Raw genomic sequence first — 285449 nt, 5'->3', positions numbered from 1 at the left:
GGTTTACCCCAGGTCACAGACAAAGGTCGTTTCACATGGTAGTGCCGATTCTGTTCAAGTTTACAGAGTTTGCATTTCCTTTTTTCTAATCATGTCTGGCCCTGCAGGGAGTGGCTCCCCAAAACCAGAAACAATAGTTACCTTTCCTGTGGGGACAATGAGTCTTCTTCATATGCTAAATGTCAGACATGACCTGATTAATTCTTTAGAAGCTAGGTTTTGGGTGAGACACTCAAATGCTGATTAGTGTAGTTACTTGATTAAATTTAGCTGCAGGCCCCATTAAACATTGTTTTCAAAACATAAGCTGGGTTTTAACTTTTTAACTTCAACAATCCCTCACTTTTCACACCTTTGGTGTGAAAACACTATGAATGTTAATGAAAACAATGTCATTACATAAACATACAACAAAAATGTAGACATTAGCAAAATGTGTTTTATTTATACAAGAAATTATTTTTCATCTCTGACCTCATCTTATCTGACTCCATATCTTGTATCAAGAAGGTTATTTTCTCTTAACAAAATATGTTTCGCTGGTTTTACTCAGTGATTAGTGACTTGCATTCCATTTGAAACAAAAACAGAAACACTTAATTAAATCAGAAGATATTAAAGCTGTTGACCAGGTAAAAACAATGGGAGGGAAAACATCTTAGAAATCAAAGAAAACAAAACCAAATTCAAGTTTCCACACTGCACTTCAAATACTGCACAAGGAATAACTTGTCTCACATCTGTAATGCAATCAGGTGGGCTGAAATCTATTCTATGGCAGAAAATATCTTTTATCTGGCTCAAGGAAAAAATGCATTAGGTTTGATCTTAATCTCAAAAGAGCTAAAAACTGATATACACACACTTCAATATATGCTGTCAGTTCAGATGGAGTGAGCACAAAGAAACAGTCTTCATCAATGTCCTTTCTGTAGTGAAAGATGCAGACTTGTGATAAAAGTCTGAAATACAGATTTTGACAGTTCCTTGTTCAATATTGTCCAATCTGAAAATTTGGGACAAAATCTCAGATCGCTGCTGGTTCATTCTCATGCACCCAGCACAGGCGGCAACGTCACCAAAAAACCTTAGCAGGCTATGGCGCACTCTTGACGTCACATTTGCGCGCCTAGCTTGGCTGCAGCTGCTGTAAAAAATGCTCTTATCCTCCTGAGCATTCTGGCCCTTTAACCGTTGAAACATGAAGGTGACAGATCAGAGGTCTCCTTGTGGATTTACTGCTGACCCAATTCTCCTCACTCCCCTTGTTGGCGTTGGTGTCCATCTTACTGTGCTGGCATTCAAGCGTTACATCCTGTAGGAAAAAGCCATCCTTAGCTTTTTTGGTGTGTCAGCAGGCCCAGGGTCAGGGGGTGGGATCCAGTCTCCTTGCTCTGTCAGGAAACCACGCAGCAAGTCAGCAGCAGTGATGCTCCATGCTCTCCGTCAGCGTCTGGTCAGATGAACTGGGTTCCTGTAGGCACTCTGCTGGGCTTGAAGTTGAAGTGTGAACCTGGTTCCTTGTGATGCGTCTCTCCCACTCCACTGCAGCGCTGGTGTCCAGCAGCACCTTGCATGAATCTGTCCTGGATTCCATGATCTCCTTGATCAGATGTAGTCATCAGGCTGAATGACTTCATCAGCAGGAATCTGGAGGCTGCTTTCACCTATGAATAAAATTACTGACATGCCAACACACTGCCTTGCGAAAAGCCATATTATTGATAGTTTGTCCTTGATTTGTCCATTAATTTCTCATAGAGGAGAAATTTCCTTTGTCATCTGTGTTTTCCAAAGTCCTTAAGACAATAGGCAAAAAGCTTTAGTCCATAACACAATAAATGATCCCAAAAAGTCATGAGCCCATTGTAGACATACAGTACACATCATCAATTACAAAAACACAAAAAACTAAAAAAATAAAAATTCCACAATTTTCTTTCTCAATGAGGGAATGTGGGCTGCGTGATTCATCTTTTACTATTACTTCAAACATTTTTAACAAACTTGATCAGCAAATTGCTATTTTTTGAGCAAATCAATTTCTATATAAGTCCCGTGTCATTCTTTTGTGCCACATGTAATACCCTGAGAAGAAGATTTGCATAGTACTTCTGTGTGGCCTGCACAGGAGTTTCTACAAATCTTCAGATCTCCCCCCATTTTTTATTTTTTAACCAAATATTTACAAACTAGGGAATAAAAATAAAAAAAAAAATCAACAAATCATAAAGAAATATCAATGGAATTACTACTACCTTGACTCTCTCAACCCTATGATTTCTCAGAGACATCATCAGAAACATGAAAAAGAATAAAAACTAACAAAACAAAATAGTGGAAAAGATTAGCTACTGTAAGATTAGAATGCATAAACATATAATTAATTTATCTTCATGTGCCTGTTATTTATCATTTTTAGTGAAAAACAAACCAATTTTTAGTCAAAATGCCCAAAATGCCAAATATGCATTTACTAAATTATCCATTGAAAACCCCCTAAGAATCTTAAATTCTTTTTGTTACAATTGTAGCTAATGTTAAATTGCTTAAAGTACCTCAAATTATTTTTCCATACTTCTACATTTATCTCCACCCCCCATTGTACTCTCTTCCCAGGTAGAATGGGGGAGTTGCATCGGTGAGAGTGTAAATTCAAACAAAGGCACCTTTTAAAAGCCACTGGTTTTGCTCACAGAGGCTTGCCTGTTCCTGCATTCTCTGTATGTTTTCTTCAGTTAATTCAAGGCTCTTGTTTGTCTGTAAACATATCAATTGTCTGTTGTAACCATAAGATATTTGTGCTGGGGGACCCCTGATAGAACAATCTCTGGCCCAGTGTGTAAGCTGCCCACAAGTGAAGCAGCCAGGGAATCCTCTTGGTCTACCCTTATACGGTCCTCTTTTGTCTCTGGTGCCGCATGGGGTAGTGTTGTCTCGTGACTGGTTCTGCCATGATGTTAAATCGTCTATCCCTGACTTTGTAAAAATGAAACAATGACAAAATTAAAACAGAAACAAAATGAAATGGAATGGAATCATCAGTGCTATCAATTCAACACAAACAAATATCCACAATTAGTCCACAAGCGCTGAGCTGCGCGCTCTCAATTTAAACAACCCTATCTTATTTGCAATGAAGTTATAACCACACTGCGCTCGCAACCTCAACACGTCCACAAACCAATCTTATTTACAAAAATGAGTTAGTTACTGTCACAACCAACACAGGAGTCACCTTCCGCAAACTCCGTCATATTTACACTAGCTTATCACAACACATCACCGCGGACTCAAATCCCAACACAATTCTATTTCAAAATATTTACAGTAGGCCTCTGTACAATTACCTAAGTGTTTTTTACACAATTCGACTATACCTATATTAAATTGATTTTCCTATTTCCATGCTATGGTCACGAGAACGAACTGGGGGGTCTTCCACTGACGCCTTTCTTCCGCCGCCGCGAAAGTAGCTTCTCCAGGGCCTACGTCCCCACAATTGTTTAAGTTGGCTTTGAAAAAGTCTTAATCTTTCCTCCGTGCCTTCACAGAAACTAATTTTCTGTTGCCGCCCTCGCGGTCTTTCTATTTAAAATTTATCAGAGTCTAACTCGGAAAAGAACTCTAACTGTACGGATTTTAAAAAATTTAAATGGCGTAACAAGGTCTGCTTTTTCAAGAACTCATAAATTCTAAATGTATAGCCTACAGGTTTCACTAGGTCGACTTTTTCACGAACTCATAAATTCAACATTTATTCAAGTAAAACCAGTTCAACTCATGCACTTTAAAATCTACACATGTACCCATCTATCAGAGTATGACTCTGACTTTTACAAAATTTAACATGCGTAACAAGGTCTGCTTTTTCAAGAACTCATAAATTAAATAATGTATACAGGTTTGCTAGGTCGACTTTTTCACAATCTCATAAACTCAAAATTTATACAAGTTAAACCAGGTCGACTTTTTTCACAATCTCATATATTTTAAAATGTACACATGCACCCTGGTCGTCTTTTTTCACGAACTTTCTAATATGCACGCGGCTCAAACTCTCACTTATTAGGCTACCATGGACCCTCTTTCAGGCTTTTTAGCTTAACACATACAAATCACACACAGTACAAATAACACCAAACAACATACATTTCTTTTGACTTATCGCTCTCAACGTGTTCTCAATTGGGCATTACTTTATCATTACCTTTTCAGATTTTAATAGACTTACGAGTTTGACGCTGCTGATCTCTCCCACCTAAATCTTTCTAAATTAACTATTGCAGATTTTCGATAAAAACAGGTTCTGGCTCACCTTTCAATTTCGGGCCCTGTGTTAGAGATCAGCAGTCACACTCCAGTTTTTCAATTTCGCCTTTTTTTTTCTTTCATCCTCCAAAAATCCACGTTGTGGGATTTGTTAAGAATTATCTAAAAGACGTATTCGTTCTGATTTCTGGAGGAGGAAGGAGAAGCTGGGGTCGAATTGAAAATTAAGCAAAAGGTTTAATGAAACTGCATGAAAACGACAAGACAAAACACAATCAAACATAAAACATAAAACACTGCAGCTGACAGCGGACTGATCTCATGCTTCTCCTTGCGGAGTCACAGAAGAACAGTCATGTGACATGACAAACAATACGCTGTAAACAGCGGACTTCAACGTGCTTCCCCTGTCGGGGTCACAGATTGAAGTGCCGAAATCACCTCAGTTTCCGAATTATATTCCTGTGGAATTGTGGGTCTCTGATTAAAGACACACCTCTGATTTTAGGTTTACCCCAGGTCACAGACAAAGGTTGTTTCACATGGTAGTGCCGATTCTGTTCAAGTTTACAGAGTTTGCATTTCCTTTTTTCTAATCATGTCTGGCCCTGCAGGGAGTGGCTCCCCAAAACCAGAAACAATAGTTACCTTTCCTGTGGGGACAATGAGTCTTCTTCATATGCTAAATGTCAGACATGACCTGATTAATTCTTAAGAACCTAGGTTTTGGGTGAGACACTCAAATGCTGATTAGTGTAGTTACTTGATTAAATTTAGCTGCAGGCCCCATTAAACATTGTTTTCAAAACATAAGCCGGGTTTTAACTTTTTAACTTCAACATTAACCCACCTTTTGTCGGGTTAATTTAGCTAACCGTAAAGACAGCTAAACGCGAAGGGGGGCGAAATTCGGCAGGGAGGAGATTTTCGGCACATACACCGGTAACGCTACGGAGATGTAGCTAGCTACCGCTATGGATGGCCGCTGTTGTGACTCGGTGCTGGGTCTGATATGGTTTGTTTCCCGACGTTTAATTAAACTGCCGTTAGCGTCGTAAACACCAGGCACTGGAGATAAGTTCTGGCCGGGGGGGGGGTGGGGGTTGCTATAATGAAAGTAGCTGGCTGATAGCTGACTGGGGGCTAACGGTAACTAGCTAGCTATATGTCCCGGGGCTGTTGTCAGCTGTCATCCCGACTGAGTCTCCCGCCGGGGGAGTGACGCAGACAGACCGGGGTGTGCTACTTTGGCTAAATTAGCATTAGATTAATAGTCTATCTATACAGCTAACGTTAACGTTACTAGTGAAGTTATTCGTGGGTTAGCTCAGTCCTGTTAGCTGTGGTCGAAACAGTCATACTAAAAATAACTATTAGCGTGTTGAACGATGTTGTAACCTCAATTTTACCCACAAAGCTTTAGCATCAACGTTAGCACATTGTAGTAACGTCAAGCTGGTATCGATATTGAACTTTCAAAATAGATAAGGTCTCTGTTGTATTACTGTGATAAAAAGTGGGATGTAATTAATCACAAAATGATGCTGTATGGCAAAAAAAAAGCAGTATTACGGTTACAAGTATTTTTTTTCTGTGACATTGTATGATTTACAATTACTTCTGAACGTATCATCTTGGTGCCAGTGTTCTGACGGAAGTTAGAGTAACTGGAGGGTGAAAGGTTATATGACGCCACTGACGGGCGACTAAAGGAAACGTGCCGTGTCTGAAAATAAAATAACAGATTTCTCTGGGTTTGACATTTGGTGGAAACATTTAGGATAGTGTAAGAACACAACTCATAAAAATATATAACATATGTATGGTCATTTTTAGACATTTTAAAGCAGAAATGTTACATATTGTACCTTTAACTACTTGGCAGGTCAAATTATAAACTTGTCTTTTTCATAATCACTTTTGAACATGTATTTTGCATTAAAATGTAAGTTCTTGTTTTTGTAGTTTGTGAACAATTGTCATTTTAGAGCGTATGTTAGACCAATGAATCATTGCATGGTGAAACTGTCAGCCACACTGCTCGATGTCCCCAAGTACAGACCCTAAATAACTGCAGACTTCTGCAGGGCAAGCCTCCTCTTGTTCTGGGTGCATTGGTCATTGCCTCTCTCTATCTGGTCTCCTGTAGGAACAAGGGCTTTTACTGTGCGCGGACGGATAATGTTGGGCACAACAAGGCGTCTGGCTCTGACACAGTCAAGCCGACAGCGACGCCGGCCACACAGGCTCTCGTCCTTTCATCGCAATTATGTTTGGTACTCCTCCTAATTGCGGAGCGCTGGCTTGAGTAAGGAGAGGAGAGACTGGAGGTTCGGACTGAGGGGGTTTATTAAACTGAGGGATGGAGGGAAGAAGAGAAGGAAGAGGCAGGGTCAGGGAGATGGTCGCTCATTAGGGATTGAACAGCTGCCAAACTCCCAGCTGCCTCTGCTAGACACAGGGCTTACTGATGAGGCACAATATGCATTACTGTGGTTCACTCTCTTCACCAGCCTTTCCTTTTCATTCCTATCTACTTCTCATTCTTGTTGTTTTTCTTTATTGGCTTAAATTTTTCCTCACAATCTCTCATTCTGGGATTATTTCTTAAATTGTCTCTTTTTTTCATAGTCTCTCTTGATCTTCCAGCCTTCAATGCCCCCTGTTGTGTTTTTTATCCCTTTTATCAATTAGCATCACCCTTCCTTCTATGTGAGGGCAAAGAGCAGGAGGGTGCACGTGACTGAGATAAACACCATCTCCTGTAACAGTCATTACTGATATCAACACGAGGCCCATCTGCCCATCATGCCAATTACCCAGACAGCCCAGTCATTAAAGGAGCATTCACTCAATTTTCATCTCCCATTGGTTATTGTTGAATCCCAGTTTGATAGGTCAGCATGGGAGATGTCGTTCAGCTGAAAGCTCATGGGAAGGTGTAGGATACATTTTGTGACAAATGAGAGGTTTAATAGCATTTATGTTGTGAGTTAATAAAAGCCACAGATCCCCAGAGGACGGGCGGTGACAGATGGAGAAAAAAACAGTGGTTCAGGAGGTTTTCTAAGGAGGTTTTGAGACTTTCCTCTACAGTCAGAACAGCCCAGGCCATCATCAGCGACCCAGCTAATGGATGGATAGATTTACCTTTCTGCACTAAATGATGTCAGTTTTGCTAAAGCATCCTGGTCAATCTGCTCAATCTAACTCTCTCATGTAGGCAACATACTTTCCTATTACTTTTTTGTATTGTTTTTATTATTGAACTTCATACAGACATGGCTTGTTTGTAGACATGCTGGAGGAGACCGACAACAAATTGACTTAAATGTGAAATGTACGTTACTTGTAACTCCTTATTTCAATTTTATTCCATGGTTTCTTTGTTAGACTAGTTACTTTGTCTTACTCAAATAAATAAAAATCAAATGTAAACCACACTACACCACCATACTATACTTTTATTCATACAAATTACATACAAAAACAAAAAATATTACATAATGAAGAAATGTTTTTAATGAATGTTTCTAACACGTTGCAAAATGTTGATAAAGAACATATCGTTATAATATAGCATATTGTTACAGTAACGTATTTCATTTGTTTTCCCTTTAGTATGTTACTTTTCTTCTCTACAAATGTTTGCTTTATTAAAATTTTAAATACATGTTGGCACCTATCCGCCTAATGGTAACCAAAAGTAAAGTCCATACAAGGTGGTGTGGTGAAGGCCATGGTAAGTGTTAGAGTAACGCATGTAGCAGTGATGGTTAAGGTCAACTTACAGTAAGCCTCCAAGAAATTCATTAAATCTTTATGGATAAAGTTATCCTCACAAATTGGCCTATATTAGAAGTGTGTGTGTGTGTGTGTGTGTGTGTGTGTGTGTGTGTGTGTGTGTGTGTGTGTGTGTGTGTGTGTGCATGTGTGCATGCATGCGTGTGTGCGTGTGTGTGTTTGTGTGTGTGTGTGTGTGTGTGTGTGTGTGTGTGTGCGCTTGTTGTTGCTGGACCAGTTTCTTGCATGTCGGGGACCTGAATGAGGACATTGTTCCTGCGGTGATAAGGTGTAATTCAGGCACAATTGTGTATGAGAGTAAGAATATCCGGAAAGTGAATAGTTTGTTCCCTCCATTCAGTTCCCGCCTGTCAGGAGGAAGCCAAAGTTGATTTCACTGCAAAACGGGGGACGACAAAGAAATAACACTGAGGACAAACAGCTTCGGTTAAAGTTGTCTGCATGAGGTTGCTTTTAATGTGAAGGTATACAGAGTGATGGGGAGTGACCAGTTTCTTTGTGATTTACTGGAGAAGTATGAGAATGAGATAAATACATAAAATTTAAATATTTACACAGAGGCAAACCCAAATTTAGTTTGGGTCGAAATCCCCCTAACCCCCTAAAGACAATCTCTATAATGTTTGAACTATTCAGATTTACAGTTGCATTTTGCAGTTGTATTTAAATGGAGCAGTTCTTTCAAGAATATTTAAATCATCAAATGCTGCTATATTCAGCACAACAAAACTCAAACAATTTAGCCCATAATTATCAAAGTGTGAGATGCTGATGAAAGACAAAATAGACCCTGAGATGCAGTTTAACTGCAAAAATCTAAACTCGTGTTTAGATTATTTTGTTACACATTAAGTGTAACTGTTTTATTTTCTAAAGTGAAAGTGAAAAGTTAAACCTTCACACTGCTAGGAATAAAAGTCTGACAAAGAAATATTCATGTTATATTTACACACACACACACACACACACACACACACACACACACACACACACACACACACACACACACACACACAAACATGTGACAGCCTACTCAGCACAGGGCAGGTATTGAAAAATCCAAAGTCAACCCTTATTTATCTTGTCTTAAAGGAACACGCCGACTTATTGGGACTTTAGCTTATTCACAGTAACCCCCAGAGTTAGGTAAGTCCATACATGCCCTTCTCATCTTCTTGCGTGTTGTAACTCTGTCCGACGGCCCCACCGGTAGCTTAGCCTAGCACAGATCCTGGAGGTAACTGGTTCCAACTAGCCTCCAGCAGAGAGTAACAATGCTTTGCCTTTCTGAGAATATAGTTCCCAGTTTATATACGGTTAGAAGACGGCTGTGTCTCATGTGACCTTGTTATTTGTACACGCTGTAACTATACAAATCACAACATGTAAATAGGAACATGTTGGCGTTATTTTGTCACTTATTTGGAGCAGTAGGCTAGTTGGAACCAGTTACCTCCAGATCTGTGCTAAGCTAAGATAGCGCTGGAGCTGTCAGACAGAGTTACAACACACACGGAGATGAGAAGGGTATGTAGGGACTTATCTAACTCTGGGGGATACGGTGAATAAGCTAAAGTCTCAATAAGTTGGCGTGTTCCTTTAAGGTATTGTAAATGAGGTGCCCCAAAAAAGTGTAAATCTCAACTGTGCTGTATGTAAACTTTGGAGATTTGTAAAATTCCAAATTCAACTCAGTGTATTCAATGGTAACAACAGCCCTTGATCTACACTGTGTTCTATGGTATTATGATTCATCAAACACCAACCCTTAATAACTGATGTCAGGTCAGATGTGTCGTGAGCGCTAAGACTCAGCTTAATATTCCTCTCAACACATCATCTGTCTGTCTCAGACTGGATGCCATGAATGGTTGCCATGACTGACAAAAAAGGGACCAGAGACCACATGTCAATCCACAGAGAGACTGACACTGATCCCCTGTTCTTTGGTTTTGTTGCACTATACATCAAAGTTTAAATGTGACACCTTATGTATTTCAGGCAAGTTGACATGAGCCCATATTTTCAAAACAGAAATCTATTTGTCCGTTTATCAGTTTAGCCCACTTGTGCTGTGATCACGTCCATGAATTGTTTTGATGCTGTAGGTTAAACTCCAGGAATCTGATACGACAATACATGTCAAAACAAAACACTAAAATGTATTTGCACCTGATTTAAGTTTGACAACAAGTCACAGGTGTTGACTGACTGCGACAAACCACGCTTTGGCATGTGGGGCACTGCTTGTTTATCGTCATCACTGCGACACAGGACGGCTTTGTGAAACCTGAGCAGAGACAAGTATGTGCCATCTGTTTGATGTTAATTTGTTGTGGTCCAAGAAGTAACATTATACTTTTATGAAACATCAGCTGTTGTTGCCAAGTAAGCTGTGCAGAGGAGGAGGGGGTCGGACACCTCAGACACGTCTCCGTTAACTGGTTCACACAACCATCAAGAAAAAAAAGGCAAGTGACAACTCCAGTGAGTTATTTATTTCTTTATTTCATCAATCAAGATTTTTTCAAATTAATTTCTACAGACATGGTTATCTATTTTTAGCATTGCCTAGAGGCATTGTTCAAGGGATGGCAAAGTTGGTCAGTCCACCGCATTGGCCCCGACTGAAATATCTTAACTGTTGGATAGATTGATATGAAAGTTTGTGCAGACGTTAATGGTTCTCCGAAGATGAATCCTAATGACTTTTCATCTATCACCACCGACAGGTCGAAGTTTCTATCTGTCCAAACCAGAATTAAAGTGCTCATCTTATGCTTTTTGGCTTTTTCCCTTTCCTTTATTGTGTTATAGAAAATGTTGTGCGCGTTATAGGTTTACAAAGTGAAAAAGCCCAAAGTCCACCCCAAAGGGACTTACCATCTTCCAGAGAAAACACTGTTCACAAACTGCTCCAAACAGCTCTATTGTAGTCCAGTCTTTACTTCTGTGACGAACGTGCGTCACTTTATAACACATGTTATAATGCTTGCCTAGCTGCTAGAGTGGCACTCCCTCATACTCTGCAACTGACTAGCTAGCTGTGCTAACCTAGCTACTGCGGATGTGCGACTCCCAACAAAGATGGAATAGAAGTTTGATCCCTCACTGCAGCAATGTGCAGTACAACAAAAATATATTTTTTTGAAAATTAAACCACATAAACCTATTCTGGTACAACCTCTAAATACACTTATGAACCTGAAAATGAGCATAATATGAGCACTTTAAATTTCCTGCAAATCTAATGATATTCCCATCATACTGAGTCTGCTGTATAATAAAAAGTGCTAATAAGCAAATGTTAGCATGCTAACATGCTAAACTAAGCTAATTACAAGCCTGTTAGTAGTGTCATCGTGATTAGTATTCAGCTTAAAGCTTCATAAAGTTGCTAGCATGCCTGTAGGCTCTTAGTCTTGTTTCCATTGATTGAGTTTGTATTGTATTTTGATTAATAGATTCAAACACTGTACAGAAAGCTGATTGTGTCTACTTATGCTTCCTCTTAACTTTAATATGCCCTCCTCCTTTTCTTTTCCTCCATTGAACCCACTCTGAAAGATAAAAGACGTTAAGAACGTTGCATGTGTCAAAGAGAATGTTCAATAAATCCAGCCCACATTATATTCAGATATATTTTTGGCCAAAGTGTAAAGTATGGAACGTGTATTGTTATAATAATATTGACACAGTCTACAAGAATGGCAGCAGTTATCTGTGAACGCATGGCGGCCGTGCTGCTATGAGCTTTGGGAGCAGCCGGCCGCTGTGTTTTGGCCGCTGGTTGCAAGACATACATGCTGCCGACAGCTGCTGCACATGCATGTGCGCACACACTCACACACAGCCTTCACAGAGGTCTTTCACACACACAGCATGCCATTGTTAACAGCTGGCAGGGGTTTAACTGCTGTATTACCCCAGACACGCAAAGGCAGAGGAGATAATGTGGCATGGTAACCTTGACTGTCAAAACTTGGATGTAAACGCAACAATGTGACACAAATAGCTACTTTGTTCGCAACTGATGTGCATATATATATATATATATATATATATATATAGTGCTGGAGCTCATTCATAGCAGTGTGAAAAGGTTGAGAGCATTTATTCAAAAACCATTTGAACATTGGCGGCACCAAGACATGAAAATGTGAGTTTCAAAACAAGTACTTTCCGGTTTGTTTGTGACAGTAATAAATATCTTGATAAACATATTCTTACGTGTCTAATGCTGACCTTACACAAAATGTCTTTACAAGCGATTCCATCCATCGTTTACAAATTTCCAATATCAGAATGAAATCACAAGAGTCTTACTGGAGTTGGCATGTGCTCCCGTCATCTCAATCGTTTTGGTGTAAGGTAGTCATAAAACTCAGTCTGAGCTGTCTTAAGTCTTGTTTTCGTCCGACAAAATCAAACGTGTTTCATACTATCTTAGTTTTAAGTCTTGGTAGTAAAATACTATTACTTTAGAGTTTTTAGTCTGTGACTAAAAACTCTAACTTTAGTCTTTTCAGAGTCATGTGTTTTACTTGGTATGTACACCAGAGAATATACTGTAAATTACAATAAAGATCACATACAAGTCTCTCTCTTCTAACTCCAGCAAAAATCTTTTGATCTCCAGGATAGCAGTTTACCAAAACGGTCTAGATTTATTTCAAATCTGGTACAGAGTCAAACTGATGCAAAGATGTGTAGGAAATGCATAAATATAACATATGAATGTGTACATAAAAACACACCTTAGAAACAGACTGTCTGCATCTGCATAAATATAAGTAAGTGGGAATCATCATCATCAGTGTGGTTGATTGGGCTTGTAAAAGTAGTCGTAGAGAAAGAAAGATAGAAAACGAGAGAAAGAAAGGAAGGAAAAATCAAAGATTAAGAGACAAATAATATATAAAAGCAACAACAGTAGTGTAACAAAGTCAGGGAAACGAGTGGGAGAACTGGGTCCCAGCCAGGCAGAGCAGGTCCCAGGCCGGTGGAGGGACTGGTCGGAGCATAGAGGAGGGGTGGGGGTTGGGTGGAGACCAGAGAAGTTCCCATGCCCTGGAGGCCCCATGGGAGTTGTAGTGGCAGATGTGACGTCTGAGGCTGGGCCTCTCTCCCTCCCTTCATCTCTACTACTTCCCTTCCTCCCTGGTCTGGTGTCCTCCTCTCCCTGTCCTGGCTCGTCTGCTGCCTGTCTACTGACTTCAATCCATCACTGCCTTCCTTACTCTATAAATACAAATACAACAGACCCAACACTGACTCTCATTGGACAGGAGCAACTACAACCCTCACGACCAATTAGAAGAGATGTTGGTCTCCTCGTCTCTGAGGAATTGATACTGCAACGACAGTTGTATTCATTTTTCTATTTCACTAATCTAATTTGTTCATTATGGGCTTTTAAAATCAAGGTGCTTTTAATGGCTTTGGCCTTTTGAGAACCCAAAGCGTAACTTAATAGCACCGTTATTTAATAAATAAGGGATTTGTTGTATGGCCAATATGTCAAATAAATCTGTGAATGAAGAGGGTGTCATGGCCCTCTTAAAATCTACGTAATGTGTTAATTAGAGCATTTAAAACTAATTTTTTAAGGGCATCTTAAATTGATAATTTTGGGATTTCAAATTATAGCCTAATAGGTTAAATATGTTTAATTATGTCTTAAAACATATATGAACATTGAAACAGGATTTTCTGGTTGTAATCATTCTAAAGAGGAAAGTAAATAATGTCAAGAGGAAATTTTTTGCTAAAATTACTGTAACTTTGAAAGACATCCACTATGTCAGACTGCTGAAGCCTAATATTGGCATCCTATAAACTTTAAATTGTACTTTTGCATGGAACAATGTCAAAAAATAAGGGATCTCTGGTTGCCATATACCAAACCCTATAATTTAGCTTAAAGTGTTTTGAATGTTTTAAGGGAGTGAGGATTTATAGTGTTTGGTCATTTATGTGCCTGAGAAAAATTGGAAAAAATGACTGAGGCTTTGCACTTAAGTGCACAGTGTTATGAACCAGCACCATGAGGAGACCTTATCATAACAATGATAAGAGAGATTTATGGGTAAAAAGGCCCAGCTCAAGGGTTTGAAAGGAAAGAAACCTGTTGAAGAGATACAGCAGTAGAGGAGGAAAGGATCCTCCCAGATCCACCCCAAGCCAGTTTTTCCAAGAGTCTGTCAGCATGAGACAGCTGTGAGGAGAGGCCTTTATCTTACTAATGCACTGTATTACAGCAGGCCTCTTGGAAAAAGCCCTGTCTCTGTGCGGCTGGATGAAAAAGATCCGGATTGGATCCCCCCTCCTCTGAACAGATTAGGACCCTGTGAGCAGTCACACATCTGCAGCCGCCACATTACTCTTTGAAGCCCAGCGAGTGGCTGTCGATGCCATCAAACATGGCAACAAGAGCACGGCCCCTGACGTCGCACCGAGGGACCAAATCTCTGGGTTTGAAGACCAGCAGGCAGCTTTCTTTGAGGCCTCTTCCCCAAGCTCCCTGGTGATCTGTAAATAAACAATGTTTAAAGTCTGTTACTTTGTGCCAGTTTTTTTGGGGGGGAATTAGAAAAAAGTAGAGGATGTGATGGAGGCATAACAAATTAAGAAAGGACTTCCTGGATTGTTGGAAAACAGCTGGGCCATTCATGATGATAGCAATCGGGAATAACAAACAGGAAGTGACCTCAGATCCTCTGTGAAAAATGGCAAAGGAGTTACTGTAAAACGGATACTTTCGGCTCCTGAGAGACATCTTCCTTCTAGGATATGGGTGTATTTTTCTTTATTCCCAGCAAACAATGGAATAAATGAGAATATGTTTAACACTGTTCTTTAATCTCAAATTCTTGGCTGTTAGTTTACCTGGCAACCACACTTAGAAACATATAAATGGATTTCAATGCTTGATACATTTTTAAATTACGAAAAATGTTGGCAATTCATTATAGGCCTACCTACTGCACATCTCTATTCACAACACCTCAGGGAGCAGTTTGGAGACAATAACCTACTTTTCTGCTGCTGCACCACCTTACTGCACACACTGTATTGTCATGAAGCATCCTCTCTCAGATATTCTATTTACAGACATGTAAACTGTGTGCACCATACAGAGAGAGCTCTTCCCTATTGGTCCTTGGGGATGCCCTGTCCCTGCAGCACCTGTCCCTGCACTTTACAGAAAATAATGTCCTCTCACCCACCAGCCCTTGACCTACACACAACAATACAGAAAACCTATACTCTTCTGAAAAAACAAACAAAAAAAAACACAGGGATATACAGTGTTAAATATAGATCTCAGGACACTTGTCTCTGTGGAGCGCCCATCTGATACCATTGTCCCTGCGTACATTAACACCCACAATCGCACAAAGCTGAATCTTTGAGAACAGAGTAAGGGGGGTAGAGGGTAAAGGGTAGTATCTGCACCACATTGCCTTCCACTCTACCTTTCTGCCTACAGGGCAGGGCTTCCCAGTCACTGAAACTATGATACCAAAGCAGAAAGAAAGATCCCAGCGGCATCTCAGATCTGTTGTCAACAAAGGGTCAGAGTTTGGTCTTCTTTGTCAGGTTTTGTTTCAGATGTTTGGCTTTGGGAAAGAGATGTGCTCTGTAGAATTGGAGAATCCCATTCTAGATCAACTTTGAGTAACAGCAACACTGCCCCCTTCTGGCAATGGCAGGTATTGACTTGACCAGGGACAAACACACTTCTTTCTGTCTTGAATTCTTGTGTAGTTGCATCAGCAGTTGAAGTAATGGATAGTGTACACAGATGCTTTACCTTAGTACCAATACTCCAATAATAAAAATACTCCAATGTAAGTACAAGTCATACATTTCAAATCCTAGTTTAGTTAAAGCACAGAGATATTATCAGCAAGTGTGTTCTTAAATGGTCTTAAAGTATCAAAATAAAAGGTTGAGGTCTACCGTATAGGGAAAAAGTCTTTTCGGTGGAGCTACTAACACTCATAGACGTGAAACATAACCAATCACTTGTTTTCTGGTAAGAGCTCATGAGCCAAACAGGTGGGGAGCTATGGGGTTAATCTTCAGCAATACGTTTATAAGATTTTACCAGTTTTTTTTTTAATGCTAAATCTTAATCGCTAAAATCACTGGGTTAACCTAGTTTGAGTTAATATAGCACTGATACAATACTGAGTTAACTTAAGCTACTACAATGCACCCCAGTGTTAGAGTTATGGTTTTTTACAATTAACATTGAGTTAATTACCCTAAACTAAAATGTGGTTATTTTGTCCCAGTGTTAGACACAACAAACTAAAGATTTACCTTAAAACTGTCAAAAATTTAACTGCAAAGGATATTATTATATAAAAAAAAAGAATCAGTAACAAATAGTGACATGTAAGTTTACAAATAGATAGAGTAATATATAAAATAAAAAACATTTGGTTTAACTCTGACGAGGGATTTCTAGTGTGTAAATACAGCTGTCAAGGAAAATCATCAAGTAAAGTACAATAATCTTGTACTTAAGTGCAGCACTTACTGTGCCGTTGAAAACTATTGATGATAATAATTGTATAAAAACTGTGGAAATAGTCTTGTACTACACAGAGAGTATGAGAACGTATGATGATTTTGATTAATCAACATAGTAAAAGATGTTTTTTAAATCATTTCCAACACTATTCCAGGTCCAACAAAATATAATTGTTACTCATCATAAAGTCATTTTCCTTTTCAGGTCAAATAACATTTCCCAGGTTTCACACATTGGGATGGGAGAAAATCTTTCCAGTCTTTGTGTTTTCGTGAAGCTGCAAGCAGCAGAGAGGTGCATCCTGGACACGTTTGTTTGCACCCAGATTGCAGCTGTGTCAACAACATGGCCCACGCCACAGCCTCCGCAGATACTGATAATATGTCAGTGTATCACTGAGGGCACAAATAAAGTAGATAAGTTTTTAAAGGCAAAAAAGCCACAATTTAAACCTTCCTTCCCACATGATTACTGTGCTTAAACACTAAGAAAGGGACTCTGAAACCTGAGCCAAGCTTCAAAGAAAGAAAATACTTTATCACTTTATTATGAACTGTATAATTTACAGTACAAGCTATTGCTAATAACCCCTTTTATCATCCTCATCTTAATAAAGTTTGGTATGTTCAAAGGATTCAGACGTAGGGTCACTTATAATTAAATTACTCTAAAGTGGCCTCATCCAGGCTCTCCTCTCTGACTCACTATATGGAGCTGATCTGCTGGGGTTATATTAAAAGGCCTGGGCTAAGGACAGGGGTCAGAGGTCACTGCCGGTCATCGGGGCCTCATCATCGCCTTCACACCACAACTGCCTGAGGTCCAGTCAGCCGCCTCTGACTTAGAGCTCGGCCGTAGATTTATTGGTTAAGGCTGATCTTATAGGCATATAAATTAAAAGCCTGACCACAGTCGAAGGCCTTCTATGTTTAAATGTGTTACTAAAGTGCAACTTCAGTTGTTATTGATATTCTATCAAGATACTAAAACATACTTAACTCTTAATTTGGGCTCTCTATTGTGAAAAATATGCAGTATTAATGGAAAATATCTGGTTCCACTGTGGATAAACATCTTTAAAGCAGACATAAGACACTTTATCAGCAAGTGAACTTAGCTACTGGTGTTCTACGTGTTTACCTTCTCAACTTGCTGAGTGGGTAATGTGACAAAGGTCAGAGGTTAAGGAAAGCAGACTCACAGGTCGTAAAGAGTTCCCTCAATTACTTCAGTTGCTCATTTGAGCATTGCGGAGTGGACATTGGTAAGTCCTGGAAATAAAAGTGATAAAGTTCGGTAATAGAAAGATAATAGACAGAACAATAAATCTCGCAAAAGTGAGCATCAGAAAATAGTCCATCATGAGTGGCATGCAAAGTATTTACTCACCTTTTCAAATGTGCTACTCAGCTAGGGTCAGCGAATAAGGAATTTAGTATTTGAAGCTGCTATAGTCAGTAGTTTTACATTAGCAATGGATGAAAGTACTACATTAATGTGAGACGGAGCATCATGACCCGCAGCTTCACTCAGCTCTATGACACATTTTAGCATCTCTAGTTTCACAGTCCACAACCTTTCTGTTTTGGTTCACCACTGTCATCAACCTTGTTTTCAAATGCATCCTGGCAGCTGTTTTCACTAAAAAAAGCTCTACCTGCCTACTCTATGTGAATGTTTTTTACAAAATCAACTTCAACTCAACTTCAACTTTATTTGTGTCCCCAAAGGGCAATTAGCTGTGCAGCAAGTATAAACACATACAAGACACATACATACATACAAGTTCTACCTACACACAGTCCAACTGGAACACAACCATGACAAATAAATACCAGTACAATGTGCACGGATAGCAGTGTCAAAGTAACCTACATAGGGTAGGAAAATTGCATATTAGCCTACAATTTTTTTTTTATAGACAACACATACACTAGTGGCTAGTTGAGAGATATTTCAGTCTGGACCAAAGATTGAAATATCTAAGCAAATAACTAATTTCATCCACATTTCAAAAAAACAGAAATCATCATTTTGAGTGACTGCAGCTTGACTGTCTTTAGAAACATTTCTCATATGTTGTCATAGCCAGGAGTGTTATCCATGTTAGTGCTGATGACCACACTCAACTTGCCACTCCATCACAAGGCCAGAGGCCAATGTCTGACCCCACTAACGCTAGGGTGAGTGCATGGATGTGTGTGTGTGTGTGTGTGTGTGTGTGTGTGTGTGTGTGTGTGTGTGTGGGGGAACAATGGTTCACAAAAGGCCTGGCTCTCTCCCATTGCTGCCACATCCACTCGCCATCCACAACTTCCTGGGTATCTGGTGTTACGAGCCGCCTGAATTCCAGTGTTTTTTTCTTTTTCACAAGTCTTCCAACTGCAACAAACAAAGGGAAGAAGCAGCCGAGGACAAACACACAGAGGGAAAAAACATGCAGTGCCAAAGCCCACATTCTTCCTACAGAGCTGAGTTATTATCAGTGATGACTAGTAACAGCAGGAAATAGTTTAGTAAAGCACAGGAAGCAGCAATTAACGATTTTTTAAAATACTTAAAAAGTACACAAAAATCGACTTTTGTTTCTGGAATTACATTTAGTATGTATTACTACATTTAGTATGTATTACTATTAGTATGAGTAAATGTAATTTGTTACTTCCACCAATGCCTTAAAGTCAAGTCAATCCAATTATATTTTTATGTAGACTATATAACCCAATAGGCTATAACAAATCACAAATTTGCCTTAAGGGGCTTTAACATCGTTATAGCATTTGACACCCTCTGTCCTTTGACGTTTAAGTTGGACAAGGAAAAACTCCCCAAAAAACCCTTAAACAGGAAACGAATAAAAAAAAAAACTCAGGAGGAGCAACTGAGGGCTTGATGGTGTTTTTTGCCCCCAACTGCTCCTTCCAGGCAGTGCTGCGACCGCTGCCTTCAAGGCACCTAACCCTAACCTTAACCCTAACCTTAACCCTAACCCTAACCATAACCATAACCAGTGCCTCCCAACGGTGCCTTCCAGGCAGCACTGCCTGGAAGGCACCGTTGGGGGCAAAAAACACCAATAAACCAACTGAGGAGCTCCTCCAGATGTTGTGTGTACAGAATAGACCAAAATAGAAATATTACAATATGTAAAATCAGGATAGATTGTAAACATATATTAAGAATATGGATGTAGGAGGATGTCAAGCAATTTCCAGGTGCTGCCATAAAGATAAGACCTGAGCCACACAACCTTTTCTCCACCATTTTACTCACTCAAATAATCTCAGCACTTTTTCCACTGTTGCCAAACTCTCATCTGTTTGTGTATTTAAGGCAGAACACATTGTGTAGTCAGTAAATGCAGGCATGAGCTGTAATCTCTTCTTCATAAGAAACAAAGCCACCTTAATCTAAGCAGTGGACAGGGGTGTGTGATATGTCTGCATGTTTATTCCCATTTTTGTTACAATCACTGTTGTTGATCTGTGGGTTTTTATGTGCCTGATGTGGTCACGGCTGGCTGCAGTCATTCATTCAGCCCGTTGCCCAAAAGCCTAAGGCCTGTAACGTGTGCTTGCTGTCTGTTGACTGCAGATGCTATCATGTGTAATTAGTTCAGCATTTGTTGGCACATGCTCTCTCTCTCCCTCTCTGTCTGGTAGCAGTTACACTCGTCACAACTGTAAGCTGCCCCAAGGAGAAAACCCCTGCACCTGCCCCTGTTTCTGCCTAATGTAAACAGTTTTTTTTAAAGTCAGCCTCTGCATGTAAGCAGGAGGGAAACATGAGATGTTAATGTAGTAATTTGCACAGATGAGATCAAGTTGTCAGGGTGCATTGAGGCCATCATACCTGAGGAAAAAAAATGACACAGCCCTTACATGCAAAGTCAGTGGGGCCGAGGGGATGGGATGGGACCCAGCGGATAACTAATGCAAATGTGTGTGAAATGAGGCAGGAGATGGTGTGGATTACACCCAGCATGTTGGTGCAAAACATCACCTCTGGGGAGGATTCAGCCTCTGTAATACACTGTTTCAATCTTAAACTGATAAACTGTCGGTACATGTTTGTCCAGTCCGGCCATTTAAATGAGAAGGAGATCCACAGTATTTGAGCATTTGATATCATAGGTTTGTGATAACAGAAGCAATTCATTTTCACAATATTTCAGTGATGTTTGGCAGCTGGCAGCATTCTCATAAACAAGATATTCTCAAAACAATTATGCAAAAACAAAGGTAAAGATACAAGTTTCATATTTACGTTTGGATTTGGTTGAATAATGGTCGTCATTTGTGGTACAAAAATGATAAAGGATGCAGCAACACAAACACAGGGTCAACTTATGACACAAGATCGACAAGACATGGAAAAATCACAACAGTGCTTTGATCAAAATACAAACGCCTGCATACTAACATACTGGTTAACCATGTCGGCCAAAGTGGTCAACTGGCCACAGATAGCCACAAGTAGTTTGGCAAAAAAAAAAAGGGGGAAATCAGGCCTCTTGATGCTTGAAGTTGTCATTAAACATGAAAACATCTTTCATTTAGTATTTACCAAACTTTTTTCATAGAACAACCAAAGAACCCCTCATCTATTTTCCAACATCAAATATTAACTCCATTGCTCACAACAAGAGAATGCCGCAGGAGCATCTTCGGAAAAATCAGTTAGACTTTTTTATCTCAAGATTTACACTTGCTATGTAGAGTGATTTTCTGGGTCTCCACTGGCCGAGATCAGGGAGGAAAAAATGGAAATCTGCCAAAAAGAGAGCTCTGATTTTGAGAATCCTGCCTCTGGTTAAAAGACAATGAACTATAGTGGGCTTTGATCTGCGTTCATAACGAGCTCCTTTGACCAGAGCTAATGATGTCTGCGGTGCGTTAGAAAATGCAGAGGGGGATTTGTAGCCATGCGGGTACCTTTAATGAGTTTTATTTGTTTTGCTTTATCCACCTCCACCTCCTACTCACCTCAGTACACAGAAGAGGGAGGGGTAGTGTGGGTTAAAGAATCAGCCTTCTCCACACCTTCATGGGGCTAATTATCCAACCCTCACAAGGATCATCTCACAGCTAATGGCAAAGAGATTTCTGCTCCTAGCTCGACACATAATTCTATATTACCCTCCTTCGTTAGTCTAAATTGGAGTGTGTCTGGATGGGGCTAACTTCACTTTTGTATCAATTTTGATACTAACTATATCCATCCACAGGACCGAAACCATGTTGCTTTACTGAAAAGTAGAAGCTCAAGAAATGAAGAGATTTTACATAATCTCTTCATTTTGCAAAGACCAAAGAAATGGGTTCATGACAAGAATAATCTTTCAACTATGATGGATGTACTGTGTGTTCTAAGAATACGGTCATAATGTATGGTTATATTAACTTGAATATACTTTGTTTTTAAACTTTGGTAAAACTTCCACAACTTTTGTGTTAATGCAGCACTTAACTAAAACACAGAATGTTTCCAGGGCTCAGCATCACACTTTAATCCGTCTGTCCCACTTTATTTTTTAGTAATTTTCACACTCTCTGAAGTCTATAATCACTGACACAGACATTGCCTGGAAAGTGTGCCCTCTCACAGTATCGGTCACAGCACTTTCTCCCCACAATATTTTCCTATCTCTCTCTGTCGGATGGCAGGTCCCAGTCCATCTCCTACTCATTAAGCATATGTCTCATTTTCCATTTCAGACAGGAGATAACATAGAAGTGCATACAAAAGCACTATTTTCAGGCCCTTCTGCTCATCTCGTCTGAAAGTCTAATGAGAGCGGATCAAATATAACTGACACCGAGGGGAGACAAAAGGAGACGTAGCCCTGGGTGAAAGATGAGGCGAGGAAGAACAATGGACATTAATGTGCTGTCACTGCGGCGGTATGGAGCAGGACCAGTGAATGCAGATGATTCTGTAATGAGGGATTAAGTGGTGGATTATGCGTCTTTATTAAGATGTTTCTGATCCTCATTAGGCTGAATCTCGTATCAGGGCATCGATTCCCTACTCGCTCCCTGGATTGGCTGTTCTCTGGAGGAAGAAGAGAGAGGAAAGAGAAAGAAAGGAAGAGTCAGAAAGAAAAGAAAAAATATAGAGAGACGTGCTTCTATAATCCTCTTTTGAGGCATGTGACAAAAAGCTATATGTATGTACCTATCTTGTAGGAGATAGGCAGTAATTTATACATATATATTTCATATGTAGATATATTTTTAATTAAAGTTTAATTAAGGTGTATCTTGATGTTGAAATCACAAGAAATAGCTGGGGCTGATGGGAATGTCATAGCTTTGCAGGTATTGTGTCATAATCCAGAGTATTGGACAGAAAAACAAATAATTTGACCATAAATACCATAAATGGTACCAGATGGAAAGTCACAAGATCACCACATTTATTACAATTTATTCTGAGGGGCACATGAATATGTTAACCAAATTTATAGATAATCCATCTAATAGTTGTTGAGATATTTCACAACGTTTTGTGCCAAGCAAGCCATCCGGTAAATGCTGAGATATTTTACTGATTAAGTGAGATGAAAATTCAGAGGATCAAAGTTATTTGAATTCTTTCTGCAGGAAATATGAATGTGTGTACCAAATGTCATAGCAATCTGTCATATAGTTGTTGAGACGTGCTAATTAAAATCATAAAGGTCAACATGGTGGCGCTAGAGGAAATGTTAGGAGAATACCAAAGTCGGTAGGTTTACTTCTGTAGGCACCATGAATGTCTGTATAAAGTTTGACAGCAAATCCATATAGCTGTTGAAATGTTTCAGTTTGGAATAAGGTGGTGGACCGATATTGCCATCGCCATTAGCATGGCTACTTTAAATGTTCCTTTGAAATCTTACTGGGTAAGACTTACCCAGTTCTTTTCTATTTGCATGTTGTTACCATATATGTGTAATAAGTGATTTTAGTCAAAAACGACCAGATTCTGGCTGTGTGTTTACCTGTGTGACTGCTCTATTATTGTCTTCCTATTAGGACTAAAGGAAACATGCAGTCGAGCAGAAACAAACCCAGATGCTCTTACATCTTACATCTCATAAAAACTCCAAACAAGCCTGAAGCCAAATTGGAGTTGTGTTAATATAATCAGAGAAAACTCAGCTAGTGTTTATGTGACAATGTCCAAGTTTGCTATGTAAACACTGGACACAACGGTTTGAATTCCTCTCAGAATTAGACTAAACTTCCTCCAGCTCAGTGCAACGATTTCAGCTGACACAAACCTTATTTTATAACCAGGAGGCAGCAGGATGCAACACTACTTCTCAGCTGCAAATCAAAAGGCTTCACAGATGGTGAACAGCCTCATTGCACAGAACACATGGAAATCTACCTTCACAGTCATTCTTTCTACTACATCTGACCTAAAAGGAAGAAGAAAATCTGGATCTTATTCTATGTACAGTTAGAACACCACCACCTGCCACAGCTTGTGAGTGCAAGGCGGAATGGACTCAAACACAAACAGTCGAGGTGGACAGGGACAGTTCAGTGATATATTGTCAAAATGAAGGAAGGCAAACAGACATATAGGCAGATAACAGACAAGCAGTTACAGTGGCTGGAGCACCTACTGAAGAACATATAAGCACTTGGCAACTTTGCAACATAGCAATTTAGTATTGTGTGGAAAGGGGCCGGTAATGGGGGATGTCAGGGTGAGGGCATCTAGTGGATGGTCCGAGGACAGCAGGTCTGGGGAGTGAGAGGAGAGTACATGGCCTGGGGGGGAAGTGAACGAGGGGCTGGAGACAGGGACAGAGGGCCAGGCCAGGCAAAACAACAAACCAACAAGAACATCCTCGCTGATGACCTTACAACTCTGACTGAACTTAAGTGAGTAATATACAAGGCTGTCAAACCATTAAGTGTTTTAAAGACTATTAAAATCATTTTTAAGTTGATTCTGTATTGCACTGGGAGGCACTGTCACAAGCCGGTTAGCTTAGCTTAGCACAAAGAATAGAAACCAGGGGAAACAGCTAGCCTGGCATTCTCCAAAGGTAACACAATTCACCTAGAAGCACTTCTAAAGTTCACTAATTAACATGTCATATCCGTACGTAAGTGTAAAAATGAAAATTTGCCTTTTTACCAGGGGTTAGGTGCCGGACTTTTGCATTGCAAAAAAAAAAAAAAAAAAAAAGTATGCTATATATATAACGAACAAAAATAGTCATACGGTATAATGTGTGTAGGTAACACACATTTCAACAAAAAAAAATCGAATTAGAAACTTCAATCTAAAATGGTGCAATGTAATGTATTAGATTGCTTTCCACAATCCAGCACGTGTATCTGCCAAGAGATTGGAGACTTCAGATTGGGAAGTTGTTGATTATGAATGTGATTGGGAAATGAGAATAAGGAGTGAATAATTTAATGAAAATGAGAAACCTTCACATCTTTGTCAACAACCATTCTCTTTGGGGATTCCCTGTGGATTACTGCCAGCAATAGAGGTCTGGCAGCTCTGATTGGTGTAAAGTGTCTGAAGTATGCATACGCAGAATAAAAAAAAATACTTAACACACCAGCAGTTTAGGTTATGACAGTTTTATTCAGTGCTAAGAGAGTCTAATAGCAGGAGTCGGTGATGCGCCTCATGCTCATGAACCTCATGCTGCTACTGCCCATGTGCATGAAGTTCCTGTACTCGCCGGGCCTCACGTACATCATCCTGCCTCTGTACTGGGGCTGCTCGTACATCAGCCAGTGGCCCTCCATCACGTTGCAGGACATGCAGTTGGACATGCGGTAACGACCCATGATGTCATCACAGTCATCCATCAGCTCATACATCTGACCGCCGAAGTTCTCCCTCTCGTAGATCCTCATCCTGTAGGATCCCCTGTGCTGTGGTGCAGAAGAGGAGTGGGTTTAACACAGAACATTTCATATTTTCAACATGAGTTCTATAAGGCTTGATATACAAAAAAAAGATATTGTATTTTCTAGAGATGTCAGCTACAGTAAATATAGGCAGGTGTAAGATCTTACCATGGGGATCATGCGACAGGACTTGATGGTGTCGCTCATGCCCAGCATGCTCATGTAGTCGCTGTACTCGCCCCTCCTCATGAAGTACTGGTTTCCCATGTAGTTGGGGCGGTCGTACACCATGAAGCAGCCTCTCTCCACCCTGCAGGAGTGGCACCTGCTCATGTAGGAGGACATGTCGGGGCAGTCGCTCATGCACTCATAGGAACGACCCTGGAAGTTCCTCTCCTCGTAGAAGATGATCTGAAAGAGAGAGAGAAGGAAAGGCTTTGTTAAGCACATGTGAGGCATATTATTAACTCTAACTGTAGCTCTGTTTATGGTCTTCACCAACTTTTAGCGCTGCATGGGCAGGTAGGGTTGTTCGAGCTCTTTCAATGGAAACAGTTGCATGCTGTGGCCAAAAATAACACCATAAGAGGTGTGAGAGTGAACCAAAACAGTCAACCCGCAGGCCCGAAAGCAAAAACAATGAGCTCAAAGAATGTTCTTCAAGCTGAGGGGAACTGCAAAGTTCAGTGATAATTCTCAGTGTTTTTTTGTTTTTTTTATCACATTACACATACAGTCATTTGATTTGTTATTATTAAAACACATTGATTATATGAGCTTTAAAGTATCTCTGGTAAAAACAGCACACATCTCAATGTGTTTAAGCCCCAATGGGCAATATGCATGTGATGCCATTTAGTTTTAGTGATATTATAAAATTGAAAACTATCAGAGAGCTTACCTTGCTCATCATGTTCATTCCAGTGGAAGTCATTTTGCTGGTCAGTGGGCTGCTGCTGCTGGTACTGCTGCTGCTCTTGCACTGAACTGTACCCTACCTGGTTTAACCCTTTGCTTTTATACCTGACCCACAGACTGGCCCTTTTGTCTAAACCCCCTGAGCCAGCAACAGTGCCATAGAAATGCACAGAATATGGAGGGATTGTCCACATTTCCATGGGCCAGCGGGCTCAGAAATCCTTTCAGTGGCTGTTTCTGGTAGAGTGCAGGGGGGCACAGAAAGGGTGAAAGGGTTAACAATCAGAGGTCATATCTTCATGTTGTTTATTCATTGTGACATACTATACGCTGTTTTCTCAGCAACAGCATTTTTCTGTTGTTTTTTAGTGCTGACAGTCTGAATTTAGTGCATGGTTTTGTATGTTTACTTTTGTAAGTTTCATAATAACACCCGGTGATAGACATAGATGTAAAAGCATAGTAAAAATTATTTTCTCAAAGTTAATCATGGCAAAAAATAGTATTGTGTACCTTTGTATGAAAAATTAGTTTTTTTAATGCACACAAAAAAAGTGTTGTAAGAGGTTGATTCATGTATTACAACCAGTGATGTGTGGGTACATAAGACAGAGGTCAGTAATGAGGTGACAATTAAATAGCTTAAATGAAAACATTACTTTAAATAAAAGGAAAATGGAAATAAAATGATAAAAAAAGGTTTCCTTTAAAAAAATAAGACATCTATATGCTGCTTGCATCCTTATGAGGTCATAAGGATGCAAGGTTACCTCCCCTTTCTCTGCTTTGTCCGTCCGGAGAATTTGGCCCACTTTATGTTACTTTCCCAATATGCATTTTGCAAGACTAAAATGTATGAATTATGAAATATATTAATTCATATAATGATTTAAGTGTGAGGATGATGTTTAGTGGGTTTTTTTTAGGTTATCAAAAATCAAAAAATGATGCCATGCTGGTAAATGCATTTCTGTATCACATTTAGCCTATGCTCTGACTGACACCTCGTGATTTTAATGCAAGAAAACAATGTATGACATCATACTGTTTTTTAATCAGAGAGGCAAAGAACCAGCACAGTTGCAATAGTTAATCCAAGTATTTTTAGGATACATGTATGATGAATGCACAACATGCAGGTAGATTACAAGAATTTGAGTTGCATGTACTTTCACTTCTTTGCACAGAGGGGGCGCTGTAACTTTTGCTCTCCTCTCTTTCCTGACCCTCTTGTCTTGGTAACAAAATCTGTTGTCAAGCGTTGCTAAGGAAGTAATTGAGCTACTCTTTAATTAGCCACTCAAAACATCAGTAGCTAAACCACAGGTAACTTTACTTCACAACGATAACAGTGAAATAACCAGCTCCATATAAGACGGAAACTACCAACATTATCTAATTATTTATACGATCTTATAAACGTTTGTTTGTAACGTTAGCTGAGCTAGCCTGGACATCGCTACTGTTATGCTATGACAGCTATATTATAGCTAGCTTGTAACTACTAGCTATGCTAGATGGTTAACGTTAGCTAATGTTAGCAGTATAGGTTATATTCAAACGTGACTTGTTGGCTGGATGATTAACGTTAGTTAGCAGAAATTGCAGAGCTTCAGTTAAGCGATGAAATTGGGGAAAAAAACTATTTCGACTCAGCCTTGGATTCTAGCTAGCTTAGACCGCCAAGGCTAACATTAGCATAATTAGCTCACGGTGCTAGTATTTCTTGAGCTAACTAGCTAACTAACGTTAGCTATAGTTAACGTTTATTGTCCAACTAATGTTGCACGTGTAACAATTGCCATTAGTGTATGTATTGCTAATAAGCAGAAACAGATTATACAACAAACGGATGGTTAGCATGGCTGAACTAAGTCGTTTTAAGGTCAACATTTGACTGAATCATTTTCTGCCCTATATGTTAAGGTGTATGTTAGTTAGCAATGAGAAAGCTCCATCCACCTGACCACAGCTGGTTTCAGGCATGACGAGAGGATGACTGAGAATGGAGAGGACAGCCTCCTCCATCAGTCCTGTGAGGCTCCTGCTAAAGGAGATTCACTTGTCAGTGACAGCAGGGCACTCGAGACCTCTTTAGTGGATGCCAAATCCTGCAAGGAACACAACGATGCCCTTAAACTCACTGACAGAAATGCAGAGGGAGCGATCAGTCTATACCAGCCTCGGCCACCCGCACTGCCCAGGCTGTCAAAGTCCAGAAAAAGTGTCTCAGTGGAGGAGGCTGTGAGAACCAGGAGGCTAAGAAACAGCCAGGAGAGTCTAAGTGACCAAGTTGGGACTGGCTCCTCCACAGACTCTCTTAAAGAGGACCAAACAGCCCCAGCTCCAGATGGGTTTGTTCTCAGCGGTGCTGCCACCATCAGGAATGACCAGGACTCCAATATGAGACAGCTCTCCGCTGTTACAACGGGATCCCCAGTCTTCCGGGACAGAGGGAGAAGTCTCTCCGAGTATGAAAGGAGGCCCACCAGCCAGCAGAGCGACCCCACAGACCACCGGGCGAGGTCCAGCAAGGTGCGTCTGTCTCCGGTGCAACCCACGGGGACACTGCCTGCTCTGGGGAAGAGCTTTGCATCAGCCACTTTAAGGGCAGCTAATAGGATTGACGGGGATTGTTTGGATTATGCCATGATGGCCAGAGAGAAACTCGGGGAGAGACTCCACAGGAACCTGAGCGACAGCCGGCTTCTGGAGAACATGGGGTCGGATAGTGCCTCTGTCAACTCCATGAGATCCACCTACAGTGTGCTTAGCCCCATCAGGCCCCAGGATGTGAGGAACAGGTACAGTAGGCATATCATGACCATGTAGATGATGTACCTGGAGTTATCCCTCAGGCTGGATGTGAAGGCTCTTTTGTAAGGCTTACTCTTACCGGAAGGAAAGAGAGAAGGCTATTAGAAGCCGGTTTGTTTCAAGGGTACCGTATGTCCTTATTTACATATAGGTGAGAGACAACATAAAACTAGGCAAATTCAAAACTTCATGTGCATCATTTTCAATCATTTGCAACAATAATGCAGTGCTGCAATAGCACATATGGCTTACTTTTTCAGTACCGTGTCAGTCTGAGGTCTGGCCAGGCTTTAACTACCTTATCCTTATAACAAAAGAAAATTGCTCAAAAGAAAGTACTATGCTCAGGTAGGCCTGGGCGATATGGAGGAAATCAATCAATCACAATATTTTTGACCAAATACCTCAATATCGATACCGCAACGATATAGTGTTGACTATTGGTGCGTTCACAAAATATTTACACAATAAGATTTTTAATAAATAATCATCAGTAATGTGGAAATAATGATTAAGTGGGTAAAGGCAAATAATAGAACAGTTACAACAGTCTGGTAAGTTCAGAAAATTACATAACTTTACTGTAATTTAGCCTTTAAAACCAGGAAAAGACAACACTTATGCCATATTACGATATTACAATATCCAAAATCTAAGATGATATCTAGTCTCATATCACGATACCGATATAATATTGATATATTGCCCAGCTCTATGCTCAGGCACAGCACAATATATCCACTACAAGCATTTTAGTATTGATTGTGCCCTCTGATTGAAGATGATTAGCATAGCGCATCTGGAGCTTGGTTCACTATCAGGAGTATGTGTTAAAGCATCAGCGAGAGACTGTTAATTTGTCCTGAAACCAAAGCTCCAGGCATTTTTACATTGTATGTGCATTCCTCATGTTCTTAAGAGAAAAAGGGAAGGTGACAGAGGGGAGAAGGATTAGCACAAGATCAGAGGAGATGCTTGTTCAGTACAGTTTTTGACAGCAGGAGCGGCAAAAAAATGAGCATAGTCTATAGTCTCAATACACAGTCAGTGCCCAGAAGGGAATAATAATAATAATTTTTACTTTTAAGTTATTGACGTAACATCAGAGACAACGGCCTTGCTTTTTCCTACACTGCATCCTACATGGCAAGTTGGCTACCCTTAGAAGTGCTAATTGTCCTTCCAATGTGTATTTTCCAGGAGCTTTCTGGAGGGCAGCGTGCTGGGAAGCGGTGCCCTGCTTGGGGCCGAGGAGCTGGACCGCCACTTCCCTGACAGAAGAGTGGGCATCTACATAGCCACTTGGAACATGCAGGGAGAGAAGGTACGTAAGTAATCATGGCTCTGCAGCGTCTCACAGACCAAGAACCGTTTAAAGTCGTATTACTACCCACTACCAACTGAGTTGTGACCAAGTTTCTATCATTTTCAGGGGCTTCCAGCCAACTTAGATGATCTCCTCCTTCCAACAGACTCCGCATTTGCACAAGACTTCTATATTATTGGGGTCCAGGAGGGCTGTCCTGACAGGTATGTTGTGTTTTGTTTACATCATTACTGGAAGAAAAGGGAGTTATTACGACTATCAGTGCTGTAAAGTCAATTATATTTCTGTGTATGTGACTCTGCGTGTACATGTGTGTGCAGGAGGGAGTGGGAGACCCGTCTTCAGGAGACTTTGGGACCTTACTATGTCATGCTGTACGCAGCATCACATGGCGTTTTGTATCTCACTGTATTTGTCAGAAGAGACCTCATCTGGTTCTGCTCAGGTAATCAACTCCTCCTACATCGCTCCTTGCGTGCAGAACGTGTGCGTAGTGCAGGTTTTTTAAAGATGTTTATATCTGTTTTATGGTTACACATCTAGCCGGCAGTTATGTGATGGCATATTTGAATAAGCATGTTAGCATTAGATGCTACTTCATTATATTGGCCAGAGGAGTCTGCAGATAAAAGGATTTTGATGTGGTGACATATTTCTTTTATGTACACTGTAGATGCACATGCTTCTGTGTTTGAATCTAACTGATTACACAGTTAAGCCTCTGACACTGACCACAACATTTTGTCCTGTTGACCCACACAGAGGTGGAGCATGCCACAGTCACAACCAGGATCATCTCTCAGATCAAGACCAAAGGGGCTGTGGGAATCGCCTTTACCTTTTTTGGCACTTCCTTCCTCTTCATCACATCCCATTTTACCTGTGAGTAACAGGTTTCCATAAAGTTAGGGAGGCTGCAGACGGAAGCAGTGATTTATTATAGCATGAGGCTAATATCAGGATGGCTGTAGATAGGACTGGTTGGAGATTTGTACTAAAGTTTAGGTGGGATGTGGCAACATAGAAGGACAACTTGTCTCTTCCTCGCCTAGAGAAGAAACGGTAATGGTATAATTTTTACTTCAGCATACTGGCATGTCCATTGAATATTAAACATTGTCTACACATTCTATGAGAGGCATGTTTTAGTTATTACACTCACCATAACTGCTTTTACGTCTGCTCTTAGTATTACATATTTGCATTTAAACTGCAGCGTTGATGGCTAGGCAGTTTTATGTGTTTCTAATTTCTGTGTCTGTTATTCCAGCTGGAGATGCCAAAGTTTACGAGAGAGTACTAGATTACAACAAAATCGTCGAGGCTCTAGCTCTTCCCAAAGGCCTTCCAGACACCAACCCCTACCGCTCCACACCATGTACGTTTCCTTGTCTTAAAGATGTGAAAAATCAAAACAATTATGATGGTGGTGTTTCTGAAACATGTTATATTCTGGCAATGGGATAAATAATATTTTACGCATTGAAGTAATTACAAAAAGACAAATTTCCTTCACTGGATTCTTGAAAATTCACAATTTATGTTGTAGCCTTACCCTATTCGCACATTTTCTTTAAATAAAACTAGGACTGATTGTAACTGTTAGCTTACAGTCAGACATTTTTTAACAAATTGCTCCTTCTTTTTCTCAGAGAGGTTTTTAGCTGTAGTGATTAGAATTCTAAACAAGTTTTTGTGTCCATGACCATCTGTTTTGTCCCAGCTTTGGTCTTGCCATTGAGTGCTGAATAGAATGTATTGTTATTCATCTACTTATTTCGGATTAAAGCTTTGAAGTTGGTAGGAATAATGGCTAGTTATATAGTTGATGATCACAAGATGTCATTTGTAATTGTAGCCGACGTCACAACAAGATTCGATCAGGTCTTCTGGTTTGGAGATTTTAACTTTCGGCTGAGTAAAGACCGGGTGGACGTGGAGACCATCATAAACCGCACAGTAGGCGGCGATATGGGCCCTCTGTTGGAGCACGACCAGCTCTCTAAGGAAATGAAAGATGGTATGCTTGCATGTTAGTGGCTAAATCTCTTTAAAAACTTTAAACGTTTTGGAAGGTTTTTGGAAAGTATGTTGTTGTGTTTGTGTATTTCCCCTCCAGGTTCAATCTTTAAAGGCTTCCAAGAGGCACCAATACACTTCCTCCCCACGTACAAGTTTGACGTCGGCTGTGATATCTACGACACTACTTCTAAACAGAGAACGCCTTCGTACACAGTAAGAAGAAAAAGAAAATCAAGCCACAAAAAACCAGACATTTGGTGGAAAGCACTCATATACACTTTTCAGCTGCTCTAATTAAAGTCTAAACTGGCCAGGGCAGGTTAAGTCAGCTTATTGCGGCTCTCAGCAGGGTGAAACCTCTCTTGTGTGTGTTCACAGGACAGGATCTTGTTCAGGAGCAGGCAGGCTGAGGACATAAAAGTGGTCAAGTACACCAGCTGCTCCTGCATCAAGACCTCAGACCATCGGCCCGTCATCAGCGTCTTCCAGGTCAAACTCAGGCCAGGCAGAGACAAGTGAGTCCCATTGCCGTTTCAAAAACATAGCTTAACTAAAAAGATTAGTTTACATTGAAAAGTTGAAGTTGCATTTTTGCAACTGTAGTAAACCAGCTTAATTTGAGTTCAGTGTAATATAATAATAATAATAATAATACATTTTATTTAAAGTGCCTTTCATGACACCCATATAACAATGCACAATATAACTTTCCTTTATGAAGCTGCCTTTACTATTAAATATGTTTAATGCTTTCTTGTAGCATCGTCCACAGTTGAAAACTAAATTGGTTTGGGTAAAATAGGGAGTTTCTACCCATCACAGTGAGAAGTGCATTTTTGTTCCAATACAGTTAGAAAGTGAATGATCTCAGCAGCTGGCAAAGTACTGTTTTAGTTTAGAAGAGTCAAACTTCTTGCAAATACGTTTTGCAAGAAGTCATTTTCTAATGCTGAGCAGTAAGAATCTTCATCTTCTAATCTTTCTAGATTCTTAATTGTCTACATATTTAAATACTGAATTTGTCTTTTCTTTATTTTGACCTCATAAGTCTGGTGCTACATACTGCTAGTCTCATACTAAATGTGTTCGATTGTGTTGTTTAGTATTCCCCTCGGTGCGGGACAGTTTGACAGAAGCTTGTACTTGGAGGGAATTAGGAGGAGGATCACCAGAGAGCTGAAGAGGAGGGAGGCCATGAAGAACCATAGTAGCAGCGCCATCTGTACCATCTCCTAAACCCTTAAAACAAACTCTCCAGACCAGACTGGACTGGACTGGACTGAACTGTGCCAGAACGTGGAATGTGAAACCAGAAAAGGACCAAAAGGAAACCAGAGTTGTCTTAATTACACAGAGCCCGGTGCTGGTCGGTAACTGAGCAGAGTGCGCCCTCTGTTGGTCATTGTTGGGAACTGTCTGCGTGGGTTAAGCGGCTGGCAGGACTTGAGGGCAGGGACCTTGAGGTCAGAAACACAGAGAGAGAGAGGTTTGCAGACACAGCAGCAGTCTGGCCTTTATTTATTCGGGGAGCTGCCATCACGGTTTACTCTTCAGTCACATGCTCCTGTGTGAACTGACTAACCTTAAAGGCTCTGTGTAACTGCATTCATTTAAAAAAATGTTGTAGGTGTTTTAAATGCATCATGAACCACAATGTTATTTTTTTTTTTTTTTTGAATGCTAAATCAGTGTTTTTTAATGCCTTGTACATTTGTCATCAAATAGCTTAAAGTGCTCATATTATGCATTTTGGCGTTTTCCCTTTCCTTTATTGTGCATGTAATAGGCTTCCAAAGTGAAAAAGCCCAAAGTCCACCCCAAAGGAACTTACCATCTCCAACAGAAAACACTGTTGACCAACTGCTCCAAACAGCTCTATTGTAGTCCAGCCTTTACTTCCGTGACAAACGTGCATCACTTTGAAGCACACGTTATAATGCTCACCTAGCTGCTAGCCTGGCACTCCCTCATACTCTTCAACTGACTAGCTAGCTGTGCTGACCTAGCTACTGCGTATCCCAACAAAGATGGTACAGAAGTGAGATGCCTCACTCTGTAGCTAAAACAGAGAGCTCAACACACAGGGTGAAAAGAGGAGCTGCAGCAATGTGCAGTACAACAAAAATATGTATGTTTTTTGAACAAAATTAAACCATGTAAACCTATTCTGATATAACCTCTAAATACAATTATGAATCTGAAAATGAGCATAATATGAGCACTTTAACAAACAATTTTGGTGGCACATTGAGGTGCACTTTTTAATGTAATTTAGGCATCTGGGTCCATTTTAACTTGACCTGTGTTCTAAGTTTAATGTATTGTAGGAGAGATACAATATGACTGAAGAAGGGAGATTGAATTTATCATTTCAGACATTGATGAACACTAGTCAGGAGGTTGTTAATACTTGTTACATGCTACTGTTACATTTCAGGGAGATCAAATGTATTTGACAGCTATTCACTTCCTATAAAATAATTATTTACACTGTTAACACCTGTCACTACTTTTTCTCTTATTAGGCCAAGTAATACTATAACAGACTGTAACTCAATGCCTTACCTCTCATCTCACTGCTGTGTAACCTCATATATACTATAAACTGTATACTACATTAATGAACTTGCATTCCCAGCATGAAGAGCAGTACGCTCTAAAAGAAAAGTGCCTGTGGGTCTTGTTTTGATTTCCTCAAGACCTCTTAACTTTATCTCCATATTTTTATGTCACCTATGATGTAACATCCCGTAATAAATGTTTGAAAACACTTTGTTGGCTGAATTTTGCTTTGGAGCTTCAGTTTTTGTACAGATCAAACAAATAAGATGTAATAAGGCGTGTGGCTGGGTTGGCCTCGATACAGAAGGTCCAGGGTTTGACTCCGACCTGAGATGATTTCCTGCATGTGATCCCCCTCTCTCTCCCCTTTCATATCCATCTGTTCTTCCATTAAAGGCTGAAATGCCCCCCAAAAAATCTTGCCGAGGTGAGCTTTGGAGATGCTCCTGGGCGGATTTAGTTACAGAGCCAGTCGAGCCGTTTCCGCTCTTTATGCTAAACTAACTGCCGACTGGCTGTAGCTTCATATTTCAGGGACAAATTTAACATAATATTCTCATCTAACTCTCTGCCAGAAAAGCAAATAAGCATATTTCCTAAAATCAAACTACTCCTCTAATTTAGCCTGTTAATATAATCATATATTTTTTATTTGCAAGGGCATCAACACAACCACAAAAGTACAAAAAAAATAACAGATTTCACTTTAGATTTCAATCTCTTTACAGTACATCTGACACAATGATGACAGAAACTATGATTTCAATCTTCTTGAGGACAAATTTGCTACAGTTGTGAGGTTTGTCACATTTATCCAAAAACTTCCAAGGATGCCTTTATTAATCTGTTAATCCCTCGGGTTGTGCAGTCTTCCGTGCCTCTGATGCGAGACTATGAAGTGCTGTGTTGTATAAATTGTAAGATTTTAAACTGTTTTCTGATCCATCCACTCTATGAAAAGAGAAGGATCGATGTGGAGCGCTGTGCATTTTGGAGAGCTGAGGGTTTGCAAGCAGAGAAAAATAATAGCTCACTAAAAAAATAACAGTTTAGACACTGCTGGGGACGTTAGCCGCCCCTTCTCTTGCCTATATGCTGCTTTACTTTCACAGTGTAATATCATTCATTCATAAACTTAAAACGTAACCGGTTTTCAAATTAAAAACTAACTAATTTTGGCTTTGGGGTGAATTGTCCCTTTAAAACCAAACTCCTGCAAACCACCCTGGTAAATAATGAAATATGGCTTTCCTGCCCACAAACAACAAATACAGATACTCCAACTGTGTATGTAGACTAGGGTTACTGTCGAGTAAAATGCAACTTTTCTTTAAAATCCCCACTCTCGGAGGTTCAGCCGAGAGCCCGGGTATTAGTCCCCTCCCACAGTGAGCTGTGTTGAGTTCTGTGGTGGGAGGGAACACTAGTGTAATCCAGTCCAGTTTATTTACAGTGACGTTTGCCAGTGACGACCCGGCTCGATGGCCACGGGGTTCTATCGGAAGAGGCGATACACGCGGGGCAGACGTCCGTCTTTGCTGGACAGGGCGGCCTGGATGTGTTCGTAAGAGGGCAGCTCCGTCAGGTCTCCCAGAGCTGCTACTGCGGGCTTACTGCGCAGCATCTTAGTGGTTACCCTCTTAATATCACTGGCGGTCACGTTGCCTGCAAATTATTAGTTGAAAGGTCAAAATCTGAATGAACAACAGGGGCGAAATAAGCCTATGTCTAGTTCTTAATTTATGATGTAAATTTTCCTCTTACACAGGTATTTTATGGCTGCGATATTATCTTAAGTACTCACTTATTAGATCACACAGTTCATGTGGCAGCTTTCTCTTTCCTGTGGAGAGAACCTGGCGACCAACATCTTCAAAAATAACCGGCCGCGACTCGAGGTTCATCATCAACATGGACTTGAGCTGAGTCTTGGCCCTCTCCAGCTCCATCTAAACATACAGGGATGAGAAAAATGTTCCAAGAACTGCACACCGCCTTTGTTTCTTTAACTATAATTAATATTGCTAAAGTTGCCGCAGCTATTACCTCTCCTGCGCTGCTAGCCATCTGAATGAACTCTCTCGTTATTATCGCCACCATTTCTCGCACCTGGAGATGAACGTATGTAATGATAAGAACTCTACACAAACATCAACAAAAAGAGCCATCTTTTTTTGTTGCCATGGTTTAAAAAAATAAAATAAAAATGCGATATTTGGATGTAAAGGTACAATGAGACATTTGAACCGTGCAGTCCTGAACCTGTACCAACCTGTCTGGGGTCTGCACTGGCATGGATACACAGCAGACCGCTGTCCTCATAGCTATGATGGTAGGAGGTGGCATTGTACATCCAATGATGCCTATATAAGGAAAACCTTAAGGCAATTAGTGAAACTGACTGGTGTTATTTTTAGTGACTTATGATTATCTGATGATGCTGAATGGAGGTGTGTGAGACGCTCACCTGTTGAGCACGTTCAGATATAGGCGGGTGAACATGCCTTTTCCAGGTCCTCCTGCAGAGAAGGAGCCTCCTCCACCCATCATCATGTTGAGCACCGCGAATGGGATGAAGTCTTCCTCCTGTGAAGAGAAATGCTTTTATTTATTTTTTTATTTGGAAGCTTGAAGCTAACATGCATCAGACACCTGATATGGAGACTCTTCAGGATATAGCCAGGCACTGCAAACACCCACCAGGAAGGAGCAGCTCTCCAGGCCGATCATGATGTGGGTGAGCTCTGGGATCGGGGTGGGGCCAAGGCTCACATCTGACATATCCTTCTCAATCTAGCAGATGAAAAGAAGAAGATGTTACTATTGTTTTTGGCCGTTTTACAACTGCAAATAAAACAAAACGACCGAGAAATCACCTTGACGATGCCACCAGTGTACTGCGCTACAGAGAGGTCCACGTTGGCCACGGCACCTGTTCCCCACACCGGCTTCGCATCCAGCAGGTATTTCCTGGCACATTCAACCAGCTGCTCGTGCTCGATGCCCACTCCGGCCAGCACCATCCGCTCGGGGCAGTAGTAGTTACGGAGGTAGCTGTGAAGCACTTTCTTGTCAATCTTGTCCACGTTTTCTACAGGACAAAAGCGAGGCAGTCCAACTGTGTTTCCTCGATATGCGGCCTGGAAGCAAACAATTACCATACGTTACAATATTGTTAAAGGGCTCATATTATGCTCATTTTCAGGTTCATAATTGTATTTAGAATATCAGAATAGGTTTACATGGTTTAATTTTCAAAAAACACCATACTTTTCTTGTACTGCACATTGCTACAGATCCTCTTTTCCAGAGAAAGCTAAATTAGGTTGCATTTCTTTGTTTCATATTATTATAAATTCAGTTTCAGACAGAAAATATACTGCAGTTGATATAAAGCCTGGTATATTTTTGTTATTTTTGACATTACACATACTAAACGATTAAGCAATTAATCAACAGCATACTTATCGATTAACTGATCAGTTACAGCGGCGCTACATAATAACAGCCCTGATGCTTAAAAGGAACACGCCGACTTATTGGGACTTTGTCTTATTCACCGTATCCCCCAGAGTTAGATAAGTCCATACACTCCCTTCTCATCTCCGTGCGTGTCGTAACTCTGACTGATGCACCCACCGCTAGCCTAGCTTAGCACAGATCCTGGAGGTAACCGGCTCCATCTAGCCTGCTGATCCCAATAAGTGACAAAATAACGCCAACATGTTCCTATTTACATGTTGTGATTTGTATAGTTACAGGGTGTACAAATAACAAGGTCACATGAGACACAGCAGTCTTCTAACCGTATATAAACTGGGAACTATATTCTCAGAAAGGCGAAGCACTGCTACTTCTGCTACTTGGGCGGAGTGATTTGCTAGCAGCACCTGAGAACCCCCGTGGTGAGGAGCAGAGAGTTCGCCTGGAGTTCGCTCAGAGTTGGAGTAATATCACTCCGCCACTCCAGGATCTGTGCTAAACGAGGCTAGCGTTGGGTGCGTCAGACAGAGTTACAACACGCACGGAGATGAGAAGGGCATGTATGGACTTATGTAACTCTGGGGGTTATGGTGAATAAGCTGAAGTCCCAATAAGTCGGCGTGCTCCTTTAAAAGGGTCATGGATCAATTTGTTTACTTTCACAGAGAGCTGGGGTTGGAGGATCTAAACAAGTGATGCGACTCACAGCATGGATCATCTCAGTGAGTAAAGGTTCAGGGTCTGGCCTCATGTTTAGATCTTCTAACTCAAAGCGTACCGCCATTCTGGTCATCTCGATTTCGTCATCTGCATGTAAACAAACAGATCATCTCAGACAGGCAGTGGAGACAGACAGACATTTGGCACAGTGCCCATGGATTTGTCATTTCAAATAAGAATGGCCGTACCCAGCAGGCGAGGCTGTAGAACAGCATCAGAGAGAAGACTGACCACTGTGTCCAGACCCTTAACTTCAGCAGACACTGCATACATGGTGGTATCCCTGCGCAGCAAAATGAACAATATATCACACAAACAACAGCTTTTTACACATACTCTACAACAGAAGAAAGGCCTAGTTCACACATGGAAGGTAGTAATACACAAACATTACATTTTGTAACATTGAGACAGGATTTGTGCTAATAGCCTACATACCTTGATGTTTGGCAGTCACATATCCCTCCATGTTTTTCCAACGTGAGGAGAATTTCATCTTTACTCCCGTACTGAGCTGTGGACTAAAGATTCAAAAAAAATGACAACATTACTTTACACACCTCAACTTCCTTGAACTTTAATTTAGTGGTCTTTTACTTTGTTTTACTTACAGAAAAGGCGAGTTTTTCTATGAAGTGAGCTATTCCACTCGGATACTTTGCTTCATGTCTGGATCCAGAATTTACTAAAACTAAAAATAAGAAAGAAAACAAACTTCAGCCAGATCCTGAAGACAAGTGGATATTATAATTTGCATATCACTGCTGCGACTTACTTCCAACTGTGCAGAATTGACCAAACTTGTTTTGGGAGGCGACTTTGAGGCCATTTTCTAGAGTAGTGATCTTGGTCTCATATTTTTCCTGACCATGTACAGATGCAAACACTGGCTTGGGGATCCCAGGCAGCGGTGCAGAGAGGGAGATATTTGGGTATCGGCCGCCACTGCTGTACTTTCTGTAAGCTGCAATCCCAAACCTTTGAGAACAACAAGGCAACAACAAGGTTTCTTTAACCTATTCTCAGCAACATTATGTTCCTACACTCATTTGATTATTTTTTTTTCCTTAAACGTGTTGCTCATCTCTACTTTCTACATTGTTATGCATTGTTAAGTGGTGCAAAAACAATTTGGTGTCAAAGGAATAAACAGTGCAGAAGTTACACTCAGTTGCCAGTAGTTTAATTAATATTGCAAAATCAGTGTAACACATAATATAGCATAACATGTTCCAATTATGATAAAGTATGGGATATGAGATCAAGTTTACATGGTAAATGAAAGGTAGTAAGTAACATAGTATAACACCATATATAACACAGCAATAGAACAGAATCAGACTCCAAAATACTCCGGCTAACACTAAAGCCATTTAATCTGAAATTAACACGCAATTAAAGCTGAATTGGCACTTCTCAAACTTTGATCCAAATACGTAACCTAATATTGAAACTATCAACAAACATTCAGCTCAGCGTGTTCATCAAAGTCTAACAAAATGAAAAGACCAAGAAAATCACCAAAAATATAACTTCCTCATCTGCCAATCTCTAAAATATTGGTGGTTAATTATTTTCTTTTTTTTAATTTATTTGTCTTTATTGCAATTCAAGTACAATGTCAAATTCCCAAATTCATATACACCAGGAGTTATGAGGTATATAAAATATGAAAGAGTAAGAAAACAAAAAATATGACGAGAAATACAATAAATAATTTAGCAGTTCATAAGTTTACAAATATCAAGAGTCTTTAAGGCTTCAGGGTTTGTAAAGTGCTGAATAGTTTGTAGGTATTGTAGCATGTCATTCATAAAGATTTTAAGTAGAGCTTTTCTGTTACAGAATTTACTTTTGTGAATGTGAAATTTTGCCAAGATAACAAAAAGATTGATGGTGTAATACTGTTTTTGTTCTAGAAGGCAGACATCATAAAAACCAATCAGCACGTCTCTGCACAGCAGAGAAAAGTTGACCGAAATGTTACAGCAGATATGTTGGGCAAAGTCTTTCAAAAAAAGTGACAGTCTAAGTATATGGTTGTTTCACGATCAACTCCACAGAAAGAGCAATCAATGTCAATGCCATTTTTTAGTCTTTGCAAGTAATGTTTTGCTGGATAGAACCGATGAAGAAGTTTAAAACAGACACCTCGAGGTTTGTTCGTGATTAAATGTGTTGACGGTAAGGTCCGAACATTTTTTCCACCAGATATTTGAAACAAATCTTCCCCAGTAATGGGTAACCCATTAGCCATCCTGACAGTGACATATAGAGACTAACGTTACAGCCTGACAGTTTGACAGCTAACACTTAGCATCGTGCTAACCGTGTAAGCTAATCTTGGGTCATGAGGACGTAGAAAAGTTATGACGCTGCACAATATTATTTCCATGTATTTAACTCGAGTCTGGCGACCATTTAAGAGCATTTGTTTTAAACGTGCATTACCTTTGAACACGACTCCAGCTTCTATACCTCGACATGTGAGTCGCCATCTTGGGTCCTCTCTGTGTGACCAGAAGTAACCCGGATGATGACGAGATTTTTCTGAAGCACTTCCGCCGCAGACACACCCTACAAACAAACAAACAAACAAACAAACAAACAAACAAACAAACAAACAATCAATAACTGCTTTCTTTATTTGGACTAACCTTCGTTTTGCAATGGTGCCATACAACGAAACCTGACATTATTTATATATATATATATATATATATATATATATAAAATAACTCCTCTGTCATTTGTAAATGTTTTAATGGTTTTAACCTTATTTTAGCCCCTTTTTATACTTATTCTTAGAAATAGAAGACAATAATAATAATAATAATAATAATAATAATAATAATAATAATGATGACAATAATTGTTTAAAAAAAGTCTTATTTCTCAGAAGAATTTAACATGAAAATATGCAGAAAAATTAATTAAAAACAAATTGAAATAATAATAATAATAATAATAATAATAATAATAATAACACTTAACATAAACGAAGTAAATAACACAAGCATATCAAAATAAAACATGGTTTGTAATTATAAATAGATCTGCATATTCAGTCCAATATACATAGGAAAATATATTATTTATCAAAAGGAACCTTTGTGCTTTTCATCCCCTTTGTGTCATTTGTGATTGGCTCATGTGTCTGAAATAGTGTGCTCACTGAAAGTTGAATGAAGAATGATGAAAAATGAAGATGTATTAACCCGTAAACAACTCTATCTGAGTCTCTCTAATTTGGGCTCTGGGATCCAAAACAGAACAATTGATCTGTTAGAGTGGTCCGCAGGCAAGAGCATTTAGCTACACATCATTGAATCAATTCGGACACAGAAATAGGCCAGCTTTTGAATAACGTTGCCACTTCCACCTGATTTTGAAACATTCTGGAGCTTCAGGCGGATTTAACAGGACTGTGAACATTAGGAGATTTAACTAGCTGAGTGAATGACATCCGATTACTACTGCAATGCTCTCCATCTTGCAAGTCACCACTATTTTGTGGTTGATTTCTCAGCTTTCAGGCTGCAGCTCAGCCTATGAGCTCCATGATACCATCAACACACTGAAAGAAGAGAACGTCCACCTGCAGCATCGACTGGAGAACCTCACCCAGGCTCTCAGAGATTTAAGACATCTGCTGACAGAACACAAAGGTAAGAGCAGAGAGTCATCTCTTTGTTGGATGTAGTACATTTTTAGAATGGAAGTTCTGAATAGCCATTTGTTTCATTTAACACAGTTTCTGGGGGGGGAAATGACACTGAATTTCTGCACGTCTGGAAGGAATGGTCCCAACACGGTAAGGTGAAGTTTGACGTTACGAAACAAATCCTGTTTTTATGTCTTTGTCCCAACAACAGTCTTATATTTTCCAGGCATTAGTGCTGAGACTCACCAAACATTGGAGCAGACCCTCTGTTTAGCAAAGCTGCATGGAGCTGCCCAGCCCATCTTCATCACTCCAGGCTTCCTCCTCCTCCTTTCACCGTTCATCTCTTTGAATCTCCTGCTGCTGTTGTGACTCCAAAATGCAGACATTTTTCAGCTCAATTAAATTCCAAATGGATATCAGAGTCCCTATGATACATCAGGAAAGTATTTGTACATGTTATTATTATTATGAATTTGAAAGCAGGAACGGGCCAGGGTTTCTATTGGCACAATCTCTGGAAAATCTAAGAATTTCACATTTCCTTTATTCATTTGAACCTTTCAATTATATCTGCTGTAAATGTTCTCTCCCTACGTCAGGTATGTAATTGTGGTTGACAATAAATCTCTTTAATTCTTTTATTTTTTTTGTTAAGATTAGCTTTATTTCCTCGTGGAATGCAATGTGACATGTTCCTAAGGTGGTGCTAAAAGACTTTAAGGATTAGAAAAAAAAGGAATATAAAGGATACAAATTTGAAATATATGTGAAAAGTAAAATGGTCACATTTCACAAGTGTTGAGGATTCGCTGAAGAGCATATGCGAGACAAGGCCGAGGATATCCAGCAGTCAGAAGACAGAATTCTACATCCATGTGGCGTGAAAGAATAATAGGCTATATAATAATCTATATATCTCAGTATGTCAACAATTACTTCTATATTGCACCTTTTCTCAGCATTGACAAGAGTCAATGGGTCTACCACAAAGAAAACCTTTTTTATTATATAACACAGATTATTTGGGAGAACTCTGATACTACACCTCCTTTGGTGGATGTATGTGTTTGATGTCCTGAATCCAACAATGTTACATTTCGCCTGCTAAATCAGTCTTTGTCTGCTTAATTAAAATGACCCTTCCTGCATAGATTATAAATCGGTGCATTTGTACTTGAATTTCCATTTGATTATGCTGAATGGATTGTCAATTTACATTTGCAAGGACTTCATCTGGCCCCAGCAGACATGTGGCAAGACTATGTTAGCTGTAGCCATGCATGTAAATAAGTGAAATAGAAGCCACTGCATGAATCCGTTTTTTTATGTGCTCCTCTACCCCTTTTTCTTAAAAAGAGGTCACTTTATGGTTGAAACGAGACTAGTCTACAGTCATGCTAGGAGCTCTGTGAGGTTGTAAGGTATAGTGCTGCTTTGAGCTAAATGCTAACATCAGCATGCTAACATGCTCACAATGATAATACTATCATGCTGATGTTTTGAAGGTGTAATGTTTACCGTGTTCACTATCTTAGTTTAGCATGTTAGCTGCTTGCTAATATTTGCTAATTACACAAAGTGCCGCAGAGGCTGATGGGAAGATCGGTTTTGCAGGTATTTTAAAAAGTATTGTGAATTAAGATTTTGACCTAATAATGGTGATCGTCATAGGACAACCATTTTACATGTCGTCCTAAAGGGTGTACACCAATGTCTTTACCAAATTTCAAAGCAATCCATCCAATAGTTGTTGAGATATTTCACTCAGAACCACAAATGTGAACTTCATGGTGGTGCTCTTTTGCTTTTGTGTGTTTAAACAATAACATTTAGACTCCATCTGCTGATGAAGATTGTGTGATACTGAGAAAGAACAAGCAAGTGGACAGCTGCAGCTACAACTGCTTTGTTTAAGAGTTCTTTAAGAAAATGATTTTGATATGAGTTGAGTAACCTGTTAGGATAGACATATTTTACAGTGACATTTACCTTCATAAAGGGCCACCTTCTTAAATGCTTGTCCTGAAATGCTCTCCATAGATTGATGGAGTGTTGATGCAGCAGTCATTATTTCCCTCCATTAACATAGATTTAAGAGGAAACAGTTAAAACATTTACTTACAGATAAAATTGACACATCTTCTCAGCTGTAGATCATTTAATGATGCTGTAATATAAGTTTATTCCAACATCAAATTGAACAATATACACTTTTTTGCCCCAGTCCACATGCTTTTGTGTACCTTTGTGGGGTTATTTTTCATGGTTTGGTTTGGACCCCTTAGTTCCAATTAAGGTCAATCCTAATGATACAGCACACAATGATGCCGCACGCATTTTAGACAACAGTGTGCTTCCAACTTTGTGGCAATCGTGTGGAGAAAGGCTCTTTCCTGTCGCACAAAGCCAGGTCGATAGAGAAATAGTTTCCAGAGTTTGGTGTGGAAGAACTTGACCGGACTTTGACTAATTTGCCCAACATCAGTATCCGACCTCACGATTGCTCTTGTGGCTAAATTTCTGCAGCCAGGTTCCAACATCATGTGGAAAACCTTCTTAGAACAGTGAAGGTTGTAGCAGCAGATTATTCTTCACAGTTTAAGAATGATGTGTTCAAAAATCACGTGTGTAATGTGTCCACATACTACACGTAGTATATATACAGATACACATTTTATGATGTCATGCTTCTTCCCTCACTACAATTACTGTATTGGAGGTTTAGCTTCACATTTTAATTCATTGAGAGTGTTTTATTATTTTTGCTTCTGTTTACTGTCTAAATAATGAACACAGTACACAATTATGGGTTTTGTGCTTAATTACAGCTGTTGGCTTTGAATAAGAATGCTGCGTGTGTATGTGTGTGTGTGTGTGTGTGTGTGTGTGTGCGTGTGCGTGGGTGTGTGTATGTGAGTGAGTGAAGGGGAGGTGTAGATTATCTAGCACATGCGTGCGGCTGTTGCTTGTTGTTCTCTCTCCCAGCTGGAAGCTTTGCAAATGCATCGTGAGTAAAAAGGTTGTCCACAGACTACAGACAGACAGAAACTGACTGAGGACGAATGGACTGATTGCAAACAAACAAAGCAACACAGAAACAATCTTTGGACACATAAGAGTAAGTATCATTAGTCTTTCTTTGGAGTGGATAACAAAGTGTTGCAACATTAATATCTTGCGAAATAGCATACAATGTTTAGTTTAGTAGTAGTCCTTTGATCATTCTGTGTAGTGTGCTGTATTTATTCAGCTGTTAATATTTTTTTTGTTTTCAACCATGCAAAGCATCCAAAAGCAGCTCTCATTTAGTTGCACGGAATGCACTTAATAGAAACCAGCACTGAATTTATATTTCTCTTGCTTATCTATTGAATGCACGCAAGCAGTATACCGTGCTTAATTCATTTTTGGTGCTGTGCTTAAACTGTAGTAATAGTGTGGATAGACTAAAGACACTTCAAATCAATAGAAGCTAATAGTTTGCAAATGTTTTTCTGAGTACCCTTTATACAATACAACTAAACAAAGAAAAATAATTACCAGATGAGGTTTACAGGTAATATAAGACAAAAGACAGTATTTCAAATATGTACTACTAACAAATACAAACCGAATAAGTGACATAATAACATAATAAATGCAATAGTGCCACATTTAAATGAAAATTGTGAAAACAAGACAAAATCGCAAAACGCAAAACCTTCAATGAATGAAATTTTTTTTTATGGAGATCTGCTTTAAAGAATTAAAAATAGTTTCAGCTTTTCAGTTGAACAGTACTCTAATGCTGGTGATGAGGTTCAGGTTATGGACGCTCAAACAGAATTTATATCTGCAGATGACTGACCACTTCTGAAGTGATACATTCAGCTCATTCACTGGAGCTGGAGCCCATCTTAGTCGCGTTTACAGGCAACCACTTCCTTATAAGTACCTGCCAGAGACTGACCCAACAGTGACATTTTATTTTATTTTAATATTTTTGCATTATTTGAAGACTACAACAACTTTTGGAGAAATACAACAACATGATAAGCATTACATTTTGTCCCAGTATCACACAGGACAATGCAATAGGCTGGATTGCATTCAATGATGATACAAATTCAGCATCTCCACTCATTATTTTATACAATTTGGTAAATAGAAAATAATGAATATTTATGCCTTTGACAATATTATGCCTTTGAAAATTAAATACATTGTAAAATGCGTTTGACAATGTATTTAAAGAAAGAGCATATGAGTCAGTATGTGGGCTAAAACAGCGTAATGACATGCTAAACAGTGTAAATGATCTGTTGTGAGTCAAACAAATACACACCCACAGGCTCTTAACATTATGTGAGTATAACCAGCCACAAGCTAGATAGCTTTCAAGCATGTCATCACTGGAGGGAGTTTGGTTTCGCTATTTCCACTATTTATTTATTTTTACACCTTTTTTCAAACCTGTAATTTCTTTTGTCCTCTAAAAGAATAATATGCATATAGGGCCAGGTGACAATTATAAAATGTGGTGATATTTATGACTATAAACTTCAATAGGCTATTTTGGGTATGATTGCTAGTAATATAATATAATTCTAATCTAATTTAGAGATAGATGATATTGTCTAAGAACAAATCATATTGTTTGTAAAAAATGTAATCATTATTATTATTAATATGACAACAGATTTCTACACAACAATAAGTGAGTTTCCATCCACTTGTTTTTGTACCCATTTTCAATGCCGGAGTGGAAACACCAGAAATTCAAAAAATAAAAGTTAAATCACGTAGCAAACATAGATGCCATATCATCATGTTTTCTACATGGTTCTCCACAGTTTGAGGTTTGGTTGGCGTTCTTTAGATTAGTTCTTTAGTGTCTCCAGCCATTTCTCTTAATATGCTCAACTCCTAATATGTGCATGAAAGAATTAGCATTTTCTTTTGCTGATTTTCTGGAATTTTTTGTTAAAATGTGTGCTACATTTGGCTGAAACCTGACTCATATCCAGTCTCCATCTGATAATACAGTTTTTCCTGCTCTCTTTGCAGCATTCACATTCTTGCAAAGCACACCAAGCCTTTTAACTTTCATCATTACACATTCAATTTTAACCCTTTTAATTTTAATCATAAATTTCAATTCAATTCAATTTTATTTATAGTATCAAATCATAACAGAGTTATCTTGAGACAGTAAATGAGCCTCTTGATATCAATATCTATAATATAATATAAGTATAAATTCAGCATTGCATAGGCCTACGCAAAATTTGGGGCACGTTTAAAACAATGAAGGATCAGCCCTTACACGGCCATATTGAGAATCATAAAAGCCTATGTGATCAGGCGGTAGCTTTCATTGCAGAGGACCAATAACTGATCTTCATAGTACAAAGCTTCTTTTCATGTCACTTTCATTGAGTGGAGGGCCACAGTGTGAGCTCTATAAATTGTCTGGGCCAATTCAAGAGACTAAAGCGGACAAAGCTGAGCTTGCTGCGGTGATACAGACTCACAACCAAAATGGGAATGAAGCAAGGGGAAAAGGGAGGGGAGGGGATTAAGAGGAAGAGAGAGGGAGAGCGAGCGAGAGAGAGAGAGAGAGAGAGAGCGAGAACGAGATCGTCTGCTGAATAAATTTGATCAAACTGAATCTATGCATACGGTAGCTTCAGTGGTGTTGTTGTATAAGATGTGGTAATGCAGTGAGTGTTAATGAGAAAAAAGAGGGATCAAGTCGTATCATATCAGCGGAGAATATCTAACATTTTCACATATTTTCCCATCATGCTGCAGACTTAAAGTCACTGGGTTAAAATGTTGGTAAATATAGCCAGTATGGTTGAAAACTGTTATAATCTACTACTAGCTCGTGTAGTCACTACCTTTTACTGATTGTTGTCAATATGTGTATTGCAGTTCTAAATGTCAAATGCACATCTTTTTGTACTACTAAATTAATTTGTGACAGTTTTAATGTAAAACTTGTTGTTGTGTGTGTAACACTGGGTCAAAATAACCATATTAATAACCCATCAGAAATATGAACAAAAATGCAACAGTGCTATATTTACCTAAATTGGCTCTATTTTGAACCCAGTCATATTTAGTATGTGAAAAATTATTATGACCAAAATCTCTTTGACTGCTTTCTAATAGAAGTATTCATATTGGGCTCACCGGGGTGTGTGGCTACAGTGCAGAGCTGATGAAAAACATTAACTCATCAAAACAATGCAACATGTCATTTTCAACATGATGCAACAGTTCTTCTTTGCATCTCAACCTCTGTGTACCTCTGTGTCTGATATGTGACCATATGCATTAAACGGCTCATTACTTATGCCATATAATGTTGTTATAGATGTGCTCTGGGTGCTTTGGGGTTAATTTTTAGTGTGTCAATTGCCTGATTAGGACTAGACACTACAGAGCTGTCAAAAAGCAAGTCCAGTAAGGGTTGAAATTGATCACATTTCAAATTCAAACTCTGCCTTGTCTTTTATGTGTGCACATTTTCCCAGCTGACACCATGGATGATGCTGTATGGTGGTTTCCTCATGCCTCTCAGGGAGCTCTGCAGTAGGATGCATGTCTGTGTCTCCATCTGGAGGCTCCCGCAGATGACTTCCCACCTCTGCTTACTCATCCTGTCGTGCTTGGCAGTCTCATCCCAAATGGGTTAGTCTAAGTACCTTTTTTATTATAAGTTAGTCCAACCACTAAATGTTTGCTGTCCCTAAACATCTTGCATAGTGCCAACAGAGTGATTCATCATCCATTTCCTTTTATGCTGTGTGTTCCAGGTTTGGAGGATGTTTTCTTCAGTCCCCAGGACCAGACAGTCAGAGAAGGAGAGGGAGTTTTCTTCCAGTGTGTGTCAGGGGAAAGTACACCTCCAGCGAGCATCACCTGGCTTAAAGATGGGACACTAGTCACAAGAGGGAGACACATTCAGGTGAGCACTGGTGCAGCTTTGGACTGATCAATTTAATGGATTTGAACAACTTAGTAGAAGGGCTCCGAATACCACTTTGCCTGTGGGAAACATTTCTTTTGTACCTTTTGACCCAGGCCAGATGTATTGTTACTGCATGCTTCAAACTGTGTTGTTCACATGTTCAGGGTGAGTATGGAGGGGGTAACCAGAAGAAGATCTCAGGCACTCTGCATCTTTTCAACGTAACATTAGAGGATGATGGGATATACATTTGTGTCACACACAATCCTTCACTGAACATCGACAAGAAGAGCAACCCAGCTAAACTAACTGTGCAGGGTGAGTTTTTTTAAATTTTTAATCTTACATTTGTCAATTCAAACCAGCAAATCCCTTCATTTCGGATTCATCAAAAATAAACACCAATGTCACTGAAAAATGTGTTTAATTCCTCTTTCTTCAAAGCCGTTACTGCACTATGGCAGATCACTTAGTATCACAAAAAATGCTGCTTTAATTGAAAATATCTCAATATAAAATATCTAATTGGAAGCAAGAAAAAGATCCATTCCCAATTATGTTGATTCTAGTTTTTTCAAAACCCAGTGCTACATTAAACGACTTAAATACATATATATTCTGCAGTGGCGTTGATATCTTAAAGCATTGTCAATCTACCTTGCAGGGGTCCCTAGAAGGCTGCAGATCATCCAAGGCCCTAACAACATCACTGTTGCTATAGGAACAGAGGTCTCCATGCACTGTGCTGTTCGTGGTTTCCCTGTTCCCATGGTGCACTGGTTCAAAGACGGCTGCCTCCTGTCGAACTGCTCGGCCTCGTTCAGCCTCCAGAACAATGGACAGCTGCTCACATTCAGGTCCAACACTGAACGGGACAAGAGGAATATTAATCCTTTATTGTCAAATTGTAATGATGAACCAAGAACTAACACTGTAAAAATGATGCACACAGTATATTGCATTGGGTTTGATCAGGAATATGTTTTATATATCACATTTTTAACCAGTTGTGATTCAGGCTGTCTGGAGCCTTTATACTCCTGCCAGACAGAATGTAAAACCTCATTTCTGGATGTGTTCTCCAGGAACGTGACCAGGGAGGATGAGGGCTCGTATCACTGTGAAGCATCCAACCAGAAAGAGTCAATCAAGTCACAGCCAGCCTTCCTCCATCCAGCTGGTACTGTGTGCCAATGTCTGCAGTAAACTAAATTGTTTAATGTCGCATTTTTAACAGTGAGTGAGTTTAAGTGAGTGACAGGACATGACCCTTGATGCTGGTGGTTTAATAAGTGACGCACATGTTGTGTTTCCAGAGATGGACTGGAGTTTTGTCCAGCATCCTGTAAACCTGACAGTGAAGAGAGGAGAAAATGTTACAGTCACCTGCAGGCCTCCATACAGCAGACCAGCAGCACAGGTGTCCTGGTTTAAAAACAACCAACTTCTCACTCAGTCAGTTCATGAGACCGTGCTGCCCAATGGAGACCTCTTCTTCCACAGGTGTGTGTGTGTGTGTGTGTGTGTGTGTGTGTGTGTGTGTGTGTGTGTGTGTGTGTGTGCATGCATGTGTGTGTGTGTGTGTGTGTGTGTGTGTTGTGTGTGTGTGTGTGTGTGTGTGTGTGTGTGTGTGCATGTGTTTAAAGACACGTGTTTAAAAAATGTAGTTTGTACATCGGTGTACTGTAGTTGAGAGCATGACAATATGCAATATTGTTCCTAATAATAATGTAAACTCCTTTGATCATCACCACATTTCAGGCTTTCAAGGTTTCTACAAGCGCGTGTCTTGACTTTATTCTCTGCAGTGTCCAGGAGTATGACAGTGGGAGCTACTTCTGCCGGGCCTCCAACATCCACCTTCAAAGATTTCTCACCTCTAGAAGAGCAACCCTGACTGTGCTGGGTATTACATTACAATAAACCCACCATTATGGTTGCTTCATCTATGTGTATGATAAGAGTTGTTTTTTTTCTCTTCCTGGCAGCCCCTCCATCAGTGAAACTGTGGCCCCAGATGTTGACGGTGCCTGTGGGTGCTCGGGTGGTGCTGGAGTGTCAAGTGTCCGGTCACCCTCTGCCCTCCATCAGCTGGGTGAAGAGAGGCCACTCCAAGCAGACTGGAGGCAAGATCATTTTGGGGTACGTTAATGTGTTGTGACTTTTATTGAAAAGGAAAGACAGGTTTTTTTTTTTTTGGAAGAAGTACTCAGATCCTTTATTTAAGTAAAGGTAATCCAAAATTCTACTTGAGTTAAAATACACAAGTATTACCATTAAAGGTCCCATGGCATGAAAATGTCACTTTATGAGGTTTTTTAATATTAATATGCGTCCCCCCAGTCTGCCTGTGGTCCCCCAGTAGCTATAAATGGTGATAAGTGTAAACCGAGCCCTGGGTATCCTGCTCTGCCTTTGAGAAAATGAAAGCTCAGATGGGCCGATCTGGAATCTTGCTCCTTATGAGGTCATAAGGAGTAAGATTACCTCCCCTTTCTCTGATTTGCCCGCCAAGAGAATTTGGCCCACCCATGAAAGACAGACATCATGGCTTTCAAACGAGCAAAGTGGCAGCTGGTCAAGGCCACACCCCCACCCTCCACCTTGCCCCCACCTCTCTACACAGAAATGGCACATCCTAAGGAAAAGCTCATTGTGGGCTGTAATTCTGCACCAAGGCTGAATTTCGGGAAAGAGACTTCAGATACAGTATTAGGGGACCACTAAGGCCTATATAAAAGCATCCAAAGAGCACCATGTCATGGGACCTTTAAAAATGTACCTAAAAGTATTAAAAGTCAAGGTACTTACTGTACAAAATAGCCTATTTCAGAGTGTTAGATTTTGGATCCTTCAAGGATTATCATGTAATACAAGTTTTAAAAAAACTAGGTGTGGAGCAATTATCATTATTATAAGGACATGGGTCTAATAAGCAACATAACTGAAAACACCTGTGAGGGTATGTGATAAAATCAAAGTAACTACAGCTGTAAAATAAATGTGGTGTACAAAGTACAATATTTCCCTTTGAAATGTAGTGGAGTAGAAGTATAAAGTAATATAACTTCGATATACTTAAGTAAAGTACAAGTACCTCACAATTGTATTTAATTACAATACTTGACCACCACTGTTGCTGCACTAGCAAAACCACATGAAGTGCATCGACAACTGCCTTGTAATATATGACCATTTACATCTTTCTCATACAGATTGCAAAATGCCACTCTCTACATCCACTCAGCCAGGAGCTATGATGAGGGAGTGTATGCGTGCGAGGCCTCCAACACTCTGGGCCACAGCCATAAGACAGCAATGCTGAGAGTTGCTGGTAATTTAAATAAAGCAGTATTGTTGGATTATTTGATAGAGGAACATCTGTTCTGTAGTCTTTGTGGGAGCAAAATAAGTCAAATACATTGCATTTCTCCACTTTATACAACATTGGACCTTACAGACCTTCTAAAAAAAACAATGTGACATCGTATTAAAGTGCATTTTGTGCACAAAACAATCATCAAGTGGCACAAAATTGTATTTCCTTGTACAAAATGCTTGCCACATGTCATAGAAGTTTATTATATTGCTGAAATTGGTACAATAATGATATAATTGTGTTTAAATTATGCCAATTTCATTTTCTTGATCTTAGGGCACATAAAGGGGAAGTGAGGATGCCTTTTTTTTTCATACAATGCAAAATATGACAAAATTTTCCTCTTCTCATCTCAGTGAGTCCCATCATAGTGACCCTTGTAGGTCAAGTGAGCTGCAGGATCGGGGCTTCAGCGGTCCTGCCCTGCAGGGCTGTAGGGATTCAGCCCATCACATATACCTGGACTAGGGGCAGAGCAGAGACACAGTCCCCCATCAGTCCCACTGAGCACAGACACATTGATGGTGAGTCCAAAGTGTGATTGGAGCTGTTTATTTTCATTAAGTTTTTCACCAGGTTCTCATTAGAAGTTCTTTTCAGCAGCAAACATGAACTTTATTCTACCAGTACTTAAACTGGATGTGATTTATGACTTCATATCTAATGGTCTGTGCAGAAGATGGAGCGCTGCATATTTCCAGTGTGCAGTATTCTGACATAGGGGAATATTACTGTACTGCTGAGAACCGGGCAGGACGACATCAGAGACGTAGCATCCTCACTGTCACAGGTATGTCGACATCTGCTTATCATTTCACTATTACTTTGTCTTTAATTGCAGAGTGAAAAATACTTCATATTACTAAAAATTGACATCAACATATTTTGTCTTATTATCACAGTATAATCAGAGTGGGTGTGTTAGTGTGCGTGCTGTCATTACATGAGGTATTTTTACATGTACTTTGAGGTGTACACTTACAGTACATTGTTATGCGACAAGATGCGTTCTTGACCCCATGTGCACAAGTTTCTTTTTCTTGCTAATTGTCTTTCATGCTGTCCTCTGTCCTAAGCTGAACATCGTCCAGCTGTTAGAGACAAGCAGACAAGACTGGTTTTGTCTGCTGTGAGTAATGACCTTGTAAAAAATCTCTGTTGAGGCTTATGTGGTGACACTGCTTTGGCTTCCAAATCAGTGTGCAGATTCCATGTTGGGGTTTCTTGTGCTGTCTCTGTCCAGAAGCTGTAAATTATTCTAGATTGTGCACGCTTTACATGTGGTGACTTTCCATTGTCAATGGGCAACATCACTGCTCTGATATTTGTTTTGTAGCTCAGTTCATTTCTGATTGTGTCAAATGTTACACCTGTGCTGAAATTAAGAGTCTTTTTCTTATTTTCTAGAGCACCGACACTAGTAAAGATCTGCCAGTGTCCCAATCCAGTGACTCTATGGCTGAGCAACACCTTGAGACAACACATCATCCACATGTTCAGGCACAGCATAAGGAGGCCACATGTATGTACTTTAAAAAACCTTCTATAGGGTATGATAACTTTCTACTCGTGAGAGTAATTGCCAAGATCTTGTAAAAACATCACTAAAAATAGGTACAACTTGGCAACAACAGCGAAAAGAGAGACAATCATACAGGCTGAAAACAAAGCCCCCGGGTAATTCAACATTATTTTGAGGCGAAAAGCCGATGGTAAAATTGCAACGCAAACTGTCTTGATCAGCTGCTACGACCTACAAGGCGAGGATCAAGCCAAGGGCATCTGTGGGGTAGCCGAGCAAGCACTACCGTTAGCAAGCTAAAACAGCTATTTCCTGTGTAAGCTAAGGGTTTGTAAGCAAAATTTCAAGTGCTCTCACTTGAAAGCTAATCAGGCAACACTGTTGGCTTGTTTACAACCTGATAACTCTCTACAAACTGCTCTGTTTGTTGTACATTTAGCAATGTTGCTGTGCTCCAAGATTAAGCCGTTGCTTTGGTGAGTTTAATGTTACAGCAATAAAACCCATTTTCCTGTAAATAAAACATTTTCTTTTACTATTTCCAGGCTCTTTATCACACTGTGATGAAACAACTAACAGTGCTACCACATTGCCTACATTTTCAAGAGGAGCAGTGGCTGAGCTAAAGACGCCACAACAATCACTTGGCTATCTTTTACATCACCACCTAAATCAGCCAACAACCAATCCAACTCAGCCATTAGTCACACAGATGCAGCCTCCTATGTTACCACCTCCTCCACATCCGAACTTCCAGTCAGTAGATCTCCACACCCAACTGCCACTGACTAGTGATCCTCTTATGATTTCAGATAGTGAAACACCGATAACACACAGCCAGATATCCGTAGTCACCAGTGAAGCTTTGGGTTCAACCCTTCAGTATCTACTCAGTGAAAGTCAATCCCATTTGACATTAACATCATCACGTACAAAATTGCAGTCATCACATCAAGTCAGCGACGAATTGTTGATAGAGTCTCATTCTCAGGGCTCTAACTTCCGTGCTGTGTCTTTAGCCGGTCAAATCAAAGAACCCTTCACTGAGACGTCAAAGCCTCCAGTTGTTGGACCCTTTGGCTTTCTCAAGTTGGATTTGTATTCAATCACCCAGTCTTCTGTTTCACAAGCTGAATTGCACCAAACTCCAACTGACCAACTGGTTACAAAAAGTCAATTTTACCAATCCTACCGTGAGCCAACCTCAACCCAGATTCCTCAAACCAAACTTGAGCAACAAAGTCAACGTCTCCACCAGAAAACACATCTGCAGCGTTCACCAACCGTCTCACAAATAACTAAATCTGATCCTCCACAATCATTTACTCAAAGTCTTTTTCCGAAGTTACATCTTGAGCTATCAAAAATCCCACATGATCTGCCTTTTACACAACCTCCACCTTCTCCAGTCACAAAACCTCAACCTTTCCCCGCAAAACCAACTTTAACCATATCTTCATCTCCAACACAACATCCACTGCTCCACTCCCAAGCTCCCTTACCACAGACAGAAACTTTTCCGTTCCAACACAGAGATCCTCTTCAAATCCAGCCTTCAATCTCAACCATACATCAGACATCCAATCCTTCAACACTGTACCCTGAGATTCCTGTTGTCCATCAGGTCAATGTGTCTGATCAGTTACAGCTAAATACTAGCCAGCAAGGTGACCCAGTTCAGTCAGATAAATCATCCAATGACACAGAGCTTACAGAGTGGCTGAAGAGGAACACCTCCCAATCCCCTATGACCAGCAATGATCCCAGGTAGGTCAAAATAAAATATGGTGGAGTGATAGATATTGTGAAGATGGAGTTTGTACAGTGTCAACAAAAGAAAGCATAACCGATTTGACGTTAAGTTTTGTCTTCTACACTTTAGAGTAACGCAGCAGTCTCCATCATGGTTGCCTGTGCTGGAGAAACATGACATTCCCATCGTGGTGGGAGTGGGTGTATCTCTGGCCTTCATCTTCATCACTGTTACCTTCTATTCAGTGGTCCAGAAGAACGAACTTGCAACAACAAGCAGAGCAGGTCAGAGATCCTCAGCCGCATCAATTGTCAGCACAACTATTTCACATTCTGAGCATGGTAAACTTCAGAAAATCCTTATTCTTCAAGCATTGTTTTGACATTTTAGTTAATATGCTTATTCGCATTAGGGCGGAGAGTTAGATAAGACAATTGATACCACTCTTATGTCTGTTTCTAAAGTGGAACCTCACAGGTTTTAGAAATCAAAGTGTGTTTACAGCTTTTTAGGAAAACTACTGCATATTTGAAAGAAAAATTGTATAGAGTATTTTGTTGCTCCAGATAAATAAAAAAGACTACAAGTTTGAAAATCTGGGCGTGTGGAGAAGTGAGCTCACCAGAACTAGGTAGCCCTCTCCTCATCTCTGCTTGAGGCTAGCCGCTTGAGGGATTAGCTGTTCACCAGCATAACACTCCATAATGGCAGAACTTTTGGCTGTTTGGGCCTTGTGGGTAATATAGGCGGCAGGTTTCTGTTGCATCAATTTTTATTCTTTTTTTTTAACTGTCCATAGTGAGTCCAACAATGTTATACTAGATGCATTGCAAAACTGGTGGAGTGTTCCTTTAAATATAAGGCTACAGCCGGTTAGCTAAGCTTAGCACAAAGACTATAAACAGGAGGAAACATCTAGCCTGGCTCGGTCCTAAATTTGCCTACCAGCCCCACTAATGCTCACTAATTAAAAGGTAACTTTTATAAATAAGTGTTTACTATAATTCATGTGCCCCCTTGTTTCCAGTCTGTGTGTCAAGTTACGCTAACCAGCTGCTCGCAGTAGCTTCACATTTAATATTATATTATTATTATTTAAGATATGCGAGTGGTGTCAATCTTCTCTCAACCAGAAAGCGAAAAAAGCATATTTACCAAAATGTCAAACTATCCCTTTAAAATGTAAATGTCCTTGACAGTTCAGAGGAATCTAGGGGTCCCCATACGACACACTGAACATCGAGCTGCAGGACGTACATACGAAAACAGGTAAATACACCATTATACAGGACCAAAAAAATGCATGAGATGATGCCTTGCAAGTTTTTTTCCATTTTGCCTCTTTGTAAAAGATGCAGGAAACCAAAGTGCTGTGTTTCTTGCATAGAGCTTTTGAAGACGATGACTGTGTGGCAGTGATTGAGCAGAGCCCCAACACATCAGACACCCGAGCCCGACCTCCAGGACCGAGCCTGGTCATCACGGAGCAGATGGAGCCTACATTTGAGGATCTTCAGGAGGACACACAGCCCACTCTAGACGATCACTTAGTCACTGTAGAGACTTATCCTGAGCCCATTCTTGACACAAAGGTTTGATAACACAGAAACATATGACATGACTGGGTGAAAGATGTGTCCAGGGATATTTTTTGTCTGAATTTAGAGGGAATTTTGGTCCTCTGGGCATGAGCAAATTACACTAACGAGGTAGCACTGTGGTAGCAAAGAAAACAAAATCAGAAAAATCTCATCAACTGTCAATTGAGTCAGCGTCAGTTGGGCTTGAAGACTGCGAGTTGAAAATGAAAAAAAATCTGGGGGTTAGAAAGAATCGAGCTGACCAATTTAGCCACTCGCTATCTCTGCATGAGGCTAGTGGCTCAGGGCTACATTAAATGTTCTTAGAATAACACCCAAATCTACAACCAACATATACAGTAGGTGCCAGATTGGGAAGAATAAGAAGAATAAAGGCAATAAAAATTATGATACTTTTGGCTATGCTGCAATAACTTTGATACATTTTTGTTTTAACTACCCATCGTTAGTCTGAAAGTTATACAAGTGTAATGCTAAATTGGACGAGCCACTTTTCCCCAACATTTTTGTTTTCTGATGTGTAATTAGAATTACAAACCACTGATGACCATGATCATGATGCCACCAGTCATGTTACCCTTTATTTTATCAAAAAAGATAAATGATCATTATGTTTTCATTATTATCATTACACTATTTCAGATTGAACCCTCTTTGGAGGAGGAAAAGGGCTGCAGCATGTCGCAGCCCAGCATCCAGCTGCAGTGTGCTGAGGATTGGACCAGTAACAGAGGGGACAACTGCAGCCAATGCCAGGATGCCTTTCCTCCCCCATCATCCTTACCCTCCCATTCACCTTCCCCCTCTCCACCATCCAGACGTGAGGAGGGCCTGCGCTCCTCTTTAACCCTGCAAAGTGCTGAGGCATGTGTAGCACCCATCCACCACAGCCTCACCATCTCACATGGCAACCCTCCCCTGCTCCTTTCTCACCATGTCTCCTTGGGCCTTACTACGGTGGCAGTGGATGTCCACTTTTACCCAGCAAACACTGCTTCAATGGCAGTAGGCACTAGCACTCATATCAATTCAGTCTCTAATTCCACTTCAGTGACAGCACCTGTGTTCAGTCCCCCGTTAGTTAATAGTCAGGAGAATGACCAATCAGCTGCCCGATTTCATCAGTGTAAGTAGCTACAGATCATCAAGTCCAAGACATCCTCATATACTGTAACCAATCCAAGTTCAAGATAAGCCATCAAAAATATTTTGATATGAAAAAACATTTTAAATGATTTTTTTTTTACATGTTTTTGGCATATAATAACTGAACAATTAGCACAGGATGAGAATTTGTAAAATTTATTTTTTATTTACTGTGTCTTTAAGTATGGGGTTAGAGCCTGGAGGTGATTAGTTTAGCATAAAGACTGGAGGCAGGGGGAAACATGTTGTCAAATGTCAAATGTAGCCTACCTACCAACTCATTTTGAACTCACTAATTAATAGTACTGTGCATGAATGCACTAAAAGTGTTCATTGAACGTGCTCATTTTGGTGAACGCTAATCTGAATGTATCGGTTTGCAACTAATAAACGTGACTTGAGTTTCGTTCACTCCCGCAACAGTTAACAATGCTCACATACTGTGTTTTGCTGTTCCCCCGCCAGGCTAGATGTCTCTACCTACCTGCCTTCAGTTGTAATGCTAAGCTAGGCTAACTGCCTCCTGACTTCAGCTCTGTACTTAACGCACAGACATGAGTGGTGTTGATGAACTATTTCTAACATATTCTGTATTAGCATCCACTTCTTTGTGTGAATGTGTATTTCATGGCTTTAGTACAGCACTTTCTGTACTACTCCTTGTGGTTACATTATTTACTGTCATGTTATACAGTTTGACTGTAGTGCAGGTTACTTCTGAATACAACTACTAGTCTTGGTTTCTACGTTTCTTAATTTTACTATTGAAACATGAAAGAGAAAATGTTTAGTATTCTTTTTTTTTAATTAATTATATAGGAATCACATGTTTCACTCTGATTCATATTGTGTTATTGGTTATTAGTTAGTTCAAGTAGGCCTACAGTAAGACTTAATGTGTTGTACAGTGTTGACTTTGTTAGTGAAACTGCTAAGGATACTTTACTTTGTCACAAAATACTGTTTTTTTTTGTTTCAGTGACCATGCTAATTTTCTTATATCAAGCGACTTGACTGTTAACACCTTTTCTTAAAACCAAAGGAGAATACGAGGGGCTGGATCAATAAACATTAAGACAATACTACCAAAGTCTTTAGTGATATTTTTGCATGTAATACAGACATCACACATTATCACCTTATCAAAAGCTCTAACTATAACCTGATTCCCTGATAATCTCTATTTTTTTTGGTTGTGTGAAATGTAGGAGTGGATAAGTAAAAACTGTGCCAGTATCAAATATGATAATGAAAGGCAGGCCCATACCGGAGATCATACGGTGCATTTTCATTTCCTGCACAGTCCGTTTCAATATGTTCACACATGTTTGGGAATGAGGCATATGGATAAAAATATGTACGTTAAAATAATCTACTGCTATTGTTTTGCCACGTCTTCTCAGGTTGCTGGTCACCAATCTCCACCCATTTAAACAATCATCAAGATTTACGTTGTGCCATGTGCAACTGAACTAAAAGGAAGATCAGGCATAAGTTCAAGAGATTCAAGGTTTATTCTTAAAATTGGAAACAGGAGAAAAATCCTGTATGTAATATAATAAAACTCTCCAGAAAAGCAACGAAAAGGGCCTTGTGGTGAGATTGTTGGAACTATTGTTTATTAAACACATTTTTTATGACATTGCTTACATTAGTAGTACTGCACACACACAAAGAATATCACATTCAAAGGAAGGTGTGCTGCATCAGACTGAGGTCTGTCTGTAAAGCCGATTAAGTCTCTTGAGTAAGTGTTAAAAGAATTAAAAAACAAACTTCCCATCTCCTGTCACCTGGATTGAGAGTCTTCACGTTCCAGTCATACAGCCCAGTACAAATCACAAAATTACAACCTGTACATCACACGACACCCTCTGTCCTTTGACCCTTGACTCGGATCAGGAAAAACTCCCACAAAAAATTATTCTCTGCATTTAACCCATCCCTCAAGGGAGCAGTGGGCAGCCAATCACAGCGCCCGGGGACCAACTCCAGATCTGAGCCAGTGCCTTGATCAAGGGCACTGACTGGAGAACATAGTACATGTTTTTGATAGTGGGGGAAACCGGAGCACCCGGAGAAAACATGGGGAGAACATGCAAACTCAACACAGAAATGCATGTTCTAGGTTCAAATCCAGGTCGTTTCGGGAACGACCTGGATTTGAACCTGTAACCACTGTAATATTGGTACTTTTACTTAAGTTACACCACTGGAAATAGATGTCGTGTATACCAAAACATTAGGGTTTTACTGCGAACAGAGGTGGGCTGAATTCTGGTCGTGGGTTACCTTGTGCATAGCTGAGCCTCTCATATCTGATTTGGAGGGCACTGTGAGTTTTAAGCAGCTCACAATAGTCAGAATTAATGTCACTGTGCCTCCTTCCCAGATGTGTGTATTCTCGTTGCAGATGTTGTAGAGCCTTTGCGCTCTCATCCAGGGCAGTTTTCTGCTGGTTGAGTCTGAGCTCAGTGTCACTGACGTGTCTGTACTGATAGTTTGACTGTTGTTCCTGAAGCCTGGCGTAGCTGTCGTGAGCTTTCTGCAGAGCCACGGCCAACTTCTGCTTCTCCTCCATTGTTTCAATCTGCTTTGTCAAAGCCTCTTTGAGTTCCACGCGGTGCTTCTCACATCTGGTCCATACTTTTTCAAGAGCAGAGGTGAGCTGATCAACTCTTTGCTGTAACTCCGGGTTTTGTTTCTGGTCCTGTTTTAAGGCATCTTCAAGTTCTGCCTGTCTCGCTTTGCTGTCTGACAGCTGCTCTTTGAACCCATCTACCATGAACTGGAGCTTAGTGATGGTCAACTTATTCTCAGAGATGATATCATTATTCTTTAACATCATCTCTTCATGGCGCTCAGAGAGAGAGCAGAATTTAGATCTTATTCTGTCATATTCTGTCTCCATAACGTTGAATTTAGCCCTAACGTCTGCATTCTCCATCCTCAAAGTCTGCATGTCGTACATCAGACGGTCTGAGGTCGCAGATGCTTCTCTCAGCTGGTTGCTGGGGCTTGCAAGAGGTTCAACTGCAGCCTGCTTTACTAAAACCAACTGCTCATAGCGCTTCTTCTCGTTTTTGACAAGCAACCTTAAGAATCTTTCAGCAGTCTGGCTCTTTTCTAAAGCCAGACTCTTCTCAGAGAGCTCCTTCTCTAGGATCTGGATCTTGTTATATGCTGTCGAGAAGCAAACTTTCTCCGTCTTAATGGCCTTCTCAAGTCTGCTGCAAGCTTCTCTGGCTTCCTGAAGATGTTTATGATGAAGCTGCCGCTCATTTACAGCAGCCTCAAGTTCACCTTGCAGCCCTTTTTTTTCAGAAGCGAGTTGTTGGTTCTCATGAGTCAGATGGTCTAGTTCTTCTGCTTCCTTCTGCTGCTGGGAGACAGCGGCTTCATAATTCCTCTGGAGGGACCATTTTTTAGTTTGTTCCTCTTTGAGATCTGAGGCGCACTGGTTCACTTTCTGCTGCAGTGAGGAAACCATGTTGTCCTTGGATTCAATATTGCTTTGAAGATTCTGAAGATTGAGATGCAGGTATTGAATTTGATTGTCTTTTTCTAGACTTTCATCATACTGCTCAATGATGCGATCCTTTAGTGCCTTGATTTCGGCACAATTCACCTGATCACGCTGTGCGATTTCTTTTTCTTGCTGACAAGAAGACGCCTCCAGATCCTTCTGGAGCTTCTCAATCACGTTCTTGTCCTCTTCGAGCTCAGCAGCCATTCCGGTGATTGTGGATTTCAGCTTTGCTTTTCTCCGCTGCTGCTCTCTCTGTGACTTCTTGAGATCAGCCACCTGTGCCTTCATGTGCTCCATATCAACTCGAAGACGGTTTTTCTCAGCTTGCTCCTTCCTCAGAGCCTTGGCAAGAGCGTCTTTTTCTTTTCGCTCCTGCTTCAGGGCTCCTTTGTGTTGAGCTTTGGATGTTTTTTCCTTCCTCAAAGCCTCTTCAAGAGCAGCTTTGGCTCTTTTCTCTTTTTCTAGAGCTTTGTGAAGACCAGCTAATTTCTCAGATCTCTCAGATATCTCAGATTCCTCTGTCTGTAAAACATTAAACAAATTAAAAAAAATGGATATTTGTAGTACATGTGCAGTCTTTTTAATTAAGATGTTCTCTCTTGAACAATGTGTTTAGAAACTAAACGATCAAGAGGTTTATCCACTAACATATTTAATTTACTTATATGCTTGTGCAGCTGTACACAATTAACACAATTGTGGTATAATAATCATGAACAGATGTGTGTTTTTGAATATTTTTCTACTATACATACATTATGTATATTTACTCCTTATATGTTACTTTTTGCAGATCCCATCACGTTAAGATGTGTGTGTGTGTGTGTGTGTATGTGTGTGTTTGTGTGTGTGTAATTTTATTTCTTACCTCTGCGAAGGAACTGTAGGAGTAGTCTTCTCTGTTGTAGACAGAGGGCTGATCCTGAACCTCCTTCATAATATCTACCTCTGCATACTCCTGAAACTCCACTATTTTCTCATCAACTTCCTCTGTTAACTCCTCAATCTCCCCCTCAATCTCCTCCTCAATCTCTTCCTCAATCTCCTCTTCGATGTCTTCAACAGACATATCCTCACGGGGAGGATTACTACCGAACCATAAAGCCATATCCTGAAGATGTCCTCTCTTAATGCCAGCAGTGTGTCTAACTTGTAGTCAACAGGTGAATTGTGACTAACAAAGCAGAGAATCATGATGATGTGTTCGGATTCTACTGAACCATTCTACATTCCACTTTAGAGGGCCAGTTCACCCACATTCCAAAAAAGAGAGAGGATTCTTTGGTATATTCAGGTATAAAGCCATGCCTGTAGTTTTAGTTTGATTTGGCCAGGCACATGCAATTAAACCAACTGCAGTAGTAGAGACCAAACCCTTCAAGTCATCTGCCTTGCCCTAAATCCTCGTAGGCTTTCCCATAGTGGAACTCCTGCATGGAGGTCTTGGTCTTATATTGGACTGTAAAATATGATTAATAGAAGACTTGACAAATTAAAGCATAACTTTTTGATATTAATGAACGTCCGTTATATTCAAGCCATTGCCAAATGAGTTGCTACAAAGCTAATTAAGAGTATCAGCTTCACACAACTCTCTCTGTATTTCTCAGTATGACTATGTTCAGAACTTTGTGTCGTACGGTGACTTTCCCGCGCAGAAAATCTAGTGAAGATAATTACCTCTTCTGAAGAGTCCATCATGTTTTTTTTAATCCTCCGTGTCCTCCTTGGCTACTAGCAACTGGGTGGAGGAGGGGTGGGGGCTGTGCGCAATCACAGAAGGCTTGTATCATGTGGACGCGCCGACAGTTTTGTTGTCATTGCTTAGAATTCCTCATGGGGGAGACAGAAACTACACACTAATGCAATAACAAGTTGCCAAGTTTTGGTTAATAAGTAGCTGAATTCACACATGAAATTAACAAGATAGATTTGAATCAGGGATTTAAGAGGGCTTTCAATTTGCATTTATTTTTAGAATTTCTTTTTACCATGTACCAACTTATTATACTTTTTTGTTTTGGATAATTTCTGCTTTTGGAGTGTTTTCAGTTGCTTTATAATTTATTTAATAAAAATGTAATACAGAGACTTGCACACCTGCACTTTAGTAGAAATGCAATTTATTTGTTTTTTTGTCTTCTTTTGCACAGGGTAGAAATGTTTTAATCTATTTTAAAATGTGTAAAAGGTAACATTGATTCTATATAAGATGTTATTTTACGTTTAGTAAAAATAACATCCTATATAGAATTTAGTTAATTGTTTTGAATCACTCTTTGTAGAGTAAACAGCCTTTTCACAGCAGACATTTTGACTTGTCATAGTATAGGTATTACTAATCACAACATTTTTGCTGAATCCTTTCTATTCAAATACCCCAGTGAGGCAAGACAGTGTAACAGGGGCCAGGATGTATATTACCAGGAGCCTAAGACTGAAGCAGCTATATGGAATTCAGCCATCATTCATTTTATTATTGTCACCTGTGATTTTCTTACTGTGACATGTCAAAATGTCTTCATTAGGCCAAGAAACACAGGCTGGAAATATTGTTTTTGTTGCTATAGCAGCTGAAATGTTCACCTGGGCACAAACTAGACATCTAGACAATCTTAAAACATTTAACCCACAGAGGTCAGTATAACCATACTTTTCTGACATTACCATTTCAGTTACACATGCCATATAAATAAATAATTTACCATGGAGTAAAAATGAACCTTACCCAGTATAACCTTGGTGTAATTAAGTTAGATGTGTCTTTACAAAAATGTAGGGACGGTAGTAAATTCTAATCTCGTTATTTATAGTTAGTTATTATCATCCTTTTGTTTGAATACTAATAATGAATTCACTAATTTACCAAAGTTACATGAATGGTTACTGATGCAATCTACACACAAATTAATTTAAGTTTTATCTGTTGTTCCTTACTGCAGAGATCTTTAACAGGGGGTCCCGGACCCCTAGGGCAGCCTCAAAGTTGCTGCAGGGGGGCCATACAATGAAAATACATTGACATGAATCCAAAATATTATTTGTAAAGATAAATCTTTTTTAAATTTACACACAAACATTGATGATAGGCTTACTGGCCTATAGGTAAGGTAGCCATAAGGTAGCCATCCACAGATACAGTTAAGCTTAAGGATTCCACATTTTAACATGAAAATATGATGAATAAATATATGAACATGTCGACAATTATGAATTAAATAGCTTAGTATTGTATGCACCATTAAACAGGTATGTGTAAAGGCTTTAGGCAGCCCCACATGTTATTGTAGGCCCAGTTTAATATGCAATTCAGTTTTATACAATTTATATATAGGGGTCCCTGCTCTCTTTTTCACCTGAGGGGTCCTTGGCCTAAATGTTGAAGACCCTTGCCTTACAGTGTGTTCAGTGCACATCCACTCAGTGCACATTAACAACAAGGTGTAAACACAAAATGTACACATGCAGCCCACATCACAGCAAAACTACAGTAGTGTGTGATCCCTTTTCTCATACATACTACAAGGTGAAACACCACCAACGTCTGCATCTGCATCCACTATCCGTCAGTTAGTGTTAAAATTCAAATACACACATCACATTTAGTCATTTTGTATTGTGACTGTAGGTTTTTCTTAATTCAAATTGAATGTGTTAAAACTAATGTAACAATTTAAAAAATGTAACTAGACAGATTGTGCAGCCATGTGCTGCTGGGGAGCGTGTCTATGTTCCCAGGGTCCTATGGTCTCTAGCTCAATATCAATATTAAGAGGACCTTTCAAATGGTTCAATGTTTTCAGCAATGTTTTTCCTATAGGTCAAATGTTTAATTCATGTTTCCCTGGTTCCCTGGATTGTATTTTATTTTTTTGTCTCACTCCTTTTGCTGCTATAGGTTTGTATGTTTCAAGAAAACAGCTATATTCAGTGTTGCTGGCTGAGTTTTGTTACCTGCTTGCATGGCTACATGTATTGAATGTGTTTCACTTTGTGCTAAAGCTTGAAAAGTGTTATATGATACAACAATTATTTTTATCTATTTATATTTAAATAAGATTGAAGTCAAAATGGCTGTATTAACAAATATACACGTACAAGAGGGGGGAATACAAAACATTTTCAGAACCAATTTTAGCTTCAATATTATTACTGTTAAGATAGCCCTTACCAGTATCACGTACAATGTTGAAATATCAAGAGACACACATGCTGAACATAGGACCCTGTTGGAAGTATCCCTGCAGCTGTACTGTAAGCACAGCACTGCATGTGTTAAATGCTAATTTCAGCCTGCTAACAGGCTCACAATGAAGATGCTAACATGCTTATGTAAAGCAGGCATAACGTTCACCATCTTCTTTTAGTGTGTTGGCATGTTAGCATGCTAACATTTGAAAATTAGCACAACTATAGTTGAGACATTAGACAAAAAAACAAATGTCACTATAGACAGTGGGATTAATCCCCTGGGGATCATGAAAAAAAACAAGAACACACACACACACACACACACACACACACACACACACACACACACACACACACACACACACACACACACACACACACACAGGTTTTGTTGGTTTGTCTGTTTTGGCCATTTCAATCAACTTAACTGGCAAAGTCAGCATTCAATTCAATTTTATTATTAAGAGTTATCTCATGACACTTTACAGATGTTTATTACAGGATTACAGATGGGCTGTTGTCTGCCAGTGCTGGTTGGGGGTGTGATGCACAGTGGCAATTATATTCACAATAAAGATAATTGAACTATGACGTAGTCGTTGTTGTAGTAGCTCATGGCGTAACAGGGCACTGCAGGGCCTATCAGGGTGTAGTAGGGCATAGCATGACATAGCAGGACGTAGCAGGGCACTTCAGGGCGTAACTGGACGTAGCACAGCATTGCAGGGCACCTAGCAGGACCATGGCAACAGCTGCGACCATGATTTAGGTGCCATCCTAATCCAAGGAAAACTGTGGGGAGAGAAAACATGAGGGCTCCGGGTATGTGGGAAGCCAGTGAGGGATCTAGTCCTTGTTGTTACAGTACAGAGTTGGACTGTTTAAATCTGCACCCTTGCCTCATGCAAGATGAGTCACTGTTGAGCAAAGCACTTAAACCCCCAATGCCCCAGTGGAGTGGCCAACTTTTAATTTTGAATTGCAACATTTTCTTTTGTACAGATTATAAACATTGACTGAATGTAATTTTGACCTAAACGACATGGGTTTCTCCTAATATGCAACAATAATAACTGTCTGCAGATCATTACTTCTTATAATTCATGAACTATTTCTTACTTTTATTTTTGGCAATTTAAAATACAGTGAATTCATTATCTTCTTTGAACAGGTCATCTGTACAGTAATGCAATTTAATTGTTGGTCTTCAAGAAGATATAGCGATACAATAAGCAATCATTAGCAAATGAAAATACTTCTCCGAGGTCTAGAGGAATTTTCATTCTCTGGAAATTATGGAATTTGTCAGCTGTATTTTCTGGAGGTAGACCTGCTTAAATGCAAACTATGTCATTCACTCATAAAACTCATTAAAGTTCAGTGGGTGATTTTCTTGGTTTTGTGTCCTCCTCTTTTCGTGGAACATGAAAGTCCACGTATGGACACCACTTGGTGTTGAGGCACACCAGTTTCTTCAGAGTGGAAGTTTTGACGATATTGAAGCCCGTCTCTCCCCCAAAGGTGCTGGGCTTCCAGTACTCAGGGGAGCAGATGGGATTTCCCAGCAGGCCTTTCAGGGAAAATGGAGCACCCATCTCCACCATACTCTCACCAAATAGGCTGTTAGGACGTGTTTTCTCCAGCAGGACGCCGGGGTAGAGCTCCAGAGCATCTATGTCACCATAGAGCTCCTCTAAACCTCTGGCCATCTCTATGTCATCTGTTTGGAAAAGAGAAAACGGCTGTTAATTAACTCAGAGATTGTTATTCATACCCTTACTATTATCTTATTATGTTACAATGTGGAATGTGTAAATGTGGTTTTCCTTTACCCACTTCAAAAGATAGTTTGCTAAACAAATTTCACTTATTTAAAGTATATCTACTGTTTTATGTTTTGTGCTAAAGCTCGAAAAGTGTATATAAATACAACTATTATTTTAATCCAATTTAAATTAGCTTGAAGTCAAAATTGCTCTATTAACAAATATACACGTGCAACAGAGTTTTGCAAGGGGGGAATACAAAACATTTTCAGAACCAAGTTTTAGTTACAATATTATTCCTGCTTACCAGTAAATTCATAAAAAGATGTGTATGGCTTCAGGTTAAACTTCTTCCTGTATTCATTAAAGGGCTGCACACGTGTTGCTCGAGACTCTCTGATGACCATTTCTGCCACTTTGAGCACTACTGCATGAGAGTTGTGACCTCCACCTATCTGAAACACAGACAAAGAAGTTACTGCAATGTTATTTAATGAACTGTTAATGATAATACCGTCAGCCAGATGTCGAACAAACGTGTAGCCTGGCAGGCAACAACACTTAAAGCTATAGTGCATAGTTTCTGTCGCCCCCATGAGGAATTATAAGTAATGACAACAACACTGTCGGTGCGTCCACATGATACAAGCCTTCCGTGATTGCGCACAGCCCCCACCCCTCCTTCACGCAGTTGCTAGTATGCAAGGACATGGAGGATTTAACAAAACATGATGGACTCTTCAGAAGAGGCAATTATTTTCTGGGTAGGAAAGTCACCGGACGACACTATCTTCTGAGCATAGCCATACAGAGAAAAACAGAGAGGGTTGTTTGGAGCTGATAGTCAGTGTTGGGAGTAACGGTGTTTAAGTATAACGGCGTTACTAACGGCATTACTAATTAATTACTTTTCCCATCGTTGCAACCAGAGGTGGGTAGTAACGAGTTACATTTACTCCGTTACATTTACTTGAGTAAGCTTTTGAAAAAATTATACTTCCAGGAGTAGTTTTAAATCACTATACTTTTTACTTTTACTTGAGTAGATTTGTGAAGAAGAAACTGTACTCTTACTCCGCTACATTAGGCTACAATGAGCTCGTTACTTTTCTTTTTACCTCTTTGGTATTCTACGCGTCATTGTTTTTATCCCCCACGTACGCCTCATTTTAATGTTTTATTTTGACAGAGAGAGAGACTTCCGCTAAAGGCTCTACCACGTGGCTGTGTTTCACCAATCAAACGTAGTTGTGCAGTCTCGTCACGTGACCATACTCAATCTCATCGGCGGGACGGGTTAGCTTTACAGTCGCAGCAATGCACAGCAATGCAGACACAAATGAGGAGGAACACCCCAGAGGCCAGATCAACATGTCCTGGAATTTATTTCAGTTACCCGGCTTCACCTCACCTAACAACCGCGGTCCCGCAAGCTGTGTCACGACCACTGACATATATAACGGTGGTTAACAACTAGTTCAATCAACCCAGGGTTTCCCAATCGGCGGAACAGCCGCGCATGTTCACATAAAAGAGGCAATGTTTGCATAACATGACCAATAGCCACATATTTTACATAAGAAGAGCAGACTATAATTCTACATAAATATGAAGAACACAGACACGGTTTTACAGACAAAACGCAATACAGTCGCTGCTTCCTAAAACAGGAGGACAGCTGGTAAACAAAAAAATAGGCGACGCTGTAGATGCGTAGGCTAGCCTACATCACAACGCTTACCAATATCACTTCCCCATCAGTCAGGCACAACATCTGACCATAATTACACTTGTGCTTTCCATAAACTGCCGTTGCTTTAGTCTATTATTTCAGTTGCAACCCTGGCAGTGGAAGCGATCGTGAGAGCAAATAAAAAATATAAAAAACATAATTCAAACCACTGTGCGCATTGGCGACACACGGCTCAAGAAGCCGACAAATAGCCGATATGTAATTCCCTCCCATTAAAATCTATATATTTCATAAATATACCCATCAGGGAATGTTACTCAGTACTCAGTTACTCAACAGTTACTCAGTACTTGAGTAGTTTTTTTCACCAAGTACTTTTTTACTCTTACTCAAGTAATTATTTGGATGACTACTTTTTACTTTTACTTGAGTCATATTATTCTGAAGTAACAGTACTTTTACTTGAGTAAAATTTTTGGCTGCTCTACCCACCTGCTGCTGCAAACCAAACCCCAAATGCAGCTAGCGTGAGCTCCAGCGAAGGAGACGGAGCCACTCTGTTAAAACAAGCAACGCTCGATTTTTCGGGTCAGCAACATCTTTGACGTTAAAGATGTTATAGAACGTAATAACGTTATAGAACATAAAAAATAAAGTCAGTTAATTTGCTAGGTAAATAACTAATTACTTTTACAATGTGGTAACTGAGTTACTAACTCAGTTACTTTTTGGGAGAAGTAATTTGTAACTGTAACTAATTACTTTTTTAAAGTAAGATGACCAACACTGCTGATAGTCTTAATTAGCTTTGTAGCAACTCATTTGGCAATGACTTGAATGTAACGGACGTTCATTAAAGGTGCTCTAAGCGATATTGGGTGACGGCACTTCTTGTTGACGTTCAAAGTATTTTCAAACAAAATGAGGCTAGCTCGCCCCTCCCTCCTCCTCATCCTGTCCCCTCTCCCTCCCTTACGTGCTTCCACGCACTAACCCCCCCAAGCCCCACCCCCAAATCCTTGATGGTTATTGGCTGGAACGCTGGAAGACTGTTTGTTATGTTTCGTGGTGCAGGTTGGCACAGTTTGTTTTTGTTGCCATTTATGGAGCCTGGGCTGTCTACAGAGACCGCATGTTTTTACAGTGTGTTCAGGGGACAGGCAGCTCGCAGATAGCATTTGCTGTATGTGACAAAAATGTTGTAGCCTAAAAAACGTGTGACATCTCTTAGAGCACCTTTAATATCAAAAAGTTAAGCACTAAAGCTTTAACACTTAATTCTCAGCAAAACGAAATGAAGAGTTGCATTCACATGATGCTGCTGACAGATAATTGAGAATAGTATCTGTAATTTTATTTTAGGAAGTGATTGTAAGGGGACATCTGCTTTAATGTGGATGAATTAAGTGGTTTAGTTCTTACATGGTAAATACAGTACGTGTCCTGTCTCATGTTTCACCATCACTGTGGACTGCACCAGAGATCCTCTGACAGACATACATTCCTGAGCAGATAGTCATTTATGCAATTAAAGCTAGAGCAGACGAGTCATGTAAAAGCGTTTTCTTATATAATATGTTCTGTCTTTATTTAGAGGTTTATGGTATATATTATATGTCCGTTATCTTTGGGGCGAGTTAAGCTACTCTGAAATGTCATAATTTGCTATGTGATTGGTATTATTATCAATATTTGCATCCAGGGGGTTAGAGGTGTTTGATAACAAGGTTTTATGTATCAGTGAAGACATCTTGCAAATGCAACCACCAAGAGTCAAAGACTTCCTGTCATCTATCTATGTATCTACTGTGTCTACTTCAGTGATGGCAAGGCAAGGCAAGGCAGCTTTATTTATATAGCACATTTCAGCAACAGGGCAATTCAAAGTGCTTTACATAAAACATTAAAGAGCAGTTAGAAAACAATTAAAAAACAATAATAAACAACTTAAAAACATTAAAAGACAAGAATAAAATTGATAGTGCAGTATAATAATAAAAGTTACAGTGCAGTATAAGAAATTAAAGTTAATAAAATAGATTATTTAAAGAAAAGCAACATCAAAAAGATAGGTCTTTAGCTTAGATTTAAAAGAACTGAGAGTTGCAGCGGACCTACAGGTTTCTGGGAGTTTGTTCCAGATATGTGGAGCATAAAAACTGAACGCTGCTTCCCCCTGTTTAGTTCTGACTCCGGGGACAACAAGTAGACCTGTCCCAGACGACCTGAGAGGTCTGGGTGGGTCATAATGTAGTAACAGATCAGAAATGTATTTTGGCCCTAAACCGTTTAGTGATGTATAAACCAGTAAAAGTATTTTGAAATCAATTCTTTGAGGCACTGGAAGTATTCAGACCCTTTACCTAAGTAAAAGTTGCCATACAACAATGTATAAATATTACATTACAAGTAAAAGTGCTATTCAAAATCCTACTTAAGTAGAAGTACAAAAGCATCTTCAGCAAAATGTACTTAAAGTATCAAAAGTACATCTGTAGATCTGAAAAGAAAGTAGATCTGCAGAAGAATTAACCTTGCCTGACATATTATTATGAATTACATTATCTTGTTGTTTTTTTTTAAAGATAATTTTTTCGGCATTTTAGGCCTTTATTTCCACAGGACAGATGAAGACATGAAAGGGGAGAGAGAGGGAATGAAATGAAGCAAAGGACCGCAGGTCAGAGTCGAACACACACACACACACACACACACACACACACATACACATACACATACACATACACATACACATACACACACACACACACACACACACACACACACACACACACACACACACACACACACACATCTTTTAATACTGATGCCTAAATGCATAAGTATTAATGGAAGTATTAATATTTTATTGATGTAGCTGGTCGAGGTGGAGCTAGTTTTAAATACTTTATATACAGCTGGATTTTTTGTCCAGTGGTTCTCAGGGACAGGCCGCTTCAAAATGTCACATGACAAATCTGAGGGAACGTTAGATTATTAAATGGGCAGGAAAGAAGACAAAAAAACAAGCTTGATTACACAAATATGTACTTTACTTCTTTGGACTTTTCTCTAACCTTTTTTTTGTAAATGTTGGATCATTTCACCTCTTTGGGACTTGAGCAGTTATTTAAATGAAACCATCTGAGAAGTTAGATAAATATCTGAAGCATAACAAGGGGACTCAACTGCCTCTTTTGTCAGGGGTCAAAAGCCAAATAGGTTGGAAACATCTGGTCAATAAACAATGCATTTTATAAACTCATCGTATGTGTTTTATGTAAAATCTTAATTTGAAAAGTACCTAGTAGGCTAACTATAGCTGAAACATAAATGTAGTGGAGTGAAAAGTACAATATTTGCCTCTAAAATGTGGTGACGTAGAAGTATAAAGTAACATGTAAATACTCAAGTAAAGTACAAGTACATCAAAGTGTACTTAAGTACAGTACTTGACGACTGTTAACTTTACATCCATAAAAGCAACAATGCTAACAAAACTGCATTTGTAACTCTAACACTGGATTATAGTATACAATCAGAAGACGGTACTTATCTACCTGTCCTGCAGGTTGTTGGGAGAAGGCATCAACTAGTTTCTCCACCCCATAGTGCATGATGAGGGAGGTGTTGTAAATAAACTGGGAGTACGGGATTTCATCTCCGTCGATGAGGAAGCTGTCAGGCATCAGTGGATGCCAGTGGTAGAGGTGGCAGAACTCCAGAGCGATGCGGTTGCTGTACTGGAAACGTACGCTGAAGAGCAGGGCGGGATCAAACTTCAGTTTCAGCAGGTAACCACTCAGATGCTGCACGTACTCTTCGATTATAATGTTGAGGATCTCTCCTGGGGGACAAAAACAAATGTCATCACTTCATGTCACACACAGAGGAAAACTTTAATTGAAATAAAAAACATTTAAAGAAACTTCAAGATGGAAATTTGAACTGTTAATTTGTGCATACAATTAGAGATGCAACAGGGAATCAATTAGTTGATTGACTAAAGTTAATAGGCAACTATTTTGGCAATCGACTAATCATGCAAGTCATTTTTTAAACAAAAATGCCAAAAGTGTGATAGTTCCAAGGTCTCAAATGGTAGAATGAACTGCTTTTCTTGGTCTTAAATTATAATAAATGAAATATTATTGGGATTTGGACTGTTGGTCAGACAAAACAAGACATTTGATGAAGTAATTTTTTCACAGTTTTCTAATGTTTTATACACCAAACAATTAATTGATTGATCGATCGAGAAAATAATCTGCAGATTAATCAATAACCAAAACAATTGTAAGTCTAAAAACAATTTTACTTACTATGTGGACTGTACTGAAAAAAAGAAATCTGTAAAGATCCATTTTTAAGATATTATTTTACAAATCTATTATTGGTCAAAAACCTGTTAAAAGTGGTCGATATACTGTAGGTTGAAATGCTCCAATCTGTCTAAGAGAAAGAAGATTTGCAGATCCTGACACCATCTTTGTACTTAAACTGTAAACCTATCTAGGTTCTCACCAATGATGATGAGTCTGGTGGTCTGGAAGAGCTGCTCATCGTCCCAGGTGGGATGTTCTGCCTTCAGGATGTCACAGACTCTGTTATGCTCCCTCAGCCATATGGTGGCGTACATGGTGAGGCCCGGCAGGAGGCCAAATACCTCATGACCAGTGACCAGACGCTTCTCTGGGGGGAAGTGTTCAGGATACACCATGTGCACAGGGACCTCAGATACAGTAGGGGGGTACATCTCACCATGTATCAACTGTCAACAAACAAAAGCATGTATAAGCAAAGTTTTTAAACCTTTTTATTCTTTCATGATAATTCATGTGCACAGGGATCTCTGATACAGTAGGAGGGTACATCTCACAAAATAGTAATCCACATTTGAGAGAAGTATTTTGAAGGTTTGATTCTGAGCTATTTAAACTTTTAAATACCCCGTTTGCTCTACTATTTCTTCATAAATGTACATTCTTGACATAGTTGGCTTTGTTGTACAAAGTAAAAGTAGCAGACTTCTCTTATTTATGAGACAACATCTTCAAGCTTTAAGATGAAGATAGTTTGAGGAAGTTCCCTCTCAAACATTGATCTATAGCACTCAGACACGCTGATCTTTCTACACTTTAATTTTCAAATGTAGCTTTCAAGTTTTGCTGCTCCTATTGTCATATGCTTGTTTTTATTGTTTTGTTTTATTTCCTGTTTCTATGTATTGCACTATGGCCCCAGGGGCGAAATATTACATTTTTGCTTTTTGCATAACCTGTAAGGATACGAATGACAATAAACTTGAAAGTGTAACTTCATCACTAACATGTCAAAGGCACGATAATGTGCTGTCAAAGTGAGTGTTAGGATTGTCTCTCTTTAACAACTTTATCACTATCACGGCTGTCTGGAGACTATACCATAGCATTCTCAGAAGTCAGTGTGACAGAGGAAGTAAAAGTTGTTCAAGGCTGACACCCTTTAGATATGCAAGAAACATCTGGTGGTTTATGAAATACCACAATACAAAGCCTTTAGAAACGTTTGTGTAATATCATGCAGAGTTAGTCTATTCGTTTTTTTTTCATGACTGAAATAACATGAAATATGACTTATTGTGAAATACGCTAGATTAGTTAGATGAGACGATTGATACCGTTCCTCAGTACAGACATGAGAGTGATATCGATGTCCTCATCTAACTCTCTGCAAAAAAGCAAATAAACGCATTCCCCAAAATGACAAGCTTCTTTATTACCTGATATTTTAGCTTTCCATCTTTATGAAGCCGGAGTTGAAGCTGTCGCATCAGGTTGTCTCCATAGATATTGCTCGCATCTACCTAGTGTGAGAAAAATACTTAAATTTGGCAAAACATTCAAAAATCTAACTAAAAAAATAATTATGAAAAAGACAGTATGCATCTCACCCCATGGCCTAAAGCCTTAGTGAAACCATCTTCAACTTCCTTGTTTGTCTTGAAAAACTGGTGGGTGAAGTGTTGGGCCATGAAGGCAAACATCAGGTTGGTTCCCTGAGGATCTGGCTTGAATTTTTTTCTCTTAAAAAACCTCTCGGTCAACACTTTGGGATCAGGAAGATCAGGTTTACCTGTAGAGAAAGAAACATTTAAAGGTCCCATGACATGGTGCTCTTTGGATGCTTTTATAAATAATACTGTATCTGAAGTCTCTTTCCCGAAATTCAGCCTTGGTGCAGAATTACAGCAACTAGAGCCAGTCCCACATTGAGCTTTCCTTAGGATGTGCCATTTCTGTGTCTGTAGCTATTGAGGATGAGAGAGGCGGGGCAAGGTGGAGGGTTGTGGTGTGGCCTTGACCAACTGCCACTCTGCTCGTTTGAAAGCTATGATGTCTCTCTCTCATGGGTGGGCCAAATTCTCTGGGTGGGCAAAGCAGAGAAAGGGGAGGTAACCTTGTTCCTTATGACCTCATAAGAAGCAAGATTCCAGATCAACCCATTTGAGCTTTCATTTTCTCAAAGGCAGAGCAGGATACCCAGGGCTCGGTTTACACCTCTCGCCATTTCTAGCCAATGGGGGACCATAGGCAGGCTAGGGGGAGTCATATTAATGTTAAAACACCTCATAAAGTGAAATTTGCATGCCATGGGGCCTTTAAAGATTTCCTCAGTAGCACAATTGTCTGTGTATATACTGTAGTTGTGCAGGTCTCACCTTTAGTTCCCATCGGCAAAGGGCAGTCTTCAGGTACAGGAGGGAGGAGACGGGTGTAGTAGGAGATGTTGTAGTAGGACTCCCAATTGAGGTATCCATATTTAGAATTGTAGGTTGGAGGGCTTGGAATAAGGTCGCTTCTGACTTTGGGAGAAAGTGACAATATGTAGTTCACAACAACTGTCTTTTTTTGTATATTTTTGTATGTTTGCTGATTCAGTGGAATGAACTAGCATGTTTGGACACCTAATTAATCCATGTGTAAGTACCCAGCCTACAAGTACCAAGTACCACAGCATACAACCTCCCTTAGTATAGCCACTGTAATTCTGTAAAGTGTTCTTGGGTTTCATGAAAAGGCGCTATATAAATAAAAGTTATTATTATTATTATTATTATTATTATTATTATTATTACCCTGTAAGTACATGGATAAGGCTGGCGATATACAATATGTATCTTATTGTCAACAAATCCCATGAAACGAAGGAATTGATCCTACTTGCATGCTACGAGCTAGAAAGCCTGATATAACTTATTATTCTGTTCTACTGGGCTCTATTGGTGTCCAAAATCTATTACAGACACATCTAGCCACATTTTTGCAAGACAATGAACCAGAAGTTGTAGAGAAATTCTATTCAGCCCACATACACTGTCCTGCAGCTGAAAATACCCACTAGCACACCAAATGTGTATTCCCAAACTGAGACAGACTGACAAATCTTTTCTTTTCATGTAATTTGTTGACAATAATTAAAGTATGGAATAACGCCAGACTTCATCTTTAACTCTGCTCTGAGTTTGCGTTTGCTTGCAGGGAATACAACAGCACAAAGTGAGAGCATGCAACTTTGAAAATGTTTAGCAAAAGAAATCTTGATGCTCATTTAATTCTAGTAACTCAGCTCCTTTTTTGTGGGTTTAAATACACTTTTATTTGCAGTCACAAATCTTGCATGCTCTCAAAACTTCAACTTCTGATGCATTTAAAAACTAGACTTTCAGATTCATCAACTTTTGTGTTGTCTCAATAGTTTTTGTCTACACACACACACACACACACACACACACACACACACACACACACACACACACACACACACACCTACATAAAAACAGTTTTGTGTCTATAGATGAGGCAAACCCATTCTGACCCCTCTTCCTTGCTTCTGACATAGAGTAAGACTACCCTTACCCCACCAGGCCTTATCTAAAACAGCCTTGACCTCAGTAATATACTTATTAAAATGTGTCTCTGCCTTTAAATACACCAAGGCTGATAAAACCAGAACTCCAGCCAATATCGTGTGCCCAAATACATATTGTGAACATAAATATCAGAGAAAAACTAAAACAATATTAGCTGTTGTTTTATCTTCTGTGGCCTGTGGTCTGTTGGATTCTGCCAATTGTGTGACTTGTTTGAAGGTTGTAGTTTTTTGTTTTTTTTTACCTTAAACCTTTTCACCTACCCGTCAGCACTAATCTCATGAATGTGTCACGCAGGAAAGAGCTGTTGACAATGTCCCAGAACCACTGGAAGTGGGTGAGGATAAAGTGAACCGTCGCAGGCCTCGGCTTCAGCATGAGACGAACTCTGGTCCAGAGCTCCGCTACACACAAAGATCAAAAATAAATATTCTTTGTACCACTTCTAATAAAGCAAGGGTTTATAAATTGTGACTAATGTAAATACATAATGTATGAATGCTTTAAAGATCACTTATATACATTAATGAGAAAATTGTTTGTGTTGCCATGTTGGCTGGTGTTTATCCTCCTTCAAAATGACATGTGCTTTATGTTTTTAGTTCTTTAGTTTAGGATAGATCCAATTGACTGTTTGACCTCTGACCTTCTGGAAGCATAATGTATTTATTAACAATGTCTACATATTTACAACTATACTTTATCTATTATTGTTAAAATGCTTTAATCATGTTAATTATCAGTTTTTTTAAACAAAATAGGAGGAGAATTAGAGTGCATGAGATTATGGTTAGCGTAGTAGGGTAACTTTAGGGTTAATTTCCCACAATGTTACATTAAAGTAGTACTTGAGCTAACAGGGTTACTTGGAGCTTTTGAATGAACCCACACCCAGATGCCGACACACAGATTTATGTCGAAAATGTTCAATTTTGCTGCACTTACGAACAGTACAGTTGACTCCATAGAAGCCTGTGCGAGTGCAGTCACATTCGTAGCGGTCTGCACCAAATCTCACACACACTCCTGAGTTCTGACAAGGGTAGTAACAACAGGGATTCACTGCAAATGAGGAAAAAGATCATCTTATTTTTTCTGAATGAATAATTGTTATAATGTAGCTCCAGCTGAACTAAATGACGGATAGTACAGGTGGTGTAATGACTCAGCACAATACTGAAACACAGGCAACTTGAATTCATTTAAATATAATTTTGTGTGTGTGTGTGTGTGTGTGTGTGTGTTGATTCATACATGTCCCATAAATCTTACACTTTAAAGCTAAAACAAAACTGAAACTTGTTTTAACCCACATTACAACTACCCCAAAGATGTAGCCAGCGATGCTTCACCCTCCCTCATTAACCCCACTTCCACCGAAAAGTCTCTTTACAGGAAATGTTAAATAGATTAGGACTTCCCTGCTTCTGGGTAACAAGCTGCTGCTACCCCACTGCAACCCCTCCCCCATATCTTTAACACTCGCCGTATTGTGGCTTCCTGTCCTCCCTTCATACTTGCAGAAGTTCAATAAGATAATCAGACACTGCAGCTTTGTCTTCCTCATTTAGCGGTTAATGAGAGGATAGATAAGCATGCCCACCCTACATGAACGAAAAATAGAGGAGATGATCAAGATGGTGCCGTGGACGGCGGCCTCGGGGTTGTGCTCTCTAGTACTTTTTTTTTGTCTTTGTTCATTTGTTCAGCTTTCAGCTGGCACTCTCTGATGCGTATGTCCGTTTCTGTGTATGTACTTTGAGTGCATCAAAAAGCATGAGTCAAATTCACGGATGCAGATAAACATTTAGATTGAGTTACTTATAAAGTAGAATATATGCAAAATTAGTCTACTTCTGAACTCAATTATTGTGTAAATCTAACATATACAGGTTGACTACTTTACCGTCCCACTTTTTCAAACTATTTACCTATGGTATGATCTCAATTAAACTCTTTAAGCTGCCCTGCACCAAAGTCTACATACATTGTGGCTTAAATTGAAATAGTGTTTTTATCCATACATCCATTCAGGGATAGAGTCAATCCAAGAATGCACTGGAAAACAAAACAGGGTAAAAAGGAAATACCATGGACTTGTCACAAGGCAGTACATGAAATAAAATGTAATACATCAAAATTCGTCATCACAAAAATCACAAAAATATGTGTAAAATCCAGTTATTAGTTTTTAAGTTTTTTTTTGTTTAGTTTAGACTTTTATTTGTCCCCGTAGGGCAATTGGTTCTGCAGCAAGACATAAACACAGGACAGTCACAAATGCACAAAACTATATAAAAATACTTAATGTTAAAAACTCTGTAAACAACAGAGAAATTAAGAAGATATATATGACCATATGTTAAAGGAACCATATGTTAAAAGGAACATCTAACAATATTCCTCCTAAAAATATTATAGCAACATTTCCATAAAAATTTCCTTGATAATCACCATTTCATCAACAACATCATCACCATCAGTCAATACGTATTTTAATAACCCCATCACTATTTAATAGTTATAGTCTCTCTACTCTTCCGGGCTGAGTTTAGAAAAGAGATAGCTGTCGGGACGAATGAGTGCTTATATCTATTGCTCTTTACTGGAGGTAATCTAAACCGAGACCCAGAAGGTAAGCTCTGAAACTCTGAATGAAGGGGATGGGAGCTATCAGAGATAACTGCATTGGCCTTCCTAACTACCTGTCTATTATACAGGTCAGTGAGGCTACACTGCTGGACACCTATAATTTTACTGCTGACGTTCACTATATTGGAAAGAACAGTTTTGGCCTTGACAATGAGATTACCATACCAGCAGATTACTGAGAATGTTAGTACAGACTCAATGTATGATTTATAAAAGAGGGTCATAAGGGTCTTATCGACGCAAAATTTTGACAGTTTGCAAAGACAAAACAGTCTTTGTGGGCCTTTTTTGCAAAGCATCTCAGCGTTAGAATTAAAATGTAACTTATTGTCGATCAAACTGCCTAGATACTTGTATGTTTCTACGAATCCCACCCTCTGCCCCTTGATGGTAATGTTCTGTGGAGTCGATGACTTGCGCCTAAAATCAATCAGCATATCCTTTGTCTTTTCTACATTTAGTTGAAGGAATGCCCTATCACACCAGAGCACAAAATCATCCAAAACAGGGCCATGATCACTTTCCTCATTAGAGAGGAGACTGACAATAGCAGAATCATCTGCAAATTTTAAAATTAATATATTTTCATGCTAACTACGGCAATCATCCGAATAAAGAATATAAAGGAGTGGTGAGAGGACACACCCCTGAGGAGACCCCGTGGACAATGACATCTCCTCCGACAAGCAACCATTTACCCTTACTCTCTGAGTTCTATCTGTTAAAAAGTCAAGAATCCATCCCACAATATTAAAATCAAGGTCAAAGTTCTTTAAGAGCTTATCAACTAAAATATGTGGTTGGATTGTATAAAAAGCCGATAAAAAAAATCAACAAATAAAATCCTTGCATGTGTTTTACTCCCTTCAAGATGTTTAAATAGCATATTTAACAGAGTGGTAGTGGCATCATCTACCCCTCGCTTAGCCCTATAAGCGAACTGTAGTGGATCAAGGAGTCTCTGATTTTGTGAGAACGACTTTTTTAACCAGTTTTTCAAAACACTTCATGACTAAGGAGGTCAGAGCAACCGGCCTAAAGTCATTTAATACTTTTGGATGATTTTGTTTGGCTACCGGAATGACCGTAGACTGTTTCCATATGTCCGGCACTCTCTGTTGCTCTAGAGACAACTGAAAAATATAATTAAAAATTGGACTTAATTGCTCTGCACAAGAAATGAGCAGGCGACTGCCTATATTGTCCGGACCAGGGCTTCTTCCAGCTCTAGAGTGTTTAAACATATTGACCACAGCTTGTTCATCAAAGAAAGGAACAAAACCATTTCCAGATAAATGTGATTTCTGTTATAAAATAACATTCTTAAAATTTGAGGTATCAAACCTCAAATAAAACTTGTTTAGCTCCGTTGCAAGTAGACTGTCACAACTAAAACCTTCCAGCACGACCTTAACATTCTTTTCACTGCTGGTGCCAATAACAGTTTTCATACCATCCCAGGCTGAACGCAAGTTTCTACCACCAAAATCTTTCTCTATTTTTCCTTTATAACCCTGTTTTGCTCTCCTTATTTCACTTCTTATTTCCTTTTTGAACTTGTTCAATTCTAAGAAGTTACCTTCCCTAAATGCCTAACTCTTTCTGTTTAATAACAACTTAAGTGATGTTCTTACCCATGGCTTATTGTTTGTGTATACCTGTACAGTTTTATCAGGGATTACATTATCAACACAGTAAGAAGCATAACAGCTGACAACGTCTGTAAGATCATTAATGTTGGTACATGACTCCTTAAACATGCCCCAATCGGTGCAGTCAAAACAGCCCTGCAAGCTCAGGATGACTTCCTCAGTCCAGTTCTTAACACGTTTAGTGAGAGTTTTACCCCTCCTTAAGGCCGTGCGGTACGACGGGATGAGCTGGACGCAGTTGTGGTCAGCCCCGCCCAGCGGGGGAAGAGGGAGAGCTTTATATGCGCCTTTAATAGAACCATAACACAGGTCCAGTGACTTATTTTGTCTGGTCGGGCACGTAACATATTGATAAAAGTCTCTCAAACATTTCTTCAGCGAACAATGGTTAAAATCACCAAGGACAAAGACAGGTGCTTCGTGCGATATTCCTTGCAATCTTTACTCTGAGGCTTTATCCGCATTAGATGGATGGATATACACAACTGTCACAAATATTTGGGGAAACTCCCGGGGCAAGTATGGGGGGGGCGCAAGGACACTGACAATAGTTCAACGTTTTTAGTGCACAAACTTTCTCTGGCAAGAACATTTTTACAATATCTTTGGTTCACATATAGGCAAACCCCCGGCCCCCACCTTGCGACATTCCAGTAATACTTGCGTCTCGGTCCAGGCGCACAGGTGCCCCAAAACCATCAATAACCAGATCCGAGTCCAAGACATTTCCCGAAAGCCATGTCTCTGTAATTGCCAGTAAACACGCATCTCTAAATTCATGCTGAAAACGTACATGAGCTTGCAGCTCATCAGTTTTATTTCGAAGTGACTGGGCATTTGATAGAATAATAGAAGGCAGAGGGATCCGGGAGAGAGATTGTTTTCTCAATCTTTGGAGTACGCCACCTTGCTTTCCTCGCTTCCTGGTCCTGCGGGGTGGCTCACCGGTAAATCCCCCTTTTCCTTTCCCTCTCGATTGATCGGTGAAACAGTTTAGATCAGGGAAGATTAAATCCGAGGGAGGGTTACCGACCTGAAAGTTGCTCCACTCCAAGAGAAAGTAGTGATGGGACAACCGACTCTTTTACGAGAGTCGGTTCAAGCGGACGGTTGTTGGTTGGCCTACCGAGTTAATAGATTCGGTCACCGGTTCGCGTGCCCTCGGCGGCGGTGGCGGCGGGGGGTGATCCCGTTTAACTATCTATCAAGATAACATTACGTGTATTTGTATGTGATATAGGCCTAATACTTTCCCCTTGGTAGTATAGCATATGAATTTCCATGAACACAATTCTAAAATGCACGAGACATAAAGGCTTCTGCTATCGGTTGATAACTCAAACTTGCCGAGAACCTAGACACCCGTTTGATTACATGACTCATGCATTAGGCACGGTTACAGTCTTGTTCAGTAGTCTGGTGCACAGGTCTCCTGGTGACAGCCTACCTATCACGTAACAAACATTTAACTTAACATAACTACTAAGATAACATGACGTGCATTTGTATGTGATATCCATCAATAATGTAATCTATTAATTTGTATGTACACAATCATCTAAGATGCACGAGAAATAAAGGCTTCTGCTATCGGTTGATAAGTCAAACTTGCCGAGAACCTAGACACCCGTTTGAATATAGACTCGTGCAGTACCCTCGGTTACGGTCCTTACGGTCTCGTTCAGTAGCCTGGTGCGCGGTCTCCTTGTGACAGCCTAGCCTAGCTACCACGTAGCAACATTCACTTCTCTAACATTTAACTTAACATAACTACCAAAATAACATTTGTGTATTTGTATGTGATGTACTGTACTTCCCCATCGATAATGTGTGAATTGCCGTGAACACAATCCTCTAAGATGCACCAGAAACAAGGCTTGGTAATAACTCAAACTTGCCGAGAACCAAGACACCGCTTGATTACATTAGAGTCGAGCGGGCCGGCAGGTTGCACGGTTACATTAGAGTCGATCGGGCCGGCCGGTTGCACGGTTACATTAGACTTGAGCGGGCCGGCCGGTTGCACGGTTACATTAAAGTCGATCGGGCCGGCCGGTTGCATGGTTACATTAGAGTCGAGAGGGCCGGCAGGTTGCACGGTTACATTAGAGTCGATCGGACCGGCCGGTTCCGCGGTTACATTAGAGTCGAGCGGGCCGGCCGGTTGCACGGTCACATTAGAGTCGAGCGGGCCGGCCGGTTGCACGGTTACATTAGAGTCGATCGGGCCGCCCGGTTGCACGGTTACATTAGAGTCGATCGGGCCGGCTGGTTGCACGGTTACATTAGAGTCGAGTGGGCCAGCCGGTTGCACGGTTACATTCAGTCTCGTTCGGGTCTAGGCATTAGTAGCTCATTTCCTGATTGATTCTAGCACCACCACTCCAGTCCAGCGGACGCGCTAATGAGCTAGATTACAACACACACAGTAGCAGAAGAATACCAGCTACACAACGGCCAACCACTGACATATATATAATGCCAACGGCACGAATGAAGTAAAAGAAAAAAACAGGAGTGAGTTGGTTCATTGACGTATGGCACTCGATTCTCCCGGCTCAGTGACACGAGTCGGGAACCGAAGGAGACTGTCGTGTGACTCTAACGTGTGGATTGACTACACCGTCGCAGTGTACATCGTAGTTGATAAGTACGCCGCCACACCTAGCGTCGTCGCCAGACGTGCCCCTCCCCCCTAAAAAAAAAATTGATTGAGTGAATTCAAGTTCAATATACAGTAAGACTATAGCCTATAGGTTTAAAAGTATTTCAATTCATTCAATATATGTTCCAGGCCCTTTAGCCATTATACAAGTTGCTCTAAAAGTAGCCTACTGACAGTATAAAAATAATACGATGAATTAAATTGTAGTATCTCATCAGCTTATGTGACCTGCGCACCGTTGGAAGAATGCGTAACTCTAACATTGATTGAACATCGGCGCCATCTACTGGATCATTGGCACTAATTGCCTTACTGATTATAAGCTTAATAGATCTATTTACATTTAACTTTATGTACGTGTGTGTATGTATGCATGTATATTCTTTATTATATACAACTTATATATGTAGTTTACATAGTAGTGAAACCTTCATGTTTAAAGTTACCTTGTTTATCTTTGTTTTTAGCCATAACGTTATGTCTGTTTCGGTGTTGAAAGCAACACCTAGCCAGACTCAAATTCCCTTGTGTTTACACTTACATGGCCAATAAAGCAGTTTCTGATAAAAATCCGAAATATACTGTAAGTTCTTTATTTAGTATCTTTGCAGAGACCCCCAATTAAAAAAAATTCGATTTGAGTCAAAGGCACCACGGTCTCGCTGTGTGGGCTGGCTCTCTGTTCTTTATCTAGCTAGTTGGCCTAGCTAAGACCAGCCAAATCACTGACTTATTTATTATGTAATGGGTAAATGTCAATCAAGCACCTTCATATTTGTTTTAACGTTGAATACCCTTAATAGTTAATTTGTTTGTATTTTTTGAGTGAATTGACGTTCATTTTGGGTAACAAGTGGACGCAACTATCACTAAGGCTGCAAGCTCCCTGCAAGTTATTTTTATGATTTTGATCATATATCTTGTGACTATACCTTCGTTACGGTCCTAAGGAGGCATAAGACAGTTGCTGATTGTTGTTGATTTTGGTTAAATATGCCAAAATGCTATTTTATTTATGATTGTTGTTCAAACGGCATCTGTCTCTTGTTGCCATGGAGACATTTAGTGTTCATTCAGCAGTTTAATACTTTTTTTATAAGCATGATGATATTATTAGCCACACATTATGAGTAACACATAAGAACCAGAAAGTAAGCAAAAGAACACTAACAAAATGTGAAACTAAACAATGACAATATACTTCACTCTAGTTCAATATTAGGGGAAAAGTCACCCTGACGACGTAGACGTCTTTAGATAGTGAAGGCGTGTGTTTCACACGTTTGTAAGGCGACGTACTTAGTTTAGACGTCTTTAGTAGGTGTAAATTTGATGGGAATTCTAAACTTACGCCGTCGCCACGTCGCCGCCGGAAAATGTTTGTACATGTACTCGCCGCCTAGTCGCCGCTGGTCTCTCGTCTGCAATCCCTATTAAATCAATTCCAAAATTCCACACGGTTTGGCGACTACGGGGAGGGTAACCTGCTCTTTCTCTTTCTCCTGGTTATCCTTTGAATGACACAATCCACTCGCCATAGGTCAGTTCGTCAACACTAAGAGAAAGTCCCTGCTGTATCGGACATGCGCTGGGTTGGGCAACTCATTCAGAGTCTACGCCGTCCACAACAAAAACAAAGTGGTCCACTCCATGCTATTTGTGTCCCAATAAACAGCATAGGATCATAAATTCCTTCTCATTCTCTCAGGCCGTTCCCATTTAGTGCAACAAGAGATAAACAAACAATAAACAACGTAACATAAGACAAAACGTGCCTCGCTGCACGAGCATGCGCCCCCTATATTTCTCTATTTATTACATACAGCTTCTCACTTCTCCCAGGCCATGGAACTGTCATTTTCCATCCATCCACCAGATACACTCAGACTCTCCCACCTGTTCCTGTGTCTCACATCCACCTGCTCAACCTGTTTCCACTTTGCCTCATCAGCCCTGCAGGATATAACCGGCCCCACTTTCACTCATTCCCTGTCGGACTGTCAATGTTGCTTCGTGCCTTGCTTTCTCTTAACCCTGAAATGTGGGAAATGTACATCTACCTGCCTTTAAGCGTATGTGTGTTTTCACCGTAGACAGTATAAAAGGTTTTTGTTTCTTCAATAAATGACTGAACTTTTCTTTCTTTTTTTTTTAGGCCTGGATTTGCCTGACACCTTTGTGATTTTTGTGATTGAATAATATACATCAGGAGTCAACAGAAGCACATTAAAATGAAGGTCACAATTCAGGCCATCAGAAATTCTGCCCCTACTTGGCCTGGAAATGTAACAATATATGCAGCATCACCCAGTTTTAAAACATAGAGAATATATATAACAAAAGAAAATATTTTTTTTGTATAATTAGCCAATTACATCCTACCAAACCAAATTCTCAAATGATTAGTCTGAACTATAAAGATGTGCTGTGATGGGGAAAAGAAAACGTGCTTACCAACACCTGAGTCACCAGCACATGATGAACTCTCCAGCAGCAACAGGTTGAAAAACCAGATGGAGAAGATCCTAAACTCTATGAAAGTTAAAACAGTTGAATATTATCTGGGTGTAAAAACATCATATTCCGTCAGCAGGTGTTTAGTTAAATAATGTGAGGACTCACCTTTCATGATTTCCACACCTGGGTCGTTCTGTGAGGGCTCAAAATTAAATTAGAGTTGTTTAAAAAGGTTTTGGTTTACAGTGTTATTCTGTTTCTCAAAAGTAATTTCAGACACATGGGTTGGCTACTTTCTGCACAACAACCCATAGGCCTGCTACTAATATCTATAACACGAATGGGTGGCGTTTCCTCTACTTCCTCCATTTAGTCTGCAGTAGATTTTAAAGAAAGCCTGCTGCAACTGGATATGCAAACTAAATAATTTGGAATTGATCATTTTTAACAAGAACCGGTGGGCAAATTGTTCTCAGGATAATGGTGAGACCCATGTGTGTACAAATTTGAAAATAATGAAAATTATTGGTTCTTATGTGTCATTCAAATCATTACAGTGAAAGGAAACATGAAATGATGCTAAAGGACGATTTCAAATAGCTTTATCTCCACCTGCTGGCAAATTTATGTAACATCTAAGGCCCCTCATACATACGCTACTCACAAAAAGTTAGGGATATCTGGCTTTCGGGTGAAATCTATGGAAAATGTAAAAATTTCAAGCTACAGTGGTATTATATCATAAAAGTAGTGCATTTAAGTAGAAGCATGCAATGGTGATTTCCTCATCTCAAAAAATGTTGAAATTGAAACAAAAGCCAACAACAGTGGTGGGTATACCACAACAAAAAATGTCAATGTCTCAATAACTTGTCCACAAGTCGAGTTATTGTCTGCTGAGGCATGGTATCCCTTGAAGGGCGGCCCTCAGGTCATTGAGGTTCTGGGGTACAGAGTTACGGGCTGACTCAACTGATCCCATAGGTGGGATTCAGGTCTGGAGAAAGTGCAGGCCACTCCATTTGAGGTATCCCAGTCTCCAGCAGCCGTTCCCTACTAATGATACAACCTCGACAAGCTGGAGCATTGTCGTCCATGAAGATGAAATTAGGCCTGTGTTGTTCATGCAGGGTTACAATGACTGGATTAATGATGTTATTCAGGTAGTATGGGCTTGTCACTGTACCATTCAGAAAGTGTAGGGCAGCTGTGTATTGACTGGACACACATGTCCACACTGTAACACCACCACCACCAAAGGGTCACAACCATAGATGTCACAACAACAGTGGCTGATGCATAGCGCTCTCCTTGCCGTCTCCAACAATGTTGGCGGCCATCATTTCGGCTCAACGTGAATCGACTTTCATCAGAGAACAGCACTGAGGCCCACTGGTCCCTCGTCCAGCAAGACGATGACGCCTGTGCCTGGTGGTGTGGTCAGGTACCCTTGCAGGTCGTCTAGCACGCAGACCACGTTGATGTAAAAGGTTTCGAATGGTGTGACGTTACAATTGGGTGCTGTTGTTTAATTAATATCGATGGTGCGTTGCTGTGTAGAGAGGAATCTGCCGACACTGTTTCTTGATTATAAAAGATAATGTATGCCAGATGTGTTCTGTGGCCAGTTCCTGTGGCCCTTTTCCTATAGAAGTATTCCCCGAAAGTAGAGTAAAGTTCATCACTTCTAGCTTACATATAGATAGTTCAGATATGGCCTAAATACAAATTATAGAATGATCAGATAAAATAGGATGACAATACACCTCAGTGCCTCTCACCTTCCTTAAATGTGCCTGGAGTTGAGTTGTTCATCTGGTTCTGCAGGGCACTGTTCACAATGAAGCGGTCATCAGTGTGGGATGTGGCCAATGGGCATCTACTTCTATGCCTTTCTGTGACTCTTTCAGTTTCCTTTATCTCTGTTGCAACCTGCTGATGACACTCTGTGACACTCTAAGCTCAGTGGCCACTTCGTCTGAGAACATCCTGTTTGAAGCCTCGCAATGTCGAGGTACTGTTGATCAATTGTTAGGTGTTGTCTTGGTCTCATGATGTCAAAATGTGAACAGCATGATGAGGAGGAATGTTTAAATACCAATTCTAATTGAACCAGGAAATGTATTGGTCGATTCATGGATCAAACACTTGTTGTGAATTTTGCCATTTGTTAGAGAACAGCAAGTTGTGCAGAAAGTACGAAACATTGAACTGTTGGACATGCGCAATCACCTGTAAAGGTTATAGTTGATTTTAGGTTAATCCTGAAATTTCCCCCAAAAGCCGAATATCCCTGACTTTTTGTGAGTAGTATGTGTACTAAATATCCCCAGAACCCGTAAATAACACAGAGACACTGACACTGATTGGAAATTGTTCCTAGTAAATATGTTTTGTGTTTTTAAGGGAATAAGGGGGGGAGAGACACAGGAACAAAGGCTGTCTTCTTTAAAAAAAAAAAAAAAAAAAACAATGCAGTTGAGTTGCCAGGTTCTGATCTCCTTTCCACGGAGACATTATCTGAGTCAAACTGATGTGAGATTTTTGCCTGTTGAAGTAATTTCCTGCATACTGTAGCAATTTTAGGACTAGCTTGTCTACATGAAGATAATTCAAATCTTGACCAAAACATGTTCAGCCAATTCTTTTAAACTTTACAGACCTCACCTTAGCTCTCTCTGAAGACGCAGTTTGTTACTGAATCTGTTGTTTCCAACAAAAACGAGTTCACACTGGCTTTGCAAAATTTTCAAAAAAATCTTCTAAACCTCTGATAAAAAATATAATGTTGTCATGCTTAATTAAACATCAGAAGCTGATCCGTCTTGATCCGTCTTGCCGAAACAAAAACCAGTGAACAGCAGTGAAAAGGTTTATTTTCCATGTCCTGTCATCTTCAAGGAGTGTACAGTATACAGTGTACAGTATGTACAGTATCTGTCGTGGTTCACATACAAACTAAGAGCTCAGCTTTTTGTCACCCTTGGGTCACATTGTATTATCTGCCAAGTTTGGTCAGCATGTGTTATGCTCCCAAAACTGTGCTGCCCATCTTAAAATCTTCTTCCAAAAGACTCAAATCTAATCTAATCTAAAGAAGATACAATTATATTTAAGAAAATGTTAGTTAAAAAATGTTTAACGTGTTTGAAAATATGTATCTATGTATTTTTTGACAGATCATTTTAGTAAATTAAGGAAAATATTTCTACAGTGTCTAGTGAGTGTTGGGGTGTAGAAATCATGGATGTATGAGAAGGTAGAGATGGTGATGTAGGGTGTGTGTGAGTACAGTGGGAGTTTGTAAACTTATTGTAAATTAAGTGCAAATGAGCATATCTAGAAAATACTCATAATACATTTTTTTTGACTGTCCTCTCCTGAAAAACAACTTCATAAGTCATTTGTACAATCAGCAATTACGACCTATATTTACGTTTTATTCTTAGGTCGTGGCGCCCTCTAGTGGTCGTAGTAATTATGATGGGAGCAAAGACAATTCTGAAAAGAAAAACACAAAATAACACCCCAAATCCCAGAAAATGTGATTATATGGGCACTTTAAAGTTTCACAGTGGGAAACCTAGTGGACTGAAGGATATCCATCCAACGGATCTTCAGTATACCAACCAACCTCTGCAGCTTTAAACTGTATTTGAATTACATTTTGTTTCCTAGACATGATTGATATGAAAAAGAATGAGAGGCATCAGGAACTAATTATCAAATCATCATTTCCCGCCTTACAAGTGCCTGAAAAGGACTCGTATCTGCGCAGGGCTCGTAGACTTGCTGCTGGTTGCCATGGTGCTGTTGGCTCAGGCTGCAGAGCGAGGCTCGCTGCTTCCTACAGCACTCCTGGTAATTGAGATCAGATGCTCCTTTGAGTGGAACCTGGACTGGGAGTAACCTGGAAGCATTTATTTTATGGAGAAGATGTTTAGTTAAGCCATGCTCCCGCTCTAAATGAGCCTCGGCCCGACTCTGATGATGAATACGATTGGTGAAAGCACTGAAGGCTGGTTCCTGACTTCTTCCTTACCCCCCCGGATCGGGTTACAGATTAGCAGACTTCCTGTCCAGTTGAGGAACGGGGCGACCCAATTGACGAAGGGAGAGGGGAGAGGCGATAGGCGTGCTGGGGAGGGCATTGTGGGTTTTCTTAGATGGGGTTTCTGAATGATCCACACAGCGCTGGGTCCTTAAACAGCCAACCAGGTATCATTTGTTAAACCTGTTAGAAGATTATAAAGGAGGACAGACCTCCCCTGGAGTCAGCTGGTGGTCCACTTATAGGCAGTGGTGGAAAGTAACATTTACTCAACTATACAGTACTTAAAGCTGCTCTAGTCAATATTTTATATAACCAATGCATTAAATGACTATGTGTAACGTGAACGGTGTCTCTCCTAGTGACAAACCGACAGAGAATTCTCATCTGACTCTGCAGTGCCCCTGTTTATGAAGCTTTTTAGTCACAATAAGCTTTTTTGTTTTGTTGTCCGGCATAAAAAACTAAACTTGGCTCTGCCAGCCATAGCATATCATCATGATGACAGTACAGTACATGAGGTAGAAAAAATATCTGCTTCTTAAGATACCTCCTTATTATTTCTTTATTTCATAAATCAGTTAGAGTCAGTGGTGGAAGAAAATACTCACCTTTGACTCAAGTAAAAGTAGAAATTCCACAGTGTAGAAATACTAGTAATATAGTGTTAAAATATACTTAAAGTGCCAAAAATAGTCAAAGTACTCACTATGCCCATTTTATAATAATGGATGTTATATTATTGGATCATAATTACTGATGCATTAATGTCTAACCATCACTAATGTTGCATCTGGTAAAGGTGAGGCTACTTTTAATGTAATGCCAGGGGTCTTAATCCATAAAAATACATCATAAACACATTTTTGGACACATTTGGATTTTAGCAAAGTAGCTTGTAACTAAACCTGTCGAAATAAAATGTAGTGGAGTGAAAAGTAGTATTCTCGTCTGAAATGTAGTGGATTAGTGCTATGAAATAAAATAAAATGGAAATACTTAAGTAAAGTACCTCAAAATTGTGTTTAAATTAGACTTCATGTACTCAGTTATATCCCACCAGAGTTTTGATGTTGGCTCATATAGCCTACCGTTTAGTATCAGTCAATGGGTCGACATATTGTACTGTGAGCTGGGTTCAGGTGTCCACAGTGCTCAGACCTTTTACACAACATGCTGCAAGTGATCTGAGATCTGTGGGAGGAGCGAGACTCTGACTCATTCATCAGCTGTCAGAGAGCTGGCACAGTTCTCCATAGAAAAACACAGTCCCCTCACTATAATGTATAGTCAATCTACACACACAACGCATCTTAAGTGTTCATGGTTTCAAGCCCGTAGGGTCTGGCCCTCGAAAGTTAAGGGTGCATGAAACACAAACAATCATAGCTATTTATACATCCACGTGGCACTTGACCAGAAGCTACCATTGGTCTTAAAATTAATAAATTCATAATGTGCCACTATGTGCACTTTCTGCTTTATCACACACACTCCTGCTGAACGACCACAGTTACTCTTATCAAAACAAACAATGAGGGAGTCCTGGTTATGCTCCAGGTTATAGATCCTTTCCAGCACTCTTTTGCTAAAACACCCCTCTGTTTCCTGTCCCACCTTCTACACTTCCCCCGGCCGTTAAGAGTGCAAGCGTGCCCAGCACCAGCCACCTCTTCTTGACACAGCTCGACTGCGCTGCTCTACACGCGGAGTTGCTAGGATCAACAGAGTGTCAGGATATTGCAGTCGGCATCAAACTAAACACACAAGGCATCCTGCACAAGTAATCTCCACATTTGAGCCTATTTGATGTGACAGTTTAAACACTTGAACTCAGAGCTGGCCTGTCGGGGGGTGGGGGAGGTGGTGTTGGAGGAGGTTGGGTGGTACCGTGTGTGGGGTGTGCATCTACTGACCTAAAGGGTTTTCCGTGATTAGGAGCCTGGTTCACCTTTGATTGCTCCGGGTCACTGCAGGTGAGTGCGAGTGCTCGGAAGGAGGTAATTTTCCTTCTGGAGTTGGTTACCTGATTGGGTAAGTAGCTGATCTTTGACATTGACCTGAGTCCTCAGACATATCTGAGGGAAAGAGCTAGATCCTGATCAGAGGCAAGAGCAGGGCTCAATTAAAATCACACAGAGATTCAAGTCGGGGCGCCTGGGTAGCTCACCTGGTAGAGCAGGCACCCATCTATAGAGGTTTACTCCTCAACGCCGCAGCCATGGGTTCGCCTCCGTCCTGCGGCCCTTTGCTAAATGGCATTCCCCCTCTCTCTCGCCTTTCATGTCTTCAGCAGTCCTATATAAATGAAGGCCTAAAAATTCCCAAAAAATTATCTTAGAAAAGAAATACAAGTTGTGGCTATGAAATGTAACCTTGTTGTCATTTTGCTGTTACGTATGTAGTGCTGTGGAATTATTGTGCCCACGGGAACCTGATTGAAAGCTTTAGTAAGTAACTTATTTATAAAAATGAACGTTCGTTACATTCAAGCCATTGCCAAATGAGTAACTGGTAACTGGTGTCGTCTGGCGACTTTCGCGCAAACGTGCTCTGGTTTAATGGCATTTCTTTAAACCAATCAGAATTGCATGGGCGGTTCTAAACTCTGCACAGAGCCGCTGCAAAATGCGAGAGAAAACTCAGATTGGACAGATAGTTTAGTTGTCTCAATTTACCCTGCAGAGATCTGAGGAGCTGTCAACAAAGTCCTCATAAATCCAGCGAATTTAAAATTCCAACACAGAGAAAGCGGAAGGAAACGAAAAGACATGCATCCGGCAGAATTTACTGCAGCATCGGAGCAATCCCAGAAGTGGAACGCGAAGGATAGGACTAGGATTATACTTACATACTAACTCTCACTTATTTAGTTTCACAACTAATTGCCAATAAGGGAAATAAACTTTTCTCAACTTCCCTCACACAGATACATGTGCTTATCAACAAATAATGTGCTGCTCAAAGAAATTATCCTATGGGAGGTTGAGACGACAAATTCGCTTTAGCTGTAAAAAAAAAAAAAAAAAAAAAAAGGCTAGAGGTCAGATTCAGCCACTGATCAAAGATCCTGAAGCTGGAAGAGGTTCAGCATCTTGCTGAAGGATAGTCAAACTGTTTTTGCCTACAAGGGTACTCCAACGAATCAGTATTGCACTTCTATAAAGTTGGAGGGGGGTTGGGAGAAATGGATTGAAAAAAGAAGGATCAAAATTAAATCAGCAGATGAGATATCTAACACTGACTCCAATTGAATGATATTGTTGCCCCGTAACAGCTTGATGTGTAAATAAGCTAGTGTTTGCTTACAGATTGCCAAATCAACTTAAAAAGGAATATGTCAGTGTTGTGTTCACACTTGTTTCCGCTGACCCCAAGTGGCTAGAAAATCAGTTGTTGCAGGTTTAAATGATGTGTGTAGGCTCACTTATCACTTGTAAGCTTGTTCTACTACTGTAAGATGTGTTTGTAAATTTGTATTTGAGCACAAACCCATATCATCTGTATTTCTGGATGTTGTCTCTTTTGGTGTGGTAAAACAAGATGCAATAGGGCATACACTTAATTTCACAGGGCTCACTGACCACTTGAGGGGTTTGTACTTTCACCCAGCAGAGGAAAAACATCAGCTCTCTTTCTTCCCTTCGTTAGTGGAATTGATCAGCTGCTTCCTGGCTGTAAATAAAAAGGGAATACTTTAATCCTCTTGATAAATATCAAGCAGAATAAGGCAATCAGCTGAAAGCAATTTGTGTCTCTGTGCTCAAGCCAGCGGCTTGTGATTTTCTCTCCTGTCATCTATCATAGACCACACGCTTGGGCCAAAATACACAATACCCCCAAATTGCTGTCATATGGAGTGCAAGCCCTGAAAAAAGACCTTCATTTTTCCTTGTCTGTACTTCAAATAAACTTGTATTTGTTAAATAACTGGAGAGTTTTTTTTCTCTCCAATGCAACTTTTCAGAGAGAGGGATGGTGTAATGTGCCATTTCCTTTGTTTGCTAAAAGCTTGGCTGCAAGACAGTAATCTAGATGGCTTTGACTTCATGCAGCCTGTTGAATGTTGGCTGCTGCTGTACGGAGAATCTTCAAAAGTCAATTGATTCTGCAGCAAGCTTCCACAGGCAGACATTAACTGGCTGTCTCAGTTTCTTGTATTATTCATGTGCTTCTCCACATCCTCAGCAGGTACTCCCTCTGAACATTTTTAAGTTTTCAACCACACATTTTGAAGGATTTAAACATTTGCTGGACAGAATTATCCAAAGTGCCTTGCAGCAGTGTTTCTTCCCAACATTTTTTGTGTGACGTACCCCCACAGCCCTGTCACATGAGCTCAAATACCCCTTCATCTGTATCATCCATCATGTTCCTAATGTCTCCTTATTATGGATTATAAACTGGCGTGTGGTGTAGCCAAAATGTCAAAAAGATAGGAGGGCAGATTTCTTGAATTCCAATCAGCACAGATTCATTTACAGGGTGCCAAACACATAAAAGAGAAAAATAGTCAATAGTCAATAAATCATGTGTTTGTATCAGCACGGCTGTTACTTTCTCTCTGTACAATTAATCAATCACTTATTTTTTAAGCCATGTTTGTGTCAGTACAGTACAGCTCTTCCCTTCCCCTTAAGCAGCAACATGTCACTGCTGCTGCGTTCATGCCACCTTGTTTTTCCGACTGGCAGCGTTCACACGGTCGGGATGCGTGTTCTTCTTCTTCTGTTATATTGCCGTTTGGCATAACAACTTGTTGCATGACTGCCACCAACTGTTGGCCGTAGCCTAGAGCATCAGATGTGTGAAAACTTTTTTTTTATACATGGGCCTATTTATGAATAATTTCATATTATGTCTGTGTATGTTTCTTGGAAGAGGCATTTGTCCACAGTAAACCGTTTATTGTCATTGAAATATGTTCAGTGAACCAAAGTCGCCTACATCAAATGTCAGTTGTCAACAACGCGTCACCAACTGGGAAACTCTGTTAGCAAAATCCAGCCCGAGTTTCCCACCTCTGATTCCCACAGGAAGTGACGCGAATGGTGACATTTTCACACAAGGGAAAATGTTTTTCCGATGTGAACACAGCATGCCTTTATAGGGCTCTCAATCAGCCCTGGACTGCACCACTATCTTCCAGCGGTCTACAAAACATTACTAACCTTACCAAAATCTGGACAAAGGACACAGTTTATACTCATCTACACAAGTAAAGAAAACTTTCTGAGGTACGTAACTCCCTCCAATTACCCCCAAAATGCATTAACAAAACCAATGAAAAAATCAGTACACACAAGAAACCCCCATCACTTTGTTCTGCCTCATGATGTCAGTGATGACATTATCAATACCATAAATACACCAGAAATGCTGGGCTGCTCCTCCCCAAACATTCCTGCATGGTGGACCAAACTAGCCTGGTCCTGCCAGACTCTGGTACATTTCATTTGTACAGAGGGTCTGGCCTCTCTCCATTGACAAGTGTTAACTTCCTTGAAGGCGGGTACTCTGTTGAAGTTTAAAACTATTGGATCTGCCCAGAGCCACTCTGGATCTGCCGTAACCAATTGCTAACGTTTGGTCGTGACGTATGTCATGCGCATGTGCAACAAGAGGGGAGACCGACAACTATCGGTTTATATTTAGCATTAGCATCGCTAGCGTTAGCCTTAGCCAATTCCCGAACCCCGTGGGGAGGAGAGCCACAACATCATGGCCACCAACAAAACTAAGCAAATATTGTTCTTGCTCGGGCTTTAACTTCTGGATATTCGGTGGCGTTGCCACAACGGACCGAATGGCTTCGCTCACATTTAGCGCATGACCTCAACGTCATCGTTCTCAGCCACTGACTCTGTTCGCTGATTGGAACACCAAATATTTGGCTGGAGAAAACCCAGGAATATACCGCGAACCCAGACGGAGTACTGAAGGGAAAAGAAAATGTTGCTGAACAACGTAGGAGGGCTGAGCCAGGCTAGGACCAAACAAAGGACTAAAGAAAAAGTGACTATGAAGAAACAAACAATTAACTGTTCAAACCTGCAATTTAATAAATCTAACTGAAACCAAACAGTGGCTGTGTGTGTAATGAATGCCATATGAAAAAACTACAGCAATATATAAAATAAATGGGGACAAATGTACACAAGCACAAGGAACAAGTGGTGAGTGCCTTACCCACTTTGTCAAATAAACCAGATTTTATTAACCACCTAATTGTAGGCTACAAAAGTGTTTCTTGTCACAATAATTTTTTGTTACAGTAAATTGTTAGTGTTTGTGGTTACACTTTAATTGAAGGTATCTACATAAGAGTGACACGACACTGTCATGAAGGTGTCATAAACATTAGAAAACAAGTCATAAACGTTTATGACATAACGCTTCTTTAATTTAACTTCTTTAAAGTGTCATTCAGTTTTTGTCACAACAAGTTATGGTTAGGGTTAGGTTTGGGTTAAAACAAAAGTTAGGGTTAGGGTTCATGTTAGGTTAGTTAGGTTAGGTTACTTTATTGGTACCCATAGGTAAACTAGTTTTACAGTCTAAGAGGCAGGACATCCTTAAAACTTTGTAGACCACAACATAACATACAACTCACAAAACATTAAAACATATAAAACAGGTAATGAAACGTAAAAGAAGAAAAAAGAGGAATAAAAAAACATGTGTCATGACTGTGTCATGTGTTCATGACAGTGTCATGTCACTCGTATGTAGATACCTTCAAGTAAAGTGTTACCATTTATTCTTTAACTTTTCAAACTGTTTGTTACTTTTAGCTAACTATACTTTCAGCTGACTATTTCAACTGCAATACTTAACTTAAGTATACTTTTAGCTAAGTATTTGAGCTGGCTATTTCAACTGTTTATTTGATGCTTTGAGCTAACTATTTCAACTGTTTATCTGTTACTTTTAGCTGATTATTTTAACTGTTTAGTTCAGAATTATGTGATATATAATTTTAGTTGTGGTATTTTCACGTACTTCCTGGCAACTGCAGAAGCAGCCTATACCCCCTGGTATAGGAAATCAGTTTGGAATGCAGGTTTACAAAGCAGGTAAACCACAGCAATGAATATTTTGAAGCCTTGTTCTCACACAGGCCTCAGAACCAACTCATATCTCAAACATCTAACAAAATCCACAGTGGCGAAAGCTTACAGAAACAACATAAGACCTTGGTGTTGTGTGTAGGGCTTGCTCCGCCCTTCTCCAAACATTTTCTATAAGCCAACATGCCAAGCAGAGAGTCAGTCATCCCTGTTACGTGGCTTTGTGTCGGTTCTCCATAACATGCCACCACTGAAAGAAAGACGTATGAATCATGCACATTGCATTTTGTTTGCACCTCGCCCAAAAGAATTACAGAAAACAGAGTTGGAGAAAACCATGAACTGCAGGCATCAATCTCTACAGAAGAGAAGACATTGTTGTTCATGTTTAACCATGTAATCTTATTACAAATGTAGGCTTATTGAACAGATACGGATAAGAAAAAAAGTAATTCAATGGATGTTATATAGGGCATGAAGCTTATGCTAATGTAAATCCTCTTTCCCTCTTTAAGCTTTTAAAATTGGGTTTAAACAACTTAACGAACAAATGGATAAAATCAACAAAACAGATAAAACAGCATGTGAAGGCAGATGTGTCCAGATGTATGCATTGACATATAAGAACATATTATTAGGTATAATTTATTAAGAGTTTAACACTCAGCTGCTAATCTGCATCATCAGTTTGAATGTTTTAGCCTTTAATCATGAGACAACAGAATCTGATATTTCTAGATAATTTGTGTGATTGTGCATTTTGTGATTTCAAGAGAAAAGAGTAAAATTAGCATTTGCTGCCATGGGAGCTCTTGGCTGTTCTACTCATACAAAATCCTGCAGCATTATAGTAATGATTTAACAACAAACCCAGCTGAAAACGTTTTTGAGTCCTTGTGCACAACCTAAGATCGACCAATACAATACGTGCATCAAGACTCATTTTACAGTTTTTCATTGATTTATATATATATAAAGAAGTCCATCTTGGATAGATTATGCTGCCTATGAAAAATAATAAACTTGACAATAGAAAATGGTTGCTTCAGGCAATGCAAATCTCAGATTATTTAGCTGTCAGATGACGTCTTTTAGTCACTGAACTTGGATAATCAATCAATCCAATGAAAATTACAGCAGTAGCTTGTATAACACTGTATTGTTACAAATAATTCAACTCTGAGTGAAGGCCAGTGTGTTATACAAGCATTGTTATTGAGTTATGACAGAAGGTCCCACCTTATTGCTGGTTGTTTTGTCAACGTTCAGCACAGTACATTGAATGAGATTTTGCCCTTGTGTGAACCCCTCTGTACCTCCACAGCGAGCAGACCACGCACGTCATACATTGTTGACATACCAGCCATCAAGCTGTCCACTGGGTCCCATTTGATGAGCCTAATAGCTTTAGCATGCGGTACTGTTTGTTTACAGTGTGGTGGTCGCTTATTGTTTGTGTCACAGATAGCTGTGTGTGAAGGAAGGGCAGCGGCTGCCGGACAGAGCAGACACACACATACACAGACACACACACACACACACACACACACACACACATACGTGATATACACACATGCACAGAGCTGTACAGGATGCAACAGGTGACCCATCCTCGCATATTACCATTGTCAGGAGGTCGCTGTGCATTTAACGTTGCCAGAATTAGGAAATAACATATCTTTTATTTGACAAGTAGCCTACATATTTAAACACCCCCAATGCATTTAACCCATCCTAATTAATTAGGAGCAGTGGGCAGCCATTGTCAGTGGTGATTCTAGGGTCTGTTGTGGCCCTAGGCAAGAATTCCTAATGGACCCCTCAAAACCAGAGTTTGTCACCATTCTGTTCTAAACTCTATGGACCTTGGCTACAGCAAATGCTGCCACTGTGTCCTACAGATCTCAAGACCTTCGCACATTTTGCTCTATTGAAATGAGACAAAGTCCTGAAAGTCTCTCCTGGGACAGGAGCTAGACGGACCCACACTCCAGGCTGGAGTCTCCTGTTCTACTAGGTTAACTCACAAAAAAATAAAAATTATAGCTTAAGTTACTTTGCAGATTCAGATGATTAATACAATATTTAATAAACTAAAGAATTATTATGTATTATTCAGCTACGCAGTAGTATATAAAGTAGGCCACACCTTTACCAGCTGCCAAATTAAAATTGATAAACTAAGTACATTTTTTATTATAATCTAGTAATATAATTCTGAAATGGGCATTTCTGCATAGTGAGCACCTTTGCTTTGGCACTTTTATTATATTTTGATTCTGCATACTTATTTATTTATTAATTCATTTAATATTGATTACATTTTCTTATTTTATCTTGACAAACTCTCGATAAATGGTGATGTAAATGCTGTTTTAGAGGCTTTCACAACAACAAATTTGAGGTAAAATGCTTTAGAAGCTGAAAATGTATTTGCTACTTGTTATTTGTCAAGATGAAAATGGTCCAAAACAGCTTCATTCCTGATTTATATACTTGGTCATACAACAAAAATCACTGTCTCTGAAAAGGTCAAAGATCAAAAACCTTCAATCTTGCACATCATCACTAAGGAGCGACAATAATGGAGGTGAAATAACACTCTTCCCTCCTTCTTTAAGTCCTCCTTCATCTTGGCAAGCCCACCAGTTGACCCTGCTCCATCTGGTAATTACAGGTAATGCACAGAGCTGCTGAAATGTGTTACACTGACAATACAAAGAGTCTGAGACAATGTCATTCTGCTGTTCTGCTGAGATGCTTTTTAAGTGATCAATTATAATTAAAGTGTCATTGATTTCATAGAAACCTTTACTTTTAGTCTATTTATTCTTACTCTGTAGGTGCAGGGAGTTTAATGATTATCGTGTAATAAATGTAAAGGTGTGGCTTTAGTGTAAGACTTTCAACACAAAGCAAAAGAGTCGTCATGCCGTCACTGTGAAATCTCTAAAATGTCAATTTATCAAGAACACAGATTGCCTAGATCTCTTCAGTTCACTTCAACACAAAAGAAAACCAAAACAAGTAGGAAGATATCCTGCTATTTAGTTTGTTTGGTACAGTATGTTGTTTAATGTGCTGTGCATGGACACCAAAAACACAATTTCAGTGGGGAACATTTGTCAGATAAGAACATAACTTCTATGTACTGTATATTTGTTTCATCCTTCAATCGCTAAAATCCATTCAAGATTTAATGCTTTATTAAGGATATCAAATAACCACACAGAGACACAGAACATCAAGTAGGAGACATCTTGTGTGAAGAGGATTTGCATATTCATAGATTCTGGATTTGTTTTTATGATAGGTGATCTTAACAAGACAATCTAACTTTTTTGTGGAAATACTATATACAACGCAAATTTGATTCAGCGCGTTGTTTTTAAATATATGAAACATGTCTGGAGAAGATTTTTGAAATACTAAATGAACCCAAAATCTCTTTGCCAGTCCATCTTAAAGTGATGGTTCGGAGTAATTTAACCCTAGGGTGCTTTGCACCACGACCTTGAGCCAAACAACCCCCCAGAAGCTTTTTTCACCTGGGTCAAACATTGGGAGAGTTAGCGTTATCAGTTGAATAGCTTAGTGCAGGCGCTAATGGATCCACGTTTGTATCTCGGAAATGACCCCACTAATAATGCCCGAAATGATACCAAACTTCTACACTAGTACAAATAGGTTATGCACTCATAAAACAATGGATTGGAAAATTTGTAAGTACACCAGAAGTTTATGTAAATAACACTTGCCTGTTGGCTTCTGCTCTCTGCTCTCTGCTGCTGCTGCTACTGCTACCGGGCAGTAAGAGTGCTTAGGGACGTCTACAAATTACAACACCGAAAAAAGATACAACAAAAATATTTATTAATTTAACTTTTTTTTTTTACATTAAGTGCTGTAGTATAACTAGCAGGAGACAAGTTATAATTGAGCTAAGTTTGGAGACATTATCTTATTTAACCATTAAATTAATAAATATTTTTGTTGTATCTCTTTTTGGTGTTGTAATTTGTAGACGTCCCTAAGCACTCTTACTGCCCGGTAGCAGTAGCAGCAGCAGCAGAGAGCAGAAGCCAACAGGCAAATGTTATTTACATACAGTAAACTTCTGGTGTACTTACAAGCTTTCCAATCCATCGTTTTATGAGTGCATAACCTATTATAACCTAACCTATTATATGTAGTAGTGTAGAGGTTTGGTATCATTTCGGGCATTATTAGTGGGGTCATTTACGAAATACAAACGTGCCATTAGCGCCTGCACTAAGCTAATCAGCTAGTGCAGGCGCTAACTCAACGCTAACTCGTCCAATGTTAGACCCAGCTGAAAAAAGCTTCTGGGGGGTTGTTTGGCTCGAGGTCATGGTGCAAAGGACCCTAGGGTGAAATTACTCCGAACCATCACTTTAATGGCTCACTTATTGTTATTACTGACTCAAGTTGTAGCAACAAGATGTGTCACATATGACATCATGTAACTCTTTTAAAATGTTCCACATAAGGAGGCAGGTTGGGGTGGCCGATGGGTCAAACACAGGACTTTCCCACAAGAGGCCTGTGTGAAACCAAAAGTCAACTGTCATTTCAAAATAAGCTGAGTTTTACAGATGATGCAATGACGTGTGTGACGTTACTTTCTTAGTAGTTTTACGTCACTCATTTTAAGCCAATCCCTAATGTTTTTCTAACCCTAACTATTACTAAGTATTTTTTTTGCCAAAACTTAACTAGTTCCATTTCACGTTTACCGTACGTCTTTAAACTGCGCCTGTTACGTTAGTTATTATATATATTATATATATCATTGTAGAAGCCTCTCCATTCACCTCTCTGTCAGTGCCGCAAAATCTATGCTAAATTGTATATTTTACAAATATTAGTACGTTAGTATGTGGATATGAGTCCATCATCAGGATTGGGACATCAACTTTCAAGACTCTTGCCGACTCTGCTAGCCTGGGCCAAGGAAGATAGATTCTTACTTCCTTGGCCCAGGCTAGGTAGCCAGTTGGCCGGTCAAGTTTTCCAATTTAAACATCAGACTGAACAGAGGAAAGGTAAAGAAGATGAGCTTAAGCCAGCAAGACCATCTCTGCGGCCATCTCATGACTACGAGTTGAGTTGAGAAATCAACTCACCAGTCTCCTGCTGACTCTGCTAGCTTGGCCGGTCTGGGTTTTCAAATGTAAACATCAAAGTATAAATAGAAAAAAGTGAAGATGGCTTTCAGCTACAACCTATGGCTATGACCCCAACTATGTGAACAAGCAAGACTATCTCTGCGTTCATCTCCATCTCTATTTATTCAACTGACTGACTCTTTTTCTGTGTGCCGATTTGACGGACACATTCTACTTCATGATGAATCATGCACAAGTTTAAGAAGCTGATAGGATAACATTTCACTGGACTTGTACCTCATACAGTTTCATGTGACAAATAAAATTGATTGATAAATAGAACGGTCACATGATTATGGTTACATGATTAAATCACCACTGTGCGGCAGTGGGGAGTCTTTGGAAATCGACCTATAATGTTTTGTTTAGGTATGTCGTTTAGAAATGCCTCCAATACTGCCTAAAATGCTGGTATCGGTATCGGCGAGTATTATATATATATATATATATATATATATATATATATATATATATATATATATATATATATTATATATATATTTATATATATATATATATATTATTTTAGTTTTTGCACTGGTATCGAGCAGTATCAGACGATACGCAAGTTCAAGTTAGGGAATCGGTATCAGAAAGGAATTTTTTTTTATCAGAACTTCCCTTCCAATAACCAATTCATTAAAGTACATGTAATCGTTGTTTTAGGCTCCCTTGAATAACAAGGAAAAGTGGATAAGACTGCAATAATTAACTTTAAAAGTCCATTAAAAATTAATTATAGGCCTATATGATGGATAATTAGCAGTAAAGTTCGCATAATTATCTTCTCACACCTCTTACCCCCCATCACTCTGCAATCAGTGAAGAGATTTCCATTAACTAATTCTGGCCTCCAGTCTGCAACCATCATTTTCAGAAAATAAGAGAGAAATTTAAGATAAGTAGTGGGTGATTTCAGCCAGATTATCACCATTATTTTTGTTTTTTAATTAATTCATACCCTGAATATTCTTGTGAGCCTAGAGAAAAGAGGGTAAACCCTCAGGTCATGCGGCAGCATCACATCCTGTCTGACTGAACAGGGTGTAAACTTCGAGTCGAGTCGAAAAGAAGGAACCACAGCGGACAGTCTGTCAGGGAGGCACGGCACATACTGGTGCCACTGGTTTGATCGCCACAAAGTTCATGAAGTTGGATTATTTTTTTGTGCTGAAGACGAAGAACGAGAGTATAGCCTAGAGTCGATTTTAAAGAACAATGTCTCGCGGAATTATTAGGATATTTAGCTTGTGATGTTCTGGAGAAACTTATTGGACGATGTTTTCGCTGCTTTTGGGAGGTTTTCCATGTATGAAGTATATGTTTATCTATTCCCATATAGGCCATCTCTTTTTATTTCACTGTCTCCAATATTTATACCGTAGCTGCAATTAACATGATCTTGCATTCCTGTTAATTCTGACAAAATGAAGGACAACACGGACTTCGGATTGCCACCCAAACGCAGATTTTTTGGCAGTTTATGAATGCAGCTGTAATCACCTAGGGGAGCCTCAAGTACTTAAATGGGTCCATCATGAGAACGAGACAATCAAGCTCCTTTATGCCTCGAGATCAGCTGCAGTTTCTGCACATTGTCTGTTATGAATAGACCGATCTCCAATTGAGCCTCTTCACTTTGGAGATTTTTCGATTTTCGATTATACAGCTATTGAAATTAGAATGCGCCGCTTTTTTTTCTCTCTATCTGAGCTTGGTGGCTCGGTTGCCTTTTCTTGATTGCCAGATGAAATTGACACTCGGGTTGCCACTTATCAAGCGAAGCATTTCAATCCACGGCTAATTGCAGATAGTGCCATCCTTTCTTTTCACTGCGTTTGATTGCATGGGAATACAGCCTCCTATTGCGCACAAGAGGAATGATCGATCACATATAAGGTTTTTTTTTCCTTCTAATTGCATCAAAATGTCTTTTGTTGCCAGGGTTTAAATGCACGAGAAACTGTTATTCGTTGTTTTGTACCGGATATAGTGCGGGTTGGGGCAGAGATGCGTAATGCGCAGAGCAAGCTCCATCTTCTCTCCAAATAGGCAGCGTTCAAGACCCGAAAATGGTGAGTCACAAACATCTGGACGAGGTTGCTTTGCAGCCTTTTGATTTCTTTGTCTTTCAATCTGTGTAAGGTTCTTTGATTCCTCTTCTTCCAGAACTTTTTACATGCAGGATAACCTCCGCAGGACTCTGGATTTGGCAGAGGTTCAAGTTTAATCAGCTAGACAGTAACTAAAGGCTGTACGTTTCTATGATCAGGGCTGAGGAGAGTAAAGCCATCACAACTCGATTTATTCACGTTTAATTTGCGGATTAGAATTTTAAAAGAAAATGCAACGTTTTTAGGATGAGAATAATCTTGGTGTTGTAAAATGTAGCCAAAATGAAACAAAATGTTAAAATTAGGCCTACTTGTTGCGCGGATGTATGTAGGCTACATGTAAGTTAATTAATGTAGGCTAAATATAAAGAATAGCCACTGGATAAAAATAAGGCCTTTTGGAAGTAAATTCAATTTAAAAAAATATGTTAGATAGATGTGTTTTTCCAGGAATAGATCTTCATGTTACCATGTCTGAACTATTTCACGGAGTCTTTTTTGTAATGAATATACTCGTAATAATAAAAATATACAAAGGGGTGGGAGAATCAGCAACGTCTATGAAGGTGTCTTTTCTTTGATACAAAACCGTGTTTTTTTTTAATGCAGTCTAAATCGGAGGTGAAGAAGGAGTCCGGTGAGTCCAGTCCGTCGGAGGCCGCCTGCCACTGCTCTCCTCCGGCGGCCAAGAACCAGTGCGCCAGCTGCGGCATGGAGATCCATGACCGATACCTGCTGAAGGTGAGAAATACGAGGCAAAATTATATTTACATATTTACACTCTCAGAAAGAATAAATTGCGGACAATAGCCTATCTGCAAAGCTCCAAACGATTTAAGATCCAACTCCTTCTCTTAATTTGGTTTGTAGCTTTTCATTTAATTAATTTCTTTATTTTTTTGTCTTTACTACTATACTAGCTGATTTTTCTCAACAAAATATGAGCATAAATAGGCACAAAGTAGATGTGGTGATCATTTTACTCAAGTATTATCCTACAATTCGTTTTTTTTTTTTTTCTCGTGAGGCTTCTTTCTTCCTTCCGTTAGTAAAAAAAATAGGCTATATAAATAACCAAAGCTGCACCACTAGTTAGTTGAGGTTTGAATTAAACAATAAGATGTGGTATGGCACTGATTATCGGTCACACGCTCAGTGCACGTGTCTGATGTGTCCGTGTGATTGTATTGACTCTCCACAGGTCAACAACCTGAACTGGCACTTGGGATGTTTGGAGTGTTCAGTCTGCAGAGCGTCTCTGCGCCAACACAACAGCTGCTACGTTAAAAACAAAGAAATCTACTGCAAACTGGATTACTTCAGGTATTACATCTCTTTTGTTCTCAGCTGTTTACTGATTATTTTTAAGACGCGAGCATTTTCTAGAAATTATAATCTTACAATCTTTTTTTTTTTTTTTTTACATCATCAGTGAAGTTCATTTTTATAAAATAAAAGCGTAATTAAATGTGAAACTATTCAGTTTAATAACTACTAACCCAAAGCTTAATTCGGTAATGGAGTCACTGCATTGCAAACATGATATCATTTTAAGAGTGTGTGTGTGTGTGTGTGTGTGTGTGTGTGTGTGTGTGGGCCTATATATTTTTATAATGAATTAACATATTATGAATGGCGTTACATTAAAATGTGTCGACTATCTAAATTGCATTGTGGTTATTCAATTCATTCGCGTTGCTTCGCCATGTCGATGTAGTTTATTTTGAAAAATAAATTGCAAATTGCCTGTGCACGACATGTAGCTACTGTAGACTGTACTAAAACTATGGTTCATCATTGTAGTTTCGAGGCAAATTCATTTAACTGCACATGTCAATTGCATTTGTTGAGTAGACTATTGGAAAAACAAAGAAAATAACGGCCTCCACGGCGAAAATAATTATTTGTCTGTTAAATGAAAGTTCTGAGCGATTGTAAATCTCCCGTTAAATCCCCACATTCTTGCAAACGATCCCTAATAAACAAATTCTTTAAATAGAGACTTGAAGAGCATCCTTACTGTTGTTTTTTATATTGACGAAAAGGCATGCAGACAGACCAAAAATGCATATAAATATCATAAATGTTTTTTTAAACCATAATTGTTTCTTGACATGCAGATCCGATAAAAACGTGTTTATACAAAATATTTCAGACAACCTTTTAAGAGCTATTTGATGGCACTTCACATTTAAAGGAAAATAATACATCTCCAGTAACAGGTGGAACAATGACTGATGACTTAAAATTTATTTTATCCAGGTGATAAATTATTGTACATCATTTGTTATGTTTTTTTTGGGGAGGGAGGGGGGTGTTACAGCAAATTGATCTTTGCTCTCCAAGATCAACTTTTGGACTCGATTTTCCCAGCGAAAAATATGTTCTGCATGGACCATGATGGGCTTTTGGTCTACAAGGCCTTAGATACTATATCACAACAAACCACTAACTAAACCATGTTTTTGAAACTAATTCTCAGACTGTAAAATGAGTGTGAAATAGTGTGAACACAACTTTCTACTTCTACTCCACTGCATTTTAAAGAGAAACTTTTTTACTCCACTATATTACATGTCATTTAGCTGATGCATTTATCCAAAGCAACTTACAATTGCTGTATATGTATAGCAATAAGGTCTCACGCTTATGGAGCAACTAGGGATTAATTGTCTTGCTCAGGGACACATTGGTTGATGTATCACAGTGGGAATCGGACCCAGGTCTCCTACTCCAAAGGCATGTGTCATATCCACTGCGCCATCACCACCCATTACATTAGTCTAGTAGTTACTAGTTACTTTACAAATTAAAATTTTTGCACACAGAACACATGTAGTTTGTAAACTACGATGTACTACTCAACAATATACAGGCCTACAAGTCCAGCTGACATGATTAGCTGATTAAACACTTAGTTGATTGACGGAACTGTTTTGATCGTTTCCAGATTCTAAATTGTGGCTTTTACTTTTATACTTTAAGTACATTTTCATGACGATACCTTACATACTTTTACGTAAGTAACATTTTCAATGCAGGACTTTTACTTGTAACAGAGTATTTTTACAGTGTGGTATTAGTACTTTTACAGAAGTAAAGGATCTGAATACTTCTTCCACCACGGCACACAGTCACCTTTATAAGAAGTAGCATGCACAGATAAACAGACAATTGGCCCCTGGGTATAGACATACAGTAAAAAAAAGCCCCCTCACTCCTCCTACAAGACACAGAGAAAAACTGCAGTTGAACTTTAGAATGTAGTTTACTCTGGAGATGAAGAGAAGCCGCCTGACTCTTGCCCAAAGCTTCCTGCCACAACAGATCAACAATTACACTCCTCTGTATAGATGTTGTACAAAATACAGCAAACTATGCTCAAATATTATGGCAGGCCATCAAAGAATTATAGTTTTACTGATGGAATGTAAATAGCCTCAGTGTGCTGTGTAGCGGTAATATGACAAATATTGGATGAGGTTTGGTTAGCAGATACTCAATATTTAAATAATCTGAAAAGGATCAGGTCATTTGTACTTTTAACTGAGCTCTGTAACCTACAGCCGACCATCACCTGCCTGGTTCTTTCTTCTTCACAGTAGGTTCGGCACTAAGTGCGCCCAGTGTGGCCGGCAGGTGTACGCCAGTGACTGGGTTCGGCGGGCCCGGGGCAGCGTGTACCACCTGGCCTGTTTCGCCTGCTTCTCCTGCAAGAGGCAGCTGTCCACCGGGGAGGAGTTCGGCCTGGTGGAGGGCAGGGTGCTCTGCCGCAGCCACTACAACATCATGCTCGACAACCTCCGCAGGGCTGCCGAAAACGGTAACAATCATAGTAAACATAGCCTACGTCTCTGATGGTCTCAGTTTGGATTACCAGCAAAAAGAAGTTATTTTCCACACTGGCTGACAACATCACAGATATATTGTGTGAGACTGCTCTCTGCTTAGTTGTGCTTTCAGTGAGGAAAACGTAGGCCCTAACAGTATAAAAACTTTGGATGTGCGGTTGTTGGCAAGAAAACATTTAGTTACACGGGTTGTTTGGACAAAGCTGAGCCGCAAGAAAATTGGCCTGTAAAACTTATAACTACGTTGATTTGTGTAACTTCACAATATAATGACTGAACTGTAGTTTTTGGGTGAAGTGACAGTATGAGACTTGTTGTGATCGTGCTCTCTTAAAGGCACAGGACTGACTCTGGAAGGAGCATTGCCATCTGATCAGGACTGCCAACCAAAACCAGCTAAGAGGGCGCGGACATCATTTACTGCCGAGCAACTGCAGGTGTGTGGGTGCAGTGTGCAGTGGTACCTGTGTGTGTGTGTGTGTGTGTGTGTGTGTGTGTGTGTGTGTGTGTGTGTGTGTGTGGGTTCATGACGTTCATGACTGTGTGTCCGTGCAGGTGATGCAGTCTCAGTTTGCTCAGGACAACAACCCTGACGCCCAGACTCTACAGAAACTGGCAGAAATGACGGGACTGAGCAGACGAGTCATACAGGTAGGAAATAATAAAACACTCTATGATGCAATTTTAAGTTATTAGATGTATGGTTCCCAGCTGGGACTTGAAAGATTTTAGAAAGTCGTGAGATATTTAATGGACTTTTGTTTACCTCTTCAGGCCTCTGAAAATTGTTCCAATTAAACTATTTAAAAAGGGGAAAACAATCTTTGAATGAGCAGATCACAAACCGCTTTGAACTATACATTATGCTACATTAGCTCTAGAATATGCTGTCTCTAATACTCACATAATACTTTTTGAAGGCTCATGAAGATGCCAGTATTTCTTTTTTGATAAACACGTCTTTACATTTTTGAATTTTATTTGAGTTTTTGGAGTCTAAAAACTCAAATAAAATTCAAAAAGAGTCAAGTTGAAGAGGGGGAGACAAAAGAGTCAAGTAAGTGAGAGAAGTGGGACATGGCTTGCTCAAAAATTTTAACAATTGACAGGGAAAACAGAGTTTCTACTCTTATATTAAATATATTATATTACTATATCTACCGGTTTGCCTCATATGGTCTGAGACCGTTGCTATAATTAAGCGGGAATGTGAAGCGCCACTACGAGACAAAGCACAAATCTTTTGAACAATCATACCTACTCAAATCCAAACTGAGGGCACAGAAAATACATAATCTGAGAGCCCAATATGATCGATCCACCAGAGTCCTGACACAATCATTCACCGCCCAACAACGTGCCAATGAATGTTCCCTTAAAGTTGCCTGGATTTTGGGACAACATGAAAAACCTTTCACAGACTCAGGAATCGTTAAGGAGTGCATGAGTGCAGTGGCTGAGACCTTACTGGAGGGAAAACAAAAACAAGAGTTGTGTGAAAAGAGCAATCAAATCCCCATGTCAGCATCAACAGCCACAAGAAAAACTGAAATATTAACCAAGGATGTGGTAGAACAGCTGGATCAAGCAATTCACAAGGCAACTCTGTGTAGGCTTAGCTTTAAATGAGTCAACTGATGTGTCTGACAATGCTCAGCTGTTAGTTTATGTGAGATTTTTCAACAGTGAGAAGAAAGAGTTCTGTGTAGACCTGTTGGGTGTTACATCCCTTGATACCAGTACAAGAGGAGAGGGCATCTGCCTGGCTTTAAAGAAGATGTTAGCAGAGAGGGGAATATAACCAAAAAAAAGTGGTTTCAATAACCACAGATGGAGCCCCTGTTATGGTTGGGAGAGATAGAGGAGCTGTGGCAAGAATGAAAGAGGACAATCCTGAGCTAATCTTTTACCATTGCATAATTCACCAAACAGTCCTGTGCGCCACCCTGTCAGACGAGTATGCTGAGGTGATGAACTCAATGATGAGAATGATAAACTTCCTCAGGGCATCCTCTTCCCATCAGCATCGCATGCTCAGGGAATTCCTCAGAGAGATGGATGCAAGTGCTGATGACCTGCTGTTGCACAACAGTGTCTGATGGCTCAGCTAAGGCAAAGTGTTTGAGCACTTTTGGGCCATCAGAAAGGTAATTGCAGCTTTCTTGTTACAGCTGAAAAGCCAGAAGGCAACACAATTTTTTCAATTTTTGGAAGATGAGAAGAAGATGGATATTGTAGCTTTTTTGGTTGATACCACTTTACACCTGAATGAACTACATTTAAAGCTACAGGGCAGGGACAATTCAGTTTGTGACCTGATGATAGCTGTTCGCTCCTTCCAGAGGAAAATTGATAGCCTAGAAATCTAGACGCACCCTAGCAGCAGCAAATGTAATTTGCAACAAGTGTCATCTAACAACTCTCTGTTGGCTTGTGAGCTGCAAAAACCAAACTCTAGTCAGGCCAATCACATTGTGTATAGAGTCGGTGGGCAGGCTTAACATAATGACGGCAGAGTTGTGACGGTTCCGCGTGAATTCCCTGCTACTTGAAAACAAAAAAGATGGCTGCTGTTGCTGCTGGCGAACAGCGGCCTTTCAAATCGGCTTTAGACGCAACTCTGGAAGACTTGGAGTTAAAGGTGCAGTAGGTAAGACTTAAAAAACTAACTTTCTGTCATAATTGTTGAAACTGACCCTATGTTCGAGTAGAACTACATGAAGCAGGTAATTAAAAAAATAAATAATCTAGATCCTCTGGCACCACCTAAAGCCTGTAGTGCAATTTGCAAAAATCCACATCTTACTGTTCAGATGCACCAATCATGGCCAGGGGGGGTGGTTAACTGTGTGTCAATTACTGTTCATGCACACGCATTCATTCTCCCTTGTGGGGGGAGAGGCTTAGGAGAACGTTTTGGGCTTTAGCATGAAGGGGGGAGGGACTGAGAAGTTCTTGATGTTCACATTTTTTGGCTAAGTCCTGGATCTTCGCAATCCTACCTACAGCACCTTTAAGCTTTTCTTTGAGAAAAGAACAAAGAACGGAACTGAAGTAATTCTTAAAAAAGGAATGTGTGTTTGGAGTTTTGCCGACTGGATACGGCAAAAGTTAAATCTATCAACTAGCTTCGCTACTTTCTTCGTTGCTCTGGTTGGTTGTAGCGCTATCCTATTGCATGCAGAGGGGATTTGAAAGACAACAGTTTATCACTCCCCTCGGATTGAGCCCTGCCAATGGTGTGTTCCCAGACCCAAAATCTTGATGTGGGTCTGGCTTGTCAGGCTAGAAACTTGAGGTCTTAAAGTTAGACCTGCAGAGAGACTGTGCACACTTCCCATCATTGAAGGAACAGGTTCAGGGTGAGAGAGATCAATCTGCATTTGTTGACTTTGTTGACAAGCTGATGGTAAACTTCAAGGTTTTGACAGCTTCAGCCTTGGACAGCAGCTCACCCTGTTCATTCAGAACCCATTTCTTATCACAGATGTCACAGAATTATCAAAGGAAGTCACGCAGCACTTCAAGTGGGCAAATGTTGGGCCTTTCCAGATGCAACTGATTGATCTCAAGCAGATGTGGCCCTGAAAGAGCAGTTTGGACGAGCTGACCTTGCCACTTTCTGGTTCCAAATGGTCTCAGAGACCATTTTCCCAGATCTGAGGAAAGTGGCCCTGTACATCTTGACCATGTTCGGCTCCACATACACCTGTGAGGCAGCATTCCCTACCATGAACATTATTAAAACTAAATATCGCTCCAAGATTACAGATGACCATTTACACATGTGCATGAGAATGGCCCTGATACAGTTCCAGCCTAGATTTAAAATCTTGGCAGCACAAGGCAGAGCTTACTTCTCTCACTGAGCAAGAGAAAGTGGTGGGGAAAGAGGTGAACAAAGAGAAAAGAAAGTGTTAAAGCTGTTTAGGTAAAACTGTTTAGTTGTTAATATTTGTTGATTGTTTATATTTGAAATGCAGTTGAGTTTTTTTTCCTAAAATTAAGCACTTTATTTTAAGATGCCTTTTCAAATTATCTTTATTTAATTTTTAAATGCAAACCTTATTTTATCTGAAAAGAGAAAAAAAACATGTATTTTATTATTAGTATTTTATGATTAAAGAGTCCAGTTCAATATGGAAATTAATAATAAACATTGTTGAAATACTATTGAATTGTACTCTCTTTATTTTATTTGACAGTCAGTTGTTGACTACATTCAGACATTGATATAAGTTCTAGGCTGCTTCAAAATATATGGCACTGAATAAGGCATGTTAGACATTATGATGTTCCGGACCTTTGCTTGAGAACATTTTCTCTAACTGGACCTCTTTGACTTTTAATTGAATACCCCTGATTTAGACAGATCACCACCTAAATCCAGTGAATTTCCCCCAGAGTTCATCATGTTGGGGTGGAATGATCTATGAAAACTCATTTAGAGGAGTTGTTGATTGTTGTTGCTTGTCACCCCTTAAAATGAAATCTTGTCTACCTGCAACCTGGTTTTCCTTCTGGAACTGCCTGATTTAAAGTATTTTTAGAGACCAGATGAGGTAAAGGATCCAGTATTTCAAAAAAAGGGCAAAATGTTTAGAAAGTTTAAATTGTTTTCATTTGTATCCCAATTTTATCAACTTGTAAACCTTCAGATTAAGATGGTAACTATTGATTCATATCTTTTCTGTAGGACTAGATGTATACATCCCTTAGTTGCATACTTGAGACAAAACAGCTTAAAAAAAGACTCTGTGGGATGGCCGAGTGAGAGATGGCATCCTCCGGGTTATCAAGTGGTCTGACCAGACTTCAGACCATTTTCAACACTTAAACTCTCTAATGACCAATGACCAATAAAGGTCAGCAGTGTCATACTTCAGAGGAAGTTTCATTTTAAGTTTTACACTCTAAAACCATTATTCTGATGAGTAAAATCCTCCCACACCACACTGATATATACATAAATAAATGGGATGTGGTGAGTGGAACAACACTCCTGATTTCCAGTGTTGTTGTATCTCCCCCTGCTTGCTACTTGTTCACATTATCCGTATTATTTCACCAGGTTTGGTTTCAGAACTGCCGTGCACGACACAAAAAGCAGCCCCCTCAGTGTGGCTACTCTCAGAGCACTCCGATGTCCAGGATGCCTCCATCACTGCCAGACGATATCCACTATTCACCGTTCAGCAGCCCGGACCGACCACATCTATTCGCCCTGCATGGATACCTGGACAGTGAGTTTAAGGGTCTTTATGTCAGTTCCACTCTGTTGAGTTTGTGTTATTGTTGCACAAAAGAAGAGAAGTATATGTTTTAAAAAGCAGAATGACATTAACTGCTTTAAAAGCTTTGATTATATTCTATTTCCCAACATTGTAACTCCATAATCAGCTGTTCTTAGAAATTTGAGGTGCCGCTTTATACTTCTATTACACTGCATTTCACATGTAAAATATTGTACTTTTTAAGTCCACTACATGTATCCGACAGCTGTAGTTACTAGTTATCAGGCATTTTATAATTTAATATAAAAACATGATCAGTATATAAAGTATGATGCACTGTTATAATTTAAACTACCCTATAATAGGCTACTACAAAAATCACAGATATAATACCCAATAAAGAATAATAATTATGATACGAATAGAAATAAGGATTAGAAAAAGAAATATAAAGGACCAAAGTTCAAGTATGAAAGAAAATGATAGATGTTTGCAATATAAGTATAAAGTGTATTTTGGGTCTGGTGTGTACATGTTGAAGGGCTGGGTATTTTTTCAGTACCAAAAAGTAAAATACACATTTGGTTTGTCAGAGCTGTAAGGCAAAATGTACAAAACCATTTCATTTGCACTTGAGTAAAAATATGCAAATGCAACGGGCAATCCAATGGGCCTCCTCTGTTGCTCTTTTTTATTTCTTCCTTTTTTCTTCCTCGGTAGGGAAGGGTTTTTCATCATCCGCATTGAGGGTCACTAGATATGGGGTATCGTATGTTGTAGCCTACAGACTGTAAAGCCCTTTTGAGGCAAATGTTTGATTTGTGATTTGGACTATACAAATAAAAATGATTTGATTGAAAAGATTTACAAAGGACATGATCCGATAATGTGTTAAAGCCCAAAGTTTGAAACACTGTGTAGTTTTGAGAATATGCAGTCTGAATATCCTGAATCTCTTTCCTTACATTGGACAAAAAGTTCTTCTGTGGCTTCAATCATCATTCAGGAGTTGTTATCCCTCATTAGCAGCATTTTCTCTAACTAAATTACATTAACATGCTCACGTTGCTATACACAAACTCATGTTGTTCCTCTTGTCTTCTTCGTGCAGCTCATCCCTTCTCGGTCCTCGCCGCCCCAGGCTTGGCCCACCCGTCCATCCCTTTACCACAGCTTCCCATCAGCCGCTGACCTCCTGCGTCTCCTTTTTTGCGTCGTCACCACTCTGATGTTGTGAAAAAAAAATCCTTTGGGACGTACTGTCAGTAATCTGCTCTGTGTGGGAGTCTAATCACCCCGGGGCATGCAGGACCTCGGTGATCTGTTTTCAATCAGTTGGATTCTTCTTTGCTGTGAGACTGCTGAGCTGAACTTGTCTTTTAAAGACAGCAGATTGTGGAGAAATGTCCCGTCTTGATGCTAACATGGAGAAGAGAAGAAGACCACTTTTATTTTGTTTTTCCTCTTTTTGGTGGAACACAAATTGAATCAGGTCAGGATTGTTTTCCTTTTGTTTACCCACTCATACAAGGTATTTTAATCATATTGCTGCAATATGAAAAAAGGGAGTGTTGTAGCAGTATTACAGTTAAACCTCAGCCTTTGTTTTGTATTGGTGATGAGCACATTTGCAGCTTACTGTTGTTTGTTGTTGTATTGTTGTCAGAAAACTCTTATTTATTCAGAACAAAATTTCACTTTTTAAAAAAGCACTTTTAAATGTGTCTTGAAATGGAATAAGTCAGTGATTGTACATTGTAAATATTGCTACATTTTAATAAAAATGTATCAGAGCTGTTATAAAAATGAATAATTGAGGATCAGGTTTAATTAACTCATGCAGAGAGAGCAAGATTGTGTGTGTGTGTGTGTGTGTGTGTGTGTGTGTGTGTGTGTGTGTGTGTGTGTGTGTGTGTGTGTGTGTCTGTGTGTGTGTGTGTGTGTGTGTGTGTGTCAGAAATGTCACAGAAATGTGAATGTATCTCCACATTATATTATATGTACCATTTTTATACTAAGAGCTACAAAAATCAAAAGGTCGCCTATCAGAGGTTAAGTACCTGCAGTAACCTATAATTGAGAGCAATATTCTGCGACAAACCTGCACATCATCTCCAATTTACATGCTGTACTTAACAGGAAATGTAATCAATACTATGACCGTGGCTATTGATCTGGCAGCTTGTTGGCTTTTATGAGGCTTTTTAACACAGATTATCCACAGTTGTTACATTGATTGACAGCACTTAAGGGGCTGTGATGTGAAGAATGAATGGGATACTCTGAGTTAAAGGATATCATTAGATCTGGATATTCCAAACTGGATCAATGTGCCGTTTTTTTACCCCTAAAGTAAATCCATACATTTCTAGTTTCACAAGCCCCAGAGCAACCATCAGCCCGGCAACAGATACAGGACTTTTGAGGTTGGACGAGATATTGATATTTTAGAGTTTAAGAAAATCTGATGATGATTTATCGGCTGGTATATATTTTTTACATAAACACATAACATACACAAAGGATCCCTTAAATTAGTTTTCTTTTAAAGCAATAGCTCAACATTTTTGAGAAATACATTTATTTACTTGCTTGCAAAGAGTTAGTTAATTAAGATCGATAGATAGATCCTTCCCCTTTTGGTGGCTCGATTCAAACTGGATCAAACTATTATTTTTTTCTTGCCATTCACTACAGTTCATATTTTCTTCCTAAATCAGGTCCCATTGTCATCCATTGAAAAGGGAGGGTTGTTGCCACTCTATTATTAGACTAGCAGACACTTGGCTTAGCTTAGCAAAAACACTGAAAACGGGGGTATAAAAGAGCTAGCCCTTTGTTTGTTGCAACTGCTCCCAGCCAAGAAATAGAGCTGCATCCCCAGTGATTTTAACCCTGTAAAAATAGCAAATTGTCGTTTTTACTTTTCTTGAACAGAGCCAGGTTAACTGTTTTCCCCTGTTTCCAGTCGTCATGCTAAGCTAAGCTAAGCTTACAGGCTTCTAGCTCCAGCTTCATATTTAGCGTACAGACATGAGAGTGATATTGATCCTGGGTCTATAAAGAAAGTGAATACGTTTTTTTACCCAAAATGTCTAACTACTCCTTTAAAGAGTCGTTACCAAGAGCATTTTTGTACTTCTGCCCAACCTTTCAGGTTTCCAAACATCTTTCTGAGAGGATTATAGAAAATACAGAAACAGTGCAATCACATCTGCATTAATACAGTTTCAACTGACGGGAGTGTTTCTCCTGTTCCTTGTGTAGGAGCAGGAATGTCAGAAACACGACAGCAGTGCCTTTACACAGACAGTAGAACTGCAGCAGCTAAAAACATACACACAAAGGCTCCCTTATACCGCTCAGAGATTAAAATTAAAGATGCCCAAACGTTGAATGGACCAGGTGGGTCTGCATCATTGTTGGATATTTGGGTACATGTATGTGTGTTTTTTTTTGTGTGGGAGTGTACTCAGAGCTGCACAACTCAGGAGCAGCACAACTCATTTCACATATATATATATATATATATATATATATATATATATATATATATATATATATATATATATATGTGAAGAAGATTCGGGAAACCATGATGAATTACACAGAAGCAGTTAATGGACTCTCAATTGAGGAGAAGATTTAGGCAGGCAGTAGGCTACGTGTGTTGTCGTGCCGTCCCTAACTCTCTGAAGTTCCTGTCTTCCTGAAGGTGTATTTAAAACTCATGTTTATCTGAACCTTCAATGAAAACAAAGATATTGCGAGTGCCATAAACACAGATGGCTTAACTAAAGCCTAGTTTTCACCATCCGTCATTAAGTCAAAACATTCCCTTATCATGCAGCTGCCTAGATTCCCTGAATCTGTAGAGACACATACATATTTATACATGAAGAGGTTTGGTTATTGGCCGAATATTCTTGTCCCTTGACCTGTGACCTATGAATGACCTGATGTTGTCTAAGCTTTCCCATTGTCTCATCATACCACAACTTGGTGTTTCTGGAAATTCCACCACATAGGCTATCTCAGAGAATAAAAAACAAGACTTTCCTAAACTTTAGCTTTGAACTTAACTTTTTAATCAATCACTTTCAATCCAGGAGGGCACCTGTTCAGGAAAATGAAGCTCCTTCTTATGAAATCTTAGAACAAAAGCTGTCTATATGCTGAGCAGAGAGATGATTATCAGGCTGACACAGTTTGGGCCACCTGCCAGCACTACACTGTAAAAACACACATTTCTTCCCCATTAAAGTCCCTCTCAGATACGAGAGCTCGAGGCAGCGTCTTCTCTCTATGCACAAGCATCCCAGAGCGTTTAAGCCGCCCCGGTTTGTCATCGTGTAATGCGTCCACCTCGGTGATTGGCAGCTTCAAGTGGTTACAGATGAAAGCGGGCCCCCTATGCTAATGAATAGGCCCCTGATTGCAGAGCTGCTCGCTCTCTGAATTATAGCATCGCCCACCTAATGAGCAGATACACTGCAGTGCCCCTCGTCTCTGCGTATTCACATTTCTCTCCTTCACGCTGATGAGCTCTCCCCTGCAAAACAGTCAACAAGACCTCTGTGGAAGATTGCAACGTGAGCCATCTTCATCAGCACCCTCCTCCTCCTCCTCAAGTTTATTTCAGACGCTGCCATATGCTGGCAGGGTCTTCGAATTTTTTTTTCCTCTGCTTTACTTGAGGATATTATTTGACTGAGCTTACAGCATGCAAAGTATCTAAATGTCTGATGAGCATGATAATGTCTCAGTTTCAATACATTTTAAGATTATCTCATGAGATTAAAGAAACAATCTTATTGTACCACCAAACTGAGTATGTAGTGCTAAATATAATTACAGAAAGGCTATCTTCATGTACTGTTTATGACTATTTTAGGAGTGAAATAATCAGGAAACACAAGTTATCAGTTATCTATGCAGACGATACACAACTTTGCATTTCACTATCTTCTGATAAAATAAACATTTTAGGGACTGTACAAAATTATTAGAGTGGGGCTAAGCCTTATGTTTCACTTTGTTATAGACAAGGCCCTTGTAAAGGTTTATTACCTGGCCACTTGAGACAGAACATGCTAGCTTCAGCTGATAAAAAAACCATCAATATGCAGCCAATAAAACGACTAGGCTAGAATGCGAAGAGGGTTTTTGTCCACGTCCTGTCCGAATCAAGGACCCCTTGTTTCAAATATTGCTCTGAATTTTGAAGAATAAACTCTAGACATTTAGGGCAATGGTTAGTTTAGTTTTTAATTACTTGTAAACTTCATCCAGCTTCAAAATGCATAGTTTTGTTGTTTTCCTCCGACAACAGCTACTTATTTCTGGAAGCATCATCTCTAAATGTAACACCATCCATCAGCTGTTTAGTAACACAGGAGAGAAAACCAGCAATTAGAACTCCTTTCAGACTAAAGCCTGACTAAATTTGTTGTTCAGAACTAGACTATCTGAGGCTTCAGAGCAGGACCACGTCAACAAACAACAGTGGTGGGGTTAACACTACATGAGTGAACATTTTTAGTCGAAATGTCCTTTTTTCAGGCAAACTGGACCACAATGAATTTACTTTGTGGCTCAGGGTGTTTTGCTTAAATGTGGATATTGCACAGGCCTACCATTTAACCCTGGCTATAAAAGCTCCGCACAACTGGATTCAGTATCAAGTTTCCAAACAAAACCAATATAAAGCAAAATGAATGTAATCGACTTTGGACTATGGGTCGGTCAGTACATAGTATGCTATAGAAATTCAGAGAAATAAACAAAGAAACTTTTTTTAATGTGTAAACTATGACATTTACAGTAGCACATGAGAGCAGAAAGAAGGCTGATGAAAAGCAAGGAAATAGCTGAAACATATGATTCACTTTACCCAGGCTGATGGCCAACCAAGCACTATGCAAAAATAAACACAGGACTCCACAGCAGGTTCCCAGAATGTGTTTATTTTGGGGGAGACGACAACGTTTTTTGAAATATAACAGCACTTTAGTTTGATTCATATGAAGCTGTAGCAGGATATAAATCACTCTCCTGAGGCATGTTGGAGGTAGAAATGCCTGTTTTGCTGCATGTTAGGAACAAATGGTGGCGCTACAACACGCTGAAAGATCAGTTTTCCATAGTGGACATATTCTCAGATGGTCAAAGTGCAGGAATAGATATTTCATTCAATATTATTTATCTTAACAAGAACAAATATGAACAGTGGTAGAAGAAGTACTTAGATTTTTTACTTAAAGTGTTCATATTATGCTCATTTTCAGGTTCATAATTGTATTAAGAGGTTGTACCTGAATAGGTTTATGTGATTTAATTTTCAAAAAACACTATATTTTTGTTGTACTGCATGTTATGTGTTGAGCTCACTGTTTTAGCTACCGAGTGAGGCATTGCACTTCTGTTCCATCTTTGTTGGGAGTCGTACATGCGCAGTATAGTTCAGCACTACTAGCTGGTCAGTTGCAGCATATGAGGGTGTGCCACACTAGCAGCTGAGCATTATAGCATTGATATGGATCCCACGTAACTTCTAGGCAAGTACCGCCCTACAAAGCAGCCCGATTGGTTGGGGTTAGGCATTGACCTCAAGTGGTTAAGGTTAGGATAGCCAATTGGTCAGGGGATAGGACCCGAACAAATCGGGTTCCGTTACCTTGTGTAAGCATCGATGCCTGGCCAATAGTAGCGTGTGAATGCTATTGAAGGGCGGGTCCCTCCTAGAAGTTGCATGGGTTCCATAATAACGCAGCATTATATTTTGTGTTTCAAAGTGATGAGCGATTGTCACGGAAGTAAAGGCTGGACTACAATAGAGCTGTTTGGAGCAGTTTTTGAACAATGTTTTCTCTGGAAGATGGTAAGTCCCTTTGGGGTGGACTTTGGGCTTTTTCACTTTGTAAACCTAATACGTGCACAAAAAGACATATAACACAATAAAGGAAAGGGGAAAAGCCAAAAAGCATAATATGAGTACTTTAAATAAAAGTGTCAATACCACAGTTACTGTTAGTAAAAGTCTTGCATACTTAATTTAACTTTTAGTTTAAAGATATATTTAAAGTACAAAAAGTAAAAATGCTTATTATGCATAAAATCCGATTGTATTGTTAAATTATAATTATAAGGTTCAATGACTTTTATAAAAAATTACTTTTGTCATTGCTGAAACTGCTATATCCTGCCAGTAGCAGTACAATTGAATCAAAGATATGCTACAAGCTGCACTAACAATGGTTTTATTTTAACGTTGGATCAAAGGAACTGTTACAGTGAGTGAAAAGAGGTTCCTTAGTAATGATGAGCCCATAGTAATCATTCAATTCTGCAGCTCTTTTTTTACCCACAAGGTGGTGGTACAGCCATGCTGAAAACTAGGGCTACATATGGTAATAATCATAACCCCTATAGATTTCATTTGAAAAAGGATGTATGTTTTTAGTATGTAATGACGTGTTTTTTTTAAGAGCTGTTTGCATTGCTACAAACACCTATACAATGTTATGCAATCCAGCACAATAGTCCCGCAATTATAGTAACAGGACTTTTTGTTAGGACTTTGTTGGACTTGATTCAACCTGATTGTGGACAGCTGAACAGAGTTACAGCATTCATGTTATTATTATGTTTATTGTGTCAGAAACCGTACAGGTGAACACTTCTGTATTCAGATTACAATCTGCACAAAGCAACTTTTCACACTAAACAATCCAAGAATCTATTTTGGTTTGATCATGTGAATGATCTCGACACCTTGGAGATCATTGTCGTCCTGTTTTGTTGTTTTAGTGTGTGTGTGTGTGTGTGTGTGTGTGTGTGTGTGTGTGTCACACTGTGTGATCTGATCCTATACAGAGAGAATAATGCTCAGCAGAGGAATGTTACAATACAGCAACAGGAGACCACATACTGTATAAAAGCAAGAGAGGACTAAGAGATAGTTAACCTTTACAAAATGGCGTGTTTCTGTCTGTGTGTGTAAACCGGGTTTCCAGTTCAGCCGGGCCTACGCCTTGCATTTCTCAGGTGTCTTCACTTTCTTTTCATTATGTCCCTCCATTGTTCCTGCTTCCTCCCGCCGGGCTGTCCTCAGGTGAAGCTGGATTCTCACATCGCTCAGAGTGCATTGTATCCACACAGCAGGGTGCCTGTTTCCAGCCCTGTTAGCCAGTTACACCAGTTTGTCCTCACAGTTTCCCCTTACAGATCGGACGAAGACCTGAGGAAGTTGATGTAACTGTTTGGACACATGAGGCCAATATACTGTAGCTCTAAAAGTCAGTGTGTGTTTTACTGTTACAGGAAATTAATCGAGTGTCTCAACTTACAGCTGCTGTTTGCAAACCTGCAATGCTGCAGACAATTAACTGCATTTAAAAAGTTGACGCCGACTTTAGTTTATGTGAACCACAGTTCTTTTTTCCACTCCTCATCAAGGTGTCAAGTTGCATCCTCCTCCTTGTAGCTACACTCTATGGGTTGGACATACCAACAGTGGCTCCACCCATCCAAAACTCCATCTAAATTCACCTGTGAAAATCTGGTCCAGCAACAGACAACGGTCACTCGCACCATCAGGATTGAAACCTGACCGAGCAGCACAACAGAAGACCTATTGAAGAACTGAGCTCAATGTAAGTACCATGCTGTCCTTTCTCCTTTGTTTTTACTCATCAAATCAACGACTTTATGTCACAGAATGAGCGACAAAGTTTTCAAGTTTTCAGATTTACATTTCACAGTTATTCTGACACAGATGGAGGCTTGAAATCTAGTAGATCCTCTATATTGTTCCATGTACTGTTTAAATAACAAGAACAGAAACATAATGCTTAATATTTGGCCATCATCAGTAAATTGACTCACCACAAGGCCCATTTAGTAGCTGTCCTGAGAGATAGATGGATTACTGAACGAACCTATGTTTAAAGTGACTGTAAACATTTCTTGTTTGAAAGTCAATCAAACGCCCGCAAAGAAACACAAAACAACTACAGAGAGATGCAAAATAACTACAGATGCAATATAAAGGATAGATGCTAAACACCCATAAAGAGACACAAAATGACTGCAGAGATGCTAAGTGGCCACAAAGATGCATAACATGACTACAGAGAGACACAAAACTACAGTTACAAAACAAGCATGAAGAGATGCAAAACAACTAAAAAGAGAAACAAAACAATGCCGTAATGCTGTCTCTTTTTTAGCCCTTTGAGGACTTTTTGTCCATGTTGATTTAAAAGTTAATTCTTGAACTTCTTTTCTGTTCATTCTTTGCTGCATTAAACAGTCAACTGCATACTTAAAGCCAAGGTTTGCCTCTGATTTTGTCCTGCGCATTGAAACAAAAGTTGTATCTGTACTTGTAGATTAGCAGACATGTAGCTTCATAAGAGCACTGATTCAACGTTCATTTTGATCTTCTGCAGTGGACGCCATGGCCTCCACCCTTTCTTTGCGCAGCTACGCGGTGCGTCAGCCCTCCTCCAGCATATCTGTGAGGGACAGCGGACGCAGCATTCGCTCAAAGTCTCCCGTCTCCATCGGCACGCTGTCTCTGTCCCGCTCCCTCTCAATGGGCAATGGCCTCAACATGCTGGGCTCCAGCCTCTCCTTCAACGGCCTCAGTGGCGCCGCCAGCGGGAAGGAGACCATGCAGGGCCTGAACGACCGGCTGGCCAACTACCTGGACAAGGTGCGCTCACTGGAGAGGTCCAACGCTGAACTGGAGATGAAGATCAAGCAGCTCATGCTGGAGAAGGCTCCAAAAGGGCATGACATCGAGGGGCTGATGGCCCAGGCACATGCCATTGGGCAGGAGGTCAGTGTTTGTAGAACAGATTTAAGAACTCAAACATCTTTCAGGGATTTGATTTGATTGCACCCTAGTGATTTTAATGTTGATGTAGTTGATGGGCTCGACCTAAGATTAACACCTATGTTAAATCAGGTATAGTCTATATATAAATCTTCTTAGTCACATATTGAATATGGAGATGTAATGTTGAAACGTTGTTTAGTATTGGTACTTAATACATAATGCATCTTTTCAGGGTGCAGGTGCCTTTTTCTCTTTAGATTGTGTTTGCCTTTCTACCTACACACCTGATATCATTTTGGGATGCCCATACACTTTCTTGAAGCACCTTGAAGAGTCAAATGCAAGAAATATGTATAGGGTTGTTTGATAAAGCAGAAATGTAACTTTCTCGACATTAACCTGCAAAGCCACTGAAGGCAGCAAAATGAAAAATTTAGCATATTGACAAGTGGGATAATTTGCACTTGTTTAAACGTGCTCTAAGTGGTGTCACACATTTTTTAGGCTACAACATTTTTTGTCACATACAGCAAACATCTCCTCACTATGCGCTAGCTGCCTGTCCCCTGAACACACTGTAAGAAAAAAAGCGGTCTCTGTAGACAGCCCAGGCTCCACAAACGGCAACAAAAACAAACTGCACCAACCTGCACCACGAAACATAACATAACAAACAAACAGTGTTCGGGATGAGGAGAAGGGAGGGGCGAGCTAGCCTCTGTTTGTTTGACAATACTTCGAACTTCAACAAGAAGTGACATTACCCAACATTGCTTAGAGCACCTTTAAAAGGGTCCATCTTGTTACTAAGGTACTTAGTTGAAGGCAGGGATGAGAAATGGAGCCCAGATGGATTTGAATGTTCGGGTTTTTTTAGTCAGAGCATGTATGTTTTTACAGTAAATAAACCAGCACACTTACAGTATAAAAAGTGCATATCAGGTTGGCTCAGTTGGTAGAGCAGGCGCACATATACATAGAGGTCATTCCCTCCAGAAAAACGCAATTATCCGATCGCATAATTAAATGCATAATCAGCCAAAGCCCGCATATTTATGTGGGAGCCGCATTTTTTCAAATACGCCGCACTTTCGCCGCATAAATTGCCGATTTACGTGCAAAATATGCAGGGCTTGCATGATTTCATAATCCCCGCATTTTTGTTGCAAAAATGTCACATATATCTTAGCAGAAAGTTAAAAAATGTTGCGTTTACTTCTCACAAGAGCAGCCATTTTCCCCTGTTGCCATGTTGTGTTATGTTATGAAGTGACACTATGAAGTGACATTATGAAGTGACATTATGAAGTGACGTTATGAAGTGACGTTATGAAGTGACGTTATGAAGTGACGTTATGAAGTGACTTAATTACGCGACATGAACATCATCGAAAAGCAGGGTGTTGGGGGAATCACTTTTTTTTTCTCTTTTTCATCAAACCGCAGTTTTTGCAAGTTCCTGCAATTTTTGCAAGTTCCCGCAATTTCATCGCATAAAATTGCATAAATATCCCGCATATTCCATCACATTTTTTAAGAAAACGTGTCGCATAATCAAGGATTTTTGCCCACAACAATCACAAAAAAAAATTTCTGGAAGGACTGAGAGGTTTATGCCTTGATGCAGAGGTCCAGGGATCGAGTCCGACCTGTGACGATTTCCAGCATGTCTTCCCCTCTCACTCCCCTTTCTCGCCTAGCTGTCCTGTCGCAGAAAAGCCCCACCAAAAAAGTGCATAATATCTGTAGAACTTGTTGCCAGATCTTCCTCAACTTTCCACCATGTTCCCTACTCAGGTGAGAAAGAAGACGTTGGAGAACGCCCGTATCATGCTGGAGATTGATAATGCCAAGCTGGCGGCCGATGACTTCAGAGTCAAGTGAGTGCCACACAGAGTTTCCTTTCTTGTACTTGCCTGTGAGTGTTCACATGGGAGCGCCAGACTGCAGAGCAATGTGAATAAATGACCTTTATGTCAGGCTGCGAAATAGGAGGCCCATTCCCACGGTGCTCAGGCACCTGCAGGAGACAAAGATTGCCATCAGGGAGCAAAGGATGTGATAGATTGCGCAGGTCAGAGAGACATCGTCAGTTACTGAAGTCCAAAGTTGGCAAAGTGAAGCTGGTGAAGGAAAGATGGTGGCGTCAGAAAACACCCACCCACTGCTTATGTTTTTCACAGTGTGTTGATGGTATGTTCTGTGGCCTGATTTGAAGGAGTGATACATCAATTGGCAGTGACTTATGGTTTTAGCAGCAAAGTGCACGTGTACCTCACGTTGCATTGTATTTTTCACACGTGTGCATCCATTCCGTGACTATTTCACGAGTGCTTTTATGCATGTGCTTGTTTGCACGTGTTGCACTACCTCCAGTTTGTGTCTCTCATCTATCATCATCAGTGGTGGAAAGTAATTAAGTACAGTACAATTTCAAGGTACTTGTACTTTACTTGAGTATTTCCATTTCATACTATAATAATATAGTATAGTAGGTACAGTAAATTATTCACTATAATACTTTCTATATTTTGCTGATAATACTTTACACTTTTGATGAATGAAGTATTTCTACAGTGTGGTACTAATTTTTTTTTATCTCAAGTCAACAATCTGAGAACTTTTTCCACCGCCGATAAAACAGATGGGTTTCTATTGTTTTATTAAAGGTATTTCAAATATCTTGACAAACTCTTTTGCACACTTGGACCGAAGATTATTCATTTAGTCACATATAACTTACGAGTCTATTACTAATACAAAAAAAGATGGCAGTAGGAAGTGACGTATGTCCTTGTTTGTTTTAAAATAATGAAAAATAACATGAATTAACATTGTTTGACAAAAACATGTTCAAAGGCTTTAAGATGTGATTGAAAGTATTAGGGGAAAAGATAGTAAGTAAACCTTAAATCAAGATTACTTTTGCCAAATTACAGTTTCCAAAAAGGGTTTACAAATCGTATAAATGTTTTAAGGATGCTTACATTTTGTATTGAATTACCTTTTGGGGTTTTGTAAAATCTGCAGATATTTATGTTGACCATGTCCGACATGTAATGAAAATACATGAGATGCATTAACTGAGACTAGTGTTGCGTGTCTGCTGATGACCTCCATTCGTCTTGTTTGAATCCTCCACTGTGTTTTTCCTGCAGATGGGAGGCGGAGGCCACCTTGTGCCAGTCGGTGGAGAGGGACTGTCAGGCTCTGAAGAGAGCAAAGTCTGACCACGACCAGATCATCGCCACTCTGCGAGGAGACCTGGACAGCCTGAAGGAGGAGCTCTACTTCCTCAAGAAGAATCACGAAGAGGTGAGATCCCCTTTAGAAGAAGGTCACGTCAGATATGATCAATGAGTGTTGACTCATCAAGATAATCATTTTACAAGTTGTCAAGAGTAGTCTTGTTTAAATATCAGATGTATGTTCTCTAAAGCTGCATGAAAACCAGTTTCCAGCATATCATCCAAAAACCATAGAGTTCCTGTTTTTTTTTTCTAACAGCAACATAGTAGTAGGTTTTAGTATCTGAAATATGATAATGTTAAGTGTACGAACAAACCCTTTTTCTTTGTAGCCACAATGCATCAAGATAGCAAGACAACACCCGTGTACACAACACACTCAAGTATTTGAGCCCATCCAGCCTCAGGGATTATGTGTGTTTAGACTGTAAGGTGTGGTATCCAGGATGGGGACTGAAGACTTGACTAAAGACAATGGAGTTTTTTTGTGTTGAATACGTATCTTGTATACGCTGAGATGATCAAAACATGTAAAAAGAAAAAATAAGGAGTTATTCAATTAAAGTTACAGGATGGAAGCTGCATTACAAACTGGTTGTAAAAACAAAAATGCTTAAAACACAGAAATATTGTTCTTTAGTCTTCACTTGTTGACACTTAAAGTTACTAGTTATCTTGCATACTAAGATTGTACTTAAATATAAAAAGTTTGTAAAATATGATGCATTTTTCAATGCTTATTGAATAGCTGCAGTCCTTAACTGAGCACTTTAATGTCTTATTTTGTGACTTTAGGGCTGTAAGAGCATTCCAACCTGTTTTTAATGCCAATTAACTAAAGTGTCAGGCATTTTCTGAAAAAATATATTTTCATAATTTTATTGTAGCAAACTGTAATATTCTTTCTTGGTTTAAGCTACAGAAATACCTTTCTAGACTATTTTAAATATCCTTACTATCGTTTACTTGTTTTATTAAAATGAGGTTTGCAGGACTTAATCATATTGATAATATATAAAATCAAACACCATCAAATAAGCCTCTTTTTTGTATAATGAGTAGCCTACTTTCAATTTGATACTTTAATATAGGCCTACATTTTTCTGATAATACTTATAAGTCCTGCATTCAAAATCCCACTTAAGTGAAAGTACTGAAGTATTGTTTTAGTGTAGTATTACTACTTTTACTAAAAGTAAAGGCTCTGAATACTTATCCACCACTGGGTAGTAGATAAGTTAGACACCGCCAAAATCAGATGGCCTGAGAGTTGTCCAGGTTGTGAGGTGGACACTATAAGACATTGCAGCATTAAACACTGCTTTGCCTTCCCCCTCTTTAAATGATCACAGGAGATGAATGCAATGAAGTCTCGTCTGGCCAACGAGCAGGTGACTGTGGAGGTGGATGCGGCTCAGGGTCCTGATCTGGGGGCCATCATGGCTGAGCTGAGGGTCCAGTATGAGGGCATCACTCGCAAGAACAAGGAGGAGGCCGAGACCTGGTACCTCAAGAAAGTCCGTCACTGCACAAATCTGTTCTTTTTTATTTTGTCATTGTATTAATACATGCTTTTTGTGGTATTATACACTACATACTGTACACTGCACTATGCATTATTTTGATGTGTGTGTCTCCAGTTGGAAGCAGTGCAGTCGGAGGTCAAGGAAAGCAACGAGGCTTTGCGCTGTGCCCAAAGTGAGTTCAGCGAGCGACGACGTTTCCTGCAGGCTCTGGAGGTCGAACTCAACAGTCTTCGGAAGCAGGTACATTACTGCATAAACACACGTTACAGGGGTGTAGCCCGAACATGTAATCACATGTTTCTTCGGGAATAATACTTAACCTCTCAGTCAAATACCAAATAGCCTCAGCAAAGAGTCTTTTTCTTGCAGGGATAAATCAGGAGCTCAGCCCCTTCCTCTTCTCTTCTGCACACATGTTAGACATGTTATCTATAGATTACAGCTGTTTTCTCCTTGTCAACAAAGAGCTTTTGGCGGAACAATGTACACTGCAATTTCATTCTGCTCCTATAATCAATCAGTGTGACAAGACGTAGAGTAGAGCCAAACAAGCCAATGTTTTGTCTGTGTCTCCGCTACATGTGAACACAAGTCAAACATCAGCATATGGAGCTGTTCAGTGGACGAAAATATAGCTCATGGATGTTTGCCAAATAATGAGCACACAGTATTGAATGCAGAGATATTATGGCGCTGACAGTCTCTAGTGTCTCTGGTTGAGTGGTGATGGGGCTGGATGATGAATGAGCTCAACAGGTAAACATACAGTACAAAACAATACTGGGTGGTAAAAACTCCACATGGTACCTTAAGGCCACATTAGAGTTTACCTTAGACTATTCTACCATTTAAAGCTTAATGCGTAACTTTTTTTGATATTATTGAACGTCCGTTTCATTCAAGCCATTGCCAAATGAGTTGATGCAAAGCTAATTAAGACTATCAGCTCCATAAAGCTCTCTCCGTATTTCTCAGTATGGCTATGTTCAGAAAATGGTGTCATCCGGCAACTTTCGCACACAGAAAATCAAGCGAAGATAATTACCTCTTCTGAAGAGTCCATCATGTTTTTTTTAATCATCCGTGTCCTCCTTGGCTACTAGCAACTGCGTGGAGGAGGGATGGGGGAGGTGTGCGATCACGGAAAACTTGTATCATGTGGATGTGCCGACAGTGTTGTTGTCATTACTTATTCCTCATGAAACAGACAGAAACTACGCACAATAGCTTTAAAGCTGCATGAATATTTTTATAATAACAATGTTTTTAATGACTATGTGTAATGTGATAGGTGCTGGGCGACTTGCTTTCTACTGTCACTGAATGTTACCTGCATGCTCTGTTAACAGGTAGGTGTGCTGGAAGGAAACCTGGGGGAAACGGGGCACAAGTACTCAGTGGAGATGGACAATCTTCAGAGCACACTGACCCAGCTGGAGGATGAGCTGTCTCACCTGCGTTTGGACATGCAACGCAACAAGACCGATTATGAACAGCTGCTGCGCATCAAACAGAACCTGGAGATGGAGATCGCCACCTACAGGAGGCTGCTGGAGGGGGAGGAAATGTAAGTGAGAGCTGGGAAACCACAACCAATACTTTTTCATCTTTTCAAGCAAGAATTTCTGTGTAACAGCATTTTTTCCATTCATCCATTCATTCCATTCATTTTCCACAGTACCTGCTCGACTCGCCTCGACTCTACTCGCCTTTTTTGGTTTTCCATTATGAAAAAAAGTCCCTGGTATCTGCTAACAGGTACTTTTTTTAGTACCGCCTCGGTTCAGGTTCCAAGCGAGCTGACGTGGTGAAAACCTGCAGACTACTGATTGGTCACTAATCACTACGTCATCATTGCTAGCGACAGACGGGGGTGTCCTGAACAAAACCGCCATTTTTAAATAGTTTAGCCAGCGGTGTTTTTTTTGCTGCTTCCAGGTTCTTTTGAAACAAAATTTCTCTTCTGGCTGTGGCAACAGCCACTGCCAGAGAGTCAAAAACAACACACCTTTGACGTTCTGTGTGTGTGTCGCGTTAGGTCGGGTCAGTTTCCTGCAGCGTCGCTATGACGACCTCGCCTCAGGCATGAGGCGGTACTAAATCTGCAGTGGAAAATGGAGGACAGGGCACCGCGGTGGAGTCGAGCCGAGTAGAGTCGAGTTTGCATGTTTTTTTCTAGTGCCAAAATACCACCATAGAATCCAGAAGAGAACTGTAAAGATAGTATTTTACACTTATTGATACCTGTTGGTAGTTATTTATGCATTAATAGTCTTTGAGTATTAACTAGTATTTCTTTTTGCTACATATGAGTACACGTAGTTTGTCTTTATCCTGACTATGCATGTATTGTACACCCTACATGTAATAGTTGGTTATTTAGGGATGTAGAATACACTTACTTACTCTTTTAACCCTGTTTCCACCTGGTATTAAAATCCATTCTGAGTGATCCGATCACAAGTGGACAGCTCTAAGTACAGGCGTGAATGCACCCAGGATGCATTGGGAACCGATCACTCAGACCACATTTGGAGATGGTTTAGGCCACATATGACCACATTCTTATAGCAGTGCGCATGCGTATTTGTCCTGGGACACATTAAGGGCCCCCTACTCAACTGTGAGCGGAACTACATACTTATTCAAAGTATTTCTAATGTCACAGAAACCACCTAGAGTGGATCATGCGTTTTGTACTGTCGGTGATGTGTCAGGGTTTTTTTGTTCCTGTGCTGCCTGCTATTTTATACCTTGATGGATTTCAATACCAGGTGAATACAGGGTTTTACTAAGTAATTAGAAAAAGCAATCATTACCACTTACATGACTGTCCGGTAAGGTCTTTATGCTAAGCCGAGCTCAATCTTCTCATCTAACTCTCACCAACAAAGAGAATAAGCATATTTCTTTAACGTGTCCTACTTGCATCAGATATTGAGTGAACAAGTTTTTATGCTTCCTCTTTTGGATTGATATTGATTTAACGTTGTCATATAATTTTGTCCTACAGGGTGAAAGAAACACCTCCTCCTAAAAGTAAGTTCAGATGATTGTATTTACTGAATGGCATCAAGGACCAAATCTGTGCTGCAAGGATTATTTGTATGAAGTCTTCTCTACACCCTTTTTCACAGGGTTGTGTTATAAATCTGGCCAGAGGTTACTTGTCAAAAACCACTTGAGTTGGTCAGCAATGGCTTGTTGTTAGAAATACAAAAAGGATGAAAAAGACAAGATTTTGATAACTTCTATTTTTCACTCTTATTAGATCCTGTGTGGGTATCAATTAACCAAACCCGAGGACAGAATTCATGTGCATAAAAGGCAGTCTGCAAAACTTAGGAAGGATCGGATGCTCCTGCATGCTCCTGCAGCACCTGTTTTCTACTGTAGTGGCCTACTATTGTATTTTCTGTCTGTAACAGCCCCTAATATTGGTCTCCTAAAGCTACTCTTGGATTGTACCTATCTCATAATTCAGACTCTTCTATTTTGCCCACATAAATTCAGTCCTTGGGTGTGGTTGCTCGATACCAACACAGGATCTGATAAGAGTTAACAAAAAAACACCAAGCAAATAATGACTCGCACAGTGAAAGTTGAGTTCACCGACATTCGATCTCTTCTCTTTTTCGTCCCTTTTGTATTTTTTGGGCATAAAGTCGGTCAACAAAAGAAGTTTACTGACATTAGGTTACAATTGAGGGTATTGATGGCCAAAGTTGTTAAAATATTACATTACGGTGCAGCCTCATAACCTTAATATGGCAAAATAATACTACAGACATTGTATTGTTATTAGACTTCCGTTAATGTTATTTTTTAGTGCTGGTCTAGACAAGAAAGATCAAAGTGTTTTTTGACAAACCCTGGTTTAATTCTGTGTCACAGAAGCCCCCGAGGTAAGGACCAGGAAGATTGTAAAAGTTGTCACCCAGACCATGATCAATGGCAAGGTGGTGGATGAGTCCAGTGAGGTGGAGCAGATCGAGGAGCGCAAAAAATGAGCGTGTGTGAAGAGAAGAAGCAGTGATGTCTCATAAACTCAAAGTGCCTGCCAGCTGTGGTTTAAATCTCACCACAATCTTCTTGTTTTATGTCTTCCTTATTTTATGTCATGTTTTAATGCCTTCAGCTTGCCAAACAATAGACTAAAATGGAAATGAAATAATACTTCAACCTAAAATATAATAGTCATTTTCAGCAACATGAACTGAAATGAAAGAAGAAACTCAATATTGAGATGTAATGAGAAAAATAATCTGTGTGATATTAAAATCTACAAAGATGTATCTGTTGATTGTGCTGGGTCTTTGATAATAAGACATTAATCTCATTTGATCCGACAAAACTAAATCTCAACTCAATGTCTAATTACTACTGCAGCTTTTTCTCTGGCTTTTCAGTTGTCATCAAAATGTGAAACATCTGGAAAAAGCTAGTGGGTCTGTATTTTTTCAGTCAAACTGCTGTTTTCAACGTCAAGAATGAGCTTTCAAAATTGTTTGGATTTTAAGAAATACTTTGTATTTTTGGGAAATGCACTTACTCACTTTCTTGCAGGAAGATTGATACCACTTGTATGTCTGTATAGTAAATATGAAGTGTGTAGTTGCTCATCTTAGCTTAGCATAAAGACTAGAAATGGGGATACAGCTAGCCCGGCTCTGTCCAACACTACCAGCATCTCCAAAGGTCACTAATTAACATGTTATATCTGCTTTGTTTGATTCAAACAGAATAAAAAGTGTACAAAAAAGTCTTTATGCTAAGCTAAGCTAATCAGCTGCTGGCTTTAGCTTCATATTTAGTACATAGACTTGAGAGTCTTTGTCATCTAAGTCTCGGCATGAAAGCAAATAATTTAAGTATTTCAAAAAATGTCAACCTTTTTCTTTAACACTTACTGAAGCTTTTGGAAAATGTCTTCATCTTGCACATATCTTGTGTCTATGTGATCGTTTCACTGTAAAATAGTTATAGGAGTAATGTAATGAGCTGTAGTTGCATTTTAGAAACTTACACAAACCAACCAAAGCATCTGTATAGCATCTGTATATGTCAATAAAACACAGTGTTTAAAAATATGTGTCCCTGTTCATTTTTAGATATATTATTAGCTTAAACTGAAACTTAGACTGATACTCAAGGAACAAAATAGGACACAGAAACAAAGAAACATAATTCTGCACCTAGAGGGCAGAAACTGCACCTAGTATCAAGTAACAGGCTTTTATGTATGCAGGTGTTTTTTTTCAGGGGTTTTTTCTTTGTGAGTTTGCATGCACATGTACATACAGCTTAGAGGAATTAAAGTCATGTTGGAGCATATAGTCACTAAATGCAGAGAATGCATATCAGAGGGTGACTGTGTCAAGATGGTTTCAGTTTCTCAAATGTGAGGGTTTGCTGCTCCCTATTTTCATGTATGTCCGATCATTTTGAGGTTGGAGAATCAACTGCTGTGTCACTTTGGGCTCTGACTCTCCACCGTTGTGTGTTAATGTGGTGAGGTTACAGGGAAGAATCACTATGTACTAGCTTCAGTGTCTGTCTACAGTTGGTGCGAAATGCAGCAGCCAGGCTTCTAACAAACACTAGAAACAGAGACTATCTCTCTCCACTCCTGGCTTGATTACTTTGGCTCTTAATTCTTTATACAGTGTTTTCAGTTGATTACTTTTACAAAGGGCTTCTTTGTAATGAAGACATTAACTGTTATTTTAATTTCATTTAACATCCAGTTGTTTTAATGTATTCTCCATGTTTTTTATGAATGAATAGGCTAAATTGAACCTTGAACCTCCATGGTTTGGCTCTGGACAGTATTTCTGATCTTTTTAAACTCCTTATTTTGTACCAAGGCCCTTCAGGTCAGGCAACCAAATGTTGATAAAATGTACAAGGGCCTGGCTAAAGGAGGATGTTTTTACTGTTTTAGCTCAAGCTAAATATCTGCCACTTTTTAAAAACCTACCTATGTTACAGTTTTATGTCGTTCTTTTTCTTTTATTCATTTTTGTATTTCTTTGCCCTGAAAATCTTGTATTACTGGGGGTTTTTTTAAGTCAAGAGTAGCCTAGTATCGAAATAAAGTTTCCTTACTTACTTACATGGAAAGAGAGAGAAAATGCAGCTTACATTATCACTCACTTACTGCAGTTTCATGTCAGTGTGAATATTATGTAGCTTGTCACTCCAGCGTGAAAGGTTTTAATATGATGCAGTAACAAAAAACACACACATTCCCAGAGTTAGATGATAACATCTAAGTCTTAAACTGCAGCCTAGTCATCATCAACAGTGAATGGTATTATTTTTGTCACCTTGATGGAAAGACTTGTAAAAATCCAAATATAGATGTTTCTCACAACTTTTAACCCTTGTATTATGTTGAAAAAAAATTACATTGATGATGTTACGGGTCAAAATGACCCGTACAGTGTAAATACACTCAAAACAAACTTTTTTTCCTCATCACAAACATTTTTCCCCCAAAACTGTTTTTACCAATTATTTAGTGAAAATATTTCCAATATACACTTGCATATCCCATGCATAGCTAGATTTGGCATCCTAGGATGCCCATATTTTGATGCCATACTTGGCAGTCTTGTTGGGCATGTACTGTCAGAAGGGACAGCGCCCCCTGAATGGAACAAGGTGTTCTTCTACAGTGACATGGGGACCAGGATTGTACAAGACAGGTACAATTTTGACCCATTTATCCCATACATCTCTGATCTCAGCTAGTTTGTCTCTTTCACGTCGACCAGCTCTAGTGTTGTGGAACACCCAAGCTTTTGTATGAATTGATTCCAAAGACATTGTTGTTAGAAATATTGGCCTTCCACTCTCGTCATTCCACAGACTGGCAGTTGCTTCTCCCTTTGACTTGTACACTCCAGCTAATACTATTCAATTTAATTCAATTCAATTTGATTTATAGTATCAAATCATAACAGAGTTATCTCGAGACACTTTACAGATAGAGTGGGTCTAGACCACACTCTATAAAATCCAAAACCCCAACAATTACAGTAATTCCCCCAAGAGCAAGCATTATCATTGGCTGTTGCGACAGTGGCAAGGAAAAACTCCCTTTTAGGAAGAAACTCGGCAGACCCAGACTCTTGGTAGGCAGTGTCTGACGGGGCCGGTTGCTGATGTGATGAACAGTGGCAAATAATAGTCACATTAGAGATAATGGAACAGTGACTTCGAGGTAGTCATGGAAGTCCATGTCATAGCAGGGCACATCGTGTCATACTGAGTAGTGCAGTCTCCAATACCGGATCCTGACTACTCTGTGCGTATGAACATCACAGCTGGGTGTTGCGGGATGTAATGCGGCGCTGCAGAGCATGGGTGGATGCTGCGGATGCAGCAGGACTAGGATTTCAATGTATGCATGCAAGTAAATCTGATCCAGTGGCTTCCATTTCTCTTGAAATACACACCTCCCCTACAAGTTGGTAATGTCCACTATGATCCTATCTTTTGGTTGGGATATGAAGAGATGAAATGGTGATTGAATATCATCAACTAGTGTGGCAGAAAATCTTGTGGGGCTTGGAGTCATTTTGATGACAGACAGATGATCATAGGAAAATTCACAATCTGGATCGTCAATAGCATTGTTCTCGGTCTCTGAAAGATCCTCTGACTCTGAAATCTCTTCCTCTACATCACTATTACCATCAAAAATCTGTGCTGAAACTTCTTCAGTTGCAAACCTTTTGGAGCTCATTTTGTAGTGTGCGTGCCAAAGAGATGACATTACAATAGAGAAGAGGACAAGCGCGAGAAAGCTCCTCCTCCTTTACACACACACACACACACACACACACACACACACACACACACACACACACACACACACACACACACACACACACACACACACACACACACACACACACACACACACACCTGGTTCTAAATGGGTGTTGAAAGTCTCCGGGTCAAAATGACCTGCAACATCATCTTTGTATACAAACTCTGAACAGACATTCCACTACACATCAGTGTGTCCAGATTTAATGAACAAGTTACTGACCCTAAATGAGGAAATGTCATACAATTTCATGAAGAAAAAAATAGGTTAACCAGTATTTTGGTCAACACAAAAATGCAAATGGATCAAATTGACCCTTAACATAATACGATAATAAGAGTCTATTAACTTATTTATTGTCATATTAACTTATTTATTGTCAAATGAGGTCATACAACAGATTTACAGCCACACTGAGACGACAGTTGTTGTGTATAACCCAGAAAGAAGAACTGTGACACGCCTTAATGCTTTCAGTAACATGACAGCAAAACCTCTACTCTAATAACCAAACTTTGTGTCAAATCTGATGTAGAATTAGCTCTTGTGAATCGATTAAGTGACATAGTGTTTGTGTAACTGCCTGATTTGATCATATTATCACGAGTTTAAGTTTTGGTGACATGTTATAGTGTCTACTAACTTCCTCTGTATCAGCGCTGAACTGTCTTCTGATAGTGCAGTGAACAGCGCCTCCCTGTGTTTTAAAGCATACAGTGTCTCTGTAGGAAAAAAGTACCAATACTACAGTGTAAAAATACTCTGTTAAAAGTAAAAGTCCTGGATTCAAAATCTTACTAAGTAAATGTAGAATGGCCCATTTCAGAAAACTGCATTATGATTAGTGATACAATAATGTGTAAACTGTTGCAGCTGGGGCTAATTTTGACAACATGCTAACCCTAACTGCTACTTAATTTACTGCCGGGGAGCTTAATCCATATTTATTAGTTGATTTATATGTTGTATTAATAATCTGAATCTGCTAAGTAACTATTAACTAATGTTGTCAAATACATGTAGTGGAGTTAAAGTACAATATTTGCCAAATGCCACATTATTTTAAAAGAGTCTATCTATGTATTCAAAGAAATTTCCCTGGAAACTCTAACATTAGTTAATATTTAAAAACAGATTGTGTCACATGCATAATCATTTTTTACTCATCCCCCTACTCTGCCTCCTTCTGGCTGAACTTTAAAATGGACATGACAAAAAGATAAATGAAAAAAAAGATTAATTTTTTATTTATTGTATTGTAAATACCCGTCTCTGTGTATTGACTAAATATATATTACCAATCCGTTCATAATATCAGTTAGATTCTACATTTACAAAATGAAATGTGCTGCATATCTATAAAGAAAGAAATCTAGAAAATAAAATGTATTACAACAGAGATTTGTTTTATAGAAATATTCTTAATTTACAGTGCAATTGCAATTTGTAAGTAAGATTAAAAAAAATGCATTTAAAAGAAAAGCAAAGGAAAAATACCCGAGCGGGTTAGTTATAGAGAATCTTTGAAAATACACATGTGATACATGTAAATGTACTCGTAGAAACAAAGGTTCATTATGAACATTATAATGATAATTATAATGATGATCAACTTAAATTACACAAGTAAAATAGTGATAATGACATATAACATATTACCAATAATAAACCTAACCTATAGTGGTAATTCATGAAAACAGTAATTTAATAATAATAATTATAATAATAAAAGGAAAATTTAACTAAATCTATAAATAATAAATAAATGCACACATACACACACACGTAAATAGCCTACATATAGGTGTATACATATACATAATTAATTAATTAATTAATTAATTAATTAATACATAGAATAAGGAACTATAATAAGAACGTTTGGAAAAATAATTTATTTTATAGTTTTGTTTTTTTTTAAGAGTAGATTTTCTACCTACTGCTGTCTTGTTTTTATGAATACAATATAATACTCATTATATCTTCAGGTGGTTTACTTACTAAACGTATTCCATTTTATTATTTATTATCTTTTTAATTTTCTAAGGTTTGTACTGTAAAGAAGTCCAAAACAAGCTGAGATGCTTCAGCTAATAAAACAAAACGCCCCACAGCGCATGCGTGACGGTTTTTAAGAGACCACTTCTGTAGCTAGTTCATCTTCAATGAAGATCATTGACACTTCGCCTTTCAAAAAACAGACAAATAAAGCCGTTATTGTCATTATGTAAGTTTGATGCTAACCAACACATTCTGATTAATCACGTTTTTTTGTAATTTGGCTGTTGACGCTTTAATTCTATCAAATATTTTAGTTGAAAAGCTTATGTAGAAAACAAGTTAAAAGTCTCCTAGCTTACGCGTTAACGTTACTTGGAAGATATCGCTCAAACTAACTTTAGCTAGCTAGCTAACATAACCAAAGCTAACACTGCTAAAGTTGCGGTAGGCTACTGTATTAGCTATACGATTTATTTTGTGATAGTTAAGTGTACACAATCATTTTTAGAAATGTAGTTAATGTTACCTGTGACCTGGGGTGATCTGTTTTAGGTTTTCGTTAAGATAGTGGGGATTATAAAATGAATGTTTTCCTGAAAATGTGTTTAATTTAGTTTAAATTGACTTACTGTTTTCATATTGTTTACAGGTCTGAAACCGACACTTCTTTTCCTACTCAAACCTTCTCTGCTAACAGTTTTAAAGCTCTTGACTATGTCTTTGAGGTGAGTTTTTGTCTTGTTATTTTTACCTCCGAATATTATCATTAAACCTCAAAGCTATGTTGTCCTGCATCCCTCTCATGTCTTTTATTTCAGACCACCACCAGTCTGAAAGTGATGATGAACCTACTGGCTCTGCCAGCACCTTACTGTACTGGTACCAGCGACCTGTACCCGCACAGTGGAAAGCTGCCTGAAGTCACGTACAGGACACCGTGGATCAGAGGTATACAAGTGGCCTAACTCATGTCTTATAACCACTATGTTGACTTTATTTTTTATTTTTGACGTTTTATGTGTCATGTAAAGGGTTTTTACTTTTAATTTCAACACAATATATAGCCCAAGGCACTGTAGCCCAGTCTATATTTTCTATAAATTACATAATTTGTGAGAAAATTATATAAACTTGTAACTCCCTTTTTAAGATATACAGTGTGTGATTTTGGTATTAATGCCATACTATTATTTAAGTTTGTATTCTGTGAATGTTAAAGGGGACATCACTTTCTTTAACTAATCTATTTGATTAAAAGTAAAACTCATCATTTGCACTCTCCTAATAATTCGTTATGCTCAGATTTTTGCATATACAAGCACTATCTGTTAGGTTTTTATTAAGCAGTAAACCCAGGACATAACTGTCTGAGCGTACTGTAAAGACTGTAAGGCTGAAATGGTTTTTCACGTTAACTGAATTTATTCCAGTCTAACTGAACAAACTGTATAACTGAAACAGAGTAGAAAATGTGGTACATGAATACTTGTATATAATTTGTTTCAAACTACCCTAAATGAGACCAATACAAACGTTTTTTTCCACTTGTTATAGGAAAGGTGATCTCAACCTGCAAACTCTTTGTCAGTGGTTCTGTGCTCGATGACCTAGGAGGAAAAAAGCAACCAGATAATTCACCAGAAAGGTTCAAAACTGTCTCCCTGTACATAATTTTACTCTCATTATCTTTTATTGTTGGAGTCGTAATTTCACTTTTTATATTCCAGATTTAAAGTGGCTCTGAGTGAGGTGGAAGGGGATGTGGAGATGATACCCAGCTCTAATCCTGACTCACTGAAGGATCTTGACCAGGATGAGTATGTTTGCCTTTTAAAAGAGTCACAGGTCAATGATCCATGTCAGGAGTCATTTTTCAATTTGACAACTGACCAGATGAAACATGGAAATGACAAGAAAGGTAGTTATTTCAACATCTGTCAGTTATTTTTATTTCAGTATTCCCTCAAACAGTGAATTGGCTATTTTCATTGGTTGTCTTTCTCACTGAAAATATTTTTTACGTCTGTCAAAGATCTCCTTCTGCCAGAAGAGCTCATCGTTGTCGATTACCTGACACACTTTAAGAGACATTTGCCCACGCTGAAAGCCAAACTGTCCAGGCTGAGGATGCTTCCTGTGGCCGACCCTCTGCAGAGCTCGACAGGAGATGCTATCTCTGAGGACACCATATTCAGGTGTGTCATGTTCATTCTTCAAAAATACAAATGTATTAGCATCAAAATACAGTTAATACCAAAGATAAAAGTGGTCTTTATGCGGAATGGCAGAGAAGAGTTTGTTGTTCCTCACTTCACTGTTGCAGCCGGTAAAAGTGAGACTAATTTTAGTTACTTTATATACTGCCCGACAGCTTGTGAATTTACCCCTGGGGATCAATAAAGTCTAATCTTATCTTAATATTAATACATTATAATTAATTTGTTGGTTATATTTTGTAATATTAATCTAAATCTACAAAGTAACTTCAAACTTAAGTTATCAAAAAAATGTAGTAGAGTAAAAAGTACAATATTTGCCTATGAAATGTAATGGAGTACATGTATTAAGTAGCAGAATATGTGAATTACAAAGTGCAACTACCTCAAAACTTTACTTGAGTAAATGTACTTAGTTACTTTCCACCACTGCTTTTCAGGCACAATGCGTCTTATGAAAAACCTCCTGATGTGTACGCCAGTGACATTCAGACGTGTGCAAACATTCACGAGGAGTTTGGTAAAGAGTCACTAATGAACGAAGAGGTAACTAAAAAGGAAAATGCCAAATGATTTGCTTCTTATGTATGAAAGTACTTTAAAATGGATATTTTTCCCGTGTAGTCTCTGCTGCTGCCGGATGTAGTTGACACACTGGATCTGAGCCAAGAAATCTGCACCGCCTTTTCAAGCATTTGCACGAAAATGGATTTTGCTCCTGAACAGCTGGATGATCAGCTTCCAGCCCTGGATATGCTTCATAAAGGTAAATAACACTACATAAAGTGAAATAAGTGAAACAAAAATGCACAGTAACAAAGCAAAGTAAACTGATATACTGCAGTAACATTCCTCTCAGCTTCCCTTGCAGATGCATCAGTATCGGTGGATATTTCCCGGTATGAAATACCAGAGGAGCTCAGCAGGAAATGCAAGATGGAAGGAGGTCTGATGGAGCTGGCAGGTAACCGTTACAGATAGAAAACACTTGTTAGTTGATCATGTTTGGACAGAAATCCTTTTTTTACAGCGGCTTGTTTACTAAATATTACCACTTGATTTTGAATACAGTGGTGGGAAAAGTATTCAAATGATCAAAGTAGCAAAAACACACTATTAAAATACTCAAAAGTAATCATCACTCATTAGGCAGAATGGTCCCTGTCAGTGTTATATTATCAGATCTTCATTAATGAGGTATAAATTATGTTTTGTAAGTCAAATCCTAAAAGTAATTAGTACTGTTAAATAAATGTAGAGGAGAAAAAGTACGATATTTGCCTTTGAAATGTAATGGAGTAGAAGCAGTAGTGGAATGTAACTAAGTGCATTTACTGAAGTACTGTACTTAAGTACTATAGTATTTTCATTTTATGCTACTTTATACAGTACTTCTAATACATTTCAGAGGGAAATACTGTACTTTTTTCTCCATTACATTTATTTAACACTTAGGAGTTCCCAGTTACTTTTTACATAAAAAAAAAAAAGTATATGTTTCCATGACATTATGCACTATTAATCTACTCAGGAAAGTATTTAAAACTATTGACCAATTACAACATTTTCAATGCTTCTACATGTGTTTGTTAATGAGGAATGAGAGTAGTGCAAAAAGTACTGGTATGGTAATGTAGAAAACCAGCATAATAGAAAGTTTTAAATCCTGTGCTCAAACCTAATCTTCCTTGAAGGCCGCGCAACGCTTCCAACTGAAATGGAGCTGGAGGTGATTTTGACGCCGAGTCCCAAGAAGGGTCAAACCCAAATCTGTCTGTCCACATGTGAACTCCAAGAGGAAGAGTTGTCCGCGCTCAGCAGACGGTGAGTGACGATACAGCATTCATCCTGATGAGGTTTTACTTTATTTTCACATATTTTAGTTACTGAATATACAATTAAAAAATAAGTTGCTCTGACATTGCTCACCACACCAAATTTAAATGTGAAATTCCCCTGTGGCCGGGTTGGTTCAGTGGGTAGAGCAGGCACACATGTATTGAGAAGTTTATACCTTGACGCAGAGGTCCAGGGTTCAAATCTAACCTGTGACCATTTCCTGCATGTCTTCCGCCTCTCTCTCACCCAGCTGTCCTTTCAAATAAAGGTGGAAAAGCCTAAAAAAACTAATCTTTAAGACATGCAGAGGATCAAACATTATTTGGTACAGCATTAGGAGCAGATGTGACTGACAGAGTGAAGTCCTTTTGTGGTAATGCAAGTATTAATATTGCGTAGAGAAGCTCTTGTAACATTACTGATTGTCATGTAGATCTTTGATGTCGGCGAGAGCTCAGGACGAGATGGAGACGGCCCTTTGGCAGGCGGAGAAGCATCCAACCTTTGTGGTGGGCTTTCTGTTGGCAGGTAAAGGTTTGGATTTGTGGTTAAATAACATTTTCCACCTGATACCAAGGTGATAATTTTTTAATGAACATCAATCTCAAATCACTACATTCAATTATTATTTAGGTGTTGCAGCAAACAAATACATAAAATAAATAATTAGAAATAAAATGATGAATAGAAAAACAAATTAAAAAAATACAAGAACCATAAAAGTCAAAATTACTAGGCGAGAGAGCGGCAAAGTTAACGAGGTATGTTTTATCTAAATTATGATGAATCATAGTCAAATGTAAGGCGCTGATGGGATAACATTTCACTGGAATTGTACCCTGGCAGTTTAAGAGACCTACACTACAAATAAATCTATATGTTATTACAAATCTAATCTGCTTCATTTTCTCACAGAGCCTCAAATATGTGAACCAGCTGTTGACTTCCAGCCGCTGTCTGAAGCCTGGAAGGTCATACAGTCGGAGAAAGAAAGCGGCGTCAGTGTCGGTGACAAACAGTCCCAGATGGAGACGGGAGCCCCCCAGGTGTACTTGTGCAGCAGCAGTGAGTTCACAGAGAGCATGCGGTCCGACCTTCCCTCCACCGAGGAGGAAAAGATGGAAGACTTCAAAAAACTGTCACCTGAACATGTGGAGAGTGAGTAGTCTGTTTTTTTTTTTTTTTTTTTATTGAATGTGTTCTATGTCAGAACATAGAAGTAAATGTGGTAATTCATTAGAGGGGGAATTCTATGTACGTATATTTGTTATTATAGTAAGTTGAGCTAAAACAGTTAGTTGATTGATTACTAAGTCGATGGATAAAAGCATTCATTGACAAATTTGATAATTGATTAATTGTTTAGGTAATTCCTTTAAGTAAACCGGTCAAATACATACAAATTACAGCTTCACAAATGTGAATATTTGTCTGGGTTTTAGTTTTCTGGAACAGTAAACTACAGTTGGGTTTTGGACTGATGGTCATACAAAACCAAACAACTTCAATATGTCAATAATATGGCTTTGGTCAATTATGATGGACACTTTGCACTATATTCTGACATTAAAGACTCAACAATTAGTTGATTGTTTGATTGAGGACTTCAAGGTTCAGATAGTTAAAGCATATTTGACGGATCATCTCACCTCCTTTGGTCTCAGTCGCAGACAGATCCGTCCTGATGAATCGCGCAAACATAACTCCGTTACCTCAACTGAAAAAATGTGAAACCGTTGCTTCTCCTGCTGAAGCTACTGCGGACGACACCTTTCTTCAAAAAGAAACGGTTGCTGATATGTCTCAGAGCGCCTTCCTGATGCACCCTGTCAACGCAAACAATAAGGACGTAAAACCTGCCACCTTTATATTTTCAAAACCTGCTGCTGTCACACACACCAGAGACGAAGTTTCAGGCGAGAGGTTTTTAGAAGTTGCAGCCAGGTTCCCTGCTCGTAAGAACAACGCTGACACGAGTAGAGACGACTGTAGGACAGAGCGGAGCGTCATGTCCTCCAGAGACGATCACAGAGGTCCGCTGGTTACGAGACGGCCATCGGATAAGGACCTGGACCCGCTGTCCACCTTCATGATCCTGAGATCTCAGCAGATGGCTCAGGTTACTGTAACACCTCAGAGCTCAACTCCAGGTACGCTGTGATGCTAATTTGGTTGAAATGACTAAATAGATGTTGCATTCATTAAGTGTTCCTATTATAAAGTCTGAAGATGATTTTAATTGCCTCCTTTATGTTCTTGCAGCCGTACTTTTATAATTTTTTCTCCTGATAACTAGATGTTTTTTGTATGTATGCATGTCACAGTGAATATGAATTATAGGCCAGTGGTAGGTTAGGTAGCCTAGGTTTAATATTAAAAAAATAATCATCAAGAATAATCAGAAACCGTCTGGACATATCAATATTAAAATTACCATTATTGAAGTTTGACTTTACTGTATGTAGGATTTAATTTAGTTTTTAAACTTTGGCTCCATCTTGTGGTCATATCAAGATTGTGTCACCAGAGTTTTATGCATATAAAACTATCCAAGTAGTAACTGTAATTATAATTTTTATTATTTATCCTCTTTTTATCAGCACCTAACCGGCACCAGCAAACACCACCATCCGAGCATCATCAGCTCCCTCCAGAGCAGATGCAAAGATCAGATCAGAGGCCGATGTACATAAGTGGTGCTGTCTCAGGGATTGCCACCAGAGAGCAGAAAGCCGCCTTTCAGTCGACGGGTCACCTCATCAGTCATCCTGTCCGTCAGTCCATCCCTCAGGACAGACAGGGCAGCAGAGTAGTCCAAGTCCAAGCTACCGGTACAACACTTTCACGCCACCTTCCGTTACATATAGCAAAACATTTCTGAAATTGTCCTTGTTGGATGAAGCATGGATACGATGGTAGCGTTTGTAGTTTGTTATTCCAACCCCTTGTGCTCTCGCTCCCTTACAGAGAGCCAGCAGCGTGCCCACTGTGAGCTGCAGGCCTTCGCTCAGCCTTGTTTGAACTCTGCTCGACAGCTGGGCCTCAACTTCCCAGTATTGGGAGACTTCAGCTGCCTGGCCCCGGACCAAACACACTTCCTTCTCAAGCAGCAGGAAAAGGCGCTCTGCAGGACACCGAAGACAGAGCTGGTCAGAGGTACAAAATATCATATTCCAGAAACACATTTGTACAACCTTATATTTGGCTTGTAACTGTATGTAGTACAGAGATATTAATTCAGTAAATCGGTTAGAAAAGATGTCAAACTCCTCTGCTGGCCTTGTGTTGCAGATCAGGAAGTGCTTTTCGACCAGGCAGCTCTGATTCACGTGCTGGTGACATTCAAGGAGCTTCTGCTGAAGTGCGACCTCAGTACTGCATTGGGTCAGTATAAACTGACTCTAAACCCCCTTCAATCCTGGTTTCAAATCGTCACCATTTCTGTAGCTAAGATATGAATGTTTACTACTAAATACAGAAAGAAAAACATCCTTAGTTATAAGAGTTTAAAACTTAAACTTTGCTTCAACAGGACAGCGTGGGTCTGGTTTTATTAGATTTGATTGACTTGACAATGCTGACAACAAAAACAAACAACTATCATTACGTTTTGATTTAGATTTCATTTCTGCACTGGTCACATCCACTTTTTTCCAACTATTTTTAACACTGACCAAATAAGACCCCATCAGTCACTATGAGAAGCTGAATGAGAATAAGGGTTTTCAGGGCCTTAACTTTTGAGGATTTTCAGGTTAGATTTTTGTGTGTGTGTGTGTGTGTGTGTGTGTGTGTGTGTGTGTGTGTGTGTTTAAACAGTTTCCCAACCCTGACTGTAACATAGTAAATACCATATTGAGATGTTTATGGTCTTCTTCTTATGCACTAAAGAGTACCTGACCAAGGCAGCTGAGGTGTGTGCTGAGCGGAGTCTGGAGCAGCTGGTGAAGAGGCTGCAGATCCTCCTCTACCTCAGTCACAAGAACCAGGAGTGCAACCTCAAACTGCTGGAGCTGCAGCAGCTGCTGGCTGCATGGCTGCATGGCAGGACAGGACCGAACACTGTGGAGAAAGTCAGTTTGACCAGCATATCCGTCCTGTTTCAGTATTAATTTGTGAAACGCTTGCTATGATCTTGGTTGATTTGTCTTTTTGCAGATTCTTGTCATAATATCAGTCGACTCTGACGACATCAGATCTTCAATCATCAGCAGTTTGAGCCACGCCACTGGTGAGCCGCCCTTCATCTCTTATCAGCTACAACAGCAGCACTACTGATGAACTAGATGTAAGTAAATGTAAGAATGTTTGCTTGTCGTCGTCTCAGGTGCTGCTGTAACTGCAGTTTGTCCTGAGGAGGACAAGAAAAAACTGAACGGTGCCAGTGTGGTCAGCAGGTAAAAATGCATAGTTGTTTATAAATGCATAAATCACATTCAAAATTCGTGGTAGGTTTTTCACATCTTAGCACTACTAAAATATATACAGCAAAAAAAACAAACAAGTAATTTAGTTTGAGGTTTATGAACATTAAAGGCGCAGTAGGTAAGACTTATAAAAGTAACTTAATGTCATAATTGCTGAAACTGACCCTATGTTCTAGTAGAACTACATGAAGCAGGTCATTTAAAAAAAAAATCTGGCTCCTCTGGCACCACCTACAGCCTGTAGTGTGATTTTCAAAAATCCACAGCTCCCTGTTCAGATGCACCAATCATGGCCAGGGGGGGTGTCCAACTGCGTGTCAATCACTGCTCATGCACACACATTCATCGTCCCTTGTGGGGGGAGGGGCTTAGGAGACCGTTTTGGGCTTTAGCAGAAAGGGGGGAGGGACTGAGAAGTTGTCGATGTTCAAATATTTTGGCTCAAGTCCTGGATCGTCACAATCCTACCTACAGCACCTTTAAGTAAAAATCATTCCTCGTATCATCATACTGTATGAGTAAGTAACCAGAATGCTTCGGTGTGTAAAATGGAGAAAGTGGCAGTTGTTTTGCTGTGTTGAAGGACATAGTTCAAGCTGCTATGTTATGTTGAACAAAGCTGAACAAATGTTTGCTCGCTGCCATCCTGTTCCAACAGCACGTACGACAGTGTGTGCGTGGTGGTGTATGAGCAGCACATAGGGCCCGACTTCCCCTGGAGCTGTTTCTCTCTGGTGGTGGAGTACGACCATCCAGGCCAGTCGCCATGGGCAACCGTGTGCAGAGAGAGGAGCATCAGTCACCTCGCCTTCAACACAATCCTCAACGACACCGGTCAGCTGCCACCACATACATATTACTGACACTGTTGTACAGTGATATGTAATTATATTTTTTTTTTTTCCCAAAAGAAAAGGGAAAAACCTCGTGGTGCCTGGAGGACAATGTGCCATATGTGTTGTCTGTGACAGAGGGGCTTCTTAACTGTCCACTGCTGCTACAGACACTCGAGTCAGGGTAAATGTTCCCATTCATTTACTTAACTTTTTAAATTACATGACATTTAGCTGACGCTTTTATCCAAAGCGACTTTCATTCACACACCGATGGCGCCGCTGGAGTGTCTTGCCCAAAGCCATTCGACATTCATCCAGTCAAGTCTAATTAAATCCTATCCCTCTGGTAAGAATGACAAATACCTGCATTTCCAATACATTGCCATATTTAGACAACACCCTCACAGGGCGATATTACCAAGAATCAATGTAATTTTACAGTAAATAAAATGGTTCGTAAATATTTTGACTAAGATCAGAGGACTCCATGGCAACCACAAACTTATCAAACTTATCATAATCAGCATTTCATATAATCTACTGCTCTATCTGTTAAGGGGAAATCAGTCAAGATTTAACAGAACTTGGTTAGTATCTGTAGATATTCATTGTACTGTATTCTTTTACATATTTAAATCACTTCTTACAGTTATAAACGTTTTGTTTGTTTCGCCTTAGCCACTTCTGCCTAGTTATCGGTGGTTAAGGAAAAGGCTAAGAGAATCATTAAAGATCTAAACCACCTGGGTAAACAGCCTTTTCTCCCTGTTGAGGTCGTGAAGAAGGTAAATACACTGAGAGACTCAGGAGGAGCTTCTACCCTCAGGCCACTAGGATTCTTAATGAGGACACTACCTAAGGCTTAATCCACACCGTTATGTTTTCATTGTGAAACAAAAGCCATCTCCATCTTGGGCGCCTGGGTTGCTCACCTGGTAGAGCGTGCACCCATATACAGGCTCAGTCCTCGATACAGTGGGTTCGGTTCCGACCTGCGGCCCTTTGCTGCATGTCATTTCCCCTCTCTCTCTCCCCCTTTCATTGCTTAACTGTCCTATCCAATAAAGGCCCAAAATGCCACAAAAAAATATCATACATCTCTGTCCATGCAAGCGTTTATTTATATGATCTCTGTCCATATTAAGTAAAAAACTAAAACCAAGGATTTATTTGCTTACTCCGACAACGAGGTGGAACTGTTACTGAAAGGTATGCGAACCTACCTAACCGATAAGACTGACTGACATGGGTGTCTGCGTAGTTTTTTTCCAAAGGTCTCTGTTTCCGTCCGTCCAGACTACAACACAACCGCATTTCCAAATGTCTCCGTTTTAGTGTGGCTGTAGCCTAAAATCCTCACATTTGAGAGGCTGGAACCAGATAATACATAATTTACCAAATTAATAATAATCATTTTTAAACTTTTAATTTTAATTCATTGAAATTGTAAGTATTAAAACAATTATCAAGTGTTGCTGATTCATTTTCTAGAGGTCATATTCAAGTAATTGTTTCAGATTCGCTGGTTATACTAGTGTATCTCTCTTAAGGTAACCTCCACCTCACCTCCAGATAGAATATTTCTTCGGAGGACACGTTAAGAATAAATCTCCCCGCAACAATTTTACAGTCAGGCCTTTAAGTGTTTCTACCATATTTGCCAGTGATGATAAGCTATCATTTAAAACCATATGGTGAAAGTTGTCTGCATGTGTGTTATGTTACAGGTTTAATATAACTGTGCTTGAGAGGAGCTACTGTCCGTCCCTGCAGATGCTCGGAGGAACCCATCACTACGCTGTGATCACGGTGGATGAAAGCACCGCTATCGTCATTCAGGTACCATGAACAGAGATACAGTACCTGCTGCATCCGTCAAAACACACACACACACACACACACACACACACACACACACACACACACATTTTAACCATTTATTTATGTCCACTTGAAGAAAAATGGTACAGGGACACACATATTACAGATGCAGTTCAATACATACGCAAACTCATGGACCAGTGGCATGCAGCAGGTCTTCATAATATCAATTAATAAGCACAATACTAAGTTCTTAAGGGTATAAGACACACACACACACACACACACACACCATAATCCATTATGATGCTGAATTTCTTGTTTTTATCTCCCTCTGGTGAGCTCCTTGGGTATTTCATGGAAATATTTAACAAAATCTTCATATTGGCAGCAATAGACCTTTTTCAAGGCAGACATGTCATAGTAGGAAAAGCACAGGTGTATTCAAAACCATAAATGATGGCTGCATTCCACTTATAGATGCCCTGGTATTGTTCATGCTGACTCACTGAAATAGTTTACTGGGACACTTGATGGAATTGAGCCATCGTTAAGGTTATCAATTTCTATGACAAAATGTGTCAAATGTTAAAATGTCTGCTGTGAAAAAGGTCAATAGCTGATACTTACTCAGTTTCTGCAACTCTGTGTGTGTGTGTGTGTGTGTGTGTGTGTGTGTGTGTGGAGGAAGATGAACTTTATCAGGAGAGAGCCAGTGAGGGAGTAGTGATGAGGCTTACCGCTCTCTCTTTGCAGTACAACTGCTGTTGGCTCATCCTGCACTGCAGAGACAGCCAGGGAGGAGGGTCAGTGTCCATACATACATACGTAAATGCAGCACACACGCATACACACAAACATCTTCTACACAAAGACTCACCGTCATTGCTTCCGTCTTTCTTTTGTGATTGCAGATTTTCCAGCGAGGCTTTTAGCAACTTGGTGTTGGTTTATTCGTCTCTGGTGCTCTTCAGCATGAAGATTGAGGATTTAGACGTCAAGGTAGAACACAAACATGATTCGTTGTTCTGCCCTCCACTGTTCTTGATTTTTCAACTACAGTATACGTCATTGCTGTCAAATACATCTCAATCTTTCAAATGTGAGTCTTTGGCAATTAGACCCTTTCTCTATCTTAAATGTATAAGGGGTAGAGAGGCCATGGGTGGACAGAAATATCCCCCCAAAAGAAGAGGTAATAAAAGAAATTGGTAAACATGCATGTGTACTCATACGCTATACCTACTTTACTGGGCAGCAACTGATCTCTAAGTGACAGGAAATTAGACGTGGAAGTGCATGCCAGAGGAACAACTAATATTTGTGCTAAATTTAAGAGCTGATGTCATAATTGAGGCCACGCTGACTGCAATGCAATGATGAGGTCACATTGACCATGATGACTTGGCGATAAACCATTATGCAATGATGAGGAAATACTGATAGGAACTAATGACAGCAATGGCAAAATAAATGCAATGCATGAGCATTGGTCAGAATAAATCTATGATCTGAATGAATTTACCCTGTTAGAAAGATGTGAATAATGCTAGGTCAGCCATGACCCAATAGATAATATAAATAAAGCCGTAAACCAGTGACCATAAGAGAGACCACCACCACTAGTTATATGCATGACTTACCAGGTATTTAGGGCTTCAGAGGTCTTTGATTTGCTGTCGACATCAGGGCGAATATAGGATGTGTAGGCAGAGGATCACATGAATGAGGATCAGATGTTGCAGAGAGGAACATGAAAAACTTTGGTTGGCGACAGTAGTAGCAACCCCTATCCTAAAGTAATGCCCTGAATAATGCTGAGGTGATACGTTGCATTTGATCTAAACTTGCTCTAAATAATGGCTATACCAGGATTCAGAAGTACATTTCGGGAAATGGAGTAATGCCTTCATTTTCAATTTGAGACAAAAGCAATTTTGGAAGCAATAAATTATTTAATGTTGCGGCTCTTCTAGACTTTCCAAATGTTATCGGACTAAATGGATCAAATTCTGATAGTAAAACGAGTCATTTTGCGGGGGTTGTTGTGACGTTAAAAATATGTGTCCACTGATGTCTCTTTTGCCATGTAATCTATGGGGAAAAGTCTTTTTGGGCCAGTGGGCATCACGTGACGGGCCAGGAGTTGCAATTCCACTGTTTGGCCACTATGTTCAATTATCTTTAAAGCCCGGCGCACTTCCTGGGGGCCTTCTTCTGTGTTTGTCAGGTGCTGATTGTGTCTGAGGTGACTGAAATAGCCAAATGGATCAGCCAGATCTGCTTCCACAGCCTGATGGCCAGTAAGAAGGACCCTCTGGACTACCTGGACCGAGACTGGCTGACTGTGATTCCCTCAGAGGTCATCTTACATAGAAAGTTAATAGACTGGTCTTGTATTTAGTTGTAAAGGGTCTTCTTTGGTTTCATTAACTACTTCAGCCCAACTCATACAGGGTACCTGCAGGGTAAAATGCATTTTTTGTGGCTCCAACTTGAACTTTTTATTCATATAATTTATAGGTCTTATATCATATAACCAATATACCTTGCAACTTAACACTAGATGGCTTTCATTTTTACCCTCCCCCCACCTGAAGTTTTTCTAACTTGAGTTTGTGTGGTGCTATTGTTGTTTTCTTTCCCTCCAGGAGGAAAAGTGTCTGTTGCGGTTCCCATGTATTAACCCTCTGGTTAGTCAGCTAATGCTGAAGAGAGCTCCATCCATCCAGTGGCTCCTGGGGGCCTCTCTGTCTCAGCTGATGGAGCTGCTCCCTGAGGTGCCACATAAAGTTCTCAAGGTGATCAGACATATACCACTCCACTAAAATACACTACGTGGATACTGTACTTGGATACTTGCTTTTTTGCCTCTGTAATAATACATTTTATGTCAGCGGCTTAATGCGGGGGCTGAAAGCAAAGAGGTTGATGGGATTAATACATTTCTAAAAAATAACTTTTTACAGCCACTAATCTTCCAACAAGTGAATACTGTCAGTCTGATTATCCGATCAGATTTCTGTTACTTTATTGCGACATTTACATTTTCTTTTGGCCTGAGAGTACTCTAAGAACCACATTAACTTACAACGTGTTGTTTGGTTGTCCGGATAGGATCCAAAAAAATGAAGTCCTGAAACATCCACTCTAGTTCAGTGAAAGTCATGGCAGCCGTAGTATTTTTATTTTTCAATTTTTGGATTAAATTATTACATTCAACATCAAACGGTGTTTGTGATCTATTTTTTTGTGATCTTTTTCGTGACTTCACTAAGAATAAGGGCTGTAACCGTTAAGTCTGTACAATGTCAGAGTAGTTAAAAACACCCAACACACAGTGGAACACCATCTCTTATTGACTAGAATATACTGTATGTCAAATAAAAGCAGACAATTCTCACATCTGAGGAGCTAGAATCAGCCATTGTTTGCAATCTTTGCTTGAATAATGACTGAAACGATTAACAGATTGTCAAAATAGCCAATTATTTAACAAATTTTTAATCTAACTAACCGATTGATCGACCAATCATTGCAGCTCAACTGAGAATAATAATGCATTACTGCAGTTCCCACTTAGTATCCTATTAGTGTATCTAAACCATTATCCTTTACCATAAACTTAATTTCTACAGGACAGACCATACATTAAATGTAATTCACATTAAATCGATAAACATAAGTGACATGAAATAATGAAAATGTTATCTTTTCAGTGACACTGTAGCACTTAATAGCCCCTCTTCTCTATCTGGTTTTAGCTGTTCAGTGACACCACCTCCCTGTACCCACTGACCACAGAGCAGCCAGAGTCTCAGACATTCATCACTGAGACAAACCAACAGAGCAGTCCACCAAACAGCTCCTGGACCACCACTGCTCACCGCGAGCACGTGAACCCTGATCCACAGCCAGAACCCCCCATCGACCCCCACCCGGTACTATTCTGTAGTGACCACGACACCAGCTTCCTGTTCGGAGCGGATCGCGGCTTCTGTGAACCCGACCCAGAGTCGGTGGCGCAGGAGGGCAACACAGACTTCAGACTCGACCTGAGTTCTTCCTTCGGCAGCCCAGATGTTCACCTCCAGAGGAGCTGGACCAGCAGAGATCCATGGCAAGAGGAGGACAGAGGCAGAGAGGAGGTGGCGTTTTCTGGCTGGAGACGCAGAGCTGGAGCAGTGGGGAGAGTTGTTGGAAGAGCAAACGGTGAGTGGGCCCAGAAGGCTCCGAACGCAGACGCTCCTGCAGTCCTCCACCTGGACAGTCCTTTCAAGCTGGACTCTGCGTTTAGTTACAGCCCCGTCCTGCAGCAGCCGGTCAACAGCCGGATGTCCACGTACTCTACAGTCTACACCGACCCCCAGCGTCCAGATAACCCCCACATTTCCTATGGTCCGAGCCCTCCCACACAGGCCACGCTGTGGAGTCAAAGTCAAAGCAGCTTCAACTGTCTCACAAATGGTAGAGAGGCGACGGCTTTTTCAACCAACTATGGCTCCAAATGCTGGATGGGACAAGAGAGGAAGAGGAGGGGCGAGGCTGCAGGTCTGGTTGGAACAGGTGAGTCCATAGGTGCGCTTCCATCCAACGGTTTTTCAATAAAAGCAAAATGCAACAATGGAAACCGACTTAATAAAAATGAGACTGCAACCGTTATCAAAATCAATACTTGAAACAAACATAAATGTCATATTTCCATCACGCTGTCCACGTGGTTTCCCACCATTTGAGGTTTAACTAGTTCTCTTTTTAAATGACGTCATCTCGTTTTGCTCTATGTTTGCATAACAGTAGGGGTGCACGATTCAGAAAATGTCACGATTCGATATTAATGATTTTTAGGCTCACGATTTGATTCCAAAATGATTCTCGATTCAAAAAACGATTCACAGTATGTAAATGTAGTTACTTTTCCCATTGCAGTAGACATACAATAAAAAATAAAAATAAAAATATGAATCGATTTTTGGAATTCTATGAATCGATTTTGAATCGGTAGAGCTTGAAATCGCGATTTTTTTGCTCACCCCTAATAACAAGAGTGGATGGAAACACATTTTCTTCCAAATTGATTCCAGTTTGCGCTACAGTTGGATGGAAACCTGGCTTTTATCTGTTTTTGACTCTCTTTTTTTAAAGTGTCCTTTTGTTTACCAGATTGCCTTGTGTTTGTTTGGCAGTGGTGACACCGGTGAAACGGGCGAGGTTAAGCTATGAGAAGGTGCCCGGCAGAAGTGACGGACAGACCAGGCTGAAATTGTTTTAGTCATGAATGCTGTGTTCCGGTGGCCTGTTTGAAAAGACAAGAACGTTTTGTTTAATTCAAGTTATTAATTGCATAGTTCGAGTCATCATTCAGGTGAAATTACGTTTTACTTTGCCTGGTTTGATTTTTTGGGATAAAATGTCTTTATCTTTGGCATATATTCTATATTTAATAAGCAACAGTGCTCTTGTCCATTCCTGTTCTTTTTGTTGTTGAAGAATTCAAAATAATTTATTTCAGTCAAATAGTTTAATATAAAATACTGATATTTTATTGTTTTGCTAATATTTTAAAATATACAATTTTTGTAAAATATTATAGTGTTATAGTATTTATTATGCCCTGTTTTAAAACGCTTGTATTTCCAAGCACAAACAGTATTTGTGATTTATTAAATCAAACTTATAACACTTGTTTACTAATTGTACGTATTATTTAATGTACTGTGCTGTTAAGCATTCATAACTGGTGTATGAACAGATAATGAATGCCAATATAACACAATTGTAATTTAATAAAATCTTTTCAAAGGTTTAGCTAAATACTGCCAAATACTAAACATTTAAAAACCTTACATCTTCTTACAACTACATTGTGTTATATAAAAACATCATTATTACATACATACATACATTTATTATGTTTATATACCGTTTCTAAGTAATAAGGGGTTGTTACCAATTTCCTTTTACAAAATAAGATTAAACATCAAGATTACAACAGTGTGCACATTCTGCTTTTGTTTTCCTCCATACAGAGCATGCTCCGTAGTGAAAAACAAACTGTGATTTATGGTTGGAGGAGTGGGATCGAGGGTCTTTCCCAGCTAAACTGATAAAGCGTCTCATTTTAGCAGCTCCAATGGTGGGGCTATTTCTTTTTTTTTCTCATTTAGTGAAGCAATCCCCTTATCATCGTCTCTCAGCATGTGGAGAGAGTGCTTATCTTCACGAGCCAGCAGAGTGAAGCCAGCTCCCTCAGGAATGATCCCCAGACAAAGACAACCCCGAGGGACATCGACTCCAAGCCTCTCTGCCTCTGGACAGCCATATCCAGCACTGGCTAGCCACCGCCAGGTTTTTAATTTTTTTTAAATATCTCTCTCTCTCTCTCTCTCTCTGTCTCTGTGTCTCTGCCGGCCTCTGCCTTCTAACAAGCAGTGGACAAACAAAGAGAAAGACTAAAATGTTTTGTTTTTTTAATGGCACAGGAACAAAAGCTGTGGGGCAGGATGGTCAAAGGAGTCCCCACATGAAGGCTCGGTAAACACCAGCAGTAATGGTGCTGTAATTGCCCCCCGACTATACTAAAAGCCCCTGGACTGAACGGGACAGGGGAGATATTGTGGGAATTAACAGGCTGTTTAAACCAATGCCTTCCTTTAGATTTGGATCCCACTCTGACTACAGCTGTAAAGGTCACACAGCTGTTATCTTTAATCCCAGGCAGCAGTTAACAGCAGTTAACTGTGTCACCTGTGTGTTTCCTCTCGTCTGTAAATAAAACCCACAGCCCCGGCAGAGGAGGGGGATTTCCTGTGACTTAGGTGCACAATTGTTTGCTTAAACCTGAACTGATTTAAGATGGGACAAATTACAAATCCTTGAAAGGAAATTAATAGCGGCAGAAGCAACACAACGTATTTTGACACAAAGAAACAACAATCGCAACATGTTAAATATAATAAGAAGAGGTAATGAAGAAATAAAGCACCGTGCATCATCACTGGAGACAATCAATCCATCAGTTTGGCCCAATACGTGGTAATAAAGTGTCCAGTTTATCCTCCCTACATACAAAGTATGGTCAGACCCATTTTTAGCTCAAATTAACATTCCAGTTATTACTGGGACTGCATACCGTGGCTTCATTGTATTTATTCGTCTTCTTTTTAATATGAAGTCAAAGTTTGTTGACCTGTGTTATTACAATTTAATCTGCTGGTGAAATTGTATGTTAATTGACTTGCAAGCGAGAGAGCAACTTTTGAGCGATTATTATTGGGAGAATAAAACCATATTTGTTTTATTTGTTTAACAGGGTGCCAACTTCGACCTTTTTTAAGAAACAACATAGAAGGGAAAACCAGACATGTTTGTACTCTTTTGATCCACAACTCGGAAGCAGACCTAGTTCCCAACAGTCACGCTTAATCAGCAGTGAATAACATGGTTGTCGTCTGACTAATCGATTATTCAACTAACTATTGTAGCTCTACTACTGCAGCACCAATTCTATGTCCAAGAATCATCTACACATACGAGTCTAATAAACACGCTGTGAGCAGTAATAAAAACAGCAGTAACCTCTGTTATTCAAGCTCCTTGCTGCCAGACCTGACCTCATGACATTTAGTAGTAGGCTTTAGTAGTCATCTCATTTTGCCTCTCACTGTGCTTACATATTAAAACGCTACACTTAATTTAACCTAATTAATTCCCCAAGCAGCTTCGTAGCATGTCATGCTTCTTTCCCCTAACCTGCATGACAGATACATTACAACAAATCGGGTATAATCTTCACCTGGCCATGTAGGTGTGATGAAAGTTAACTGACTGGGACCAAATAGCCTACAGTGAGTGTGTCTGCAGACCTTCAGCCTGCAGTGGAGGCTGGATGGAGCCAGAGAGCGGCGGCGCCTGGCCTGCAGGTGCAGCCTCTTGGACGTGCAGCGGGGCCCATGAATGGCCGATTCAGAAAACGGCCCCCATCGGGCCCGTTCTCCAGGCCCGGGGCTAATCCCAGCCCCTAATCGGATTATGTAAATTCCTACTCCACACAGAGACTTTTATGGAAGGCTGCGTCTTTGAAACAACACTTGAAGGGTGTAAAAGGAACAGAGACAATTGGTTAAACTAGACTTGTTTTTTTTTTTTTATCTGAACGGAGGTTGAAAGTGGGAGGCAGAGAAGGGGGGAGAGAGAGAGAGAGAGAGGTTGGAGGAGAGGTGAGTCAGGACGCTGTAATTTATGTGTGGCCTCTTGGAATGGCTCAACAAGATTACCATAGTCATAACAAAACCCACATTGTTCAACTGTCAATCTGGATATGGTATTTTTACCTTTTGTGGCCCAATCAGGCTCAATTCAATAGCAGAGCAGGCAGTGATATCAAGGTCTTTTTTTTTACGGTGCAGGGGATGGTGGGCTGTCCATGCCTAATGTCAGAGAAACAGAAAGGAACAAGTGTCCACAGCAGTAAGAGAAGGATCAGAGAGATGAACGTCTCAGTTTCACTTCAATGGGAACGTATTTGTCACCTTTAGTGCGAACTTTCAAGGATTAAATGAGCAATGAATCATAAAAGCAGCACAAATAGTTACTTAAAAGGCTGTTGAGAAAAAAAAAAAAAAAAACAGAATCCATTCAAATGTTGCATAGAGACACCTATGACAATCGTTTAAAGTGATGATTTGTGGACAATATAATCATGAAGCCACCTCCGCTGGTTCTAAATGGTAGAAGAGGAGGGGGCGTGTGTTTTAACAATCACTGCTCAGTTAACACCAACCTCACACACAATGCCACAGAGGCTCCACGACAGCACACGTCACACAATAGGGTTCACCCTGCTATAAAATGTGGGATGCGAGCATGCAGCAGTCTTACCCCATCCCTCCCTCCCTCATACTCCCTCTCGCCTTTACTCTCTTCTTCCCTCTCGCCCATCAGGATCTCTCAGCGAGCATGAGAAGACACAGCTGAGGGGACATTTACTGCCGGACCCCTGGATACTGATGACCTGCGGAGGACGACTCTGCAACTGAGATTTCTGCACATTTCTACACACGTACAGGTGAGACATCTGTGGTATATTGAAGCATTTATTTCCCCTTCAGGCCATGTGTTTCCACTTTGGTAAAGTCAGTCATTAATTACTGACAGTGTAATACAAGGAGATGTGATGTACTCTTTGCTTGCAGCTGTAATGGGAAATAAATGATGTGTAATTTAAAGATCAAATTATTGGTTCATAATAATTTGAGTTTTTTGTTGTAGAACAGCTTTTATTTAACCATAAAGTCTCTTAAAATATAGCAGGGCTTTTTTAGCATTTAATAGCACTATGTAAACATTTAATAAAAGGCATACTTATAATATAGTTGTAACATACATTTGTAAGTGTTTATTAATGTACATTTGTTAACAGTTACATCTAATATGAAAACACATGTTAAACTATATTGTCATTCATTATCCGTTTATACACCAGCCTCAATTTATGGTGTGGGCATCCATTAAAGAGGACCTAACCATCCATTAAAGGTTCATATACTGTTTATAATAATAATAATAAAAAATAATAATAATAATGATAATAAAAATAATACTGTAATACTGTTAAAGCGTTTCCAAAATCTAAATTTAATGTGAAAGCCTTGGACGAGCCAAACAATCGTTTGAACATGAAGGAATTCCAATTTTAAACAAAAAAAGGTAAAATACGAGGGTTGTATTATGCGGAAAGAAGCAGCAAACAACATAGATTAGGATACATTTTCTTGTACAATTTTATTAAATAATTTCTATCAATATCTGCAATTTTTGTGCAAAGAACTACAATAAGGTGGCCAGTTCCCCTCCTAACATACATTCCCTCTGCTTTTTGCTTCTAGTCAGTCACCTCAGAACTAGGATTATGTTCATTAATGATTAATCTGCTGATTAATGTCTTGAATAATTGTTTTGCCCATGTATACAAAAAAAATTAAAGTGAAATTGTCAATTGTCAAAGGTCCAACCAAGGGTCCAAAACCCAAAGACATTCAGTTTCGTACTATCGTGTATGACAGAGACGAGCATAAAATATTTTACATTTAAGAAACTGGAAATTGGGGATGTTTGGTATTTTTACTTTGATTATCTAAACAGTTACCGATTCATTTTCTGTCAATCGACTAATCAATAAATCGTTGGATCTTTGCAGCTCTACTCGGCACCATGACCAGGAAGGTGTTCACCAACACGAGGGAGCGCTGGCGCCAGCACAACGTCAACACCGCCTTCGCGGAGCTCCGCAAGCTCATCCCCACCCATCCTCCGGAGAAGAAGCTGAGCAAGAACGAGATCCTGCGTCTGGCCATGCGCTACATCAACTTCCTGGTGCAGCTGCTGGAGAGCCAGAGCGGTCAGCCGGCCAGCCACTCCCCCACCGCTCTGCTCACCTTTCTCAGAGGAAACATGGAGCAGCTGCACTCCCCTCCGCACCCCTGGGCCCTGACCAGTGACACTGAAGTCCCTTCGCCTGGATCCAGCTGCGACAGCTCCGAGGCCTGGTAGAAACCACACACACGCAAAAAAAAAAAAAAAAAACCCTCGAGTGGACCTTCGGACACTTTTCCTGGGGTTTAAAAAAAAACTGATATTGTCCTTCCTCGAGACTCATTTTTGCCTCTGCATTTGTCACCCGTGTGTGACACTTGTTTTAATGCAAAAGATGCAATATTGTGTTATATTTGTAGACTCCAACCGTGGCTCAAAATGTGGTCGCAGCCTCCACGCTGATCAGTGTTGAAATATGCTTTGCGGGTTCAAATTAATTTGTATTCTGCATGGATGTGTGATACAATATTCCCTTCATGTCTTCATGTTAATATTCCTTGTTGCCGGTCCACCTGGAACTAATTTAGTTTGCAATGACAGGGTGTTTTGCAGATGAGGAAAATGGAGGGGATTAAGGAATTTCTCATTTCAAGCAATAGATTCAGCATTTGAATAGATAAAGGCTCAGCCAATTCTCCAGCCTGCAATCGTCTCAAAATAGCCAAGGGCACTTTTTTTTTTTTTTTTTTTTAAATCGACATGCTGTTTTTTTTTTTCTTGAGAAGACTAAATCTGACCCTAATTTTCATTTACGAAGGTTATGTGACTTCAGAAGAAACAGTTCTGTGAAAGACTTTTGCTGGTTCTCACCCTTTGACGCAGCAATATTCAACATTTGTTGATTACAAATTTGTGATACTTCGGATTGGGCTGAGGAATTTCAGCAAAACTGCCGATCCTCTTTCAGTAATTTCATGCTTGACCACACAATATTTTTGAGTTTTTGTAAAATACGCATGTCATATAGCCAAAGATTATGAATTGATTGTCTACTGTGAAGAGTGTGCTACTTATCTTCTGATACCTCTTTTGTAAGTTATTTTGGTGTGCTTGTGAATATGCAGTATGTTATTTATTTTAACTATTTATTTATTTATTTATTTAATGACTTGTTAATAAAAAATACTTTCTGGATCTTTTTAATTAAAGAGGTCACTATAAACATTTGTATTTTTTTAAAGCAGGAAACACTTTAGGGCTACTAAACATTGAATTTCTGAGTAGACTCCAAACTATGAACTAAATCTTAGCCTGTGTTTGTCAGTATGCATACTAAAACACCTGAGTTTTGAGTGTTGAAGGATATGATTGTCCAACAATGCAATGCACAAGGAATTGGAGGGAAATACAAATAAATTGTGTTTAAACAGCCCCAGGAACACCTAATAAAAAAAACCAAAAAACTATAAAATCCTGGAAAAACAATCTCGTTGCACAGGCACCAATACTGTACCATTTCCTGTTAGTATAAAACAGTTTAGTATGTTGTTTTCTTTTCTATACTAACTGCAAATACATAGTATACAGATAATTGGCATATACTGTATACAATTAGTATGTAGTGTGGAATAAGGACACACTGTTAGAATCCTCTGATGAAATCATTTCACACTGTGTAAGACAACTGTTCTGAAGTTAAGAGTGGAGCTGCTGTCTCTTTGTTGGTGCTCAATAAGCCCAGAAACATTTGTCCACGAGTCCTGTGATGAGCGTGTGGACACAACGCTGACCTCTGCTCTCTGTCCACTGACCAGAGGTCTCTGAGAGGAGCGCTTAACTTGTGACCCCAGGAGTCGGAGGTCATTCTGGAGTCAAACACTGTCCGGTTGACCAACGTGCAGATGGAGTTTTCTTAAGGAAAAGGCCACTTTGTTGCTACACGCGGTATTTGACAAGATTGAAGTCATAACTTTTAAGTGTAAAGATAGGAATTACTTGAAAAGGAGACTGCAGAAATGTCAGAAGCCACCAATTAATTCCTGTTAAGATTCCAATTGTCTATGTAAACTTCTATACCCAACATATCAATGTGCAAAATGTTACTGTGCAATCAAATGAATGGTTTATATGGGACATATAACACCATCAAACTATCAAAAAAATAACAGATGAAAATAAACTATAGTCTTAATTAGGGCTGCAACTAAAAATATTTTCATTATTGATAAGTCTATCGTGTTTTTTTTATTATTATTAAGCAATGAATTGGTAAGTCTATAACATTTCAGAATAGTGAAAAATCCCCATTATAATTTCCCAGACTTCAAAAGTAAAATCTTAAAATGGCTTGGGTATTCAGTTTACAATAATATAAAACAAAGACAAGCAACTGCTAGCAGAAAACATTTGTCATTTTTGCTTATTAATTTCTTAAGCGCCAAATTGATTATTCAAATAGTTTTCTGTCATTTGACAAACTGATTAACGGACGACGTGTTTCGGCTCCAGTTCCGATATCAGCAGTTTTGTTTGCGCCCGTCTCCTCATATGTCATTTAAATGGAGGTCAGACATTTACAGGCCTAATCGCCTATTGTGACTGTAGAAAATGTGCCCCATTTTCAGGCAAAAGGCTGTAACTAACTGAGCTGAAGAGTAAACACTGAATTGGTTTTGGGCGCTTCCACTCTGGTTGTTAAACTCTGGCTAATGGTGTGTAAACGGAGTAGAGGGCAGCTGGACACACTGACTGGAGGCCTGTGGGAACTGACAGGTGACTCTTTGTAATCCTGCAAAAATACTAAATAAATCGTATTGTACTGGGTGAGGGAAAACAACTGTACAGCAACAGTCTGCCTTTCCCACAGCATGAATTTTGGAGGTATTTACCTCTTGTGCAATTTCACAGAGAATTGAGCAATTTCATGGTGAACTGAAAAAACACCAAATAAAACTACGGTGGGTATTAATAGCTGGACATCTTGATTATATAAGGTGCAATATTTAAAAAAAAAAACAGTTTAGTTCTTTGTATGTTGAATATTTTGGTATATTTCAGACTCCCTAATGTTATTCCAATTATTCAGTCATCATCTGAAACTGGATAGGAAGACGTGACAGCTTTTCCCCATATGCTGTCAGGCTGTGAAATGCATTTTGCTGATACACCTTATTTATAGAAATCGCCCCATCACAGTATGAGCATTACTCTGACCTCAACTTTCTAGCAGGATTATGAAACCCTGTATTGAAAATAATAACAAATCTGTACGCTTCTCATTCCCTCCACCAAGTATATTTGCCTGATTGACTATTCTCTCCCAAGTATGTGGGTAATCGTCTATTGAGAGCACATTTCCTTATCAGCGTCTAGCACACTGTCTGAATCTGTTATCACAATGGGCCAGATCAGTGCAGGCAGCCCCTCGCTCTCCCGGCTGAGGCGCCCATGAAAAAGAATTTCTGGAGTTGGGTGCCAACCGATAGGCTCTGAGCTCTTTATCCCCTTAAAGCCAATTCACACTCTGCATGTTTAAATATCTCAGCTCAACCCCTGCCCTCCCACTCCCGTCATGCACTCAAACCCCCTCCTCCTTCCTCCCTTTTCCTCTCGCTCTCTCTCACCCCTCCATGGCTGCAACACCAAGCGTGGACTGCTGCCACAGCCAACCTGCAGCCCGGATGGGTGGGTGGGATGCAGGTGCAGGCTGGTTGGAGGGTAAGAGAGGAGGGGTGTCATCCATTGTTGGGCTGGACAGCACGCTCTCTCCTCTGGAGCACCCTCTGATGGGGGAGCCCACTGACAATCACGCATCCTAATCTGATTATGCAAATATCTACTTCAAAAAGCAATACACTGTAACCCTTACCCTGTGGTGGAAAGACAGAGTGAGGAAGGAGGACGGAAGGAGAGGAAGCAGTAGGAATGTACATAGGAAGGGCGTAGAATGCGCATTTTGCACTTGTATTCAAAATTTAGTGTCAATGATTTTGCAATTGTATGCAACACCCTGATATACCTATCATTAGATTCTCTCACACGCTCTCTGTACCACCAGGGGAGGTCTGAGGGAGAAACGGTATACACTTACACACTCTGAATGGCCACTGACTCCCTCAACAGGCTATTGAATTCAATATTCAAATGCTTTTTGTTTTTCCAGACGCTCCTGAATCCAGCGTCAAAAGGAATCTACAATGTTAATGAGGGGACCAAAGTACCCAGAGTTAAGATTTAGACGCCCAAACAGTCTGAGGTGACATTTCCCAAGAACAACACAGCCTCAATGCCACCGATTCCTAAAGGCATGGTCAACAACCCCCGCCTCCCGAATATTCACACCAAACTGACCCCTGTGGCCCCAGCTGGTTTTTGAAATCAGCTGCCTCATTCTACTGCTGAATACATCTCTACAGCCATGCTGGCGGCTCTGTGAAGCTGTACTTACTGTAGCCACAGCAATAACTTAGCTAAATGCTAACAATCAGGATGCCAACATGTTTACAATGACACGGTTAACATGCTGATGTTTAAAGAGAGTCCCCCCCTCTCCCCCCTTCCAGTCAGCCTATTTCCATCCTGCAACTCCAGTACCTGAGAAGCATTGAAGAACAAGACAGAAGACTAGAGAGATTAAACAGTGGATTATTATGTGTAAAATTGCAAAAATATCATTCATTCATGCATGATGGCGATTTAAACCTATTAACTTTAATAAAGATAACTAAACATGCTATTCTTGTCATGATCATTAAGGCGTGGCGGCGCTGCGGTGCAAATTCAACTCATTTTTAGTACATGTTAACTCAAAGATTCGTAGAAAAAATATAAACGTTGGAGGCCATTAATCAGCACACAAAGTCCTTGAAATCCATTCTGCAGTTAGCATCATATAGCCATGGCAGAAAGAAAACAAGGCAGTTTAATTTTGGTTTTACTGCACTTTTGTTTGCAGAGTAAAGTTGAAGTTCAAACGGAACCTGTTAGAGGCATGTTCCCTGCAGGGAGATCACAAACTACTGTAAAACCTAAGTGTTACTCCTCCAAGAGGCCTCAGGCAAAACTGTAACTACAGTCTGCACGCACTTTGTTCAAATGCCAACACGCTGGCAAACGATTAAGGAGGAAGCTTGGGGTGCATCGCTTAGGCCTAATTGAACAGAGGAATTATGGTATTCTTCGGTAGCCTGACTAACTTGAACCGTTGTTCATGTGAAATCTCAAAGACAGCCTGATGCGTTGTTTATAGACTATTTGTGGGTTGCTGTTTTCTGTTTGACCTATCTATTCCTGTCGATAAAGCATAATAGGGTCAATCCTGTATAGTGCATACACTTGTAGCTGTTGTGTATCTTTGGAAGTCATTGTAAGTCGCAAGCGCAACATGCCAACAGTTTCTCTTCAAAATGTCATTTAACCTTAGCAACCTCTCCATTCCAACCAGTCACCTAATATCACCTTAGCAACCTGGGATCCTAGGAGCAAATTAAGAGGGAGAATAAACAGTAAGAGCAGAGGATAAGCCAAAGAAAGCAACCTGGAAACAGTGAGTTCTTTTACTGTACTACTAAGATGTTTTTGGTCAGTACAGTATGTACACACTGCATTACACCCCCTGACCCCCAAAACTCTTAATGTTTAACACAATTAGTACCAGTGATCAAATGTCAAACCAAGTGATCTGCAGCTAGATAAAAACATAATCCTTTAAAATGCCTTGCCTTTTCAGAATTACAGCAACCCAAAGCACACTGATCTGTAATTACACATGTGCTCAACCAAATGTAGCACCCACAAGGTCCCTCCAAACAAAAAGGCTCAATAGCCAACAATACAACAGAGACCAAAGCTACAACAAAACTTACCTAACCAAGGCATGAGCTTTAGTGCTTCCACCAGATCTGCAACTTTAATTTGCACCCCCAGTTACTCACTTTGCAACAATACTGGACATTCAGTCACCTTAAAGGGGTGATAGAATGATTATATAGGGTATTTTACACTGTTCCTTAAGGTCTCCTAATGGGGTATGTAACATTAACTAACCCTTAACTACCCTGTGAATATGGCTCTATTTGGAACAAGAGCTTTTCTTCCAAATATGGTATGCTCATGATTATTCAGAATGAAGTGCGCGCTGATTGGTTTGAGCAAACTACATAGAAACACATGGGAGACTCGACAGCAGGTCTCATATTTCAGACACTGCAAAGTTATACATTGTCGTGCTATTTCGTTATTAAATTCACTTCTGAGACTTTTTTTAAGCGAGAAATCAACTATATAAAGCTCAAATATGGGCCGTTTTCCGAAAATGTATGGCCAATTGCAAATTTGCTGTGTTGCCTGTGTTGCTGCCTGTGTTGCTGCCTCGCCGCCCGGCTTGCCTCCCTTCACAGACCCCGGCCTGCTGTGAGGTACTTGGAGCTCCGTCACGACTGGCAGCCCACAGCACTCGCGCAAAGTCACCATCTTTTGGGCTAATGGACAACCAAATGCCGCTGCCCTGACAGAGCTCCAGGGCTTGCAACTCCCCTCTTACTGCTAGCTAAATGGCCCGTGTTTGAGAGTGAGAGCGCGGTCAGCGAGCTTGTTACACCAGCAATCTCTTACCACATGTTACACACATGTCACGCCACTTATACAACATCTACCTAAATGTCTTATAAAGCTAACAACGGTGTCTGATTTCAAGTTAATGAATATTTGTGAAGACTAGCTAGAGATTGCTGGCGTAACAAGCTCGCTGACCGTGCTCTCACTCACATACACCGGGCATTTAGCTAGCAGGAAGAGGGGAGTTGCAGGCCCTGGAGCTCTGTCAAAGCAGCGGCGTTTGGTAGTCCATTAGCCCAAAAACTGTGACTTTGCGCGGGTATGGAGTGCTGTGGGCTGCCAGCCTAACGGAGCTCAATCGAGCTCACTGCAGGCCGGGGTGTGTGAAGGAAGGCAGGCCAGGCGGCGAGGCAACAACCCAGGCAGCACCGGCGCTGAACTCCGACACACAGTCGGACAAAATTTGCAATTAGCCATTCATTTTCGTAAAGCGGCCCATATTTGAGCTTTATATAGTTGATTTCTCGCATAAAAAAGTTTCAGAAGTAAATTTTGTAATAGAATAGCAGAGATCTGCGTGACCTAGATTCAGAAGACTACTTGATCTCAGGTCAGTTGTGTTGGTTAGCCTATGTAAATGTTGTGGCGTGACTGTTCTCTTAATACACCCATGGGCGTGACAAAGTTACAGGTCTTGGGAGGTTGACGTCAACTTCCAGCTTTGTTGAGATTCGCCCGTTTTCAGCGGCAGTTTCAAAATATGAGATTTTCATAGTAAAGGGGTGTCAATGGAATTTTGAGCTTCTATGTATGTCCTATTTACCCACCGAACTGTCGTTATTCAACTATGACAGAGTAAAATCGGTTTTGCATTCTATCACCACTTTAAGGTGTTCCCTACTCATTTGGCACCAAAACATGTTCAAGAAACTCACTTCTTTAACTCCACAGAGCTCCCAGAAAGTCCTCCACACTAGCCATTACTTACGAAACCAAGAGGATGAACTTTCTGCCCAAATATACACAACCCAAAATTGATGCGGATAAAATTCAAACCATTACACAAACACACTAGCAACTATTCCCACTGTCACAAAAACCAACACATCTTTGGTCACACTAACACTCCCACACTTCAGTGGTATGCAGAAAAAATCTTGGGCATGCATCCCCATGCACACACAGCATCCTCAAATTACTGCAGTCTGTTCAAGCCCACTTAGCTGAAATCCTTATTCCTCTGTGCTATTTCACTCCATCTCTCCACAGCTAACAACTAGAATGTGGGATTCTGAAGTCTGTTGTTACTTTCTGTTGGTAGATTTCTGGTACAGGTTAGAGACTAATTTGTTTTTTTTAAATACTGACTGCTATTGTTACAGCCACTACCTGTTCAATCCAGTTTGTTATACAATGTTCCATGCGACACAAGGAGGAGTTACGAGCCAGAGTTCAGCTTTGTTTAATTAATAATATATTTTCTAGGAGCGACTTTAAAAAGCATCCGGCCACAACAAGCTTTCGTCTTGACAAACAGGCACCATGAAGCTGGGGCAGCGTCTCTCTGTTAGTGTCCTGTTGCTACTTTGCGTGACATGGGGAGCAAATGGAGGGAACATTTTGGTCTGGTACACTGAAGGCAGCCACTGGATCAACATGAAGCCTGTGTTGGAGACGCTGATCGACAGAGGACACCAGGTGACGGTTTTGGTGCCGAGCACATCAATGTTCATGGACACCAGTGAGCCTTCTCGCTTTGGCTACGAACCCTTCAATGTCACTGTCAAAAAAGAGAACATGGAGGACTTTCTAAATGACTTCATTCGCTTCTCCATGTATGAAATGGATCATATGAGCTACTTGCAGTTATACATCAGATACATGGATGTTTTAAGGGTCCAGGTGCAGTATACTTTGAATTATTTGGACGGTGTGCTGAAATCAGAAACCATCATGAAAAAGCTGAATGAGGGAAAATATGACCTTCTCCTGGCTGACCCCATTTTTCCTGGCAGTGATTTAGTAGCAGAGATTTTGGGCATCCCTCTGGTCTTAACCTTACGCTATTCCGTAGCCGATAAGTGGGAGAGACATTGTGGTTAGCTACCCCAGCTACCTTCCTTTGTCCCTGGTGCAATAAGCAAACTGACTGACAAGATGGACTTCTCACAGAGAGTGTGGAACTTTATCTTCTACGCAGTGCAAGACATTGTGCAAGAATGTTTCTTTTGGACCAAACTCGATAAATATTACTCCAAATTCAAAGGTGAATTGAACACATTGGATTAATTGGAATGCTTTTATATCCAATTACCCTTGTCAACACTTTGATATTTGAAGTGCAACTAGTGCAGTGCCCTCTCAAAACATGCCTTTTCTAATGACAGTCGAATGTACTGGGCAGTAAATATAGTTGATTAGTTTTACTTCAGAAAAAAAACATTTCAAGTACTTCTTCTACCATTGCCAATACCAACATTCCCAGTTAGAGAGAGGGTGACATGCAAAGCAAGACGCTGTTTGCCTGTGGCCGCCAAATCATAATATTATTGAACATTTTAGTTAATCTAGTCTCTCCAAAACCATTTATATTGTCATTTTAGTCACTCCTTTAGTCACAGTCACACAGCATAGTTTCGCTTTGTTTTTTTGTTTGTTTTTCCAAGCTTTATTGTGCGGTTGCTTGTTTGTATTCACAGTTTATAAAGATTGAAGGTTTTGCATGTGAGAATTGCACCAAATTCAACACTGCACATCATTGGGTATGGGAAAATAAGCTATTATTGTATTAAGATTGGTGAAACTTTGCCCTGTGATAGGAACACCCACCAGTGCCTGCAAGATGATGGGTAGAGCAAACATCTGGTTGATGCGAACCTACTGGGATTTTGAATTCCCTCGTCCTTTCCTACCTAACTTCAAATTTGTTGGTGGGATCCACTGTAGACCTGCTAAACCTTTACCAAAGGTAGGGCTGACTCCACTTTCACAGGCTTATTAGTCTCTGATTACACATCCACAGTTTTCCTAACTTAAACATTGACGAGAATTAGTCATTAAAAGGGGGGAAAAGGAAATGCTGGTTTGCATTGAGATAATGTTCCTCTTCTTGCAGAATATGGAGGAGTTTGTGCAGAGTTCTGGAGACGCTGGCATTGTGGTCTTCACTTTGGGATCATTGCTCAAGAACATCACCACAGAGAAGGGAAACATGATCGCTTCGGCCCTCGCTCAGATCCCACAAAAGGCAAGAGCACAATCTTTACGGGCCAACTGAAATGAACCTGTTCCCATTAAAAATGCAACCTACTTCTTAGCGTCATCCTGTGGTGTTTAGAGGACATGGCTCTGAAGGACTACACAGTGTTGGAAATAACAGATTCCCATTCCCAATGTAGCGCATTCATTTAGAATAGTTAAGAGTCCGTTTTACCAAAACTCCTTTAAGTGGTGTCCTATATTACTTTTTTTATGGATACCCTGCAGCCAATCAGAATTGAGTATTCGCCCAGACCATGGTATAACAAAAAACAAAGGATCCCGCTGATTGATAACCCATCTGAAGCAAGTCTCAAATTGATTTACATACCTCATCCACATTGAAATTTAATGACACTAACAAGTTATTAATAGGGCTGTGCTCGATTAAAGAAATTCTTAGTTGACTAACACTCATTCAATTGTATCGACTAATCGATTAGTTAATTTAATCAACAGATTAAATCAACGGAGTTTCTCCGCAAAGAGCCATGCAAAAGCACCACTTTAATTCTTGTGTTTACCAGAGATGTGCTTGTACTTTTCTTGGAAATAAGTCATTCAGACTGAAAAAAGCTTAAAACAGGACTAATCGACTAAAGAAATCTAAGTGGACTAAAAAGTCAGAAAGTCCGGACCAAATAAGGTATGTGTGAAAACGCCCTAGGACCAAAACGACCGATTAGTCGACTAATCGACTAAGAGGGAGCAGCCCAAGTTATTAAGCTTATGATAAGGTAGGAGGTCAGAAGCAACTCTTGATTTGCAGTAAATGGTAATAAATGTATATACCGCGAAATGGTTTTTGTCTGGTTGAATAAAGATAGGACACAATAAAAAGTTTAAACAATATGGATGGGAGGGGTGGAAGGGATTTTTTCAAAACTAAAATGATCAAATCACATGGGATTGATTACTTAAAACCACAAGTTAATCACCAAAGATCAATCATTTTCCAATTAAAAGTACTAAAGTACTAATTTTCCTTGTTATTTTAGCATGTATTATTAAATGTACTGCCATGCAGTATATTATGACCTAGAATTAGCAGGGATTTTATTGTGTATAGGTGCTGTGGAAATACAGTGGAGAAAAACCAGCGACTCTGGGTGCCAACACCAGAATATACAACTGGATCCCTCAGAATGACCTACTGGGTAAGTAAAGCTTTTATACAAGCCTTTTACAGTAATCCTCATGACTTTAACCTTAAAGAAAGGAGGACGTCCCCCACATTTTTTTCATAATTTCGTTTGCCAGTACAACATCCTAAAGGGACATACAGTAAGTGAGAAAACACAATAAGAATGTGTCGGTAAAGTCAATTCAGAGACAATGGATTTTCCGACCATTCATAATATGCATAATTGTAAGCTGGTATTTATCCAGTGAAAAGTTAACTATGCAAGCCAGTCCACACAATAAACCTGTGCCACAATTCCATACTAATCAATACATTATGTACAGCATTTATCTTTGTAGAATTGTGTTTTTTTAAGTACAGGGGGCATCGGACTGGGGGGGAAAAGGGGACTGAGTACCCAGGGCCCTCATGTGAGGAGGGTCCAAAAAGATGCTAGGATGAATAGCTGTGGATACGGGGAGGGGCCCATAGAAAATGCCTTTCTACAGGGCCCAGAGTATTGTGCTATGCCCCTGAGTATACTAAAAGAAAAATCTACTTACCAAATCGTTCTAAACAAATGAGGCCAACTTAACAAAGTCAAAAATATAATTGTTTTCTAAAGAATGCCTGGAGCTGTATCACCTACATCCATAGTTTTTAGGCTGTGGGCATTTCCTTCATTTACTTTGCAGGACAATAGCGTCCATCAACAGCACTCTTAAAAGTCAAGGGTTGCTTTGTTTGCTTGTGTGTATTATTTTCGCTTCCTGCAGTCTTTTTTTTTTTTTTTTTTTTTTTAAATATCTATGGGATCTGATCTGATTCACTCACAAGCCTTTGCCAATGTTCTGTATATACTGTAGATTTATAGTAGTCACATCATACAGAAGTGAAAATATGTTTGATTGGAGAAAATAATGTATGTTACATGATTTTTGGTAAACTATCAGGTCACCCCAAAACCAGAGCTTTCATCACCCATGGTGGCACAAATGGGATTTATGAGGCCATCTACCATGGTGTTCCCATGGTGGGCATCCCCATGTTCACTGATCAGCCAGACAACATGGTCCGTATTAAGGCTAAGGGAGCTGCAGTTACTGTAGCCTTCAACTCCATGAAGACTGAGGATCTCAAAGATGCAATTAATGCTGTCATCAATGAAAAATCGTAAGTCGTTTTACTCATCTGCACTTGGTCTGTTTTAGGGTAATTAAAAAAGGTATTGAAAAAAGATTTTTGGAGAGCTCACATTAATAATACAAAAGCAAGATTGACGACATGCCTTAAAGGAGCCATGGCCTAATCTACTGGAGGGCCTTTTCCTCTCATATATTGGCATTCATGTCTTTTAAGTTTTAAAATACATGAAACTAAGAAAATCCACCTTTCTCATCCCCATTCTTGGTAAGTCAAAAAACTACAGTATAAAAATAAAACATACATAGCACATTTTCACCTGTATGTCCACATTCAAAGGTACAAGGAGAATGCCATGTGGCTGTCCAGTATCCACCACAACAGACCAATGAGTGCTCAGGATGAGGCAGTATTCTGGATCGAGTACACCATGAGAAACAAAGGTGCCAAACACCTGAGGGTTCAGACCCATGAGCTCACCTGGTACCAGTATCACAGCTTGGATGTCATGGCCCTTCTCCTCATCATTATTCTGTTCATCTTACTTCTCTTCATCAAGACCAGCACATTCTGCTTCTCCATGTGCTGTGGCAGAAAGGGAAAGACGAAGAGAAAGGCGGAGTAACTAACTCAATAGAAATGTTGTGCCACCTGGTTGTCCTGTTGGTCTAAATAATGTAATGTAAGCGCAATGCCCTGGATTGTAACTTGTGGCTTGGGACCAACGACCAGACCATTAGGCCTAAGCTTCCATCCTTAACCGTTTGCCAGTGTGTTGGCATTTGAACAAAGTGCTGTGTGTCCACAGTGTGTGCAGACTGTAGTTACAGTTTTGCCTAAGGCCTCTTGGAGGAGTAACACTTAGGTTTTATAGTAGTTATTGATCTCCCTGCAGGGAACATGCATCTAACAGGTTCCGTTTGAACTTCAACTTTACTCTGCAAACGAAAGTGCTAACGTCATCGCAGTAAAACCAAAATTAGCCTGATTAAACTGCCATGTTTTCTTTTTGCCATGGCTATATGATGCTAACTGCAGAATGGATTTCAAGGACTTTGTGCGCCGATTAATGGCCTCCGTTTATATTTTTTCTACGATTCTTTGAGTTAACATGTACTAAAGATGAGTTGAATTTGCACCGCCTTAATGATCATGATAAGAATAGCATGTATAGTTATCTTTATTAAATTGAATTAGGTTTAAATCGCCGTCATGCATGAATTAATGATATGTTTGCAATTTTAAACATAATAATCCATGATTACATTACACAAAACTGAAATTGTACGGTTAATATTTTTAGAGACCCCCCCCCCAAAATTTCATAAATCACATTTTCAGGGGAGCCCATGTCTTATTAAGGGGAGCCGAGCTCCCCTTAGCTCCCCTGTAGTTCGCACCCTGGTGTAATTACATGCCTTGGTATGGATGCGTTTGCCCGTGTGGTTCACAGCGTGCATAGCTCCACATCGACAGCAGATCCTCCTGATGGCTTTAACCAATAAAACAGAAGAAGCACATCATCAGAGTGAATAGTGCTGAGAAAAGAAATCCTGATTCCAGCACAGGTTGAGTGTGCCCTCTAGTGATATAATATGAGATTAGCATCAAATTGCCTTTTTCTTTTAAGATTATTTTTTGGGCATTTTAAGCCTTTTTGTATATAGGACAGCTGAAGAAATAAAAGGGGAGAGAAAGGGGAAATGACATGCAGCAAAGGGCCGCAGCTAGAAAGGGGAGTTGCTTTCAACCAGCCTTTCCTGAGTGAAAATATAGTCCTTCAAATTCTTGCACAGGCACCCACATGCAACTTCCTTAGATTACGTGAGTGTGATGAATATTTAGCTGAAATAGTTATCGGTCTGTGTTATTTTACTCCATCTCTTCACTGCTAACAACCAGAACTTGGGGATCTGAAGTCTGTTTTTACTTTTTGTTTAGGTGCTTCTGGTACAGGTTACAGAACATTCATGTTTTGAAATGCTGACTGTCAACTTTACAGCTATTGCCCTTTACCTTTAACCATTTGCTTTAGGTGGGTCCGTTACATAATGTTGCATGCGGCATAAAGAGGAGTTATGAGCCAGAGTTCATGTTCATTAGTTAATGATTATTTTTTTAAGAGCACCTTTGAAAAAGGATCCGGCCACAGCATGCTTTTGTCTTGACAAACAGGCACCATGAAGCTGGGGCAGCGTCTCTCTGTTAGTGTCCTGTTGCTACTTTGCGTGACATGGGGAGCAAATGGAGGGAACATTTTGGTCTGGTACACTGAAGGCAGCCACTGGATCAACATGAAGCCTGTGTTGGAGACGCTGATCGACAGAGGACACCAGGTGACGGTTTTGCTGCCGAGCACATCAATGTTCATGGACACCAGTGAGCCTTCTCGTTTTGGTTACGAACCCTTCAACGTATCTGTCACAATAGAGAGGATAGAGGAGTTTTTTGAGGAGTACCTTCGCTTCTCCATGTATGAAATGGATCATATGAGCTACTTGCAGTTATACATAAGATACATGGATCTGATGAAGGTCGACCTGCAGTATTCTTTGAAGTATTTGGACGGCGTGCTTAAATCAGAAACCGTCATGAAGAAGCTGAAGGAGGGAAAATATGACCTTCTCCTGGCTGACCCCATCTACCCTGGCAGTGACTTATTAGCAGAGATTTTGGGCATCCCCCTGGTCTTCACCCTGCGCTTTTCCCTAGCCTATAACTGGGAGAGACACTGTGGTCAGCTACCCGCTCCACCTTCCTTTGTCCCTGGCGCTATGAGCAAACTGACTGACAAAATGGACTTCTCAGAGAGAGTGTGGAACTTTCTCTTTTACACACTGCAGGACATCGTGATTGATGATGTTATTTGGAAAGAAGTAGATAAATATTACTCCGAAGTCAAAGGTGAGCAACCCAGCTACTACAGTATACCAACACATAGAGTCCAATGATGATTTCATTGCTTTTGATTCATTGCAATGCTTTTATATCAAATCACCAGTCAACAATTTCATATTTTTTTTATGAAAATAAGATCATACATATTATATAATTTTGTATTGCGACAGGAACACCCACCAGTGCCTGTGAGATGATGGGTAGAGCAGACATCTGGTTGATACGAACCTACTGGGATTTTGAATTCCCTCGTCCTTTCCTACCTAACTTCAAATTTGTTGGCGGGATCCACTGCAGACCTGCTAAACCTTTACCAGAAGTAGGGCTGTCTCCACTATCACAAGCCTGTTAATATTTCACTACACCACCTTCACAGTAGTCCTGACTTAAACAATGATTAAAATGCTGAGTAAAAAAAAGAAAAAGCTGGTTGGTTTGCATTGAGATAATGTCACTCCTATTGCAGGATATGGAGGAGTTTGTGCAGACTTCTGGAGACGCTGGCATTGTGGTCTTTACTTTGGGATCATTCATCAAGAACATCACCACAGAGAAGGGAAACATGATAGCCTCAGCCCTCGCTCAGATCCCACAAAAGGTAAGAGCACAATCTCTATGTGCCAAATGGAATGACCCCTTGTCCTTTGGGTCCCCGGGACCCGTTCAGTTTATTTGATGTTTTTGCATTGGCCTGGCATTGACCTTGGGGTCCCTCGCGTACTAAGTGATGTCATTTCACGCGAGTCTCCTGACAGAGCTACTGGCTTTGTTGAAATTTGCCCATTTCAAATTGTGAGATTTGCATAGGAAAGAGGTGTCAATGGGACTTTGAGGTTCTATGTATGCCTATTTTACCCACCAAACTCGTCGTAATTCAACTATGACAAGGTAAACTCGGTTTTGCATTCTATCACTCCTTTAATGGCAGTGTTGCATTGTTGTCACGTGGCAAATGAGTTGCAAGCAAGGACTGTTTTAAATAGTGACGGATGTCATTACGCAACTATTATTTTTAAAGGACATTGCTTGAAACTGCAGGTGATAACAGGTAACAAGCAGTAAACTAACAAAATAAAAGGCAACAAAAAGTTACCTGTGAAGAATTACCCAATTTGAAGTAAGCTTTAAGTCTAAATTTGATTTTCATAACATGTTGGCATTCGATGAAACCAACAGCTTACTGCAGGGTTGAAAGTCATGATAGCTTATCATAAGGTAAGAGATCAGCAGCAACACATGATTTGCAGTCAATGGTAATAAATGGTGATAAAGTTATGACATGGCACTTATTCTGAGTGAACAGGGGACAGGATATAAGGCAAGGAGTCAGAACAATCAGAAGTGTAAACATGATATACAATTTAAGATTTGCATGGAGGAGTGGAGTTGGGATTTTCAAAAATAAATGACAAATTACATTTATAGACTAAACCATCAAGGATCAACCATTTTCCAAATAAAAACTACTAAAGTTTTATTTTTTATATAATACAGCTAATTTCCTTTATTTTAGTAGTGTTGGTGATATTTCTCGCTAGATTAAGCAACTTTTCAGAAAATCTAAGCTTTATATCTAAAAAGCAACGAGCAACAAATTTAGCGACTTATTCAGACAGTCAGGGTTTTCAGGACTCTGTGGTGGGCAGGAAAGGTCAACCATGACCAAAATCTCATGTCACAAAAACTGTTTCTTCCCATCTGCAGTCGCCCCCCACCGACGATTGTCGTAAATACCGGACAATATACCATTTCACAAACTATACTGTATATCCTGTTCTTTTCCACATCACTCAACCATTCAGCCTTTTTTCTCTTATTGTTTAAACACTTGTATTGTACATGTGTTTTTGTATTTATTGTTTATTTATAATTATGTGTTACGTCATCTGCTGACTTAGCGTCTTTTGGAGCTAGTGCTAGCTATTTTCATTGGAATAACACAGAGGTGCTATATAGTATATTATGACATACAATTAAAACTGTGTTTCCAAGCCTAAAAGTGTTTTTGCTGTTTATAGGTGCTGTGGAGATACAGTGGAGAAAAACCAGCAACTCTGGGTGCCAACACCAGAATATATGACTGGATCCCTCAGAATGACCTACTGGGCAAGTTTAGCTTTCATAAAAGCCTTCAACAGTAAACGTCATTACTTTGACTTTTAAAAGTATAGGGTATCCACCACAATATTTAGTTTTGTGTTTGACAGTACACAATCCTAGAAGGACAGATAGTAGAAGAGGAAACAGAATATTTGAAAATATCTTTTTTAGCAAAAAGATGCACTTCAACCATTACACAATCTTAACACTGATTACAAGCTGGTATTTCATAGCCATGGTTTCCAGACAAAGTATTCTAATGACTTTTCCTCTAGTACCACCATAAGTTTGACATTCATGGCACTTCAGCACAAATCCTTGAGGTAGGGGCTTGTATTGTCACTTTCTGTAGTTTTCTAAAATCTCTGGGTGATATGAACTAGCCTGCTTCCACACACAACCCTTTGCCAATATTCAGTTTCATTACATATATAGTTGTCACATAATACTGAAGTAAAAAGATGTGCAGATGAACAGCTTGCTTTAATTGGAGAAATGATGATAATGTAAGTTTCATGTTGTTTGGTAAACTAACAGGTCACCCCAAGACCAGAGCTTTCATCACCCATGGTGGCACAAATGGGATTTATGAGGCCATCTACCATGGTGTTCCCATGGTGGGCATCCCCATGTTTGCTGACCAGCCAGACAACATGGTCCATATTAAGGCTAAGGGAGCTGGACTTATAGTGGACTTGAACTTCATGAAGACTGAGGACCTTAGAGATGCAATCAATGCTGTCATCAGTGATAAATCGTAAGTTATTTTACTTATGTGCACTTGGTCTGTTTTAGGGTATTAAAAAATTATTTCCCCTTCAAGAATCGTCAGCTTATCGTAGTAGAGGGGTTTGTTGTTGTGTGCCCCTGTCTGCCAAGGTTGTCTCTTGTCACCGATTCTGTTCGTGATCTGTATGGATAGGATCTTAGGGCACAGCCGGGGGGAGGAGAGTGTCTGGTTTGGGGGCCTTAGAATTGCTAAAAAACAGCCCTGGAGTCTCATTTATAAAACTGTGCGTAGGATCCTTACTATACGTGTACGTACGCCCAAAAGCCCAAAATGGCGTACGCCAAACAAAAGATTTATAGAACCGTGTGTACGCACATCTGTAAGCAATGTTCCCTTTATAAATCAGAGATTACATACAAGTGTGCGTACGTGGATCAGCCTCTTATCCCACCCTGTACATGCCCATTTTGAACCATAAATAGTCAATGCAAAGCATCATATGAATGACACTGGCAGTTCAAACGTTCAAGAATTGCTGCAAATTGAATTATAATTTATATTTATAATTAAAAAACACTTAGCTGTCTGACATTTCCTTCTGGAAACAGACGGTTTCCCCCAGAGTGGCGAGTACCTGTATTTGGACCGGGATGGCAAGGTTCCGGCGCATTGCCCTCTCTACTGGACCCAATTCAGTACATAGATCCAAGAGCTCAGCTTTAGAAAATCTAAATCGGCATATTAGCATCGCCATGGTCCCTGAAGTCTCTTTTTCTCCTGATTCTTATCATATAGTCCTCCTGCAGGGCCAGCATTATATGTTTACAACAATTTGTGATTGTTAACACCTTGCCAACACAGTATCAACTAGTGTTATTCCCCACTCTGAGATACAATTTGAAGATGAAAGAAAGTCTAATAGGCAAACACACTTTTCTTCATCCAGTCTTGGTCACAAACAGTAATTTAAAGTTTGGACCGATAACGAGGACATTAAGGGTAACGATTGCACGAGAGCTTAATGGCTGTATTTTTAGACTTTGACATTTGATGGTTAGGCACAGTTTTAAAGACAGATATTTAGTTATTTACACCGTGTTCTGCCGTTATCTAATGCTAGGGTATTTGATGATATCCTGTATTCCATGCAGTCCGGCCATCCCCTCCTCCTGTGCTAAACATTAAGAAAATTTTTTATTTAAGATTTGAGTTGGAGATGTTCATGGAACAATAATCACTCAGTACAAGCGCAAATAACACTGCTGGATTTAATCTTCATGGTAACGTGGATGATATGGAGTGAAAAAATGTGCGTGAGGCATCAATACTTTTTTAGTAGTATTACTAGTTTGACTTCAGTTCACCACCTCACCATCTGCGTTGCCAATTCCTATTTTGTCTCCAAAATGTGCGTACGCATGGGTCAGAGTTTGCGTGGAGGAACCCACATTCTCCCGTCAAGTTGTTTTTTTATAAATCACAACCTTTGCGTGGGAAGTGGCGGACGCATATTTTCAGCCCCGTTTTGTGCGCCACGTTTATAAATGAGACCCCTGGACTTTCTCACAAAGAGGCCCATCGTCCGGCCATTCGCTCCTAGCCGTGCGCGACAGACACTAGCCAGGATGTCCTGATACTACGCCACAATACTGTAGCCTATTAACCAAGGTATTCACACCAAGTAACATCTCAAAACCAATGACGATAATTGGGGTTGTGTTTATAGCCTATTATAATGTGCCCTGCTCCTGGCACTTACCAGTACCTCTTGCTGATATGAAATTAAAGGAGAACTCCGAGCAATTTTTACGTTAATCTTGATTGCTATATGTATATGAGTACTGTCGATAGCAAAAAAACGAGCCGAATCGGTGCTAGCAACACGGAGCTGCTGCAGCTAATGCTGAGAGCTCCCACTCAGCTAAAACGGCAGTTATGGGGGCATAAGACAAAGAGTGCCTTTGTGCTTCTTAACAGACACAAAATGCAATTAAAATGTCTGTGCAACATGAACAGGGACCTTACATGACAACAAGATGCATTTAGCAACTTAGCCATTGTTTAAATTCACCTATCCTCTTAGCTGCTAGCTGCCGTCTGGGATGAGTGAGTGTGTTCAGCCAGGCTCCGGTAATAATCATCGCGCAGCAGTTCCATGTGTATTTGTAGCATATATATCCATTTTGTGTGCTGTTGTTGGTGAATATGAGTCTCTGCAGTGGCAAATTGTGTGGTAGTTTCCTTAGCCAGGCTAGCAGCCCCGACCGGCATCCTTCTACTTCCTCCCCGCCTCCCTCGCCTGCCGAGGCCGATAACAATCCAACAAGCGCCCGTTGGTCTGGTGGAGGTCTTCCAGAAGACTGTTCAAGCCTTCGCGGCGAAAAATTTTATTTTATTTCACCCTCACAAATAGGTAATTGAGCACTGTAGTGGTTATGACCATATTAGTGACTATGTAACTACATGGAAACGGACCAAATTATGTTTATGCCCTGTACAGTAAAATAGTGTTTTAGACTGCTAGCTGTAGTCTCGCGCTGAAGTCCCGTGGGAATTCAGTTGTAGCGTGTAGAAAACAGCTGTTTTCTACTAGCTATGGTCTGGTGATAGCCAGACTAGTAGGCCTACTCTTCTTCCTGAGTTGTTTTTTGTTTTATACGTAGGATATAAGTGATCGTATTAGCGCCCCTTGCTGTTGGCTGTTAATGTCGCTTTATTAGACTTTCTTTGTGCCGACTTTTTCCAAATGCAAAGATTGTCAGTCTGTCCCTGACCTCAGTTGATTTTACATTCCAACCCTCACCTTTGGTTATGAGCTTTAGATGGTGAGATAGGTACATCAGCCAAAATTAGTTTCCTCCGCAGGGTGGCTGGGTTCACCCTTAGAGATATAGCGCTCAACAAGACCCTACACGACGACTCAGCCCCATAAACAGCAGGAAATAGATGGATAGATGGGTGAGAATTCATTTTCTTACCATTTTTGAGAGCTCAAATTAATAATACAGAAGCAAGATTGACGACATGCCATAAAAGAGCCATGGTCTAATGCAGTATGTCAGTCCAATTAACACTACAGAGTTTCAAGGTCACAAAGAAATTACAAAACCAATGTATTGCCATTTCCTCTAATAAATTGGCTTTCCTGTAAGATATTTCCGTTTTAAAGCTTTAGTGCGTAACTTTTTTATATTAATGAACGTCCGTTACAATCAAGCCATTACCAAATAAGTTGATACAAAGCTAATTAAGACTACCAGCTTCACAAAACTCTCTCTGTATTTCTCAGTATGGCTATGTTCAGAAACTGGTGTCGTCTGGCGACTTTCCCGCGCAGAAAAAGATAACAGATCACAGAAGGCTTGTATCATGTGGACGCTGACAGTTTTGTTGTCATTACTTAGAATTCCTCATGGGGGAGACAGAAACTATGCACTACAACTTTAAAATAAATGAAACAAAAAAATTTTTTTTCTTTTAAACCCATTCTTGGTAAGTCAAAGAAAGTGAAGTATAAAAAATAAAAATGAATGAAATGCATTAATTCCCATGTTCACCCCTGTATGTCCACATTCATAGGTACAAGGACAAGGTCATGCAGCTGTCCAGTATCCACCATGACAGACCAATGAGTGCTCGAGATGAGGCAGTATTCTGGATTGAGTACACCATGAGAAACAAAGGGGCCAAGCACCTGAGGGTTCAGGCCCATGAGCTCACCTGGTACCAGTATCACAGCCTGGATGTCCTGGCCTTCCTCCTCGCCATTGTTCTGTTCATCTTACTTCTCTTCATCAAGACCTGCAGATTCTGCTTCCGGAGGTGCTGTGGCAGAAAGGGAAAGACGAAGAGAAAGGCGGAGTAACTAACCGAATAGAAATGTAGTTGGATACAAAAAGGATGGGTGAAAAAACAACCTTGTTGTTCACTGGTTGTCCTGTTGAACTAAATCATGTAATGTAACCACAATGCCTTGGATTGGAAGTTGTGGCTTGGGACCAGTAATTGTCAATACTTTGAATAACTTATTAGGGCAAAAAATAGAAATGACACCAAAATCACTTTACAGTGTCCAGTATTCTTGTGAAACTCCAAACAATGTACAATATATAATGTGTTGTACTATTTGTTTCACTGCCTTTGTCACCATAAACTTGGGTTCAGTAAAACCAGCCTGAAAAACTGAAGAAAAAAACATTGTTAACCTCTACATATATCATGTATTTGCAATCCAATATGTGAACATTCTTCTTCTTTAGCTCCTTTATATGCACAAGTAATTACGTCAATTGCTGACAGGTGTGCACTAACTTGAATAACTGTACCTGAGACCAATTGGGCAACACACACACACACACACACACACACACACACACCTGTCAATTAAACAAAGTTATTTTATCTTCAATAAATCCATGTTACTTTTACTTCGGTGCTACTTAAAATTTCTCTGGTCATATAGCTCCAGTCTTAATTTTGGCTTAAAACGATACTTCCACAAATGTATTGGAGTTTGGTTGGGGTTTGGTACTCTACATGAAGATTTTTTTTTTTTAACTGATTACCATCACCCTGTCTTTTCCAACCTGAAACACCTAACATCCAGGTGCTCCCTTGACTCCCTCGCAGCAACTGAAGCGGGTCTCCAGTCCACCTGGCACTGTTAACGGTTTAAACTAAATGTACACTGATGTGATGGTGTAAGCAGTATAGTTAGCACAAAAATAAAACATCGGTATCACCTTTCTCCTTCCATATAGTGTAATTACACTTCTCTGTATGGATGCGTTTGCCCATTTGGTTCACAGCGTGCGTAGCTCCACATCGACAGTAGATCCTCCTGATGGCTTTAGAAGAAGCACACCATCAGAGTGAAATGTGCTGAGAAAAGAAATCCTGATTCCAAGTACAGCACAGGTTGAGTGTGCCCTCTAGTGATATAATATAAGATTAGCAACAAAATGTCTTTTCTTTTTTTTCCAGGCATTTTAGGCCTTTATTTATATAGGACAGCTGAAGAAATAAAAGGGGAGAGAAAGGGGAAATGACATGCAGCAAAGGGCCGCAGCTGGAAAGGGGAGTTGCTTTCAACCAGCCTTTCCTGAGTCAAAATATAGTCCTTCAAATTCTTGCACAGGCACACACATGCAACTTCCTTAGACTACGTGAGTGTGACAATACATATTTAGCTGAAATACTTATCTGTCTGTGTTATTTCACTCCATCTCTTCACTGCTAACAGCCAGAACTTGGGGATCTGAAGTCTGTATTTACTTTTTGTTTGGGTGCTTCTGGTACAGGTTACAGAACATTCATGTTTTGAAATACTGACTGTCTTATTGTTGTTGTTGTTGTTGTTGTTGTCATAGTGTGTGTGCATATTTGTGTGTGTGTGTGTGTGTGTGTGTGTGTGTGTGTGTAAGTGTAAGTGTGAACTGCTGTGTTGAATGAGCACCAGTAATATGCGGGGTAGGCGGGTAAATGGGGACGGTGAGAGGCTGGCGGATGGTAGGGTGGGTTGGGGGAAGGGAGGTGGGTTGGTAGGGGTGGGTCGGTATAATCAATAACAAGTATTGAGAGAAGCAAAGTATGTAAAAAAAGAGAGAAAATTCTGACGAAATTCTTTTTTTCTTTGTTGTTTTGCATTTATTTGATGTACTTCCTGGTACCTAATCATGATGACCCACAGATATTTATAAAAAAAAAGAAAAAGAAATACTGTCAACTTTACAGCTATTGCCCTTTACCTTTAACCATTTGCTTTAGGTGGGTCCGTTACATAATGTTGCATGCGGCATAAAGAGGAGTTATGAGCCAGAGTTCATGTTCATTAGTTAATGATTATTTTTTTAAGAGCACCTTTGAAAAAGGATCCGGCCACAGCATGCTTTTGTCTTGACAAACAGGCACCATGAAGCTGGGGCAGCGTCTCTCTGTTAGTGTCCTGTTGCTACTTTGCGTGACATGGGGAGCAAATGGAGGGAACATTTTGGTCTGGTACACTGAAGGCAGCCACTGGATCAACATGAAGCCTGTGTTGGAGACGCTGATCGACAGAGGACACCAGGTGACGGTTTTGCTGCCGAGCACATCAATGTTCATGGACACCAGTGAGCCTTCTCGCTTTGGCTACGAACCCTTCAATGTCACTGTCAAAAAAGAGAACATGGAGGACTTTCTAAATGACTTCATTCGCTTCTCCATGTATGAAATGGATCATATGAGCTACTTGCAGTTATACATAAGATTCATGGATCTGATGAAGGTGAACCTGCAGTATTCTTTGAAGTATTTGGACGGCGTGCTAAAATCAGAAACCATCATGAAGAAGCTGAAGGAGGGAAAATATGACCTTCTCCTGGCTGACCCCATCTACCCTGGCAGTGACTTATTAGCAGAGATTTTGGGCATCCCCCTGGTCTTCACCCTGCGCTTTTCCCTAGCCAATAACTGGGAGAGACACTGTGGTCAGCTACCCGCTCCACCTTCCTTTGTCCCTGGCGCTATGAGCAAACTGACTGACAAAATGGACTTCTCAGAGAGAGTGTGGAACTTTCTCTTCTACGCACTGCAAGACATCGTGATTGATAATGTTATTTGGAAAGAAGTAGATAAATATTACTCCGAAGTCAAAGGTGAGCAACCCAGCTACTACAGTATACCAACACATAGAGTCCAATGATGATTTCTTGCTTTTGATTCATTGCAATGCTTTTATATCAAATCACCAGTCAACAAATTCATATTTTTTAAATATGAAAATAAGATAACTATATATTATATAATTTTGTATTGCGACAGGAACACCCACCAGTGCCTGTGAGATGATGGGTAGAGCAGACATCTGGTTGATACGAACCTACTGGGATTTTGAATTCCCTCGTCCCTTCCTACCTAACTTCAAATATGTTGGCGGGATCCACTGCAGACCTGCTAAACCTTTACCAGAGGTAGGGCTGTCTCCACTATCACAAGCCTGTTAATATTTAACTACACCACCTTCACAGTAGTCCTGACCTAAACAATGAAGAAAATAAGCAAATGAAATGCTGAGGAAAGAAAATAAAATGCTGGTTGGTTTGCATTGAGATAATGTCACTCCTATTGCAGGATATGGAGGAGTTTGTGCAGACTTCTGGAGACGCTGGCATTGTGGTCTTTACTTTGGGATCATTCATCAAGAACATCACCACAGAGAAGGGAAACATGATAGCCTCAGCCCTCGCTCAGATCCCACAAAAGGTAAGAGCACAATCTCTATGTGCCAACTGGAATGACCTGGAATGACCCCTAAATGCAAGCAAGGACTGTTTTAAATGGTGACTGATGTCCTTACGCAACCATTATTTTTAAAGGCTGTTGCTTGAAACTGCAGGTGATAACAGGTAACAGGCAGTAAACTAACAAAATAAAAGGCAACAAAAAGTTACCTGTGAAGATTTACCCAATTTGAAGTAAGCTTTAAGTCTAAATTTGATTTTCATAACATGTTGGCATTCAATGAAACCAACAGCTTACTGCAGGGTTGAAAGTTACGATAGCTTATCATAAGGTAAGAGATCAGCAGCAACACATGATTTGCAGTCAATGGTAATAAATGGTGATAAAGTTATGACAACATGGCATTTCTTCTGAGTGAACAGGGGACAGGATGTAAGGCAAGGAGAAACAATCAGAAGTGTAAACAATACAGTATATATATACAATTTCAGATTTGACTGGAGAGGTTGAGTTGGGATTTTCAAAAATAAATGACAAATCACATTTATAGACCAAACCATCAAAGATCAACCATTTTCCAAATAAAAACTATTAAAGTTTTATTTTTTATATAATACAGCTAATTTTCCTTTATTTTAGAAGTGTTGGTGATATTTCTCGCTAGATTAAGCAACTTTTCAGACAGACAATCTAAGCTTTTTATCTAAAAAGCAACGAGCAACAAATTTAGCGACTTATTCAGACAGTCAGGGTTTGCAGGACCCTGTAGCAGGCAGGAAAGATTATAGCAGATCCCTCCCACCCTGAACACAAACTTTTTGAAACACTCCATTCTGGCAGGAGGCTGCGGTCCACCAGGACCAAAATCTCCCCATTTGTAGTCTCCCTATGACGATTATCGTACTACTGGACAATATACCATTGCACAAACTATACTGTTTATCCTGATCTTTTCCACATCCCTCAACCACTCAGCCTTTTATCTCTTATTGTTTAAACAGTCATATTGTACATATGTTTTTGTATTTATTGTTTATTTCAAGTTATGTGTGATGTCATCTGCTGACTTAGAGTCTGGAACTAGCGCTAGCTACTTTCATTGGAACAACACAGAGGTGCTATACAGTGTATTATGACTAGGGTTGCAAAGGGGCAGAAATTTTCTGGTAAATTTCAGGAAACTTTCCATGGAAAGTTAAGCTGGGGAATTTTGGAAACATTCCATTTTGGAAACTTTCATGGGAATTAATGGAAATTAATGGGAATTTATGAAAATTAACTGGAAAAGTTGGGTAATTCATACAAACTCCATCTTATACAAACATAAATATAACGGAGTGTCTATTTGCACCCCTGGTACGAATAGCCTCGGCCACACAGCTGAGCTATTCACACCCTGTGACGTAACAACAAAAAACACGTTGCTCGGGTGCACCGAAATCAGGGCGGACGTTCATCCTCCATGACAGCAGAAACTGGCATATTAGGAAAGTTTAGTCTCTAGAGTTTATAACAATTTAATTTCTAGCGGAAAATGGATACTATAGTTGCGCTGTCTTCAGTGAAAGCATACAACCGTTAGTCTGTTAGTTAGTACCTATTTTTTTGTATACAGTAAGGTTACCTAGCAACTGAGGCTTGAAGAAACCAAGTGGTAAAGAGTTGTCCAACATTCCGTAAGAATTGCTAGGTGTGGGAGTTTGGGGTTCGATTCCCCTGTGAGGTGATTTTTTTTTTTTTTTTTGGATTAGATAATTTGCATGCAATTGCGCAAGTCAGGGCCCGCGAATGCAAACATTTTTTTCTTTTGCAGGGTGGTAGGGGAAGACTCATTAATATACCTGCTCTGGTTGGGTTGGTTAGGTTTAGGCAAGAGGAATGGGATTGGTTATGGTTAGGGTAAGAATGTCAGGGTGATAATATTCATACATACATTACATATTCATACAGCATAAATTGATATTTGTACCAGACAGGGTATTAATAGAACACATTGCTGTGTGCACCGGCGGGTTACAAATAGCATTCATTTCTAATTGCACCAGGGTACGAACAGCACACTGCTAATTGTACCAGGGGTGCAAATAGCCTCACCCTAAATATAAACATTTTGTTTTGTAATAAGCAGACAGGCATATACAGTGAATACAAATGTTGAGTTATTCATCAGTAGAACTTTAATAATGCAGTGGGTGTGGCCTCAATAGCCCTGCAGTAGCCCAAACCATTGACCTTTAGCTTAACATATGAAGGTAGCTAGCATGCTGCCTTTGATTTACTATGGTTATGGTTATATGCATGCTAAGCTAATCATCAGCGCTGTCTATTGTTTCCAGCCTATTAATAACAAGTGGGCTATACAATTAACACACATAGGTTAATAGCAATGAGTTATGTATTACCCCCCCGCACCCCCCAGAAAAAAGAAAGAAAGAAAAAAAACTCCCATATTTTAAAATCGAAATGTTGGCAAGTATGTAGTAGCCTATGCTGATTACTGCGTGCGTGCATGTCAACTGAAGTGTGACGTGTGTATGGCAGAAGAAAGAGGACCCAAATGCAGAGGGAGGCAGGGAGGCAGGCAGGAGATGGTTGAACTCTGGGATTTAATACAACAAAAAACGGCAGCACAAAGAATGGAAAACTCACGTAATCACAAACTGACGGGAAAAACAAAGGCAGGAACAAACTGACACAAACACAAGGCACAGGGAAGCAACACAAGACGATCTTACAAGAGACAAAGGGAACACACAGTGTGAAACACATCAGGGCGGGGCAGGACAATCAATAAAGGAGGGAAAACACAGGAAGTAAAGTGGACAAGACAAGACAGAAAACAGACTGTCAAAATAAAACAGGAAGCAGAACATAAACAGGGAAATGCACAACAGAAAAATACACCACTAAATACACACAGACCACAATACACAAAACAGGATACATCAACACAACAGGGAACAGAAATAAACACAGGAAACATACACAAATCAATACAGGCAACAGAAATGAACAAACAGGTGACAGAAATGTCCATAGCCATCACATGAAGTTGCATTAAATCTGGTTGTTTTAACCAAGATTATGCTGCAAGATGTAAATATCCAGTTTATTCCCATTAATTCTCATTTATTCCTGTTAATTCTCATATATTCCTGTTAATTCCCATGGAAAGTTTCCAACTTTGAAAATTCCCGGGATTTTGCAACTCTAATTATGACATACAATTAAAACTGCGTTTCCAAGTCTAAAAGTGTTTTTGCTGTTCATAGGTGCTGTGGAGATACGGTGGCGAAAAACCAGCAACTCTGGGTGCCAACACCAGAATATACGACTGGATCCCTCAGAATGACCTACTGGGCAAGTTTAGCTTTCATAAAAGCCTTCAACTGTAAACGTCATTACATTTACTTTTTAAAGGTATAGGGTATGCACCACAATATTTAGTTTTGTGTGTGACAGTACACAATCCTAAAAGGACAGAGAGTAGAAGAGAAAACAGAATATTTGATGCACTTCAACAATTACACAATCTTAACACTGATTGCAAGCTGGTATTTCATATCCATGGTTTCCAGACAAAGTATTCTAATGACTTTTCCTCTATTGCCATCATACGTTTGACATTCATGGCACTTCAGCACAAATCCTTGAGGTAGGTGCTTGTATTGTCACTTTCTGTAGTTTTCTAAAATCTCTGGGTGATCTGAACTAGCCTGCTTCCACACACAACCCTTTGCCAATATTCAGTTTCATTACATATATAGTTGTCACATAATACTGAAGTAAAAAGATGTGCAGATGAACAGCTTGCTTTATTTAGAGAAATTATGATAATGTAAGTTTCATGTTGTTTGGTAAACTAACAGGTCACCCCAAGACCAGAGCTTTCATCACCCATGGTGGAACAAATGGGATTTATGAGGCCATCTACCATGGTGTTCCCATGGTGGGCATCCCCATGTTTGCTGACCAGCCAGACAACATGGTCCATATTAAGGCTAAGGGAGCTGGAATTATAGTGGACTTCAACTTAATGAAGACTGAGGACCTTAGAGATGCAATCAATGCTGTCATCAGTGAGAAATCGTAAGTTATTTTACTTATGTGCACTTGGTCTGTTTTAGGGTTTAAAAAAATTATTTCCCCTTCAAGAATCATCAGCTTATCGTAGTGGAGGGGTTTGTTGTTGTGTTCCCCTGGGAGTTAAAGCTGTGTCTGTATTCTCAGCTGGGAGTCAAAAACAATTTCAGTGATGTTGGTGTCTGCCAGGGTTGTCTCGTCACCGATTCTGTTCGTGATCTGTATAGATAGGATCTTAGGGCACAGCCGCGGGGAGGAGAGTGTCCGGTTTGGGGGCCTCAGAATTGCTTCTTTGCTCTTTGCAGATGATATGGTTCTGTTGGCTCCACCAGACCGTGACCTATAGTGCACACTGGGGCAGTTTGCAGCCGAGCATAAAGCGGTCAGGAGTGAGAGTCAGCACCTCCAAGTCTGAGGGCAGAAAACAGTGGATTGCTCCCCTTGGAAATGAGTTATTGCCCCAAGTGAAGGAGTTCAAATATCTTAGGGTCTTGTTTACAAGTGAGAGGCACTGTACCAGACCATCGTGGTCAAGAGAGCTGAGCTTTCAATTTACCAGTTGATTTTACATTCCAACCCTCACCTTTGGTTATGAGCTTTAGATGGTGAGATAGGTACAAGCAGCCAAAATTTGTTTCCTCCGCAGGGTGGCTGGGTTCACCCTTAGAGATATAGTTCTCACACTAGAGCTGCTGTGTCAAAAGAAGCCAGTTGAGGTGGTTTGGAATATCTGGTCAGGATGTCTCCTGCAACCTGGAGGTTTTGCAAGCATGTCGAACTGGTTGGAGACCCTGGGGTAGCAACCCTACACTACAACTCAGCCCTGATAAACAGCAGGAAATAGATGGATAGATGGGTGAAAATAAATTTTCTTACCATTTTGGAGAGCTCGCATTAATAATACAGAAGCAAGATTGACGACATGCCATAAAAGAGCCATGGTCTAATGCAGTATGTCAGTCCAATTAACACTAAAGTTTCAAGGTCACAAAAGAAATTACAAAACCACTGAATTGCCATTTCCTCTAATAAATTGGCTTTCCTGTCAGATAGTTCGGTTTTAAAGCATTAGTGCATAAGTTTTTTATATTAATGAACATCCGTTACAATCAAGCCATTGTCAAATAAGTTGATACAAAGCTAATTAAGACTACCAGCTTCACAAAACTCTCGGTATTTCTGAGTATGGCTATGTTCAGAAACTGGTGTCGTCCGGCGACTTTCGCGTGCAGAAACTCGAGTTAAGATAATTACCTCTTCTGAAGAGTCCATCATGTTGTTTTAATCCTCTGTGTCCTTCTTGGCTACTAGCAACTGCATGGAGGATGGGTGAGGGTGGTGCGCGATCACAGAAAGTTTGTATCATGTGGACGCACCAACAGTTTTGTTGTCATTACTTAGAATTTCTCATGGGGGAAACAGAAACTACGCACTACTACACTTAAAATACATGAAACTAAAAACTTAAACCCTTTTTTCCTTTTAAACCCATTCTTGGTAAGCCAAAGAAAGAATGAAAATAAATTCAATGCATTAATTCCCATGTTCACTAGACTGGGTAAACCCAGCCCGATCTGCCGGCGATTTGATTTCACCCTGCAGCTCAGGCTGGAAACCTGTAGGTTTATCTATCCTGCTTCCGTTACAAATTTGCAGGAACCAATCACAAACTGGCGCGCTATTGGCGGGTTTAACACGATGACGATAGAGAAGCCACCAAGCAGCTTTTTGTTTACATTCAACAAGCCGGCCACTGAAGCGCAGCACTCCATGGCAGCAACCCATTTATGCCGCTGTCGCTACTACGTCACCCAGATCATTGGTCTGATTGGTTGAAGGACTATACAATTGCGTACAGCACGTGTCAAACTCACGGCCCGCGGGCCAAATCCGGCCCCTTGCTAATTCTGATCCGGCCCGCATATCAATCTTGGTTCACAATATATTTTGGCCCACCTAGTTGTGCGCCAAACCAAAAACATGGGAAACTGTTTTTCAACTTGCAATTACGCCACATTCAATGCATAATTTGGCAAATTTGCCAACTTTGAGACTCAGAAATTCCCCCAGAAGCAGAGCATTTGTGTATTCAGGCTGTGAAAGAGCTTGTTGTGAGTTGGGTGTGGTAGCATACTTAGATTAAAATGTAATCATGGTTTTGCTTGATTTGCTAAATTCTAGGACAGCTTTGGAAGTTTTTTGCTCACTTTTTCAGAGCTTTATTGGACCAAACTTGAGATGACTATATGAGACATGCAATCATTGAGTCAAAGATATTTGACTTTTTCGATGAAATAAAAGCATGTTAATAAACTCTACATTTCTGGCCCTTGGTGTGATTCTCTTTTTCCACTGTGGCCCTCTGGGAAATTGAGTTTGACACCACTGACGTACAGTCATTTGAACTATGCCCGTTGATCATGCCGCTTGTGCAGAGAAAATACAGAGCAGACTCCCCAGACTAATATTCAATCTTAAAAGATTGAGCTTGGTCTGGTGATAACCAGACTACATGTTCACACCTGTATGTCCACATTCATAGGTACAAGGACAATGTCATGCAGCTGTCCAGTATCCACCATGACAGACCAATGAGTGCTCAAGATGAGGCAGTATTCTGGATTGAGTACACCATGAGAAACAAAGGGGCCAAGCACCTGAGGGTTCAGGCCCATGAGCTCACCTGGTACCAGTATCACAGCCTGGATGTCCTGGCCTTCCTCCTCGCCATTGTTCTGTTCATCTTACTTCTTTTCATCAAGACCTGCAGATTCTGCTTCCGGAGGTGCTGTGGCAGAAAGGGAAAGACGAAGAGAAAGGCGGAGTAACTGAACACAAACGTTGTGCCACCTGGTTGTCCTGCTGGCCTAAATAATGTAAGCACAATGCCCTGGATTGTAACTTGTGGCTTGGGACCAACAACTGTCACTACTACTAATTTGAGCAAATTAATAAAAAGTTAAACAAAAAGTTTAAGTGTGTGAAACTCCAAACAATGTACCATATACACAGTGTTATTTGTTTCACTTGTTTTGTCACCATCAACTCAGGTTCAGTCAGCCTAGCCTGAAAAACTTAAGTTAAAACATTGTTAGCCTCTACATGGACAACTGCTATCTATTTGCATTCTATTATGTGTGAATTCTTCGTTTGTTCTTTTGTACATCACCAGTACCATAAATTACTTCATAGACCTAGACATGTTGAAATGTCATAGTAGGAAAAGCACAGGTGTATTCAAAACCATTAATGATGGCTGCATTCCACTTAGAGAGGCCCTGGTATTGTTCATGCTGACTCACTGAAATAGCTTACTGGGACGCTTGATGGAACTGAGCCATCATTAAGGTTATCAGTTTCAGCTGTGCTTTTCCTACTATGACAAGTCAAAATGTCTGCTGTGAAAAGATCCATTGAAGACCGGTGTGCTCCAATTTGCATAACTGCACCTGAGGCCAATCAGACATTAAACACCGAATGTTCATTGGCTGGTGTAGATGGTGGGGGGAGAAGAGAAACACACACACACACACACAGGGATTTCATTATGTGCCTTTACCCCACCCCTTCAGGTTTATTTATACAGGTATGGAAACATGGGCTGTAAATCAAAATTTAACATACAGAAAATACTGTATTAACATAAATTAGGTAATTTTATCAAACAAACAAAAAAAAAAACAGCCCTCCCATTTCATCAGAATACAAATTGATGTGACATTCAAATTTGCACAACATCTGATTTTTCATGTATGAACAGTGTGGCAATTATGTTTTATTTCCATCATTTTTTCAGTTTTCCATCTTCTTTGACCTTCCATAACATAAGCTCCATGCAGGCAGCAGCATCTTCTGCAGTGTCGTGGCCACAAACTGGGAGAAACATTAACACCGTGTATTTAAATAAATGTACACATTGGGAAGAAAAGCATGCATTAGCTATACATAAATTACACTGTTGCAAATACATACACTTTGGTAAATCTTTACACTAAAATTTCGTTGTCTGATTATGATCCATTTCTTTATTTGAATTTAGATTTTGGTTCAGATGTATTGGAGTTTTAACTTAGTGGACATTCAAGTAAACAAACACTTGACTGTAGTTATCCGTGATGACTGACCACTCTCTTGGATGATCCTCCTGAGGTATTCAGCAGTGAGGTTGTTGAGGGTCAGCTTGTGAGGGAGGCCCAGACGGTGAGGGAAGACCACTGATGTGTCTACCACCGCCCCATGGAGCAACTACAGTAAAGAGGAAGATATCTGAATCTCTTTTTACTGGGGGGGGGAGGGGTAGCCTCTTTGGAAAAGTGCCAATTACTCAACCATACAGGTGAAAAAAACAGACTCAGCCAATGCCATGGGACTCAGCAGGAGTGGGGCCCAGAATGGATTTTTAGTCCCACTTTTGATCCATTTATAAGATAGTAACTCAAAGTAAAACTAGTTGTGTTATGGTTGTGTCTGTCTGTCTGTCTGTCTGTCTGTCTGTCTGTCTGTCTGTCTGTCTGTCTGTCTGTCTGTCTGTCTGTCTGTCTGTCTGTCTGTCTGTCTGTCTGTCTGTCTGTCTGTCTGTCTGTCTGTCTGTCTGTCTGTGTCTGTCTGTCTGTCTGTCTGTCTGTCTGTCTGTCTGTCTGTCTGTCTGTCTGTCTGTCTGTCTGTCTGTCTGTCTGTCTGTCTGTCTGTCTGTCTGTCTGTCTGTCTGTCTGTCTGTCAAGGCAGTTATGTGTCTGGCATATTTTGCCATGATTAATGAGTCTTCCCTTGACATATACAATATTATTGCCATTTTTAAAGCCTAGTTTTCTTGTGTTGCTTTTAAATGTCAAACTTGCCAAAACCCTTTAACAGCTGAGAAAAGCTGGCCCCTTACATTCAACCTTCTATGACCAAGATTTGTTGCAGTGTTTGTAGTTGCGATTGCCAAGTTAATTCAGAGTTTGTACTTTCTCATGAGGTATTTGAGTTATTACCCTTTACATTTAGGTTATCAATAATCCATTAGGGCTGCAATAATAATCAATTATCTGAAAACTGAACTTTAAATGTTAGTCACTTTTTTAAGTAGTTTGTTTTAAATTAAACAAGCAATTTGTTGTGTTTCAGCAGAATACTGAAAGCAGCAGAAATGCAGATCTGAGTACACTTTAATATTTGTTTATTTATCGCAAGTAATATCGTTATCACAATATTAAACATTATCGTATATTTTCCTCAAATCGTGCAGCCCTATAATACAGATTATATAAAGCACACCTTACTAATCACCCATCTAGAAAACTGCACTATTGCTAGATGGTCCTGTGGAAGTTGGTTTTAAAATGTGCTTTTTAAAAAAAAATACAAAACATGGCATTGAAGTTAAAACATGAACTATGAACAGGGATACTCCTGAAATATCAAAAAGGCTTGTTGCAGAAGAATTGTTTAGCAGATGGCCATGTTGAATGTAGGTGGCTTTGCTCTGCTTGGTTTCAGTTCATTTGAAAAACCTGGGCTTGTTTAAAATCACAGGTTAGCCAGGACTGCAATATGTTGGAAAAGAATTTTTGCAAACAAAAAGGCCAATAATGATGAAAACAAATAAAAAAATAAATAAAAGTATAGTAGTCACCTTCAGGGCACAGAGGTCTGTTTCCAGGCCATGTCCAATCAGAATGGTGTCGGCGCTGATGAAGCTCAATAAGGTCTCCTGCACCTCTGTGAGGGAGGTGCAGTTACCCTTCACATCTTCCTCACTGATGCCTGAAAACCTTGACAAGTAAAATGTCACACAGGCTACTGATAGGTGATTCAAATTAATTGATAAACACAGTAGTAGTACCATTTCCTTCATTTATCACCCTGTATTAGTAATGAGTGGAAATTATATCTGTGGTATTGTAATGTACATTTCCAGTGCCTTTTAGCAAGACCATTGGCTCCAACTGTGTATTCCTATATTTTCCTAGTTCAAGTGCTTTAGTATGCATTTTTAGGTTCTTGCCCTCTCCACATCAGTTTTAGTCAATTGCCAGAGGAGGGATAGGATTTAAAGTAGGTGTATAGAACATGTTTGGGTCTTGGGGGAGAGAAGGAAGAAACACACAGCCAAGTATCTAATTACCTGGTGTTATAGTCGATAGCCTCATTATCAGGTCTGACGAAGGTGTCGTAGACGACATGCAGACTAGAGTTGACCACCGTTACTCTGGATAGCTCCAGACCATGAATAGTATAACACTAGGAAGACAAAAATAACAATATATATGTTGTTTTCACTGCATACTAAAGGCCAGCTAAATATCAAAAATGATTTTAAGTCCACCCACAGACCCACTAATTTGTTTGTTTCGATATCACGTATATGTGCACATCAGGGAAAAACTACACAATAATTGTTTTGGAACAAACAGAGGACCTGGTATTGAATTTTTTTTTTTTTCATTTTATTAACAAGTCTATTAATGTTACGTCTTCTTTAAATACATCAGTTTTACTTTGTTACTCAGAATTTCTGTGATAGATCCCCAGTTTTAATCATGGATTCTAATGAAACTTCCAAAAATAAGCTGGTGTTTGTTGCTCAACATCAGAAAAAAAATAAATAAAAAAAAGCTAATCACCATTTCACAATTCAAGGAGTAGACCCCAGGACAATTCTTATCTGAGGCATGTCTGGGGGCTGTTGAGACAAACCCATCCAGGCTGAGGGAATCATGGACATGCAACTGGTGAAGACAAAAAAAAAAAAAAAAAATGAATGAGAAATCAGACACTGACCTGCCAATTCATTTGAGAAGGTTTAAATAAAGAATCAAGTTATGGAATTTTTTGTCTTTGTCTTTTCCTACCTTAAACACCTGACATCCAGGTGCTCCCATGACTCCCTCACAGCAACTGTAGCGGGTCTCCACTCCACCTGGCACTGTAAACAGTTTAAAAATGCATACAATGATCAGAATTAATTTATTCTCATTTTAACATTTAACGAAATTAAAAGTGCCACTCTATGTGAAAATGTAAAAACACACATTAAACTGAAGAGTGAATTATGGTTCTGCGGAGGTTCCACGCAGAGCTTTCGCAGTAACCTACCTAAGTGACCTGATGTTTCTACTTGTGCGTTGGTGTGCGCGTCAATCTCTAAGAAAATGGCAAAGCCGGCATGTGTGTGCGCGTGGGGAGTGTATGGTAGAGCGAGTGAGAGAGTGACGGTGATAAGCTTCGGAGCAAGTGCTGACTAGAGTCATAGTGAGAGAACCAAAATGTCTCCCCTGTGTTTTCTGACCACGGTGGGAAATCTGTAACAGGAAAAGTTAACACTGTCCACGATTTCAAGTTTATGGGGAAGGAGAACCAGGAAATGAGTCGGGGGAAATGCAACGCTACCAAGCCACGGCCGAGCAACGTGTAGTTACATTTTTCGAGAGGTGTACGTCAGGATACGGCGTAGGGTCCGAGCCTCCAGGTACCTACGTACGTAGCCACGACGTAGATGTAATGCAGAAGCATAAACCACGCTTAAGGTGCCCTGCCATACAAAACCATTTTTATTTGCATTTTTTGAAATATGTTAGGTGCATATGTGTTTGTGTTATGTTGTGAATGTGAAAATGAACTGCTACCTCCTTTGTCAGCTCTAGCCACTGAAAAGAAATGAGCGGAGAAATCAGGCCAATTACAAAAGCTGGTCAGTCTGACATCATATTGCCTGAGCTCATTACTATTCATTAGCTCGCCCAGTTGGGCTGGATAAAGGATTTTGACAGCCAGGCTCTCATTGGCTAGCTGTTAGCCAATCAGATTCGAACAGCTTAGCTTGTTGATTATTAATGAGAACTGGCATAAATCGAGCAGAGTCTTCCTGTAGGCTTTCTATACCACGCTAGAATGGCTTGAAACAAGGTAACCAAGGCATTCCATGGTAGTAATTCAGACATTACCACAAAGTAATGAAATACGTGTTGCAGGGCACCTTTAAGAACATAGAGCAGAGAATGTGAAGATGGAAGAATTAAAACTAGAGTAAATGGTAAAATAGTAATATAATTGACTCGTATTGCACATCTGATGGTGTAAGCTGTATAGTAAACACTTTGAAACATTACCTTTTTTTGTAACTCCTTTCCCATAATGGTAATTACACTCCTCCTTACGGATGTGTTTGCCCATTTGGTTCACAGAGTATGTAGCACCACATCGACAGCAGATCCTCTTAAGGGCTTTAAATCAACACAACAGAAGAATCATTGTGAAATGTGCTAAAAAAAAAAAAAAAAAACATCATTGCAAGTACACCACAGGTTAAGTGGGCCCTCTAGTGATATAATATGAGAACAGCATCAAACGGTCCATTCAGGGAGTGTATCTTTTTACTTACGGTCCGCACTGCCTTTCTTATTGTCAGCAAAAAGAACAGCCCAACCAGGTTTCTCTGGGTGCTGTACAGGATAGTTGCTCTCAACCAGCCTTTCCTCAGTCAAAATATAGTCCTTCAAACTCTCATAAAATGGCATATCTGCTGGAAAAAAAAGTTATTGAGAAGATGTCAAAATATTAGAATAAAATGACAAATGCATTTAAAAAATTATTCTCACCGTTTTCTCTAAAATTCTTCAAATTAAGAGGAATGTTGCCTTTGGATCTTTGGCTGTTGACTTTATTTTCATCTGCACCAGAAAAATATAAATGGAATAAATATAAATTATATATTTTGTTGCATTTCACGAAGAGCAGTTTTGAGTTTGTAAGAAATTCTCAACCTTTAGCAGCAACAGCACTTTGGTTCTTCAGCTTCTTCAGTGCATTCACTGCAACACTCAGATATTTGAGTTTGTTCACACTGCGATTATACACAGCCTTCTCTTCAGCAAGTGCCTATAAACAATAACAGGGACAGAAATGACTATCTAGACTGTAGTTTTGTAATTAAGGATAACATTAAGCACAAGCTCACCTTTTCAAAGGCATCATTAACATTGGCTGTTGTCTTGAGGAACTCCTCCGTAAACATGTTCACATAACGCTGTCGAATGTCATGAGGCACTTTGTCTTTAGCGGCCTCACACTGCTGCTTCAATTTCCGTTTAGTGGGCACTGGCTAAAAGAATTAAATTCATTATTAATATTTAGCAGATGAAACCTGTCTAACAAGTTTAGTTCAAGTTGATTTTACTTAGTACATGATTTAACTATTGATCATTTGTGTTGTGCTTCTATTGTTTTTATTAATATGTGTGTAAGGTGTCCTTAGGTGTCCTGAAAGGCGGCAACAAATAAAATGTATTATTATTATTATTATTATTATTATTATTATTATTATTAGGCAACAAATAAAATGTATTATTATTATTCAAGTCTTTCACAATCACCCCAAAAAAGGCCGTTTGTCACTTCTCACCTTGACAGTAGAATGGACAGCAGCTAGAGGAGTAGTGGAAACAGCTGGACTTGAATGTGCCGATGAAAAAGCAGAGTTCAGTGAAGGTTTACGTGCCGGGGCAGGAATGAGAACAGGTGCTGTGGTGCGGTATCTTTGCACAGAGGTAACAGCAGGTGGATGGCACATTTGTCTCACAGCGGCAGTGCTTGTGTACACTTGACTGAGTGGGGTTAGCACCGAAGTAACTTGGCTGGAACTGGAAGCGACAGGCAGGGGGAACGTGCCCTCGGGGAGGATAAAGTGCAAATTGTTGCCCACTCCGATCACGGCAGTTCCCAAAGATACATAGTTCATGTAAGCTATGGAATAAGACAAAAACATCCATGCAGATTGAATGCATTCAGGCAAAGCTACTGAAATACAACACAAGATACAACTAAATCTACTTAAATATTTGCATCCCAAAACAGGAAGGAAATGCTGCTTGATCTGCATAGACTGTATGAAGGTCTCAATATGTTTTACTGGTAAAATGCCAACGTCACACATGACAGAAGTAATATTTAAATTGAATAAAAGGCTTCAAGTTTGGAATTAGACAATGAAGTGCATGTTTTTCTTCATTTTACTTTTATATATTTGGACACTATTATATGTTCATTTTAATTGTAATCTTTCTTAAAGAATGACCCCAATAAATCTCATCCCCTACAGATAACAGATGCTTACCATTTTGCACAGGAGCAGGCTGCAGGTTTTCAGGGGTTTGTGTTAAAGGAAAAGGTGCAGTCTGGGTCTCTGGCTTCCACTGACCGGTGGAGGAAACAAAAGCCTGACCACCTTTAACTGAAGCAGTCAACATGGAGGCTCCCTGCCGTACCTGCTGGATCTTGGGGGGGATGGAGGGCTGCGAGGCGAATCCTGACACCGCAGGCACACGTAAGGGAACCAGCACTTGGGGCTGAGGTCTGCGATTAGCTACTGGCTGCTGAATGGAGCAGGTAAAAGAAAAAAAAAAGTGAAATGCTTGAAAGGATCTCTTATGCTTTAAAAATTCATAAAATGTTATTCTGAGAGGGTAGTGCCCAGAGGAAAAAGGCCAGTCTGAAATATTTATCTTATATTTAGTGCCTCCCCATATATGAATATGGAGACTTAAGATTAGTCATTTCATGTGTATGTACCTCTGTATGTTTGGCTTCATGCGCCACTCTCTTCTTTAGTGGCAATGCTTGGGGTTTGACATTGGGTTTCTCTACATCCATAGCTCCAACCTAACAATGACAATGAAAGGAATTTGGTCTTTAGACAGGGTCAAAGTTTTTTCATTTTGGATCTGGAGCGTCTACTGCATACTTACAGACACTTCAGGCTGCTCATCATTTCCCTTATCCTCGTTGTTAGCCTCCATGAAGATCCTGTAGCATTCCTCCATTGGGTCACTGTCAGACAGTTCCATTTCTGAATAGTTGAGCTCATCTTCATCATCAGAGCTGGAACAAATGGTTATAACCTCATCTTCTGTCCCAAAAAGCTGTTCAGTTAATCCGGATGATAATTCAACTTGGTTGGCCGAACTTGATGCTGAATGGTGCCGAGCCTGGCTGCTGTCTGAAGCTGGTTCTGCTGGCGCCAGGTAGCTTTCAGGTGCAGCAGCTTTAGCCTGCATCTGTCCTGGCATTTTGCTTGACATTTTTTGGCTGTGTGGCAGCACTGATGGTACACATTTTGTGAAAGACCACTGATTACTAACTCTGTTCTGAGCTGGCTGCTCTGCTGTCTGAGCTTGCTTGGTGTGTTGTCTGCATGGTAAGTCTGAGTTAGCAACTGGAGCTTTATAAAAAAGTGAATTTGTTGGTGGAAAATGATGCGACTGCATTGGATTCATTTTCTTAACACTATGGGGCAGCTCACACTGAGGCAATTCCACATGAAATGCATTTTCTTCCTTTTCCCCCACCAGATTGTTCCAGTTTTGATCGTGCAGGTCTGTGGTGGCAGGACCTGCAGGCTTCTCCAACAATGTTTCAGCAGCCTGAAAGGGAGTCATTTTCTGACATTCACTTTGCAAGTCTCCTAAACAGCCAGTTAAATCAACTACACTCCCATCAACCGATATATTTTCACATTCTTTGTTCTCATAAAGATTTAATGGACCTTGATTGTTTTCAGCACCGCAATTACAATAAAGTCTATTGCCTTCTATTGTTGATGCAGATGGATAGGTTACCTTGCACACTTCAGCATTTAGAAGTGAAATGGGTGTTTGGACCTCCTCCGATTCCTGCACATTATCCTGAAGGGATTTGCCACCAACAGAATGAAGAGGTTTCTGAACTCTCGCTCTCTTTTTATCAGGCGAGGGAGGAATGTCAATAATCAGGACGCAGTCTTCATTGGAGTCATCAAATGGCTCTGGAGATGGCGATCTGGAAAGCGGAGACGGACATGCGACTGGCTTCTTTTGGTCACAAGGTACAGTGTTAATTGCTCTTTTCAAACCCAGTCCATTTCTCACTTTTTGCTCTTTACTTGATGAGCTATAAGACCTTAAGCCAGCAGAAAAGTTGGACAGAGGGTCATACTCCAAGTCAGTCCTTGGTTTTGAGTTGTCAACCACATACTTCCTTGCTCGGGAGTATGTTTTAGTTACGTCTGTGCATGAAGACAGCCTAGAAGAACCTTTGTCTACATGTTTATCTGCAGTCTCAGACTTGGAAACAGAAAAATTAGGCATAGTGTTTATGCGGTCTGCCTGTACGGTCTGGTAGCGCGACAGTCGTCTTTGCTCCTGCTCCACCTCATGCCTTACAGTTTCAATCTCCTTGTTGATCCGCTCCAGCTCCTGGAGGCCATCTTCTCTGGTCTCATCATTCACTGGATAGACATTTTGCAGTCCTGTACAAAAGAAATAGGATATAGGACTTAATAGCATTTTGGTGGCAGTGAAATTGGGTTAAATATAAAAAAATTGTTGAGAGTGCTGGTTTGTGTGACCTGTACGTAGCTGTGTACAGAATAAACATCTCTAGCTACACAACCATAATTTGTGTTTCAGAACACAATTTTTAAGCACCGGAATTAAGAATTTGTGTTTGTGTCCCATTAGGCTAGGTTTGAAATCCAGCTAAGATAATAGACCCATAAATGTGCCTCATTTTAATATTACATAACATTACAAGGATGAGGACACAAGGGTGGCTAAATTATTCTCAGAGAAAATGGGATATGATTCACTTCTAGGTATACAGTATTTCTAATACTTATTTGAATGCAAAAAAACGTGAGGAAGCCAAGAATTTTAGTACAAAAGTGAGTTGCTTTATCTTCAAGCTAGCTAGTTCAAAAAGTTTGAAAATTATTTAGCTAACCAACTTCATTCTTGAATTACTTTGTCTATGCAAGTGCAAACTTTTAGGCAAAAGACACCAAGCTAAGGCACACCTGAAAAACACCAACCTGCATCAACTAGCGATGGCTTATACGAGCCACCAAACGTATCCCGCAATTCAGTGGCATGTTTGTACAAACAGTGAGGCCGCTCACAATGCCCACTTTTTGAAAAGGGACAATTTATATAAGCAAAGAGACCAGACGAGGGAAACATCAGGAAAAACGCGACTTTTCAAAATACGCAAAAACCGTTTAATCGTTTAATTAGCTAGCTAATTAACCGTTGTAACCGTTGAGCCGGAGGCTGCAAATGAAACTCTCGTGACGTCAGCTTCGCTTATATAGGCTCTGTTCAGGTTGCAGGTTAGTAACGTTAAATAAAAACATTTTTAAAATTGTCCCTGAATATGTATATTTTTCGATATTTTCTGGAAATGAAAGTAGTTTAATCCCCGAATAACAATAATATTAATAATAATAATAACAAGAGTTGATAGCGGTCCATTGTGTCGCCGTAATCCCTCCGCGCCGGCAGATGGCGCTGCTGCACAAAACGGAACTGGGACCTACACGAAATAGTAGTTAGTGATTCACTTTCCCTGCTTTCCCCATCGCAGCCACAACAATACCAGTCTGAAATGTGATATCGCAATCTATAAAGCACTTACAATTTGCGTTGTTTGAAATGGCTAACAGCGAGGATGAGATGGAAGAGGATGAAACCGAGTGGAAGAACAGTTTCGTGGATTCAGTCTCACTCAGCTCCGCTGCTGCTTCTGGTAAAGTATGAAGACTGGGAGGCTTTGGCTAACTACAGTTTGGGGTTTTTTTCTGGCTTTTGGACATGCAAATAGAATCACGGCTCTGTCTAACACCTATCTATACCATAGACTATATTATACAGTCTATGATTTATACGTGTCAGATGGTATTGTATGTGTAATCTCTTGTTACAGGTCCAAGCCTCAATAAGACATCCGGACCAACACCTGCACACAGAGTCATTCTGCATTTTGACCTGGACTGCTTCTATGCTCAGGTGGAAATGATCAGAAACCCAGCACTGAGAGAGGTCCCTTTAGGTAAACTGATTTAATACAAAATATCCTCTTTGGCGGAGGAATAAAAGTTGATAGAATAATCTTGTGGTTTAATAATGTTTCTCAAACCATTAGGTATTCAGCAGAAATACATCATAGTCACCTGTAACTATGTGGCAAGGGATCAGGGTGTCACCAAGCTGATGTCTGTGACTGATGCTAAAGAGAGATGTCCTCAGCTGGTGCTGGTGAAAGGAGAAGACCTGACACACTATAGAGAAATGTCCTATAAACTGACAGGTATGCAGAATGCTCTGCAAATAGAGCTGTATTCTTATACAAACTGTAAAGTAGTTAGAAAAGGATTTTGCATTTAGTAAAAATCCACCCTAAACACCCTAAATAAATAGATGTTGCCAATGAATCTCATCTCACTATTTGATGTCTTATCTGTGGGTCCATTTACTGTTAGGTGGTAACAGAGAATAATTTAGGAATCTTTAAAACATCCACACAAAACAACAAATATCAGGTTTTGGTATCAGTCTCTCAGAAATAGTGCCAGAGATTCTGTCTAAGTGTTTACTTATAGGAACTTTTAGAAGTCAGAATGCAATTCAAAAACAAGACATTTTGTAATTGAGAAAACATATGAGTATCATTTCAGCTATAACAATCTCACCCTCTTGCTGTGCTATCACTAGTACTATTGTTTTTAATATCCTCATACACATTATAGCCCACAGATTAGTGCAACACGTTCACTCTATTCTCTGATGGTTGTTTAAAGCTATTTTGAGAAATTATATTTTAGCTAACATCATGTATATTTTATGTTTCTTTGGTCCTCTTTCTTTACCTTTTTTGTCTTCATTTAGAGCTGCTGATGTCCTACTGTCCACTGGTAGAGAGGCTTGGATTTGATGAAAACTTTGTGGACGTCACAAATATGGTAGAAAGAAGGCTCGCACAGACACCGGAGTCTAACAGCCTTTCATTCAAAGGACATATCTACAACCATTTCAGTAAGTTGCACCTGTTGTTCTGGTGTATTGTTGTACATCTATGTACATCTGGCTCATGGTAACCAGGAAATGAGTTGTGAAACAAGCCAAGAAGCTGCAACTTGTAAAATATTTGCATTGCACTCTCAGTTTCCCATCAAATGAAACGTTAACTTATTGGATTCTCTTAAAGAATGTTAAGGTTACACAACCACAGATACCTTTCTGTTTTTCTTTTCCTGCCCAGGTGCAGATGTCAAACCCAGTGATCATCCGAGGTTGGCTTTAGGTTCACACATTGCAGCAGAGTTGAGAGAAGTTATCCACAGCAAACTGGGTCTGACTGGCTGCGCAGGCATCGCCACGAACAAGCTACTGGCCAAACTAGTGGCGGGCACCTTCAAACCCAATCAGCAAACCACCCTGCTGCCAGAGAACGTCAGCGACATCATGGGCTGTCTGAGCAGTGTCCGCAAAGTACCGGGTATAGATGTTTACCTCAGCTTATGTGTAACTTTGTTGCCCTTACCACTTTTGTGTGCAGTATTGCTTTAATGTTTTTAATTGAAAGCTCTTTAGTGTGTTTTTGACCCATGTCACTTGTATTTAGTATCCCTGACGATACATTTGTGGTTCCATCATGTATTTTTAGGAGTGGGTCACCAAACTGCTAAGAGACTTCAAGCCCTGGGATTGGTCAGCGTGAAAGACCTTCAGCTCTTCCCATTGAATGACTTGGTGAAAGAGTTTGGAGTTCCCAGCGCTCAGCGCCTAAAGAATCTGGCCCTTGGTGTTGATGACTCACCTGTCGTCCCTACTGGAGCCCCTCAGGTAGGCTAGGATATGCCGGAAATGACCTGTGTCTTCTAAGCTCCAAGTTATTTATGACAGTTAGAAGTAATTGTCGACTCACTCTTACAGGTCTGCGCATGTGATTCATACACATTGCTGATATTGTAATTTTGAGTTCTTAATTACTTTCCCTTGTGATGGAAAACCTTTTTTACCATATCTTTCCTTAATTAGTATCCTCTTCATGTTTCAGTCTCTCAGTGACGAAGACTCCTTCAAGAAAATCTCATCAACTACAGACGTTTTGGAAAAGATTCAAGAACTCCTGAGAAGTCTGGTGGAGAGGCAAGATACTTGTCATTGTGGTCTTTTATGCTCGACTCAAGGCTGCTGAATCTAACCTTTGATCATCTGTTTGTAAACTAGGATGCGCAAAGATGGCAGGCAGCCTCAAACTTTCCGGCTGACCATCCGTAGATACTCGGCGACCAACAAGTGGTTCAGTCGGGAGAGCCGGCAGTGTCCAATCCCCAACCACATAGGGCAGAAGATCTCCTCTGGTAAGCTCCTGCACCAGGAATAACACTGTGCTGCAAAAGCTCAGCATGGCATATGTAAACACTTTATGAGGGTTTCCACTCACCATAAAAATACTTTCATTGATTGCCATGAATGTACTTTTTGTCAGATTTTTGTCAGTTGAATACAGCTCCCAAATGCATTATCTGTATGCCTCAGCACTATGGAGTTTACTCTATCCTCAAAGGGTTTAAACAGTAGGGGAATATGTTCACCGTGATTTGTTGGCTTTAAAGCAACACCAAAGATTCTTTTGTAACTTAAAATAATGTTTCCAAAATCGTTTCAGTGGTTCATCAACTCGTAACAGGGTGAATGGCACTTCTGCATTCGCTTTGCGGCCCCTCTATCGGCTATAACCGCACTATGCAAATTTGCCAGAACGGGTTGCGGATCTGTAGTTCGAATGAGACATAATTCCGCTTCCAACCTGTAGGCGGGCCGAAGAGGAAAAGTGCTTTGGTGTTGCTTTAAAATGCCATAAGTGCAACAATATTGTCTGCCAATTTTGACTCGTTACATTAGGCAAGACCTTTAAAAGCTGCCCTGCTCGTCATCTCAGTGTCCTGCTGTCCAAAAGTGCCATTAATGAATTATTTTTCTGTAATGTGTCTACAGACAGCAGTGATGATACTGTGGTCCAGCTGGTCCCGTTGGCTATGGAGCTCTTCCACAAGATGGTGGACAGCAGCGCCGCCTTCCACCTCACCCTCATTAACGTTTGCTTCAGTAACCTGCAGAGCAAAGGAGCTGCCGTCAGCGGAAAGGGCTCCATTAAATCTTTTTTCACACACAGCACGTCTGCCAGAAAAACACAAATCTTCTCATCACAACGCCAGGTAGCGCAGTGAAGTAATGCATTATAATCTGGCTTGCCTCGTTATTACTGATCAGATAATGGTGTCATCATTTCCACCAGGAAACAGTTACAGGACAGTTGAAAAGTTTTTATTATTGGGACTTTAGCTTATTCACCGTATCCCCCAGAGTTAGACAAGTCGATACATACCCTTCTCATCTCCGTGCGTGTTGTAACTCTGTCTGAGTTACGCTAGCTAAGCCTAGCACAGATCCTGGAGGTAACCGGCTCCAACTAGCCTACTGCTCCGAATAAGTGACAAAATAACACCAACATGTTCCTATTTACATGTTGTGACACAAAGGTATACAGGGTGTACAAATAACAAGGTCACTATGCTTTTACTATCTAGTAATTGTTGACTGTATTACTCCAACTCTGAGCGAACTCCAGGCGAACTCTCTGCTCCTCACAACAGGGCTTCAGGTGCTGCGAGCAAATCACTCCGCCCAAGTAGCAGAAGTAGCAGTGCTTCGCCTTTCTGAGAATATAGTTCCCAGTTTATATACGGTTAGAAGACGGCTGTGTCTCATGTGACCTTGTTATTTGTACACCTTGTGACTATACAAATCACAACATGTAAATAGGAACATGTTAGTGTTATTTTGTCACTTATTTGGAGCAGTAGGCTAGTTGGAACCAGTTACCTCCAGGATCTGTGCTAGGCTTAACTAGCGCTGAGGGCGTCAGACAGAGTTATTTTAGTTTGAAGTTTTTTATTAAGTTTTCTGATAGATAAACAACATAACACAAGACCACATACAGTATCACAGTAAATTAAAGGAGAACCAGTAAAAAGGAAATTATTTTTAATTGATAGGCCAAATTGTCCCTTTTTCCATTATACTTTTGATGGAATGATCAAGAAACAGTTAAATAGCAATCTATGCTGTATCAAAAAGGTCTTAAAATGTCTTCAATTTAACATGGTGAAACCTTCCAAAACCCTGCTTCATGCTTACTCAATGCTGAAGAGATTTTATTCTTTCGCACTGTGCTGTTATGTGATGCCTACAGGATTTTCTCTTCTTAGAAATAGTGTGTTAGTACTTTCCTGAAATCAACTGTCCCCCCTCCTCTTTTATTCTCCAATAGGATGATTCCTCTCAGAGTGGAGATAGTAACTGCATGGATCATCAGTTCAGCACGCCATGCTTGATTACTGAACCTACCTCACAAAAGACAGTAACCACAAAAAGCCCTCGTAGCTCTGAGGCAGCATTACATGGGTTTAAAAGAAAACAGAGCCCTGTTGTTGCTGTAGAAGACCCTCCGCTTCAGAGAATATCCTGCAGCACAGCGAGGTCGGACCCTGGAGAAACAAATATCGCACACCAATTGCCCCCGAATGTTGACCCCGAAGTGTTCTGGCTTCTCCCTGAGGAAATCCAGAAGGAACTGTTATCTCCTGCCTACACACACCCTTTACCTGGCACTTCATCAAGCTCATCTGCAGTCGTTGATGCCCCTTGCATAACAAAAAGCAAGCCGCCACAGTCATTTACAGACTCACAAACTATTAAAGACATAAAAGAGGCTGCAGAAAAATTGGTTCCATCTAACAGGCCAACCACTGTAAATCCCCACAGGCCTGACACATACGTATTGCCAGGAGAAAACGTCATGGAAGAAGGGAGACGGTCATTCCCCCAGTCTTCTGACTGTGAGATTCCGGGAAACGTGGACCCTAAGGTGTTTTCTGAGCTTCCGCCGGACGTTCAGAGGGAGTTGATGTCTGAATGGAAGCAACAGAAGCCCGTCCTGAAGACGGCCTCATCCAGGAAACCAGGGAGAAGCTTGATGACCAAAGACCGAAAGGCTGCAGGAAAAGGCAGCCAGGCAAACAATCTTTTCAAGTATTTCAAACCCAGTTAGAGAGGGACACATAACTTCTGCTAAAGGTAATTTATGACGAAACTAAACTGATATTTTATTATGTTATTTATCTTCAAGATCTTTTTGGTTGTTCTCGTGATATATATAGGGAGTGACAGGGAGTAAACAAAATAAGAGAAACACTTAACAGTATTCTACAATAGCCCTTTAGCAAGAAACAATTTGGTGAGGGATTTTGCTGACACTACTGCAAATCCAACTTAAAAAGATATGGAGGACTGATTTCTGATACATTACTCACAAAAAAAGTGGTTATAATTAGATTCACACCAGCATTAACTAGCACGTATGTAATGGGATATAAAAAACAACAGACCTAAAAATATTAAAGTTTGAGCAAAAAAAAAAAAAAAAAAAAAAAAAACTAGTAAGGGAACTATTTGTCAAGAATTAATGTTAAACACTCCACTATTGATCAACATCTCTGACAATCCCAAATAATACAGAACAAAAAAAAATTTAATTTTCAAGTTGTTGGTAAGGTGTTTCTGTTTTTTTGTCCAGCCTTATATGTCAGTGTTAATCTGTAGATTAGTTGCTATTTGGGAAATAAGAATATATTGTTTATAAAACTTAATGATTTAAAAACCTCTACAAACTGCTTGGTTTTTCTGTGCCTTGAACATAATGTGTGAAATCCCTTTTTACCTGAAGCGACCTTATTATGTTACTATTTGTAAACAAAGCTAAAACTAAATTCCAAAATCTTTAGGCGGCCTTAATAAAGTCTTTAGCTTTCAGGTTTATTGTTTTCATATTGTTTTTCACTTTTGTTGAGAGAAGGAGGATTACTTTTCTTAGCCTCAAGAAGTAAAGCCCCTGATCCCTGGTTGGACGATTTTCACTGAAATCCACAGAGGCTCACATTATTTGTCGACATCCAGTTTTCAAAGAGCCTTTTTTTTCCCCTTATGTAAAATACCGGAAAAACGCAAGATCTGTAAGCACAGCCCCACTTGGTTCTTGCTGGCTTGAAACTCCTCCTTGGATCACATGTAAGAAGGGGGGAAAGGTTCAGGATGTGCCATCGCATCATGATAGCGATTATTTTATTCAATCAGGACGAGTTGGGCGACATCTGAATGGGCGTTGGCACTTCCTGCAGATAGACTGGTAAGATATATTACTTTTTGTTGTCATTTTAAGGGACCTGTGAAACTATCAGTGGGTATTTGAGGAAATCACCAAAATACTTTTTGATGGTGTTTTTGTCAGATCAGGACAGAGACTGCTGCAGGTTAAAGGGTTGATTACTCCGCGTCTCCTCACTCTGCTGATTGCAAAGAATCTAATACCATTAGTCATGCACTTGGGAAATGACTCTAGATTTAATGGTGGGATCCCTTGTCCTGTCACTGCTGTGGTGCGGGAATCTGAGTTGACCATACATTTTTCCTGAATGCACCCTAAAATTGTGGATATGCTAAAGAAAATAAATGGTAGTGTTCAGGTTTGTTTTGGCCCATGGGAGATCTCAACCATCTCTTGCATAACCCAATCTGATTTTCCACCCTGTCTTTATTGGCCTGTCCGAACTGCGAGTGTCGCCGAAGCATTGCAGTGACCTGAGTGGCGTCACGCAGTGTTGAGCTGTCTGCCAGTAGCCCTAGTCAATACAAAGAGTTCTGTCTGCCAAATAGGCTGTGTTTTTCACTCAGCAAAGTGTGAACACTCTGGCGAGACATTTGACTGCTCATGCGGAAGCCAACTCCAGTCATGTGCTAGCCCCTCTTTGATCAAAGCCTAATGAGTCGGGAGTTATGACGTCCTGATAAGCCTGCGTGATGGTTATGGTCCTGCGCCCTCAAACTGCAGCTTAGGTGGAACTATTTCACCTTTCTTTTCTAGTTTACTCACTCTTCAAGTGTTGTGCATGTGCAAGCTTGCTCTAAACTCGTATGGTTCATGATCTATCAAACCAGCATAGCAGTGTACTGTGAGTTCAACTCTGTGGCAGGTTGAGCACTTAGCTGCACAATGGCTGACTGGGAGTATGACTATCTGATCAAGCTGCTGGCACTCGGCGACTCAGGGGTGGGAAAGACCACCTACCTCTACAGGTACACCGACAACAAGTTTAACCGCAAGTTCACAACAACAGTGGGCATCGACTTCAGGGAAAAGAGAGTGGTAAGTGATGCTTGGTATGTTTAGGTGCACACATACGAGGATAATTCTTGACTCAAAATATATGTAACCCAGTTCAGAGGTTTGTTCTGTGGTTTGGTTCAGATGTACACAGGGAAAGGTGCTGATGGGGCAACTGAGAGAAACTTCAACATCCACCTTCAGCTTTGGGATACAGCGGGACAAGAGAGGTAAAACTAACATTGATGTTCACAATATACTTAACATTTAGACATGTTCATTTAAAACCCCAAATTTCTGGCTTTTGCAACTCCTGGTGGTAATCCCAAAACGTCAATGTACGCTGTTGCTCCCCCCCACCAACACATTTAAACTTGGGGACACTGAGAATAAATAAATGGACTGAAAGCAAGTTACTTATTGACCAGCATTGGCACATTTTTCTAAAAACAAAAACTATTACCATCAAAATAATTTGAAAAATCCTACAATCCCACGGACTGATTGTAGCTCTGTTGATACGATCCGTTTGGAGGACGCGTTCCACACGTGCAGTAGATCGCTATGCCACCACATGTAGCAGAGTAGCTGCGTGGACATGTCCGCACAAGTCTGTGCGGTCACAACAAATGGGCTCTACGTGGACGTCCGCACAGAACCTACGTGTACAGTTTCTGATGATGTCATTTACATTACGCGGATCCTCGCTCACTCGCAGACGCAGACAGTATAATTTTGGCTTAAAGTAGACATATTATGCTCATTTTCATACTTGTATTTTGGGTTTCTACTAGAACATGTCTATATACATTAATGTTCAAAAAACACATTATTTTTCTCATTATGTCTGCCTGCATATAGCTATATTGACCCTCTGTCTGAAATGCTGCGTTTTAGCACCTGTCTCTTTAAGGGCCCCTCCTGAAAAATCCCAGTCTGCTCTGATTGGTCACCAAAGTAGTTACAGTTCCTCCCGAGGGGAACATGAATGTCTTGGTCACCAAAATAATTACAGTTCCTCCCGAGGGGAGCATTAAGGTCTGTACCAAATGGTATGGCAATCGATCCAAAGGTTGCTAAGACATTTCACTTAAAACCACAAATCTCAACCTCATGGAAGTGATAGAAGAAATGTTTCTGGGTCACCAAAATCTGTAGGATTCATCTTCTAAGGAACATGAATGTCTGTATACAATTTCATGACAATCCATCCAACAGTTGTTGAGATATTTATTTATGAGTCTGGACCAAATGGTGGACCAAATCTACACATGGGAGCTTTATCCTGTAAAACTAATCTGTTTTTCAGGTTCCGCAGCCTCACCACAGCTTTCTTCAGAGACGCCATGGGCTTCCTGCTGATGTTCGACTTGACCAATCAGCAAAGTTTCCTCAACGTCAGGAACTGGATGAGTATGTGTCATTTCAGTAGCATTGCTCTGCTTCGGATCAATACTAGATCAATGCTCTGAGGTGCAAAGTTGAGAGAGTTGAGGAGAGTTGAGGATCTCAACTAACAGAGTTTAAAGTTTGTTCATGCATGTCTGTTTGCATTGCATGGGTTTAAATGACTTCCTCTGTGTTGGTTCAGGTCAGCTACAGGCCAACGCGTACTGTGATAGTCCAGACATCGTGTTGGTGGGCACCAAGGCAGACCTCCAGGATGTGAGAGATGTTAATGGCAGACAGGCCAGAGATCTGGCAGAGAGATACGGGTAAGGCTTTACATACTATAGGATGTACCAAAGTACAAAGTACTACTGTTTGTTAGTTATAGCACATGTTAATGGTGGTGTGTGAGGCTGTGTGAAGTGCATGTGTAGTTTACAATTTCCTCTTTTTCTCTTTGGGAGCCCTCTGTACATTTGCTTTGCAGCACAAGAAAACCGTTGATCAGACTCTGTGTATTGGAAAACAGGAATCAAATTCAAAGCAGAGGTAGATTTCGAGCCACTTTATACACAACACCTGGTTTGCCACTTACTCCACACTTGGGGGCAAAAAAAACAATAATTTTATAAGGGAGGATTTAAGGCTCACTCATTGATTTAACATGTTTTATTTACACATGTATTATCTTGTAGGTCAAACAGACTAAAACATTGTATATAAATATATCCGCAGAAGTTTTCACATTTTTATTCAAAACATGTATACAATTTTAATATACATATTCACACACATTATAGAAGAGTTTGAGTTCCTGATTAAAAACAGACTTTGACTTTGTTTCTTAACTAAATAAGAATTTTTTAATTGTCCAGTTTTATAGTTCAGCATTGTTTAATGCCAAAAAAACTCCTCAAATGTTTTAGTCTCCTCTGATATTATACAATATATAATTGTTTTATTTACTATTTTTTGGACCAGTTGAATTAATCCATTAATCAAGAAAATAATTAAGATCACATATTGTGCCTTTAACTAGTCTGGTTTGGTCTGTTTGGTTAGTTTCAACTTTTTTTATGTTGATTCACCTTGTGTTTGTCACGTTATAATATTTGAGACTTTTTTTCCCCAAGTGTAAAATGAATAGTAACTTTACTTTGTTTTTACAATATTTTCATGACCAAGCACTACAATAGGTTTGCTTTGTCTCTTTCACCAGTACACAACAGGGTGGTGCTAGTGAGCTGTTTTCAAACTGTTTCCAAACTGTGCATCAAGGCCAAATACGGATTAGTTGTAGCTCTTCATGCCTATAAAATAAAGAGAAAAAACACTTTTGTTTGCACTACTCAGGCCTAATAGACATAGGCAAACTGTGACAAGGGTTACAAGTAGATTCTACTCTTTTAGTAGTCAAAAGGTTGTAAACTATCGATTTAGCAGCAACACAAACACACAACATGGTCACTAAATGTCAGCTTATGTTTTGTCTATGCCAAGGCAAGGCAACTTTATTTATATAGCACATTTTAGCAACAAGGCAATTCAAAATGCTTTACATAAAAATTTAAAAAGCAATTAAAAACATGAATTAAAGAGAATAGAAAAGCACATTCATTGCTTCATAAACCAACAGTAGTATTTTAAAATCAAGTCAGAAAGCCAGTGTATAACCTCAGAACTGTAGTGGTGTGATCCACTGTCTTGGTCTTATTGAGGACTCGAGCAACAGCGTTCAGAATCAGCTGCTGTCTTTTTGACTTTTTAAGGAGACCTTTCAAGACACTGTTACAGTAGCCGAGTCTACTGAAAATAAAAGCATGGTCGAGTTTTTCCAAATCTTGTTGAGACATAAGTCCTTACTATATTCTCAATGTGTTAGTAGGCTGACTTTGTAAATGTCTTCAGGTGGCTGTTGAAATTCAGGTCTGAGTCCATGACTACACCAAAAATTTCTGGCTTTGTCCGTGGTAATTCAATTTGCCAATTGAAGTTGAGCGCTGACTATTAATCTTTACTCTTTGCTTTCAAAAACAACCAGAACTTTCTTCAATTAAACAAATTGAAGAAAGCATGAAACAATCATTGATTTGTTTCATGCGCTTACTCAGTGTATTAGACCATAGTCCCCTGGTGATCAGGTTATGTAAACGTGTGTGTCGTCTGCCTCTGAGCCAGTGGAAGCATCTATCTCCTCTCTCCGTTCTCGTCAGAATCCCCTACTTTGAGACTAGTGCAGTGACTGGTGTTGATGTGGACCAGGCAGTGACCACCCTGCTGGACCTGGTGATGAAGAGGATGGAGCAGAACACTCAGGGAGGCCAAAGCTCTGAACCCAACGGCAGCCCCATCGTCAGCCATGAGGTGGAGGAGGCTCCTGTCAGGAGGAGGTGCGCCTGCTAATGTCACCACCAGCAGCCACTCTTTTCACGTTTGCCCGAAATAACGCTGCATTTTTAAAATGCTACTGTTTTCTGGAGATGGACTAAGGTGCCTGCTAGGTGAGAGGACCAATTGTGATCTTAAATATCTAAAATATTACCTATACTTGGGAGGAAAGCTGGCCCAATATTGTAATTACAGGTCGAATTCCTCTCTTAACATTTGCTGTCTGTGAGGTTATTTATTCACAGCCTTTGCATTGTAAGAGTGAGAAAGAGGAGATAGAAGGGTAAAAGAATTCAAAAATGTATATAGTAAATTAATACAGGTATTGTTGTAAAGACAAAGACACAAGTGGTTATGATTCAGCAAAAAGAAGACTAATTTATCATCTTCAAATGGGTTATATCAGAGAAAAATACTGTTTATTTTACACATTGAGGCATTGATGGAAGGAATATGCAGGCACATAACATATATTTATCATGGAGTATAATCAAAAAACATTTAAGACATGGTTATATTTCTTATGTAGATGATCATTTTTGTTAGAACAACCAAGATAGCAAAGTCACTTACATGATTTATGACTTTTTTACGACATGTACATAAGCAGCCAAGCTTTTTAATGCATTATGGAACAAAGTTGCCATGCAGATCAAACACAAGTACAAGAATGTTAAAGGGTTTTTGGAACAAATACTGTATAGTGCTGCATTTGGAATAAAGACATTGTATCTTTAGGTTTAGGTTATGTAATGCACAAAAAGCTATACTGTTATTCTGACTGGATATACAATCCTCACAGACTTTGTTAGCATCATTATTGTTTACACACATTCTACACATTGATTTTGATTTCATTAAAAGAGGAACTTAAAATGTCCTGCATTCATGTCAGTGGATTTATCAAACAAATCGATCTATAGGAGGACATTCATGGAGTCACAAATAAATTTCACCACATTACTTTGGCTGAAGCCCAAAAAAAAGCAAAACGTTTTAAAAGGATTTTTGTGCCACAAAATGTGATATTCAACATCAAATTCAACATCAAAAAGGGATACTCCATTTCTCATACAATAATAGTTGTCGTTAGTTGTCCTACAGCTTTCAAAATCTTTCATTTCTCCTTTGCGCATGGTCTTTGGTGCAACTAAACAACATTCCTAAGGGACCACAGAAATTATCCTTAAATGTACACATCTATGACATCAATTAAATTGCCTAAAATTCAAACTTTTTCATCAGATATGTGATTTCATGGTGGTGACTGCACTGTGATTTGGAGACGAGACACAAAAGTTAACCATCTGAAATATTCATCTTGTGTAAAGGACACTGACAAAAAGAAACGCTTTGTGTGGGACGGGATGCCGGGCAAAGGCCTACCACGCTAAATCTGAAGGAGCACAAAAGCACACGCTACTATCTGGTAAGTGTGAATGGCTGCATTGCTCTGTTTTATAAACCTCAGCCAGAGTTTGCAACAAGGAGCACATTACAGAGTCATGAGACGAGTCATGTGGCCAGCATTCAATCCCCCCCCCCCCCATATCCACCAGACTGCAGTCTGGCATGACGGGGTGGACTGTTTTTGAGAACCCAAGGTTACCTACAATTACAAAAAATAAAGCTTGTTCATTTTTAACTTGATCTGTAGAGGTTTGGTCCCATGTGGAATATTTTAGGGTTCTTCTTGTTAGCCTTGAAACGTCTCATACAAAGACACTGGTGATAGTCTTAAGGAATACACCATTAGGACTACACACAAATGCAAAGAACTACATTTTTACCCCACGACAATCTTCAAAAAGGTTGTATAAAACTAGCCTAAAAGATTTGTTAGTGCCTCACATGCAATGTCATTTAAATGGATCATGCTCTTCATACTAGATGCAGTAAGTCATATAACATTCATTCATTCTCTGCTTTATGTCACAAATATTGGAATTAATATGGTTACATGATGAATAAATAACTAACCCTTCCATTGTCAACAAAAGCTCTATAACACATACTGTATTCTCTTGCTTAGTACTTTTTTTTAATAATTTAAATAGTGGTAAACCTCAGGATCAAACAAAATATTGTATTTCCTGATGTTTTTCGCCACGCTAGCGCCGCAATTTAGGTCACAAGATGGTCTGGTACCCTCTGGTTCTTGGTTAGAATTGTAAAATTGTCTCTTCCTTTTGTTTTCTGGAGCTGGTTGCAGCTCTTCGTAAATTCAAACTTAGTTTGTTTATTAAATAAATAAATAAATTATTTTTCATTACACCAACTAGTTGGTTGGTTATATATGATCTGTTTAGATTTAAGAGTAAAAAAGATTATATTGAATTTGACAAATCTGAACTGTGCAAAAATGTAAACTTGGGAGATTTTAAATTGCACTTCACAAAAATACCTCAAATTACAAAATGATATGCCAATAACGTTTAATGACTGAATCATAATAAGTTAGCATCAACAGATATCTGCCAATTGTGCTAAACTGCATAAATACTACTAGCTTCATGAATACTACTCGCTTAAATTAACATATAAAACATATTTAAAAGGACTGGCAGTTGTTTCCCGCACTAAAACCGTAACCTTTGGAAGTTAGCCTATGTTACAGCCTACATTAATAAAGTCTTTACTAGCTAAGATATTTGATTTGAAGGAATACGTTGACAGTTTGGGAAATACACTACTTTGCTTACTTGCGAAAGTTAGTTAAGAAGATCGACACCACTCTCATGTCTGTATGTTGAGTATGAAGCTGGAGCCAGCAGCTGGTTAGCTTAGCTTAGCTTGGCTTATGAACTGGAAACTGAGGAAACTGCTAATCTGTCTCTGTCTGAAGATAACAAAATACGGAACCCCAAAAGCTCTGAATTCAAACTTTATATCTCGTTTGTTTAATTCGTACAAAAGAAGCGTGTAAAAAGCGAGTTTATGGGTAGCCGGAGCAGTGACTTCCTGACATCTTTTCATCACCGCGAAGTTGCAAACCTGATTTTAAAACTAGCTCGTAGTTAATTATGACGCACAAACTCAGTAATGGATTTACGAATAGCCGGTGCAACCTAAGCCCCAGTTTGTGACTCATGTTTTGATATTACATTCGACTTACAGAACTAAGCACGTGATTTTCTGAAAAATCAATAATCAGAAGATTGTTTAACAAAACCTAACACTGTTCTGAAGGTATTTCCAGAATCCTCAAAGACTCTCAAGAAATGTCCTTGCTCAATTTGTACTTTCTATTATTAAAAAAATTGTTTGAATTTTTCTCATGTTGTAAAAGATCAAGGAGATTTTTGCAATAGCAACCTGGGAAACCGGTTCAAAATCTGTTATTTTAAATTGTGCAGCGGACTAAATATTTTTTAAACCAGATGGTTAGAAGAGGCTTTGAGGGTTCAGGAAATACCTTGGTGTTGGTGAACAACATTTGGGTATTTTTTGTTTCGGAAAATCAAAGTTTGTGTGAGTTGAATGTAGCCACTAGTGTGGCTATAGACTTGTAGTCTTGTTGGAAGATATTTTTAAATGTCTTATAGTCTCCGAACCTAATGTAGGTCAATACCACTTTCTATAATTCAGCATTTTAATGACAACACACTATCCATTGTCCATGAATTTATGGCTTATTGTTGTAATGTCAAATATTATTCAAAAAATTTTAAGAATCTCAACAAAATTTGAAGTGGACAGTTACACTGTCTACAGGTACAGTCTTGTAAACAAATACCATTTTCCAGAGCAGTGCCGATTGTCTGACACCTCATGGGGGGGGCAAAAAGGCCTGAAACAGGAACTGCTCCTCTCTTGAGGCATCAAATTTGATTACATAAACACTGATCTAACTCCTTCCCTGAGATTAGGCAGTGATTTCTGTCTACAGAATCAGTATACTGTTGTTAAAAGGCGATTATTCAATCAATACGGTGTTAAACACAACTGGACGATTCGACTATTTGTTTTGAATCCCCCTGCAAACTCCAGTTAAAATAGTTTGAGCTGTTTAGCCACGGCCGGCAGCCATGCACAGGACAGTAATGGAAGCAACCGAGCAGCGTAAAACGTCCTAACTGTGTAGTGCTGAAGACAACAATATACCGGATAAATGAGTAACAACGCTGTGATAAGTCTGTGACATCTTCATGTAAAATTACAGCAGGATGTGAGTGTGTGTTTTGTCGTAAATTGCCTTAGCACTTCTCATGCATTGTGGGTCACAGCAGACGTTTGAGCTGTGCAGATGTATCTGGGTCTCTGAAGTTACCTCTTAAAAACCCTCCATCGTATGTCTAAGAGCAGTGGGTCAGGCTGAGTTTAATCACGCCTTCTCTGTGCAGCTTGTAGAGCAACTTGAACTCGCTGGGCAGCTGGTGGGTCTCCTGCCACTTGGTGGTGAATTTGGTCCCTTTCTTGTCGTAGTAGTGGTAAGGCAGATCCTTGCCCGAGTTGGGGTCCCAGCCGAAGGGCCAGAAGCCGTAGAGATGGATCTCGTCGCACATGGCGGAGGCCAGCGTGTACATTAGGATCCCAGTGCTGAGACGTTTGGGGGAGAGGTTTTTAGTCTTCCAGTATCTGTGAGGGAGAAAAGACAAGTCAGTCATCCAAAAATCAGAAATTATTAATTTCAAAATACCTCTAAAAGTAGAATACCAGGATTAATCCTTCATTCCCCTAATCCCCATAATCCCACTTTCCTTATGACTATGCAGCGGTGGAAACAACAACAAAGTACATTTACTCAAGCACTGTGCTTAAGTGCAAATTACTTGTACTTTATTTGAGTATTTACATATTTTGCAACGTTATTCTCCACTACATTTCATAGAGAAATATTGTACTTTTTTTTCCACAACACCTTTGATTACTTTTCAGATTTCAATTGAAAACAATCCAAATTTGGTGATTTTGAACATAAATGTTTGTGATGAACTGAAGGATGATGTGTTCATTTAAGTGTTAAATATCCTACTTCTTCGGCTAAATAAACTATTTAAAACCCTCTTGGATCAGCTGGTAAATGTGTGTGTCGTCACAAAGCTGAAAACAGGGCTGTTTTTCTAAGCTCATGAAACTTTTACATTTTAGAGATACGTGGTTCTCAGAGGACAGCGACAAACATTTGATGATCTTAAAGAATATGATGCATTACTGTAAATTAAACTACCCAACAGTATATAAAGGAGTTCAAATTAGCACAGCCTTAAACATCTTCAGCAGTAAAATGCAACAATCCCATTAATCCAGCAGTAATATTAATACATAAACATCATATAAAATAGTTAAACACTGACATATTGCTGCAGAATAAGTACTTTTACATTTTGCTGATACTTACATAGCCTACTTTTACTTTTTATTTCCAAAGTCGCTGCCCTTTCCAGTTAGCTTTATAAGTCACGTCGTTGAAAACAAATCTGAACTAACAATCAGATCAACACTCTTACTTGTTGACATCGTGCATGATGTTTCCCGGCCAGGCCAGTTCGATCTTCAGTTGTTTCTTGTGCTCCACAAAGAAGTCCACCAGGGTCCTGGTTACTGTCGCTGAGGTATGAAGGAAGAAGGCAGGGATCCACAGGATGGCTCCCTCCAGTTTCTTCAGGTTGAGGAAGAAATTATTCCTGTCTTGAATGGTCAGCAGGTTATTGTAGTACCTCTCCAGGATGCTGGGGTTGAAGGTGGTCAGGTTGGTCTTCTTGCCCACGTCCTTGGAGTAGAACTCCGTTGGGGCGAAGTTGCAGCGGAAGACAAAGTCGGCCTGGTCGATCTCTGGGCCGCAATGGCTTCCCGTGAGGATGCCGCTGTTGCCCACCACGGCACACATGCTGTAATGCTTGTTGTGGATGGGAGAGGTGTCTGGGAGCAGTGATTTCAAGTTGTTGCTGATGGAGAAGACGTACTTGTGGCTGGAGTAGTCAAAGTGCATCAGCTGGCCAACATGCACACTGTTCTTTGTGAGGGAGAAGTTGGTGGGAATGTCGATGTAGCTGAAGATATCTTTCCTGAAAAGAGAAAAACACTTTAACACTGTGACAGGCAGTAGCGGAAGAAATACTCAGGTCTTTTACTTAAGTAGCAATATCACAATGTATAATATGTTGCAAGTAAAAGTCCTGCACTGGGCACTATTATGTACTATAATATTATTCATGCATTAATACAAAAGCAGGATTTTACTGTTGTAAATGCTTGAGGTGGAGCTAATTTTGAACTATTTTGTATCAGACTGCAACTGATGATGATCTTCATTATAGAATAATCTGTTGATCATTTTCTTCATGAATCGATTGATTGTTTGGTTTGTAAAAATTCAAAATAGTGTGAAATGAGGTCACATTTACGCAAAGTGACACCTTCCCAATCCTTTCTTTGTCCAACCAACAGTCAAAACCTCAATTATTAAAAACGTGTTAAAATTATTAAAAAGAAAAGCAGCATTTTCTCACATTTGAGAAGCTGAAAAAATTACTGAAACAGTTGCCAATTAATTTTCTGTCGTCTAATCGTTTCAGCTGTACTTGTTAGTTTGATTTATAACAAACCATTATATTTTTTTAAGATCTTCGTACGTTTCTCAATTTGTAAAGTAACTAAAGTTATTAAATAAAAGTAATGGAAAGAAGAAAGAAAATTAACATTGCTCACCTCTGCTGATAAAAAGCCGTCTTGTTGAACCTCCATTTGGACGGTTTTCCCTGGAGCTCCTCATTCAGGGCGTTAGTTAAGGGGATGAAGGATGGGTCCAGGAAATTCATGGCAAACTGAGACCTGAGAACAACAATCATGAGAAATGTAATTCTGAGACACCCTGGTGATCCATGTGTGAACTACTCATTTGTTTTTGTTTGTTCTTGTCTTATAGGGAGATAAAGGTGTTCAGATATCCACACACATCTGTTTGTTTTTTATGAGAAGGCAAGGAGTTTTCATAAAGCCACCAACAAGTGTTAATGTTGGCCACTGTCAGGTTCTCTTTGGAAATCATCTGATTCTGAGTCTCCATGTTTTGAAAAATTGTTAAATGAAATGCTTTTTAAAATTCAAATGCAGCAGCCAGTGGAAACCTGAAACAATTTTCAAATATTAGATTATAGACCATTAATAACAAGAACTTTTGGGTTGCCAGGTTGTGGAAAATTCCTTTGACTGGTTGGACCGTTTGACCACTTATACCTTCTGGGAAAGAGCTGCACTGGATCTGCCCCAAAATCCATTTATCGACAGTTTCATTTACAGTCTGACATTTACAACTGCAGATTAGATGGATTAAAAAACCCTTTCTTAATGACATTTGGGCAATGGGTTACCGACATTTATAACTGCATTATTGACACCTGCCAATTAAATATTTATAAAGCCTAACATTACAACATATAAACATTTTGTCAGAAAGTGGAACCCATTCTCTATTTAAATGTATTTTTCAGATGAGGAATTCATGTTTTAGCTTTATAAAGGGTGGAGGGGGGCTAATGTTCACTAATTTACATACATTTAGGGTAATTCAGCCTTTGAATGCATCTTATTTATAAGATGACAGTGGTGGAAGAATTATTCAGATATTCTACTTAAGTAAAAGTAAAAATGCCATGGTGTAAAAATACTTTTTTTTTTTTAATTACAAATCAAAGTCATGCATTTAAAATGTTACTTATTTTGAACTACAGAAGTATTATCAGCAAAATGTACTTAAATTATCAAAATTAAAGTACTTATTATGCAGAATAGCTCATTTTACAGTGTTATATTATTACAGAATTATATGATTCTGTTTTCATTAACACTAACACTACATATTAGAGCATTGTAATGTTGTAGTTTGTCAATATGGAGCCAATTTCAGACACTTTATATACTACCGGGTAGATTAGTAGTATTGTACTGCATCAAATCATAAAATCATAGGCTATATCATGTTATTTTTTATAATGAAAGTAACTATACAAGTAAAATAAATGTAGAGGTGTAGGTGAAGTACAATATTTCCCTCTGAAATGTAATGAGCATTACCTCTCAATTGCATTAAGCGCAATACTTGGGTAAATGTACTTTCCACCAATGTAAGCAGCATTATATGTTTGATATTATGTAAAATATTGATCTTCTTCTACTAAGAAGTAACTACATCTGTCAGATGAATGTAGCGGTGTAAAAAGTAGGCCTAGGCTACAATACGTCCCCTGAAATGTAGTGAGCAAGTGGGCTACCTCATAATTGTACTTAAGCACAGTACCTGACTAAATGTAGCACCACTGTGAAGCACAACAATTGGATGCGATGTTGCTGATGATGCAAACGTTTACAATACAAGTACTTCACGACATGCATCGCCCAACATCAGCACCTCGGACAGCTCACTGTTTGTTTAATTGACAGGAAGCATTCGGCCCAAATGTAAGTGAAAGTGATGTGTTAGAGGTTGTGCCTCACATCCAGGTTGTTATCGTGCAAACAAGGCCTGTCTCTGTGTTTATGTTGACGACAATGCTTATCTGCATCACATCAACTAAACCATAATTATCACTCACCGAAATCCTGCGTGGAACATAATCCTCGGACCTCCCATGTAATATTTAGAGGTGAAGAGGCTGTCTTTTCTAAGGGACACATAGCTGATGAGCGACAATATGAGCACAGCGACGCACAGAATAACCAAACCCAGGGCCTTGGCGATGCGGACCATCTTGGGAGCGTTTTCATTCCCTGTATGTAGCTGCAGCGAGGCGTTGGCCTATGTTGTCATCGCCGGGTCTGCACGCTGCCTGTCTACAAGAAACAGACAAACTGGCTCTCATGGGCTCATATAATCGTATAAAATGGACGGCTGGTGGTGCTAGTCGGCTGCATGGTGAAGATGCCGCGCCACGGTCCGCTCTCATTCCTCCTGACTGCTTCTTCTGCTTCTGCTGCTGCTGCTGCTGCTGCTGCTGCTTCGCACTCTGCTGCGACTCCCCTCCAGGCAGCCGGTTTAATCATGGAGATGGAGCAGAAATGCGTGTCAACACAGCCAGCCAGCTAAAAGACAAGCCCCGTCCACCAGCAGCAGCACAATCACAACCACCTCCAACCCCTCTCTCTCTCTCTCTCTCTCTCTCTCTCTCTCTCTCTCTCCCTCTCTCTCTCTCACACACACACACACTGAGCCAGGCTTCTCCGCAGCTCCCAGCATAAAGGAAAGCTTGTCCAATAATTAAATTGAATGGGGGAGGAAAGATCTCCCAGTCAAATAATCTAATGTGGTACACATTAGATTATTTGACTGGGAGATCTCTGATCTCTAATATAAGGCATTACTCAAGTAAATATGACTTGTACTGGAATTGAGTATTTCCATTTTAAACTATATTCTTCTACTCCATGACATTTCTGTGGCAATTGTTGCAATTATTTTACTCCACTAACTTTAGTTACTTTGCAGAATTAGCTTTTGAATACAAAATATAATCAACAAAGACATGTATTATTATAGTTTAAGATATAAGACTTTATTGATCCCCAGGGAGGAGCAGTATCTAAAAAATGTAAATGTGCCTTAGCACAGCGGCAACATTAAAGTAATGAACACGTGAATGCATCAATAAGTATGATGCAATAATATATATACATTATCCTGAAATGGGCCATTCTGCATGGTGAGTACTATCACTTTTGGTACTTCAAGTTTGATGCTAATACTTTTGTAATTTGTGAATGCAGGACTTTTACTAGTAACAAAGTATGTCCACACTGTGGTATTGCTATACTTTTGCTTATAAGTAGATCTTCCACCATTGATTTTGATTGAATCTGAGGTACTTGTAGCCTACTTAAGTAATTACAATTTATGCAAGGAAAGGAATGCTGTAGGCCTACTTTATACTTCACTACATGGTCCACAGCTAGTTACTAGTTAGATTGTAGATTTAGATTATTAATATAAAATGAAATCAAGTAAATTATGATGTATTCATAATTTTATAAACTAAGCTGGAGCAGTGCATAAAGTAGTTCAAATTAGCTCAACGTTTACCAGGTGCAACATTAAAATGATTTAAACATTGCATCAATAATTATAATTCAATAATTTAATACATATTCTGAAATGGTCAATTCTGCATATTGAATACTTATGCTTATATGTAAGTATATTTTGCTGATAACAGCCTTCTTTTAAATTTTCAATACAATACTTTCACTTAACACTTATGGTATTGCTAACCTAGAGTACTTCTTCCATCATACAAAACAGGATCCAGAACACATAACTAATGCAGGACTCCTGAGGGTTTCATGCATGAATTTCCATCACTTAAGAATGTGTTTCTCACGGCCATGTTTGTTGTTTAAGTAATTCTTAACAGATATATTGTTATGGAATAAAAGTCCGCTGATGTTACAATTCTTTGGTATACGTCATTTAAACCACTCAAATGAACCAGAATAAATCAGTGTTTCAGGCTGGTCTCAAAGGGTCAACATACATCATCAATGATAATACTCTTCTTGACCCATACTGATCGCTGGTCAGACAGAATTCAGTTTAAATACAAGTGTGAACATTAAAAATAACTTTAGGCAACGCCCTAGTCCACCAGTGGTGGACAATTCAAAATACAAGTGAACTGAAACAGAAAAGAATTTGGTCGATAAAAAGATTTTTTTTTTATTATTTGGAAGGATTAATTCTGACCCTTCCCAAATCCACATTATTTCCAAATACAACACACATTATGTAGCATTCACAAAACATAAACATTTTTTACTCCTTTTTTACATGTTATATACATTTTTTTTAAACGTTTTTTACAGTAAGCTTATTTTGGTAAACATAGACAAAATCCATTCATAATCACATATTTCAATGTATCCATGCATATATAGTCTGATAATTTCACACTACAATGTCCTATATGTCACATTAGGATTGTGTACATACGTATAACATACGCTTGCAGAATACTGTCTATATGTATGGTACGGAGTATAAAAACAGGTTTTAAAAAAAAGACTGAGGATGTGCTAGTGTGTTAGCTGGTACTTCAACAGTGAGCGTACCTCACGACTGACATACACAAGTTCTAGGTTGTGCTTCGCTGCTTTTCCTGGAATGTGCCGGCTCGGACACAAACGAACCCAAAGAGGACATCTTGGAAGAAGATGTTCAGAAGCATTGCCATCAAGCTGCCAAGATATTGCAATTTTCCATTTTGCATTTATAAGATATGTTGGTTTTTTTTACATTAAAGAGACAGACAGTAAACTGAATCAACAGGCACTTGATTGAAACCTGTCACATGTGGTACCTATACAGTGGTAAAACAAGTGAAACAGGTTTTCTCAGAAACACGGTGACCACCCTAAATCAGATCAGGGGACAAATACACATCTGTCCTTTCTGCATAACGAGGACTCGTCACTTTTTGCGGTTGAGAAAGGCGGAGGGGAAGAAGGCTCCTTCGCCGCCACTTCCTGGCGAGCCGCATGGGCTGTCTTCTCCACAGCTCATGTCCTCACAGGAGTCCTCACTAGGAGAGAATGGAAGGCTTAATACTCTGTGCTTCAGGGTGGAGCTGAAACAATTAGCTGATTTATTGATGACTGAACAGACACGTTGTATATGTATGTCTTGAGAAAAGAACCCTAGTGTTTTTGGCTTGGTGACACAAAGCCTGTGTTACAAACAGGAAGTATGGAGTTTAAAAGATGTGGCTTTTTACAGGGAGGGTCTAATGAATAGATGCCTTTGAACAGTGTTTTTAGAGCATGACTCATACTAGAAACTAAGAGTCAGGGTACAGCATGTCAGCGCCTGCAGCTTCAATTTGACCATTCTTTTAAAAAGTCTCTCTTGTGAGTCCCCCAACTTAATAGAAGTGCAGTACAACATTTCTGGAATGCCCATTTAATCTGCAACAATTTTGCTAATTGATTAAGGCAATATCAAGAATTAATTGATTGTTTTTTGGATGGTAGATGGGACTAAACAAAACAACTTAGGTTCTGGGAAACTGGGATTGACAGACTAAAAGATTGATCTAAAAGAGATTAAAAAATTGATCCAAAGAATAATTGATAGATCAATCAATGAAGAAAGTAATTGTTAGTTGCAACGCTAGTTCAGAGTGATACCAACTAAGGCAATAAGGCCAGAGTGATATATTAAATTGTAGCAAATTAAGTCTTCTCCGGTACTCATTAAACCATTGCTGTATCCAGTTCAACTCTAAAATGAAACTTTTTTTTTTTTTTTTTTTAATTAGTGTTAGCAGATGCAATTTTTCTGAGTCATGAATTTGAGGACTTCAGCAGACGTAAGAGATAGTCAATTGCCATTCAGGTATGACCACTTTGTCAATATCTATCCATCACAGCACAGTTTATTCAGTCAGGCGAATTGCAGCATGAAGGAAATGGAAAAACTGGACTATTAACCTCTCACTCTCGTCCCAGCTCCCCTCAGGAATAGTTGGCAGGCCAGGCACACTGAAATGATTGGCCTGAAGATTCTGTGCCGTTCTCCTGGAAACAATCCAAACAAGCTTTTTGTTGTCTGGTTTGTTACATTCGCTTGAGCAGTATTCAGTCATGCATTGGGCCACAAGTTCCTTCCAGTGGAGCAACTCGCTGTCGCTGATCTGTGAAGAAGATGAACAGGAAAATATGCTGCCATCAACAAGTGTTTTTCCACATACTATATGTGCACGTGGTCGTGTAGGGACATTGTCGTGCCACATTGTACAATTTCAACACAAGTATTAATAATACAAAGCAGATATGTTAGAAATTATGGAAATGGAGGAGTAAAGAAACAGAACTTTAGCATATTAGCCACAAGTAAATGCTGCTCAATATTATAGTATCAATGGTAAACTGAATATCTTTCGGTTTTAAACAATTGGTTGGACAAAACAAGATATTTGAAAACACAACCATGGTCTTTAATAACTTGTGGTAGTCATTTTTCAATATATGCAGACATTTTATAGAGCAAACAATATTGATTAATTGAAAAAACAATCAGTTGTTGCAGCCATACTCTTTTTATACCTTTAGGTGTCTTTGGAATTGCTGTACAATCTTCAGCAAGGTGATGGACTGGAGTGCTTCAAACTCTTGAGCAATGAGGGACAGCGCCAGCACTGATGGCTGTGAAGGGGAAAAACAGCAGATTAATAAATCCCATGACTCAGAGTGTGAATGCTACTATGCTGTGAAATTTTCGCCTGAGAACAAGCCTTACTTTTGCTTTAGAGAAAACAAGCCGGCATAAGCAGGCTTTTAGCTGGGCTTCCAGTCTCCCAATGCTTGGGATCTCCTCCCTTAAAATATAGAGGGAGCGGAATGTGATCCGCCAGTACAAAGCTCATAAAGCAGAATCAATTTGACCAACTCCATGCAAATTGGAGCAATGCGTCAGCAATAGCAACAAGAGTAAGCAAATTAAAATAAAATGTTTACCTTCTAGCAGATAGGGATGTAAAGGCTGAGTAGTAGAGGTGTAGAAAGGTTAAGGCTGTCACTGTTTCGGGCTCCACACTGAGCTTCTCTGAGATGATCTTCTCCATACGACACAGGTCTGACACAGTGAACTTGCTTTGGCTGATGCGGATGAGTTCACGCGTAGGTGAGACATTGTTCTCTTCCTCGACCATTTTGGCTGCAATGTGAAGACAGCAGACTCCAATACAGGGCAAGTGTTTGGGCTGCACCTGACACAATGACACAACAGTGATAAGTGTGTGTCAATATCCCATGATTCAAAGTCAAACAAGGACATCGTGGTCGTGTTTTCTTTTTACTAGTGATAGAAATGTGATATAAGGCATGCAAATTTCTAACTTGAAACAACATGTTATACTTTGTTAAACTCCTACCTTCATAATGGAGAGGAATCTATCAAGCAAATTGACAGCTTGAACAAATGTTTGTGTGCTGTATCCAAAGAAACTGGTCAGGCCCCACAGTTCTTCCACTCTGGTGTCTCTGCATTTTGCAGACACTCCACTGTGATTCTGAAAAGAAACCACGATATATTAGATAGACATCACTGGGAACAGAATATATTTTAAGCAGTCCCATAAGCCTTTGCAGACAGCCACAAATGTCAAAGTGGGTCAGTGGGTAACCTCTGTGGAAGCCGACTCCATCAGCTTCAGGCCAGCCTCTCTGGGAAGAAAGTTGTACTCATTTGCACGACATGACTTTAACTCTTTCAAGAGCAAGCTGTCAATGGCTTGAAGATCCCTCATCCTGGAAAACAACATATTTAAATGGCTCTGCATTGCATGCAAACAAAAGGTCACAACAACGGTTTCCCCAAGTAGAGCGAGGGGGGCTTACAAATGTCGTCTCCAAAACCACACCTACTGGGTGTCACATATCAGTGGAAGATCCCCCCACCGCTCAAAAACTACACATTCCTGAACCTATTTAATCATAGCACAGTTGTTACAATACAATACACTGATTAATGTCAATACTGTACAAAGATATGCTTAAGCAAAAATAATTAAACACTCACAAAAGCAAAGTTAATGTAGTCTGGGCTAGCTTTAAAGTGACGTTAGCTAAATGTTTACTGAACAGAAATTAGGTCACCCAAGTTAATCATTCATAACAGGTTTACTATAAACCTTATACCATTTCATAAGAGGTTGAATTAATAGCTGTAGGCTTTTAACTGTATTCGCCCTTTTGAAATAATACGTTCGGGGTAAACAACATCTATAGCTAAATGCCAAAAAGCTGCAGACGTCACAAACACAAATAATGTAAATAGCTAACGAACTTAGCTAACGTTAGCTTGCTAGGCTATCGTAAATCCACAACCCGTCGTCTTACCTTGTCCAGAAGCTGCCGACGTGCAGGATAATAATAGCGCTGCAACTTAATTACACTTTTCAGTTCTTCATGTTTCCATTTTGATTATGATGATGGTCGGAATATGTTAAAAACAAAATCCTTGATCCCTGCTGAAAAAAGAGGGTCCGCCCTGAAAAAACAAACGACAATGACCATCAGGCATCACTGGAAACGCCTTTGCCATGCGTCACAACTGTAGAGGGTTAGAGCGGATGTTGACGGATTATTTCAAAGTGTCGGCGCTAATGTTACATATCCTGTGATTTCAATATCAGCTTTACTTAATCGAATGTCCGACTAACCTAGCCAGTCAAACAATGTTAACTAGGTTAACTAGCTAGTAGCGCAGAAATACACCAAATTATTGGTAGCATAACGCTAGCTAGGAATTAGCCACGAATGCTGTTTCCATGGTGATGGAACTTTACGTTTAACGACAATTTACTGGCTAACGTTAGCTGTTGATAGCTTCGAGGATGTATAACTTAGCTATTTAGCGTAACCTAGCTAGTTAACTACACTGACCGCTTTATTACTAATGTGAACAGAGATGTCATCGGAGTTTCAGCCCTCAGATCGTCAGACTATTCCTCTTTCTAGCAATAATGGCGCTCACGCTCAATTACCACCGAAACATAACGTTACAAAACCAACACAAGCAGGAATAACTGGTAAGTTAGCTAGCTAGCTAGCTATGTTAACTAGCTAGCTAGAAGGCAGTAGACATCTCTTTTAGGTTAGCTAACGTTACTTATTCAGCGGGCATATTTGTTAACTTGCTGTTATTGAGCGAATTATTCAGTTGTTCAAGTCATTTGTTCAACTTTCTTTAGAGACAAATGATGACGCCTCTTCTCGGCTGAGATTTAACAGCCTGACACTGGATGAATTGAGGTAACTAAAACTCTTCATGTAATATTAAAATGCCAGCAGTTTTATAGCAATCAGCTCATTTATATTTATATTTCAGCTCAACTCCCAACTCATGAGCAGCCATTGCTTTAGCTTAATATTTATTTTGATTTGATTCAGAAATGGATCTACAAAACAGACTATCCGAGGGACAACGTAACACGGGCCGAAGTTATTAAAAGACAAACACAAAACATGTAACATAAAATAAACAGAATGATCAAAATAAATAAATCAGTCCAAATTAACATGTCCACATCAAAACACACTGTAAATAACACTAAACAAAGTGATGGCTCAAGTAAATTTTCATCCCTGACCTCCACAAGTCCCTTTCCGTTTGTCTACTTGGCATTTAAAGGAAGGCTGTTCCACAGTGCTATATGGCATCACTATGAATTATACTCTCCATCCCTCCTAATTATATTAATTTTTTTTTTTTCAGTGAGGAGCTTAATAGGCGCACCAAGGAAACCCAGAGGCTTCAGGAAGAGGTGGAAAACGCAACCAAAATAACTTTGGAGAGGTTTGCCTGTACATATGGCATCAACAGCTCACCTGGACAAAGCTGCCACAACCACGGGAGGTTGGATGTCTGTGAGTACAAGCAGTGTCACACAACATTTTGTTTATGCATCAAGAAAAATGAAAAAAAATATGTGTTAAGTTAGGGCTTATGATTTTAACTTTAAACAACACTCACATTTATGATACAATGACTCCAAGTGGTAAAGCTAAATGTTCATTTAAAATCTAAGTCACCTGACTAAATGTACAAATGTTGAGGAAAAAACACTGGGGAAAAAAACTTCCTTTATCTTTTGGCAGATGACTCACCTGGGAATACCATTCTTACAACCGACCAGCAGGCAGTGACTCAACCCCTGGTCTGTAAACTGGGTAGTTTAAACCAAGGGGATATCAGCTCTCCTGGAAAGGAGGTGTTTGAAAATGCAATAGAAGACTGTCTTCAACAGCTGTCTGACTTGCAGCTCAACAAGGTTTATCTTTTTATTTCAGTGGCTGTTACATTTGCTTCACTCACCAGCCAAAAAAACAACTGTAATCTAATGGACAAAAAGTTAATTTCCAGTCCTGCTTGGTAATGCTTTCTCTATAATGTACTATTTTACCCTCTCAAACACAGACACACAATCAACCTGAACAAGAGCCATTCAGTTTTGACAAAGCTATCGTGAACTTGCAGACTAAGTTGCACAAAGTCCAGAAGGAGAAGGACGACCTGTCCAACCTCAGGTGAAGACACTAATACAATTTTACTCTTTACTGTTGTTTTATATCACTTTGACCCACAGATCTTTTTATTCGTAGATTGAAGGATTCAAGGATACACGTTGGTCAGATGGAAAAGATGCTGTGCATGTTGGAGGCGCTCCAAAACATCCAAAGAGCCGAGGACCAGAAGCTGCAGGAGACGGAGGAGGAGACGTTGGAACTTAACAGGAAAGTAGAGACATTGGGACAAAATGTAAAGGAGATGTACTCGCTTATATCTCCCGAGACACAATGTGGACACAGCGCCATCACCACTTCTGATGTCGCCACTAGTTCAAGACTGCTATCCCCAGCTGCTAAGGTAACTGAGGATTTTAACGATGAGACAGACGAGCTACAGGAGAGACTTTTTTTAGTAAGTACTAGAAGTGGGTTACGGGTCATGTTAAGTGTAATTTAGACTACTTTTCCTCCTGGTATGTCTGATTATATTTTTTCATCTGTTTTATGGCAGTCAAAAAATCTGGGGAGTGAGGAATGCAGTGGCGTAAATAAGCAAAAAGAAAGGTAATGTAATAGAGAGCTGCAGCAATTAGTCGATTAATCATTTAGTCAGTCGGGAGAAAATGACTCCGCAACTATTTTGATTATAGATTAATCATTTCAGTCACTTTTCAACCAAAAAAAGCCAAATATTCTAAGGTTCCCACTTCTTAAATATGAAGATTAGCTTTTTAAGTTATGTTAGAAATACAAACATCCCAACTTTATCTGCCATATTTACAAGCTACAGCTGCTTACCTGCTCCATATCAAATGATGGTGTTTTTTGTATTACTTCATCACTTCCAACTATTGTAGGCTGTCTGCCATGCTCCATTGTGCATCATAAATATAGTATTATTATTATTATTTTTTTTTTTTAAACAGCAGTGTTCACTCTTCGCATTGCTCTGTCCTAGAATGGAAGACCTGATTGCAAGTCTTGGCCAGGAGATGGCGTTGTTGACTGCAAAACTGAGCTCATCAAAAAACAACAGTGTCAGTTTAAGTGTCAAGTTGGAGTTGCTAAAGTAAGTGTTGTTCCCAAATCATTTGTGGCTGTTTTTTTTTTTTTTTTTTTTTTTTTTTTTTTTAAAGAGTCTTTGCCGTCTAAGGCCACTTAACTATATGATCACACAATGTTGAATTTCTGAATCAGTGACACACCAAAAAAAAAAAAAAATCTATGCCCAGGAAACTTGCAGAGAGACAGACATCACTGCACCAGTGTCAGGTCAGTGAACTTGAGTCAACCCTCTGGAGCCATACAAATAAGGTAAGGAATGTTATGAGCAATAATGTAAGCGATGAGATACTGAGGCTGCTAAACATTTATATTAACCAGCCATATTTATCTAATTCACTAGATATGTATAGCTCAGTCAAACCATAGTAGCTTAAAGATTAGACAAACACAATGTGGACAAGCAACACTGATAAAACTCCTGTCTTCCTCCTATGCCAGAATGAAAACTTAAATCATATTTGATTTGATTTGTGACATTGCAGGTTTGTTGTCTGGAGCAGCAGCTCATTGAGGCTCAGTCCCAGCTGGTGGATGCCCAAGGAGAGAGAGAGCGATCTTTACAACAGACAGAGGAGCTTTGGTCCCAGCTTGGCCAACTTAAGGTGCTGCAGCAAAACTGTGAATGTGAAAACAAGCAATTTTCCTCTTTCTGTTGTTATCATACCCAAAGTAACTTATAGTATAGATGCATGTTTACCGTAAAGAACCCTCTTTAAAGTGGAAACTGAAGTGTCAGGTTGACTTTACATGATTCAATACAAATCATACTTAAGTTCTGTGTAGTATAATTATGATGGAGCAACGTAAAGGGCTGGATGTGTGTAATCTGTAGGGGTGTAAGAAAAAATCAATACACTTGAGTATCACAATATTTTATTTAGCAATACTGTATCAAAAACGCAATATAAATTTTCTTTTTAGTTTACGTGCAAAATATTCATGGTAAGACAGTGGTTCCCGTTTATGTTGTGTTTAAACCCCCTACCGTTAGATTGCTATGCTGAGACACACCACTAGTGTCCTTGCCTAACAGTGCATAGCAGTGCCTGACTTTTTGCTAGAAGCTAACAATGTAGCTATGGCTGAACTTTGGCCTACTTTAGCGTATAAACATTAGCTCACTAAGAACCTGTGAACCACAATCCCAAACTGGCAGTTTTGATTTTCTGTGTACTGAATTGTTTACCTAAAGTAAACTTCTTTGACTTTTATGCGCATCTTTTAAAAAATCCCAATATATCGCCTTACGCACAGTATCGAAATATATTGCAATATATTGAATCGTGATACGTATCGTATCGCCAGATTCTTGCCAATACACAGCCCTAGTAATCTGCTGGTAAAACAGTTTAAGTTAGGTGATGGACTTTGCTGGTAGAGGTGTCCTGACCGAGGTGGTGTTGTCAGTCCTAATAATGTCCACTATAGAGCTCAACATTGTGGTTTCAGAAGTAAAAATCCCATTTATTTTCTCCATAAGGATTTTGATTATATGCCAGTATGTCTAAACCATCCAAGATAGACTGGCCACGGGCTACGAGGTTGTGAAACGAAAGTTTCTGCTCCTGTAGAAACACCAAGTCTGTATGAAATCCACCTTGTTTTAAGAAAAACATCTTTTATATACGATCTTATGGAGAAATACTACACTACCCACAATCCTAAGCGTAATGGCGACATCTCTGATTGTTGGAACTCGCTGTTACCATGGAAATGTTTACGGAAACCGCGAACGTCTAGAACGAGGTGCTATGGTTGTTTCTGTACCTACTTGTACCTTTTTTTTTTTTTTTTTTTTTTTTGCCATTTTCAAAGTGTTATTTTGCCCCAAATCAAATGTTTTATGGTCACAATTCATCTTGTAGCTGGTTGGCTTGGTTCCAGCCTTAAAACTCTTTGTATAAGCATTTAGTGAAATGTCAATGGAGATATTGAACCGGTATAATCACTTCCGGAACCAGAGCCTTTAAAAAAGTGGTCGGTCTGTTGAGCTCTATATATTTATTTTGAGTAGGGGAACACCAGGGGTACAATGGGGCAACAATCATGTGACTTATTTTGGCTAAGAAAACTTGGGCAAGAAAAGTACATGACAGATTTTTGGTCATTGTGCTTTTCTTTAATGGCAACAGTAGAAGTTTAGGGGCAGGATCTCCTCCTGAGACCCAGCCCATTGACTTATGTCCACTGTAGTGGACATTTTAGTTTCATTCCTCTCCTTGGAATCTTTTGTGCAAGTCTCTTAATTCCTGCTGTATTGTATAGAGGACATCCTGGGCTTTTCAGTGATGTGTTATTTGATTGGCTGGGAGGCCGGGAACCGCCTCTATCTTTCAATCCAAAATGGACAGCATAGGAAAAAGCACATTTTATGGAAAGATAAGAGATGAGTCAAATATTGTTTGTCTATGGTTTTGTTACTATGATAATCATATATTTTCTTGTTCATTAAGGTGTTAGGAATCATATATTGAGTTCTGATAGAAACTACATTATGTATCTTTTGAAAAATTTGTGATTTTGAATGTCAATTATAGTGGACATCAGGACTATCTTCATGTAAATAATGACTCCACATCTACCAAATTTGTCTGTTTTCATACTCTAATGATCCTGTTGTCCACTACAGTGGACATTCTTTAAATAAATAAAAATAAAAAAATTTAAATTGTAAGATGTTTTTTTAACCTTAAACAGGTATGGAATCACAAAACAATATGATTGGGAAAAACAAAATTTTCCTTGGTTCTCAGGTATATGTGGCCATGTTAATGCTTGGTTCATCCTTTCTGTGAGGCTATATATATATATATATGTGTGTGTGTGTGTGTGTGTGTGTGTATATATATATATATATATATATATATATATATATATATATGTATGTATGTATGTATGTATATATATATATATATATATATATATATATATATATATATATATATATATATATATATATATATATATATATATATATATATATATATATATATATATGTATGTGTATATATATATATATATATATATATATATACGTACAAGCTAATGAAGCCGTGTATGTGTGCTGCTATAATAAGGCCATGTGATGGGGACAATGGCCCTCATTTATCAACCTAACGTAGAAACCAGCGCAGATATGAGCGCAGAAATCATCTTACGACAGGCTTCACGTGGGATTCATGAAAAGTTCGTATCACACCAATCCGAGCGTAAGAATGGTCGTACATTGATAAATGCGGCGGCTGGAAACGATCGTCATTTAAATATCACGCCCCAATATATTCTGGGTTTTGAGGCCTCGCCCCTACAATTTACGACATGGCGAGACGTAATCCGGCTGAGAAGCGGCACTTTTCAGAGGTGGAGATTGAAACCCTGATATCTCCGGTTCATTTGCACTAACGTATGTACTATTTGGCAGCCTGAAAACTGGTATTAAAGGCTGTAGAAAGAATGCGGGATGAAAAGAGATCACTGATGCGGTCAACAGTGTTGCCGTAGTAAATCGGACTCCAGCTGAAGTTTAGCCTATTTAATTTATACATCCTTGACACATTTTCTATATTGTAGGTGTACCTATAATTAAATAAACACACGGTAGCGGAGTTTATGCAGTGTCTTTTATTTTACTCGTGTTTGTCGGAACGAGGCAACAGCTGAGGGAGAGCGCGTGTCCTCCGCCCCCCCGTGCTGGACCCTGTCTCCTGACAGCACAGGGGCTGGAAAAACAAGCCAAAATAACTTGATCAATGGCAGAAATAAATCATTCACTTGAAAGAGAAACAAAAACCTGAAGAATAAATAAAAATGTTGTGCATCGTCATGTTTCCTGTATTGAATATCATTGCCAAACATAACACTATAGGCTACCTTTTAAAAGTGAGGAATAATATCCTGTCTCCTTCATATAGCTGTTCTGGACACTGCTCTCTGGGCATTGGGTCATCTGGCTCCATCGCTACATTTATGGCACCGTGTTTTCCTGCGAGATGCTGTGCAGAACCCCACAGGCTAAAACAATGTTGCAGACCGGCGCATAGAGGTCTTCTAAAAGAGCCAGATCTGCCATTGCTGATACGTGATCAACTGATGACTTCTCCTTCTCCTGTTAAACTGATTATATGCTGCACCGCAAGTCCACACTGACTCGAGAACTTGCGTACACGAGTTCAGACCAGACGTGAGATTTGATCGCAGCCTACGCTCACGTCGAAATTGATAAATGCCGAGCTTTGCGTAGGAATCGGCGTACGCCCGTCGTACGCCTGTTTTAGGTCGTACGCACGTTTCATAAATGAGGGCCAGTGTCTTTGAGAAATAAAATTACAGTGGTTAGTTAACTAGTGAGTTGGTTTGGGCAGTTACAGGCTATGAATGAATATTGCCCATCCCATTGCAATTATTGGTGACTATTGGTGCTCCAATAGTCTTAAAAAAGTCCATTGGTTATAGATTAAGCCTATCGCCAGTAGGAAGTTTATATCCCCCAATCCTGATGTGCAAGTTGCTCTAGTTACCTGTTAATCGCTCAATCCAAGTGGTTCATGTCGTTCCAAAGTCAGAAGCTATTCATTCATTTTGGTTGCATTCTTTTTACAATGTGATTGGACACACTGTGCAGAACCAGGTGCCTCTGTTCCGAACGGTTTGGTTAAATGCAGAGCATGCTTGGTCAGTTAACCATCCAAGAATAACACAAGATGAAATGTCAAGCCAGTTTCTCTCCCATCGTTGAGGTCCTATTTCTTCACACTATCAGAAGATTTACTTTATCTTTTTGTTGTTTTAAAAACAATCAGCCCACTGTGCCTCCTGCTTTATCCTCTAGAGGTGCGGTGAGCAGCAGCAGTGTGATCTCCAGGAGGAGGTGAAGGCCCTGAGAGGACAGCTGGAGGCGGCTAGAGAGGAGAAAAGCTGCCTACAGGTCATGCTGGAGCAGAGTACCCGGGAGGGGAGGAAATCCCAGGAGCTCCTGGAGGAGAAAAACAAGGAACTCCAGTTTAGGCAGCAAGAAGCTCAGCACGTAAAGTTTTTAGAGGAGATCATGCATTATGAATCTTGCGTTCACTATGTGTCCATTTTGAGGTTCAGTCATTGAACTTAAGCTTAACTGTTTTTTTTTCCAGCACCTTGCCAGGTTGGAAGAGGCCCAAAGCCGATGCCAGGCCCTACATGCAGAAGTAGAGACACTGAGGCAGAGGCTGGGTGACCGAGAGAACATGATAGAGAGCAGCATCCTCAGCAACCAGCTAAACCAGCACAAGCTGGAGATTCAGCAGCTCAGGGTCAGGAGCATGGCAGAAAACTTGATTAAAATATGATTAGATAACTGAAGTAAAACCTTTTCCCTATTAAGCCTCCAATTAGAATTTTTTTTTCTTCCGTTTTGACTTCCATACATCACTAGGGCTGCACAATTAATTGCAATTTTATCGAAATCGCAATATGGACTAGTGCAATATCCAAATGGCAGGGGGGCGCAATATTTGTTAAATGCGAAATTTGTGTCAAACCATTCTGAATGAAGTATTGTGGTGCTGCAGAGACATGCCGGCCTACAAATCGTATCCTACAGACTAAAGAAAAAAATCTTTCTTTGGTACAGATCCTCGCAAAAAAATCACACTTCAATAATTTTTTTTATATTATTGTATATTTTTCAATGAAAATGGGAATAATGATACAAAAATGATCATTCCCTCCAATATCATGAATTATATGGCAATCGCAATATCAGTCAAAATACTCGCAATTAGATATTTTCCTAATATTGTGCAGCCCTATACCTCACCTAGATCATAACTTACCTTGCACTCTTTGTCTCTCTTTCCTTCCTCTTGTGCCATATACTGTTTAGGCTGAATTGGACCGGCATAATTCAGACCTGGCTGCTGCAGAGCACGAGAGGTGGCAGCTACAGGCCTCTGTGGCTGAACAAAGTCGGCGTGTCCAGGAGGAATCTCTGGAGAAAAGACAGCTCACCATCCAGCTGGAGGTGCAGGGCACGCAGTTGCTCACCCTCACTAGTGAGTTGAACGTCACTGAATGTTTTATCACCACACAGGAGATTATCATTATCCAGCATATAAACAAAACTATGCTTGTGAAAACAAACTGAGCTGCATTTTCCTCACTATGATAATGGATGCATGCAACAAATAGTTTTTGTGTCTGGTCGTTTACATGACCTCATGGCAATAACTTCAACTTCAACTTTATTTGTATCCCCGAAGGGCGATTGGGTGTGCAGCAAGTATAAACACATAAAAGACACATGAATACATACAGTACAAGGTATACACACAGTCAAGAGTGGGGTGGGGTTATTCAGACACATTAATCATCACCAATCCACACATTCCGTTATGTATGTATACCCACCAGCATTTTACAGCACAAAACATATAGTGTCCCAGGAGATGTCCAAGAATTAGATAAAATGCATGCACACAGCCTCACATAAATCCATATATAAACATCATATACAAATACAAACAAACCCAATCCAAGTTCAACAACATCTTTATTTATGCAATAGTTCATATCAGTTTCAAAAATTGTCTGATTCAGTTCATGAACGAATAATAGATAGTCTGTAATCCACATAAAGTATGAGACTTTTGACTTTTTTTTCTCCTATTCCATTCTTTGGATATATATATTTATATATATATATATATACATACAGTACAGGCCAAAAGTTTGGACACACCTTCTCATTCAAATGCGTTTCCTTTTATTTTCATGACTATTTACATTGTAGATTCTCACTGAAGGCATCAAAACTATGAATGAACACATATGGAATTATGTACTTAAAAAAGTGTGAAATAACTGAAAACATGTCTTATATTTTAGATTCTTCAAAGTAGCCACCCTTTGCTTTTTTATTAATAAGGGAAAAAATTCCACTAATTAACCCTGAAAAAGCACACCTGTGAAGTGAAAACCATTTCAGGTGACTACCTCATGAAGCTCATTGAGAGAACACCAAGGGTTTGCAGAGTTATCAAAAAAGCAAAGGGTGGCTACTTTGAAGAATCTAAAATATAAGACATGTTTTCAGTTATTTCACACTTTTTTGTTAAGTACATAATTCCATATGTTTTCATTCATAGTTTTGATGCCTTCAGTGAGAATCTACAATGTAAATAGTCATGAAAATAAAGAAATACATTGAATGAGAATGTGTGTCCAAACTTTTGGCCTGTACTGTGTGTGTGTGTGTATGTATATGTGTATATATATATATATAATATATATATACAAAAACATTCAATCAAAGCTCCATCCTCAATTCTAATCAAAGTTTTTATGCTGGATGCATTGGCCCTCATTTATAAAAAGTGCGTACACCAAATTTCCAGCGTACACCTGGCGTACACCCAAAACCACGGTGACTTTGAGATTTATCAATATGGACGTTGGCGTACGGCACGCTCAAATCCTACGCCAGCTCAGGAGGTGGTGTACATGTACGCACGTTTTGAGTTAGTGGGGAAATGCGCAGAAAAACAATTCCTAACACCACAAAACGCACTGAGAAACTAAAAGAAGACCGCTATGCGCCGGTATGCAACATTGTTTTAGCCTGAGGGGGTTCTGTACAAAATCTCGCCGGAAAACACGGTGCCATAAATGTAGCGATGGAGCCAGATGACCCGATGCCCGGAGAGCAGTGTCCAGAACAGCCCCAACTGGGGGCTATAAGGAGACAGGATATTATTCCTCGCTTTTATAAAAGGTAGCCTATAGTGTTATGTTTGGCAATGATATTCAATACAGGAAACATGACGATGCACAACATTTTTATTTATTCTTCAGGTTTTTGTTTCTCTTTCAAGTGAATGATTTATTTCTGCCATTGACCGAGTTATTTCGGCTTGTTTTTCCAGCCCCTCTGCTGTCAGGAGACAGGGTCCAGCACGGGGGGGCAGAGGACACGCGCTCTCCATCAGCTGTTGCCTCGTTCCGACTCATGAAAAAAAACACGAGTAAAATAAAAAACACTGCATAAACTCCGCTACCGTGTGTTTATTTAAATATATGTACACCTACATATGTAGGCCTAAGAGATTGCAATAGAAGCCTGTATATTACTATTAGGACTATAGAAAAATGTGTCTATGTATAAATTAAATAGGCTAAACTTCAGCTGGAGTCCGATTTACTACGGCAACACTGTTGACCGCATCAGTGATCTCCTTCCATTCCGCATTCTTTCTACAGCCTTTAATACCAGTTTTCAGGCTGCCAAATAGTACACACTTTAATGCAAATGAACCGGAGATATCATGGTTTCAATCTCCACCTCTGAAAAGTGCCGCTTCTCAGCCGGATTACGTCTCGCCATGTCGTAAATTGTAGGGGCGAGGCCTCAAAACCCAGAATATATTGGGGCGTGTTATTCTAATGACGATCGTTTTCAGCCGCGGCATTTATCAAGGGCAGGTATTGCGTACACCTGGATTTCAAAGGTACGCACAGCTTCATAAATCAGGCGGTGAGAGGAGTGTAAGCATAATCTTACGCCAACATATACGTCCGTTTCTACGCAAGAATGATAAATGAGGGCCATTATGTTTTCAGGTTGCCCGTCCCATTCTTGTAAACGTGATATTTCAGGACCCCCCCACCCCCCCAGGTCCAAGTGGACGTTTTGTGTCAAATTTGACACAAACGTCCACTTGGACTGAAGGATAAACTGATCCGATTTTTGAGGATTTGAGTTTTATCACAATATTAATACTAAAATTGTATGTTACGTCCAGACAGCAGACTAGTGGAACTAGATTTTTTTTCATTCACCAGAAAATGACACAGTGCTGTTTCTAAAAAGTCAGCTGCAGTTTTTGCCAAATCAAATGATCCTCTTGTCCTGCTGCGTTAAAAAACCCAACAAAGAACTATGTTTGGTATGTTTTCACTGTCAACCAAGCCCTTCCATGGCTGTGTGTGTCAAAGTGTGTTCCTCTCAGTGGAAACAATGCGTGTGTTTGTGCGGGCATGATTTCAGAAAAGCACCAGGAGCTGCAACAGCTCCACAGCTGCGAGAACGAGGCGCACGAGGGTGTGGTGCTGAAGCTTCAGAGTCAGCTGAGGAACGCCCATGACGAACTGGACCAGGTCGGGAGCGCCCTGAGGACCCTGGGAGGAGCTGACGGACACGGTTAGATCCGTGATACAATTTAATTTAAACTGAGACTTAAAAGATCTCACGTACAAAGAAACATCCTCTGATTTACATCCATTCGGTGATCAAGTGGACGGATAACAGTGATTTATTAGGATCTGAATTCAGTTTAGGAATGCAGACAACTCTTAAGAAAACATTAGTGTAGTTCAATGAAGTTTCAAATATGAATTTATCCCCTTCTGCTGTATTCCAGTGTAAGAGATATAATCTGACATGTGTGACCATTAACATATGTCTTTGATATAAAGCCTGTCCAAAATTAAAGCTCTGGGATTTACAACATGTTCTGATATATTATGTGCATGATGTTCTCCTTGCCCTTAGCTCTTTTTCTCTTTGTTTTGTGGTTTTGTCCTCTACCTCAGGCCTCCAAGTAGCCGTGGACATGCAGAAGGAGATCACTGCCAGGAGAGAGCAGGTGGACTCCCTGCAGGGCAAAATCCAACATTTAGAGGATATTTTGGACAAGTTATACCAGGTAATAATCAATCACTGGCTTCTCTCCAGTCAAGTTCAGTTGAGATCTTCAGATATGGACTCAGTATGTTACTCAAATTACTTTTTATATTAACTAGTAATTTCTTTGTTTTTTTCAGATCTTGTAATATTTAATAACTTTTAAAAGATATTTTCCTTCATGCTCCTTTTTTTTGACTGTCAATTTTTTTCTGGATGCCCAGAACAGCAGACTTAGCATCTCACCTGTTGACGAGTTGGCCATTCAGCTCATGAAGATCCAAATGTCTTTAATCGATAACGATAATAAGAACTGCTTACTTTGTAAGACGTTTATTAATGGCTTAACATGACTTTTGAAAATCTTGTTCTGACCCCTTAACAGTGACTTAAAGTGCCCATATTATGAAAAAAATCACTTTTTCTGGGATTTATTTTGTTATTTTGTGTCTCTGGACCATCCATGCTGTTTTGAGTGAGATACTGGTTTCTGAATGTGTCCTGCCTTCAGTCGCCGGGTGAGCTGGTCAAAATCTGCAGGGTTTCTATGTCACTAGCCGAAATGAGCTGGCTAACCACAACCTTTAGCATACTAGCGCTAGAACTAACATGTTACCACCGTTAGCATGCTTGTTCTCAATGGCAAAGCGCTGCTACAACACACATAAGGTTACCGTAATCTACAAAATAAATACTTACATTGTGCGCCCTCGTTTAGAAGTCTCCCAGCTAATCCTGCCTTGTAACTGACCAATGTTGGAGAAACAGCCTATGGAGCTAGCCATAGACAGTATATAATGGACCAATAGACCCCGTTGCTCTGGACGGAGACCAGTGAAGGCTATTAGAAGCACTTTTCCGGTGATGGCCAGCTTTACTGCGCAGCCTCCAACTGAGAGAATGTGACGTGAGCAACGTGTCTGAAAGTTGTAAGTCTTCTGGTAGCTGTGCCAAGAGAAATCTCAATCATTCCCAATCTTACAGATACGGAGACTGTAGGTGTATGTAAGGAGATAACATGGGAACAGGCTAATTATTGATCACTAACATGCTAGTTAACATTAGTAATTAAACCTAAACATCTCATGTAAGTCGAAACTGCCTGCGAGCTTCTCCTGTACTATACGGTAATTCCTCTAATATGCGACAGTAAGTCACTTGGTTATGACACAATCGTTAGCTTATTTTTTCAAAAACGTCTGCTACGGAGCCATAACGTGAGGTACAAGGTAATGAAGCCTTTTATACATTGTCGTGTTTCTTTGGAACTAAACAACGGACAAATAGAGTCTTTAAACGCTTCAGATGTAAAGTTATTCGCAGTCAAGTGACGTAAAAAAAAAATGGCGGTCAGCGGAATGCTAACAGGAGGTGATGGCCAGTTAGCAACAAAATGGCGCCATGATGGCTCGAGTTCTGAAGCGAAGCTTACCCCCTTGGAGCTAGCTGACATGATCTACGATCTGAGCTACTGCGCATGTGCGAGTGCAATCAAAGATAGTACAGAAGAAAAGATGTCTCACTCTGTAGCTAAAACAGAGACCTAAACACAGGGTGAAAAGAGGAGCTGCAGCAGTGAGAGAGAGCTGTACAGTACAACAAAAATATGGTGTTTTTTGAAAATTAAACCATGTAAACATATTCTGGTACAACCTTAAAATACAGTTATGAACCTGAAAATGAGCATAATATGGGCGCTTTAATTTAAACCAATTCAGGTGTTTCCAGAGCAGAGTATAGCTATTATACGTAAATTGTGAAAAAAAGAATTGAGGACATTTAGTTTTAGATTTATTTCTTGGACACTAAATTGCTTTACTGGGACAACTTTGCCCACTCATACAAAATGCCTAACTCAAAAGCATTTTGTACATGTCAAAACCATTTATTACATTTTTCTGTCGACTCTTCCTATCTTATCCAGGAGAAGCGCTACCAGAGCCTGGAGAACCAGCGTCAGCTCTGGGAGCTTACCTTCGTCAGGGAGGAGAAGAGACAACTTGGCAACGAGCTGGAGGCCCTACGCTCCAAAGATAAACAGTTGGGGGAGCGGATCAGCCAGCTGGAGGCAATCCTTCACAAGGTAGCACTCATTTACACTTTATACTAGTCATTATATTACCAACAGCTGTTATTTGGTGTTGAGAGAGGCCTGAATAAGGGGCAACCTCTAGCTCACCCAGTAAGTGTGTGCGCCCCATGTAGGCTGAGGCCTTGGCAGCGGCCCGGGTTCGAATCCGACCTGCGGCCCTTTGCTGCGTGTCATCCCCCATCTCTTTCCCACCTTTCCTGTCTATTCACTGTCACTCTGAAATAAAGGGAAAATAGACCCCCAAAAAACAAATCCCCAAAAAAAAAAAAAAAAGAGACGCCTGAATAAGATGATGACAGACTGAAAAACATCAAGTTTCAAGTCAAAACAGCACTAACCAATTCATGTTAAAGGGGTGATAGAATGCAAAACCGATTTTACCCTGTCATAGTTGAATAACGACAGTTCAGTGGGTAAATAGGACATACATATGAGCTCAAAATCTCATTGACACCCCTTTACTATGAAAATCTCATATTTTGAAACCGCCGCTGAAAACGGGCGAATCTCAACAAAGCTAGTTGCTTACGTAAGCATCTCAAAAACCGGAACCTTTGTCACAACCGTGGGTGTATTAAGAGAACGGTCACGCCCCAACATTTACATAGGCTACACAACTGACCTGAGATCAGGTAGTCTTCTGAATCTAGGTCACGCAGATCTCTGCTATTCCATTACAAAATTCACTTCTGAAACTTTTTTATGTGAGAAATTAACTATGTAAAGCTCAAATATGGGCCACTTTACAAAAATGTATGTCTAATTGCAAATTTTGTCCGAATGTGTGTCGGACTTAAGCGGCCAGTGCTGCCTGGGTTACTGCCTCGCCGCCCGGGCCTGCCTTCCTTCACAGACCCTGGCCTGCTGTGACCTCGATTGAGCTCCGTTACGGCTGGCAACCCACGGCACTTCATACCCGAGCAAAGTCACCGTTTTGTGGGCTAATGGACTGCTAAACGCCGGTGCTCTGACAGAGCTCCAGGGCCTGCAGTTCCCCTCTTCCTAATGCCAGGTGTGTGTGAGTGAGAGCGCGGTCAGCGAGCTTGTTACGCCAGCAATCTCTTACCACAGGTTCCAGTTAATCTTATAATGTGTGTAATTATAATGTGTTGAGTTATTTAAACAAACGATCGGTGAAATACACGCCTCTTGTCCGCGAGTCTCATTGATAGAGCCTGCGGCTGGATGTGATAGAGCCTGCGGCTGGATGAAGCTAGCTAGCCTCCTCTTAGAATTCCTCTGGAATTCACAAAAATTCATTAACTTGAAATTGGATACCGTTGTTAGCTTTATAAGACATTTAGTTAGATGTTGTATAAGTGGCGTGACAAAATTCAAACTATAAATATACTCGAATTACACCGAAAATGAAGCTAACTATCTGTGATTTGTAGCTACACACAGCTATGAAGGGACAGTCGCAGCTGACGAAACACCTAGCTAGTCTTCACAAATATTCATTAACTTGAAATCGGACACTGTTGTTAGCTTTATAAGACATTTAGTTAGATGTTGTATAAGTGGCGTGACATGTGTGTAACATGTGGTAAGAGATTGCTGGTGTAACAAGCTCGCTGACCGCGCTCTCACTCTTGCACAACGGGCCATTTGGCTAGCAGTAAGAGGGGAGTTACAGGCACTGGAGCTCTGTCAGGGCTGCCAGCCGTAACGGAGCTCACAGCAGGCCGGGGTCTGTGAAGGAAGGCAGGCCGGGCGGCGAGTCAGCAAGCCGGGCGGCGAGTCAGCAGGCCGGGCGGCGAGTCAGCAGCACCGCCGCTGAAGTCCGACACACAGTCTTATATATTTGCAATTAGCCATACATTTTCGTAAAACGGCCCATATTTGAGCTTTATATAGTTGATTTCTCACATAAAAAAGTCTCAGAAGTGAATTTGGTAAGGAATGGAATATGGAATATGAGATTCTGTCGCTTCTCTAATGTGTGTGTATTGGGGATTTGCTCAACCAATCAGCGCGCAGCTCATCTAAATATTCATGAGCATACCATATTTGGAAGAAAAGCTCTTGTTACAAATAGGGCCAAAACACAGGGATGCATAAGGGCCAATAAAATATCAACCAGGCCATTTTCAGCCCAACCAATGTTACATACCCCATAAGGAGACCATAAGGGACAGTGTGAAATACTCTATATAATCATTCTATCATCCCTTTAAATTTTTTTTCAACAACGAAGTTAGTGGCGTCCTCGTTTTGTGTTCGGTCGGCGAGTTTGGTTTCATTTCATTTCCCATCTCCCTTCTTCCTCATTTACTATCATTTCTTTACCACTATGTAATAAAAGCATAAAATGCCCCCAAAAGATAGAGGTAAAATACAGTTAGAAAATGTCTTATAAATGGGCTGATGATCAGCAATTATCTTAAAACAGAAATATTAATATCTGAATAACTATTTTTACATTCTGAGAAATACTGTATTTTACTTCATTCGTAAGGTTTGGCGTCACAGTTCTCGTCTCCCTTTGGAGCAAAACCAAAATGTTAGTTTATATATTCAGATAAATAAAGAACCTTATCTGTCCTGTTCTATGTTGTTGCTTCATATTCTCTGTATCTTCAAAAAGATGTCGGAGAGCTTTGCGGACTGTCAAGATTTCATCCAGCTGCAGGAGCAGGACTTCTTCCGTCTGAAACTCCAACATGCCTTGGATTTGAAGGTAGAGCAGATTACAGACAAAGGCTCTTTTTGTAAGAAGGAATATGACTCCTCCACAAATACACAGCACAGTGTACAGTATACCCTTATTTAATGTAGATGTACTACTGTACACTTCTTCTCATCATGCATGTTTTATAGTTATGTCTTAATCCAATCTGACTTATTCTGAGACTTTCATGTATAAATGGAGCTGAGCTCCCTTCAACAAATGTCGATCTCATCTATAGGAGCTCCAAGGTCAAAATTTGCGCACAGCTCTGAATGTACCTCCACCTGACCTGGACTCCCCATCTGCACTCACTGCTGCACCCTTCTCCCAGCGTGCCTCCAACACCCAGATCACGGTACAGTCAGGAACTCCTTATATCTCGCCTACCTCCTACGGTTCCAGCCCATCAAGTGCATGTGTGAATCATTGTTTATTTGGCTGCACAGACACAAGCTCAGCACATCTGCTCTGCCTTTAAATCAAAAACATACACAGCATTTCAGAGAAACCTGACTGTAAATCATCTCAACAAAACAGCGGGATGGGTGCCCGGATAGCTCAGTTGGTAGAGCGGGTGCCCAAATATAGAGGTTTACTCCTCGACGCAGCGGGCCCGGGGTCGCATGTCATTCCCCTTCTTTCTCCCCTTTCATGTCTTCAGCTGTCCTATCAAAAATAAAGGCTGAGAATGCCCAAAAAAATAATCTATAAAAAAAAAAAAAAAAAAGCTATAAACAAAGCACTGGGATACTGTGTGATGTGTCTGTCATCAGTGTTAATACAGTTTTAAGTGTTTCTAGTGACTTAGGACTAAAATATCTTGTTGCTTATTGTCACAGAAATGTGTGAGATTGTATGTATTCCCATGTTTCTCTGTTGAAATGCGACCAGCTATTTATAATGTTGAGCATCAGATCAGCACAGCGGTGTATCGATATTGTCGTTCTCTCCTCTAGCAGGAGAGCCCCGCCTGGGAACTCGGGTCTCTAGTCAAAGAGTTGCGAGAAGTGATTTCGGAGAACCGCGGACCACACACAGATAACAGGAGGAGGTCTGCACCGGAGACAGTCCACAGAACCACGCTGTACGTCTGGCGCCGTTCCCACACGCTGCAAGGATTAGCTTCGTTCCTGGGCTAGCTTAGGTCACACATCTGAAAATCATGTGATGCAACTAAGTGAGCAGGAAGTCATTTAGAGGGGGGGGCAGGGGGCATACATGTGTGGTTTAATTGACCATTGCCCACACTGTTTTTACTGTACTATATCATAAAAAGACTAGACAGGCTGTTGACCTTGTATAACTTTCATCTACTGTGGACTCGTGGAATGCGTGACGTCTCACTGTATATTCTGATATCCCTCTGCACCCACAGCAGTATTGACAAGGCAGAAGAAGTAAAAGCTGGCTCCAGATTGAGAAGAAAAACCTGCAGCAGGTAGGGAAAGCACCCAAACCTAATCAACTCAGTGTTGTGGTTTTTTTATTTTGTTTTTAACGGTTTACGCATGACTTGTCTCGAGGCTATGAGACGCTCACACGATCTCACCACGTGACCTTGTATACCTCATGCAACGGCGCTGCAAAGGGCCACAGGCGGTGTGTAACGTGTGTCTGTTTGTGCATACACTGTGTACAGCGAGCCACATTTCCTGAAGGCCGCTGGGCTCAACGGAAAAGCAATCAACAACAAATCCTTCAATGAGAGTGAGTTTTCTTAGCTACTCCGTAGTTGTCATGCAATCCAACAACAACAAAAATTCCTTTCATGAATGCAGTGTTCATCTGCCATACAACATAATTCAATGATTAGTCTATCAACAGAAAATAAACTTATTTTAATAATGGATTAATCGTTCAAGTCATATTTCTTTCAACTATTCATGTGAGGATTTCCTGCTTTTCTGTGTTTTACGTCATTGGAAAATAATTGTATTGGAGATGAATTGTTGGGTGGGCAAAACAAGCAACTTGAAGCATTTTTTTATCAATTTTCCGACATTTTATAGAGCAAATAATGAATTGAGTAAACGATCAGCAGATAAATCAATAATAAAAATAATTAGTTGCAGCCTTACATTTGATAAACAGATTAAATTTGTCAGCATCAATATTCAATTCTCTAACATATATAAATTATGAATTTTCTAGGCCGTGTCATTTCGAGTCCAGCAACTGCAGCGTGGTACACATCCTCCCCACAGCTGCTCTCACTGGGCCGCAGGTCACCCGTCCACTCTCTCCTGACCTCTGACCCAAACAGCTGACAGTGACACAACAGACATGAGGCCGACCCCTCTTACCGGTAAATTGTTAATATTTTGTGCATCATATATACACAGACTGAGTCATTTGTAGCTTTTTCTTCAAAAACGGTATATTACTATTATCACACTGTACATTAATGAGAGGGGAGGCTGAACAACATTCACGCAAAAGTCAAATTCACTTTAATACAGTTTATTAATAGCAATGATAAGACATTTCACATGAAATGTCATAGCACACAAGTCTGATGTGTCAGGATGTAATGACGCGACAAAGTCCATTTCAGTAACAGTAAAGTTCCCTGTTAGGCGTGTCCTTTAGCAACTCACAGACCTTTTTCATATAACTGTGTAAATGTTATTTAATGATCATAATCTCTGTAATCCCATTCCTCAGAATTAATAAAATTATTTTTTTTGTCTTTCAGAAAGCTTTTTTTTTTTTTTTTTTTTTTTTTTTAAAGACTCCCCAGATGTTGTCAAAAATTGTTTTATGAAATCACCAATCAGGCTTATGTTTTTGTAATTTATTGTTTAAATAAAGTCTATTAAAAAATTATGTTTGAGTTATTTTATTCCAGGAATCATACCAAATTAAAAAAAAGAATGTGTCTACTATATTTGCATTTTTGGCGGTACACAGTCAAACAAGCTTGATACAAATATAGAGAAGATAGTTAACAATAATGCAGCATCTATCTTTGCTGTTTAAGTTAATTTTAGGCATCAATTATCATAAAACCTCTGACCCCCCCACCCTAACAATGCTTAATGGTCCATGTTTCCTTGTATACTAAAACAAAGACATTTCAAACACACTTCCTCTTCCTTCTTTTTTTTTTTTTTTTTTTTTTACAGTGGGGTTTTGAAGAGCATTGTAAATTAATGCTCTGAATACACCATACAAGGTACAAAGGTCTTTTGCAACCCCTCCTCTTAATATATAGTCTTGCCTTAAGCCTTGGCAGTCATAGTCCATTGTGGATTACATAACTGCTCACAGCTACATCTTTTTGAGCTCCTAATTCGGTCAGCAGCCCAACTATTTCACATGGATGCAGGAAAAGCTCCTTGGACATGCGTGGCTTTTACTGTATGTGTATTGGATTTTTCTAATCAGTAGCCATAAAAAAATGTATTTTGATTTGTGGGTTTAAGAATTTGTGAACTTTACTCTTTTTGTACTTTTATTTAGCTCAAAGGCCTTTTGAAACTGTCTGCTCTGTTTGTGGCTGTGACAGGATTCAGTTCTTTTTTTTTTAAAGATTCTTTTTTTGGCATTTTAGGCCTTTATTTGATAGGACAGCTTAGACTCGAAAGGGGAGAGAGAGGGTGAATGACGTGCAGCAAAGGGCCGCAGGTCAGAGTCGAACCCGTGGCCGCTGCGTCGAGGAGTAAACCTCTATATATGGGCACCCGCTCTACGAGGTGAGCTACCCAGGCGCCCCAGGATTCAGTTCTTGAACCGGAAATTGTTGGCGGCGTCCACTTAAATGGGGAAAGTTGGAGATGAAGAGTCTGAAAGGCCCAGTATTGGAGATTCCGTAACATTTGTCTCTTCGTCCTGCAAGAGTCCGAAATAAGTCCATTGTATCATTGTTTTAACATTATACTGCTTCTTGTGTAAGGTCTAACAAAGGGTAACCTTAATGTTTTCTTTTCTCAAACTTACCGGAGAGACAAACTGTCTGCTGAAAGGTTTGGCGGCTACGTTCATGTCTTTATGGATGCTCAGTTGATTCACTTGTTGGCCTTTCTTGATACAATTTCCATTCATTTTTACAATATAGGGGTTTCTTGGACTTGGATTTTGGCCATTAGTACTGCTGTAAAATAATTGAGAAGTAATGTGTAGCCGCATTACAGACAGAATCGTGTTTATTTGTTGGATGGATCTTCAGATTATATTAATACTACAAATCAAATTGACAGTTTACTTGCGTTTTATCAGCAGAAGTTCTGTGTTTTGCTCTGTTCACTTCTTCCTGACTTGGCTCTGTACAGTTTTCCTCATCTTCCTCCTCCACATCATCTCCTGTAAGCGTAGGAAGTGCAGAGGCACTGATAACGCTCATGTCTGGGTCCAAGACGGATAACACCTTATCAAATAGCTGCAGAGAAATGAAGACACATGTAAAGACAGGATAAACTCTTACTGCCCTCTTGTTCTGGCACAATGCAGCTTAGTAGTCCAGACTGCTGCCATGCTACTTACATCTGGGGTCATATGATCCTTATAGTGCAGGTACATAGCCAGAGGATGCTGTTTGAGTTTTTCCTCCACAGCAGCCACATATTCTCTGCGAATCTGCTTTTGGATCATCTGCTTTGAAAAGCAAGCATGTTCTTTAGAGGAGCACTTTTTATGCCTTTGACTGGAGTTCTGGTTTGGAGTGTCATGAAAAATAACTGGTGAGACACCTCTCTGGTCCCCGGATAAGACTGACGAGCAGTCACTGAAGTCATCGAGGCTCACGTTTACAAAACGGCAACAACTACCGATCAAGGACATCTTGTTTGCTGGGGCTTTATGATACTTGGTCTGCAACCTCTCCTTGTACCTGAGGATTAACAAGAAAGGTTTTTACTAATCTTATCTAATCTTAGTACTTCACATACTTAGTTGAAACGATAATGATAAACGCAATGATCAGCTATGTATCCTTTAGAAATATAGCCTCGCCCAGAGATACCCGTACCAGACACAAAACGGCAGACAGTGTAATCACTGTATGGTTGCTGCTGAGCAACAGTTATAGTTTCTGTAGATATAATATAGTTTCCATCAGTCACACACTGTTAAGCACTGTGTATATACAATATGTATTACATAATCATTTCTAAATGGAGAACTGGCTTTTTTTTTTTTAGTTCACTTAAAATTTTAGCAGGAGCTCACACTTTTTCTGTGCTGGAGCATTTTTCCATTTTTGGGCAGGAAGTGCATCTCTATTTGAACCACATGCACGTTGCTATCTGAATTGCCTTTTCATATCCTCCTTTATATTTTGCCAGTTGGACACTCAGCCTGTAGGCTATTTGGCTGTTGTCTCTCTGGCAAAGAAAGGACTATTTATATTCTCTATCGCGGGCCTTATAATAATGTGTTGCAGCTGGTAAATGTCGGGCACATTTCTTTATAAAAGCTATGCTGGATAGCTTAATTAATAAACATGATGTATTTGTTGTTTAAATTAATTAATCAATCTGAATCTGCAACTAGTAACTAAAGCTGTCAAATAAATGTAATGTGAAGTAAAAAAGTAACAATATTTGCCTTCAAAATCTAGCTAGCTAGTGGAATAGAAAGTAGGAACGTTAGCTAGGCTATAAAAATGTAAGTGGCTGCTCAAGTAAGGTTCAAGAATCTCATTTTGTTCAGTACTTTATTATTATATTTACATTCCACCACTAGCTAGTCTACATTCACTCACGTTACAAATCACCAAAGAAACGACTGCTTATAATTTCTAACGTTAACAGCTCAACAAACAAAGCCGTAGGCTATTACTTACCAAGGGAAAATGGGCCGCGTGTTTTTTGTTTCCATCCTTGTCGTCAGTATTGTTTACTTAATAATTATTTTAGAGTTTGAAATCAAAGCTTCAGAAGACAACCTGTTCTTTTATCTCCGATAACGTCACATTTGCAAAAGTTGACAATCAAAATCTAGCTTGTGACGTGCCCATAGAAGGACCATTGACATATAAAAAGAAGTGAGAAGGACGTGCCCCAAGTTAGTTTGTTACTTGGTAACTATGGCAACAGTGGAGGCTCCATTGGGAGGCTCTTGTGCCGTGGTGGTCATAGACAGTATGGTGGTGGTGCGGTGGCGATATTTTATTTTCCCCACTATGGCCACGCCAAGACCCGCCCTTCAATAGCATTCACACACCACTATTGGCCAGGCGTCCATGCTTACGTGTACAGGTCCTATCTCCTGACCAATCCCTTAACCTAAACCTAACCCTAACCACTCGAGGTGAAATGCCTAACCCCAACCAATCGAGCTGCTCCGTAGGGCGGGTCTTGGCGTGGCCATAGTGGGATCATATGTCGAGTGGGATTCGTAATTTTGCTGTCGGGTGTAGGCATCCATGGGTGTATGGATCATAGACTGTATATTAACAGTCTATGGTATGGATGTAGGGTGGGGTCAATATATTTGGGAACTGTTGAATTGAACAAAGAGGACTGAGAAAAAAAATCGTTTAAAATATCTATGTCTTTATAGTTGGCTAATTTGTCAGTAACACATCTTGTTAAAGGAATATACATTGAAGTAAAATAGATGTTTCAATTAAAGGAATATACATTGAAGTAAAATAGATGTTTCAATTTAAATCAATGTTATTTTTTCAGTATGCTAGCTATCATGCTTATACTGTATATAGCCTATCTATGTGTATCATAGATGTAGGCTTTAATAATAACTAGTATGTGCAGTAGGGCTGTCAATCGATTAAAAAAAATTAACTAATTAATTGCACAATTTGCTGTAATTAATCGCGATTAATCACTTTTTTAAATTGAGACTGAAGCTTATAATAATGGATATTTAAATGCTAAATCATTTAACTTTGCAAATATGAAGAAAAAAACAAACAAGGAAAGGTTCTGCTAAGTTCAGAATGTTTAATATCTTTCAGAACAACAGCAGCAACAATTTGGCTTATTTAGTCCTGCTGAAGGCTGCTGGAAACGGCTAGAAACTGTCTGACTTGAGAGCAGATTTTTGTCACCGTCCCCGGCTGCTGTCGCCTGCTCTCGCTACTTTACAGGCGGGCGCGGTTCATCTCCAACGAGCCGAGAGTTCAGTCGGCGGCAGGGCAGTCGGGACTCACCCGGAAATGGCGAGCGGAGTGAGGTGACGTGACTAGTCTCTCAAAATCTGACGAAAATCTTCTAAACTGACCTTTGTTGAGCTGAAATGAAGACAGATTCAGCAACTGCACGGCCTATTTCTTGCTTAAAATGTTTTCAGAAACATGTTTCAGTGAACTATCTTAGTACAATATGAGATCGGATTCTGAACGGCCGCCATGACAGTCTGGCTCTCAATATCCGGAGAAAACAAACCCATGTGACGCGTTCGTCCAATCAGCTGCCGGTTTTCATTACTTGGGCAACAATACAGAGTAGCGCCGCCTGGTGTTATGGAGAAGTATTACGTTTCTCAGCCGCCACATGAAGTAAACAAACACAGCTGCGTTAATTTCGTTAATTTTTTAACGAGTTAAATATTAAAAAATTAACGCAAAAATTAACGCGTTAATTTTGACAGCCCTAATGTGCAGACTTTAAATGGAGCAACTTATAGATAGCCCAGTGGTGATAATTGATAACCTAGCTAGCTAAATGTGCATTTATAGATAATTTAGCTATGTGGTTAACGCTACAGCTGCTGTGTAGTTTTGAGTGACAGCAATATTACATTATTATTGTTGTAGCCTAGATCTGTGTATCTCATCTTATATGAGTGCACAAGCCAGGAGCACATTTATAAAATGTATAGTCATTAATTTAGTCAAGATTCCTCTGTGTTGACCCTTCTGTCCTAGTGTTTGAGCACTAGGGGGCTCTCCTTGGTAGAGAATTTGCATTTTAGTTTATGCCATCCTAAACAACAGCTTCATGCAACCATAACCTGTAATCCCTGTTACTAAAATCTTTAAATGCAGAAATATAGGCCTACTAATACTACTTAATGTCAGCGGTGGAATATGTATTGAAGCCTTTTGCTTTAGTAGAAGCAGTCATACCACAGTGTAAATATACACCACAGGTAAAAGCCCTGCTTTAAAAGTGAATAAATAGGCTAAAATCAGTCAAATGTACTAAAAGTATCAAAAGTGAAAGTACTCGTGATATACTCATATATGTGTGTGTGTATATATATATATATATATATATATATATATATATATATATATATATATATATATATATATATATATATATATATACATACCGGTCGGTATACATATTACTTGCTGAGTAAGCAGAATTGTAATGTTGTTGCTGATTGAGGTGGAGAACATTATAATGGCTTTATTAACTTTTGTGTACTTTAATCTATTTCAGAGCATTATATAAAGTGATTGTTGTTGACTGGATTTAATCACATGTCATTCCCTTCAGGGCTGATGAATTGGCTAATTAGCCCTAGTTCAGGTCCCCGGACTCCCCTGTTGTCCAAACACCAAGGGAAACACTGATGGAACAGAGATTACTGTTGTTCCCTTTCTTTCAGCACTGATGAACCCTATTTATAGCAACAAACTAACTTAGTAAACAATTTCAATGCAGTCAGTGAACTGTCTAATGCGCTGTTTCAGTTTGTTTGTTTGCCAGCGACACAGCCAGCTTGAGTGCAGTGACATTTCAATACACATTTGAGATTCGACAGCTTTCAGTTCCTTGAATACTCGCCATTCCAATTTGCACAATTAGCCTACAAGATTCTGCTGTTGATGGAGTTGTTAAAGCAGTAGCACCTGTTGAATTCTTATTCATTGAAAACAGTGTTGAAAGATAACTTCTAATGCCCTCTGTGGCACCCGCTTCAGATTCCCCTCAGTCAAGAAAAAAAGGATACAAGCACTCATTCATCCCCACAGCCATTAGGGAAGAGGTAGTTTGCCCATCAGATGTATTCAGGCCTACTTGTGGGATAATGCTGCTGGTCATATGTAGGTCTGACAGTATAGTGTTCTTATTACTGTTCCTAAAGATTATGCTTGTTTATTGATGCAGTGCTGCTGAGTCTTTTATTTCATGTTTGTTTTAAGTTGAACTCGGTGCTGCAAAACCAATTGCCTTTCAGGGACAAATAATGTTCAAAGTTTAGTAATACGAGTGGTGTTTTAAGGCTTTGAGCCTGTACAACAAACCATCAGCTGATGGAGAGGGCAGACCACTGTATGTCTTTTGTAGTTGGTCACAAAGTTAGCATTACAATCCAGTAAACATACAGCATTTTGGTATTTCGATGCCAGCAGCTTCCAGTAAGCTCTATGTCTATGAGCTTCTGTGAATGGGTTTGTTTATCGCTCCTGTCGTCCTGAGCCTCTTCCTCTTGCCTATAGATTCCTCGTGGTGACACAGGACCACGTTGAATCACTGACATGATGCTGCAGCAGCAACACAGACCTATGAATGCATAATGTAGCCATGACAATGTCACACTAGTGTGGTGTCATTTCTCTGAGGAATTTCTAACTTTATATTGAGGATGGAACTTCACTCATGTGACTCCCAACATAGTGTTGTAACAGCTTTTTCCCACATACTTAAGTCAGACTGCGGGTGACATACAGTGACCTGCAAAGGCTAAGTGTCAGGTCAGACATTTTCCTTTCTCTTTTCTTTCTTTTCTTGGTAACTTGTTTGTGTTTTATTTTTGTGGTTTACATTTTTTTTCGTTTGGTTAGAAACATTGTTGATTGTTAAATGTGATAAATAATAAAAAAAGAAGAAAAAAATGAGAAAAAAAATGTAAACGTCAGCATGTGTCAAAAGTAGCACCCATATTGAGATAAACTGTATTTGTTTTTACATTTGAACCTTTCAGTTTGTGTGTAATCTTCACTATGCAACTGCCAACTTGGGCCTGCTGTTCCCATTTAAGTACTTAAGCTTTTAACTAAGGAATACCACCACATTTTGTAATGTAGTGTGATAACGGTGCCTCTTTGAATTCCAAAATTAACTCTTTGTTGCTCCTTATGGGAACAATGACTCGCTGTCTCCTGTTACAAAACACATTAGATAAATGGTGGGAAATGAACCACACCTACATGGAAAAGGAATTGTATGGTGAGTCCATCACTTAACCACTGTTGAGTAAATAAACTAGAAAGTCATGAGAATGCATATGCAATGACAAATAAACACCTTGATTTTTTTTATGTGTAGAGTTTGCAGTGTTTAGTTCCCAGTATAGCAGTGGTGGAAGAAGTACTTAGATCATTTACTTAATAAGTGAAAGTAACAATACCATAATGTAAAAATACTCCATTACAAGTTATATACTGGTTTTGCAGAAAAATTATAGATTGATATAGTGCTATAAGTAGGATGTTACTGTTGTAGCTGCTTGATGTGACACTTCATATTCAGGTAGAGCAATTAAGCATAGCGGCTCCCAACCCATGGGTTGAGCCCTTTCCAAGAGCCGCAATATTAATTTGTGGAGTCGTGAGATGATTAATGGGACAGAAAAAAAGAAAAAAAGTGTTGCTTTTTTGAGAATAGTTTGATAGTTTCACATCTTCTCAAGAGTCTCAAACTGTTATTTAAATTAAACAATCTAAAAGGTTTAGAGGAAAAATTAGACTTCTCTTTGGCAGAACTGCTAACAACATACATGTCAAGTTTTGCACAAATTTTAACCAAATTTCTAGAAAATCAGCAAAAGAAAATGGGAATAAATGCCCAATTCCATCAACTACCATTATGTAAATTTGGAGTTGGGATCATCAAGATAAACAGTAGGAGGCTCTAACCACACCATTGCCTTTAAAACACTGCAGGAGAAGAGGGCACAACGAGATAACCCAATTAAAAAAGCCTCAAATGAACGAAAACAATCAGCAAACATGATGAAAACATGGCATTTTTCTCAAAACATATACCTCTAAATACAATTTCATGTTTTTACTTCACATTAAAACTACCTGAAATGAAAATTATGTCATCCTTGGGCCAATAAAAGCAATTTATTTCTGCCTGGATAAAACACATGCAGTTATATGTCCTGCGTGCCTACAATAAGCTCTAGTCAGTTGATAGAAAGGCTACTGTTTTAATCGTTGCCATTATCTATCTACTTAATTACAGTGAGGAAACGCCTGAAACTTTGTGTACGAGTTTAACTTATCGTACCTTTCTTTCCTCTTCAGGATTTCCTTCTAATGCATCCCGATTTTATAAATATTGAAATACGACACCTGCGTCATTGTCTACAAACAGTTCTCTAAATGGTTGCACGAAGATGGCTTGGGAAAAGGTCAGCCCCTTTGGTAAAACAAACAAAACATGAGGATGTGGAGAACCAAATCTACTGTATAGGAAGTAGTGAATTGATACAATTTGATAAGAAATTCCACTTTTATAAATGAATCCAAAAACAAATCCAAAATGATTCTGATTTTACCCATTAAGATGTATTATTTCAGCACATTGTTTGCATCTATCTTATCCAGAAAGGTTAAAGGAAAGCTAATTTAGTTTATTTGTTTGATGAGGTGCATTCATTGTTTTTGTTTGTTTATTCCACGCATGCACAGTAAAAAAAAACAAAGCAACAGGGCCATATTAATGTTACTCTAGAGACTTTCTACTTCTCATTGGCAGGATAAATACAATTGGGGGAAACTGGTTGAATACACAGGAAATGTTTTTGTTTATGGCAAAATCAGAGGCTTCGGCAGCATGCTGGTTTTCCAATTTAAAAAAATTGTACAGTCTTTTACAGCCTTTAGGATGTTAAGCAACTGTAGAAAACAATACGCTGGAGAGGATATGCAAACCTCCCAACTTCTGTACCGGATGCCATACAGATTTGGCACAACAGGTTCACCGCTTTTTCAATATCCTCAATGTCCTATGGTCAAGGTCTTGTCAACTTTGAGTGATATCAAATGTATTTGTCTGACCTTTATTCAAAGTTAGAGTCACAACAACACATAAATCTTTCCATACATTTTTACCTTGAATTGAAACAAGTACTATCAGACACAGAGAGCTGATTTAGGACATAAACAGTTAAGACCCCACTTAACTATTTTTTGTCTACTATTCTATAGTTATTCTGTTATCATCATTTTGTTTGTTGTTTTGTGACTCTTTGTGACTCCTTCCTTTCAATACGACTGTGTACTTAATGTGACTATTAAAAGTAAGGTAAAATAATAACATAAGAAGAAACTTTGATGAACATGTACAGCAGTACACGTAAAAGTGCCAGATTGTAGCCCAAAGGCTAATTTCCATCTGTAGTCCATTTGGCAGTTAGAAATTACAATAAAAAGGACAAAAGATATACACTAGTAACATTTGCTATATAAAACAGGACGAAAGAAAAGAAAAACAGGACAATTCATTATAAAAAAATAATCAGTTTACAATTATATAAAACAGAGAGAGGCTGCAAATTCTCACATTTGAGAAGCAGAAACCAGATGCTATTTTTCCTTGATAAATAGTTTCATCAATTATCAAAATTGTTGCCATTTATTTTGCTGTCGATAAAATGAACTATTAATCAACTTATATTTTCAGGACAGTATATTGACAAACTGCAGCCAAATAATATCACTCATGTTTTTAAGACTTTCATGTAGGCCACCGTTTCTTATTTAATAATATAGCGTAAAGCTTTCTACCATCTACTACTTCCACATTACTTTTTTTTCTAATTTAATGTCTGTCACTACTTACTGTAAACTGGCCTCCAGCGTACATCTTCACTTTTCACTTCACATTTTATTTAATGAAGAAACATTGTGGGCTTGCTTTGTCAGTCTATGATTAATGCACAATTCATACATCAGTATACATTTTTGCATAACTCTCCTCTCAAGCCTGGGGACCACAGGGCTAAGCGGGGTCACCGCTTAAAACATTTAAACCACAACTCACATGTTTTCAGAATATGTTGTTATGGAGATCATTCTGCCATTGTAATGTAGTGTGATAACGTTGCCTCCTTGAATTCCAAAATTAACTCTTTGTTGCTCCTTATGGGAACAATGACTCGCTGTCTCCTGTTACAAAACACATTAGATAAATGGTGGGAAATGAACCACACCTACATGGAAAAGGAATTGTGTGGTGAGTCCATCACTTAACCACTGTTGAGTAAATAAAGTTTGCAGTGTTTAGTTCCCAGTATAGCAGTGGTGGAAGAAGTACTTAGATCATGTACTTAATAAATTAAAGTAACAATACCATAATGTAAAAATACTCCATTACAAGTTATATACTGGTTTTGCAGAACAATTATAGATTGATATAGTGCTATAAGTAGGATGTTACTGTTGTAGCTGCTTGATGTGACACTTCATATTCAGGTAGAGCAATTAAGCATAGCGGCTCCCAACCCATGGGTTGAGCCCCTTCAAAGAGCCACAATATTAATTTGTGGAGTCGTGAGATGATTAATGGGACAGAAAAAAAGAAAGAACTAAGTTCTGCTACAGAAATTTGTATTCATTTCTTGAAGTGTTGGTTTTTTGAGAATAGTTTGATAGTTTTACATCTTTGAGTCTCAAACTGTTATTTAAATTAAACAATCTAAAAGGTTTAGAGGGAAAATTAGCCTTCTCTTTGGCGGAACTGCTAACAACATACATGTCAAGTTTTGCACAAATTTTAACCAAATTTCTAGAAAATCAGCGAAAGAAAATGGGAATAAATGCCAAATTCCATCAACTACCATTATGTAAATTTGGAGTTGGGATCATCAAGATAAACAGTAGGAGGCTCTAACCACACCATTGCCTTTAAACCACTGCAGGAGAAGAGGGCACAACGAAATAACCCAATTAAAAAAGCCTCAAATGAACGAAAACAATGAGCAAACATGATGAAAACATGGCATTTTTGATTTTTTCCTTTTTTTTAGCTCATCAGTGGAGCGAAAGCTTCAGTAGACATTTAAGTCACATGCTTCACGTCATGATTTATTCACCAAGTCTGTTTCCATTGCACTCTGTCTCATTTGTTTTTATTTATACACCAACTTTTCCACCTCAGCCAAGCCTAAAAAGTTAATCTTTCTTCTTTTTATACATTTCTGGTGTTTTTACACAGGTATTCTTTATGCGCAAATTGAAAATTTTCATAATAACAGGTGGATGGAAAAGCACTTTTAGACAGGTCATTGTCCAGAAAGGTCAGGAATCACAAGTTTAATCTTTATCAATATATTGTATTTTATATACAGTGATTATGATCACTTTTTAAAATGTAAAATCTTGATCTGAGAAGTAGCTTCCAGTTAAATGAAGGGGAAAGTATAATAATTCAAGTACAAGTTCCTCAAAACTATACTCAAACACAGTATTTGAGTAGTGTATTAAGTTACTTTCCACCACTGCAGTATGGTTAAAGTATAGGACATTGGATCCTGGATTTCTCATATTACCTAACATTTCTTTTGTCTGCTACAACACAGCAAGTTCTTTTGGCCACGGTGATCCTCTCCAAGGAGAGCAAGGAATGGTTTAACCCAGAAATAAATTCAGTGTAGTGTACTCTTCCCATAGACCTTAATAGCTCAGTTTGCATTAATCACCTCCTGTGAAAAGGTCTGCCATTCCTCACAAGTCTCCACTCCCACAACTATGCCTGTATATCAGTCTGTGGCCTTACAAAGACTGTCTCAGCCTCCAAAGTACCGTGACTTAATGTTCAGTACCAGGCTCCACCATGGTGTAGCCGTATGGGGTGGAGTACAACGCTTACCATGTCAAGCAGTATTTACAGAAAGACTTAATGTTGTTTCTGTTGTGTTGATATAAGGAAGGAGGCGGCTGCAGCAGATATGGAGGACGGATGATTGATTATGACTGGTGGACGATTTGGTTGGTTTTCACATTTTTACTTAATCTTACAGACAGTAAAAATATCGCTCCTGCAAACTTTTTGTACATGATTGCAGTGCGGTTTTGAGATGGTTTAAACACAGGGTTGGAAGACTTTTCCATAACAAAGTTCGTAGAAATTTCACCAACCATAAAAAACTAAAGTTAAAACTGCGACATTTAAAGCTGATACACATTATTGTTGTTGGGTATACAACTGCAGTTTAAGTATTCACATATCACTTTCATTGTGCAATACTTTTATAGTCAAAATGTCTCATTTTAAGAACAGGGAGCAATAGCTTTGTTTTCCATAGTGATAATAAATTCAGTATATCTTATCATTTTAGATTTTACCCAAAAATGCCTAACTCTTGGTCCACTTTTAGCAGTCAACTACATCCAAACTCCATCAGCTAAGCCATTTGTGATTTAAAAATTTTATTAAAATGCGGGAAAAGCTAATGGAACTTGAGCAAAGACTTTCCTGTCAAACTACTGTTTTCAAGTTAAAAATCTAACTTTTAAAGGTGCTGTAGGTAGGATTGCAAAGATTCAGGACTTAGCCAAAAAATTTGAACATTCACAACTTCTCAGTCCCTCCATCCTTTCCGCTAAAGCCCAAAACGGTCTCCTAAGCCCCTCCCCCCACAAGGGACAATGAATGCGTGTTCATGAGCAGTGATTGACATGCAGTTAGACACACCCCCCCCCCCCCCGGCCCTGATTGGTGCATCTGAACAGGAAGTAGAGAATAATGTCTGCCTTAAACTTAAAACTGTTTGCCATGATAGTAGCGTGGCTCTAGGAATGGCAATCAGCTGGTCAGCCCACCATTTTGGTCCAGACTAAAATATCTCAACAACTATGGATTACTGGAAACTTTTGTATAGACATTCATATACTTATTCTCTAGCGCCACCATGAAGTTGACGTTTGTATGCAAAACTAATGACTGCTAGCATGGCTTGACTCTTAGTCCTCTTATTAGTAAGTGTATAAATTCAAACAGACTTGTTTAACCTTCTTGCCTTGTTGCCACATACATTAATAACCTCAGATAGCTTTGTCAGCCAGGGCGTTGGCACTCTTATTTGTACAGTGCTGCAGATGAATAAAATCTAACAAACTGTAATTTAAACGATATGTTTGCATACTGCGTGTGCTATTGGATATCTTATTTAGCAGGTTAAAGGCGTTTACTTTTGGCCTCTGCAAAGTTTACAGTGAATCAACCCATCAAACCTCAAACAGAATTTACTGTTGAGTTGTGACCATGTCTGCAGTCAAACCACTCTGTGTTAACTGGATAACAACTTTCTGTTCACGAAGTGAGTCAGTCACTGCCTCTCAATTGAACTCTTATTATAATTGCTGGGTGTGTAAGGATGGTGACCTTAAATTGCTTCTAAACGGTGTGAAGTGAAGCCCACGATGGAACACGTAACCCATTTTGCACTATTATCACGGACGACTCCGAAAAGCTGACTGTGCACAATGTATGAACCATTGAGAGAATACTTTTCCCCCCAAACGCATGAATGGACATTTGTGTCCAAATAAATGTGCTTGCTGTTGAGCCACATTTGCATTTTAGCCATGTCTTCAAAGTGCAAACCAAAAGCTATTATTTATTTGGGGTTGGGGGTCAAAATGTGTCAGAACACAATGTATGAATTGTGGGGATAACAAACAGTAGTTCGAAGAACTTGTCCAAAATTATTTACACTATGGATAAAAGTCTCCTTGTTGCATGACTGCTCAACTTATTTTCACTATGGGCCCCTTTCATGATGCTCTACATAGAGATATTCACATAAAAAAACCTTCTCAAGTCATCAAATAGCTTTGTGTAGTCCTTCAAAGCTTCCAACAAGTCCAACAACAAAAAATCAGAAGAAGAAAAAAAATCAGTGTCGCTCTGCTGACCAATTAAAAGAGACCATTACAAAGGTTGAACTGTTTTTCCCCTCTTCACCCTCCCACCCTTTCTTTTGGCAGAAACAATGTTGCTGCATTACTTGACTGTTATCCTTCCCCCCTGATGATTTTCTTTAGCATTTTTTACTTCTCTTGTTTGAACAGATGCCGCCCCCCTCCTGCAACCCCCATCCTCTGGGATTGCTATAAGGCTTTAGCACAATGAGGTAAAACTCAATTACATTAATGCTGAGAGTCCAGCCCAGTAAGTTCCTTCCAGTAAGCAACATCAAACAAAATTATGTACTACAGTATATCACTTCCTGGGGAAGAATGATAGTCCTTTGTTCTGCTTTATTTATGAATGGACTATGAAAGCTGCATGACCTTGCTCACCTTTCAGTTGTTCATTATGGCCCAGTATATAATAGCAGAATGTATCCTAACATAATTGGCCACCACCCCAAATAAACAACAGTCAATGAGTTGGATGAATCTGTGAATGACTGGTTGAACTCGGGAGCGGAGACTGATTTAGCCAGTCTATTCTTATCTGAACCACCATCTCGTCTGCTAGAATTCTGGGTAAAAGCTCTTGAGATAAACAGCTGGTGTTGTCTGTAAATAAGGACGGTGGTGGATCTCGAGTCCCAGTGTCTTGTTTCACCTTTACACCGGTTACATGCTTTGAGTGCCACAGAATCCAAAAGGCACCAAAGAATCTCAGAAAAAATGTCACCTTTGACCTTTGGTAACATTAAAACTTGGTTGTCTGTCTGTGTGGCCGGGGTTAGCTCAGTTTGTAGAGCAGGCGCACATATATAGAGGTTTACTCCTCGACCCAGCGGCTGCGGTTTTCACTCCGACCTGCGGCCCTTTGCTGCATGTCGTTCCCCTTTCATGTCTTCATCTGTCCTACGAAAATAAAGGAATCAAATGCCTCCCAAAAAAAAAAAAAAAAAAAAACTGTCTGTCAACCAAATTCTGGAAACATATTCAAAAGCTCTGCGTTATGAAGAACTGATGAAATTTAGAGGTGGGAAAACTTCTTGAACTTCAGCATGAATTAGACTTAAACCGGTTGACATTCAAGTTCATTTTCCACAATTTTTTTCCAAAGTGGCTTCATTATCTACAAGTCCATTGGTGCAACACGACAGTTTGATGCTACAGTACAATATTTACGTTTTCCCATTTAAAAAAAATAAATTGCATTTCAACTTTTGCCATTACCATTGTGAAAAGAGTATCACTGTACCAGTGCTCCTACTGCTGTTCAAACCAAATCATAGTGGAAATAACCACAGAAAATGTAGCTTTGATCAAAAATCTATATTTACTGGACCAAAGCTCTGAGAAAACGGTTCAACCAGCAGCCAAAGGCTGCACGGCGCAGATGTTTTCTGTGCTGTAGCAAATAGATTTAGATAGAGTGTAGCTGCAAAGTTCATGCCATTGCTGTATTTCCATCTGCATGTCACATTGACAATTCACACTATCTCTGTTACGATTGAAAAATTAAAGATTATAACACGTGTTTGCCAATAACAAACTGCTTTCACTGAAGCAGAATGACATGTGGTCAGAGTCGTGCACTGTGAATTCAACACCTACTGCATTCGTTTGGGGATTGTATTTGACTTGATTGCTGCACGTTAACATTAATTAGAAAATGGGTCCCTGGGCACAGACATGTAAAGAGGAGCAAGATGGCCGTTTAGTTTATTTTGCATCTCTTTCAGTGACATTCTGCACGTGAAACCATAAAAAAAGCCTATAGATGCAGGTTTAATTTTCTTAACACAGACCTATTCAGCACTATTGCTTTGTTAATGTTAATGTTCGTGCACAGAAATTACATGAAACCACCTTTTTCCAACTAAGCCCTGCCCACTTCAAACCAGAGAGAAAAGCTCAGAAGAAACACAAAACAGAAAATCTGTCTTGCAAAATAATCCACAATTTTATGTCCACAAGGCCGTTATCGATTGGAAGAAGAAGCTGACTGAGAAAATAGTTTTTCAAGGCCTTGAAATGTTACTGTTACTTGGATATGGTTAGAAGATGCTCAATATTAAAATACTTCTAAACTTTTCACTTTCCAACAAGAAATGTCAACAGTCACTTCATACCAATCAATTTAAGTTGCTGCAACATCCTGTTTGCAGAATTGCACGAATTTAGCATTCAAGCTGAAGAGTAGGCCTACATCCTCTGAAGTGTAGTTTTGTTTTGGGCTGTAATATGGCCATATTCAAGTGTAATCTCCTCTACAAATCTAAACAGTCAGTGTTTTGTGTATGTATGATAGTGTCAAGGTTAAATTCAGTTTTGTCAGCAACTCTGTTGACCTCTTTAGCGACATGTTTCCTCCATGACTTTAAATGCTTTTGTATAGGCTACATTTGAGTTATTTTTTGTCAATATTTTGTGGTAGTTTGCCTCACGATGACTATAATGCAGGCCATTTATCCCACAATTTTCTGTTATTCCTCCACAAATTCATGTGTGCAGTTAAAGTGGGTTCCGCAGCAGCCACTGAACATCCTCTCTCTCTGTCGATGGAAAGCATCACGTCGTCGGTCGGTTCCCCCTTTATGGGAGCCCCGCCTCGAAATCAGTCGATCAACTTCAGCATCGCACACACCAGCGTCTGACCAATCAGCGTGCAGAAGGGGTGGTCTCGAGACGGTGGTCCGGGAGGGCAGTAGCCAATGAGAGCTCGAGCAGCTCGAACAAAGGGCTCGCGTCAACGGCCGTTGGTTACTTGAATGGAACATTATTCATGTCCACGCTGAGCTTATTTAAGGAGACGCGATGAGGAGAGATAGCGGATTCCTTATAAAAGTTAACGGATCTCCAGTCTTCACTTTTTCTGCGAGTGTAGTGAGTGGAGGATGATGGCGTGGTGTTGTATGTGAAAGTGTCATTTTAAAGAATGGCCCCCTGAACATGTGTGACATGTGCACTGAACACACTCATTAAAAAATAGTGGCCATGCGGCTGAAATACTACGATAAAAGCACGCTGCTGCTGCTGCCTCTCTCTGCTGCTCACAATCATCCTGCATGCTCACGTATGCCAATAACTTATAAACATGATCACAGTATTAAATCATCAGTGTAAAAAAACAAAAGCCGTCTGAAGTAACTTACAAACAAATTGCGTGTTAATTGGCGCACACAAATAAATACAAATAAATGTGAAAGAAAATTCTGCGTTTTGTTGTTTTAGTTGATTTATCATGTTTTATTTTATGGTGATGGTGATATCAGCAATCAGGGCCATGTAAGCAAAGTAGCCTACCATCACTGGCTTTCTTTCTGTTACACACACACACACACACACACACACACACACACACACACACACACACACACACACACACACACACACACACACACACACACACACACACACACACACACACACACACACACACACACACACACACACACCCACCGCCCATGCATCCTCCTAAGCGAGCTTTTCGCCTGACCGAGTTCATTAATACGTAGAGGAAGGGGAGGAGGTGGACGGCTCTTCTTCTACGATGTGCTGAGAGCTGCTGTTTCATTTCACCACCGTCTCCGAGCAGCTCGGTCCTCTCTTTCTCTTTAGCTTTAAGTGTTCTCTCGCTTTTTGACGACAAGTGCCAACGTTTTTGATTCTTTTCCCGTAGCCCCAGCCTCGCCGCAGTCCACAGGGCGGTTAAAGAGAGAAGTTTAAACCCCAGCAGCTGCTCACGAGACGGCGGATCGAGCTTTCACGGTCCAGCACATCACTTGTCTTTAGTTGAATTTGTGTAGTTTTTTTGGGACGTTATCATCGACTTCAGTGAAGTTTTTCCTCCGAGAGGACAGCCCATCCGACTAGCGGCATCATGACTCGGAGATCCTGTGCCATTTACGCCACCGGCATCGTGTGTGCTCACCTCCTAATAGTGGGGATCGCCCTGGTCGTGGCTCAAGTCTTCCAAACAATGATCTACAGCCGGTTAAAAAAGGTGAGTTGTACTCGCTTTAAAAAAAAATGTTTACACCTCCTTACACACTTCTCATCTGTCACACTATAAGGGTTTAAATGGTAAAGAATGTCATCTGCAGTGGTCGATAATCCGCATTCAGCATCTCACTGGTCGTAGTATTAGCCTACATTCAGTGTCACAAGCTCACCCGGTGTGTAACGTCAATCATTTTCAGCTGTTAACATTAGTAGTCATTTATATGTTGCTGCATTCTGCAGCTCCAGCTCAGCGCCACGAAGCCAAAGCATTTACCTTCACAAATCTGCATGATCCGAGGCTGTGCAGCGTGCAAAGTCCCATTACAAGGCTGTGCAGCTTCGGGGTTTTGTTCGAGCTTGCATTGAGACCTGATGGATTAATCAATCAATCGGTCAGCGTGTATAGTTTGAACGGTACACAATAAATAAACATGCTTCAGGTAGAAATCCCCCGTAACTCCCAAAAGAAAGGGGGAATTATGATTGTGTGACTCTCAGAGGTGAGTTCACGACCTTAGCCCCGTTTAATGACATATATGTATCTCCTTTTACATCGCTTTACGGATCTGCAGCGTTTATAGGCTATGATCTGACAAGTCATCACATGATTCAAGTAGCTTTTTATTGAATGGAAGGGGAAGGGAGTGTGGAGAAATGAGGTAAAGGCACGATATGTTCTTTCTGCTGGCTGATACTGTAGCGTTTAGATAACCTGTCCAGTGCTGTGCGCATGACCCGGTGACACATTTCTGTTTAGAACCGCTTGATACACTGACTTCATTATGGTTGACTATTCTGAGGAGGGTTACCGGTGGTAGTAGTAGTTGTTGTAGTAGTAGAAATCTCAGCCAGCAGGGACACGGTGGGTAAGGGGGAGGTGTGCTGGTGTGGAGGAATGGGGGAAGGGAGCCTGGCTGAGTGGACAGGCGAGTCAGGCAGTCCCCTGACTTCCACTGCCAGGTGGTAAATCTTTAAGTTCTACATGGTGTGGCAAGAGGAGGATGAGAGGCAGACATCCATCTGTCCAACTTGCATAAATCAGACAAATCTGCATTCATTTAATTGATCAATGTGGTGATATGAAAGGTCCTTCAAGGGCAAAATGATTGACAATAAAGTGTCATGTCCTTCGAATGCATCTGTATTTACAGGGACCCCCCATCCCACAGATGTTATGCTAGTCCATTTTGAGTCTTCTGCTTCACAAATCGATCTAACCTTGATCAGCGCTTTCCCTGTCTTGAGACTAAGTCAGAAAACTTACACACAGGCTTTATTTTAGCTGACCTTTTCCTCATGTTGACATTTTGAAGTAAGGTAGGGCTAAACATTTATTTCTGACCTGAGCTGGATTTAAATTTTACCTAAAAATGTGGTTAGACAGGTGGAATGGTGTCCGCGTGCAGGCATACAGGGGCAATGGGGTGGCAACCTGATGGGGAGGGGGTGTTGGCAGCTGACACCCTATATCCCACCCTGCAGACCCACTGCTGCTCTTTTCCCTTTTTAAAATACCTCACATTCCTCCTTACTTAACTTGAATCAATGTGTTGGATGCTCTGTGCACCTCCATAAAATGTACTTTAAAGTCTTCCCCCCCCCCCTTAAGAAAGAGGAAAAAGCTCAGCAGAAAAGCTTGACACACTATTTGTCCAAGTAGGGGACTCACAAACAGCTTCCTCTCTGACACGGTTTCCCCCTCCTGTAGTTAAATTTAGGTCTGGGGCTCATTTGTGCCTCATTCGGAATCACAGCAGTGACCCAGGGGACCCAAATTAAACGCGTTATTCAAAGTTCATCAACGGGAGGGGAAAACATTCCGATGTGGCTGGCGATTACATGAAATGACAGCATAGCTAATCCTCTTAAGCCACAGTCTTTCCCATTGAATTAGTCGTGCCCGGACATATTGAACTGACTCCAAAAATCTACCTAATCTGATGTTTGAATGTGGCTCTCTGTAATAATGATGTAGCCTAGTTGTTTGGGACAAGGCGCCTCCAGGATACGGACTCTGTATGTCTGAGCTGGGTGTGGATGGAGGCAGCGCTTAAAGCCATGCAAGGAATTTGACGGACTTCTCGGCCTCGGGGGCATGATTTCTGCCTGCGAGCAACCTCGATGCACCTTGTTGTTGTTCCAGCCTCGGCCTATCCCGAGTCGTTCTGCTCAGACAAGGAAACTAAAAAAGAACAACACCCCCTCATGCCACTCCTCTTAGTCCTGTTAGGGCAAGGAGACTTTCCAAGGTAGTATGACTGACTGAGCTTTAAAGCGTTCAAGAGCGAGGTCATGCTGGTAAAACAGTGTTTTAGCTCAATATGTGCCGATGACGCACCGCTTGAATGTAGAATCTTGCACACAAATGAGAAGGATTTTCATGCATTCAGTGATGTGTTTTCATTTTTTTTTTTTTCACATGCTGTTCAAAGCAGGACCTTGTCACACAAAACCTAAGCTACAGTGCCTGAAGGCGTTTGTCCAAGAGCCGGTTCACTTTGTTTGGTTTGAGTCCTCATTCAACCTTTTCTACCAGTGAATTAATAACACTGTATTTTGATTATACTAACCTTTCCACTTTGTCCCTCACTTGTTTGTTTTTCTGTTTGTGATAGATGAAGGTTTTTTTCTTCTTCTGAGAGATAAATGATGTCCATATAGGCCTAACTCTAATGAAGGCCTTTTGAAAGACCTTTGTTCAAGGTGAACAAACAGGGATTCATGCAGGCTACTACAGCCACACGTAATGCTGCAGGGGGAAAGCCAGACGAGGCAAAAGCCTGTTTCCAAAGTGACGTTTGCATTTTGTTTTCGAAATGGAACAAATTACGTAATTTGTGCTGGATTGGCATAATGTTTCATACAAGTCCTATAGTGCGCTGACCGCTCATGTTGGTCATGCGCCTCCTGAAGCATTACCTGGTTTCACTTCAGCTCTTACGAGGCAGAATAAATGATTCTGAAGACTCAGGAGAATCCCACATCTTAAATACCTCAAGTTCCAGTTTTTTTTTTGTAAGTAGTTATGCAGCTGTGACGTCAACATAACTGGGTTGAATTTGAGATGTGAGGATGTGCTGCTTTTCGGTCTATATTATTGTAAATCTTTGGGTTTTGGCCTGTTGGTTTGACAAAACAATACTTTTTTGAAGACGTCATTTTGGCTCTGGCACATTGAGATGGGCATTTGTCAGTATTATTGGACATTTTTACAGACGAGATTTGTAATCTGTCCAAATGGTGTAAGGGTAAAGGGTAAAAACCCCAAACCTACCGGTTTAGAATGGCTTTTAATACGCAGTAGTGGTGTGACAATTTCCTCTTCCTGTTTCTGTGTAACCTTTTTATGATTTTACTGTTTTCTACGTTTCATTCTGCTTATTGCAAGATATGTTGTCTATTCTTAGTTCCAGATGTGAAGCACTTTGGATACCTGCTGGTTGTTTTAAAGCGCTATACAAATAAATTTTGATTGATTGATAATTGATTAACCAAGACTAACCCTAAACCCAAATTAGCTTTTTTTTTCTCCCCCTCAGCTGCAGTGTCTTCTTCCGTTTTAGCCTTAGTTACTTGAACCTATTTTGGTTGAACCCCTCTGAGACCTAACATGGTTTTTTTGTAAAGTAGCAAAGGAGAGATGATGAAACAAAACCAGGCAAACAATTCTATAGAGCAAAACAAGTTTGAAGGTTGGAAGTTGTAACCCAAACAGGAAGTGCCGGCCACACCCTAAACTATATTTCCTTAACGACAACTGACTGCAGAAGACAATGTATAGCCTCTCTGAGGTGCCTCTCACCATACTCAGGAGAGGAGACAAAAGGTTTTCAGGAACTCACCATGAAAGAGACACGAGAGGAAGTGGGTCATTTATCCTTTCCCAAGTTTAAAAATGCACCCCAAGAACATAAAAAAAAAAGCTTTCTTATTTCCCTCGCTAACAAACTCTTTCAGTCAACATACTGGCAGCTGTTGCGGATCTGAAATTGGGCTGTTTTTGTATACAGTTGAATGGTGTAGTTAACGGTTTCTGTGGCAGCCAGATTTATACATACAAGGGAACTTACTATTGACTTCAACTTCAAGGCTTGTTTTTTTTTCGCCACATGATCATAGTCAAAACCTCTGCAAAGCCACGCGGAGTGAAACCATCTTCTACTTTTCTGTGGTTGCTTTGGCTTGCGTAGTATGGATAAAAAAAAAAAAAAAAAAAAAAAGTCATGTGAAGTCATGTTTTGTCATTGCAACATGTTGCTGTGTTGTGTGGGCTGACTAGTAATCCGTCAGATACTTGCCCGTGCTCGCTGAGGTCAGAGACTGGGTGCTGTATTTGCTAAAATTTTCTGCCTGTCCTGATGTTTTTTTTTTTTTTGCAACTATGAAGGACTTCTCTCAGCTTTCCTCTGGGTTCTTGGCCTGACACCAGCTCCTTGCAGAAAAGTGCCATGTGTGCTCTGAGATGGCACTCATTCAGACCATTGAGCTTTTAAAGTGCCCTTAATGTGAAATTAAGGTGTTTCTCAATCTGAATGTGTATTCTTTTTGTTGATAGGAAATTACTTTGACAGAGAAGAGCCAAATGTTTGAATCATGGAAGAATCCACCGCCACCTGTTTATATGGAGTATTACTTCTTCAATGTGACCAATCCAGAGGTGTTCTTGGCAGGCGGGAAGGCAGCGGTTAAACAAATCGGGCCTTACACTTACAGGTAGGTTTGATATGAGGACCTAAACCCATATATATATATATATATATATATATATATATATATATATATATATATATATATATATATATATATATATATATATATATATATATATATATTCAGTATAATAAATTTATTATTAGTATAATAAAAACTAGTTATCATTTTTAGCCATGTTCTTAAAATGTCCTGTTTAAGGAAAGTAATCTTGCATCTGGTTTATGAGGGCTTATTTTGTTACTGCTGTGTGAAATCAAAACAAAAGACATCTGGACTAACTGAACTTTCCACACCAGGGAATACAGGCCGCGGGAGAACGTAACGTTCCTGGAGAACGGCACCAAGCTTTACGCCCTGAACCCCAAAACCTTTGTATTTGTGCCCGAGAAGTCAGCCGGTGACCCTGAGGTCGACATCATCAGGACTGTCAACATCCCGTTTGTGGTAAGACATTGTGTCTGGACAGGATAAAGTGTGTTATTATGATCGGCAGCAGCCAGTAATCATGTCCCTTAGATTTGTGTTTTAAGTCATTTGATTGGCATGTGTATTTTGGTTTTCTCACATTATTCCCGTAACACACGCCAAGCCATTGTCCTCTTAGTTTTACTGTGACATTTTGATATGTTGAACATACAAACTTCAGTCATATCAGGCCAAGACAAACGGAACTTAAATGCATCATTTACCCTGAGATCTCTCACAAAAAAGGAAGCAGATTTCTTCATTCTCTAACTGTTTTTTTCGTCCTCAGGCGATCATGAACGAGCTAAACTCCTACTCCTTCTTCCTGCGGACTTTGGTTTCCATGTACATTAACAGCCTGGGCGTCGAGGTGTTCATGACCCGCACTGTCCACGAGGTTCTGTGGGGCTTCAAAGACCCTCTTCTTTCAAAGGTCCACTCCATGAAGCCTGACGTGGACGAAATGTTTGGACTAATGTGGAAGGTAAGCGTGATGGCAAGAAAAGTTTACTCCCTTTCCTGAATATATTTTCAGAGGCAAAATTGGGGTTTTTGTAGTGCAAAAACCCTTGAGATAAGGGTGTTGCGTGCTGGTCATTAGGGGTTACTAAAACAACAGACGAGGCTGTCTGACTGTCATGTAAGAGAAGTGAGATTAGCCACATGCTGATGGAAGATGCTTGTACTTCCTGTTTATAGAGCAACGTCTGCAATTTGGCACGTACCTTGGCAACTGCAGCCTTGTGATCCAGAGTGCAGCATTTTTTTTTTTTTTTTTTTTTTAACTAGAAGAAAACACCAACTATTTTGTTTTCATGCTCTTGGATCGATTATTAATGCCTTACTGTCTGGTGAGAATATGCTAAGCGGCATGCTAATGGTAAAAAAAAAAAAAACAAAGCCATGTTTCTTTAATAGTTTGCATCGTCCTTTGTCAACAGACAAAAATACTGTTTCAGACTCTCCGCTGTATCCTGAAGAGTTGTCTGTCACAACATCTTTCTCTGAACCTCGTCTTGTTTTCTGCAGAAAAATGGAACCCATGAAGGAGAATTTGTGTTCCACACCGGCGAGGAGAACTACTTGGATTATGGCAAGATCGACACATGGAACGGCCTTAGGTAAAAACTCTTAAGGCATTTAGGCAGATTTTTCCCGATTTTTTTTTTTTTTTTTTTTTTTTTTTTTTTTCCTGCTTTCCTCAGTGACAAGAAACACTCTCTCTTGTCTGCACATGGCTCCTACCTCCTCCCGGTCATGATATTCGTATTCACCTACAGTAGTTTCACAACCTGTATTGGAAAGTCCAAAGGAGAAAGCCTTTGCTCTGCTGGCTTTAGGTAGAACATTATTGCAAAACGCGTGTTTGGATAGCTGAAGTGACTTTGTACTTTGAATGTAATCAGCATGTGTATGTAGATTTCAGTTGTAGATGAAGCATTCAGATTCTTTACTCAGGGGAATTTTGGTATTTTTCAGCCTCAACTCTATTTTACCATGCATTTGTGTCTAAGTGACTAATGTGAACAAACCTCTATGAAATTGGTCCAGTATTGAGTGAGAACAATGTAACTCTAGGGCAAACGCACACTTTCAGTGTCTGCTCCTAAAAGTGCTTGTTTTTGCCACTGACGGGCTCAAGATTGTTATTAGTATCCGAATACATTACAGAAAGATGGAGAAGTTGCTGTTATCCTGCCATGCTGTCATTTTTCATCTTTCTGATGCCAGGTCAACACAGTCATTTAAGCTAATAGCATTCGCTTACCACCGCTCTGTCTACAGCTCTCCACTGGAACAGCATTTTTCTTTAAGAAAAGATGCTATTAGTATAGGATTTCTTCTCCTCTTTGGCTGGCAGTAGTCATCCCCGGTCAAAATGGTTACTGCAGACCTAGTCTCGCTTTGCCAGACCTATCTCCACAGCACTGTGTCAGCGCTGCAGTATGGTTCTGGCTACACCACCTATCTATTCTGTGATAGGAGAAAAAGACACTCTGGCTTGTTTGTATTTCTTTAAACCAATCACAACCGTCCTGGGCGGCATTAAGCCCCAATAGCGAGAGGGAAGGAACATCCGCCACGTGAGAGACGCGTACTGTATGTCAGGCTTCTTCACAGCAATGTGCTGTACATCCATTGAGCTAGACTACTGCAGACCTGATGGTCTGCAAGGCGCAGTGTATGGACCGAAGTATAGGATCCATTTGTTGCTGTAGCACAGCTAGCCTCAACTTCAGCATGTCCGTATCCAAAGGTGACGTCTACGAAGGCTGCGCCAAGTGTAGCTCGACATCTCGTTGGCACAATTCGGAAATTGAAATTGAAAATCCCCAAATTCCCCTATTGAGTAAAAGTACTAATACAACAGTGTAAGAAGTACTTTACTTTTTTGCAAGTAAGTCTCACTTAAGTACAAATACTGAGATATTGGCTGCAAAATGCACTTAAAGAATCAAAAGTAAAAGTGCTCATTCTGCAGGAAAGTGGTCTTTGTGAGTGATTTTTTGAGACTTAGTCCTTTTTTATGCAAAAAATGCCAACGTTCAGCTTCAGTTTAGATTTAAAGCGTATCTTTGTCATACATTATAGTAAACTGAATCTTTTTGGGTGTTGGATTGTTGGTCAGACAAAACAAGGTATTTAAGGAGATCCCTTTGGACTGTGTAATCATTTGTCGCAATCCAAATGCTAGCAACTCACAGATTGCTAAACACTACTTTCTTGGTTTAATTTTTAACATGACCGTGGGTTTATTTAATGGAAAATAAATGTAGTGGAGTAAAAAGTGCAATGCTTCCTCTGAATTGTGGTGATGTAGAAGTATAAATTGGCATAAAATGAGCAGAGTCGGGTAAAAGTAGTTCAAAATTGTACTTAAGTACAGTACTACTAGTAAATGTGCTTACTTGCAGCTACACGCAACACTAATATCAGCAGTGTTCTTCTTGATCAATAGGAAGATGTCGTGGTGGTCTTCCAATCAGAGCAACATGATCAACGGTACGGACGGTGCGGTCTTCCACCCTCTGATAAACAGGAACGAGCTGCTCTACATCTTTGCTGCTGATCTCTGCAGGTATGCACATGTTACTTTTGTGGTTATAAATTAGTTTACAGTCAAAGTATCCCGGCAGGGCGAATACCGGAACTCCCCGTGATGTTAAGTTAGTAAATTGCAGCTGAGTCATACACAATATGCACACACACACACACACACACACACACACACACACACACACACACACACACACACACACACACACACACACACACACACACACGCTGGTAAGGATCTTTGTTGTGGCTGTTACAACTTTTGATAAGGCTGTCAATGAGCTCAAAACACGCATAGGAAATGGGATACTTGAGAGGCTCCCAGGAAGTAATCCTCTTGTACATGTCCCTTTTTATGAATGTGTATAGTCCTAACTAACCATAAGATTGAAGAATAAGAGGAAGCTTTTTATTTAGACTGGTTGACAATAATAATATATATTTTTTTCTCCTTTTTAGATCTATCCATCTAGCCTACGTGGAAGACGTGGAGGTGAAAGGCATCCAGGCATACCGCTTCGCTCCCCCTAACGACGTTCTCATGAACCCCAAAGACAACCCCACTAACGCAGGCTTCTGTGTGCCAGCTGGAGACTGTCTCGGCACCGGGGTGCTTAAAGTCAGCGTTTGTCGAGAAGGTAAGGGACTGCCCTGCCCCCCTCCCCAAGTTGCCAGAGAATTTGACCCAGTTATCTGGTTCACCCCTCCTATTTCTACCCCAAAAGAAGGTCCTTTCAATCAGCAGCCACATCTCCTGCCTGGTATCTGGCATTCCCACTGTTTGAGCATGCCAGATTTTTACTCAATACACGGTTCAATGATTAACTGAGCTGTCTGTGTGTGGAGGCTATTGAAGTATTTTATGGTGGTCATTGAGTGGAGTGTGATTGCTCTGATTAGGCTTGAGGACAGTACAGGATCAGTACAGATATGCTACTGTAACCCCGGCCGGAATAGTATAATTCACAGGCAGTATATTTAAGATTATTATTTTTTTTTGTAATGCTGTTCCAACATGCACAGTCTTAGTGGTAGATATGTATTGACGTGTGTGCTAAAACTTGATTGGCTGCCTGCAACAGCTTCTCTGATTCATATGAGGCAAACGCCCTTGATTGGAAGGATGTTAGTGATGCTTCTATTTGAGCCAATCATGACCAAGCCCTGTTGTCATGTGCAAAGTGGTGTCATTCTGAAACTGCTCCTGTGGTAAAGAATGAAATCATGCCAGGGTCTTTTCTATATGATTTTACCATAGCTTGTACATAAATGGAAAAAATGTTAAATTCATGCTTACATCTTTTTTAGAAAAACATCCGCTGCTACCGCTGTAGCAGTTTAGTGCAAAATAAAAAATATATATTGTTGCTCATAAGCCCCCTTTTTTTTTTTTTTTTTAACGGTTTTAGCAACAATGGCAGTATTCTTTATAATGATTCCTGTATTGTTTAGATTAGGGCTGGGTGATATGGAGAAAATCAAATATCACAATATTTTTTGACCAAATACCTCAATATCAATACTGCAACAATATTGTAGTATTGACTATTGTTGCTTTCACAAAGTATTTACACAATGAGATTTTTGATGAACGATCATCAGTAATGTTGATATAATGACTAAGTGGGCAAAGGCAAATAATAGAACAGCTAGAACAGTCTGATAAGTTCATAAAATGACATCACTTTACTGTAACACAGCCTTTAAAACCAGGAAAAGACAACACTTACGATATCCAAAATCTAAGACGATATCTACTCTCATATCACGAGATCGATTATAATATCAATATATTGCCCAGCTCTAGTTTAGATTCAATAAGTTTAAATTTGACTTTTAGGCCACGAATAAATAAGGGTTTCAGCATTTCTCCACCGAATTTTATTCCTGGCAATGCGGAGAAAGCTTTGAAACAGCATTTAGACCTTTTTTGTATTTTAAAAATATAACTTTAAAGAAATGAACAGTTAAGTGAATAAATAAAATATGGAAGAAAATGTAAAAACGGGTGTCGAGTGTTGCAGGAGCTCTCTTGTTTTTACTGCGTCAGCTAATCATTATTTAGGTGCAGACACATTCTCGTAACTATCTGCTGCACTGTATCACTAGGTCTATCTTTTTTTTTTTTTTTTTTTTTTTTAAACCATTGTCATCTAAGGATCCAGTACTAACGGACTACTGTTTTTCTCACTTGTTTCCCTCAAGGTGCTCCCATCGTGGTGTCGTTCCCCCACTTTTATCAAGCGGACCCCATGTACATCAACGCTGTTGACGGGCTCAACCCCAACAAGGAGGAACACGAGACGTACCTCGACCTGCAACCGGTACCATTAATATTTAATTTTTTATGTATTATTTATTCACCAACCTTGATCTGTTAATGTTTAATGAATGTCTTTTATCTAAATGAAAAATTATTTTGATTCATAGTAGACCCTCTGCTTGTTTTTGTTTTTGTTTTTTTGCATTAAAGGTCATTTTGGTCAGCTTACATTTTTATTACTTAATAAAAAAAATAAACAAACAAACATATGGATGGTTTCTCAGCTGTTGTAAGATTTCTAAAAAATGTCTTTTTATCTCTTTGTTTTAGACCACGGGGGTTCCCATTCGTGCCTGCAAGAGAGCTCAGCTCAATATCATCCTGAAAAGAGTTCAAGGCTTCCCGTAAGTCGAACTCTGACACACTTTGCTGTTGCCACACTCGTGTCCTCATTTCGGCCACATGTTGGGCCAGATGTCCTCCCTGACTCGAGTCTCTCTTTTTCTGCTCTTTCAGCAAAACCAAGTTCATCAACGAGACCATTTTCCCCATCATGTTCGTCAATGAGGTGAGCATTTAATTCAGTGCAATGTTAGACAAACCTGTTCTCATAAACTGTAAGTGATTCACAAATCCATAATCATTTCTCTCGACTCTAGACGGCAACTATCGACGATGACTCTGCGTCCCAGATGAGGACGTTGCTCCTAATTGTGACTCTCGTGTCAAACTTCCCTGTGCTCATCGTGGGCCTGGGCATCATTCTGCTGCTGGTGCTCGTCGTCCTGTTCTGCCGAAACCGCCAAAAGGTAGGAATCCCCCCCCCTCCCCCTCTGTGTCGCTGTGGACTGAACTGTAGTATTAATCCACACTGTTACCCTGGTGTGAAAAGTGTGCTACCCACTGACATTAGCTCCCAGTGTACCGTAAATGAGACCTAGCCTGATAATATAGTGGTGAAATGTCACAGTAAATGCTGCAGTTTTTTTAGCGGATTTTTGCATGGTTTCCTCACTGAGCTGCTGCAGCTTTAACCCCAAGCTACTGCATGTTAACTAACACCAATTGCATGATCCCTGCACAGCAAAGCCAGCATGAGCAGTTTTTCCACAGTTCTGGATCAAATTGTGTTTTTTTTTTTTTTTTTTTGCTGAACGTTTTCTAACAGTGGATGCATCTTTGACTTCAGGATCTTCGTTCCCTTTTGGTCAGTGTAGCTATGAGCTAGTTCAGCCCCATTGAGTAGCAAAGTGCATTGAACTAGAATAGTCCCGAGGATAATGTACAGCACACGTTCACCTCTTTTTATCTCTAGTAGTGCAGCATTGTTGATTTAAACCCTGACCGCCACTGCCCTCAGATTATCGCAGTTCAGGTTATTCACTGTCCAGAGAGTCGCCTGCAACATGTCAAAGGAATAGTTTGACATTTTCAGAAATATTCACTTTCTTTCAATGAAGGTTAGATGAAAATGTTTGACACCAGTCTTGTGTCTGAGAGTGGTATTGATCTTCCCATCTAACTCTTGTTAGGAAAGGGAACATTTCCCAAAATGTCAAACTATTCCACACACAGAGTTACAGTTTAGACTGTTAGCTTAGCATTGAGAGAATGTTAAAGAAAAAAAATGCTTAATTGCAATGTGAAGAAGTGTTGTATTAACCATGTTCTAATTTAAATTTTCTGTAACCCCCCCCCTTTTTTTCCTTTTCTGTTTTAGAATGAAGTAAAACGTATTGATTTTACTGAAGCTTTTCATTCTTTTACTGTAAGTCTTCATTTTTGCCTCGTTTGCTATTCTCCTTTTTTAATTTGTTATCCATCATCTCTGGTTATTATAATTCTTAATTCACTTTATGAAACATGACATTCCTTCTTTGAGTTCTCGCCTCACAGTGTTATTCTTAATTTTTGAAGTTAATGTTTTCTGTGGTGGTTGTTGTGAATATTTAGATTGATGTGATTTTTTACTGAGAACATTTCACTCAAAACATTTATTCACATTTCAATGTCGGTGTTCTGTGTTAAAAAAATAAAAATAAAAAAAAATAAGTGTTTGGACATCTTGCCATTTCAAAGGCTTGTACTAACACCTTGTGTGCTCCTGTGCAGACGGTGAAGGACGATACGGCCTACACTCAGGTCAGCGACAAGCCCGACGAGCCGTCAGAAACGCCAGCCAACCAGCCAATGAAGAACGGCTCCTACATTGCCATGTCTCCAGTGGAGGCCCAGAAGTGTTGATGGAGGATCCCCTCCCTATGTGTGGAGCTCAAGAAGGGGGCTGAGGGAGCAGCACAGGGGTGTTACATTACCACGGGTGGGGGTTAGCATACACAGTAGGCTCATTTTGCTTATTTTAGGGGGGGTGGGGAGGATATAGAAAGGCGTGGACCACAATCCCCAGTTCATGTTTGGTCAACAAAGACATTGCTCCTCTCACTGAGCCCTCTTATGACTGTCTGTCCTCCTCTACTCTACCTGCTGAGCATGGCCCTCACTGCCTGTCGTACTGCAACACAACAAAACTCACACACTCTTATTCCTCGTTTCCGTCCTGGTTGGCCTTTTTAAAGATGAAGGGACTCTGGGTAGGCTCGGCCAGGACAAGCCTTTTTTCCGTAATTCTTCTGAGGGAACGCGGTAGCATAGGTGTCGCACGCAGATGCGTGATCTTCCGAGTGGACTCTGCCAACTGATGCTGCTCAAAGAGGGTTTTAGTATTCAGCTGAACAACAGTGGGTGTTGTTACCGTCTTATTCTTGCTCTTTTCCTGTCCATCAGAGGAGAAAATGTCGAGGCAAACAGATAAATGATGAAAAAAAGCCCCTGTAAACTCAATCCTTAGGACAAAACTCTAAGCTCCTGCGCTCAGAGGATAAAATGGTTTTGCTACTAAACTGAACTTAGCATATCCTGTTTTATAGTTAAAAAAAAAAAAAAAAAAAAACACTGAGCCAAGCTATTTATAGCATTTTTGCCTTTTTCTCCTAAGATGAATTAGTGCACATGCCACACTTCCGATATCCGTCAGTGAAAGTGTGTGCACCTTATCTTACACTTCAGTGTCCTGTTTTGATGGGACAATTGGCAACCATTTTTGTTGATGCAGGCACAGTGTCGTGACATCTGGAATGCTTGTGATTTTGATCCCTGCCCCCCCCCCCCACTCTCCAGAAACACTAGTTAAAAAATAGTCCGCTACATTTCCAAGTCATCTTTAGTGAAGGGGATGACTGGTTAGCTGTGAAACTATTGGGGTAGCCAACAGTAGCTTGGTAGGTTGCATCTTTTTTAGGCTTCATCACAATTTAAAACAAATAGGGGAAGAAGAAAAAAACACCCACAGAACTTACAAGGGAGACTTGAACCTGCTTTCTGCCTTATAATGGTTCAGTGTGTTCTGTATGTTTCTACATTGTTCAGATAAGCTGGAAATCTCTTCTGTTATTGTACATATGTAAAAGGGGGAAATGTTGAGATACCTCTGACCAAATCTAGCAAGCAGTCCTTCTAGGTGTGCTGTAAGACACTAATTTTGCTCTGGTGTCGACCGCTCCTGCACGTCTACACTGTAACTTACTTATTAGAGAAAGCACAATTTGGATTGCTAAAACCAGTCCTTACACAAGGCTACCAGGTTTTTTTTGTCCTATTATGATATAGATTTACAGCTGATCTGTCAAAGACACTGTCAGGTGGCGTAGCTATATTAAAAAAAAAAAAAGAAAAAGTGGAATCATTGGGGGTTTTGAGGGAGCTCTGTGCACCACTTGCCGCTGTGCAGTCATTCAGTTTGCCAAGGAGCTGTAGGCATTCAGGCAAAACGCAGCACACAGCACTTGAATCACTGTTTGTCTTATGTTTCATTTGTTTTAATTTTTCTGTCCACCACACTTGTGTCGTCACGTCAAACCCAGTGCTAGTCATTAATGGGAAGTGAATTTAAGGCCATAATAACTGTCAACGTGGAAAATTCCCTGCACTTTGCCTGGAAATTGTGCCCTGTGTATTTTCATTGTTTGTTTTTTGTCTTGTTCATTTCACTGAAGGTGGTCCATATGTTCAATGCATTTCAATGGTTTGTTCTAACTAGTATTAGTTATGAAGGATGCTGTAAATGAACACACATCCATGCCTCTGTGTTACTTACTTTTCAGCACATGGAGTGTCTTCTTTTGATATACTTTTTGTATTTGGTATTGCTGCTAAAAACAAAACAAAAACAAATGCCATAACCTATGGACTTGTATTTGTACACACATGTACATAACCTGCTCGTATTCTTTTTCAGGTTGATCAACAGAGGCTTTTTCTTTAAGGCTTTCTGGGTTATCAACCCTTTTGACATCTGAGCACAAGATACAAAGCCCAAAACTTGCTGCCATTTATTAGAATTAGCAGTTAAAGTTATCACTAGCAACACTTTTGTAAAGTTATCACACTTAACACACTCATTCCTCTTATTAGCAGAAGCTTTTGAGCATATCACATGTATTGTTGGGGATTATAATGGGAGTAGTAAACTTAACAATTTGCTGGAGGTGCCCAAAAAGGGAGAGGCAGTTCATCAAAGATCGGTTTCAGAAGCCTGATTCTAAAGAACACTGTGGTGGAGAGGTCGAACGTATTCCTTTTTAAAGGTTGAACAAATTCACTAAAGGCTTTTTTTTTTATTCCACCTACATGCAAGCAACCACCGTCTCGTGCAAACTCAGTTCATCGATAGCCACCTTTTTAAAAACTTGAACCTGAGAGACCTTAATCCCAAGGTGCGTGCGTGTGCGTGTGCGTGTGCGTGTGTGTGTGTGTGTGTGTGTGTGTGTGTGTGTGTGTTTAAACACACCTGAGCCATCACTCCTCCACTGTCTGACTTCCAATACACTGACCTTTGAGTCTGAATACTTCAAGCCTATTGGCTCCTCCCTGCTTGACCAAAGATAACCCACATAGATAACCCAGCGCCGTGTTTACTCTCCTCTGTGATAACGATTGTGCCACAAAACCACCGCCTACCTTTCTTTTTTTTTTATCGTGCCACCACTTAAGTGAAGTATTTGCAGCAGTGTTGTGTGAGCGTGAACGCATGTGTGTATGTGCCTTTTTTACATCAAGGCAAGAAAAAAAGAAATTTCACAAGTTGGTTTGATGGGTATTGCTCTTTGTGGGCAGATCTCAGTATTATGTAAGTCAAAGCAATACAGAGTTGTGTAAAATAAATTGTTTTGTAAGGGTCCACACAATATTTATGTACCTTGTTTGTTTCCCCTGAATTTGTGATATATATATTTTTTTTTGTTAGTTGTGTAGAAGTATTTCCTTTTTTCTGTTGCCTGATTTTAGTTTTTTTAGTTAATTTTTTGTTAAAATTCAACATTTCATTTCTGATCATTTCATTTTCTTTTTCACAATGAAAATACAAAAAAGTGTAAAAAGATGGACCAGTATGTCTCACTGGGAGCTGTAAGAGACCTGTAAAAATGTCTAAGACTGTTCATGAATGGTTTAAGTAAATTTGTTTGTGGAGCCGAATGCCATTTCTGGCAAACTGGAGTGATTTACTTTTTTTTTTTTTTTTTTTTTTATTTTACTGGAAGGCTGATTATCTTGATGACTGAGTAAAGTATTGATGCTGTGTAACCTATCTAGATGAATGAAGCCCTCCTTCAGGGATGAGCACTAGTGCCATACCATCCTTTATTTTCCTTAATTTTCTCTTTGGTGTAACAACCACATCACCCCATTTCAATGTTCAGAAGTCACTAACAGACATTTCTTCTTAAGACATACTAATTTGTTTTGCTGCTGAAAATGACAATCCTTGTCATGTGAGGTGCAAAATGAGTTCAAAGTAATATCCATTTTTAGTTTTGATAATTTACACTGCACAGATGTTTCTACAGTGCTTTTGTAAACATTTATAGTGTATTTGCAAAAAAATAAAAGTTGAGGTCAAGTGCAAAGTTCAGTCTCCTGCTGTCTTTTATATAATTGTCAGAAGTGTGTGTGTGTGTGTGTGTGTGTGTGTGTGTGTTTTTTCAGAAATTGTTCTTTTATTCACTTTCTTGCAGAGAGTTGGATGAGAAGATTGATAAACTTGAAGTTTCAGCTGGTTAGCATGAAGATAGACAGTGAAATAAATGGACACAGCGACGCCATAGACTTCTACAGAGACCAGTGAAGTCAATTAGAAGCACTTTTCCGGTGATGGCTGAGCGTTACTGCGCAGCCTGAAACTGAGCTTGACGACGTAGATGTGACGTGAGCGACCGGTCTGAAAGTTGTAAGTCTTCTGGTAGCTGTGCCAAGAGAAATCTGTTTGTTCGTGGATAAATGTTACTTCATATGAATTCACTTGCCACATACCGAAGTATTTCAAAACGTTGCTGAAATATTTTGTTCCAATGCTTTCATGGACTCTCTTTGGGCTTCTCCCTTGACTGTATACCTCCGTCCCCCCGGTATGGAAATTTCT

General features: G+C 39.8%; 19 protein-coding genes, 1 long non-coding RNA gene and 1 pseudogene across 40 annotated transcripts; 13 read left to right on the top strand and 8 right to left on the bottom strand.

Moving 5' to 3' along the window:
• Positions 1-25242: 25242 nt before the first annotated feature.
• Positions 25243-26480, bottom strand: LOC114556079 (gamma-crystallin M3). Its single transcript, XM_028578922.1, has 3 exons — positions 26399-26480; positions 25666-25908; positions 25243-25521 (listed from the first exon to the last, which is right to left on the bottom strand). The coding sequence occupies exons 1-3, from the start codon at positions 26429-26431 to the stop codon at positions 25243-25245; spliced, it is 555 nt and encodes a 184-aa protein (XP_028434723.1). The 5' UTR covers positions 26432-26480.
• Positions 26481-27657: 1177 nt separating this feature from the next.
• inpp5e (inositol polyphosphate-5-phosphatase E) lies at positions 27658-34103 on the top strand. 2 transcript variants are annotated; one of them, XM_028578921.1, is made up of 11 exons: positions 27658-27741; positions 28342-29219; positions 30433-30556; positions 30665-30762; positions 30880-31004; positions 31322-31441; positions 31830-31937; positions 32418-32579; positions 32679-32794; positions 32960-33096; positions 33685-34103. In XM_028578921.1, exons 2-11 carry the CDS (start codon positions 28411-28413, stop codon positions 33815-33817), a joined length of 1932 nt encoding a protein of 643 aa, XP_028434722.1. In that variant the 5' UTR covers positions 27658-27741; positions 28342-28410; the 3' UTR covers positions 33818-34103. The 2 variants fall into 2 exon arrangements, with proteins under 2 accessions (XP_028434722.1, XP_028434721.1); XM_028578920.1 differs by having other exon boundaries at positions 27668-29219.
• A 1668-nt stretch (positions 34104-35771) lies between these two features.
• Positions 35772-41876, bottom strand: pmpca (peptidase, mitochondrial processing subunit alpha). Its single transcript, XM_028578357.1, has 13 exons — positions 41798-41876; positions 40122-40324; positions 39958-40037; positions 39785-39867; positions 39535-39629; positions 39333-39433; positions 38020-38283; positions 37844-37936; positions 37611-37729; positions 37416-37506; positions 37190-37252; positions 36948-37092; positions 35772-36808 (listed from the first exon to the last, which is right to left on the bottom strand). Exons 1-13 carry the CDS (start codon positions 41842-41844, stop codon positions 36639-36641), a joined length of 1554 nt encoding a protein of 517 aa, XP_028434158.1. The 5' UTR covers positions 41845-41876; the 3' UTR covers positions 35772-36638.
• Positions 41877-61435: 19559 nt separating this feature from the next.
• On the bottom strand, positions 61436-64045 carry LOC114556155 (CAP-Gly domain-containing linker protein 1-like). Its single transcript, XM_028579026.1, has 2 exons — positions 63770-64045; positions 61436-63423 (listed from the first exon to the last, which is right to left on the bottom strand). The coding sequence occupies exons 1-2, from the start codon at positions 64007-64009 to the stop codon at positions 61615-61617; spliced, it is 2049 nt and encodes a 682-aa protein (XP_028434827.1). The 5' UTR covers positions 64010-64045; the 3' UTR covers positions 61436-61614.
• A 3538-nt stretch (positions 64046-67583) lies between these two features.
• On the bottom strand, positions 67584-89728 carry ptgs1 (prostaglandin-endoperoxide synthase 1). 6 transcript variants are annotated; one of them, XR_003692557.1, is made up of 12 exons: positions 88055-88192; positions 87887-87964; positions 79409-79525; positions 78727-78867; positions 77252-77395; positions 76484-76665; positions 76313-76396; positions 75076-75322; positions 74112-74398; positions 69166-69313; positions 68032-68812; positions 67584-67986 (listed from the first exon to the last, which is right to left on the bottom strand). XR_003692557.1 is itself a non-coding variant. In XM_028577700.1 (12 exons), the coding sequence occupies exons 2-12, from the start codon at positions 88059-88061 to the stop codon at positions 68463-68465; spliced, it is 1785 nt and encodes a 594-aa protein (XP_028433501.1). In that variant the 5' UTR covers positions 88062-88091; positions 89671-89728; the 3' UTR covers positions 67584-68462. The 6 variants fall into 6 exon arrangements, 5 of the variants coding, with proteins under 5 accessions (XP_028433501.1, XP_028433504.1, XP_028433503.1 ...); XM_028577700.1 differs by adding an exon at positions 89671-89728 and having other exon boundaries at positions 67584-68812; positions 88055-88091; XM_028577703.1 differs by lacking the exons at positions 87887-87964; positions 88055-88192 and adding an exon at positions 87329-87470 and having other exon boundaries at positions 67584-68812.
• A 15550-nt stretch (positions 89729-105278) lies between these two features.
• lhx6b (LIM homeobox 6b) lies at positions 105279-117073 on the top strand. Its single transcript, XM_028577731.1, has 8 exons — positions 105279-106274; positions 106923-107054; positions 107515-107636; positions 109916-110136; positions 110501-110601; positions 110720-110815; positions 115236-115407; positions 116510-117073. The coding sequence occupies exons 1-8, from the start codon at positions 106272-106274 to the stop codon at positions 116587-116589; spliced, it is 927 nt and encodes a 308-aa protein (XP_028433532.1). The 5' UTR covers positions 105279-106271; the 3' UTR covers positions 116590-117073.
• A 7785-nt stretch (positions 117074-124858) lies between these two features.
• On the top strand, positions 124859-135043 carry krt1-c5 (keratin, type 1, gene c5). The gene is made up of 8 exons (XM_028577719.1): positions 124859-125242; positions 127040-127122; positions 128401-128557; positions 129843-130007; positions 130131-130256; positions 131366-131583; positions 133030-133055; positions 133911-135043. The coding sequence occupies exons 1-8, from the start codon at positions 124859-124861 to the stop codon at positions 134024-134026; spliced, it is 1275 nt and encodes a 424-aa protein (XP_028433520.1). The 3' UTR covers positions 134027-135043.
• A 5022-nt stretch (positions 135044-140065) lies between these two features.
• On the top strand, positions 140066-156495 carry shoc1 (shortage in chiasmata 1). Its single transcript, XM_028577686.1, has 28 exons — positions 140066-140083; positions 140507-140582; positions 140676-140805; positions 141412-141502; positions 141585-141775; positions 141890-142052; positions 142514-142619; positions 142698-142839; positions 142933-143037; positions 143768-143897; positions 144346-144440; positions 144828-145070; positions 145577-146062; positions 146513-146743; positions 146880-147068; positions 147204-147296; positions 147804-147985; positions 148071-148143; positions 148240-148309; positions 148998-149173; positions 149251-149356; positions 150903-151014; positions 151681-151802; positions 151911-151998; positions 153227-153358; positions 153648-153797; positions 154761-155562; positions 156183-156495. Coding segments are annotated over exons 1-28 (4572 nt in total). The 5' UTR covers positions 140066-140081; the 3' UTR covers positions 156269-156495.
• Positions 156496-156876: 381 nt separating this feature from the next.
• On the top strand, positions 156877-162026 carry tal2 (T-cell acute lymphocytic leukemia 2). Its single transcript, XM_028577738.1, has 3 exons — positions 156877-157344; positions 159940-160063; positions 161195-162026. The coding sequence occupies exon 3, from the start codon at positions 161209-161211 to the stop codon at positions 161545-161547; it is 339 nt and encodes a 112-aa protein (XP_028433539.1). The 5' UTR covers positions 156877-157344; positions 159940-160063; positions 161195-161208; the 3' UTR covers positions 161548-162026.
• A 7384-nt stretch (positions 162027-169410) lies between these two features.
• Positions 169411-174014, top strand: LOC114556256 (UDP-glucuronosyltransferase 2A1-like; annotated as a pseudogene).
• Positions 174015-175437: 1423 nt separating this feature from the next.
• Positions 175438-183258, top strand: LOC114555368 (UDP-glucuronosyltransferase 2A1). 4 transcript variants are annotated; one of them, XM_028577712.1, is made up of 6 exons: positions 175438-176209; positions 176458-176606; positions 176754-176885; positions 178306-178393; positions 178925-179144; positions 182697-183258. In XM_028577712.1, the coding sequence occupies exons 1-6, from the start codon at positions 175570-175572 to the stop codon at positions 182980-182982; spliced, it is 1515 nt and encodes a 504-aa protein (XP_028433513.1). In that variant the 5' UTR covers positions 175438-175569; the 3' UTR covers positions 182983-183258. The 4 variants fall into 4 exon arrangements, with proteins under 4 accessions (XP_028433513.1, XP_028433512.1, XP_028433514.1 ...); XM_028577711.1 differs by having other exon boundaries at positions 175438-176293; XM_028577714.1 differs by having other exon boundaries at positions 175966-176041.
• Positions 183259-184251: 993 nt separating this feature from the next.
• Positions 184252-193295, top strand: LOC114555369 (UDP-glucuronosyltransferase 2A1). Of its 2 annotated transcripts, XM_028577715.1 has the most exons (7): positions 184252-184282; positions 185024-185752; positions 185919-186067; positions 186228-186359; positions 189611-189698; positions 190208-190427; positions 192964-193295. In XM_028577715.1, the coding sequence occupies exons 2-7, from the start codon at positions 185029-185031 to the stop codon at positions 193247-193249; spliced, it is 1599 nt and encodes a 532-aa protein (XP_028433516.1). In that variant the 5' UTR covers positions 184252-184282; positions 185024-185028; the 3' UTR covers positions 193250-193295. The 2 variants fall into 2 exon arrangements, with proteins under 2 accessions (XP_028433516.1, XP_028433517.1); XM_028577716.1 differs by lacking the exon at positions 184252-184282 and having other exon boundaries at positions 184897-185752.
• A 666-nt stretch (positions 193296-193961) lies between these two features.
• zgc:152968 (RNA exonuclease 1 homolog) lies at positions 193962-203491 on the bottom strand. Of its 4 annotated transcripts, XM_028577691.1 has the most exons (17): positions 203248-203491; positions 202019-202686; positions 201149-201823; positions 200973-201062; positions 200518-200776; positions 199807-200147; positions 199363-199506; positions 199169-199283; positions 199004-199075; positions 198787-198927; positions 198515-198628; positions 197258-197331; positions 197030-197134; positions 196531-196646; positions 196039-196177; positions 194546-194666; positions 193962-194294 (listed from the first exon to the last, which is right to left on the bottom strand). In XM_028577691.1, the coding sequence occupies exons 1-17, from the start codon at positions 203393-203395 to the stop codon at positions 194206-194208; spliced, it is 3411 nt and encodes a 1136-aa protein (XP_028433492.1). In that variant the 5' UTR covers positions 203396-203491; the 3' UTR covers positions 193962-194205. The 4 variants fall into 4 exon arrangements, with proteins under 4 accessions (XP_028433492.1, XP_028433488.1, XP_028433490.1 ...); XM_028577687.1 differs by having other exon boundaries at positions 201149-202686; XM_028577689.1 differs by having other exon boundaries at positions 198787-198924; positions 201149-202686.
• Positions 203492-203621: 130 nt separating this feature from the next.
• poli (polymerase (DNA directed) iota) lies at positions 203622-210091 on the top strand. 2 transcript variants are annotated; one of them, XM_028577698.1, is made up of 10 exons: positions 203622-203960; positions 204138-204263; positions 204357-204521; positions 205100-205246; positions 205473-205709; positions 205878-206056; positions 206271-206362; positions 206444-206577; positions 207215-207435; positions 208551-210091. In XM_028577698.1, exons 1-10 carry the CDS (start codon positions 203867-203869, stop codon positions 209328-209330), a joined length of 2175 nt encoding a protein of 724 aa, XP_028433499.1. In that variant the 5' UTR covers positions 203622-203866; the 3' UTR covers positions 209331-210091. The 2 variants fall into 2 exon arrangements, with proteins under 2 accessions (XP_028433499.1, XP_028433500.1); XM_028577699.1 differs by having other exon boundaries at positions 203878-203965.
• LOC114555379 (ras-related protein Rab-27B) lies at positions 209279-216711 on the top strand. Of its 4 annotated transcripts, none has more exons than XR_003692559.1 (8): positions 209334-209356; positions 210413-210464; positions 211309-211481; positions 211584-211669; positions 212749-212852; positions 213031-213154; positions 215042-215329; positions 216548-216681. XR_003692559.1 is itself a non-coding variant. In XM_028577735.1 (7 exons), the coding sequence occupies exons 3-7, from the start codon at positions 211329-211331 to the stop codon at positions 215229-215231; spliced, it is 657 nt and encodes a 218-aa protein (XP_028433536.1). In that variant the 5' UTR covers positions 209334-209356; positions 210413-210464; positions 211309-211328; the 3' UTR covers positions 215232-216711. The 4 variants fall into 4 exon arrangements, 2 of the variants coding, with proteins under 2 accessions (XP_028433537.1, XP_028433536.1); XR_003692558.1 differs by having other exon boundaries at positions 216462-216681; XM_028577735.1 differs by having other exon boundaries at positions 215042-216711.
• Positions 216712-218885: 2174 nt separating this feature from the next.
• On the bottom strand, positions 218886-223993 carry LOC114555374 (sia-alpha-2,3-Gal-beta-1,4-GlcNAc-R:alpha 2,8-sialyltransferase). The gene is made up of 4 exons (XM_028577727.1): positions 223751-223993; positions 221868-221990; positions 220667-221224; positions 218886-219794 (listed from the first exon to the last, which is right to left on the bottom strand). The coding sequence occupies exons 1-4, from the start codon at positions 223903-223905 to the stop codon at positions 219512-219514; spliced, it is 1119 nt and encodes a 372-aa protein (XP_028433528.1). The 5' UTR covers positions 223906-223993; the 3' UTR covers positions 218886-219511.
• Positions 223994-225839: 1846 nt separating this feature from the next.
• Positions 225840-230659, bottom strand: LOC114555375 (cyclin-G2). Its single transcript, XM_028577728.1, has 9 exons — positions 230589-230659; positions 230043-230193; positions 229328-229451; positions 229076-229213; positions 228660-228910; positions 228442-228520; positions 228249-228347; positions 227634-227836; positions 225840-226726 (listed from the first exon to the last, which is right to left on the bottom strand). Exons 3-9 carry the CDS (start codon positions 229448-229450, stop codon positions 226615-226617), a joined length of 1005 nt encoding a protein of 334 aa, XP_028433529.1. The 5' UTR covers position 229451; positions 230043-230193; positions 230589-230659; the 3' UTR covers positions 225840-226614.
• Positions 230220-249961, top strand: LOC114556255 (coiled-coil domain-containing protein 158). Its single transcript, XM_028579167.1, has 21 exons — positions 230220-230734; positions 230897-230957; positions 231421-231572; positions 231804-231976; positions 232123-232232; positions 232308-232626; positions 232726-232778; positions 233173-233283; positions 233447-233528; positions 233762-233881; positions 238108-238302; positions 238406-238564; positions 239137-239305; positions 242296-242448; positions 242841-242953; positions 244856-245014; positions 247611-247703; positions 247933-248049; positions 248651-248778; positions 249334-249401; positions 249846-249961. Exons 1-21 carry the CDS (start codon positions 230614-230616, stop codon positions 249959-249961), a joined length of 2772 nt encoding a protein of 923 aa, XP_028434968.1. The 5' UTR covers positions 230220-230613.
• On the top strand, positions 247990-250356 carry LOC114555383 (uncharacterized). 3 transcript variants are annotated; one of them, XR_003692561.1, is made up of 5 exons: positions 247990-248049; positions 248654-248778; positions 249070-249132; positions 249334-249401; positions 249846-250356. It is a non-coding gene; the product is annotated as an uncharacterized LOC114555383 (long non-coding RNA). The 3 variants fall into 3 exon arrangements; XR_003692562.1 differs by having other exon boundaries at positions 248651-248778; positions 249073-249132; XR_003692560.1 differs by having other exon boundaries at positions 248651-248778.
• A 1094-nt stretch (positions 250357-251450) lies between these two features.
• Positions 251451-253791, bottom strand: fam47e (family with sequence similarity 47 member E). Its single transcript, XM_028579166.1, has 5 exons — positions 253477-253791; positions 252177-252522; positions 251903-252072; positions 251634-251787; positions 251451-251525 (listed from the first exon to the last, which is right to left on the bottom strand). The coding sequence occupies exons 1-5, from the start codon at positions 253509-253511 to the stop codon at positions 251451-251453; spliced, it is 780 nt and encodes a 259-aa protein (XP_028434967.1). The 5' UTR covers positions 253512-253791.
• A 14382-nt stretch (positions 253792-268173) lies between these two features.
• scarb2a (scavenger receptor class B, member 2a) lies at positions 268174-283904 on the top strand. Of its 2 annotated transcripts, XM_028577709.1 has the most exons (13): positions 268174-268477; positions 273032-273189; positions 273486-273633; positions 273944-274138; positions 274684-274775; positions 276614-276733; positions 277171-277349; positions 278917-279035; positions 279305-279378; positions 279491-279542; positions 279634-279783; positions 280695-280742; positions 281087-283904. In XM_028577709.1, the coding sequence occupies exons 1-13, from the start codon at positions 268355-268357 to the stop codon at positions 281216-281218; spliced, it is 1590 nt and encodes a 529-aa protein (XP_028433510.1). In that variant the 5' UTR covers positions 268174-268354; the 3' UTR covers positions 281219-283904. The 2 variants fall into 2 exon arrangements, with proteins under 2 accessions (XP_028433510.1, XP_028433511.1); XM_028577710.1 differs by lacking the exon at positions 280695-280742.
• The last annotated feature ends 1545 nt before the right edge of the window (positions 283905-285449 follow it).

This window comes from Perca flavescens, chromosome 5, assembly GCF_004354835.1.
Source record: "Perca flavescens isolate YP-PL-M2 chromosome 5, PFLA_1.0, whole genome shotgun sequence".
Taxonomy (NCBI): domain Eukaryota; kingdom Metazoa; phylum Chordata; class Actinopteri; order Perciformes; family Percidae; genus Perca; species Perca flavescens.
The sequence above is the reverse complement of the archived record's forward strand: the minus strand, read 5'-3'. Positions and strand labels throughout refer to the sequence as shown.

What these genes read in the sequence shown, in the direction of transcription:
- zgc:152968 (XM_028577687.1), bottom strand. Translation starts at nt 203,395, where the DNA reads ATGTTTCCCTCGTCTGGTCTCTTTGCTTATATAAATTGTCCCTTTTCA. An exon ending in ATGAGCAGCCTGAAGTGTCT is followed by an intron (nt 201,063 to 201,148) that starts GTAAGTATGCAG and finishes TGTCATTGTTAG; the next exon opens with GTTGGAGCTATGGATGTAGA. An exon ending in AAGTGCTGTTGCTGCTAAAG is followed by an intron (nt 199,076 to 199,168) that starts GTTGAGAATTTC and finishes TTTCTGGTGCAG; the next exon opens with ATGAAAATAAAGTCAACAGC.
- krt1-c5 (XM_028577719.1), top strand. Translation starts at nt 124,859, where the DNA reads ATGGCCTCCACCCTTTCTTTGCGCAGCTACGCGGTGCGTCAGCCCTCC. An exon ending in CACATGCCATTGGGCAGGAG is followed by an intron (nt 125,243 to 127,039) that starts GTCAGTGTTTGT and finishes TTCCCTACTCAG; the next exon opens with GTGAGAAAGAAGACGTTGGA. An exon ending in TCAAGAAGAATCACGAAGAG is followed by an intron (nt 128,558 to 129,842) that starts GTGAGATCCCCT and finishes AAATGATCACAG; the next exon opens with GAGATGAATGCAATGAAGTC.
- tal2 (XM_028577738.1), top strand. Translation starts at nt 161,209, where the DNA reads ATGACCAGGAAGGTGTTCACCAACACGAGGGAGCGCTGGCGCCAGCAC.
- LOC114556079 (XM_028578922.1), bottom strand. Translation starts at nt 26,431, where the DNA reads ATGACTTCCACTGGAATGAACATGATGAGCAAG. An exon ending in GAATGAACATGATGAGCAAG is followed by an intron (nt 25,909 to 26,398) that starts GTAAGCTCTCTG and finishes TCTCTCTTTCAG; the next exon opens with ATCATCTTCTACGAGGAGAG. An exon ending in CCTGTCGCATGATCCCCATG is followed by an intron (nt 25,522 to 25,665) that starts GTAAGATCTTAC and finishes TCTGCACCACAG; the next exon opens with CACAGGGGATCCTACAGGAT.
- ptgs1 (XM_028577700.1), bottom strand. An exon ending in TGCTGGTGACTCAGGTGTTG is followed by an intron (nt 79,526 to 87,886) that starts GTAAGCACGTTT and finishes CCTCATTTGCAG; the next exon opens with TGAATCCCTGTTGTTACTAC. An exon ending in CACCAGACTCATCATCATTG is followed by an intron (nt 74,399 to 75,075) that starts GTGAGAACCTAG and finishes TTTGTCCCCCAG; the next exon opens with GAGAGATCCTCAACATTATA.
- LOC114555379 (XM_028577736.1), top strand. Translation starts at nt 211,329, where the DNA reads ATGGCTGACTGGGAGTATGACTATCTGATCAAGCTGCTGGCACTCGGC. An exon ending in ACTTCAGGGAAAAGAGAGTG is followed by an intron (nt 211,482 to 211,583) that starts GTAAGTGATGCT and finishes GGTTTGGTTCAG; the next exon opens with ATGTACACAGGGAAAGGTGC. An exon ending in CAACGTCAGGAACTGGATGA is followed by an intron (nt 212,853 to 213,030) that starts GTATGTGTCATT and finishes GTGTTGGTTCAG; the next exon opens with GTCAGCTACAGGCCAACGCG.
- LOC114555369 (XM_028577715.1), top strand. Translation starts at nt 185,029, where the DNA reads ATGAAGCTGGGGCAGCGTCTCTCTGTTAGTGTCCTGTTGCTACTTTGC. An exon ending in TCGCTCAGATCCCACAAAAG is followed by an intron (nt 186,360 to 189,610) that starts GTAAGAGCACAA and finishes TGCTGTTCATAG; the next exon opens with GTGCTGTGGAGATACGGTGG. An exon ending in CCCTCAGAATGACCTACTGG is followed by an intron (nt 189,699 to 190,207) that starts GCAAGTTTAGCT and finishes GTAAACTAACAG; the next exon opens with GTCACCCCAAGACCAGAGCT.
- LOC114555374 (XM_028577727.1), bottom strand. Translation starts at nt 223,905, where the DNA reads ATGGTCCGCATCGCCAAGGCCCTGGGTTTGGTTATTCTGTGCGTCGCT. An exon ending in ACGGCTTTTTATCAGCAGAG is followed by an intron (nt 221,225 to 221,867) that starts GTGAGCAATGTT and finishes TTCTCTTTTCAG; the next exon opens with GAAAGATATCTTCAGCTACA. An exon ending in ATCATGCACGATGTCAACAA is followed by an intron (nt 219,795 to 220,666) that starts GTAAGAGTGTTG and finishes TCTCCCTCACAG; the next exon opens with ATACTGGAAGACTAAAAACC.
- LOC114555368 (XM_028577711.1), top strand. Translation starts at nt 175,570, where the DNA reads ATGAAGCTGGGGCAGCGTCTCTCTGTTAGTGTCCTGTTGCTACTTTGC. An exon ending in ATATTACTCCGAAGTCAAAG is followed by an intron (nt 176,294 to 176,457) that starts GTGAGCAACCCA and finishes GTATTGCGACAG; the next exon opens with GAACACCCACCAGTGCCTGT. An exon ending in TCGCTCAGATCCCACAAAAG is followed by an intron (nt 176,886 to 178,305) that starts GTAAGAGCACAA and finishes TGCTGTTTATAG; the next exon opens with GTGCTGTGGAGATACAGTGG.
- lhx6b (XM_028577731.1), top strand. An exon ending in CCGCAGGGCTGCCGAAAACG is followed by an intron (nt 110,137 to 110,500) that starts GTAACAATCATA and finishes GCTCTCTTAAAG; the next exon opens with GCACAGGACTGACTCTGGAA. An exon ending in CCTGCATGGATACCTGGACA is followed by an intron (nt 115,408 to 116,509) that starts GTGAGTTTAAGG and finishes TTCTTCGTGCAG; the next exon opens with CTCATCCCTTCTCGGTCCTC.
- LOC114556255 (XM_028579167.1), top strand. Translation starts at nt 230,614, where the DNA reads ATGTCATCGGAGTTTCAGCCCTCAGATCGTCAGACTATTCCTCTTTCT. An exon ending in GCAGTTGCTCACCCTCACTA is followed by an intron (nt 239,306 to 242,295) that starts GTGAGTTGAACG and finishes GCATGATTTCAG; the next exon opens with AAAAGCACCAGGAGCTGCAA. An exon ending in AACATGCCTTGGATTTGAAG is followed by an intron (nt 247,704 to 247,932) that starts GTAGAGCAGATT and finishes TCTCATCTATAG; the next exon opens with GAGCTCCAAGGTCAAAATTT.
- poli (XM_028577698.1), top strand. Translation starts at nt 203,867, where the DNA reads ATGGCTAACAGCGAGGATGAGATGGAAGAGGATGAAACCGAGTGGAAG. An exon ending in TCCCTACTGGAGCCCCTCAG is followed by an intron (nt 206,057 to 206,270) that starts GTAGGCTAGGAT and finishes TTCATGTTTCAG; the next exon opens with TCTCTCAGTGACGAAGACTC. An exon ending in TCTTCTCATCACAACGCCAG is followed by an intron (nt 207,436 to 208,550) that starts GTAGCGCAGTGA and finishes ATTCTCCAATAG; the next exon opens with GATGATTCCTCTCAGAGTGG.
- scarb2a (XM_028577709.1), top strand. Translation starts at nt 268,355, where the DNA reads ATGACTCGGAGATCCTGTGCCATTTACGCCACCGGCATCGTGTGTGCT. An exon ending in TCTACAGCCGGTTAAAAAAG is followed by an intron (nt 268,478 to 273,031) that starts GTGAGTTGTACT and finishes TTTTGTTGATAG; the next exon opens with GAAATTACTTTGACAGAGAA. An exon ending in CGTACCTCGACCTGCAACCG is followed by an intron (nt 279,036 to 279,304) that starts GTACCATTAATA and finishes TCTTTGTTTTAG; the next exon opens with ACCACGGGGGTTCCCATTCG.
- shoc1 (XM_028577686.1), top strand. An exon ending in CGACCTCAGTACTGCATTGG is followed by an intron (nt 147,297 to 147,803) that starts GTCAGTATAAAC and finishes TATGCACTAAAG; the next exon opens with AGTACCTGACCAAGGCAGCT. An exon ending in AGAGACAGCCAGGGAGGAGG is followed by an intron (nt 151,803 to 151,910) that starts GTCAGTGTCCAT and finishes TTGTGATTGCAG; the next exon opens with ATTTTCCAGCGAGGCTTTTA.
- pmpca (XM_028578357.1), bottom strand. Translation starts at nt 41,844, where the DNA reads ATGGCGACTCACATGTCGAGGTATAGAAGCTGGAGTCGTGTTCAAAG. An exon ending in TCAATTCTGCACAGTTGGAA is followed by an intron (nt 40,038 to 40,121) that starts GTAAGTCGCAGC and finishes TCTTATTTTTAG; the next exon opens with TTTTAGTAAATTCTGGATCC. An exon ending in TGGAGAGCTGCTCCTTCCTG is followed by an intron (nt 37,730 to 37,843) that starts GTGGGTGTTTGC and finishes TTCTCTTCACAG; the next exon opens with GAGGAAGACTTCATCCCATT.
- LOC114555375 (XM_028577728.1), bottom strand. Translation starts at nt 229,450, where the DNA reads ATGAGGGATCTTCAAGCCATTGACAGCTTGCTCTTGAAAGAGTTAAAG. An exon ending in ACATCCCTATCTGCTAGAAG is followed by an intron (nt 228,521 to 228,659) that starts GTAAACATTTTA and finishes CTATATTTTAAG; the next exon opens with GGAGGAGATCCCAAGCATTG. An exon ending in TTGTTTTCTCTAAAGCAAAA is followed by an intron (nt 228,348 to 228,441) that starts GTAAGGCTTGTT and finishes TCCCCTTCACAG; the next exon opens with CCATCAGTGCTGGCGCTGTC.
- inpp5e (XM_028578921.1), top strand. Translation starts at nt 28,411, where the DNA reads ATGACTGAGAATGGAGAGGACAGCCTCCTCCATCAGTCCTGTGAGGCT. An exon ending in CCCCAGGATGTGAGGAACAG is followed by an intron (nt 29,220 to 30,432) that starts GTACAGTAGGCA and finishes TGTATTTTCCAG; the next exon opens with GAGCTTTCTGGAGGGCAGCG. An exon ending in CATCACATCCCATTTTACCT is followed by an intron (nt 31,442 to 31,829) that starts GTGAGTAACAGG and finishes CTGTTATTCCAG; the next exon opens with CTGGAGATGCCAAAGTTTAC.
- fam47e (XM_028579166.1), bottom strand. Translation starts at nt 253,511, where the DNA reads ATGGAAACAAAAAACACGCGGCCCATTTTCCCTTG. An exon ending in AGGATCATATGACCCCAGAT is followed by an intron (nt 252,073 to 252,176) that starts GTAAGTAGCATG and finishes ATTTCTCTGCAG; the next exon opens with CTATTTGATAAGGTGTTATC. An exon ending in AGAACTTCTGCTGATAAAAC is followed by an intron (nt 251,788 to 251,902) that starts GCAAGTAAACTG and finishes ATTATTTTACAG; the next exon opens with CAGTACTAATGGCCAAAATC.
- LOC114556155 (XM_028579026.1), bottom strand. Translation starts at nt 64,009, where the DNA reads ATGGCTTTATGGTTCGGTAGTAATCCTCCCCGTGAGGATATGTCTGTT. An exon ending in CCTACAGTTCCTTCGCAGAG is followed by an intron (nt 63,424 to 63,769) that starts GTAAGAAATAAA and finishes AATGTTTTACAG; the next exon opens with ACAGAGGAATCTGAGATATC.